General features: G+C 46.0%; 2 protein-coding genes across 2 annotated transcripts; one reads left to right on the top strand and one right to left on the bottom strand.

Moving 5' to 3' along the window:
• Positions 1–16,568: 16,568 nt before the first annotated feature.
• On the bottom strand, positions 16,569–20,558 carry LOC146041541 (uncharacterized). Its single transcript, XM_083161499.1, has 3 exons — positions 20,136–20,558; positions 19,459–19,736; positions 16,569–16,593 (listed from the first exon to the last, which is right to left on the bottom strand). The coding sequence occupies exons 1-3, from the start codon at positions 20,556–20,558 to the stop codon at positions 16,569–16,571; spliced, it is 726 nt and encodes a 241-aa protein (XP_083017625.1).
• Positions 20,559–61,119: 40,561 nt separating this feature from the next.
• Positions 61,120–188,619, top strand: CACNG6 (calcium voltage-gated channel auxiliary subunit gamma 6). The gene is made up of 4 exons (XM_083162588.1): positions 61,120–62,010; positions 173,050–173,124; positions 180,726–180,863; positions 183,706–188,619. Exons 1-4 carry the CDS (start codon positions 61,692–61,694, stop codon positions 183,930–183,932), a joined length of 759 nt encoding a protein of 252 aa, XP_083018714.1. The 5' UTR covers positions 61,120–61,691; the 3' UTR covers positions 183,933–188,619.
• Positions 188,620–277,500: the final 88,881 nt, after the last annotated feature.

The following is a 277,500-nucleotide window of genomic DNA, read 5'->3' as shown; positions in this document are numbered from 1 at the left end:
TTACTGACACATTGTGTGTAACTATAATAGCCTACTTTGTATTGCACTGGCTTAAACGTACCATCGGCAATCTTTATGCCATAACACTTTAATAACTTATCTAAACTTATCTAACTTAACACTACAAATAAAGAGACAGACACAAGTGCTGGCGTTTCAAATAATGAATGTCATATTTATTAATTGACAACTATATATATTAATCTATAGAAGAGGGTGGCGGCCCTAAAGAACGGTCATAGAGAAAAGAGGGGTAAGATGACATCACACCATTCACACATCATTGGTGTTCAACTCTCCCACGCTACCCACTCGGGCAAGTGGTGCATCCCACCCCTGTCCAAGGGGCATGGGCTACAAGCGTATCATTGACGGGAGAGCGCACCCCACTATCCTCATAACACTTCATTTGAACAAGGACCGTTCTTTACCGCCGCCAAGAAAGGATAGAAAAATAGGGAGGGAGGGTGGGGAAAATCGGACCAGATCACCTGACTCTCTGGCTATTCCTACACAGGAAACTCCTCCCTACTCCCTAATTGGCTATAGCTGCAGCATCATAGCCTAAACACAAACCACAACCAAAGTGCAGGCATCTCAGACTCCTTCGGTAGTTTATGTTACCTCCAGCTTATTCAGCCATCGGTTTTCTTAAACGTACCATCGGCAATCTTTATGCCATAACACTTTAATAACTTATCTAAACTTATCTAACTTAACACTACAAATAAAGAGACAGACACAAGTGCTGGCGTTTCAAATAATGAATGTCAAATTTATTAATTGACAACTATATATATTAATCTATAGAAGAGGGTGGCGGCCCTAAAGAACGGTCATAGAGAAAAGAGGGGTAAGATGACATCACACCATTCACACATCATTGGTGTTCAACTCTCCCACGCTACCCACTCGGGCAAGTGGTGCATCCCACCCCTGTCCAAGGGGCATGGGCTACAAGCGTATCATTGACGGGAGAGCGCACCCCACTATCCTCATAACACTTCATTTGAACAAGGACCGTTCTTTACCGCCACAAGCCAAGCCTTAGGCTGCAGCACCGCCACCCTAAACGCTCAGCACTTACTAAACAACAACACATCAACTAAAACCTCTAAACAAATCGTCCAGGAATATGGCCATTCCCTCAGGACTCAGATGGACACCGTCCGGCCTATACAGGGAACCCCGCTTATAGGTGATGGAGTCATGCCTGATGACCCCTCCCCTATTCGCCAACAGGTATCGCTGCACCGCAGCATTGACCTTCCTCCGTGCGCTATCCAAGCGGGGCCCTGACCTAGCATTCCTCCAGACTCGCCTAGGAATCATTGAGGACCAAATCAGTTGGCAGCAAGGGAGCGCCTGAGCCACAATATGCAGGTCTCTGATGATAATCGACCGCAGTTCTAAGGCGGTGCATTGGCCTAGATCGTTTCCGCCCAGGTGCAAGATTAGCACCTCAGGGACTCCAAAGTCCCGCACCGACCTTAGCAACAGACCCTGTAGCGCTCCCCAGCGCATGCCTCGCACACCCAACCATCGCACTTTCTGAGCTTTCACTCGCATACTGTCATTCAAACTGCCACATGCCATCGATGCCCAATGGACAAAAGAGTGTCCCATCACCCACACCGTCTTGGAGTCCCTGCGACCTGAAAGATGTAAACAGGTTAGGACACATGCCATCAAAATCACACCTCACTTGACAGACCAACCACACTGGAGAAGGCAAAGAAAAAGTAAACCGTAACCGACCAGACCTTGAGGCACACTGCACAGAAAACCCCCGGAGTAAACTAACCAGGACGCCATGTCAGATTGGAATTAAGCCGAATTGTGCCCCCGGGGGAAAGTGGACCACCTCAAGACTCCCGCTAAAGTGAGACGAGTACTTATGCGTCCAGTCGATTACGGTCTTGCAGATGGAGAGACAGACCAGGCCGAATGTATCTGCGGAACGCTGCCGAGCGCCATCGACCCAGAGACTGTATCTCTGCGTCGGATTGACCCCCAGCAGCAGCAGATGTGGCCGCCCCGATCCGAAAGGAGTGTGTCCCAAACTCCCGCGGATCCAGGCCAAGAGATCCCAGGGCACGTCGCAAAACATGGCAGAACTGGTATTTTGTCAATGAAGAGCCGTCTGCATGCATTAACCATGCCCCGGGGCGGTCAGGACGCAGCAGGGCGTAGGCGCTTGCCATCGCCACTGGGCAAATCCCTTCCACCGGGCACGGTTGCAATGACAGCCATTGGCCTCTCCCAGTCTGATCCGTCTTGGAACGTCTTACCCGGCACCAAACCAAATCGCCCTGTATCAATACATCCTCTAACAACAGAGGAGAAGGTCGATGCCTCGATGGGGCTACCAGCTCGCCGATCCTGAAAGCTCCATGGAATGCCATGGCATATGCCAAGCGAAACAGTCGGACCTCATATTCAGAGTGACATACATCCCAAACTGCCCCCAATAAGGGAGGCAGCAGGGACACGTCAATGGGCCTTCTGCTATCTGGAGCCACAGGGGAAGCGCGCCGCCAGCCCCTCAGGGCCCGAGACACAAGAAAAGACCGACCGGGGTCCGATCTCCCATACAGCGATGAGAAGAACGACACGCCGGCCAACAGCCGTCTCACGGCTGACACAGTCCGCCCTCCGGAGTACAAACTCCACACAAACGCCAGCATGGCGTCGCCAGGGGCCTTACCTTGTTGTGATGCGGACATTCTGAATTGTTCCCATTCCAGCCAGCCAGCTTGGTAACAACGCAGCGTCCTGGGAGCAATAGCCCGCATGGCTAGTTCCTCCATGCCGGCCTGATGACCTGCCAAACATAAGGAGGACACGGCTCACCACCCAAATCCGCTCCCGGAGCTAGGGACCGGAACCTAGCCCAGTCATGCCTGGACAGGGCGTCGGCCACCGAGTTGTCCACCCCGGGAACGTGCCTGGCCACAAAATGCAGGTTAAGCCGCAGACAAACCAATACAAGGCGAGAGAGCAAGCGCACAACAGGCAGCGAAGAAGAGCTCTGCCCGTTGATGGCCGGCATCACGTAGGCGGTCGCCCCACAGTTCCAAGGCCACCACAATAGGGAACAGCTCCAGCAGAAGCATGTTCCTGGTGAGCCCTTCCAGCGCCCATTCCTCCGGCCAGGTCTCAGCGCACCAAGAGCCGTGCAGGAAGGCTCCAAAGCCGATTCCCCCGGCCGTGGGCTAGGCTACAGCAACACACCGTTGAAGTCGCGGAGGAAAACCTCCCAAACTCTAAGATCCCGTTTGAGTTCCGCATTCAGGCGGACGAAGAATTGGGGCCTATTTGGACCCGCCATGGCCAGTTCCAGTTTTCGACAGAAAACCCTCCCCATGGGGATAACCCGGCAGGAGAAGTGAAACAGGCCCAGCAGGGACTGTAGCTGGCGTACCCGGAGTTTGCCGGAGGCCAGGGACTGGGAGATCGCCCCTTGCAGCCGTGCAAGCTTATCAAGGGGCAACCTGCAGCACCCGGCCCGCGTGTCAATCTCGATGCCCAAGAATGAAAGGCACTCAGTCGGCCCCTCAGTCTTGTCCGCCGCGACTGGGACTCCGAAATGTAAGAACAGCTGCTGCATTGCGTTCAGGAGAGCCCCGCAACGCGGGGAATCAGCCGGGCCTACGCACAGGAAGTCGTCCAGATAATGGGCGACCCCCGGCTCGCCCGTATACTCCGTGACGCACCAATGCAGGAAGCTGCTAAAACACTCGAAATAGGCGCAGGACACGGAGCAGCCCATAGGCAAGCAACGGTCTACATAATAACCTGAAGGCAGCCTAAACCCCATGAACCTAAAGGAGTCCGGGTGCAGGGGCAGCAGTCGGAATGCCGACTCGATGTCAACCTTGCCTAGCAGGGCCCGCCCCCCGAAGCCGCGCACAATAGCCAAAGCCTCCTCAAAGGACTGGTACCGTACGTGACACAACTCCATAGGAATTGCATCATTCACGGACAATCCAGGTGGGTGGGACAGATGCTGTATCAGCCGAAACTTGCCTGTCTCTTTCTTGGGGACCACTCCAATAGGTGACAGCACCAAGCCCTGAACCGGAGGTTCAGGAAATGGCCCCACCATCCTGCCCAAGTTTACCTCCTTCTCGACCTTCTCCAGGACGACTTGAGGCATGTCGATTGCTGACTTCAGGTTTCTCGGAGACCCGGACGCCACCTCCCCTTGAATGGGGAGGAGGAATCCTTGCGAGAAACCCGCGGCCAGAAACCGCGCTTCCTCCCGGAGGGGGTAACGCCCCAGCCAACTGGCTAGGCGGTCGCCCCTCACTGGAGACGGGGCCTTACTGAGGAGGAGCAGGGGCTGGGTTGGCCCCGGCATTTTGCCTGGGCGCCCCCCCAGCCTGCTTGCCACGCGTGCACTCCTTAACCGGGTGTCCTCCCCAGCACTTTGAGCATTGGTGACGAAACTTACAGCGGGAACCCGCTGCGCATCCTGCCCCGTTGTAAGCAAAACATCTGCCCGCTGACTGCCCCCCTCCAGAGCCCCCACGAAAGGACGAGGGGGTCCTGCGCGGGGCTGACGCAGGTGTAGGGGCCGCCGGAGCCGGGGCGGCGGAGGTCGAAACCGACGGTTTCTTACCCATCCACACCTCGACATCCTTAGCGCCAAGGGCCATGATCTCACAACCCGACTGCTTCCGTCGGAATTGCTCGTCATAAGCCCGCCAGACGTTCTCGCCGTCGTCCATATACATGGCGTGCATCATATGGATGTATCTAATAACATTCATATGCTCCTGGGGTCTGGTCTCCAAGTAGCATGCAGCAAACATGAACAGCCCCATTTGCCATCTCTGATACGTGCAGTAGGCTGCCTCGCCAATCCCCCCTTTACGCTTCGCCTCGCGATAGTCCTTCTCATCTTGCGCAGTCATGGTAAAGAAGCTGACGTATCTGCCCTCCCTTATCCTATCCCTCACGCTGCGCCTGAGGCCTCTTAGTACTGCCGTATTCTCGCAGTGGACCACCTGCCCCCTAGGAAACAACGGGGAGCCCGAGTCGCCACTGGAGGACTGTGAGCGCCTCCGGTGTCTCCTAGAGCGTCTGCGCCTGTGCCTGGATCTGCGTCCCCCCTCCTCGCCGGAGGTCACCGACTCTGACCCCGAGGAGGAGGATGTACGGGAATACCTGCGCCTGCGCTTCTTGCGTGCTCTGGCTGACCCACTGGCTGTAGCCGCACCTGCTGTTCCGGAAGGACCAGCCACCTCTGACGGCCCGGCAATGGCCCCTTCTGCCTGGTGCTGCGACGGTGTCGGCACGACTGCGTCCCTTGGCGGTGTGGAAGCCATCCTCGTGAAAGGCGTGCCCAGAGCTGCCAGCACGTGCGCCGCAGGGTCCCGGTTAGAAAGAACAGAAGGGAGGACAGCAGTAGATTGATTCCCAGACCCAGACTGTACAGGTTGCTGACCCGCCCGCGGCGTCAGCATAGCTACCAGCTGCCTCACCACCGCCATATCCACCTCTGTGGAGGGTGCTTGCGCAACTCCAGGGGACACTGTCTCTGCAGCCGTGGCTGAAATAGCCTGCGCTGCCTGTGAGAGCCTGACGCGCTGGGATAGCAAGCGCGCCCTAGAGAGCCACCCGCTCCTTGCCCTCCTTAAGGGAGTCATGGGGGACCCCGTGGAGGGGTGGCCCTGCGTGGGCAAAGTAGGCTGGGCTGGCTGAGCAGAAGAATCCCTGGGCTGTGTCCCAGAACCCGCAGCTCGCGTCCGGCGGCCATCTTGGACAGGCGCGGATGCACCTGTGCCTGCTGCTGCGGGACCCTGGGACCGCGTGCGCCTGCCCCGCTGCCTACCTCCGCCGGGGGTGCCTCTGCTACCCCGGGCGGGAGCGCTACTCGCTCTGTTAGCTTGCGGCCTGGCGCCGCGCGCCACCGCGTCATCAGCCGATGACGCGGACCTCGCGCCCCGCCGCAGTGTACCCGCTCTCGCCGCCGCTCTGCCTCCCCGCCCGGCCTGCGTGACGCTGGCCGTTGGGGGATCAGAGGGGGAGCCGGGCTGTGCAAAACGGGAGGGTGGATGTTTCTCCGCGGGCGCGGCATGGCTAGGCCGGGCAGCAGCAGCGCTACACTATCTGGCCCAAATCCCCCAAGGAGCAGCCGGAATGAAAGAGAAAGAGAGATAGGTGCAAAAAGGAAATGAGAGAGAAGTATGTTTGACAGCAGGGGAATAAGTAGCGATGAAAGAGGAATAAGTACAGGAGAGAGTCTGAAACCAACCTGCTCCTTGGAAAATCGGACCAGAGTGCAGATCACCTGACTCTCTGGCTATTCCTACACAGGAAACTCCTCCCTACTCCCTAATTGGCTATAGCTGCAGCATCATAGCCTAAACACAAACCACAACCAAAGTGCAGGCATCTCAGACTCCTTCGGTAGTTTATGTTACCTCCAGCTTATTCAGCCATCGGTTTTCTTACTGACACATTGTGTGTGTAACTATAGTACCCTACCCTGTAGAGCACCGGCTTACTGACACATTGTGTGTGTCTATAGCAGTTCACCCTGTATAGCACTGGCTTACTGACGCATTGTGTGTAACTATAGTAGCCTACCCTGTATAGCACTGGCTTACTGACACATTGTGTGTAACTATAGTAGCCTACCCTGTAATAGCACTGGCTTACTGACGCATTACATGTATCTATAGCAGCCTACCCTGTATAGCACGTCTTACTGACATATTGTGTATAGCTATAGCAGCCTACCCTGTATAGCACTGACTTACTGACATATTGTGTGTAAGTTTAGCAGCTCACCCTGTAATAGCACTGGCTTACTGACACATTGTGTGTAACTATAGTAGCCTACTCTATAGTATGAAAGTAATATAAAGGTGTTCAAATCGCGCTTAGAATGCATCTTGGTGGATGAAGACACAGGGATGGTGTCCCCACACCATATAAACACATGAAAGAAAAAGATCATATGCAAGACCATATGAAATCGTGTCTCGTTCATCAGCGCTATCAATAGATAATACATCCCTATGAAGGTATAAGGGTATTAGTCTCCTCTTCTCCGCCTCTAACTGGTTTATACAGTAGAGATGACCGCAGTATTGAAAGGGATTCTTGTTATATATGGATACCCATCACCGAAGATGCCTGCCTGAGTGGGGAGAAAATACCATACATCCCTATATTATTAATTTATTTATTAGCAGTTTCTTATATAGCGCACACAGATTCCACTGCACTTTACAGAGAATATTTGAACATTCACATCAGTCCCTGCCCCAGTGGAGCGTACAATCCATATTCCCTACCACATGTGGATTGGGCGTCTCCTCTTCTCCGTTTGTATGAAATAAAGTGTGGCCAAAATCGATAATCATCTGACTATACCACTCTCCAGTGGTGTGTACATAAGGAGAGAAATAAGTGTGCCACGTGTGCTGTTCATCAAGGCTTGTCAGTCTTTTTGTATGCTGTACACTGTATTGTCAGGACATAATTACCCATTTCCTTGTCTGCACCAAATAAGCGCTGGACTTGAAGTGTTCGGAAGAAGCCTGCTGTGTCTGTAAGGAGGATATTTATCAAAGATTGGAGAGAGCTAAGGTACCAACCAATCAGCTCTTAGCTGACATTTTTGAAACACAGGCCGTAACATGGCAGTTAGAAGCGGGTTGGCTGTTTTTATCTCTTTCCAACCTTTTTCACTTGGATAACTTGTTATAATTTATTATCCACGTGGCATACAATTGGTAATGGTAAAGTATGGCGAGGGAGGCACCATACGAGGGTACTTGGTACACTAATTGAGGGTCTATGTCGACTGTTGTTGACCTAGGCACTAAAAATCTTAAAAAGTCATGTCGACCTTTTGCTTGTCTCAAACTTTAGTCCATGTCAACCATAGTGCATGTAGACCTTTTTACTGTCGACCAATAGTGGTTGACCTAATGACCGTTGACCTAGTTATCGTCGACCTACTAATACACTTTTTGACAGACAGCAATGCTAATATTGCATTGTGTGTATTATTTTAGCACAAACTTGTTAGGAAGATGCAAAATATCAGTCACTGTGAACGAGGGGCCTCACTGCAGCGCTTAGTGAAGTGGCCATTTTGTTTCCTGAAACATTTTGAATGTGCCGCAACCTACTGTATGAACTCCCCAGGCATTTGTAACATTACTGAAATTACAGGATTTTAATGGCTGTTTTAAATACTGCAAGGACCAAAGCAAGGAACCCTCTGAGATGTGTGTAAACAGGAGATTGATGGGGTCTCCTCCTAGACCAAGGGGTCTCCTCCTAGACCAAAGAACCCTCTGAGATGTCCTGTATGTAGACACAATAATGATGAGATAATGGCTGCCTCTCCTCATAGACCAAGGAACCCATCTGAGTTGTGTGTAGACAGGAGAATGATGGGGTAATGGCTATGTCTCCTCATAGATCAAGAAACCCTTTGAGATGTCTGTAGATAGGAGAAAGGAACCAAGGAACCCTCAGAGATGTATGTATATAAAAGAATCATGGGTAATGGCTATGTCTCCTCATAGACCAAGGAACCCTCTGATATGTGTGTAGACAGGAGAATGATGGGTAATGGCTAGGTCCTTCTCATAGACCAAGGAGCCCTCTGAGATGTGTGCAGACAGAATTATCGGGTAATGGCTAGGTCTTCTCATAGACCAAGGAACCCTCTGAGATGTGTGTAGACATATTTAAAAAAGCATTCACCCAGCATGGAGACGCTCCAAATGAGGAAATAACCACAGAGATACAGTATTATTCACCACTCATTTTATTACCCAAATTGTTGTTGGAAATAACACATGATGGGGGTATAAGATGGGAATTCTGTTGAAGATGGGATGTTGCACATAACAACCAATCAGATTCTATCTAGTATCTCCTAGACAATACTAAATAAATAATTTGTCTATTATCTAGACTACTCATTTATTTAGTATCGTATAGGAGATAATAGATACAGTCTGATTGGTTGTTATGTGCAATATTCTATATTTAACAGTAGTTGAAATGTAGTGGGACACCTCTACATTGGGAGTGCATGCCACTCCGTGATGGTGACAGGGGTGAATACCACTCCTTGGATGGTGTAGGGGGTGCATGCCACTCCAGTGACCGGGAAGCTTGCCACTCCGTAAATGGTGACGGGGGCGCATGCCACTACGTGGATGGCGGCGGGGGTGCATACCACTCCGTGAATGGTGACAGGGGCGTATACCACTCTGTGGGTGGTGACGGGGGGCCACTCCATAGATGTTTCCTGGGTCTCTTGCCGCTCCGTGTAGGTTTCCTGGGACTCTTGCCACACCATGGATGCTTCCTGGGACTCTTGCCACACCGTGGATGCTTCCTGGGGCTCTTGCCACTCCGTGGATGCTTCCTGAGACTCTTGCCACTCCGTGGATGTTTCCGGGATCTCTGAATACCAGTCCATTGAGAATGGGTTCTCATGCCACTCCGTGGATTGGAACGGGGGCTCTTGCCTCTCCATGTATGGTGATGGGGGCGTATACCATTCCGTTGATCGTGACAGTGGCTCTTGCCACACCGTGGATATTGACGGGGGCGAATTCCTCAATGGTGAGGAAGCCTGTCTCTCCCTTGGTGCCGGTGGGGCCTGTCTCTCCCTTGGTGCCGGTGGGGCCTGTCTCTCCCTTGGTGCCGATGGGGCCTGTCTCTCCCTTGGTGCCGGTGGGGCCTGTCTCTCCCTTGGTGCCGGTGGGGCCTGTCTCTCCCTCGGTGCCGGTGGGGCCTGTCTCTCGCGGGGAGGTGGTGGGGCCTTTCTCTCACAGGGAGGCGGTGGGGCCTTTCTCTCGCGGGGAGGCGGTGGTGCCTTTCTCTCGCGGGGAGGGGGTGGTGCCTTTTTCTCGCGGGGAGGTGGTGGGGCCTGTCTTACCCGCGGTGCCGGGGGCATCTGCCTCTCCCGGGGTTCTTGTTTGGCTTGGCTCTCTGATGGCAATTGGGCCATTTCCCCTCTTGTAGCAAGTTTGACTCACTGCGTCACCTTAATTAAAGATAAAATAGAAATATTAAATAACAAATAAGCTATACATAAATATCCCTTCTAGTCATAATGGACGGAAACACAACGAACAGAGGAAAAATCGGTACTTATGTAGTAACTGGGCTGCCGATTTTGAAATCGGGTCCATCGCATCGCATCGCACCCGACCAAATCGCATGCGATGCGATGCGATGCGATGCGATGCGATGGACCCGATTTTTCCATAGGATTCAATGTTAAAATGGACTGAGTCCATTTCAACATGGAATTCAATGGGAAAAGGGGTCCTTTTCATACCCCTACTATCCAAGTGGGCATGGAGTTGGATATAAACCTGTGGCGAGCGTAGCGAGCCACCGAGCCCGAAGCGTGGCGAGCGAAGCGAGCCCCGCGAGGGGACGGTATTCTGTGTCCCCTCGCGGGGCTCGCTACGCTCGCCACGCTTCGGGCTCGGTGGCTCGCTACGCTCGCCACAGGTTTATATCCAACTCCATGCCCACTTGGATAGTAGGGGTATGAAAAGGACCCCTTTTTCCCATTGAATTCCATGTTAAAATGGACTCAGTCCATTTTAACATTGAATCCTATGGAAAAATCGGGTCATCGCATCGCATCGCATCGTATCGCATCGTATGCGATGCAATGCGATATCGCATCGCATCGCATCTGATTGTATGCCTTAACTTAAGGCATACAATCAAAAAATCGGCAGCCCAGATACTACATAAGTACCGAAAAATCATTTGATGCGGGTGCTTACGCGTGAATGTGTAAGCGTACGCGTTACAGCATAGTGTGGGTATTTGTGTGGCGGGGTGGGCGTGCCTTTTGCGGGATGGAGTCTACCTGCTTGATAGGCAGCGGAAATAGGCAGCCAAGCAAGCCCTTTATGCTACTATACGCGACCTCTCTGGGCGCCATGAAAAGCAAAAAGTGAATATGGTCCCCGATCTCCTGTCACAATTCATTTTATATTCATACGATTATAATCCGGAATCACAATGCTCCGCTAGTAGGATCAGTATAAATATGTGTTACACAACTGACCACAGATATGCAGGTATCAGCGAATACAATACCATAATGGAGTAATGGGGGAAATAAAGGGCTTTATTATTTAAAGCTCATTTATCAGCAACCTCATTTGCAGTGAAATGTGGGCATAATATTGGTGCCCATTGTCACATGCAAATTGTGATTATTTAACCACCAACAAAAAGAAAGGGTTTAAACCAAAATAAAAAAAGTGTTTGTGTGTGTGTGTGTGTGTGGGGGGGGGGGACACGAACCCACTGGAATCGAATAACCATTTTAGCTCATATTGAACGCCAAAAATTTTGGGGGTCATTGGGAACCGGCAGTGATATAAATAATAAATAACCCCTCAGGTTTGGGCAAAGACCCCCTGAAACTCCCACTAAATTGGGACATAACCGCCTTCTATGCTATGACACGCCCACTTTCAGGTGAGCCTCGCCCCTTAAGAAATCCATGAAGAACCCCAATTGCTCAAACAAAAAAGTATGAATAGAAATAAGAGCGCACTTACCTTGCCACTATAGAACGGGACGCAGCGCAGGGCTGCTCCCGTTTATCTCCTCCTTCCTCCTCTCTCTCCTCTCTCTCCTTGCTCCTCTCCAAACACAATATATGAACTAAAAATGCTGAATAATCAGACACGTTCAAAAGCTCTGACTGCACAAGTCGGGACCAGGCAACAGAATGACTCCTAGTGTTCCGTCCTGGCTCACCAGGCATTGTGACATCATAGAATCACTGTTATGTCATCACAGGGCCATTGTGATGTCATCACACAGGTATTAGCAGCAGCCATACAGGCAAATATATGTATACAAATAAAGTGGTGCCCATACACTAGTAAGAGTTATCTTCAGATCTGGCTGGTTGGAACAAAAACATGGTTATGGATGAGTGACAGTTTGTCTGTTTTCCAACATTTCCAAGCAAATGGTCAACTGTCATTTGCTCTCATCCATAACCATTTTTTTGTTTCAAGCAGCCAGATCTGAAGACAAATCTGCGTGTGTATGGCCACATTTAGACTATGTGTATGTATAAGCAAGGGCAGAATAGCATATCTCCTACCTGCCTCAATTTACAACCCTGAAAGGGGCAAATATATTACCAATGTGGGAGGCGCTTTGCAGATTGGGGCAGGGTTTTTTATACCAATATAACATGTCTTAATGCTGTCAAGTGTATCAGGCCTTGCCAAGTACCATAGTAAAGTTTGGGTAGGGGTCTGTCAGTGCTGCTTCAGCCTCTGTGGGGGTCTGTTCGGGCACCGCTACTGGTCATGTGCGACCCTGATAAAGCCATTAAAGTGAAATGCGCATTGGCGGAACACCTGTGTTGGTATGGTAACAGTGATAGGTTACTGTGTGTGGCCTAGACAGAAGTGCTCAATAGTGGAGTTACCTGTAAGCCATAGGATAGATAGCTGCGGAAGGCTGATTGGATATACTGAATCACCTCTATGCAATATTGTTAGCAAACGAGATATTGATAAAGATATTGCTTCACCTGGTGGGTGAACGATCTAGGTCTTAATCACTGAATGATACCATTAACGATTTGTAAGCGGAATGTTAGGAGTGAATCACTGCTCTCTGACCGTCAGTGTAACATCTACCTACCCTGTATATCACTGGCTTACTGACACATTGTGTAACTATACACGCCTACCCTGTACAGTATATAACGTTTTACTGACAAATTGTGTGTAACTATAGGGGAAAAGGTCATCTGTCAGACCAGACTTACGTCGACAGTCATTAGGTCGACCCCGGAAGGTCGACTGTCCCCAAGGTCGACAGGGTTAAAGGTCGACATGGCTCAAGGTCGACATGACTTAAGGTCGACATGGGCCAAGGTCGACATGGTTTTAGGTCGACAGTCATTAGGTCGACATGAGTTTTTCACTGTTTTTTGAGCTGACATGTGCCGACAGGCGTTATTTCATGCCCTACCATCCACTAGGGCGTGGTGCGAGAATAAAATAGTGTGCACGAACAGAGCCAGATTAAGGTCTAAATGGGCCTGGAGCTGAAAATGATCAAGGGCCTATTATGCGCAATAATAGGGGTTGTGGCCAGCTCCTAATAAAGTGGGTGGCATGACCAGTGTTCTGGATGGGTGGTCTGCTCATGGGTGTGTCTCTATTTGTGTAAATACTTTCAACTAATTATATATGCCTGGAAAAGGCAGGGGGCTGGCATAAGAAAAATGCAGGGAGCTATACTGTATTGGCGGGTGCACTCCAAAGGTGCATCCGCAGGATGCCGATGTCCTAAGATACTTACGGGGTGAGGCAGCACTCCAGTCATAAAAAAAATACTAAAAGCCGAAACTTGGTAGACAACATTTCAGCACCTTTTATGTGGTCACCTAAATTTACCACACCATATACCCCTTATACAAATCATGGAACACAATAGTAACCCCCTTATACTGTACTTGCTTCTTACACATTATGCCACATTGAATGAGACAAAATTCACACCGATTGAGCAAAAATTCACACTATGGCACACAGATTGAGTCAAAATTCACGTTATGCCACACAGATTAAGGCAAAATTCACATTTTGCCACATGGATTGAGCCAAAATACACACTATACCAGACATGTCCAAACAGTGGCCCTCCAGCTGTTGTGAAACTACACGTCCCAGCATGCCTTGACATAGTTTTAGCATTCCCTAATAGCAAAACTGTGGCAATGCATGATGGGACTTGTAGTTTCACAACAGCTGGAGGGCCATAGTTTGGACTAGAGATGTGCGGGCTCGGATTCCTCAGATCCGAGCCAGCACGGACGTCATCAATCTGGGCCCGGATACGAGCAGCGCTCGGCGCTTCCCGCCTTACTAGAATCTGGGCGCACGGGCAAAACGTCATCGCCCGGCGTCGGATTCTCGCAAGATCACGGAACCCTTAAATTCCGCAACCTTGCGCAGCCATCTTCACTCCAATCTCGGAGAAGGGTAGGGAAGGGTGTGCTGCTGCTGTGTGTGGTCTCTGCTGGGGCCCGTGCTGCTGTGTACTGTGTCTCTGCTCAGTGATCAAGACATCACCATTGCAAGGATGACCGGTGCTGTGTTCTGTCTCTCCTTTGTGCTGGGGCCTGCCTCTGCTGAGTCTGCTCCTGTATAGTCAGTCACAGTGTGATAGTCCACTGGTGCTGCTAGTGCCACTGCCTGCCCTGCACTGCCTAGTGTCTGCTGCAGTCTGCTCTCTGCTGTTGCCACTGGCTAGTGCCTACCAGTACCTATTGCAGAATATAATTCCAGTGTGTTGTTGCCCCTGGCTATCAGTACCTATCACAGTATATAATTCCAGTTTGCTGTTGCCACTGGCAGTGGCTACCAGTATTTTATTTATTGCAGTATATAATTCTAGTCTGCTGTTGCCACTGGCTACCAGTATTTATCGCAGTATATAATTCCATTCTGCTGTTGCCGCTGGCTACCAGTATTATTTATCACAGTATATAAAAATCCAGTCTGCTGTTTCCACTGGCTACCAGTATTTATCGCAGTATATAATTCCAGTCTGCTGTTGCCGCTGGCTACCAGTATTATTTATCACAGTATATAAAAATCCAGTCTGCTGTTTCCACTGGCTACCAGTATTTATCGCAGTATATAATTCCAGTCTGTTGCCACTGGCTACCAGTATTTATTGCAGTATATAATTCCAATCTGCTGTTTCCACTGGCTACCAGTACTATCAGTCCAGGGGTGCCCACATGTGTGCTGTATCATCCAGGGGTGCCCACATGTGTGCTGTATTTGTCCAGGGGTGCCCCCATGTGTCCTGTATCAGTCCTGGGGTGCCCGCATGTGTGCCGTATAATTCCAGGGGTGCCCCATGTGTCCCATATCAGACCAGGGGAGCTGCCCTTTTTTTTAATGAAAATAAAATTAAGTTTTTTTTTTTTTTTTACTGCAAGGGCTGTTAAATGCGCTGTAGTCCAGGGGTGAGCCAAGAGTGCTGTATAATTCATGGGGTGTTGCTAAGTAAGGTGTGCTGCTCTTTTTTATAATTAAAAGAATACACATTTTTATTTTTAATGCAGGAATTTGTCTGCTGTATAATTCCATGCCTGCCGCCATGTGTGCCGTAACAGTCCAGGGGTGCCACCATCTGTGCCGTATAATTCCATGTGTGCTGTATCAGGTCAGGGGTGCCACCATCTGTGCCGTATAATTCCTGGGGTAAGCCAAGTCTGCCGTATAATTCATGGGGTGCTGCCAAGTGTGCTGTATTAGTCCAGGGGTGATGCTAAGCATGCCATATCAGTCCAGGGGTGATGCTAGGTGTGCCGTATCAGACTAGGGGCGATGCTAAGTGTGCCATATCAGTCCAGGGGTGATGCTAAATGTGCCATATCAGTCCAGGGGTGATGCTACCTGTGCCATATCAGTCCAGGGGTAATTCTAGGTGTGCAGTATCAGCCTAGAGGGGATGCTAAGTGTGCCATATCAGTCTAGTGTTTGTGCCGCACACTTGTGTGGCTTATCATAGTTATCCAGCTACCTCGGTGCAACCTTTTGCCCTAAAAACAATATTGTAAGGTGTGAGCTGTTCAGAATAGACTGTAAATGAGTGGAAATGAATGTTATTGAGGTTAATATAGCGTAGGAGCAAAAAAAAAAAAAAAAATTCTGCGATTTTAGCAGTTTTTATGCTTTTGTAACAAAAAAATCAGAACCCAAAACCCAAGAAATCCAAACACAAAACACTTAGGAGGTGTTTTGGCAAAACCCATTAGAACCCAAAACCTCAAGGTAATCAGAACCCAAAACCCAAAACCCGAAAAGTGGCCGGTGCACATCTCTAGTTTGGACATGCCTGCACTATACCAAACAGATTGAGCAATAATGCACAATAATGCACAACACCATAATGCCCATTACATGTTAAGCCACACACCATAATCTCCATTATGTATTATGCCAAACACCATAATACCTATTAAAATTTATGCTACATAAGTGTTGCTTACCTACATGTTCATTGCCAGTGGTTCCATGCTCATTGCCAGGGGTTCCATGCTCATTGCCATGTGGGATGTCATGCTCATTGCCAAGGGGGAATACATGCTGCGGTAACTGGGGGACAGCTGCCGCCGGGCAGAAGTGACAGCCATTGACAGCCGGGCAGAGAGCAGGCGGCTGTCCGGCTGTATTCAGAGCACTGCATGTCTCGGCTATTTGAAATAATACCCCTTTCACACCAGAAAATGCAGGGAGTTACCAGGGAATATGGTCCCAGGATCATGCAGGTACATTCCCGGACTGGCCCCTTTTTCACCAGCCTAGTCCCTGCATTTTCTGGTGTGAGGGGGAGAAAAAAACACCCCCACCCCCCTTTAAACAACCAGCTATATCTTCAGAACCAACTGACCCATTTACATGTAGACTTCGAATGAGTTTGTTCCCGTGAAACTGGGCCGTTTGGTTCCAGAGAAATCTGTTCTCAAACAACATGAACAGCCATGAAATTGCATTTCAGCAATTGTTCTGTACAGCAGATCTAGTGGTGAACAGCTAACATAAGTCATAATGCCAAAATCCAAAGAGTGTAACATTTACTTAGAGAATGTGAATTTCCTGCCTGTCCCTTTGGGTCTGGCATTCTTGACCTTTTAACTGTGGCTTCAAATAAAATGCAGTTAATGTACGGTTACACTACTGAGTTAGACAAGATGGTAACATTTGATAAAAAAATTTAGGTACTTGTGTATTTTGGCGGCACCCATCGCATTGCATACCATAAGGCATGCGATGGTATGCGATGCGACACGATATCGCGCGATATTGTACAATGCCATACAATTTTAAAATTGTATGACATTGTATATGGCATACAATGCCATACAATGCGATGTGATGCGATTAAACATTGTATAAGCACCCTAATGGGTGCTTACAATGTTAAATGCACCCCCACGCCACCCCCCCCCCCACTATAATCGTGAACCCGAAGCGTGGCGAGCGCAAAACCGAGAAAGTCGGCTCCTGATTGGCCAGAAATCATTCTGAATACAGACGCCGACGAAGTAACATCTCAGCGCATCTAGAGCAGAGATGTTACTTCGTCGGCGTCTCTAGTTAGAATGATTTCTGGCCAATCAGGAGCCGACTTTCTCGGCTCCTGATTGGACGAGAAATCATTCTGTGCAGAGACGGCGAAGAGGAAACATCTCAGCGCCGGGCAAAGTCCTTCAAGCCGGGTACCAGTCTGGAGCAGCGCTGTCACCGGAGGTCGCCGCCGGGGAGCAGGTGAGTAGGATTTGCCTCCTTAGGTACCCCTGGGGACTACCACGGATCCCGGACCCCGGATTCTTCACGCCAGGAGCCCCGGAACCCCAGGACCAGCCCCGGAACCAGGACCAAGGCCCCGGAACCGGACTCTTCTGCCCTGGAGCCCCGGAGGACGGACCCAGGATCCAGGGACCGACCTACGGGCTCAAGGTAGGTAAGTATCAGTGTGTGTGTGTGTTTTGTGTGTATTAAAGTTTTATTTTACAGGGTGTCAGTGTGATTTTGTGCACTATTTTTTTCACTGCAGAACTACAAGTGCCAGCGGGCCCTTTAATGCCCCGCATGCTGGGACTTGTGGTTCCCTAAGTCCCAGCATGCGGGGTAGGCTTGCTGGGACTCATAGTTCGCCAGTGTAAAACAATAGTTTTCATTCTTTTTTTACACAAGTCATCAGCCCGATGCCCACCGGCCAGGGGCATCGGGGACAGCCCCGGACTATCAGCATGGGCTGGTAAGTCCTGGAGGGGGGGACCCCTTCATTGGGGGGGTCCCCACTTCCCCAGGACCCCTGCCCATGCTGACCAGCCAGGGGGTTAATGCTTTGGCCGCGGGAGCTTATATAATGAGTTTCCCCCGGCTGTGGCATTACCCTGCTGGCTGGTTGTGTCCGGTGCTGGTTCTTAAAATACGGGGGACCCCTAGTCATTTTGTCCCCCGTATTTTGGGAACCAGCGCCGGACCTTGAGCCTGGTGCTGGTTTTATAAAATCCAGGGAACCCCAACTTGATTGTTCCTTTGATTTTATGATACCAGCACCGGCTTTTTGCGTCCGGGGCTGGTTATGCTTAGGGGGAGGTGCGAAAATGCGCACATTTTCAGGACTAAAAATCGACCGAAATCGCGGCAAATCGCATTTTTTGCCGCTAATTCGCATCTCATTACATATGCGATTTAGCGTAAAAAAATGCGATTTTTAAAGGTGCGATTTCTGGCGAGTTTGGAACTCATCCAAAAATCGCAGCCTATTACATTTCGCCCGTGAAATGCATCAATGCATGCAAAGTTGTCAAGTGACGAGTACTTGAATTATTTCAATGGTGTTGGGGCTGTGGAGTGGCAGAATGACATGATTGCTTAAAAATGTACGTTTTTGTCATTGTAAATATATTGTTTTTTGTTGTGTACAGTTACAAATCAATATTTTGCCAATAAAATTTGTATACTCACAGTGCCGCACAAGTTGTCCTCCATGTCTTCTTGCAGCAAGGAGGAGGAGGTGGAGGCGATAGCCTGGTCTTGGGCCAGATTACTGACCGAATCACGGCAAGTGAGTGGTAGTACTCAGGTGCCAGGCATTCCTGGAGGGCACAATGCCACGACACCTGGAGTGCAGACTGTACCCAGTACTGGTGTTTATGTACTAGCAAGTAGTGGCTCCACCACACCTATTTCTATGCCAATTTCTCCTGGTACTTTTGTACAGTCTCCAGGAGCAATACATGAAGGTAAATATTGAAACAACATACATGTACCCCATATGTATATCTGTGCCCTATAGTCACCCTGCATGGTAAATGATATTTTCACACGGACACCAACTAGATTACAGAATTTTAAATTTTTATATAAATTATTAATTTATAAACTTATAACAAATATAACATAAATAACAAGGAAATAAATAATAAAGAAATACTTAAACATAAAAATATTTAAACTATATTATTAAAACAATTATGCAATGAAATCAACTATATAACATTTTTACATTTGGTGGTAAACTTGTCCCACCCCATAATCCCCTGTATCCATCACCGGTTGTGAGGGAGATGGACTTTCCAATAAACACTGGAAGGGGCCACCAGGTGGACCTGGTGGGAGTGTATTAGCTGACGTTGCCGGTTGGTGCTGCCTTTGCCCGGTTGGTGGCTGGAAATGCTGGTACTACTGATATTGCCCCGGGTGAAATACCGGTTGTTGGGGTATAGGGGCAGGGCTGATGGGTTGAAATTCAACCCTAGGCAGAGGGGTGTCATCGGTGAGTCGTGTGTGCCGGGACAGAGTCCCCACACGGGCCCGGTACAGCGTTTCATAGAATATCCGCTCTACCTCAACCCTTGTAGCCGGGTCTAACTTTCGCAAATTGTCAGCTAATACACTCCCCACACGGTCCGCATCATCTTCCTCCATGGTCATCAATCTGTTAGCAGACTCCAGGATCTTGGTGGTTGCCACGTCCGCAGCATCTGGAGTCTGCCACGGCCTTTTGCGCCCTCTTCTTGATGGTGCTTCTGGTTGAGGTTGAGCGCTGGGGGTGGCGGTTGGTGTGGGGGTGGAGCAGAGGGCCGGTGAAGGCAGCTGTGATGCAACCTCCAGCGATGCAGAAGATTCCTCCTCGGCAAATAGCGATGGCTGTAACAAAACAAGATGTAACAATGATGTATCACTATCGATTTTTAAGACTTCCATATATTTTTATATCTACGCAGAAGAACGCAGCCCACACACCACCATGTTGCTGCCATGGATGAAAGTGAGCTAGTTGAAGAGGCGTTAGGACTGGCATCTCTGGAAACTAATTATTTAGATACCAGAAATACCAAATACTAATTTAAATACCAGAAATGCATCTATGCGTGCCAAATTAACCAGGGATGAATACATGCAGTATTTTATTGGTGTTGGCGCTGTGGATTGGCAGAATGATATTATTTCGTTAATTTTACATGTTCACAATTTTTATACTGTACTTGTTGTTATATTTATCTGGTTTAAAAAAAAAAATATTTAAAATAAAATCCGTCTACTTACTGTGCCGCAAATGGTGTCATCAGAAACCTCTTGGTTGCACGAGGAGGTGGAGGGGGCAGGCTGGTCCCTTGCAGTATTGCTGACCGATTCCCTGGGCAGCTCCTGGTCCACCGTGAAGGCCAGCAGGTCGTAGTACCACAGCCTGGGCACATAGACTTGGTCTGCCCCTGCCCCAGACCGCTTTGAGGACTCAACCTTATTCAGTTCTTTTTTAAAGACGGTCCTCATATTGGCAATCCGAGTCCGGACCCACTCTACATTTGCTGTGGGGTAGTATGTCTGGCTCACCCTCACCAGCTCCTCCAGAGCAGATAGCCTCTTCTGCCGATTGGAATGGTCTCTGGATTTTGTGTTCCAGAGACAATTTTGATCCCTGTAGGCCTCAATGAAGTCCTTCATGAACTCAACATTTTTCTCTGCCATGGTGGAATTTCTGTTCCAAAAAATACAATAAAAAGGCATATTATTTTCTTGATACACAAAGCACAGCATAAACCATTTAATGTACAGGTGTTCAGTCTGTGGGCCACTAGATATACTGTAACTATAGTACAGGAGTTGAAACTCTGTGGGACATTTACACTGTCACTACAAGCCCCAGCATACCCATGGGCCACAGATTAAAGTCCCTGTCATAGAAAACTCCACATTTTGTTTTAATACTCACCGAAATAAATGTCGATATACAGTATGGAAAATTCGCAGCGCAGCTCCGATCACTCGAACAGCAACGACAGAATATTCTTTCGTGCTGAACGTGGCTTGAAACCCAGTGATTGGATGAGCGCAGGAATCTCCGCCCCACTCACGTGCTTGGCGTCACACAGACACGGGACATCGAGGAGCCATGTCGGAGGGTCTGGCGCCACCGCATATGGTGGAGACGAGTACAGCACCTTTGTTTCCCAATTCAGCACCGATAATGACAACAGATAAAGAAATCGCTGAGAGACAGGACAACAAGGAGAAAAAAGTGACGCGCGCCTCCGCCATGTCATCTGCAGAGGTGGAACTGATGGTAAAAATGCTGGATAGAAGGGACTACGATTGTTCGCGAAAAACATACCCCAAGACGAATTATAGAAAAGATATTAGGTACTCTTTACCTAGAAGGGCGCCAGCGATTGAAATCGCGGGCGTCGGGGGTAAAAATCGCGGTCATCGCGGTCATCGCGGGTAAATCGGGATGCCCGCGATGCCCGCGATGACCGCGATTTTTCCATAGGGAACAATGTTAAAAAGGCTGATTGACCGCGATTTTACTGTTAAATGCCTCAATGGACCCGATTTGGCCATAGGAATCAATGTTAAATGGGCCACAGAGCCCAAATAGGCACAATTAACCCTTAAATGTCCCCCCCAATTTTTAACGCCACCCCACGATCCACGCCAACCCGAAGCGTGGCGAGCGCAGCGAGCCCGCGAGGGGCGGCGGTACGCGTCCTCCGACCTTTTCATGCCCTACTATCCACTAGGGCGTGGAGTGAGAATAGAATAGTGTGGCGAGCGCAGCGAGCCACCGAGCCCGAAGCGTGGCGAGCGCAGCGAGCCCCGCGAGGGGACGCGGATACCTTCACAGGTAGACGCGTCCCCTCGCGGGCTTCACAGGTGTCGGCGTCGCCACGGACACCTGTGAAGCCCGCGAGGGGACGCGTATAACTGTGAAGGTATCCGCGTCCCCTCGCGGGGCTCGCTGCGCTCGCCACGCTTCGGGCTCGGTGGCTCGCTACGCTCACCACACTATTATATTCTCACTCCACGCCCTAGTGGATAGTAGGGCATGAAAAGGTCGGAGGACGCGTACCGCCGCCCCTCGCGGGCTCGCTGCGCTAGCCACGCTTCGGGTTGGCGTGGATCGTGGGGTGGCGTTAAAAATTTGGGGGGACATTTAAGGGTTAATGGGCTCTGTGGCCCATTTAACATTGATTTCTATGGCCAAATCGGGTCCATTGAGCCATTTAACAGTAAAATCGGGTCCATCGCGCCTTTTAACATTGATTCCTATGGTAAATCGGGAGCATCGCGTCGCGGGCATCGCGGGTACATTTATGGCCGGCCGCGACGCGACCGACACGATTTCCATGTTTAACATGGGTTTCAATGGGAAATCGCGGGCATCGCGTCGGTCGCGTCGCGGCCAGACATAAATGTACCCGCGATGACCGCGACGGGCGCCCTACTAAGTAAAGAGTACCAGATATTATTATGCAGCGTGTATGCAAGGAGATAAAGGAGAAGTTTGGGAAAAGAAGGTCCAAATACCAGCTACAGAAACGGTGGTCGGACCTGAAGCACAAGGAGCAGGCCAAGCTAAAGAAAATTCGTGGAATTATTAAAAGAAGTGAGTACAATGCCCTAGGTGGCTTTATTAATATACTGTCTTGATCCATTACATTTTGTGTGTTTTGCTGACATGTTGCTTGTTTTTACTCAGAGGAAATCCAATCCAGGAGAAGACATGAGGAAGGCAGAGACAGGGCCTCCAACCTGAAAATAAAGAAGGAGAGTACAACAGGTAAGGTTTTGTACCAGCACACCACCACAACAACACATGTTTTATACACAAAACAAGGGGTAGTAATACGTCACTTTACCTTGTCACTGTAGATGATATCCAGGCTGCGCAGCCGATGGAAGGGACCACAGAGGGCCACCAAGTGATTGCGATCACCAGCAGTGTAGATGGTGAGTGTATACTGCAAATCATCTTTATGGGATAGTGACGTATCATTTGTGGAAAGGTAAACATTTCTTTATCTGTACTTATTATAGATATCATCGAGATTTCAGATGTCAGTGCAGAGGGGGAGAAGAACACACCATCACCTGACACGTCCAGCGACGAAAGCACAATGCAAGAAAACATGACACAAGTCCATAAATGTCTACAAGAACTAAGCAGAAAAGTCCATACCGTAGCCCAAAAAATTTCAAAAATCCAAAAAGGCGTAGCAGTAGTACACTCTTTATACGAAAAAATTTATAACGGTTTGCATTATAAAGTCAAAAAATAGTTTGTGTACTTTATTTAACATTTTTTCTCCTTCTTGGTTATTTGGAGGCCAGCAGCATGCACCTTAAAATGGTGTATGTCGTGGAAAGCAGTCTCACGCCAGCAATGCATCCCATGTGAGCAGGCCGGGATGCTCCCATGTGATGCGTTGCTGCCGTGGGACCGCTTTCCACTACATACACCACCATGTTCCAATGTGTTTGATGTTTTTTGGGTGGGTGGGCGTTCCTGCTACACCTTCACGTGGCACCTATGTCATGGCAAGAAGTCTCACAGCAGCAATGCATCCCATGTGAGCAGGCCGGGATGTTCCCATGTGATGCGTTGCTGCCGTGGGACCGCTTTCCACTACATACACCACCATGTTCCAATGTGTTTGATGTTTTTTGGGTGGGTGGGCGTTCCTGCTACACCTTCACGTGGCACCTATGTCATGGCAAGAAGTCTCACAGCAGCAATGCATCCCATGTGAGCAGGCCGGGATGTTCCCATGTGATGCGTTGCTGCCGTGGGACCGCTTTCCACTACATACACCACCATGTTCCAATGTGTTTGATGTTTTTTGGTTGGGTGGGCGTTCCTGCTACACCTTCACGTGGCACCTATGTCATGGCAAGCAGTCTCACGGCAGCAATGCATCCCATGTGAGCAGGCCGGGATGTTCCCATGTGATGCGTTGCTGCCGTGGGACCGCTTTCCACTACATACACCACCATGTTCCAATGTGTTAGATGTTTTTTGGGTGGGTGGGCGTTCCTGCTACACCTTCACGTGGCACTTATGTCATGGCAAGCACCTGTATGTGACACTCTGTTCAGGTCCGACCACCGTTTTACCTCAAATAAACAAAGTGTTCACAGTATTTTTTGTCAGTATTTCTTAATAAATGTTAAGTGTTTATGCAGAACAATGAACATCACATATCTATCTATCTATCTATCTATCTATCTATCTATCTATCTATCTATCTTCTATAACTATATCTGTCAGGAATGCACACACAACGATTATTTATTTCAAAAGGAATGCACACACAACGAATATTCTTTAACAGCATGGCGCGGAAAGTACGGGGGAGAAGACTTCCTGTTGTTTACATGCTGCGCTGATGGAGGGATGACGCAGCTAGTCAACACTGTTAGCAGGAACGCATTTAGAACAAGTAGATGCTGTAAGATTTTCAAGAAGAACGTTTAATGATGAACATATAACTTGGATGACATGCTGCACTCTGCTTGCTGCATCACCAGCTACTGCATAACAACCAGGAAGAGAAAACAGGAAGTACCTGAAAAACTTTATCAACAACTATCAGACATACACTGACAATATCTATCTATAAGCACAGTTGAGAACAGTGGTTGCTATAATAAACATACAGAAGTCTAACACCCCCACTCAACTACTGCTTCTCAAACAAGTCCCATTCTAGATCTGATATCCTCAAACTTTGGCCTTGGTACTGGCTTTGTCATAATATCAGCTAACATATTGTCAGTCTCACAATATTCAAGAAGAATTACATTTTGCTCCACAAGATCACGTAGATAATGATGCTTCACATCAATATGTTTGGTTCTAGCATTTATCTTTTCACTGTTTGCAAGTTTTATACATCCCTGATTGTCCTCAAACAATATCGTTGGTTTTGCTACTGACTCTCCAAAATCCTGTAGTAACTGACGTAACCAAACAACTTCTTGACTGGCATAAGCTGCTGAGATGTATTCCGCTTCTGTTGATGATAAGGCAACTGACATTTGCTTTTTGCTGGACCATGATATTAGGCTGTCTCCAACCTTGAACAAGTAGCCACTTGTTGACTTACGATCCTTGTAATCACCTGCCCAATCTGAATCCACATATCCTGTCAATTCAAGATTTCCTTTTTCTGACAATGTCAGGTTCAAGTCCTGTGTGTGTTTAAGGTACTGCATGACTCTCTTGATTGCATTCCAATCTCTTTGACGAGGTTTACTCACACGCCTACAAAGATGAGACATGGCAACTGAAATATCTGGCCTTGTAGTGGTTGCCACATATATAAGTGCCCCCACTGCTTGTCTGTATTGTTCATTATTGGGCAAGAGATCATCTTCTCCTTCCAATTTGAGATAAGCTGCGTCCATTGGCGTAGTCACACCTTTAGCCTCTGACATTTTAAACTGATTGAGAATTTTAGTAATTTTAGCAGATTGATTGAGCAGAAAACTTCCATCTTCTTTCCGCTGTATCTGGATTCCTAGATAGTATGTCACCTCTCCCAGATCTTTAGTTTCAAAGTGTGAATTCAGAACTTCACTTAACTTTTTGATTTCTTCATTTTCTTCATGGGCAATAATCAAATCATCCACATACAAGAGTAGATACATCCACTTCCCATCTTCAAACTTGGAGTATAGGCATGAGTCTGCCTTACTTCTTGTGAACATTTCGTTTAGTAAAACTTCATTTATTTTACTATTCCATGCTCTTGCTGATTGTTTGAGACCATAGAGAGATTTTTGTAATTTGCAGACAAGATGCTCTTTGCCCTCTACTATATAACCTTCAGGCTGAGCCATGTACAATTCTTCTTCAATATCACCATTGAGAAAAGCAGTTTTAATGTCAAAATGCCTTACTTCCATATTTCTTAAAGCAGCTATGGCCATCAAGGTTCTGAAAGTACTCTGTTTCGCAACTGGTGCAAAAGTTGCATCATAATCTTCACCATATTTTTGAGTATAGCCCTTTGCTACTAATCTTGCTTTAAATCTGTGGACTTTACCTTCAGAGTCATATTTGGTTTTAAAAACCCATTTACATCCAACTGCATGTTTTCCTACAGGTAACTCTGTAAGTTCCCATGTCTGGAGCTGTTTAAGAGATTCCATTTCTTCATCAGCTGCTTTAATCCATTTTTCCTTTTTATTAGTGGCCAGTTTTTGCATGTATTTCCAGGATTCTGGTTCAGGTTCTGGTGCTGTTCGTGCAAGATAAGATAGTCGCTTTGGTGGAATATTCTTATTACACCTTGTAGAACTCCTGACTGGAGGTAGAGGTAATCTTTCTTTTTCAGCAGTAACAGGATCACTTATAGCAACTTCAATATCGTTTTCTTCTACTGATGGTGGTTGTTCTTCAAGCTGCACTGCCTGTGTCATTTCTTCAAATGTAAGATACACTGAGTTTTCATCAATTATAACGCTTCTACTTATTGTCACCTTGTTGGTTTCTTTATGTAGAATTCTGTATCCCTTTTGAGACTCACTGTAACCTACGAGCACTCCTTCCTCTGCTCGAGCATCCCATTTTGAGCGCTTTTCCTTTGGAACATGTACAAATGCTTTACTTCCAAATATTTTAATATGATGCAGGTCAGGCTTCTTTCCATTCCATAGTTCATATGGAGTCTTTTCAGTTGTTTTACCTAATAAACGATTTTGGAGATAACAGGCTGTCATGATTGCTTCTCCCCAGTAAGTTGCTGGCAAATCTGCATCAAAGAGCATGCTCCGCCCACTTTCACATAGTGTCCGATTCATTCTTTCAGCGACACCATTTTGCTCTGGATTATATGGTACCGTAGTCTGGAATGTAACTCCATGTCTTTTCAGAATGGTTTGTGTTTTGCCACTCTTGTATTCTGTGCCATTATCTGCACGCATTATTTTTGGAAATCTTCCGAACTTGTTGTTTACTTGGGCAAGATATTCTTCAAGTTTTTCTGAGACTTCATCCTTACTTTGCAGCAGGTAAAGAGTTGTGAATTTGGAGTAATCATCAATGAATGTAAGAAAATATCTTTTCTGTCCTGGGGTCATATTTTTCATTGGTCCACATACATCTGTGTGAATTATATCCAGACAATTCTCAGCTCTACTATTACTTGCTTTTGGAAAAGGTTTTCTTGTCATTTTCCCTTTTAGGCAGCTGGTACACTTCATCATTTGTGTGCAAGGATCAATTTTGATACCATTTGCATGCTGTTCTTGGGCTAGTTTTCTTATTGCTTCTGGATTTCTGTGCCCTAGACGACGGTGCCATACATGGATGCAGTTAATATGCTCCTGCTTAGCGGTATTAACAACTTCTCTGCACTTTAACTGATATAGCTCATCTTTGATAGTTCCTTCTGCAAGAATGTGGCTTCCATTTGTAATAATACACTTGTCACCTTTAAATGTCACAATATGTCCTTGCTTGGCGAGCTTTTTCACTGATAGCAGGTTAGTGTCAAGATTGGGCACATACAGTACATTCTTCATAAATATTTTTCTGGTAAATGTTGGAGAGACTGGACAGTAAAGATAACCTTCCCCTATCCCTCCTGAAACCATGTAATGTCCATTAGCTGTAGCTATTCTTTCTGAATTACTTTGGTCCAACTGAGTGAAGAAATTTTTATCATTAGTCATATGACTTGTAGCTCCTGAGTCAATGCACCACGCATTTATCACTGAGGTACCGCTGTTACTATGAAAGGCAAATTCAGCATTAGAAGTGTTTCCTGGCTCCTTTATAGCAATGTTTGCTTTTTGCTTAGCATCTTGTTTCTTTAACTGATCCATTCTGGCTTTCCAAACTCTGCAGTCGGCCTTTATGTGACCAGGTCTCTTACATACAAAACATTCACGTGTTTCATGTCTCTGAGTGGATTTCTTAAAACAGTTCTGCACCTTTAATGCCGATTCTGCTAAGGATCCTTCATCCTTATTTGTGCTCTCAGTCTTGCGCTTATATTCATCCACAAGTTTGCCTTTCACATACTCTAATGTAAGTTCATCATCTGGTCTGGCATCTAGCGCAGTTACAAGTGTCTCATAACTATCTGGGAGACCACTGAGTAGCAGGGCTGCTATATGAAAGTCTTTTATTTCTTCTCCTATGCAACGCAGACGCTCTACCATCTCTAGAGTACATCTTATATAATCCTGCATGTCCTGGCCTTTAAGCAGTTTAGTCTGATACAGCTTTCTGATTAAATATAGCTTATTGCTTAAATTTGCTCTCTCATGTACTTTCTGCAGCACATCCCACATATCTTTTGCACTGTCACAGTTACATATATGCACGATCTGATCATCATCTATACTGAGAGAGATTGTACTCTGGGCTTTCTGATCTTTCTCAGTCCATTCCTCTGTGACAGGGTGAGGTTTAGGTTCTTGTATGCATTTCCACGTACCTTCTCTTATAAGCAGCATCTTTACTTTGAATTTCCATGTCTGGTAGTTCTGGTTAGTCAGATTCATCACTGTGAATTTGGCTGAGGCACTGTTAATGGCAGCCATGTCTCTTCTGGGTTCTGCCTTTCTGTTTGAGTGCTTTTGACTCTTGTTACTTCTCTTTCTGCAGTCCTGGGCCCATAACCTGTTAGCAGGAACGCATTTAGAACAAGTAGATGCTGTAAGATTTTCAAGAAGAACGTTTAATGATGAACATATAACTTGGATGACATGCTGCACTCTGCTTGCTGCATCACCAGCTACTGCATAACAACCAGGAAGAGAAAACAGGAAGTACCTGAAAAACTTTATCAACAACTATCAGACATACACTGACAATATCTATCTATAAGCACAGTTGAGAACAGTGGTTGCTATAATAAACATACAGAAGTCTAACAAACACCCACATGGGCGTGCTGCTTTTGGGAGGAATGATCGCAGGAACGGGCTGCATATCGATCGAACGTGCGTACACATGTCACTTTTCTTTCGATATGGAGCCGTCCTGTCGGAAGAATATTAAGCAGCAAAGAACCTGCGACCGACCGACCGTGGACGGCCAAGAGCGTTTTTGGCCGTTTATCGATCGCAACGAAGTGATCGGGACTGCGTACACATATATACAATCGAACGGCCGTTCGTCCGCAGAACGGAAGAACGGCCCGACGATTGTACATATGTGTACCCAGCTTAAGATTTTTGCTTCCTTAAAATGCTCTTCACATGTGTATGGGATATTTTACCAATATTATTTGGGTTACAACATATACGAAAAAAATGTATAATTAATTTGTTTCATTGCATAGTACTGTACATTATATATATTTTCAATACATTATTGCCACCGACTATGAAGACATATTGGGTGACATTCTATGGGATGAGATAAATCCGCATGTTTTCATATCGCACCACTTCGCACTTTTGAAAATCGCAAGATTGGCCCGTTTTTCGCATATTTAATGAGATGCGAAAAACGGGCCAAATAGTGCGAATAGGTGCGAGGTGGTGCAATGTCTTTAGTCCTGAAAATGTGCGATTTTCATGTCTGAAAATCGCACGTTTGCAGGAAATCGCAAATTAAAAAAAAAAAAACCAGCGCGGGCTCCCCCGCCAGAGCATAACCAGCCCCGGGCTCATTGAGCCAGTGCTGGTGACATAAAATCAGGGTCCCCGACAAATAGGGGTCCCCTTGATTTAATGAAACCAGCACCAGGCTCAAGGTCCGGCGCTGGTTCCCGAAATACGGGGGACAAAATGACTAGGGGTCCCCCCCTCCAGGATTTACCAGCCCATGCTGAAAGTCCGGGGCTGTCCCCGATGCCCCTGGGCGGTGGGCATCGGGCTGATGGAAAGTGTAAAAAATAGAAGAAAAACTATTGTTTTCTACTGTAGAACTATGAGTCCCAGCAAGCCTACCCCGCATGCTGGGACTTGGAGAACCACAAGTCCCAGCATGCGGGGCATTAAAGGGCCCGCTGGCACTTGTAGTTCTACAGTTTAAAAAATACTGTAGTTAAATAAAACACACTGACACCCTGAAAAATAAAAGTTTAATACACACAAAGGAGCCGAGAAAGTCGGCTCCTGATTGGCCGCTAGGCGGCCAATAGAATCATTCGGAGGAAAGGCGCGGAAGATGAACATCTCTGCGCCTCTCCAGTCCGTGAGCGGGTACCAGCCGGGAGCAGCGCGTCTGCTGGAGAGGATGGCGAGGTCGTCGCCGGGGACCAGGTGAGTAGGATTTCCTTCCTTAGGTACCCCTTTTGGACTACTTCGGATCCTGGACCCCGTAGACATCAGCCCTGGAGCCCAGGACCCCGGACCAGCCCCGGAACCAGGACCAAGGCCCCGGAACCGGACTCTTCTGTCCAGGAGCCCCGGACCCCGGACCCAGGATCCAGGGACCAACCTACGGGCTCAAGGTAGGTAAGTATCAGTGTGTGTGTTATGTGTGTATTAAACTTTTATTTTTCAGGGTGTCAGTGTGTTTTATTTAACTATTTTTTGTACTGTAGAACTGCAAGTGCCAGCGGGCCCTTTAATGCCCCGCATGCTGGGACTTGTGGTTCTCCAAGTCCCAGCATGCGGGGTAGGCTTGCTGGGACTCATAGTTCTACAGTAGAAAACAATAGTTTTTCTTCTATTTTTTACACTTTCCATCAGCCCGATGCCCACCGCCCAGGGGCATCGGGGACAGCCCCGGACTTTCAGTATGGGCTGGTAAGTCCTGGAGGGGGGGACCCCTTCATTGGGGGGGTCCCCACTTCCCCAGGACCCCTGCCCATGCTGACCAGCCACGGGGATAATGCTTTGGCCGCGGGACCTTATATAATAAGTGTCCCCCGGCTGTGGCATTACCCTGCTGGCTGGTTGGGTCTGGTGCTGGTTCTTAAAATACGGGGGACCCCTAGTCATTTTGTCCCCCGTATTTCAGGAACCAGCGCCGGTCCTTGAGCCTGGTGCTGGTTTCATTAAATCAAGGGGACCCCTATTTGTCGGGGACCCTGATTTTATGTCACCAGCACCGGCTCAATGAGCCCGGGGCTGGTTATGCTCTGGCGGGGGACCCCGCGCTGGTTTTTATTTTATTTTAACTGTTTAAACTTTTTTTTACACCAGAACCCTGCACAGATCATTGCGATCTGTGCAGGGTTCTGGCTAATTCGCCCATCAGAACCAGGTCTGATTTTTGGGCGAATTATAGACACACTTTATACAAATCGCATACTATTAAATATGCGATTTGTATACTTTTTCATGTGAAAACATCTGGATGCGATGTGCTGCGAAAAGCAGCCATCGCATTTTCAGTGTGTCCAACTTGTTGGCCAAAATCGCACTTTTTTCACATTTTCGCAGCTCATTAAATATGCGAAAATGGAAAAAAATGTGATTTCGGACGTTTTTGCGAAAAAACTCGCAAAAGTCTGATTATCTCAATCCATAGAATGTCACCCTTCATTTGTATTGGATTATGTAATTTATTTGATCAATCAGTTTAATTGAAAATGATTTATTATTATTATTATTATTATTCCACCACCAACGTAAGCGTAGCCTAAAGATGCCTATACACGGTGCAATGAACTCAGTGCTTTAAAGGTGTCCATACACGGTGCTATATACTCCATGCATTTAGTACTAGATTGCATACCATCTAGTACAAAAAGCATACAATGTGTTACAGCGGTATCCGGACTGATCATAGATTTATAGTCATATGGTCGACCACTAATGGTCGACAGTCAAAAGGTCGACAGGGTCAAAAGATCAACAGTCAAAAGGTCAACAGGGTTTAACCCCTTCAATGGCAATGCTGAGAATTTTCCAGGCTGTGCCTCAGTGCCCACTCTGGCAAGCCCGGAAAATTCTCGGGATTGCCACTGTTTAGAGCCGGGCAGCACTGCTGAGTTCTATCACTAAACTCAGGCAGCTTCGGCGCTGCCCGGCTCCTTGGCCTCCTCCTCCCTCCTCCTCCCCCCTCCCCTCCGGGTTTTCTATTGAAGTCCCCAGCACCGGCTTATGACAAGCCGGCAGCCGGGGACAGGGTGCCGGGGCGCAGGTCCGGGCAGCGGCTGATTGACAGTTCAGCGGCGCTGCCCGGACCCAGGGAGGCAGTGGTGTTTTTTTTTTAAGGGAGCGCTCCCCATGAAAAAAACTCACTCAGTGGGGAGCGCTCCCCAAAAAAAACCCCACCACTGAAGGGGTTAAAGGTCGACAGACAATAGGTCGACATGGTCTAAAGGTTAACAATTAAAAGGTCGACAGGGTTTAAAGGTCGACGTGAAATATGTCGACATTGTCAACAGGTCGACATGAAAAAGGTCAACATGAATTTTTTTACAAAATTTTCATACATCATGTTCCGACAGACGGTATTTCATGCCCTACCATCCACTAGTGCGTGGAGGGCGAATAAAATAGTGTGGCGAGCGCATCGAGCCATGCGAGGGGACACGGTACACCTATGTTGACATAGACACCCTAAAAACATAAAAAAATCATGTTGACGTTTTTCCATGTCGACCTTTCGGATGTCGACCTTTTGACCATATCAACCTTTTTGGCATCTACCTTTTAACCATGTCGACATTGTACATGTCAACCCTTTGATCCTGTCGACCTTTGGACCCTATAAACCTTTTCATTGTCAATCTTTAGATGCTGTCCACCTTGTGACTAGGTCTACAATCATATGGTCGACCACTAATGGTCACCCATATGATTGTAGACCTAGACTCTGTAGATCTGTGTGACCCTATCTTCCTTCTAGCACCAGATGCATCTCATTGACCCCAGACATATAGTTATATGCCAGACCTTATTTTTTTATATATTTTTTATTTTTATTCTTATTTCTATTTTTATTATTTTTTTATTTTTATTTTTATTTTTATTTATTTTTGTATTTATTTTTATTTATATTTATATTTATGTTTATTTGTATAGTTACATTTATTTTTATTTTTTATTTTTCATCTTTATTATTATTTTTATTATTATTATTATTATTTATATTTATAATTTTATTTTATTTATTTGTTTATTTATTGATTATTTATTATTATTATTATTATTATTATTATTATTTTTATTATTATTATTATTATTATTATTATTTATTTATTTCCTGATGTATGTATATATACGCTTTTTGAATTGACACTATGTATAGATATATACAGTATAGCTCTTTATACACTGTGATTCTGACGAACATCATGTGATCCCAATGAATACCATGACAACCGATCCAAGCTGTCTTTTTACCTGTTTATATGCAATATATTTGAATCATCTACATATGTGTTTAATTAAAAATACACTGCCCTCGTGTTTATATATAAATACACACTTTTGGCTTTTTCTTATGACCCCGTTCTTAATAATTTGCACGCTGATTCTATTCATTAATTCCAGTGTCCCTCATCTCCTATGTTGATTATGGATACCCGCTCGGACCTACAAACAGAGCAAGATTAAACATGTTTTGAAACTTGACCAATCCCTGTGTAACACTAATACGAGGCTTGACACGCGGTCACGTGTGTGAAGCCTCACACTGACGGAGCCTGAAACGAGGCTTGTATCGCACGCGGGACCCCGACACTTCCGGGTCCCGGCAACACGCTGCTTATTGTCACGTGACCGGACAGCTAAGACTAGTGATTGGACTGGCTGCCGATCACCATGACAATCACTCACAATATTATGTAAAAACCGGTATCTCTCAAACTGATTGGCTGACTATCGTCTCTATACATTCCTCCTGTCATTACAATTATTACCTGAAAATATGCTTTACAACACTCGTTTTTGAAATCCCTGTTCTATACTAATAACTTAGTGTATATTATTATTGTTTTGCCTTCTGTTGATACGAATTTTTATACATATTATGTTGTTTGTAAATCACACCACCACAGGTGTTATGATTCATTCATTTGCCCATGCGTATAAAAACCCCATGGCTAACAGTATACACTCCACCTTTGAAAAAGCTGCACCTCTCAAGCAGCGAAACGCGTTAGGAGTTACTCTGGACCGGATCAACTGTATTCATTGAATATCTTTTGCCCACCCAGACCATCTGGATTACCCTTGTGTTATCACCCACGCTCTCTCAGCTTGCCACCATCATTGGTCATTATCCCAGCTGGACATCTTGGTTACAGCGAGTGCAGGAATTGAGGTTGGCCACTTACATCATTCGCCTTCCAAGTCTACCAACCTTGAGGAAACCTGCCTGTCATCAACCGCTAAATTGGGACCTCCAGCGAAGTGGGAAATACCTGGCTATTTACCATCCTAGCCCCCGCTAACATCGGGTCATTGCCCATTGTGGCCCCACCACCGCAATCAATTGAGGACACCCTCTTAATCGTATCTGGGATTAGACCATCTGAGACATCGTGTGGTAACTATTAGCCCAGTGGGCCTCTTGATTATCTGCACCGTTATACCTCCTTATTCAACGGAACTGGTCATACTATTCAATCCATCAATTCAGCCTCCGGTCCAGTTATAACAAATTCATTTGTTTTTATTCACCTGATCCCCAATTAATTTTATTGTTTCATTTTATTATTTACTTTTCATACTGTGCAATTGTACTTATTAATTTTAATTGTTATTAAACGTTTATACCTTTTCATCAAACCAGCGCCACTTCTTTTTCCTTTTTTGCTAGACTCTGTAGATGTTTTATACCATCACGTTACAGCACTGTGCTTTTTGTGCTTGATGCGATGCAATCTAGTACTAAAAGCATGGGCAGCGCATACTTAATATGCTGTGCGATGGGATGTGCACGGCAACGCGTCACACCGAGTATGGGCACCTTAATGTGGAATATCTCCTGGGCAGCACACCAGGGCAGGCAGCAGTCTGTAGCTGAAGTACAGGCAGGGAAAGAACATGCAAGAAAAATATTTATAGGCAGCAAAGAAGGAGAAGGCTGCTATTGCTGTGACAGTCACACGCTTTATTCTAACAAAGCTGCTTCAGCCCAAATGGCAGAATGGAGCAAGACTCGCAGAGTGTTCAGTTCATCACACCACAGTTATTGCTGTTTATTACTTATTTACAGATTCTTATGCAGTGCAGCATATTTTATATTGTTTTTATTACACTACATCTAAAAGCCTGATTCAGCCGTACACGCTGCTTCAATTCCCTGCGCAGATTCTCGATAATCGGGATCTGCGCATGTGCAAAGCGGTTATTAGATCTACAATGTCTAGGGCTACAGTCAAAAGGTCGACCACTATTGGTCAACAGCCAAAAGGACTACAGGGTCAAAAGGTTGACATGGAAAATGTTGACCTGAGTTTTCATGTTTTTTTGGTGTCTATGTCGACATATGCCTGTATGGGTACCGTCTAAGAGCACCGCGTCTCCTCGCATGGTTCAGGCGCGATGCCTCGCTGTGCTCAGCACAGTATTATATTCTCTCGCCGCTCCGTAGTGGATAGTAGGGAATGGAATACCGTCTGTCGACACATGTCGACATCATAGGGCTTCCAGTACAAATTATTCAACTCAGTATCCCCAGTTTATATGTATTCGGTCAATGGGTAGACCACTATTGGTCGACAGGCAAAATGTCGACATGTGGAATAGGTTGACCTGCACTAGCTCGACAATAACAACATGCCGTCACAAGCAAAAGGTCGACATGACTTTTTTATGAGTTTTTTTTTTTTATTAACCGACATGTTGTTTCTTCACAATCCCAGTGGGCATAGAGGGAGAATATATTGGTGAGTCGGACGCAGGGAGCATGCTAATTCAGCGTTACACTAATTGGGGATTCATGTCAACCAATGTCAACCAATGTAGACATAAAAAAAGTGAAAAACTCATGTCAACCTTTCCCATGTCACCTTTTGTCCATGTTGACCTTGTGTGTGCCAAACTTTTCCATATGTTGACCCAGTGACTGTCGACCATTAACTGTCAACCTAATGACTGTCACCCTAGACATTGTCTCCGAGCTATACCACACCCACATTCTGCCCTTATGTATTCTACTCTGAGACTGGAAAATGAAGAGCTCACAGTCACTGAAGGCAAAACCAATCACAAGAAGTTCTTTAAATACATAAATAGCAAGAGGATAATAAAAGAGAATATAGGCCCCTTCACCAAGGTTAACGGAAATAGCTTTACTGAGGATAAGGACAAAGCAGAACTGTTAAATACATTTTTCTCATCTGTCTTTACTAAGGAGGAGCAGACAGTGGAACCCACAGCCACAGGCGCCGCACATCGGTCAAGCTCACTAGATTTTAATATTGAATTCACTACACAAGAGATCAAAAAAAGGATGTGCAAAAATCAAAACAAACAAATCACAAGGTCTGGATATGATTCATCCTTGGGTTCTAATGGAATTGAGGGATAAAATAGCAAACCCTAAGTATTAAATTTTCATTAAATCATTTTCATCTGGTATTTGCCAAAGGACTGGAAAATAGCAGAACTAGTACCAATATTCAAAATAGGAAAAAGGGGTGACCCAGCAAATGTTAGACAAATGTTAGCTTAACATCAATAGTGGAGAAATTATTTGAGGGAATTTTAAGGGATGGTATCCAAAAACATTTAGAGATGCATATCATAATCAGTAATAACCAACATAGGTTTGTATAAAATGTTTGTGCCAAACAAACCTAAGCTTTTACAAGGAAGTCAGCCTAGATAATGGGAATTATACTGTACACGTAGTCTTCCTGGATTTTGCTAAGGCTTTTGATACTGTGGGCCTTATTCTAGTTCACTCATCCTTCTTAGATGGACAAAACCACGTGCACTGCAGGGGGGCAGATGTAAAATGTGCAGAGAGAATTCGATTTGGGTGAGTTATTTTGTTTCTGTGCAGGGTAAATACTGGCTGCTTTATTTTTACACTGCAATATAGATCTCACTTTGAAGTAAAACCCCACCCAAATCTAATTCTCTCTGCACAAGTAACATCTGCCCCACCTACAGTGCACATGGTTTTGTCCATCTAAGAAGGATTTTGTCAGAAAGAGTGAACTAAAATAAGGCCCTGTGCCACATATGTTCATCATTAAAATGGAGGAATTGGGACTAGGGGTAAAAATCTGTAAATGGTTAAGAAACTGGCTACAAGATAGAAAACAGAGATTCGTTATAAATGGTGGAGTTTCAGGTTGGATACCAGTACTAAGTGGAGTACCACAGGGTTCAGTGCTAGGGCCTCTTTTATTTAAAATATTCATTAACGATAAAGAGGTGGGATTACTCAAAACTGTGCAGGGTGATTAGAACAGACAAGGATGTCTTCACAATTCACAGCGATCTAAATACTAGATGAGTGGGCGAAAAATTGGAAAATGAGGTTCAATGTTGATAAATGCAAGGATATGCATCTTGGGAGACATAACCAGTGTGCTAGTGTGAGGGGACAGGCGGCGGGGGGCTGTGCTGGGGAGGGGACGGAGGAGGCTTACCTCCGTCTCCCTCCGGCTGGCTCCCCGTTGCGGCGTCGGCGGCGAGATTGCGGCCTGGAGGAACTTGAGTCCGGGAGGATTCAGGTTCCTCCAATCAACCGCCGGTATTTCGAATGGCGCGCCTCGCGCGAGCCAATAAGCGCTCGCGGCGAGGCGGCCAATCAGCGCGGGACGCGGCGAGCCCGGATTGGTCCGCCGCGTCCCGCGCTGATTGGCCGCCTCGCTGATTAGACGCGGGGGAGCGGCGGAGCGGAGTTCGTCGGCGGAGAGGGAGCGAGGAAGAGCTCCTGAAGGCAGAAGGGAGAAGCAGCGGCAGAGACGGCGGCAGAGACGGCGGCAGATCCAGGAGCAGCCAGCACCACAGCAGAGGCTACCGAAGAGCCCGAAGAACAGAAGCTGAGGACCGGAGAGTGCTGCAGCAGTGGGGAGACAAAAGAGCTAACGAAGTCCCCTGCTGCAGCCTCTCCCACCGGATCGGGTAAGTGGCCCTGGCCGGCCACCACCAGCACATAGCCACCCTAGACCACCACTGTCAGGCCTCCAGCCTGTGCCCTAACCCCAGGCCTCCGGCCTGTGCCTCAGTGTCAGGCCTCCAGCCTGTGCTCTAATCCCAGGCCTCCGGCCTGTGCCTCAGTGTCAGGCCTCCAGCCTGTGCCCTAATCCCAGGCCTCCGGCCTGTGCCTCAGTGTCAGGCCTCCGGCCTGTGCCTCATCATCAGGCCTCCAGCCTGTGCCCTAACCCCAGGCCTCCTGCCTGTACGTAATCACCAGGCCTCTGGCCTGTGCTCATCCCCAGGCCTACTGCCTGTGTGTCATAGGTCTGCGGCATCCATCTTAGGCCTGTCGGCCATTTTGTATATTAGTTAACTATAGGAAGGGAAGGGTGATCCAGCCCTCCCACACCACAGGTCTTGAGCTGGGATAGACGGCTGTCTACCCAGGTATCGGTGCCTGTCCTAGGGGTGTACTGCAGTAAGCCGGGAGCACTTTATATCACAGAGGTTAGTACCTTTCACACACACCTGTTATAGTATGATCTGATCACGTGATTGTTTGATTGTCCTTATGTCTGCCTTGACTGTTAGTTAGAGGATATTGCTTGTTGTTTGCTAGTGTAAGTTCAGCCTAGTTACTCGTGTTATGTTAGGGACAGGTTAGTCCTAGTTAGATTAGTGAAGGGTTGTAGAGAGGCTGTTTTCGTTCTTGTTCCCCAGGTGCTGGGATCCTCAAGCAAGGTGACAAGGAATTACGTAGGTGAGTTTCATCCGTGTGTGTGTTTGTCCCTGAGCGCCGGTCTGTGGCTCTCCCGTGAGAGAGTCACATCTACCACCTACGTGCGAGAGTGCGAATAGGTGAAGTTAGGGTGGCTGAGGCCTTTGGCCGATGATGACCTTCGCCTAACCGGCGAAGCTCGCAGCCACCCGTGGGTGTCCATAAGTGACCCCGTCTTACCATACAGCCCGGCTGTGGTTACAAGTATCCTTTTCCCCTCTAGTGATATTCCGGTCCTCGTTGGATACCTGGGGCGGACCCTTCGCGGAGCCTTTGAGGGTTGAGGAGCTCACCTAACCGTAAGTGAATTACTACCAATTCACATTTGGCGTAGTCGGCAGGATGTCGGAGACAGAGAAAACTTCTCCGAAAGGGGACCGAAAGTTTAATTTCGGCTCCGCCCTGTCCAGGGTGCCCCGGTACGATGGGCAGAATATGTCGCTGGGAGATTGGAAGAAAAGACTGGAAGGGATCATCCAGATGTACCGGGTGCCGGAAGAGTTCCAGCATCAACTTGCGGTTAATGCTTTAGATGGAGAGGCCTGGCGGTCCGTCATCCTTGTCGCCGAGGATGACCGGGATACCTTGGACGACGTGTTCGGGATACTCGACGGAATCTATGGCAATACTTCCTCCGCGGGAAACCTGCGACAGCGATTGTTTACGCGCGTGCAGAGGGAGGACGAATCTATCCCGCAGTTTGCCAATGCCCTACAAAAAAATGCTGGGAGAGATTTGTCGCCGTGACCCGGAATGTTTGGGCAAGTTGGCCAACCCCAGCATCGTATTACGGGATCAATTCGCACTGGGATTACGGAGTGTCCCCCTGCGGCAGATTTTGTTGGACAAAATTTCCGACAACAAAATGCTTACGTTCCACCAAACCCAAGTGGAGGCCATCGCCCGAGACCGGGATGCTAACTTCGGCCCCTATGCTATGGCCCCACAGTGTCTGACGCCCGTATCGGCCCCAGTCGTTCGGGAGGAACCCCACCCCCTTGAATCATGTATCAAGGATTTGAAGGAGGCCTTTTCAAAAGTCACGCTAGAAATGAGAGAAGAGATCTCCCAGTTGCGGGAAGAAGTCCATCGACAGAGGGGCTATGGGAATGTAGAAGACCGTGCTCCCCGGCGAGTGCAAGGGGGATCACGAGGGGGCAACAACAGTGGGGCCCGACCTAGAGAGAACAGAGGCCCCCGATGTTACAGCTGTGGCCGCTTCGGACACTTCGCTCGGGAGTGCGGGGCAGACCGGGGCCCTCCTTTAAACTAGAGTCCCTCGCGGTCACGGGACCACCCGCGGGGGAGATGGGCGGAGAGGCAGCTATAGTGGATTCAGCTGACCTAGTGGGAGAGTGTCCTGTTGTTGTGGGATGTTTTGCGGACAAGGAACAGAAATGCCTGTTGGACACCGGCTCTCAGGTGACCACCATGTCGGAGGACTGTTTCCTGGAACATTATTCCCACCTGAAGGAGGCAGTGTTTGAAAGCTGGGTTACCCTTACGGCTGCTAACAACCTTCCTATCCCAGTCGTGGGGGTGGTCTGGATGGAGATAGAGATTTGTGGCCAGAAGGTGGGGAAGAAGGGGATCATGGTAGTTAAAGGTAAGGGGCTCAGCCATGGGCCGGTGATCGTCGGTATGAATGTATTGAAGGATCTTGATCGGATTTTATTCCAGGAGAGTGGCCCCCAATACTGGAAGAAGCTGGGTGTCCAGCGCCCGGTGCAACAGGCCTTTCAACAAGTGGGACAAATTTGCGAAACCGGAAGGTCGGAAGAGTCTATGGGAATTATCAAAACTAGTCATAGACAACAGATAGAGCTGCCTCCCCGTCAAGAGATCGTTCTTCCCCTCGAGGTAAGGACCCACCGGCGGTTGGATGGGTTTGAAGTGATGGTGGAACCCAACGGATATTTGGGAATTGACTCCGGCCTCATCCTGGCTTGAACCCTGGCAGTGGTAAGGGACGGCAAAGTATTGGTTCGGCTGTGCAACCTTCTGGATGAGCCCAGGAAAATTCCAGCCGGCGCCACCATAGCTACTGTGACTACTGTCCCCAGGGATAATATATGTGGGGGGCGGCCAATTTTGCTACGACCAGAGGAAAAAGAGGCATGGTCGATGGCGGTGAGTTTGGGAGAGGAGGAGTGCCCCAGTGCAGATTGGAATGGTCGGGTAATTCGGGAACAGATGGATGTTTCCCTAGATGAGTGTGATGCTGCGACAGTACAGAGGCTGGAGGATATGCTGTGGGAGAGGCGGAAGGTTTTTTCCCGGCATGAGGAGGATTTTGGGTATACTGAGGACTTGCAGCATGAGATCCGCACTGGAGATAGTCTTCCCGTTCGAGAGAGGTACCGGCCAATTCCTCCCAAACTTTACCAAGAGGTGAAAACAATGTTGCGGCAGATGCTGGAGAACAAGGTGATCCGTGAGAGTAAAAGTCCGTGGGCCGCCCCCATTGTTCTTGTGCGGAAGAAAGATGGTTCCATCCGATTCTGTGTGGATTACCGTCGGTTGAATAGCTGCACCGTCCGAGATGCGTACCCGTTGCCACGAATCGAGGAATCCCTAGCTGCCCTCGGGGACGCTCGGTATTTTTCCACACTAGATCTGGCCAGTGGGTACTGGCAAGTCGCCGTAGCTACGCAGGACCAAGAAAAGACTGCCTTTACGACACCGATGGGGTTGTTCGAATTTCTGCGTATGCCTTTTGGACTCACCAATGCGCCGGCGACATTCCAACGAATGATGGAGAGGTGTTTGGGGGACTTGAACTTTGAAGCGCTGTTGATTTACCTGGATGACATCATTGTCTTTGCTTCTACTCTGGATGAACACCTGGTGAGGCTGGACTTGGTGCTGCAGCGCCTGGAGAAGTACGGACTTAAGCTAAAGCCCCGCAAGTGCCATCTCCTTAAAGCCAGTCTCGAGTACCTGGGTCATGTGGTGTCCAGGGATGGAGTGTGCCCCACCCCGAGTAAGATTTCGGCTGTACAAGACTGGAAAACTCCGACCACCATAACAGAGTTGCGAGCCTTCTTAGGATTGGTTGGCTACTACCGTCGGTTCATCAAGGACTTTGCCAAGGTGGCCGAGCCCCTGCAGGCCCTGCTGCGAGGTGTCGCCACTACCAACAAGAAACAGGCCGTGGCCTGGGGGGCTCCCCAGGAGGTGGCGTTTGCTCACCTCAAGCGAATGCTCACGGAGGCGCCGGTACTGGGCTATGCCAACTTTGAAAAGCCTTTCATTCTTTATACGGACGGCAGCCTGCAGGGACTGGGGGCTGTACTATCCCAGGAACAGGACGGCCAGGAGCGAGTGATTGCCTATGGCAGTAGGAGTTTGCGAGAGACCGAGAGGAACCCGGACAACTACAGTGCCTTCAAGCTAGAGCTACTAGCAGTAGTCTGGGCCGTGACTGAGAAATTTGCAGAGTATCTTGCGGCAGCTCACGTGGAGATCTTCACCGACCACAATCCCCTGGCCTATTTGGACACTGCCAAGCTTGGAGCGTTGGAACAACGGTGGGTAGCGCGACTGGCGAAATACAGCCACAAGATCCGCTACCGGCCAGGAAAAAGTAACGGGAATGCTGATGCTTTATCTCGGTTTCCTCAACAGATACCCCTGGTCCCGGGGGACGAGGAACATGAAGCAGTAGAGATTCCCGACTTAACCAGGATCACCTCCTCTGGGGTACAGACGCAACCCCAGGTAGAGGTGGAGACACGTTTGTACCGAAACACAGAGCGGGATTGGGCCTCGTTACAACAGAATGATCCCGGGCTACATGCCATTCGCCAATGGAAGATCAGAGGACACTGGCCCAATCGCGAGGAGCGGAATCGACTGACCCCCTACTGCCAGAAACTCCTTCGGAGCTGGGATCGTCTAAAGATCTGCGCTGGTACGTTACGCCGCCAGGTGTACTTGGAACAAGAATTTCGCATGGTGGACCAGGTTGTAGTGCCCGAAGCATTGATACTGACCTTGGTGGTTGAGGCTCATGAGAATGGAGCCCACCTGGGGGCAGCAAAAACTTACCAGTGGGTACAACGCCTGTTCTTTGCCCCCCAGTTGCTGGCGATTGTAGAAAGAGTGTGTCGGGAGTGTCGACAGTGCGGGGTAGTGAAGCCCTCGATGCAACATCCTCCTATACAGACCATCAAGACCAGTCGCACCTTGGAACTGCTGATGATTGACTACGTCCTCATTGGAGAATCTGTCAGTGGTCATCAATATGCCCTAGTCATGACGGATCACTTTACAAAGTTCACTGTGGTGGTGCCGACCCGGGATCAGACAGCGGAGTCCGCGACCAAAGCTATTGTGGAGCATTTCATTCGGCAATATGGGTGTCCTGAACGGATCCATTCAGATCAGGGTGCCTGTTTTCAAGGGAAACTCATGGAACAGCTTTGCTTGCTATATGGAGTGCAGAAGTCCCGCACCACGCCGTATCATCCCCAGGGCAATGGCGCTTGCGAACGGTTCAACCGGACGTTGCTTCAGATGTTGCGAACCTTAGAAGCAACCAAGAGACGACGATGGCCCGAACATGTGCAAGAATTAGTGTGGATTTATAACAACAGGGTACACAGCACCACGGGATTCTCGCCATTTTTCTTGATGTTTGGGCGCCCCGGACGAGATGCCCAGGAATTACATCTGTCCGAATCGGGAGCAGGGAGGAACGCCTTGCCTGGGGATTGGATCACTGAACATCAACAGAGGTTGAAAGAGGCACACGACATGGCCCTTATTCTAATCGGCTCGGTACGGCCCGCGTGCGGCCGTACCGCCGATGTTTTCTCTCTGCACATGCGCAGAGGTCACTCTGCGCATGTGCAGGGGAATTCTCCGTGTTAAAAATTTAGACGCCGCAAAGGGGGCGTATAGGGGCGTGAGGGGCTTCATCCCCTCATTTCCCTATGTGTACGCCCCGCGTTTCATGGGCGTTCCCATGCAAACGCGGGGCGTACGCATGGTAATGAGGGCATGACGCCACTCATGGGGGCGGAAAGCTGACGTCGCCGGATGTCAGCTTTCAGCCCCCATACAAGCTACCACACGGACGATTGTCCGTGTGGTCTCAGCTTGCGGGAGCTGCCGCGGCGTGCGGTCCTGCCTTCGATGGTCGTCGACCATCGAATGCAGGGGGCAGCTCCCAGCATGGTGGAGGCGTACGCCTCCACCATTTTCGTGCGGTTCGCCAGCCGTCCGTGTACGGACGGCCGTGGCGAACCGTATGGTGGGCGGGGATTCGTCTGGTGCGGTCGGAGCCGCATATGCGGCTCGACCGCACCAACCAGAATAAGGGCCTCAGCGAGGAGAAGGATAGCGGATCATGCTCACCCCCCTGTTAGTGGTCGAGGGGCGGGGCCCCTGCAGGTGGGTCAACGAGTACTTGTCCGCATGGTCCGTCCGGGGAACAAGCTGTCAGAAAGCTGGGAGGTGGTGCCATATGTGGTCCGGAGACGGTTGTCTGAGCAAGGTCCGGTTTATGAGGTAGAAAGTACGGATGGGACAGGTCGGCTGAGGATCCTCAATCGAGACAAGCTGCGTCCTTGCCCGTTTCCAGAAGACATCGAGGAGGAAGGACCTCCGGACACGCGGCCTTTGCCACCACCAGTGCCCGGGGAAGATGATCTAAGCGAAGATGGGTGGGTGCCCATTGAACTGCCTAGAGACAGCGTGGCCCCTGATGATGGAACTCCTGGTCCTGGGATTGTTCCCCCAATGAGACGTTCACAGAGGACCAACCGTGGTGTTCCCGGTCCGCAATATGCTGACCCCAACTTTGTATGGTCCAGTCCTGTATTTGTCGGGACGACAAAGGAAAAAAGGGGGGGAAATGTGAGGGGACAGGCGGCGGGGGGCTGTGCTGGGGAGGGGACGGAGGAGGCTTACCTCCGTCTCCCTCCGGCTGGCTCCCCGTTGCGGCGTCGGCGGCGAGATTGCGGCCTGGAGGAACTTGAGTCCGGGAGGATTCAGGTTCCTCCAATCAACCGCCGGTATTTCGAATGGCGCGCCTCGCGCGAGCCAATAAGCGCTCGCGGCGAGGCGGCCAATCAGCGCGGGACGCGGCGGACCAATCCGGGCTCGCCGCGTCATAGCTCCGCCTCCTCCCAGCGTCTTATATTAGACGCGGGGGAGCGGCGGAGCGGAGTTCGTCGGCGGAGAGGGAGCGAGGAAGAGCTCCTGAAGGCAGAAGGGAGAAGCAGCGGCAGAGACGGCGGCAGAGACGGCGGCAGATCCAGGAGCAGCCAGCACCGCAGCAATGGCTACCGAAGAGCCCGAAGAACAGAAGCTGAGGACCGGAGAGTGCTGCAGCAGTGGGGAGACAAAAGAGCTAACGAAGTCCCCTGCTGCAGCCTCTCCCACCGGATCGGGTAAGTGGCCCTGGCCGGCCACCACCAGCACATAGCCACCCTAGACCACCACTGTCAGGCCTCCAGCCTGTGCCCTAACCCCAGGCCTCCGGCCTGTGCCTCAGTGTCAGGCCTCCAGCCTGTGCCCTAATCCCAGGCCTCCGGCCTGTGCCTCAGTGTCAGGCCTCCAGCCTGTGCCCTAATCCCAGGCCTCCGGCCTGTGCCTCAGTGTCAGGCCTCCGGCCTGTGCCTCATCATCAGGCCTCCAGCCTGTGCCCTAACCCCAGGCCTCCTGCCTGTACGTAATCACCAGGCCTCTGGCCTGTGCTCATCCCCAGGCCTACTGCCTGTGTGTCATAGGTCTGTGGCATCCATCTTAGGCCTGTCGGCCATTTTGTATATTAGTTAACTATAGGAAGGGAAGGGTGATCCAGCCCTCCCACACCACAGGTCTTGAGCTGGGATAGACGGCTGTCTACCCAGGTATCGGTGCCTGTCCTAGGGGTGTACTGCAGTAAGCCGGGAGCACTTTATATCACAGAGGTTAGTACCTTTCACACACACCTGTTATAGTATGATCTGATCACGTGATTGTTTGATTGTCCTTATGTCTGCCTTGACTGTTAGTTAGAGGATATTGCTTGTTGTTTGCTAGTGTAAGTTCAGCCTAGTTACTCGTGTTATGTTAGGGACAGGTTAGTCCTAGTTAGATTAGTGAAGGGTTGTAGAGAGGCTGTTTTCGTTCTTGTTCCCCAGGTGCTGGGATCCTCAAGCAAGGTGACAAGGAATTACGTAGGTGAGTTTCATCCGTGTGTGTGTTTGTCCCTGAGCGCCGGTCTGTGGCTCTCCCGTGAGAGAGTCACATCTACCACCTACGTGCGAGAGTGCGAATAGGTGAAGTTAGGGTGGCTGAGGCCTTTGGCCGATGATGACCTTCGCCTAACCGGCGAAGCTCGCAGCCACCCGTGGGTGTCCATAAGTGACCCCGTCTTACCATACAGCCCGGCTGTGGTTACAAGTATCCTTTTCCCCTCTAGTGATATTCCGGTCCTCGTTGGATACCTGGGGCGGACCCTTCGCGGAGCCTTTGAGGGTTGAGGAGCTCACCTAACCGTAAGTGAATTACTACCAATTCACACTAGTTATAATCTAAGTGGGGCAGTATTGGGTTAATCAGAATTGCAAAAGGATCTAGGAGTCAAAATTGACAACAAACTGGGGTGTAGTGCTCAGTGTCATGTACTGTAGCAGAAAATAAGGCCAACTGGATACTAACCTGTATAAAAAGGGACATGGAGACTAGGGACACAAATGTAATTATGCCACTTTACAAGGCATTGGTTAGACCACATCTAGAATTTGGACTGCAATTTTGAGGTCCTGGGTTAAAAAATAACATTATAGAACTGGAAAAAGTCCAGAGAAGAGCAATCAAGCTAATAAAGGAATTTAAACTATGAAGAAAGATTGGACAAATTGGGATTGTTTACATTGGAAAAGAGACGGTTAATGGGAGTCAGGATGGTCTCCTGAGGGATCTACTCCCAGACCTGGACTGAAGCAACTCCTGGACAGTCTGTGGTGCAACGTGGCGTTGGTGGATGGAGCGAGACATGATGTCCCTGATGTGCTCAATTGGATTCAGGTCTGGAGAACGGGCGGTCCAGTCCATAGCATCAATGTCTTCGTCTTGCAGGAACTGTTGACACACTCCAGCCACATGAGGACAGCACCAGCATATGGTCTCACAAGTGGTCTGAGGATCTCATCTCGATACCTAATGGCAATCAGGCTACCTCTGGCGAGCACATGGAAGGCTGTGCAGCCTCCCAAAGAAATGCCACCCCACACCATTACTGACACACTGCCAAACCGGTCATGCTGGAAGATGTTGCAGGCAGCAGAACGTTCTCCTTTGCATCTCTGGGCTCTCTCACATCTGTCACATGTGCTCAGTGTGAACCAGCTTTCATCTGTGAAGAGCACAGGGTGCCAGTGGCGAATTTGCCGATCTTGGTGTTCTCTGGCAAATGCCAAACGGCCTGCCCGGTGTTGGGCTGTAAGCACAACCCCCCCACCTGTGGGCGTCGGGCCCTCATACCACCCTCATGGAGTCTATTTCTGACCATTTGCAGAGACACATGCACATTTGTGGCCTGCTGGATGTCATTTTGCAGGGCTCTGGCAGTGCTCCTTCTGTTCCTCTTTGCATAAAGGTGGAAGTAGCTATCCTGCACTGGGTTGTTGTCCTTCTACAGCCTCCTCCACATCTCCTGATGTACTGGCCTGTCTCCTGATTGCGCCTCCATGCTCTGGACACTACGCTGACAGACACAGCAAACCTTCTTGCCACAGCTCGCATTTATGATCAAAAGTGACCAAAACATCAGCCAGAAAGCATAGGAGCTGAGCAGTGGTCTGTGGTCACCACCTGCAGAACAACTCCTTTATTGGGGGTGTCTTGCTAATTGTCTATAATTTCCACCTGTTGTCTATTCCATTTGCACAACAGCATGTGAAATTGATTGTCAATCAGTGTTGCTCCCTAAGTGGACAGTTGGATTTCACAGAAGTGTGATTGACTTGGAGTTACATTGTGTTTTTTAAGTGTTCCCTTTATTTTTTTGATCAGTTTATATAGAGATATAACAAATAGAAATACCCTCTAAGCAAAGGTTGAACTTGATGGACGTACATCTTTGTTCAGCCTAAACTACTATGTAACTATACAACACTTTTGTTGGTAAGCTGCTCAATCAGAGGTGTGTCACGACATAATAATAATAATCAGATAATACAGAGATCTTGGTTGTATATATCTGCAGATATAGGGCTAAGCAGATATATGCAACCAAGATCTCTGTATTATCTGATTATTATGTCATTATTTTTCACTCAGTGTGCAATTGGGATACAATATGTTTTTTCCTAGCCAGAATTACCCCTCCCTTTTGGCACCTGAGTGACACACCTCTGATTGAGCAGCTTACCAACAAAAGTGTTGTGCAGTTGAGAGAGGCATAGATGGGTCAACATTAGGAGGGATTGCTGACTCCTGAGTGCCATTGGAGAAGCCAGGGGTATCTCCAGGTAAGCTGGCTCTCAGATGTTATACGCCATTATTATGTGGCCTTACACTGGGCTATTAAGCCCAGACATATATGTTACTGCTAATGGGATGGGTTTGGGAGTGTGGTGCCCCCTGTGTTGGTATGGCTGGTCTGCTCCAGGTTAGCACACCCTAACACTTTATTAACCCTTATTTTTTCATAGCACTTATTAACCCCTACTAATTTTCATTTGTGTGCTGCCCTGGAGTACTTAGCCTGTGTCGGCATGTTGGGGGCCCACACCCCAGACCCATACCCAGTATTAGGGACCCCCAGTGACAGAAATGCCTTGACGTACCGCCTGGGGGCTTAGCCCTATATCTGCAGATATATGCATCCAAACTCTCTGTATTATCTGATTATTATGTCGTTATTTTTCACTCAGTGTACAATTGGGATATGTAACTATGTAAGTTATAGAGGTGTTTATTCCTAACGGCAATCGTCTTAGCTACAGAGTTGATTATTACTAAACATCAGTCTCAGTTAAAGAGGTTTGGCAGTCTCACTAACAAAAGTGTTTTGGTGCAAATATTTTGGGACCTCACAATTAATCCCCTTAATACAGAGTTCCACTTATCCAGGTCCAATTTATCTGGGTCTGACCGTCTTAACATAATGTACAAAAATTTTGAGTTAAATAATCTTTTCACCAGTAGTCTATCCTCCAGTGCCCCGTACTATAGGGTTGGGCAACATTAGGACCCCGGGCCAGATGCGGCCTGCGAACCGATCCAGACTGGTCCACTGCCTTCCATCTGTGCACAATGACAAGCGGCCTGACTGGCTGATCTGCTTGTCATTGCGCAACAGCAGTCCTAAACTGCCGCTGAGGAGAGCTTGGTCTCCTCACGGGGGCAGTTAGGATTTCCTTTGTGATGTCAGATGCTTGACGGCATGGGGGAGGAGCCGCAGAATCCTCAGAATCGGATGAAAACTGTTCAAATTGCACGAGTGGATGGGGAACTTGTAAAGAGACCCCTTCCCACAGCATAACAGGGTTTTGTGTCAAACTGTGTGGCATAATATGACTTTTGGCTAAATCTGTGTGGCATAATATGTAAGAGGCAAGTATAAGGGGTCTACCATTCTATTTCATTATGTGTATAACACAAGGACACTTTCTGAATTCTTTATTAGCAAGGTCTATGACACTTGCTAAGTTTCTATATTGTATATTATTATGGTATATTATTTAAACCAAGGCCAACACTATTATTCCATTTAAGTTCATTGGCGTTGCAGAATTCCTTGAGGCAGAGGTCAACAATTAGAACCCATTAAAGATGCCCCAAAAGAAATGTGATATAAATGGTTCCCCTGCACACAAATGCACCCCCTGTGCGGTACTACTGGGGGCAGAGTTTGATGACATCTACATCATGCCCCGCTCCCAGAAGTGCTGCTGACCTTCTCCTCTCTGGGGTTCTCCTGGAGAGGAGACTCTACAAGTAGGCAAATATGCTGTAGCATCAATGTGTTCTCACCCACTTTCCATGCAGGTACGATCTACTGTATTGAAGGAACAGTTTATCCTCTTTCGGTAGTCCAGGATGTCTCTAATGAAAGAACTAGTCTTTCTGACATTATGAAAGTATAGACAACTGTATGTAACTGCAGTCTGATAGCAACTAAGTGCAATAACTCAGTAATGCCTACTAATAATAACTACATAAATGTAGACTCCTATGTGGTCTTTGTTATAGCAACCTCTCTCAAATAAACTTATTCCACTTTTAACTGTGTCCGGACCACATAAGTGAGTTGGGTTAAAGGAATTTCCACGGAAGAAATGGAATAAATATTTAAACATTGTGTAATGAAGGGAAAAACCTTACATTAAGGTCCTACCTTTAGTCCTAATAAAATAATATTTTAACTATTTAAAGAACATTAAGGAATAAGTAGTCATTGACAATCTGGAAATAAAATATTTTTAGCTAAACTTACTTAAATGTATGTTCTGCAAAAGGTGGAATGTTTACATTGTGTAACTCAGTGGTTCCCAAACTTTTTTGAATCACGCCACCCTAGAGCATCAAAATATTTTCAAGGCACCCCTAGGCCAAATGCTTCTTATCAAGAATCTGGTGAGGGGCAGGATTTGCTTTGGTTTATCCACATATATTATGATTGGCAGCCACAAGCACTGGTTTTGCCTGGTACATTGACCATAAATAATATGAATTGATCTTGGTCCACCAGCCCATGGCATCACTGTAAGTGTCCTGAGGCACCCCAGGGTGCCTAGGCACACAGTTTGGGAACCACTGGTGTAACTAATACCCCTTTTACACCAAAACAATAATCCAGGTTATTGCCGAATCAACCTGGGTCAGGGCTTAGTGTAAATGAGAAAAATAACTTGGATCCTCCTGTTATCAGTAATCCAACGAGGGAAATGATCTGGATTGAACACGGGTGAGACCTGTGTTCAGGAGTAGTGTAATGTCACTTTTACACCAGCAAGCACGGGTCGCACCTGGTATTTTTGATTCAGCTCCAAGCCGGGTGTGATCTGGCTTGGGACCCCTTTAGACCGGCTTCTAAATCGTAGGCGGGCCTGAGCCAGTGCATCTCCTATTTCCGGCTTTTCCATTGTAGTGAACAGGACCCGCGTCGCATCGATCCAATTGAGACTTTTTAACTCAACTGCAGACCATGGATTTTGCGCGCTCCTGTGCAAAAACCCGGGTCTGCAAGGGCTGGTGTAAAAGGGGTATAAATGGGTAACCCAGGTCATCCAACCCGGGATCCATTTGCATAAATGGGGAACCCATACCTACCCGACCACAGTGCCCCGTGGTCACTATGGAGTTTAGGAGAGACGATATGCAGGCTCCGTTGTTGTCTGCTGTACTATGCCGGGGAGGAGGTGAATGGATGCCTGTGTACAACATCGATTCACCTCACGGACGGAGGCTGACAGGGCCAAACACAGGATTTTCAGAAGGGGTTTCCAGAGAGGCGGAGCAAAGCACGGAGATGGACACTTAGATGACCCAGTATATGCCGGGTCAGTTAAAGTATTGGGCTTAGCAATGTACCAGCGGTAGGGGTGGGGGAAGCTTTGATGTCCCGCGGGTGGTAGGGGGTATAATATCAACCGCTCAGCATTTTGGGGCTGGATCAGTAATTTCCACTAATTACCCCTTTACTGCAAAGATGGTGGGAGATGGGGTGGGAGAAGGGGGCATTGGGCTGAATGAAGGGGCCCTGATACATAAATTCCAGGGTAGTAGAGGATGTGTAATATGCAGAGGAGGGGTGTATAGTGGACTGGGCTTATTATTCATAATTTTCTGGTGGGAGGACAGCTTGCTTGACTGCAGATATCTCCAGTTCCTGGAAATAGTTTTCTTAGATTTTAATGGCATTAAAAACTAGAGAATCCCACCTACCAAATGGTATTGGGGACTAGGGGATCAGAGTTCAGGAGGCAGAGCAATCTGCCAATGCATATATATAACTACATACCAGGTGTGTGGAGCTGGAGCAGTAACCAGCTGCTGGAAGGCTGATATCTCTGGTTCTGGGAACAGTAGAGACAAGCTACTAGTGTCCATCAAAGGGGGGGGGGGGGGGGGGAGTCCCAGCTTTTGGAATATTTGGAACTTTAAGTCAGACAGTACCTGAAATATCTGACTAGGAAGAGCAATTAACAGGCTTGGATGGGGACCACTGCTCAGGACCCTGTACCAGAAGCAGCAGCAAGTGTTTGGACATCTGAACTAATCATATAATGATAGTATCACATAAAGGTGAGCAGCATGAGAACACATTCTCACTCACAGACACACCACACAACTTTGTCTAGGCAGTGCATATTTTTATTTTATTAGATCTGTATTTGCTGGGCTTTGTTGTACTTTTAACTTTAGATACAGGAAGGAAAGATCCAGTAAATGAGCCTTGGAGCTGCTGGGCTCTGTCTGTCTGTGTGTTACACTTCCCACTTGCTTTACTTCCTGGTGAACTAAATGAACTAATCTTTGCCAGAGCAGTGATCTGAACGATTTAGTTCACTTTGAAGATTAGTTCATTTTGAACTAATCATTCACGAACTACCCATCACTACTTGGCGGTGATTGACGGGAGCCGGGCGTGAGGTAGGAGACGCTAGCAGAGTGTCCTCCCCATCGCCTGAGGCCCCGGAGCGGCACAGCAATCGGATGGACGGTACAGTAGGGCTGCCCTCACCCGGAGCAGAAAGTCGTGACTGGTCAGAGCCGGCAACGGATGCAGACAGCCAGGTAGCCGCACCCAGATTGGCCAACCTGTACCCCAGTGTATCCCCTTCCAGTCCGCTGGTCCCACTGGCACCTCCTTCCCCCAGGCAACCTCTGACCAATACCATTGACCACTTTGCAAGTACTGCCCCTATATCCTCCATGTTGGCAGGCCTCCCATTCTAGGGAAAAACCACGAAGGCTGAGCACATCTAACTTCACAATAGCCCTAAGGAGTGGGTTTGGGTGCATACACCCCGTTTTAGAGGTTTTATTTATAATAGCCTATCATCATTAAATTAATTTTGTAATAGATCAACCACTTCAATTCCTTTTTCTACAAGCAGCGCTATCTCCACGTGACTGTGTGAGTGCGCACTAGTAGGTGCGTGCTCCTTCTGTGAGGCACCAGCAGCATTGCAGGTATAGCATCCAGCTTCCTGGCTGTGAGTGCTCACTCGCTTGGCTTTGATGGCTGCATTTATTCCGGTGATGAGCATCATGCTGTGTAATCTGTAATGGGCCTTACGGTTTGTTATATAGTAGGTAATGGGCATCATGTGTGGCCTTATGTGTAATTGGCATTACGGCATGTGGCTTTATGTGTAATGGGTATTACGAAGTTCACTAAAATGTGCAATGGGCATTACAGTGTGTGGTATAATGTGTAATACCACACCCTCTTTTGTGATGCAAGGCCTCCTTTCCATTAGGCTATGACCCATTTTCACCACGCAAGCCCCACCTACTACATATCATTGGGGAGGAGGGGCGAAACATGCCCTTGCTCCGGGCACCGTGGCACCTAGCTACACCACTGCACAAATGGTCAGTAAATATTTACAGCGTAATGAAAGTTCAAAGCAGGTTTTCTGCCTTTTTTTGTGCTAAAGTCACATGACTTCCCTTAAAACGCCTGGGCACACCTACATTTTCTCTGACACTCCCAGAAAACGGGAAGTCGCCACCCAAAAACGCCGGCTTCCTGTCAATCAGAAAAAGGGAACAAGCAGCGCTGGGTTTCTCTGAGAGTGATATAGTATACACAATGGTACTATATAAAAAACATTTAATGATAATAAAATATAAACACTGACATACATACGTATGAGCAACAAGTAAACACTGTTAAGATATATTCCTTCCTGTCAATCAACTTGCTTACAGCCAGCAATTAAAATATTTGCTGGATTCATCACAAAACGTCCTTGTGCATACGCGCTACGATCCGTATGCATGCGCAGTGGATTGATAATCTCCAGGCCTGAAAATTCCCAGCAGTGTGGTCAGGTCTGAATAACCCCCAAAGACTAGGAAACTCTGCCTTAATTGAAGATGGGATGTTGCCCATAGCAACCAATTAGATTATATCTATTATAAAATTCCCCACCTTCTGTTAATCGCCGCTTAGAGTGCTTATTGTGGATATGCTGTGTCCCTCACATGGCCAGATCCACCCGGCTTGCATGAGATCTTGCTATTAACCGCGACAGCCAGGGACAGATGCTGTGTATTGGACACTCCTCCGGCAGCCGTCAAAATTGATAGCTGCAGGTGTCTGCACAGTCAGCACTAGTGACTGTTCATACATTACCCTGCATATTGGCATGCTATTTTCATACCCTCCAACATCTGAAGGGCAGAAATCGGTACACATTTAGAAAGGGGTGTGGCCACATGTAAATGGGGGCGTGGTCATGGGTAAATGGGGGCGTGGTCATGCCTCCTTTCAAAATGTGTACTGGGCTTTTTTTTTTTTATTAGGGGATACTCTTAACTTTAGGAGCACTTTAAGTGCGGTTGGGGCAAATTCCTTTAATGTGACGTGCTGCAGCTCAGTCTTTTGACATGTGATGGCTGCTGGCATATTAAATAATGAGTTTATTTTCAATGTTCTGCCTACAATAACTTATGAATAATCTTTTTTTTTTTTACATTTTAGATGTAAAAAAAAAAATATTCATAATATTGTAGGCAGAAGATTGAAAATAAATGCATTATTTAATATGTCAGCAGCCATCACATGTCATAAGACTGAGCTGCAGCACGTCACAAGAATGAGAAGAGATTTATTTAAAAAAAAGTTTAACCTATGTGCTCCAGCCTCTGGTCGCCGCTGGCTGCACCTGATGACCCGGGTCCCGCGGCCACTGTATTCCACGCTGTGTGCAGTCAGTAACAGTAAGAGATAGCTGAAGCAGCTGCCAGCTATCTCTTCACGCCCGGAGTCCTGTGTCCTGTCCCCTGTGTGCGACGCGTCATGATGTTATGACGCGCCGCGGCCACACGCTGGTCCGGGAGTCCTCAGCCTAAAGCAGCTATCTCTGCTGCACTTCACGCGCCCGGAGCCCTGTGTCCCCTGTAAACGTCATGACATCATGACTCGCCGCACATGCTGGTCCGGGAGTCGGGACCCGCAATGCACCCTTGGGAACGGCCGGGTGCTTGGCAAGCCTAGGTGAGTCTGGTGCTTGGCGCACCACTGACAGCCTGGGGGAGTCGGCTAAGGGCACAAAAAACGGTACATTCGGTACAGGTTTTATTTGCCGGTACAGACCGTTAAAAAACGGTACTGTACCAGCAAATCCGGTACAGTTGGAGGGTATGTATCTTGTAGATGGGCAGTGCAATAATGACAGGATCTCATAGCTTCATAAGATGGAGCTGCTGTCAGCCAGCCTGAGGAATCGCCTGATCTCCTGAGCTGGCACAGGCTGGCGGACAGGGATGCGCAAGCAAGTCCCCATCAGCGCGGTGTGGGGAGCAGTTTACTTTTTTTACCCGATTGGGAGGTGCGGGCAGCTACAGGGAAGATGGGGAAGCAGTGGAGATCTGGCAGAGGACGGCTGCGGGCTCTGTCAGAATGGGGTGTGCAAGCATCTCATGCGTGAGCACCCCTTCTGGCAGCTGGTGGTGGCTGGCAAATGGCGATAGAATTGCCGAGAGCAGCTCCAATGTGATCTGCTCCATCTGTACACGTGGAGAAACGGCATCAGTGCAGATAACGGCACTTCTCCCCCATATGGAGCCTTCATATATCTACCCCAATGTCCTATTAAATCTTGATTGTATTGTAAACTATTGTCAATCTCTGTATACTGTGTGCCTGCCATCCAAAACACTCGGCAATCCAGTTTCAAATGGAGTCTGACCTATATAGAATTCAAAACATGCAAGATCTGATGCAAGGAACATGGCAGTTTTCCTCGTTTTGAAATCTGTAATGAGGTGCTTGGATTCCCTCAGAAAGTGGAAGTTCAGGTGAGATTAGTTTCTAGGAAACCAGGCCTGCACATCCCTAGTTGCTATTGGCAACATATCCACTTTTACAACCCCACACATTTGTAAATAATTAGCCTCTAGTACAGTGGTGTCAGACTCATGGCCCTCCAGCTGTTGTGGAACTACAAGTCCCAGCATGCCCTGCCACAGTTTTAACAATCCATTATATAAAATGTGTGGCAGGGCATGCTGGCATATGTAGGGCCATAACAGCTGGAGGGTCATGAGTTTACACCACTGCTCTAGTATGACCTGTATGTAGATTACACACAGGATTTTTAGGGAGACCATACTTTGAGTGACGTGTGCTCAGTGTAAGCTGGGAAGTAAAGCATCTCCTGTCATACTTCAATATACTCCTGAGTTTTGACTTTACAAATGATTAGAATAATACACAAAATATATTTATAATTTATAATATTATGTTTGTATTATTCTATATAATACAATCACCTTCATATTATTCTAATCATTTTTATAGTTACAGTTGTAATATTCAAATCATTTTTATGTGTATAAAACTGACTGTGAGTCTCATCAGTGCCTCCCTAGACACTGACCTCAGATTGACTTAGTGTTCCAAATCCCTAGGCTTTTGTTAAGATTTGGAATATTTATGTATGTCCCATAATATAACATCCAGACCTGTGACATTTGTTGTAATCTCCAGTGGCGTAACTATAGCACCCCAGCCCCCGCCACCGCGGAGGGGCGCTGTGCATATGGGGGCGCTGGGAGCTGCGGTGCTATAGTTACACCTCCCCCCAATCCCCTGCAGGCTTACCTATTTCGCTGGTCCCGGCGGCTCCGTTCTTCTGCTGAGGACCACCAAAAAATGGCCGCCCCCATATAGCACACAGTTCTCTGAAACTGTCTGCTGTATGGGGGCGGCCATTTTGTGGTGGTCCTCAGCAGAAGAACGGAGCCGCCGGGACCAGCGCAAAAGGTAAGGCTGCGGGGGGTTTAAATGGGCGGCGGGCCCCCCCCCCCTAACGGCGGGGGGGCGCCCAAAACGTAGCTACGCCGCTGGTAATCACGGCATACTTGGCACATCCAAGTGGCAAGTCATCATGGTCTCCACTCCACAGTATAGTACCCAGGGCCAGCCGAGAGGTATGACGGGCCCCGGTAAAATTTTGGGGTGTGGCCACCTAACGCGATTAGGCCCCCCCCCCCCAAAAAAAAACACTGTTTAGGGGGGTGAAAAAAAGTCTAAAGTTAAGGGGGGATTGTTGGTATTCCCCCCCCCCCGCTCAACAGAAGGCTTAGCATGAGCTCTCACGCTGTTAGTGAGTCGTTCATGCTGAGTCTGCTGCCAGCACAGCACATGCTGTAGGTGTGTGCTGCTGCTGCCCGGGAGAGGGGGAAGGGGGGGGGTCAGACCAGGGCCCCCATCGGGCCCCTCCAGCAAGCCAGGGCCCGGGTAATTAGTTCCTGCCCCCCTCTCTGCGGCCCTGGTAGTACCCTCCCGTGAATAACGACTCCCCACCACAGAGGGCTGGCTCATGATAGCAGAATTAGCAGCAAATCAAATGGTTAATCCCTGGTTTCATAATACTTCACTAAAGATCTGGGAGACTTCTCGCCTCCACTTGGAGGGAAATAACTTCCACAAGCTCAGAAATTTGCATTCCAAATAAATAAGCAAATATGAATTAAGACACATGGAGACAGATGCGTATGTTTTTTGGATAGATCTGGCGTGGCTTCACACTGCACATAGGGCCTCAATCAGACCAATCAGCAATTATCAATAGACGGTGCATGTGTATGGCACATGTGCAAGGCTGTCCTGTAATTAAATCCTGGTACTTTTTTTGGCGCTGGCCTATCTCAAGATGATTGACAGAAAGCCGGCATTTGAGGGTGGTAACCAGAAGTTTTCTGGAAAAATCATTCGATGGTGAATGGCTTGTGAATGAAATTGCAGGATAGTCACAGGCCTGCGTTATTTTTGCGAGCCGTGCTAAGAAATAGGAAGTTGATGTCACTTCCTGTTCCTTTGATTGCATATTGTATAAATAGCTATTTGACTTTCATCTCTACACACCTTGATAAATGTCAGGAAATGCGGCACTTTCACATGCGTCTTACCCTCACGTTAATCAGTACTCTGCTGTAGGTCCGTTGTTGGCATCGCTGGTGGTGCTGCAGGCGGGCATGATGTTCCAGTGGTACCTCGTCACTGTGGTCCATCGTGCGGTCCGGCATCCAATGCCGGAGTGTGGCTGCATGGGCACCATCATGACACCTGTGGTCAGCAGACCGATGCACTCCAATCCCCAAAGCCCAACACGTGTCATGTGAATCAGGAACATTGTGACCTGTGTGAAACATGCTGTCCAATCCCGGGCCATTCTGCTGTCACATGACAGCTCACCAATCAGCTGCCACTCAGGGGGAGAAAAGGAGTGAGTTTAGAACAGCTCAGGGCCTTGAACAATTGTTTTCCTCCTGAGAGAGATCCCAGAGGCTGATTTCTAGGCTCCAGGTTACCTGACTCCAGCATTGCCTTATCCTGTTGCGGCTTATTCCTGATTCATCTTTCACCGGCCTGATACTCTGCTGATACCACCACCAGCTTCCTGAGTTATCATCTGCTTCCAGTCTACAGCATAGCATACCTTGAACCATCAGTTCCCAGACCGACCCCTGAACCATCGATTCCCAGAACCACCCCTGAAACATTGGTTCCCAGACCGAATGCTGAGTCATCGGTTCCCAGACCAATACCTGTACCATTACCTGCACCATCATTTCTCAGACATCACCAGAATCGTCGGTCTCTGACTGAAGCCATAGACTATCGATTATTTGTACAAATATCGATGCCTACCATTACCAGATCCACAGAGCAATCCCAGGTTCAGCTGGGTACAGACTGACTGTGACAGAGGGCCACAACCTGCCCATTGGTTGCAGTGAAACCCGTATACCATTGCGGGGTTCCCTTGAGAAGACCACCGGTGGGTTTAGACTCTGCTTCTCTGTACAGAGCCTCTGCCAACACTCTCTCTTAGCTGTGTACTCAGTGTTCTAGTATCCTAGTACATGCACCATCGCAACATCAAACCTCCCAGTTTCAAGTTACCAGTATCCTCTGCTGGCCCACTGCTGCCACAGCCGGCAACACCAAATTCCCGAGTCCTGACAGTAAAGATCTAAGTGATCGTAATGCATTGGTTTGACAGAGAGGAGCTATTATTCCTTACACTTGGACCCTACAGGATCTGGCTGCCTATTTGGGGAATCATGGAAAATGAGAATATCCAGAGCTCATTTCCACATGTCACTATTCCATGCCCCAAGTCTCTCTCCTGTGTTGCAATATTCTCACGGCTACCTATGTACATTTACAGCTTATGTTTTTTATCCTATATTTGTAAGTTTGGCATTTATCTGAAGACATTATCTGAGTAGTGATTTAAAGATACCTTTATGAGAATATACCAACAGAATTCATTGTGAGTTGTGGTATGCACAATCTTCAAGGTTGACCACTAAAGAAACCTTTACATGCATCATTCCAGCTATCATTCGGTGAGTTGGGGTATGATCCCATTGGCATAAACATACCTTTACAGGCATTTATTACCTCTCACGGATGCGAGGATAGTATGCCACCGTTGACTTATTTATTAATTTATTTACAAAAAAGGGTGAAGGGATTTCATTGGCTTACAGACATAATTTTTAAAGATTTGTGAACTGCTGCATGTTCTTGACATACTACACCATTCTGTTTTTCGTGATATCATCCCTATGAGGTGTTTGGTGTAAAGTACGGACAATAGAAGCCACATCGGGGGACAATTCAACACTTTCCGCTAAGATAAGGGGAGTTAAATGTACTGCTCCTTAATGTATGTTGTTTATTCCCATGAGTGGCGCTTTTATTTGTCCATCTACCTTTCCCATTCCATGGGCTAAGCAATTCCCAAGCTTGCATGGGGCGGGATTTCACTATGGTGGGGCGGTGTAAACCTGATCACTAGGCTCAAAAAAGTTAGCAGCCATGTGATCAAGTGTGAATTAGGCCATTGGTCTGAGTCAAGCGCAGTCCACTAAAGGTGATTCATTTTCACCATTTGCAGCTAAAGGGGCATTACTGGGTGACAATAGGTTGTACTGTATGTACAGTATGACCATCTATGACGTATCCCTTGCACCAATGACGGGCTGATATAAGTGCACAATTATAATGACGTACAGGACAGGTTCAGGAGGTGTTGTAAATCATACCTGCCGACTTTTAAAACTCCTCTCCGGGAGAAGCCCGGAGAGGAGTGAATGGGGGGCAGGACGAGAAAAAGTTTTTGGGGCGGGATGAGACGGACGTCATCTAGCTCCGCCCCCACAAAAAGCAGCCACATTCTTTCGCGGGTCTGTGGGTGGGGGAGGAGCTAAAATGATGCAAAATGATGCGATTCGCGTCATTTTAGCCCCGCCCCCTCCTGCAGACCCGCGAAAATCTTCATTTTATACCACAGGAAAGGGGGGGAGCAGGGGCTTGGGTCAGAATGCGGGAGACTTACCCACCTTCCCGGGGGGGGCGGGAGGGGGACCCATTTTGCGGGACCCTCCTGGTCATTCCAGGAGGGTAGGCAAGTATGTTGTAAATGCATCCAGCTCTACAAAGGGCGCACTGAAGATGTCCAAGCATTCAATAAGTAAACACTGGTATAATGTCTCCTTTTGGATTCTAGGCAGAATATTAAACTAAAAAAAAACTGTGTATGCGCCCCCATGGATGACATCTGTCGCAGTAAAAATGAATTGTGTATTCGAACATGCAAAGCGTATTCAAAAAATATATATTTTGATTATTAATGTGGTTACAGAATCACATAGCAATATACAGTACTTTGCATCACTGAAGAATGAGAGAGAGAGAGAGAGAGAGGGAGAGAGGGGGGGAGAGAGAGGGAGAGAGAGAGAGCACTAGAGCTAGCTATAGATAAATCTACTGGATTGAAAATGTACCCAATTATTCTGGTTTGCATTTCTGTATAACTAGACTGGGATGAGCTGTAGGCGGTTTCTGCTTCTGACAGTGCTCGAGTGAGCTGCCTGGCTAGTTTGTCAGTGCACATACGCTTCCAACTACACAGACACAGCGAAAGCTATTTCTCTCTACCGCACACACAGGTTTTCCCTGCAGAAATCAGCACGGGGAAAAAAATAATAAAGCATTCTGCATGTCCTTCCTTGTAATCAATAAATAATTAGCCAAAAGACGTCTAGGATGCAATCAGCCAAGATGTTTACTTGTATTTATTTCTAGCAGCGCGTTTTAGAATTATGCAGAATTCGTTGTTTAGTATTTATAGTGTTGGGGGTTTATTTACTAAGATGCGAGTTCTATTGAAGATGAGCTGTTGCTACGGGCAACTATCAGATTCCATCTATTACCTTCTAGAAGGTGCTAAATAAATAAGTCGATTTTCATTGGTTGCTATGGGCAACAGCCTTAGGGTTTAGTCTGTGTGATAAACTGCACCAAATCAGGCCTTACTGAGCCCTAAAGAAGGGACAGAATAACCGTCAGACTGCAAGTGGCTCCATGAATCCTACTCTGCAAAAGGAACCTGATATCATAATAAGCTCTAGCACAAACAACAACATGCAGCACAGATGTGGATGATACAGCAAAAGCTACGACGGTTGCACATATTATCTAGGGCTGAACTGCGATAAGTTAACTTCATTTTGTTGTAGCCTCATTCTGATGTCCATCGCCTTTGCATGAGGCAAGTGCCTTTAAGGGAAACTTAAAATAACAGCTCTGCCTGGGAGATCTGATGAATGTAACAGGTGCAGAGATTATTTCCAGGCCATGTGTGTGCTTCTATGTGTAACAGCAAGAGGGGGAGAGCGAAAGCAGAAAGGGGGAGAGCACATTGATGTCCCTGCTGCGTCTCTGAAGCCTGTGTAACTTACAGCAGATTGCCTTTCAGCAACCTTAATAATAACAGAAAAGAGAGAACGAAGATCGGAGAAGGAAAGAAGAGGGTGGAAACCGCACTGGTTATTTAAATCAATTCTCTCGGTGGAAGGAAGACAGAAGCCCAGCTTTACAAATGATGTGGCCTAATTTTTTCATGCAAGAGGAGGAGCAGCGCTTCTCCGGACGAGGTAGAGGACAGCGTGGAAAGGGCTTGACTGATGCACAAGAGGGCAAGATCAAACTGGCCTTTTTCGTGGCCCTTATAGGGGTTACCCTTTCTGTGCTGGCAGTTGGGACAGAGTTTTGGGTGGAGGTGAATACGTACAAGCAGAACCACAGTATGACCTGTGAGGCTGCCCATTTTGGGTTATGGAAGTTCTGCTACAAGAAACTGTGGGTCGGAGATGTGGATGAATACAGAGCAACCTGTGGCCCCGCGGAACTCCCTGGAGGTATAGTGATGCCATAATGCATTGTACTTGTAATGTTTTCCTAGAAGACAACACATAACTTGCTTCAGGGCATAGCAAAGTTCAGAGCTACAGTAAGTGCAACCGACACACCAAGAGATATAGGTCTGAGCAGGCTAATGATCCACAGACAGCTTCAGGGGCTTTCAGATGTGAGACGATGGTCTCTACAAGGAGACAAAGGAAAATGCTGTTTGTTTGTTTATTTTATTTGTTCTGGTTTTTTTGTTTGCCAAATTGGCATTTTTGGTTAATGTCTGCATTAGCCATCTGCTGTCATCATTATCATTATCATTATTATCTAACAGCGATGGCTAATGTCCAACATACCTGTGGCTGTTATGTGGATGTTAGCCATGTTCTGATCAGGGTGGTTCCAGATTCTATTGTTAGGAGTCGGACTGGAGATAAGGATCTGGCAGTTTAATAGAGGAATTCAAAAATGTATTGCTCCGTTGGAAATAACACAAATATATTTGGAACAATCAACTTATGAAATAAAATGTATCAGTGTGAGAAAATGTTGTCTATTTCCAAAATCGTAATTGAAGTATTTTGGCATCTGTATCTAAGTATAGTTCCGCTGAATAAACTCAATGTGTGTGTGTGTGTGTATGTGTATATATATATATATATATATATATATATATATATATATACAGCATCTATATACAATATATATATACAGTATATATATATATATATATTTTTAACCTGCCGCTCGCTAATGCCTATATTGGTCAGACTTCTTATTACCGTACGCCGAATGTTGACATCGCTTTGCTTGCAGATTTGCATTCCATAACCTCGTGAAATATGCCCGCTATATGTATTAAGTTTATACCACTGTAAATGTTTAACTTGGGAGTGTTTATTTTTGTAGTACTCAGACCACTTCATATAGTTGATCAGAGAAATTGGGAATATAATTACATTATTATTTTTCTTATTATTATGATTATTATTACAGTATGTCTTTAAATAAATCAGGTGATATTTTAAAGACAGAGCAAAACTCAACCTACAAAAATGTCTAGTTTTAAAACCGCAGCCTAAACATTTCACCTTAACACTTGCTAAGACCAAATATTTTCTTTTTCGTATGCATCAGCCTAACACGTTTCCCCAATAACATTTGCTAGTCAAGATGTTCTAATGCCACATAATCTGTGCATGATCTTGGCAAATGTACTTGGAAATGTTTTTTATTTTTTATTTCATGTTACATATGCAGCTGGTTTTATGTTACCAAACATAAATGCTTAGGCATGCAAATAATTGTACCAGGTTTTCCAGTTGTAGACCTCACCGAAATGCTTAATACTTGTAACAGACATTGATATATTTGTGATCGTTAAAAAGAGTTCTGAAATCTCAGAGTCAGTGGGTGAGATTTAATAGGATAATGGTGCCCATAACCGGTCCGTTTAACGGATCCGTTCGGCACTTAATTAGCACGCATCACATCGGATCGCATCCCTAGTGCATGCCTTGTGCATGCACTGTGATCCAATGCGATGTGTACCTGGTACAAAAAGTATGTGCAGCACATACTTTTTGTACCATACTATGTGATGCGCGGGAGCGCGCATCGCATAGTACTAAACGGAGCCGGCGAAAACGGACCGTGTATGGGCTGCATAAGAGATTCAGAAAGAGAGAGATTTGGTGAGAAATCTCCAGTGTTTTTAAAGCGGCAATCATTTACACTTGCAAACCCAGTTTTTATTTTGCTGTGTAAATGATTGCCGCTTTAAATAAACTGGAGATTTCTTACCAAATCTTTCACTTTCTGAATCTCTCATCCTATTAAATTTCACCCACAATGTCTTAACTTTTAATCGTACAACAGAAAATAATCCAGCCGAAATGAGAGCAGTATGTGAAATTCTTAAAGAATTGATGTGTCTTTATTGACTTGGGGATGTGGTTTTTGGAAAGCATATGTGGCCAGTGTACTAAACAAACTTCTATCTCCCATGGTCATGATAGATTCTGGTGATAATTACCAAGGGCCTGGTGGCTCAGGGCACAATACATGGCCCATTACCCTTTGACCAATTCTTTCATTCATTGGTTACAATTGAGTTCCCCATGGTTCTCTACCTAGGGTTCTTGTACTGCCAGGGGTATGTGAGATGGTCACGGGTACATGAATCATTTTCTGTAAGGACATGCAGGTGATAATCAGACACTTAGGGAACGCAGTGTTATATAAGGTTATCCAGTAATATGAAAAAAGCTGATACCTATATACTTATAAATGAAAGAATATGTGGACTATAATTTTATTATCAATTTTAATGTTTTTCTCCCATAAATTGCTATACTGTATGTGAGAATTATATATGACCAATTTATTTTATTCTTATTTCAACTGTTTTTTGTTACTTGTTTATAGCACTTTTGCTTTTTGCGTTGTGCTAACATTATATGATTATCTAGTGTGAATTATATTTATTACAAATGTTGGTAGTACATATAATACAAATGGGATGCTGGGGGAGGGAATCCGGTAAAAATATTCGGAATGACTGCTGTAGAGCAGAGAACTTGGTGGCACATTAGCATTGTGGGGTTCCGGGACTTTGCGTTCAGAGCAGGATAAGACTCTGATCCCAATGAGCCAGTAGAACAGACAAATAGTGACCGGCTTCTCAGAATTCAGTCAGCTGTCAGATTTGGTTATTTGATCACAATGATCAGGGACCTAAGACCAGACCTCTCACATTTGCCCATATCTGACTGTAGATATGATTCTGGTTGAGAGTAAGGGCTCCAATCTCCAAAGGATCAGGAGTGTTGACCATATATAAAGTTTAACATGGTTGGACAAATACCATTACTCTTACAATATATGCTAAAATTAGTTAAGTTGGGAAATCGTTACATTTGTATTATTGGTGAAAATGTACTATGGAAAGGCGAGATGCACAAAAGTTTTTTTTTTTAAAGTGTCCACACCTATTTTTACAGGTTTGGCTATGTTACGCATATGCACCAAGCCCAGAATACGATGGTTTCTGTGGTTTGTATGGGGTGGTCAACACCATGTTCAGAGTTGCAGGATGCATCACAAGCAGAATGCGATTTATTATACATGATAACCTTTATAATGAGATCGTTAGTGAGTGTCCTCGCTGTCTTCGCTTTCAGGCAGGGACTTTAATCGTACATACGCCGATAACGCAAATGGCTTTACCTATCTTAAACCTTAAGTTACTAAAGTACCTGTGAGATTTATAGTAACTTCCACATTCTGCTTGTGTTCAATTTACATTTATTTCACTGATTTCTTCCTGTTTCTGAACTAGATATAAGAATTAATGATGGCCCATAAAAAGTAACTAAACGGCATACTCCTGAGTAAGCCCACTACAAAGCAATGTGTATATACTGTAATAATACATACATGCAATGCAATAGACAAACGTCCATTTTTTCCTGTTTCTAATAATAATGTTGTGATGTGACATATCCAGCAACCGTTGGTCCAGTTGAAGCCTTTACCTATTGTACTTGATCATTCACTGTAACAGTTATAATACCAAGACTCACTGCATGTAAAGCCAACCATGCAAACCATGCAAACAACGAGCCCCATACCCCAAGTACAAGCGCTGGGAGCCGCTGGTGATTGACAGCTCAGTGGGCTCCCATTTGTGGCAGTGTGTAGAACATGCAGCCCGATACATCTGTAGATACACCTGCAGATCGATTAATATATGCAGATATATTTACTATTGTCAATGGTGTAACAATAGCGCCGCAGACCCGTGGTGGCAGGAAGTGCTAGCGCCGCGGGTCTGCGGGGGCTATTGTTAAGCTGGCGCCTGTCGGGACCTGCCTTATCCCATTGACTTGTCTGTGGCTGGGACTTGGGACCCACAGATCTACTAGTCTACGTCCCGGCGCTCCTCCTGGCTCCTTATGAAAAATGTCCCTCACAAAATGGCCACCCCCTTACAGCAGACAGATTTTGAGGATGCTAGATGAGGTGGCGGTGGCCACTTTGATAACTATATTATATAAACCAACATATCTTGAACACTTTATGTATGTATGATTTAGATTTTCATATCTATTATTAGTTTGTGTGGAACAAAATGATCATTTACATTGGTTCAATAATCCAGCCATTACTGTAGTGATAACAAACAAATAAAAGATATTATATAGAAATATTATATATGAGAAGCATGAACTCTAATGGGGATATTTATTAAAGCTCAGATGGAGTTAAAGTTGTGAGAGATAAATTACTAGCCAATAATCTTCTTCCTTACATTTTACAGGCTGTGTAAAATGTAATCCGCTCTTGTCATTCAAAAATGACAAGAGCGGATTGTTTGGTACTTTATCTCACAAATGTATCTCTCTCTTAAAGTGGCCATACACATGCAGATTTATCTTCAGATCTGGCTAGTTGGAACAAAAAACATGTTTTTGTTCCAACCAGCCAGATCTGAAGATAACTCTTACTAGTGTATGGGCACCTTTAGTTTGAAATACCCCCTAAAACCAGCTAATAATTCTAATCGTTATATAATATCTACATACCCTCCAACATGACCCATTCCATTAGGTACAAAATGCTCTGTTCCTGAACTTCCTTGCCAGTGGCAGTTGCAGAGGTGAGGCTGCAGCACAGCGCAACATTCAAAAAGGGGAGCCACACCTACTGCCACCCCAAACATCACTGTCCTGGACTCACTGACAGTTGATGTGACCCCCCTCTTTGAATTTTGGACTGTGCTGGATTCCAACCTCTGTAACTGCCACTGGCAGGGAAGTTCAGGAACAGAGCATTTTGTACCTACTGGAATGGGTCATGTTGTAGGTTATGTATCTATAGTAAACCTCATATTTACAGTGTAATAAAACACATTATTCACACACACATCAGTATTTGTGGGTTTTCAGTTACTCTGCATATGCTCTGTAAAAAAGCAGCCATGCTACTGTACATTTCAGTCAGGGGCGTAACAAGCACCTTCCGGGCCCCATAGCAAAATCCTGAAAGGGCCCCCCAATTGTCACTACAATGCCCCTCGGGTGGCATGAAGAGAGAAGGAATTAAGAGTCAAAGAGGGTGTCAAGGAGAGAGAGAGAGTTTAGAATGTAGATGGATGAGAAGCGCAGGGGAGAGCAGAGGAGAGGAAGAAAGAGAAGAGAGAGAGAGGTTAGATGGAGAGGGAGTGAGAGGTGGGGGTAGAGAGTGCAGCAGAGAGATAAAGAAAGGTTAGATAGAGCAGAATGGTGGGGCAGAGAGAGGGGGGGTGAGAGAGAGAGGGGGGAGAGAGAGAGAGGGGGGATGGAGAGAGAAAGAGGAGGGGATGGAGAGAGAGGGGGGATGGAGAGAGAGGGGGGAGGGAGAGAGAGAGAGGAGGGAGGGAGAGAGAGAGGGGGGAGGGAGAGAGAGAGGGGGGAGGGAGGGAGGGAGGGAGAGGAGGAGGGAGGGAGGGAGGAGATTTGAGAGAGGTTAGATGGAGAGTCTATCCTAATCTCATCCTCCCCCTCCCCTACAACGTCCATATCAGTACATGCTGTGTTGTGTAAACATAAGTGCTGCAGTTTACCTCCAGTATTGAGGGAAGGCCAAGGTCTCCTTATCGGCGCCGGGTCTTTCACGCATCGGCGCCGGGTCTCAGCTGCTGCAGAGCTGTGCTCTTTTCTGTAGTTGGCTCCCTCCCATGCAACTGTGGTGCACAGCACGATTCACGCCGGGGCTGGTCATTAGGTAGTGACGTCGAGCCCCGGCCTGCACCACCAGAAAGGTCAGGGGGCTGGATCACCACTTCTCCGTCCCCGCACTGCACGCTGCTCACAGGGAATGGGAAGGGTGTAAGGGACAGCGCTGCTGAGCCTGACACTGCCCGTGTGGCATTACTCTAATAGAATAAAAGGGTGCAGGGGGTGCCTGCAGAGCCATCGGGCCCCATAGCAATTGCACCCCCTGCACCCTCCATAGTTCCGCCACTGATTTCAGTCTTTATCATCATGCATTGCTTCACAACTCCAGATGGTACAGTAGGTTCTGCTAAAGTGAATGGGATTCTGACTATGGGGGGGGAGTATTCAGAGCTAATTGCTGTTGTGCGAATTCCCTGTTGTGCGATTATCAAATGACTGCGCATACTTACGGATCGTAGCACTCATGCACAAGGGCAAACAGCAATAAATCAGCAATTGCTTTTTCATGATCCCCTCGCAACTTCTTAAAAACATATCCAAAATAGGACCTTATAATAAGACACTGCTCAATCTCTAATCTATGCACTCATTATATCCCGCTAGGGTGGCCAATCTCGGGATCGCCGGGATCCTAGGATTTAGCTCCAAAATTGCCAGGATTTCAATCCTGAGATTTTGGGATTAGACTGTGCATGCGCAGTCTAATGCCGGGTAGCATCTGAGCATCTGCTCAGACGCTGCCCCGCTTCTCCCGTCCCCGGCAGTGTGGCTCTGTGCCGGGTTATGTGTTCAGAGGTCACGCTGCGCAGGCCGCACAGCTGCACCGCTCGCCCCCCAGCCACACTGTCTGGCTGCACCGCTTGTCCGACTCCCAGCCGTACTGGCCACCGAGCTCCCGGCCATGCCACACTTCCCGGCTCCCGACAACACCGCACTGCCCACCCGGCTCCCGGCCGCAGCCACCCATGTAAGTAAATATATGGGGCGGCCAGGTCATATTTTTTATTTTTAAAGCCAATCACAATAATCCCGCATTTTTCAATCCCGGGATTCTATTACTGGTGCCTGTCCTCGTGTTTACCTCCTATGTTCCTATAGATTATAACCTTGCAGTAGGGCCCTCCTACCTCCAAGTCTGTCTGTTGTTACCCATTTTGTTATCACTGTCTAAAGTTTTAAAGCGCAAGGAAATCTGCTGCGCTATGAAAGAAACTGTAAATAAATAAACTTGACTGACAGTAAGTTTGAGTTTGAGGGTTCGTAACCAGCTTTTTTGGGGGAGAGTCAGGAATAATGCAGGCGTGCCCAGGTGTTTTCAGGGAGGGTGTGAGACGTCAGCTCCGGCCTCCATCAGCCTGTTTCTATCGCACAGTTGTGGTAGGGTCAGAGTTACGCACACTTGCACAGACCGTGAAATCATTCTATGATGAGTTTGTTCCGTATGGATTTGCAGCTGGCCGGCGATCGGCGATATGTTTTCTAGGCAGTTGCAGACTTGCTCAGGGCAGGTTTTCACTGTGTGTGAGCAGCAAATATCTGATCGCAGGGATCTGCAAATTTGCACAGCAGTGATCAGTTCTGAACCAGGCCCTATGTAACTTGAACAGAGATAGTTGTTTGAATATCGAACTCTTATTATTGTTAAACTTTATACTACACAGGATGTTGATATGACTTATTCTAGCTTACAGATTGTTTATTATTTGCTGCTACCTACGGTATATACAGTATTCTCTTTGTACCCATTCTTGCCTGTGATATGTATTTGTTGGAATAGCTGAACTCCGTCATTGCATAGCGGTGCAGAATTAATGTTCGCCTGAAAAACAAATAATAATAATAATGTAAAAAAAAAAAAAACCACATTCATTTTCATATTTATACTTGTGTGTTTTCTGCAAGACAAAAATTAAGGAGACAAGGGAGAGGAAGAAGGGGGAGATTTATCAAATCTTTAAGGAAAATAAAATGGAGAACGATAAAGCATCAGCTATTCAGCATCTAACTGCCATGTTACAGGTTGTGTTTATGAATGGCAGTTAGGAGCTGGTTCGTTTGTACTTTATCTCCCTCCAATTTATAACTTTTTTTCAAAAAATAAGTTCCTAATCAGGAGAACAACAGTAGAATCTTCCAGTCTTCTCCAAACCATGCTTTGAAAAGTATAATCTAAAAAGAAGTTTATAAAATGTCTTATTCGGCCAAAACCTTGTCGAGACTTTCAATATATATATATATATATATATATATATATATATATATATATATATATATAGTTGATCAAGATGTGCAGCACTCCAGTCAAAATCATTCGAAAATCAGCTTTATTTAGAAACAACAACGTTTCAATATCAGGTCGATATTTTCATCAGGTTAAAATACATCGTAAACCAAACACTTTAAATAGACAGTGAAATCAATGTCGAACCAAACGTGCCCAACGGCAACGTCAGCGTCTGTCTCCGACACACCCCCACTGACATAGTACGCATTACATCACCAATAACCATGGAAACAACAATAACAAGACAAAAGAGCCGTACGGAATGAAACATATTCCCGATCAGCCACAGGATAGAAAACATAAAAGCATAAAAGAACCGTGTAAGAAACAAATATATATATATATGGCAATTGGCAAGGGTGCCTGTGGTTAGCAACATACACCAATTAACAACAGTCGACATAATGTCGATATAAATCTAATTACATAAAATAGAAAAATACATATATACAAAATCAAGATAAAGCGCATAGGCAGTGATACAAAGCACCAGGGGAAACATGGGAGGGATTAATGGAGCAATAAGGATTGGAATATAAACCAATATAGCAGCATGTCATAAAGTACCATATAGCGGGTCAACCACCATACAAAGAAAATAGATTTAAATTAAATCAGCAGTAAGGAAATGCCGGATTGCTCGTTGAGCCCATTCGGAGTGAGGGTCCCCAAACGTGCAATCCAGCGTGCCTCACACTGAAGTAGCATTAATTTTCTATTGCCACCTCTAACAGGCACAGGAATGTGATCTATCATGCGGTATCTAATGGTGGTCACACCATGTCTTGCCATCACGAAGTGCCGCGCAACCGGCTGATCACTCAAACCGGCTGCTAAGGCACCCTTGATGGCCGATCTATGGGCCGCCATCCTGTCTTTAAAAGGTCTTTCAGTCTTACCAATGTAAGACAGCCCACACGGGCAGATAATCTGGTAGACAGTATAACAGGAATTACATGAAAGAGTGTGTCTAATAGATAGACTCTTCCCTGTGCGTGGGTGGTTAAAAGAGGCCCCTGGTAACATGAACTTACAGGATGTGCAAGTACACCTCACGCAACCCAATTTTCTTCCCACCGGCTGATTGGTGAGGGGTGCAGCGTTGGATTTTACTAAGAAATTACCCAATTTTCTAGATCGTTTGAAACTAGGCAACAGTCTGGTGTTGCCAAGTCCCAGGTCCACATCAGATTGAATGATGGGCCAATGATTACGGGCAATTTTCACAATCTCAGGGCTAAGCTGGGTATATGTGGTGACCCAAGGTAACACTTCAGATTTTAATTCAGAAGAATTATTGGAGGATAACAAACTGGTACGGTCTAAGCCGATAACTTTGGCTTTAATGGTCAACAATTCAGATAATGGATATCCACGATCAATGAACCGTTCGATCATGAGGTCCATTTGATGGTTAACCATCAGCGGATCAGAAACAATCCGTTTGATGCGTAAAAGTTGGGAGTATGGCAAACTTCTTACCATCGCTCTGGGGTGGCAGCTAGAAAACTCTAATAGTTTCTTTCTTATAGAGGTCAGTGTGGATATTGCCATCCTTCAGAGTAATACTTACATCCAAGAAACTGATGCAAGACTGGCTAAAGACAAAAGTAAACTTAATGGGATCCAAACCAGCATTGTGCTGGGTCAAAAAATTACAGAAAATGTCAGGCGGCCCCTTCCAGAATACCAGCAAATCGTCTATATAGCGATTATAATAGACGATGTTGCTGGCAATGGCGGGGTTATCAAAGAATACAGTTTGCTCATATTCAAACATGAAAATGTTGGCGTACGAGGGAGCGACCGCCGCCCCCATCGCAACACCAATCTTTTGTAAAAAGAATTTATTGTTATACAAGAAATTTTTTTTTTCTAAAACCAGTTGCATCAGTTCTAAGATGAGGGAGATGTCAGGACCCTTATAGAGTCTATTGTTGGTAAGGAAATGTCTAAGCGCCGCCAACCCCAGTGCATGGGGAATGGAGGTGTACAGCGCAGAAACATCGATGGCGAACATCGTGACCTCACCATCGATATGTCCCAGTTCAATGAGTTTTTTCAGAAGTGTATTGGTATCCAACAGATACCCCGCCATTGCCAGCAACATCGTCTATTATAATCGCTATATAGACGATTTGCTGGTATTCTGGAAGGGGCCGTCTGACATTTTCTGTAATTTTTTGACCCAGCACAATGCTGGTTTGGATCCCATTAAGTTTACTTTTGTCTTTAGCCAGTCTTGCATCAGTTTCTTGGATGTAAGTATTACTCTGAAGGATGGCAATATCCACACTGACCTCTATAAGAAAGAAACTGACCGCAACAATTTATTAGAGTTTTCTAGCTGCCACCCCAGAGCGATGGTAAGAAGTTTGCCATACTCCCAACTTTTACGCATCAAACGGATTGTTTCTGATCCGCTGATGGTTAACCATCAAATGGACCTCATGATCGAATGGTTCATTGATCGTGGATATCCATTATCTGAATTGTTGACCATTAAAGCCAAAGTTATCGGCTTAGACCGTACCAGTTTGTTATCCTCCAATAATTCTTCTGAATTAAAATCTGAAGTGTTACCTTGGGTCACCACATATACCCAGTTTAGCCCTGAGATTGTGAAAATTGCCCGTAATCATTGGCCCATCATTCAATCTGATGTGGACCTGGGACTTGGCAACACCAGACTGTTGCCTAGTTTCAAACGATCTAGAAAAACGATCTAGAAAATTGGGTAATTTCTTAGTAAAATCCAACGCTGCACCCCTCACCAATCAGCCGGTGGGAAGAAAATTGGGTTTAGTGAGGTGTACTTGCACATCCTGTAAGTTCATGTTACCAGGGGCCTCTTTTAACCACCCACGCACAGGGAAGAGTCTATCTATTAGACACACTCTTTCATGTAATTCCTGTTATACTGTCTACCAGATTATCTGCCCGTGTGGGCTGTCTTACATTGGTAAGACTGAAAGACCTTTTAAAGACAGGATGGCGGCCCATAGATCGGCCATCAAGGGTGCCTTAGCAGCCGGTTTGAGAGATCAGCCGGTTGCGCGGCACTTCGTGATGGCAAGACATGGTGTGACCACCATTAGATACCGCATGATAGATCACATTCCTGTGCCTGTTAGAGGTGGCAATAGAAAATTAATGCTACTTCAGTGTGAGGCACGCTGGATTGCACGTTTGGGGACCCTCACTCCGAATGGGCTCAACGAGCAATCCGGCATTTCCTCACTGCTGATTTAATTTAAATCTATTTTCTTTGTATGGTGGTTGACCCGCTATATGGTACTTTATGACATGCTGCTATATTGGTTTATATTCCAATCCTTATTGCTCCATTAATCCCTCCCATGTTTCCCCTGGTGCTTTGTATCACTGCCTATGCTGTTTATCTTGATTTTGTATATATGTATTTTTCTATTTTATGTAATTAGATTTATATCGACATTATGTCGACTGTTGTCAATTGGTGTATGTTGCTAACCACAGGCACCCTTGCCAATTGCCATATATATATATATATTTGTTTCTTACACGGTTCTTTTATGCTTTTATGTTTTCTATCCTGTGGCTGATCGGGAATATGTTTCATTCCGTACGGCTCTTTTGTCTTGTTATTGTTGTTCCATGGTTATTGGTGATGTAATGCGTACTATGTCAGTGGGGGTGTGTCGGAGACAGACGCTGACGTTGCCTTTGGGCACGTTTGGCGCGAGTTTCCGGCACACACCTCCAGCTGACATTGATTTCACTGTCTATTTAAAGTGTTTGGTTTACGATGTATTTTAACCTGATGAAAATATCGACCTGATATTGAAACGTTGTTGTTTCTAAATAAAGCTGATTTTCGAATGATTTTGACTTATATATATATATATATATATATATATATATATATGAATGGAGGGGATGCAGTTAAGATCCCGGCGGTCGGGATCCCGGCGTTCAGAATCCCGACGCCGGAATCCCGACCGCCGAAATGCCGACACTTTCTCCCTCCTGCGGTGTCCACGACACCCCTGGAGGGAGAATAAAATAGCGTGCCGAGCGTAGCGAGGCACCGGGCCCGCTGCGTGGCGAGCGCAGCGAGCCCGCAAGGGGGGGCGATCCACGTCCCCCCCTTGTCGGCATTTCGGCTGTCGGGATTCCGGCGTCGGGATTCTGAACGCCGGGATCCCGACCGCCGGGATTCAATACTGAATCCAAATGGAGATGATCATGTCGCCTATTCACAGGAATTTATTGGAGAGGAATTCTGGGGGATATTTGAAATGTTCCGTCTTCGCTGTATACATTTTCCATGATCTAGGGACTTTATATAAATAGTACTTTTTTTATTGTATATAGTGACAGCAGAATGTTTCTGTTATACAGTATGTGAAACAGATAAATCATAAGGAGCCCACATACTAAAGATGCTAAAATGTATACATTTATGATACATGATTAATTTGTCACCTTTGTTTCAGTCCATTAATAAGTTATAGTGCCGCATTTTGTACTTGTTGTAACCATACTGAACCATTATGGGGGAGCATGGATGGTGACAGCAATGAGGTCATAAGTTAGATTCCCACCATGGTCCTAACTGTGCGGAGTTTGTATATTCTCCCCGTGCTTGCGTGGGTTTCCTCCGGGTACTCCAGTTTCCTCCCACAATCCAAAAACATACTGATAGGTTAATTGGCTCCCAACATAAATTAGCACTAGAATGAATGTGTGCGTGTACATGTGGTAGGGAAAATAGATTGTAAGCTCCACTGGGGCAGGGACTGATGTGAATGTTCAAATATTCTCTATAAAGCGCTGCAGAATATGTGTGCGCTATATAAATAACTGTTTATAATAATTATTTATTTTTATATTTCCCTGTAATGATATAGGTCACAGCTGCAAATATTTTACCCCAGATTATGGGCCAGATGCACTAAGCTTCAAAAGTGATAAAAGGAAGAGTGATAAGCAGCCAGCCAATCAGCTCCTACCTGCCATAGCTTAGTGCATCTGGCCCTATTAGTAGGGAGATGTTTTAAGCTTTGGAGAGAGATGAAGTTGAGAAGTTGCCCAAGCAACCAATCAGCTTTTAGCATTTATCACAGTGTATGATTGGTTGCATTGGGAAGTTTCTCTACTTGATCTCCAAAGCTTGATTCATCTTCCCTATGCAGAGTAGGCATGTCCATATCATGGAAAGGGTGTATCCATTTAGTGGCGTAGCTAGAAATTTTTATCCCCCTGCCAAAAAAAATCTCCCCCCCCCCAAGAAGGGGCGAGGCGATGGACTACGGGCGCCGCCGGCTGAGCTGGACCCACTCATTACATATGCACACAGCGGGGACCTGCTCATTTAATATGCACTGCACTGGGTCCCCGCTCATTAGATATGTACAGGGTAGGACCAGCTCACTGGCGCCTCTCCCCCAAGCCGCAGCAGGGTCTGCCACATATGTAGCTACACCACTGTGTCCATTAAACCAGCCCTCGGGGTGGAGACTATTCGCAATGGTTGGAAGGTACAGTATGCACAATTGAGATTTCTTTACACACACATGGCATAGCTTCATAGCAAACAGTCACAGTAAATCTTTGGGTAAAGATTTGTAATCAATTATTCATCTGTTTCTAAGCCCTGTGAAGTAGAATAATTCCATTCCTCAAGGCTAATGATGTCATTACTGTATGACTGCATTACTGGCTCTAACTGTGAGTAGTTGGTATATTATCCCCATGCTTGGGTACTTCAGCTTCCTCATACAATCCAAAGATATAATTGTAAAGTAGGTAAATTAGCTCCTGATAAAAATAATAATAACTCTAGCGTGAATGAGTGTACATATGGTAGGGAATATTATCTGTAAATATGTGAGCGCTATATAAATAGCTGGTATTAAATAATAAATAAGGGTATTTGACCCCAAATACCCCAGATACATGGAACTGTTTGTAAAGATAGATAGATAGCCGCGGTGGCTCCTAAATCTGCGGAGGAGTCGGCTGCCGCGATGCGGGCCCCCCTTCCACTGCCGCTGCTGCACTTCTGGTCCACGCCGCTGCAGCTCCCGACCACTGGTCTTGGTCCCCGCCACATGGCGGGGGAATTCGAAGTAGCATGTTCAGCACTGCAGAAGCATATTCGGGGTCCTGAGTCCGGCACATGCGCAGTATTGTCCTCTCTCTTTTTTTAAGTGACAATCATTTAAACTGCAAAATCAACCTGGGAAATGGGAAAACTCTCCCAAAATCTTTCACTTTCTGCTTCAAACACCCTATTACATTTGGCCCAATATGTCAAATATATAGATCAGTCATACCTCCTAACAATCTAATGTGCAGACTACAACACAACCCAGCCGCAAGTGTAACTGAAAAGGGGAGCGGGCTTGGGTGGGGTGTGGTATAAATCACCGACAGTCAGGATTCCGACAGTCATTACTCAGACGTCGGAATCCCGACTGCACAGCGGGGGGAGCGCAATGAAGCCCCTTGCGGGCTCCCTGCACTGCGCTCGCCACCTACTTTATTCTCCCTCTATGGGGGTCGTGGACCCCCGCGAGGGAGCAATTGGGATTCTGACGTCGGAGTAATGACAGTTGGAATCCCGACTGTCGGGGAGCCGTCCAGCACCCCTTGGGTGAAGGGGATTGGCTTTGGGCAAATGTCCACAATTGCAATTTTTACACTATGGGAGCATAGCCAGCACTTTATAAGCTGCTGGCCATGCCCCCTATTCCTCTGTCTCCGTGAATAGATACAGTGCACATGTGACGGTCAGGGGTGATTCACAACTGCCCTTCCCCCCCACTACTAGGGCACTGCCTGCCACAGGTGGGATATGTGGGATATTCACAAAAAAGCTTGACTGTCTTACGACAATCAGGAAAAATTCCATCCAGCCAATACAGTGGGAGGACCGTGTGAGCAGAAGCCCTGTTTCCAGTGACATTCCATCTCCTGGCGGACACCGCATCCTGTATCACCCTGGTGGCTATTATCCAATATAGCCCACCAGGGCACAATATCAGTAGAAAAGCGGAAGCCTACGGTGTATTTCTTCCTCCACACGACCCACAATATATCGTGACAAATGGTGAGGATTAACATCGTCTGTTACAAAAGTGGATTTCCCTGGATCTAAAGGTCACCCCCAAAACCGATAAAGTGCACTTACCTGTGACTCACCTACCCAATATCCCCTTGATCCCCTGGGCCAATTTCCATTCCGTGCATCATCCTGTGGCGTGATTTTAATGTAAGCCTTTTTATTGTGTACCTATTGTGCATCCATTGTGTATTGTTTTTGTATTTATTATTTATTGCAGTAAAATATTCCAATAAATTTTTCAATCAACTGGTTTAAATTTATTAAGCGCTGCTCACATGCCCTGTGCGTGATTGCTTGCTTGTTTTTTGTTCCAGGTGGGGATTGACTCCCCCCCCCCCCCCCCCCCCCCCCCCCCCATTTTGAGCAGCTGCTTTATCAAGAAATACAGCTACTGCCATAGCGCCTGGGGCCTTATTTTGGTTCATTCTTTCTGACAAAATCCTTCTTAGATGGACAAAACCATGTGCACTGCAGGGAGGGGCAGATGTAACATGTGCAGAGAGAATTAGATTTGGGTGAGTAATTTTGTTTCTGTGCAGGGAAAATACTGACTGCTTTATTTTTACACTGCAATATAGATCTCACTTTGAAGTAAAACCCCACCCAAATCTAATTCTCTCTGCACAAGTAACACCTGCCCCACCTGCAGTGCACATGGTTTTGCCCATCTAAGAAGGATTTTGTCAGAAAGAATGAACCAAAATAAGGCCCCTGGTTCCTTTTCCCTGTGAAAAGTTTTCCTCTGCAAATGGAGGGAACGGTGCAGTTCTTTTGGTTACTATTTCTACTGTGATTGCTTGGGAAAAAATAAAAATCTTTTTTAGCTGTAAGGTCATTTAAATTGTCAATTTAATGAAAACAAAAATACAAACATTAAAAATCAGAAAGACTGTCTCCACAGATGCCCACCTGACTTGTCTGTCAGTACAGTGGGTGCGTCCTTCTGTCACAAGCTTCGGAAAATTTCAGCTTTTTCTAATACATTGTGTTCTAGCAGAAAAACTGAGCAGTGACATCATTTATGGGTCTGTTGGGAACACGCTGAGACATGAAAGGCTTCTGTATTTCTATGCTTGTAGAGACGTTAGGGATGCTTTATTTCTGTATACTTACCATTTTTTCCCTTTTTAATTACAGACTTGTAAATTATGCAGGTTCTGTGGCTAATGAGAACAAGGTTAAATGCTGTCTATTTTCAAACAATACATAGTTTACTAAATCTTAGTAATTAAAAGTGTGCAGACCACCAGTAGGGAAATGTATGTATCATTTTTTGATGGTTACTGCCACACGCCACCAGTATTTTCACCCCCAAACAGGGCCGGCGCTACCCACTCAGCAGCTCCTGCAAAGCAGGGAGGCGCCATGCTGAAAAGGCGCTGTCTCCCTTCCTGCTCTGCTAAAGCTGCCTCAGCCCTCACTGTCACTGCCTCCTGCACGCCGCTCGCAGCGCCTGACTGACATTGGGCGGCAGTATGGAGAGGCTGAGCACCGCGCACACACTGTCCTCCTCCTGCGACCTGCCACCTCTTCCTCACGGACACTTGCGCTGAGGCATGTAGCGCTGCCTGTGAATGCCTGGATGACATGTCATGTCCAGATCTGCCCCCTACCCATTGCTCGATGCACCTGTCAGCTGTCAATCAAATGACGAACAGGCAGCAGCGCCGCCTCCCCTTCCTTCCCTCTTCTCAGTGTGCTGTGCAATTGCCACTGCCAGTCCTCAATTCTCCGCCCCCTCTATCTCCTCCCCTCTTCTTCCATCTCCTCCTTCTCTCTCCTCCTTTCCCCTTCAGTCACGAGAGGGATGTAATGTGCTGCACATACTTTTTGTACTGCTTTCGGAACGCATCGCACACACATTGCATGCATGCCGTGCGATGCGATGCGATCTAGCCCATAACGTATGCGATTCTTGCAGAGTGTATGGGCACCTTTAGTGCCTGCAACATTTTGCGGACACAGCACTGAGATGGTGTATGCATACATGTACATGCACCCGAGATCCTCCATAGGATCACATGTTGCATATACTCTCACAATCGGGATGTAGCTTGTTGCAATGGCAATATGAAAGGGCGCAAAATGTATGGTTTGCAGGAGGGCACCGGACACCCTAGCACCGGCCCTGCCCCCAAACTTCAGGATTTACTAAAGGGGAGTAGAAGGATACAAAAATGGTCAAAACCATGTGCACTGCAGGGGGGGGGGGGGGCAGATATAATGTGCAGATAGAATTAGATTTGGGTGGGGTTTTTCTTCAAATTGAGATCTATTTGCAGTGCACATGGTTTTGTCCATCGGAGAAGGAATTTGCCAATAAGAGTGAACTAGAATAAGGCCCGTAGTAACATAGTAATCAAAGTTGATAAAAGACGTTAGTCCATCGAGCTCAACCTAATGTAACTACTGACTTGAGTAAGTCATATCTATAGGATTCCCTTAGTGAACAAAAATGTATCCAGTTTTGATTTCAATTCAATAACAGTAGTTGCTGCAATCACCCCCACCGGCAATGAGTTCCAGAATTTTACTGCTCTAATGGTGAAGAATCCTCTTCTTAATTCAGTACGGAATTTGTTTTCCTTGAGCCTCAGTACATGCCCGCATGTCCTAAGTATAGGGCTGTTAGTGAACAAATCATGTCCCAATTCCATATGATTCCCAATCCTTGAACATACTAATCATATCACCTCTCAACCTCCATTTGTCCAGTGAAAACATATTCAGCCTGGTTAACCTATCTTTGTATTCCAGTGATTCAAGACCTTTTACTAGCTTAGTCCCCCTTCTCTGTACCTGTTCCAATTCATTTATGTCCTTTTTAAGGTGTGGTGCCCAGAACTGAACACAGTATTCCAAGGGTGGTCTGACCAATGCCTTGTAAAGAGGCACTATCACATTGGCATCCCTTGAATCCATTCCCCTTTTAATGCATGACAGTGTCCTGTTTCCTTTTGCTGTTGCACTTGAGCAGTATATTACCTAATTTATCATCTATGATGATCCCTAAGTCCTTCTCCACTCCAGAATTCCCTATATTAACTCCATTTAGCCTGTAAGTAGCTTGTTAATGTTTGTTTCCATAATTAATTACTTTACATTTCTCAACATTAATCTGCAATTTCCACCTTTCTGCCCACCTTTCCAGTTTCGTTAAGTCACTTTTTTAATTAAGTCACATTTTAGAGTATCCACATCCTCTCCTGAGTTCATTTCCGTACACAATTTTGTGTCGTCCACAAATATTGCAATCTTACTCATTATGTCACTACCTATATCATTAATGAATAGATTAAACAAGGTGGGTCCCAATATTCAACCTTGTGGGACTCCACTTTGGACCTTACCCCAGCTGGAATGTATGCTATTCACCACCACTCTCTGTCCCCAATTGTGCAACCAGTTTTTAACCCAATTACAAATCTTTTCTCCTATCCCTAAGTTACCTAGTATTATTAATAACCTTTTGTGAGGCACCTCTTTAGCTAAGACTATAGAAAATACAGTTGTTTAGTTAATTCAACACACTAAGTGGCTGATGTACTAAGACTTGAAGAGAAATAATTTGGGGAGAGAAAGTACTAGCCAGTCAGCTCCTAAATGGCATGTTTACCAATGGGCATAATTCAGACCTGATTGCACAGGCAGGAATGTGCAGTGGCCAGCGTTCAGTTAAGTCAACGCCCTGCTATAGTGAAATCGCACCTTGCAAATGAATGTGATCGGGTAAATTTATTTAAACTTCTACAAATAAAATGAGGTGTTGTTGCCCATAGCAACCAATGAGATTCTGTCTATCATTGCATCCTAGAAAATGATAAACAGAATCTGATTGGTTACTATTGACAACATCACCTCTTTTAAGTTTTAGAAGCTTTAGTTAATGTTCCACTACAGTATGTTTCTATGTTACAGCCTGTACTTGAAAAGGGTTGGGATCATTTGGTCTACAGCATGATGGTCGACAGTCATTAGGTCGACACCATTAGGTCAACATGGGAAAAGGTCGACATGGGTCTAGGTCACCATGGGAAAATGTCAACATGGTTCAGCATGATGGTCGACAGTCATAAGTTCGACACCATTGGGTCAACATGGGGAAAGGTCAACATGGGTCTAGGTTGACATGGGAAAAGGTCGACATGGTCCTAGGTCTGAAAGGTCATTAGTTCAAGAAGTCATTAGTTCGACAGTGTCTAGGTCGACAGTCAAAATTCGACATGGGGTTTTTCACAGTTTTTTTAATCCGAATGTCAACACAGTCGACATGGACACAGTTTAAAGTGCACCGCATCCCCTCCTATCGCTCAATGCGCTCGCAATGCTTCGGGCACGGTGCCTCGTTACGCTCGGCACACTATTTTATTCTCCCACCAGACCCTAGTGGATGGTAGGTCATGAAAGACCACCTGTCGGCACATGTCGGCTCAAAGAACAGTGAAAAACCCTATGTCCACCTTTTGACTGTCAACCTAGACACGGTCAAACTAATAACCTGTCAAACTAATGACCTTTCGAATTAGAACCATGTCGACCTAGACCCATGTCGACCTTTTCACATGTTGACCTAATGGTGTCGACCTAAAGACTGTCGACCATCATGCTGTAGACCAAATGACCGCATCCCCTTGAAAAAAGGTAGTTTGGAGCTGATTGATTGGTGCTGTATATTTTTTCAAGTTTTACTGTAGTTAATTTTTGGGAAAAACATGGGCTAGTGTACAATGGCCAGGTGACCTCATCAGGTGGGTCACTAACATTCCAAATGTTCAAGTACAGAGCACAGACCCACCAGGCCAGCACAACCCAACCACCCCAAGGCAATACAAGTGTGAGGAGTTTAAGTTAAAAAGTAATAAGGTGTTGTATTAATAAGAAATAGCAGCTTCAGTATGTGCCTTCCCTGGAGTACTCACTTGCCAGATGGTCACTGTCTAATTACAATACATGCATGTACTTGTCATTCACAGTAGGCAACGTTAGATAGAATTAGTATATAATGCAGATTTTTCTTGATTTAGAGGTGACAATAGCTTCAGATTTCCAATGAAAAGGCAAATAAATATAGTTCAGACCTTAGCAGCACAATTGTCTTCAGCACTTAGTAAAACCAATATTTCAAACCTTAGTGTACTTTTATTCAGCTCTTATATCTCTCTCTCAAAATGGCTTTCTCTTTCTTTGCATAGTAAAAGACTCAGGGGTAGATGTTTGACGGAGTGGAGCAGCTGTTAAATTTTACTTCATAGTTGAAACTTCTCCGCTGGCACCATTCTCCACTATTCACTGCTTCATACTGTACATCTGCCGGTCAGTCCTTCAGTTCAATAATAACTTAATAACTCAGTCGGCATTTATCATTGTGTGTGTGTGTGTGTATCTGGGTGTGTGTGTATGTACAGATGGTGCGCCTCTCAGCCAGCGCCGGGACTTGCCAGAATGCACCCGCTGGCAATCGCCGGCGGAGAGGCGCTCCATCTGACTGTGACGCTTGAGCATCCCACACGCACACGCGTCCCAGCTTTTGTGCGGCAGGGGACACGAACCCTGTACATCTCTGCTTCAGGGAGACAGGCAGAGTTGGGGGGGGGGTGCAGGGAGGCGGTGGGGACCAGCAGACAGCAACGGGGAGGCAGGGACGGATAGAGAGCTCCATTGGAAGGGGACGCAAGAGCGTCTCGTGCGCGCGTGTCCCCTTCTGGCAGGGGCTGGCAGTTGCTGATCCGACCACCAGACCCCTGCTTAATGAGCCCAGCTCCATTTGTATACACAGTATGAAGGGCAATCACCAGTCTTGATTGCTTTATTGGCCACATACTGCACCAGTCAAAAAACAGTGCATAGCCTAATTCACACCATAACAAATATCAGTCACATCATCAGATTAAAAATGTATACTGTATAAAGAGATGTAAAAACTAAAATAGTCAATAATTGAAAGGTACAGTTAAACCCAGTACATATTAAAGAATTCCAAGTAAGAGAACCCTCTCATTGTATCATGTAAGTGGTAAAGTCAGTTTTACCTTTGCTGACAGAGCTATCATGATGGATTCTTTCAAATCAAAACAATCTAATAATCTATAGATTGTAAGTTTGCGAGCAGGGCCCTTACTACCTCTATTTCGGTTTGTTACTACTGATTGTTGTACAGGTTGAGCATCCTGTATCCGTGCATCCATTATCCGAATTATTCCAAAAACCGTGGTTTTTGGAATCTTTCGATTTTTTTTTTTTTACCCCCCCTAACCCTCTTTTCGTACTTACCAAGTCCCCGGGCATCCACAGCAGGCCTCCAGCATCTTCTCCAGGGTCTCCAGCGGTCTCAGAAGTGCCTTGCGCTAGTGTTCGCGCGCGCCGTTGATGTCACCGGTGCGCACGCACACCTGCTCAATGCATTCCTGGGACCGCTGGAGACCCAGAGAAGATGCTGGAGGCCCGGGGACTGCGTGGACGCCGAGGGACCACCGGACACCATCAGGGGACAGGTAAGTATGCCTTAAAAAAATTATTCCAAAAACCGAAAAATTCCCCTATCCGGAATGCTCGTGGTCCCGAGCATTTCGGATAAGGGATACTCAACCTGTATCACTGTTTGTTTCCAAGTGTAGAGCGCAATGGAATATGCTGCGCTATATAAGAAACTGTAAATAAATAAATAAATGCATGTTCAGGATTTTCCTGTTAGCTGCCCCTCATTTTTTTAAACCCATCCTGTAACATGGCAGTTAGGAGCTGATTGTTTATCACTCTCCGTTTTATCACTTTTTGAAGCTTGATACATCTGGCCCTCATAAGCAACACTGATAGGGTTAGGTTTAAATTGATATTTATGAAGTATTTTCTTTTTCTAGAAATATATGGTAGGTAAACATACTTCAGAAAATATTTTTGCTGTTAAATGTTAATGTTGTTATGGTTATTTAACAACTTATAATTTGTGGATGACATCCAATTAATTCAATTGGCAGATTTTCATATAGGCAATTTAAAGTAATGGGTTTATAAAACTGAATGTTCATGCAGTCAACATAAGTCAATTATCAGCCGCTATTGACAATATTTTAGTCACACAGGGGTAGATTTATTAACTGGCGATCAGGGGAATATGCTCTATCCCCGCACGTTAGAGTAGAGTTTGTGCTCCCCTGCTTCGGCAGGCAAGATGTTCATACAGTAAATGGAAAAAACTAAAATCGGGCACAAAATACAATATAATATAACACAATGGTATTCAAAATTATAAACCAATTACATTAATTGCATTAACCAGATGAATGATTACATGGACAATTGGCTGCTCCCAATTGCAGTCTGGAATATTGCTAGGTTGACCTAAATTGAAACAAAGAGATAGCTACAGTATGTGTGTATAATGCACATATATGTGAGAGAGCGCCACACTGGATACAACAAAATTATAAGATTATATCGCACATGTTTGAACTATATATTAATTTTATTTTTATTGTTATTGATTAATTAATCATTTATAGTTGTGTAATTTAATGTTATACTAATTATAAAGGAATAAAATCTTTTAATTTTGTTGTATCCAGTTGTGTGGCGCTCTCTCAGAAGAGGTATATATGTGCATTTATACACACATAGCTATCTCTTTGTTTCTATTTAAGATGTGCATACATCTTGTCGAGATTGAGGTCTTTCTCAGATGTACTTGTGATGACGCAAATATGGATCCCAGTTTGACTTTTCGATGCATCATTCACATGCACATTTGACACATACGCCGGGCTTCCTATAGTAGGGATAGGAAGAACACCTGTTTGCAGGTCCAGCAGCTTGAGGGCCCTGCTCGGACCTGAATTTCGGTTTTCTTTAAAATCGATTAAAAAACAGGTAAAATCATGTAACTTTTTGCAATTTTATAATCTAAATTTTGAACTGTGTGAAGATTTGAACCAGTACTCAGTTCAGATCTGCTCCTCAGAGATCCAGGGCCTTATTCTGGTTGGTGCGGCCGGGCCGTACGCGTACGTCCCGGGATTTTTTATGATCTGCGCATGCGTACATTCGCTAATGCGCAGGCGCGAACACTCCACAACGCTTACAGACGGGTCTCTACGTGCGAAAAAACCTATACGCGAGTGTACGGGCATTGGGGGCGGCATAGGGGCGTGATGAGGGGAGCGGCCGAAATAATGAGGGAAAATGGGCGTAAATATGGGCGTACACGGGGGTGTGCACAAAAAATGAGCGGTGCTACTACCGCACGATCGACTAAAGCACCGTTCATTTCGGACACAAAACAGGCGGCCGCCAACCGCCAGCTCAGACCACCCCTACAGATACCGCATGCCTGCGTGCGCCTGGGTTTGCTAATTTACGCTGATTACTACTCAAACACATACACCTGAATGTAATAAGCAATGCTGCAGTCTATTAAGTCCAAACCATGATTTCACTACCTGCAAGCCACACACACAGCACGCAAACACATTGGAAGCTTATCTTTCTATACTTCTCTACATTTAAAGGTTTGTTTAATTTAAGGTAAGAATCTTTTTAAGACCTGCTTATATATGCTAAGGTAGGTATTTGCTAAACAGTTATACACATTCACTACGTGCTTTCATAGACTTTACACAGTAGCACACTCAATCTACACAAGTCCGCATGTGTCAACGTGTTCACTCTAATACAAACATAGGTTTTGTATTTATGATACAATAACATAAACCACATCTAACACCTACAAAGGATGTTTCAGCAATGTTTGAAGCCCATGCCCACTATTTTGCACACAATCTTTGTATAGTACCCAAAATACAGAACTGTACCACTATCTGATCTGCTATGAATTGGATTTGACTACACTCTGGATGTAAGATGCCACCAATCACATTATTGCACTCACATCTCTCTAACAAAGGATTCCTACATCTGCTTATGACACTGTAAAATCATATATATTTGAAAACTTATACATGTTTGTTCACAAGCAATTTTCTCATGTTTGGCCGATTCACACATCTTTTTTTAGGGAGGACACATATGCATTCCTACACAAATGTACCTTTTGACCCTTGTTTGTCTGCCTCACCCACTCCATGAGGAAAGCATTGTTCTGGACCTGCTTTTACCTACTACTGTAGGAGCTACCTCACCTGCACACAAACTGCTTTCTCACCTATTAAGTTGCTCTGCACATGTGCTGACACAAACTAATTAGCAGGGAAAAGTTGGATAGGAACATGGGAATGGCCATGGAGAGGGTTACACATGGGAAACTTCGACCACACTTCAACAAATGTTCAAAAATACCCTGGTCAGTAAGTACACATAAATCTAGTATTTGTTTCACACAAGAAATTACACATACAACAGTTTTGTTTTAATTGGTAAAATAAATTTATTTGCTGTTCAGCATCACAGCTTAGTAGACACTTTCATGTCATAAATCAAATAAACAAATAAAATAGACACAAAAATAAAAAAACAGCCAGAACAAGAGGTTGCATATCTCCAAACATGTGTTACCCTGCAAATGCAATGGTGAAAGAAATGGGGACACCAGAATACGTACTGCAACAACCAGGGTGAATACTAAGCAAGATACACACCACCAAAAATTTATCCTGCATTTGTAGAGGTCAAAATAAGAACTTTAATGCCCATGGCACGAAAATGGATCGATGGCCAACTCAGGAAGTGGATGTCCAGTGCAATTTAAACATTTGGGGTCCAACCACAGAGGAAGTGAACCAGGTCTCATTATTTGGGCCCTTTTTTCCCCCTTTTAGATGGGGCCTTGGGGACAGGGGCCTTTGGGTCAGATGGCTTGCGGCGTCTTCCTCTAGTGGACACAGTAGGGTCAGCAGAGGTGGAAGGTTGGGGAGCAGCTTGGGGTGGGCCAGCAGATGGGGGATTGTCCCTTAGGGACCTGGCGGTGGACAGCAGCTCCGCAAGAATGTCATTCTGGCGGCTGAGGTGTTGGCCAATGCTTTGCATGCCAGCCGCCAGAGTGTCATTCATGCGGTTGAAGGCCTCACACTGCTGCCTGTTTGTGGCCTTCCAATCCTCCAAAAATTCCCCAATCTGCTGCTGACGGAGCGCAGCATCCACCCCTTGCTGCTCGATCCTCTCCAGCATCACCATCATGCTCTCATCCCATGTCTCCTGTGGCTGGGGCTGGGGGTGTCTTCTTGGTGGAGGCTGGACCACTTGCTCCACCTGTGGCTCTGCAGAGGAAGATGCTGCCGGTACATCCTGGGTTTCTGCTTCTGCTAGGATAATAATTAAAAACAATGTCACCATCACATACGCACTAAAAAATATCTTTCAAAATACAATGCATTACTGTGACTTACCATCAAAAGCAGCATCAAAGACCTCCGCCGGGAGCTCACTGTCCATATTGGAGATCCCCCTGACCTCGGCCACATCAATGACGTCCAAGGCGTCTTGCTCCAGGGGGGTATACTCCAAAGTATCGGGCATAGGATGAGATCTAGTACAAAAAGTATGTGCTGCACATACTTTTTGTACTCATCGCTAAACCGATATGCTATGAAATGCGATATTGTATACAATATTGTATACAATAATTGTAATGTGTATGGGCACCTTTACAACAACTCTTTCCAAAACACACTTTCTCTTGTCCCATCACATACTTCACATACTTCACATGAGCAGAACTGTGCCCATAACCTCACATCACACCAATGGTGCATGTTTCATATATCAATGTGGGTTATTAGACATGGTTGTGTTCACATGTGACATTGAAGTGTAGCACTATCTACAAACACACCTTTCTATTATTCTCAAAACATACATGTAACATATGTACACATATATGACATTATCAGGGGGACAAACACACTTGCCTTTTCTTCACCGATAGCCAATCTCTGACCACTGGTGACACCTGGTTCACTTCCTCTGTTATCTTGTCCCAAAGGTTTCTCCTTGCACTGGCACCCGGCTTCCTGATTGGCAATTCTATCCATTCACGTGCTCTGGGCACTAAAATTCTTAATTCTGCCTCTACAAATGCAGGGTTTCTCTTTTTGGTGGTGGTATCCTGCTCAGTCCTCACCCTAGATGTTGCAGCTCGTTTTCTGGTGGCCCCAGTTCTCTCACCATGCACCTGCTGGGTCACACCTGTTTGGAGAGATGCAACCTCTTGTTCTGGCTGGTTGCTTGGCCCTTGTGGAGCTGGTGGAGGTTGAACAGGGCCTGTTAGTGAGGGGCACGCTTGGTCTTGCAGGCTACTTCTCTCTTGAGCCCTCCTTCTCCGCTCCTGTTCCCTCTTCTGTAAAGCTTCAAGCAGGGATTCTGCTTGTGCTCTCTGTAGAGCGTCCTCAGCTGCGGAATCGTCTGAGTTAGACATGTTTGCAGCAATTCTGGCCTGCATCTGACTGAATATTTATATGTTAATCTCCCGCCATGAACAAGGGGGCGTATATTTTTCCCCGCAATGTACTTGCTAATTTACGCCGATATTTCCCGCCGATAATTGCCGCTTAAATTACGCAGGTCTCCACGCACCTGATCAATCACCTGTATATGCACATACACAGGTTGTGGAGCATTGTGTGCTACATCGTGAAATGTGTGCACCTGTCATTCCAATGATGAGTGTTGTCAGCTGGTATCTGTTGGAGTTCGTGTATGCTTTGTGAGTCACATTTCAAAACATCACGTTATAATGCTTTCCTTACATATGTAATGAGTCTGAAATTGTCATACACCAACATGTTGCATTGTGCCCCTTTTAGCAGCGTATTTATTAGTAGACGCTTGCGTGTATTCTTTTACGCACACTGTATATACAGTTCCATTCTATACATTGAATGCATGCTGTTGGTTATGGTGTGTGTATATCGGAACGGTCCGCGTAAGTTTCTATTCGCATCCAGTTTGTTCATGTAAGAAGGATTAATAAAGTCAATACTAAACAAACAATTTTTTACACCAATCAGCAAGCACCAAAAGTGATATATGTACCTGCAATTAATAACTGCGCCATTGCCACTATGACTTCAACCAGGGCTAGGGCGTTTTCTATCCCAGGAGCTATTGGCCTTGGTTGAGGTCATGGACCGGCGCCTGGGGCCCAGAGGCCCTTATGTGTCCAATATTGACAAGCGGCGGGCATATAATGCTGCCCGCCGGCTAATCTTCGCCCGGACCGGCGTCGACAGAAACCTGGGCCAACTTGAGCGGCGCTGGTCTGACCTGCGCCGGCGGCAGCCAGTGTTGCTATCCTCACTTCGCCGCCATATTGCCCGATGTAAGTTTTTATTTACTAGTATGACTGCGTTTTTTTGCAATGTTTTCTGTACTTTTTATAAATATGTTCCTGAGTATGGGGGTGTATATGGGGTGTATATGGGTGTATATGGGGTGTATAGGGGGTGTATATGGGTGTATATGGGTGTATATGGGGTGTATAGGGGGTGTATATGGGGTGTATAGGGGGTGTATATGGGGTGTATATGGGTGTATATGGGGTGTATAGGGGGTGTATATGGGTGTATAGGGGGTGTATAGGGGGTGTATATGGGTGTATAGGGGGTGTATAGGGGGGGGTTTAAGTAGTTGCTCAGTTTTTGGGTGTAGCATATCAATTAGTTTGCATGATAAATGTCTGAAATATAACAGCAATGATAATTTGGAAGGTTATGAGCATGACTAATGTGAATTTTTCTTTCCCCCTTTTTTATGAAACCCAATCTTCGATTTCTATGCCATCAACATGAACATTTCAGCACGGGCAAGAGCCCGCATAGAAGCCCGGGAGCAGGCAGCCCGGGACCAGGCAGCCCAGGAGCAGCCGGAAGAGGAGGAGGAAGAGGAGGAGGAAGAGGAGGAGGAAGACGAGGAGACAATGGGTCAAGCTGGGACCCACCAAATTTCCCCATCCCCTTCCCCCACCCCCTCCCCCACCCACACCCCTACCCCCACCCCCACCCCCTCCCCCACCCCCTCCCCAACCCCCACCCCCTCCCCAACCCCCACCCACACCCCTACCCCCACCCCCTCCCCAACCCCCACCCCCTCCCCAACCTGTGTTTACCTACACATTTCTACACATAAACAATCACAACAACCACATATGTGTATCCAACATCAACATTAGTTGCAACATATCACTGCAGGGCGACCATGAGGTGTGGCCTGTCCTTCTCCAGGAACAAGGGTCCCCTTGGTGGTTTTTTGGAGTGTGGCCATGCCTCACCCCTTGAATAATTGACATAACAGTACATCCAATGAGATATCCGACATTAGTGGTGTTGTAGTTATGTGGCTCCAGGTGTTGGGTAACTCCACTTCCCAGCATGATGTGCAACATAAATTTATAGATTGTTTTGTTAATAGTGTGTGAGGCCATGCAGATGCATGCTTTACAAACATAGCTTTAGGCCTATAATTTGTACAGCAATGTCCTAAATTTCAAATAGTAAGGAGTGCTTAAGCCGCAACAATGTCATAACCCTTAAATAGCACAGCCTAATTGTGAGGTTAGAGGAGAGTCCCCCAAAAACAAACTACCAATTGGGATACAGCATACATTCATCCAAGAAGGAGTAATTTAATTAATGTTATTTACTATGTACAGTATGTGTGTGTTAACATATTATTTTTTAGTACTGTGTTTACAGCAGACCCATCTTCAATGTAGTTTAAAAATGTATGTGGCCTTCACACATAACTCACAACTTTTTATTATGTACAAATACAACAAACATTTGTGTATGTTATATATTAATTTTTTTTTTTTATCCCTTCACTACAGACACTGAACAGCACCAGGAGGAGGTGGCAGCAATAATGCGGGAGATATTCCTGACCCTCCTGTATTTGAGCATCCTTTTTTCCCAACTGGAGGCCCGCATTTAATTTATTTTTATCCCCCCCCCCTTATTATGTTTGTTAAAAATAAATGTTTATATTCTGTTATAAATTGCCTGTGTTTTTAATAATAAATATGTTAGAGGGCTTGTAAGGGTAGGTACATACAGATGTGTAATGTAAGTTATATTTGTAATTTGAGGTGAGGGGTAATGATTGATGTGTGAATGTGTGTGTTTTTGAGTAAAATAACACATAGTGAAAATGCATGAATGTTTAATGTTGTTCGATTAAAACATCACACATAACATCAGGGTAGGTATACATGTTACACATTTTGGACAAACTAATTATAGGCATAATTTAGTACATATACAGAAACACCAACATAACTTGATTTAAAAGTAACAGCAATATGGGGACACATAGATAGTGATTAAAATGCCACATTAGAACATAACAAATATACATGTAATGAGGGTTAAAATGTTGTTTTATTAGGGTCTTTATTAAGGTAGACAATTGAGTTAATAGAAAACAATAATTGAATAACAAATAGAATAATTAATTAATTGTCAGAATTGTAGTTGAAAGGCAAGATTTGCAGGTCCATATATGTGAAGGGTATGCCAGCGTACATGGACGTACGCTCACTCTCACGAGCGGTGACATAAGCTGAGTTTTCCATTGAAAACAATAGCGACCCGTCCGTGCAAGCTGGCGTACGCTCAGATTTCCGCAAGAAGTCGGCGGGAAGACGGACGAGAGACGTCCGTAAACGGTGGCGTACGCTCAGTTGTACGCCAGTTGTCGGAGTGTAAGGGCTGGCCCGTCCGTGTACGTTGGCGTACGCTCAATTGTACGCCACTCCCCTTTGTCGTTGTTTCTGGCCGTACGTATGCGGCTGACTTGTGGGTGGACTTAATCCCAACGGCCGCGTACGGAGAGCGTACGTTGTTTTGGAACGTACGCACGTTTGGCCGCTACGATCAGAATAACCTCCCCAGTCTTTTGGTTTGTATCCAAAAAATCTGTGAGGATTTGGATTTTTGGAGAACCGAACCACACATCTCTAGAAGTGGAGCGCTCTGCTGCACAGTCTCCAACAAAATGGCTCCAGTATGGACATTTAATTTCCTAACTAAGATGGCCGCTGATAATGTATCTGCACACACAAGGTGCCATCTTGCCACACTGTAAGTATGACATGTGTACACTAGGGAAGGACTTTTTGAGGTCTTTGCACAAAGTTGTAGAAGCAGTACCGGCAGAGGATGCATAAAGATGCTGCAGCATATGACTCAGTCAGGTCCTATATGTTTTATAAACAGGGATATACTATATCTAAACCACTTAAAAGTTCTGATACACTTTAGCGATATCATAATATGGTAATGTGCCAATCACCATTATAATGTAGAATTAATTAAAAAAAAAAGCACGGAATTTTCACCATAAATGATCTAAGTGCTCATCGCTTGATCCGGTTGCTGATAATGTGGGAGGATGAATAACACAGGGTTCCCCTTAATAGAACCAGCACCAGTCTATGTGGGGCCCAGCTGGCAACAATATAACAAGGAGTCTCGCAGTGTGGATTTCCTGCCCGTAATACAGCAGAAAACCAGCATGTTCAACGCAAAGCTAAATACTCTCGGGTAATTGGTCCCAATGGAGTTAGCATTGTCAATGTGTTTTTTAAACTTCCCTATGGATTAAAACCTGAAAGAAAAATTCTCCGTGGCATTGGGTGAATAACAAATTGAGCAATGAAGGACAAGCGAGTCTTTATTTTTTGCAGTATTTTTTTATGTGGTCCCAGTATGCCAAGACATACTGGTAATTACTGTATAAATAAAAAAATATATAGTTCTGACTCTTTCTCTAAAGTATGAATATGAAATAATGGGCACAGGTGAGATTTTAATTTAGGTCCTATCATACTTTAATCTAGAATCCTACCTCTACATTAGGGTTGGGGAACCTCTAGCTGTTGTTGAACTACAGATCCCAGCATGCCTTGCAACAGATTTAGCATGGGCAAATAGCAAAACTGTAGCAGTGTATGCTGGGATGTGTAGTTCAATAACAGCTGGAGGGCCAAAGGTTCACATTCCTGCTCAGAGGTCCGCAGATTCTGTAGTGCTGATACTGTAGCAGTCGTAATTCTGGAGCCTTTGCTGGTCCTGGCAAAACCTAGGAGACAGCTTGTGTCATGCATAAAGTAAAAAGAAAAGATACACTATTTAGTCTGACAAGTGATGGTATTATCTAACAGACACATGAGTCATAAGGAAAAGTGATGGCAGCAAAAATGAATAAAGGATTATTAAGCTGTTCATTGAGTTTATATGTCCTATGGCATCTATTTCACAATATGCCGCAAGAGCAAAGATCTTGTATGGTGGCTTATCACAGCGATAGATACCATTACATACCTCCCAACTATCCCGTCTTTCGCGGGACCATCCTATTTTTTGAGGGGAAGGTCCTGCATATCACCCGGCACTGTCCCGCAGCTGGAGGGGGGAGGAGTTGGGAATCCCTACCCACTTAAACTCTGCAAGTGGATGGATAAGGAGGGGATGTTCAGAGGTTGTGCGTGCGGCTGACCGGTTCCGGGAGTTTGGCCTTCTTGTCTTATACGGCCTACACACATGCCGATACTAAGTCATTTGCTTAGTTTGGCAAAGTCACTTAGAAAATGCCCCTACATTGGTGTGTGTGTACGGGCTATAGCAACATATTAGTTACTTCATGGGTCTGAGAGAAGGGAGCTGCTCCCAGAGAGTGCATTGGTTGCAGTTCCAGGTTCTGCAAAGAGACAGGAGCTGGGTTCTGCACTAAATGTTACAGACAGCACCTGGCTCCTATCATTGAGGGAGAGTCGGCACTTCGGTGTTACCATTCCTCCAAACTTTTGAAACATGCAAAGCGGGACCCTGGTGCGTGCTGCAGACATGCGCACAAAATAAAAGAGAACGTCCAAGCGGCTAGGGGACGTGACCTATGCTCACGATGCTCCCGCAAGGCCACACTCCTGTTTTCCCAGCTGTGAGGACATGGTCAGTGGCTCTGTGAGCTGCTGGCCATACCCCCAGCCCCTCCGGGAATCGATGCTGTGTGCATGCGAGGGGATGTAGGGCTACGTTTCTGTGTTCATGTTAACTGTGTTGACATTTGGGACAAAAAAATGTGAAAAACCCCATGTCGGCCTTTTGACTGTCAACCTTCCCCATGTCAACCTAATGCTTGTGTCAACCTAATGACCCTGTCGACCTAACCCATGTCGACCTTCAGTCATGTGAACCTTCCTGCATGTCGATCTTCAGTCATGTCCACATTCATGCATGTCGACCTAGTGGTGTCGACCAAATCCTTGTAGACCTAGTTGCTGTCTATCCAATGATCCCATTCTGAAGAGCAAAGGGAGAAAGGCAGAAGTGGTTTCAAATGACGTAACATGTAAAACGTTACTAGTGCTTTCTCCATTCTCCAGATCAACAACCTCCTCATATAACAAGTAGGAATCTTACAGAGGGAAGCAGGAGCTATATTCACTCTGCTGAGTCTATTCATACAGCAGAACTCCTATCTCTCAGATAAGGCTGCACATGCATACCTCCCAACAGTCCCGATTTTATCGGGCCAGTCCCGATTGTCAGGGCCTGTCCCGCTGTCCCACCCGCGGGTGGCAGTGTCCCGCGGCGTGGGGGGGGGCTGTTGGGAGTCCCCCCTGTCAGCTGCTAAGCAGCGGGGAATAAACGCTGTGCGCATGCGCACAGCGTCTATTCCCGCAGCCAGGGGGCTGGGGGCATGGCTAGAGGCTCACAGAGCCTCTGGGTCATGCCCCCATAGCGGCAAAATGGGGGCGTGGCCTCGCGGCAGCGGCGTCCCGACTGCTGAACATCCAAAGTTGGGAGGTTTGCACATGTGAACTCCTTGTAGTATAAAAAGCCTGTGTTCATTTCAGCAGGATCATAGTAATATTAAAATATTTGTAATAAATAGGGAACACTATATATAACTGCTCTGCATAAACTAATACTTCTTGTCTAAGTTGTAGACACAGGGATGTCTTTTTTCTTTTAGGAGGTCAAATCAAAATTGTTTAAATACAGTATATACTCGAGTATAAGTCGACCCGAATATAAGCCGAGGCACCTAATTTTACATTAAAAAACTGGGAAAACTTATTGACTCAAGCAGAACCCTCACTTGAGTATAAGCCGAGGGGGACTTTTTCAGCATAAAAAATGTTCTGAAAAAGTAGGCTTATACTCGAGTATATATGGTAAGAGTCAGATCAAGGCTTGTGGGGGCCCATGGGCAACTAAGTTGTGGGGGCCCCACCAAAATAATTGACAGCAACACCAACACTCCCACATCCTCCATACCCCTTACTGGCAGCATCACAGCATAGTACATAATGGCCATGATGCTGCCAGCAGTGACACGCGCACTTGCCACAGACACATCCCTACCTGGCAGGATCGCAGTATATTACGTCATGTTCATTATGCTGTCAGGAAGCAGTTCCCGACAGTAGACAAGATGCAATACATTGTAACGCTGACATGAACTGTCCAAGGGAAATGTTTTGGGTAGTATATGCCAATTACAGGACTCAATATGCCCTGTCAGGGCTGAAACTAGGATTCCCGGTGCCTGGGTCAAGGCAGTCATTTGGCAGTCACCTGGCCTTGTTCATCCTTAGCTCAGCTGCTTCTAAATCTAAAGGTGCCTATACACGCTAGAAGATTCCCATGCGTTTTGAACTAGATCGCATCTCATGCGTTTTGCGTGTGATGCGATGCAATGCGATCGGGACCTAGTTCAAAAAGCACAGGCTGCACAGACTTTATTTGCTGTGTGATGGGTGCCCGTGGAAGCGCGCATTGCATCGCACAGCACCCTTGCACCGCGTATGGGCACCTTTAGTGTTAAAAACTAAAGTTTGTAGTAGAAGTGGCATTGTTCAGGGTTGTACTGGACAGTAGGAGCCCTTAGATACTGTTCACAAACCACTCCTGCATTGCAGACTGCATACGCATCTTTGCAAATTTCCAAAAGCAATTCAGTTGCACACATGTTGGGACCGAATGAATTAGAATAACCCCCATTGTATATAGTTTGACACATGAGTGAACAATAACTACGAGGAGAAACCATGAAAACATGTTTTGACTGATATGGTGCTTCCTTAGGAAACTACGCTTGGCTGGTATGAGCAGGAGAACTTTGGTGAACTTCTATTCATGTGTGATCGAGAGTGTCCTTACTTATGGCATTGTGGCATGGTTTGGCCCATGTTCAGCAGCTGACCGTAAGTCCCTTCAGAGGGTTGTGTCAACTGCAGGTAGGGCAATTGGAGTTGTCCTACCGAGTTTACAGGACATTTTTAAGAAGCGGCTTCTCTCTAAGACTAACAGTATTTTGCGGGATCCCACTCACCCGAATAGTGATTGCTTCTCCCTACTTCCTTCGAATAGACGTTACCGTTCGGTTTTATGTAAAATCAAACGCTATAGGGAGAGCTTTTTTCCAGTGGCAGTTTGTACTTTAAATATTTTAAATGCACAGTATTAATCATGAGCAATGTATGAATTTTTTGCAGTCATGTGTTACCTTTTTTTTATGTCTCTGCTAATGTATCTGTATTGTTCACAAATTATTTTCCTTTAATGTTCATTGTATGTGGGCATTTTATGATAATAAAGATTCTATTCTATACACACATTCACAAACACCAAACACAGAGGCAATCACAAGGTAGCAGGCTAGCTTTCAAAGCATTTGCTTCGAGTGGACTTACTAGACCTATATATATGAGTCTTGTCCACTTCAAACATTGGTCCTCATTCAGATCCCATTAATGCTGCTGTCCATGTGAGGCCTTAGTGTTTGGGGGCATTAACTGACACATAAAACTTTAATTATACATTTAACATACACTTTTTTGTGTACACAATCTATGTATTAATAGTGTAAGTCCAATTTATATGAGTGTCTTATTTCTGATGCCATTGCCTGAGCACATTAACGCGCTTGGTTTGTAGATGTGCAGAATTATATTGGCATTGTAATCAGTTGCTTCGGGGGATTTGGGGCATACTTGCCTACTTTTGAAAACTAGTTTCAGGGAGATAATAGTTGGTAGTAGAATTTTGCAAAGCGACCTATTGAGGGGGCTTGTCATGCTCGACCCAAAGGTTCCATATATAGAGATTGTGAATGAGGCACCTAGAAGCATGGGTGTGTACAGCTATATCTGAGGGGAATCTTTTTAAAAAGCAGTTAGTAAGAGCTACTATGTGAAAGAAATTTAGAGATAAATTACTGCGCTTGGGTGCAGGCTCAAAAACTGTCCGGTGAGTGTATCACCTAATACACTGAGGATATACAAATGCAGAAAGAATACCGACAGTATTTTTCAAGCGCTCCCTGTGTTTCTATGTCTCAATTCCACTTTGTCCTAGATGTCTCTGACGTATTGTTCACATAACATGGAAAGGAGAAAGAAACCACATATAGTGTGATATCTTCAAATGCAGTTTCTACCACACAAGAAAGGTATATGGTGAAAACCGTACCCCGTGCTGTGGTCCACTAATTCAATAGTGGACTATTCACACTTTAGGTCTGAGGGAGTACTGTGACTCCGATGGATACTTCAATCGTCTCCAAGTCGTTCCATATAGAAGAACCAGAGAGATATATTTCCAAAATGGTGAAATACGTTTTTAATGAATTAAAAAACAATACAATTTGAGAAAATGGGTGTAAACAATGGACTCTCACCGGATGGAATGGTCCACTATAAATAGCAGACATACAGCGCATAAGTTGGTGAAAACACAGGCGTCCCTGGATGCTTCCTGTATAACTCCCAGTCCTGGTGCGTAGTCCAATGTCCACAGGTCCCCTCTGCCAACGCGTTTCAGACTTGTGTCCTTTATCAAGGAATCAAATGGGAAATGGTGCTGATGATTCAATGTAAATGTATCTGTCTCACATTCCTCTTTTCCCCAAAAATGTAACCGTGTAATGTGGGCTAGGTGAAATGAGGGAGATTGCTAGACTAATGAGGGAGAGAGGGAGATTGCTGCTATTCATAGTTGCCTACCCTCCTGCAGAATGCAGGAGGGTAGGCAACTATGATTTGGGGGTTATTTGGCAAAACATCTGCCAGCCAATCACAATGTCTTACCATTGAGCTCTAGGAAAATGTGATCTTTGGTCAACTCTACCTGTACACCTGCCAAGTGATCTGGGTCATGTGACCTGCCCGGTGGTCTGGAAACTGTCACAGTTATGTGCAGCCACCCACTAAGCAGTGATTCTACGGGATGAACATGGGTAAAATATAATCAGCAAACCTTTGCTCGATTGAAACCAGGCACATCAGCTAGTTATATATAGATACTGTTTATATGTTCCCCCCAAAGAAATGGTAAATTACATAACTGCCCAACCGAAAAGGAAGTGAAAAAATGTCTGTTTATTTTATAATACTTGCTTGCATAAATGTTTAATTTGCTATCCCTAAATTGAAATTGAAATATAAATTCATACCTAATTTAGGAGCTGTATAATCTAGAAGCAAATTGGTTTACATTTGACCTTCATGGCTGAAATATTTATTGCTTAACTAATTGCTTCAAAAGAAGTCAACAAAAGGGGTGAGAAACAGATAGGCAAAGAAAGAGACAGAGACAGAGAGAGAGAGAGAGAAACAGAGACAGAGAGAGAGATAGGCAAAGAGTGTGTCTGAGAGCGAGCGAGAGAGAGAGAGAGAGAGAGAGAGAGAGAGAGAGAGATAGGCAAAGAGAGAGAGAGAGAGACAGGGAGAGAGAAAGAGAGAGATTTAAATGGCCATGCTCTTTTTTCCCAAGGGCTCAAATCAGATTACCAAGTTTGCAGCACAGAATTATTTTTTCACTGGTTCCTGGAAGCTTAAACCAACTTGCAAAGGAAACCAAATTCTAAAGATGATGTCATTTGGTAAGGTGCTATAAAGGGCTCACTGATGTTCCCATGGTAACAATGATTCTCAAATTAACTCAAGAAATATTAGATAATCAATGTAAGGCATACAAAGTGCTATACTTTTTAAACATTGTAATCCCTACTGTTCTGCAATGCTCAATGTGGTATTGAGATGCAGATCTTTTAATAAATAATGATCATGGCATGATTTAAGCAAAATATGTCTACAGAAGGAAGCATACCTATTTAATTGCATGGTAAAATAATAATTATAAAATAAGATTACTGTAAAACTGCTTCGCTAGTGATAAATACATGATTTATAGGTAGAAGATATTTTAATAAATCTATACCATACCTGCACTTTAATAGCCTGATCTGGATTTCCCTATTTTAGTTTCCATGGTAACTAAATACACATACAGTCCAACATGTTAATCTTTGCAGTACCTTCACATTTTATAGTTGCCATGGAGACACAAATAAAAACAGTCAGACACCATTCAGCCCAGCACCATATATGGTCACCCTATTTATCCAGAGGAACCAGTACACAAACTGTTCTCTCTGCAGGGCAAACAAATGTTAAGTTACACAGTTCACACCTGGCACTTTAACTGAGGATTTATCACAAACATCACAAAACAGAAGTGATTGTTTAATATCCTTAATGGATTTTGATGGATGGATAGTGCGACGTGAATCTACCATTATGTTCCCAATGTTTAATACAAGCTGAACATTTGTGTGTGATATAAAACCGCACTGGTTCCCAACCTTTTGTTGTTGTGACAAATGATGCAAAACAGGCTCAGTTCATCTTTTCTGTGGAGTATAATAAGAAATAAAAACCAAATAATAATGAAATATTTGTATATTTAAAAATCACGCTGAATTAGAGCCAATTTGTTTATATGTAATGGGGATATTTAGGCCCTTATTCTGGTTGACTCGCACGGCCGCCTGCCTCCCAAACCCCAACAGGCATGCAAATGGCTCATTTGCATAATTCTTCGACGCTCGCAGACCTGAGACACCTACAGTATATGTTGTCCCTATGACTCATACCCATTATACCATATAGTTAAGATATAATAATATAACTAGTCGAGTCTCCCTTATCCGTGTATTCTAAAAAACTAAATATTTTGAAAAGCGTGGTTTTTCAGAATATTTTTTTTTCTTTCATCCGCCCCCCCCCCCCCCCGTCCCTTCTTTTCATACTTACCTCGTCCCCCGATGTCCATGGCAGCCTTCGGGATCCTCTTCAATGGCAACTCTGGTCCCAGGGGTGCCTTGCATGAGTGCACGGGCACGCTGGTGATGTCACCGGCACTTCAGAGTACTTGCAAAATGCACCCCTTGGACAGGAGATGCTGCTGAAGAGGATCCTGAAGGCTGGCTTGGACACCGGGGGACACTGTGGACGTCAGGAGACCATTGGGGCACCACCAGGGGACCAGGTATGTATGAAAAAAATATATTCCAAAATCCGCAAAAATCTCTTGGGCCTGAGCATTTCAGATAAGGGATACTCAACCTGTAACAATAATAAGTTGTAATGCCGCATTTGAGAGTGGGCAATAAACATTGTAATGAGAGACTTGAGGAGTAAAGCTGTGTACAAACGGAACAATATGATCGCTGGCAATATATTGCTCAGCAATCATATTGCTCAGTGTCCCGGTGTCCCATTTTCATCAGCGAACAGAGATGGTCAGTGATGTAAATGACATACTACCGGGATAAGAGGCAGGGGAAGCATGCTCCTCCGACCAGCGACCGCTAGGGGGCTGAAAACAGGAGCGCGCACCCGCTAATTTATCGCCGGTGCACACTTCAATCGCTGCCAATGTGGTAGCTCAGCGACCATATAGCCAGCGATTTTTGCCCGTGTGATCACCTTAAGAGGTGACAATGACACTATGCAGTATAAGGACAGAGTTTTATATATGGGATGCTGATTGTCTTACATTTGTAATGATCCAGAAAAATGCCATTATAAGTACAGTATGTGCTCTATGAATGTTCCCTTGGTCTCTATATAGTTAGTAAAGCACCAAAAGAACACAGAGAGGAGATTAGAGACTATCTGCAAGCTTAATTTACTGATAATTCATCTTAAAACACCACTGGAAGTTCTACGCTGCTGTGATCACGAAGATTTATGAGCCCAATTATTACAAGGCAGGAAGTGCTCTACGTAGCCTACATGGCGATAAAGGCGCAGTCACTTTTACAAATGTTCTTGCCCTGTCTAATAGTCCTATTGTTTTCCCACATAAGCTTCAATAAACTTTTATGGTTTTAACAATTAAGGCACAAATTCATAATCCTTACACCTAACTCAGCAAGTTGTCCAATCATTGATGTTTATTTTCATCTATTGTTTACACAGTGGGAGAAGTCGTTGTATACTGGGTTTCTGCAGAGAGTTTATATTCTGGATTTTTATTTCCTCTGCTTGATAACTCGCAATCTGCAATGCCTATTTATTTATTTATTTATCCGTAGCTTTTTCTATAGCAGGTACAGTATTATGCAGTTGATTTAACTATAATACTAAGTAAATACAAATATGCCCCGTATAAACAGTTCAGTTTGGTCTATTTTTCTATTTGATTTTGCTTATATACAGTTACTTATACCACAAAAACAATTATATGTCCTCATGTTTTTATTGAACACACCATGTAAATATTCACAGTGCAGGGTGGACAAAGTATGTGAACCCTTGGATTTAATAACTGGTCGACCCTCCTTTGGCAGCAGTAACCCCAACTAAGCATTTCCCATGATTGCATATCAGACCTGCACAATGGTCAGGAGGAGTTTTGGACCATTCCTCTTTCCAAAACTGTTTCAGTTCAGCAATATTCTTGGGATGTCTGGTGTGAATCGCTCTCTTGAGGTCATGCCACAGCATCTCAATCAGGTTGAGGTCAGGACTCTACAAAAAATGCAATAATTAACCTAAGTTAATTGTAAGAGCGCCTTTATATGAGTAATTTCCTAATGAGCAGCTGCTTCCGGGGGTGGTCAGTTCCCCAATAATAAACAAACAGGAAAAAAACAGAAATGGAGAAGCGCTTAAAACACAATCACGAGTGTATGCATCACTTAAAAAGATAACAATTTAATAACATATTAAAAATGTTGGAGTGATAAAGAGTAACCAATGGGGGGTTGATATAACCTGCATCGAATTGAAGTTTGCGTCCAAATACAGAGTGAGTCCGTTAGATGATATTCCTGAATGTCCTAGAGGTCTCCTGGTTCCAAACCCTTTGGCAGAATATGTTTTTAGCCAGCCCGAGGGACCTTTGTAATGGAAGTCCGATAGGTCAGGTTGTTCTAAACAGTACAGTAACTCTGATGACTGATTGAAGGACAAGATCCAGAGTAAGCAGGTGGTCAAACTCCTCTCCAATTGGTAATGGATATTTTTCTCCAATATCAGGTTCAGACAACACCAACGCGTTTCGCTGTGTTTACTCACAGCTTTATCATGGTGTAATGGATAGTAGGAAGATCCGCTTTTTATACCTGACTTCCTCGTTATTAGATGTTTTTAAAAATCCCCAATTATCAGGCCACAGTTTGGCAGTTTCCACCTCTGACTTGACATGTGATTTCCAGATCATATCCTGTGCCACAAAGTTGATCTCTTTGGCAGCTCAGGACTCTGACTGGGCCACTCCAGAAGGCGTATGTTCTTCTGTTGAAGCCATTCTGTTGTTGATCTACTTCTATGCTTTGGGTCGTTGTCTTGTTGCATCAACCATCTTTTATTGAGCTTCAATTGGTGGACAGACGGCCTAAAGTTCTCCTGCAAAATGTGTTGATAAACTTGGGAATTCATTTTTCCATCAATGATAGTAATCTGTCCAGGCCCTGAGGCAGCACAGCAGCCCCAAACCATGATGCCCCCTCCACCATACTTCACAGTTGGGATGAGGTTTTGATGTTGGTGTGCTGTGCATTTATTTCTCAACACATAGTGTTATGTGTTCCTCCCAAACCACTCAACTTTGGTTTTATCTGTCTACAAAATATTTTGCCAGTAGTGCTGTGGAACATCCAGGTGCTCCTTTGCAAACTTAAAACGTGCAGAAATGTTTTTTTTTTTATGTGGACAGCAGTGGCATCCTCTATGGTGTCCTCCCATAAAATCCTTTCTTGTTTAGTGTTCTACGTATTTTAGATTCATCAACAGAGACTTTAGCATGTGCCCGGAGATTTCTGTCCTTAGCTGACACAATAGGATTCTTCTTCACCTCATTGAGGATTCTGCGCTGGGCTCTTGCAGTGATCTTTACAGGATGGACACTGCTAGGGAGAGTAGCAACAGTGCTGAACTTTCTCCATTTATAGATAAGTGAGCTTCTGATGTGTTTCCCATGTCAGACGCCTTTGCTACGACACGGCGAAATGCATCAGTGAGCTCACTGCCCTCATCAATAAGATTGGACTCATCTGAATCAGCCTCAGATGATATCCAATTCCAAGTGCCCATCTTCTTTGGAACTGACTACTCCGCCACCCTTCTTTGCCACAGCTGTTCATTTCTGCTCCTCCATGGTGGACAACAACTCTGCTACTATCTGTCCAGGTACCAATTACTAGGAGGCATATGCAAAAGCTAAACTAATTCTATGGTGGACGGGAATTAACCATTCCAATACATTACCGGATGTCAGCTGCCCGCCCACTTCCCCCGAGCGTGCACACATATGTAAGGTTGCTCAGAGCAACCTTACAGATGCTTGCACCTTCCACATCTTTCGATGGTCAGCGACCATTGAAAGATACTGTATGGGAGTTTCCCCCTGGCCTGCGAATGGATGTTACTGTGTAACATCCATTCGCATTCCCAGCATGCGAATTGTGCTTGCAAATGGTTGGCGCCAGTCAACCGTTCGCAAGGCGGGGTTTGGTGAACTCGCAACCAGAATAAACCCCATAAAGTATCCAAACTCTCCTCCCAATGACACACTGGCAGAAAGAGAAGCGTAAGCCCTACAGTAATAGCCAGACAGACACGGCTACTGTTCTTTCCTACAAAGAAAGCCAACATCCAAAACGGAGCTTGTGACGGGTTCAGGTAGAAATAGTCGACATACTGTAGGTGGGCAGTGACTGAATGTCGACACATGCAAAATGTTGACATGAACATGGTCGACACACTAAAATGTGGACACAAGGGCCCTTATTCAGATCTGATCGCAGTACAAATTTGTTCTCAAAACGGGCAAAACCAAATGCATTGCAGGTGGGGCAGATGCAACATGTATAGAGCGAGTTAGATTTGTGTGAGTTATTTTGTTTCTGTGCAGGGTAAATACTGGCTGCATTATTTTTACACAGCAATTTAGATCTCGTTTCAACACACCCCACCCAAATTTAACTCTCTCTGCACATGTTACATCTGCCCCACCGGCAGTGCACATGGTTTTGCCCATTTTGAATACAAATGTGTACTGCGATCAGATCTGAATAAGGGCCAAGGTTTTAATTTATTGTGTTTATGTCAACATATGTTGACATGGAGGCCGTATAAGTGTGCCGCGTCCCCTCACCCCTGTTAGGGGCATAGTGCATCGCTCCACTTGTCACCCTATTATATTCCCTCTCCATGTCCACTGGGATAATAAAATATGAACGAGTCGGTTAAAAAAATCACTTAAAACTTGTGTCAACCTTTTCATGTGTTGACCATGTCCATGTTCACCTTTTACATATGTCGAACCTTCTGTTCATGTCGACCTAGAGTATGTCGACGATTTTTAAACATTCACCTACTCACTGTTGACCTAGTGATTGTTGACCTACTGTAGGCCAGGGGATCTCAACTCGTTTCTCAGGACCCCACACAGTTCACATTTTCCAGGTTGTCTGGCAGGTGCACAGGTGCATTCATTATTCATTGACACATTTTAAAAGATCCACAGGTGGAGCTAATTATTTCACTTGCATTCTGCAAGGAGACCTGTAAAACATGCACTGTGTGTGGTCCCGCATTTCTGCACATGTGCAGATGCAGGGTGCGTACGGCCACGGCGAACAGCATGTGGGGGGGACATGGGGTGGCGGCAGGTAGTCGTGCCCATGGGAAAACCCAGCATTTCATGGGCGTTCCCATACAAACATTCCCATGGAAATCACCCCGTGACGTGGGTGCCGGGGGCGGGCAGTTGACATCACTGGATGTCAGCTGCCTACCCACTTCCTCTTGAGTGTGCAAGCAAATCTAAGTGACCTGAGAGTCACATTAGATATGTGTGTATTCACCACATCATTCGTTGGTTGGTAACCATCGAACGTTGTAGGTGTTACCACATAGCCTGCGAATGAATGTTTATGTTAAAAATCCATTGGTAGCCCATGCGAATGAACACAGCATGCAAGGTGGTGGGCGGACCGGTATTCGGCAGGCGGCGCCTGGGGGACTTCAACCAGAAAAACCTCCTATACATAGATTCTATATGCATGCCGGGCTATGTGTGTCTTCAGTACTGCAGTGCAATGTGTCAGGCCCTTGTGTATACCACACTTTCCTGCATGATACCCCGGGCCCTGCCTCCAAATCCGCCCACTTCTTCATTATGTCACATTATCAATGGCTATACCACACACAGCCTGGCAGCCATGGATGCTGATGATTATCATGTTATTTTGTACCTCACACAGCCATACATGGTAATCATCATCATCATCATCATCACTGGCTATCAGGCTGTGTACCGTACCAGCAGGATATATCATCAATTTCTGGGGGTACAGTGTGTATTACAATGATATGATTTCCTTCCTTTCAAATCAAGGGGTAACATCAGCGTGTATAAATATATTTTGGGGTAAAAGGTAAAAAAGTTCCCTGACCCCTGCCTTAAACTATGTAATAAAGTTCTAATAGAACACAATCTTAACCAGAACTTCTTTCTGCTCTAACTTTAAGTTACAGGGACACCAAATAAGGCACCTTGGGGGGGTTAAGTGCATATGCTGCACTTACCGCTATTTAACTGGGGAGGTTAATGTTTTTTTAACGCCTGGTGCTCAACTTCTGACATTTTAAAGACTGTGTGAGAAAAATAACAGAAGCTGGTTGCTACAATTTGGGCAGATTCTCCACTTTACCTCTCTTCAAGATTTTTATATATGTATAAAGCATTTGTGTTTATGTGCACAAAAAAGTTTTTTAACACTTTGGGTCTGTGAGCTTTGTCCCTTCTGGCTCACTAGAGTTCTCATAGAAGTTAAGAATGTAGCAGAATTTGTTATAGCGATTATGGCCACTTAACTGTGGGACCAAGGCCATCTTAACACATGGGATTGATGGGCTCTTGCCCAAGGGCCCCATAATCTTAGGTGCCCAAAGCCCAAGCCTTCCACCTCGGGCCATCAATACCTCACCCATCTGCAGCACTGTCCACCGGTGCTCGCCCTGCACTACAATGGGCGGATTGGGACTACCCTATAGTTCCACACACTAGTGATTGGCCGCCAGGCACAGACCACTCGCCTGCTTGCTGAAGCTAACTGCAGCTGCAGTGCAGCTGGCGGCTATAGAGAGAGTGAGGGTGGGTGGTGCAAGGGTGGGCGACTTGTAAGAGCTGCGGGTATCGTTACCTGGGCCGTGTGCTGCAATGGCCCACCTGAGCCACAGTGCACTGTGCTACAGAAAATAATTCTCCCATACTTACCCCTGGGCCCATCTCTATATCATTATATATATATATATATATATATATATATATATATATATATATATATATATATATATATATATATATATATATATATATATATATATATATATACTAGGCAGGTGTCCTACTGCTGGAAGAACTATATCTCCGCATTCTCGGTTCCCCATTGACTTTTGTCCTCCGTCCAGGAAGTGTACAAATGTGCCCGTGAGAGTATCCATCCAATCAGAGGCTACTCCCCAATACAGTTACCCCATATACACGGTGCTACCACCACATTACATATATATTTACTATTCCACTGCCCTACAGTGAGTATAACACTTGGTTCAGTGGCGAAACTTGTAGGTTGTGGGCCCAGGTGCAATAATATAATTTAGGTACCCTTCCTCTACCCTAACCCAAGTTTAGAATATGCAGCACAGCAGTGATTGACAGAGAGAGGCAAAGTGTAACAGGAAGAGGCAGGGGGAGGCAGAGTGTAACAGGAAGAGGCAGGGGGAGGCAGAGTGAAACAGGAAGAGGCAGCATGTAACAGGAAGAGGCAGGCAGAGGTAGAGTGTAACAGGAAGAGGCAGGCAGAGGTAGAGTGTAACAGGAAGAGGCAGGCAGAGGTAGAGTGTGACAGAAAAAAAACAGGAACAGGAAGATGGTGACAGGGGCATCAGTGGGTCCCTTAGTCCTCAGGAGACCCAATGCACTGCACCTGCTACACCAATGGTAGTTCTGCCTCTGACCTAGTTTACCATGACACCCAGAAAACTGTACAAATGCTCCTGGCTGCGGGTGGACAATCCAGATAACCAGTACCTATTTTTTACTACAGTAGTTCCTGTTTCTATTTGACCAATATACATTTTCTGGTTGTCAGCTCCCATTTTGCCTATCCTCCATTTGTACACGGCTGCCACATAAATGTAAACTGTAGCACTTAGTGAGTGGGGTGCACTAAACACAAAAGCTGCAAAATGTAACATTTATGGAAGTTTGTCAATGTACCCCATATGCACCAAGCACCGGAATGAGATAGATTCAGGGGCTTGGATATGGTGGGCAATGGCATCTTTAGGTGGCATTGTCCTATAGAAGCTAATGGGCTTCTAATGCACCTCCCCTTTGCGAGGGACCCAATTAGATGCCTCCCAGCAGCCCCCATGGTCCATGGGTCATTAGAAACATGTGTAGATAGGATTCTTGGTAATAAATCTGAAAATCCTATCATCGGAAAGGACGGCTCTTACTGTGATATTCTTCATGAATACCGTGGTGAGTGGCGGGATGCATCTCATGCAAAATGCGATGATTGATACATCCCGTCCAGTATCAGTCAATGCTCTTAATCAATGTGCTACTTCTTTGCAAACAAAATAACATTTGTGAGAAACATAGATACAGTATCACCCGGCATTACATAGAGGAGAATGACCTGATAATTAAAATGAAGAGTGTATTACAATATAAATTATTAAAGGAAGATGCTGTGGCCAGAGACACACCTTGAAAAAGCTGCTATAAGCAGCGAAACGCGTCGGTTGGAGGCATATTGCCATTACTTTTAATACCTGCTGCCATTCCAGACATCATTTGGGTCACCAATAAGCGCTCTACATTACAAAAACGGGACATAACAGCCCCTTCGGCAATTTTCCAGCTCCACCTAGGCACGGCATCAATTTCTAGAGGAATGCCACCTCTTTAAAGACCGGCCACAGTAAGTGGATACCCACGTCGCTTCAGATATTCCAATAGGACGGGAGGCATGCCACCCCCACCACCTAACTGGAGGAAGCATAACATCGTACCCATACCAAAGCTTTTGGGCCCATAAAGCAGGACTGAGCATTTCTCTCTAATTAAGGTGACGTTACCCACTATATTTTTCTGGAAGCAGCAATTTTTTATTTCATATACAGCATACATAATTATTTTATTATTGAGTATTTTATCTAATATGTTGATGTATTAATAAATGTACACCCTTTTCATTTAATACTTCCTTCCTGTCATCAATACAGCGCAACCTACAGTTTGTTTTCTTTGTTCCTATATATGGGCTGACACTACCTTTTTTGGTTGCCGCTAGGCAGGACAGCACCTACAGGCATCCCATCAGGAGCATTTGCACCTGATCCCCCCTTTTCTATCTACTGTGGCCAGAGACAGCCCAATCCAGAGGCAGAACTCTGGGAGGCAATGAAGTCATCTGCCACCGGGCTCCTGCTCCCAAGGGGGCACCTCTCCTCCCCCTGGAAGTTTAAATCAGTTATTTAAAAGCCAAAGATATTGCTTCTGTGCAGTGGCGTAAGTTTGCTCCAGTTGCCCGGAGGCAAGATATATATTGTGCCCCCCCCCCCCCCCAACCTAAAATATGTCTGTTCTGAAATATACAGTAAATGTGTTCAATATATATCTATATCGCTCTCTATATATGTCTGTATCTATGTATAAAGAGAGAGAGAGCAGTGGCGTAGCTTGGTTTGGGGCGCCCCCCGCCGTTAATGGGGGGCGCCCCCCCCCGCCAGCCTCCCCACCCCGGCCGCCGGTGCCCCCCTCCCCATCGCCGCAGGCTTACCTGTCTGCGCGTTCCGGCTCCCCTCCTGGTTTCAATTAATAATTCTATGCAGACGGACCACGATAAAATGGCCGCCCCCATACCGCAGACAGTTTCAGAGAACTGTCTGCTTTATGGGGCGGCCATTTTATCTTGGTCCGTCTCCATAGAATTGGTAGAAGCCAGGAGGGGAGCCTGGGACGCGCAGACAGGTAAGCCTGCGGGGTATGGGGGGCGGGGCATTACTATAGCACCGCAGCCCCCCGGCGCCCCCACATGCACAGCGCCCCCCCGCGACCGCGGGGACTGCGGTGCTATAGTTACGCCACTGAGAGTGAGAGAGATAGATAGAAAGAGAGAGAGCACATATATATATTTCTAAGAACTCAGCCACAGAATTGATATAGTTGGATTTTACTTAACTGATTTAAACTTGCAGGGGAGGAGAGGTGCCCCCATGGGAGCAGGAGCCCAGCGGCAGATGACTCCATTGCCTCCCAGAGTTCTGCCTCTGCTTCTGTGGCTGAGTTCTGAAATATATATGTGTATATATATATGTGTTATCTATCTATCTATCTATCTAAACAGAAATATATATTTTATATAAGGTTATATAGGGTTGTATGTGTGTGTGTGTGTGTGGGGGGGGGGGGGGCACCAATATATATCTTGCCTCCGGGCAACTGGAACGAACTTACGCCACTGGCCCAATCCTAAATTTTATGGTAAGTATATATAGATTTTGATGTACCATGGTCGAATAAACTACATTATGTAGGACAAAAGCGATTAAACACAAACAACAAATAGATCTACAGGATATTATTGATATCAGGACTTTGTAGGTCCACCCCATGCAGTGATTACTGCAGACACCCTTCTTGGCAAACTGACCACAAGTTCCTGGACAGCAGCAGGCGGTATGTTTTGCCATTCCGCCTAAGTACAGTAACCAACTGTGACACTGAAGTCAGCCTAGAAAGCACCCATCATTCCAATTCATGCCAGGGGTTCTCAGTAGGTTTAAGATCTGGACTCTGAGCTTGCCGATTCCACCAGGGTTATAATATAGCGTTACCCTGAAAACATGGCAGGTGGCTTTGTCGTCCTGATAAAACCCATTCCTACTTTCTATAGAACTGCCACAATATAGGGAGCACAGAGTTATTAGACTTTATTACAACTAGTGGACCTGTGCCAGACCATCTATCACCTAGACATTCAACACCCTCATTAATAACCTGTACCCTCATTTTTAGATACATACCTCTCCATGCACCCGATAACATGGATCCCTATCCCTACTTCCATATACATACCTCATCTTGCACCTTCTCTTAAATGTACACCTCAGTCTTTGTAACCCAACCTTCTACTATATTCACTCCTCTGTGTGCATCCTATTAGATGCACCTGTGTACGCACATTGGATATTGCCTGAATTGTCGCCGCACTGAGGGGCAGTTTTATTAAGCTTGGTGAAGTGATAAAGTGTCTGGTTTTTATCACCGGCCAATCTCAGCTCTTAACTGTGTAGTTACAGGCTTGGTTTGAAAAATGACAGGTAGGAGCTGATTGGCCGGTGATAAAAACCAGACTCTTTATCAATTCACCAAGCTTAATAAATCTGCCCTTCAGTCAGAAACTGAGATCACTAGTACAGCTTGCTGCAGCCATGCTGACTGCTGAGAGTAGTCTCTGAGTAATGGCTGCGTAGGGCTTTCTCCTCTGGTTAACACCCTACACAGCTGCATAGTTAGAGATCCCGTGGGATGGCCCTGGTTGCCACTATTACACTAATAAGTTCTTGCCATGTTCTTATTTCCTTTTTTCTGATCTAGAAAAGATCATTGTGAAGTGTGGCGATGAGCCGTTGGAATACCATACTACACAGTACTGTATGTTAGAATAGAACAGAGCATTGCACCGAGGAGATGGTTGACAGCTTACCCTTTAACTGCTGGAACCTGAGCATACTTTGTAGTTTTAGTAAAGTATACATACTGTAATGCTACAAATCACAGCTTAATAACTGCTAGTACAGTATGTTCTGCATGCCAAATATTCATTTGTAGGTGCCACTGATGGCAATACTGCTCCGTTTTCAAGATATATTTTTTCCACTGGGATTAATTGCTGTCAGGAGCTGTAGCTAATGGAACATTTCTGGTATGACCTCATCCAATAACAATTACTGGTTGTTAGTGCGGTAGTGTCAAAGTAGTGGTTTAGCTTCACCAGCTATGGATTGTGTTCTAGAGGAAATAGGAAAAATATAATACTTCTCATTGGGGCCAGATGTACTAAGCTTGAAACGTGAGAAAATGGAGAGTGATAACGCACCAATCAACTTCTACCTATCATTTTTCAAATACAGCCTATGACATGACAGTTAGGGGCTGATTGGATGGTTGTTTATCACTCTCCATCTTATCACTTTAGAAGGCTTAGTACATCTCCCCCTTGCTCTCTTTTAACCACCATAGTTCCATTATATATATATATATATATATATATATATATATATATATATATATATATAGGAGACTTGCGGTGAGGCACTCGTGGCAATTATAATCCAGAACAAAGCTAGCCAACAGGAGATAGCAGCAACGTTTCAATTTATTTCTTCAAATTTTCATCAGGTTTGAAGAAATAAATTGAAACGTTGCTGCTATCTCCTGTTGGCTAGCTTTGTTCTGGATTATAATTGCCACGAGTGCCTCACCGCAAGTCTCCTACTAATCCTTTGTGTAGGCACCGGCGCCGCTGTTTTTGCTGTTACAAGGAGTGCCAAACCCCTGTCCTCTATATATATATATATATATATAGACGCAGTCAGGTAGCGGCACTCAGGAGACTGTAACAGCATAGATAAATGATGTACTGGACTCAGCAGAGTTCAAGTCAAGTCAGACTTGAACTCTGCTGAGTCCAGTACATCATTTATCTATGCTGTTACAGTCTCCTGAGTGCCGCTACCTGACTGCGTCTATGTTTCCCATTCATTTGGGATAAGTGAGCACCGTGAGCAGCCGCCTGTTTCTCCTTGCTAGTGCCGGACCGTTTGTGATATATATATATATATATATATATATATATATATATATCTCGAGTGTGTCAGCCCGGCACTCCGATAAAGATGGTGCAGCTGCTGTGGGTGCCTTCTGGATGGGGAAATGCAGGTCTCGGCTGGTGAACAATCAGCGGCACTCCAACGGGCTTGTGTACCTGTTTGTACACCTTGAAAACGGGGAGTGTTAACCCCGAAACGTCGGTCACCATTGTGCAATAAATTTTGCTATCACAAGCCCGTTGGAGTGCCGCTGATTGTTCACCAGCCGAGACATATATATATATATATATATATATATATATATATACTGTATATATATATATATATATATATATATCTATGTGATGTAGTTTTATACTTGATACAATATACTGTATATTGTACAGTATTACCGTAGAGAAGGAAAATAAAAACAAGAATTTAAATATTTAAATTGCCTTCGCTTACCTTCTAAACTGGCAGAACTTCCAATCTTAGGTATGGGATCATGTCTGATACTGACAACTGACCTCACATTAACCTATGGGCTGGGGAGGCTAAACAGGGTTTGAGGAAAGTTATAAAATCTGGACCAGTCTATAGCCAAACATATAGATACAGAATACCTCTATTTTCTGTTACACACTTTAAAATGAACTAACAATCTTTCCATTTCTAATACCTTGCCAAAACATATCTTGTTTTTGGACTGCTGCTTCATCATTTAGTGGGGGGTGACATCAGAGACCTAAAACACAATTAGAAAATAAGACAGATGAGATGGTGGCTATTTCATTGGAAATATGACAATAGAACCAGGTGACAGCAGATTGATGGATTTCTGGTAAATGTTACCTTAGCATATTCATGGTCTTTGTATTTCTGCTTTGGACGTTTTACTGACTGGAAGGAATTCAAAAATGTTGACTACAAATTGTGAAGTTAAAGCACATTCAGAACCCTGTACATGACAATGGCTGCTTACAGTATATCTGCTTCACCAAACGACAAGGATAAGGTGAAGACCAGGCGGAGTTCAGTTGCTTTGAGGGCAAGAGAAAAATTTTTTTGACACAGGAATACCTTTGGTGGCACATCACATGGTGCATTCTTGTGAAGGGATGTGGCTAAAATCCTGGCTGTCGGGATGCCGGTTGTCAGAATACTGAAATGGATTGAGCTACCATCCCTAGAATCCCGGAAGCTATAGGGTTAGGGCATGGGGTGCAAAGGTTAGGGATAGGCACTAATAAAGAGGGTTATGGCTAGGCTAGAGTGTGTGGGGGGGAAGCAGCAAGGCAAGTCTAGGGGGGGCACAGAGAAGGTAAATATACTTACCATACCGCTGTCGGATTCCCTCCATCGGTAATCTGACTGCCACTATCCCGTCCAACCGTCACCATGTATTCCCTAGTGATTGTCACAATGTTTTTTTTTTTAAATGCAATACTTTTTATTAAAAGTTTTCAAGTTGTAATACAACACAAACAACGTAACAATAAGAAAAGAAAAGAAAACCAGAAAAGAAAAAAGAGAAAATTATACTGTACATACTGAAAAGTATGGCATCAAAACATAAACATTGAGTGTTTTTTTTTTTCCTTTTTTTGTCTTGTGCTTGGTGGCGGCTATCATAAATATATAGTATCCATGATTTAATATTGGAGCATATAAGTAACTAGACCTGTTATTATGTTGCACATTGGTACATAAACAGTAATTTTATCGTACATGTGTAAATGGATGAGAGGTACAGGTGGCGGTGGCCATCCGTGAGCTATAAGGTCAGAGTGAGGCAATAAGACAGTTACAATTTAGGGAGAGCATAGGGGGATTCCAGCCATTTGGACCAAACTGCATAGAACTTCCTGGTTTCTGACTTCCTGGACAGACACGTACATTTTTCATGTGAGATCGTGTCGTTAACTAGTGATACCCAGGAGCTTGTAGTCGGGAAATTTCTAGCTAGCCAAGTCCTTACTATACATACTTTAGCGAGGGTACAGAGATTAATCACATACCGTCTACTCGGTGCATTCATAGGGGGGTATTCAGAGATGTCCGATAAGTGTATAAAATGCGATGTGTTTTATTTTTCGGGTAAATCGCGATGCGAATTGATTTCACTTATGAAAAGTTTTCGTGTATTCAGACTTGAAAAGTGAAAAGCTTTTCACCCGTGAAATTTGACCAACAAGGTGAAAAGAGGTGAAGGTGAAAAGAGGCATTTCTGCCCTACGCAGTCTATATAAGTTTTCGCTCCTCGTGATTAGACGTCATTTTCCGAAGAGGGAGCAGTACTTCGTGCACGGACTGCGGACTGCAATCCTTTCGATAGATATCAGCAGACTGCACGATGCTGTAAACTCCCTGAAGTCTCAAACAGGAGTGTCTAAACAAGGGAAGAACTGCATTCTGGGTTTAAAAATGGATCACATGTCAGAACAGAGCATCATGGGAGAAAAATAATATTACTTTAAAATTAAATATATATTCAGTAACATACATTCTGGTAAAAATAATGGGAAAAATTAAACAAATACATTTAAAGGAACCAACGAATATAACAAATATGAACAAATAAAGAGGAGAATGCTAATGCAACATGGTAACGCGGCAGAAAAAAAGCGCAAACAGAATCCCGTAAATACACCGAAAAAAGTGTGAAAACAAGTTTGTTTAAAAAGTGTGAATAAGAGAAAACATTCGAAAGTGAAAAGGACATTGATATTACGAAAAAGTGAAATGTGAAAAAATGTGAAAAAAAAAAGTTTTCACATAAATAAGGTCGAAAGAAACGAAACTTTCACAAACATCGCAAACAACGACTTTGTGAAAAAATCAAAGTTTGAATACCCGATGAGAGTTCGCATTCGAAAAAATAAGAAAAAGTGAACAGATTACGCTTAAAACTACCTAACGCAAAAGTCTGAATACCCCCCATAACCTCCTCATCTAGGGCAGCTAGGAGACAAACCATGGATGACAGATCATCCCTTAGGATACCAGTATTAGTTATAATATCCATAACCTCTGTCCAAAAAGCCCTTATATGGGGCACGACCATATCAGATGCCAGAAGGGACCCTTATGGGCTCCACATTTAGAGCATTGTGGGGTAGTAATGCTTCCCATGCGAAACAAACTATCAGGCATATAATATATTCTGTGGAGTATAAAAAATTGGATTTGCTGAAATCAAACAGTCAGGGTACTAATGCAGGGACTGAATAGGGCTAATTCCCAAGTGTCGTCTGTGATGGATCCTAGATCAGACTCCCACTTAGCCTTAAGTAGGGGTAGGTTACTAGAGTGCACTGAAAGCTGAATACTAGAGTATAGGCTAGATACCAAGTGATTACACAGAGTTCCCAACACAAGGGCCTTAACTGGAGAATCTGTGACTACTGGGGGAGCATCCTAAAACTGCGTGCTAAGGGCATGCCTCAACAGGAGAAACCTGTAGGTGGATTTCATTGGTAGGTTGGACAATTCAGGGAGTCAAAGAGGGTTATGTAGGGGTGTCATTGGATCCTATCCCTGGCCATTCATCATGGTGTGAACCAACTTCCAAATTAATATGGTCTGCCTAATTAAAGGGATAGTAGAGGGGTTACTGCTGCCAGTCAGTAGAAGCTGCAGGGGAGAGAGCCCTGGGAAAGACTGTGACAACATTTGGGAATGTAAGGTGGAGGGGTCAGGTTCATTAAACCAGGAGCATACAAATAGAAACATAGAAACATAGAATTTGACGGCAGATAAGAACCACTTGGCCCATCTAGTCTGCCCCTTTTTTTGAACATGTTACCTCAAACCATATTTGATCCTTATTTTTTTGTAAGGATATCAATATGCCTATCCCAAGCATGTTTAAATTGTACTACTGTATTTGCGTCTACCACCTCTGATGGTAGGCTATTCCACTTATCTACTACTCTTTCTGTAAAAAAATTCATCCTCACATTTCCCCTGAATCTTCCTCCCTCTAGTTTCAGTGCATGTCCTCGTGTTCTGTTGCTCCTCTTCCTGTGAAGAATGTCTCCCACCTGTACCTTGTTAAAGCCCTTGATATATTTGAAAGTTTCTATCATGTCCCCCCTTTCCCTTCTCTGCTCTAAAGTATACATATTAAGATCTTTTAGTCTTTCCTGGTACGTTTTGTGATGTAGGCCATGCACCATTTTAGTTGCTCTTCTTTGTACAGTCTCTAATGTATTTATATCCTTCTGGATATATGGCCTCCAGAACTGAACACAATACTCTAGGTGAGGTCGTACCAATGACCTATACAGTGGCATTATTACTTCTTTCTTTCTACTGCTGATACCTCTCCCTATGCAACCAAGCATCTGACTTGCCTTCTTCATTGCTTTGTTACATTGCCTACCTGCTTTTAAGTCCCCTGAAATAGTGACACCTAGATCCCTCTCTTCCTCAGTAGTTTCCATTATAGTGCCATTTATACTATATTGAGTCTTTGGATTTCTGAGACCCAAGTGCATGATTTTGCATTTTTTGGCATTAAACTGTAGTTGCCATTCTCTTGACCATTTCTCTAATCTGCCTAGATCCTCAATCATTTGTTTTACCCCTCCTGGTGTGTCTACCCTGTTGCATACCTTTGTGTCATCTGCAAAAAGGCACATTTTACCCTCAATTCCATTTGCAATATCACCAATAAAGATATTAAAAAGCACCGGTCCAAGTACAGATCCCTGGGGTACTCCACTTGTAACCTTTCCCTCCTTTGACTGTACTCCGTTTACTACAACTCTCTGTTTTCTGTCCTGCAACCACGCTCTTATCCATTCAACTATCTTAGAATCCAATCCCAAGCTTTCAAGTTTATTTAACAGTCTGCGATGTGGGACAGTGTCAAAAGCTTTACTAAAGTCTAGATAAGCTACATCTACAGCCCCACCTTGATCTATTACTTTAGTCACCCACCAAATGTAAGCTGGACGGCATAATAAAAAGTCCTAAATGTGGGAAGACCAAGTCTGCCTCATTCTTTTGTTCATGTGAGGATAGCTAGTTTTAGGCGGGCTCATTTATGGGCCCAGACCAGGGAAGAGACAAGACCGTTAATCACCTGAAAAATCTTCTGGGGAATATACACTGGAGATTGTTGCAAGACATAAAGCAATTTGGGCTGAAAGACCATTTTGATCAAGTTCACTCTACCAGTTAAGGTCAGGGGTAGCTTGCTCCAGACCCCCACCCTAGTACGTAGATAGGCAATCAATGGGTCTACATTTAATGGTGCAAACTGTCGGTAGTCATTTGTAATGATTATGCCCAAGTACTTAAAATAATCTGACCATTGTAGGGAAAGCAAAATTTCTGGGTTGGTCGGGGAATTCCCAGAGAGTGGCATAATACAGGATTTATCCCAGTTAATTAGTAGGCCAGAATATTTACCATAGTCAGTGATAGTATCAAGCACCAAGGGCATAGAGTGAACATAGCCATGTATAAATAGCAAGACGTCATCCGCGTATAGGGCAATTCTGTCTTACCTAGTACTTACACTTAAGGCCCCCATACACTACACGATTTGGGCCCGATTTCACCCGATTCTGGAGGATCGGGCTGAGAAATCGGGTGAAATTGCCCAAATCGTGTAGGGTATGACATCCAATCTGATCCGATGCGCGGTCCCGTGCGCATCGGATCAGATCTGGATGTCGGACGGTCTGCACATAAGATAAATCTTATGTGCAGCCGGCATTGAGCTGATCTGTGGGCGTGGGGACCGGAGAGCAGGGTCCGGTCCATGTGTGATGAGAGAGGGTAGTCACCTAGCGGCAGGAGAGGTGGCGGGGAGCGGCGTCCGGTCCAGCTGCAGGAGGGGTAGTGAGCTAGTGTGTGGACTGGAGACTAGGTAGCGGTAGCTGCAGGCGGGGAGCACGGAGCGCACGGCGCATAATAACAGAGTCCGGGTAGTGGCGAGCGGGAGAATAGGAAACATCCTATTCAAAAGACTGGGCGGACGCTGATTGGCCGAGAGCTCAGCCAATCAGCGTCCGCCCTGCCCACCCTGCCCGCCCAGTCTTTTGAATAGGATGTTTCCTATTCTCCCGCTCGCCGCTACCCGGACTCTGTTATTATGCGCCGTGCGCTCCGTGCTCCCCGCCTGCAGCTGCCGCTACCTAGTCTGAGCTGGACGTGTTCCCCTCCTGCAGCTGGACTGGACCCCGCTCCCCGCCACCTCTCCTGCCGCTAGGTGACTACCCTCTCTCATCACACATGGACCGGACCCTGCTCTCCGGTCTCTGGTACCCGCTCCCCCAGACAGACCCTGACGCCCCCCCGCCTGCAAGCTCCCCCAGACCCTGCTCTCCCACAGCTCCACCGGATTTACATGTGATAAATCGCTCCGATTTATCACATGTAAAAATGGCACATCAAGTGCCAAATCATATCAGGAGCTGCCGGGGGAGCTCAGGGGAAGTCGGGGCCGACATTAGGCCGACTTGTCCTTAGGACAAGTCGGCGTAGTGTATGGGGGCCTTTAGACCTCGAATGACAGGAGAAGTCCTAAGCAGACATGCAAGAGGCTCGATAGCAATTGCAAATAGAGTAAGGGAAAGGGGGCAACCTTGCCTGGTTCCCCGATATAGAGGGAAAGAGGAATAGACAAATCCATTTACAGAGATCCTCGCCACCAGGCCAGAGTAAAGCAGTTTAACATATTTAATAAAAATAGGGCCTATTCCCATGCGATGCATCACCTCCCAGAGAAGCTCCCACTCCACCGCATCAAATGCCTTTGCAGCATCCAAGGACACTATGACCGAGGAGTGGGAGTCGTCACGAGGCACCTGCAAATGAGTAAATAGCCTATGCAGATTAATGGAAGTAGATTTGCAAGGCATGAACCCAGTTTGATCTGGGTGAACGATTTGGGTGATAACTTGATTGAGCCTGATGGCAAGGATCTTGGCAAGGACCTTAATGTCTGTGGATAATAACGATATTGGGTGATACAACTCCGGTAGTGTGGGGTCCTTCCCTGGTTTGGGAATAAGAACAATCAATGCCTCCGACATAGAAGTTGGGGGTGTAGTTGGGGGTGTACTTTAGTCTAATAGTTGTTAAAAGAGGGCTAGTAGGATGGGGCAAAGAAGTCTAATTTTTTTTTGTATAGCTCCAAAGGAATGCGGTCACATCCGGGAGCCTTCCTAGAGGGAAAAGATTTAATGGCAGTCGTTATTTCTTCTAAGGTCAGAGGTGAGTCTAAAAATTTTGAGGCATCTACAGATATTGAGGGGAGAGGGATTTTGTGAATATAGGACTGGAGTTCCTTCGTACTACAAGTCAGCTTAGATTCATATAGATGACTATAGAAGACATAAATGCATCCGCTATATCTGGGGTACGTGTGGCCCTAGTTCTGTCCAGGTGTTGCAGTTCAACCACCATGTTATTGATGCGGTCCCCCCTAGCTAAGTGAGCCATAAAACTTCCCGGTCTGTCCCCAGTAGCGTAAGCAGAGTGTGAGGCATATAAAAGTTTATATTTTGCCTTATCTGTCAAATAGGTTGTCCAATCATTTTGCGATTTGATCTTGGAAGTGTCTAGATGGTTAGATACATAATTAAGTTCAGCTAATATGCAGGTATGTTCCAAATCCTCCTCCTGTATCTTGTAAGAGAATTTCAAGCTGGAAAACGCTGTATGAGGGTACTGTAGAAGAGACTCCAGAAGCATTCATTTAAAAAAACTCAGTCCAGGCAGCCTCCAATTTCAGACCTGATCCCATACGATCAAGCCATAAAGGATTCATTTTCCACAGGTGCTGACCCCTCTGACAGTCATAGTCAATGCTCAACGCCACTGGGGAGTGGTCTGAGATACCTCTACTTTCGTATCTAACATGACGTAGGCGGGGCAGTAGGTCTCTTGTGAGAAGGGCCAAGTCGATCCTCGAAAACAAATAATGAGAGTGGGAGAAACAGGTATTTATCCCTCCAGGCATCGACTAGGCCCATCTCAGCGAGCAGCTGCGCAAAGGTAACAGTACGCGCTTGTGGGAGAGGGTGAACGACCGAGGTCCTGTCTAAGTGTGGATTAAGAACGTTGTTGAAATCCCCTAGGCATATGGTGGAGGTGCCAGGATGAGAGGCCATAAAACTCACCAGCTGTTTAAGCACCTCATAGGGTGCTTAAGTAGGGTGGAGGAATATAGAGTGCAGCCAGTATAATTGAGTTTACATTGTACACAGATATATCTACCCCTCGGGTCCATCCGTACTAACTCTAGTGATAACAGCACAGTTTATGTATCAAAATAGAGGCCAGGTCCAGCCCAGTGCTCTGCTCCACCAGGGTAACACGCTGTACCAAACTCTCCCCATGGTGCATCGGAGGGTGCACCTCACTTTCACCCAACTGCAGGTACGTGCACTGGCTTCCGGGAGGGAGGCCAGCAGGATGGATTGAAGGATTTACTGGAGGAGCTCAGCACTTTCAGTGCTACTCCAACGCCGCCGTAGCCACGCCCCATCACAATGGTTTTTGCCTGGGCATCTAGTCCACCATCAGGAGCCCTAGACTGGTCTATGGAAACAAACACGTGTTTTACACAAATCTTATTATAATCTGCACAAATGGACCTAGGTCTAGTTGCAGAATAAGGGGTTGGATTATGTGTGTAGGAAAATTTGTTATCTGTCATTTATTTCTAATCTCCATATTTTTCCTGAAATAAATAAATGTATTTATTTCAATATGAATCCCTTCTTTCGCTACCCCAGATAGTCACTAATGACTGCGCTGACCAGTCACCTTATTCCTCGCCTCTCTGCAGTAGATGGCATGTGATACCTCTATTAGCACACTATAAGATGACACTTTATCTGAACGTAAGAGATATATTCATACATGTGAAAGTGATTAACGGGTGATCTCTACTGACAGTTCTACTGTTCTAAATTGGGATGTCATGACGATCACTCTCAAAATGGGAGACTCTGTGCTACAAACTCTGGCAGCAAAATAAGTTATATGGTATTGTATTGGGTAAAGGGAATAACAGCATACATTGCAGGGCACTTTATACATTGAACCAAACAAATACGTTGAATTATGAGGTGTGCTTTCAGAACAATATGGCAGCGTATTTAATTAATTCATTAATTAATTGCATCTAATAGTTAATTCCAAGGTCGGGTTAGACAACTTAATTTATGTTCTTCCACAATATACTGATGAATTGTTTGGATTTTTGCTCTTACATTATTTAGGTTATTAAATAAATATATGTTTTGGCTTCTGTTTTGTAGAAGCAAATTTTACCTATGTACAACCTGATGAAAATCTCCATTGCCTAAATGTTTTATCTGTTGTGGTAACTGGTGAGGTAGCCTTGTAGCCTGGTTCTCAACTCCTTCATCACTGTGTTTATTCTTTATGATGACCTCAAAACAGCAATTTATGACGTACATAGCCGTGTTACATACTAATAGAGACCTACAGTACTTCCCTAGTCACTGTCCACTATCTGGCATCAGCCTGCAGCGACCTCTTATTACTCAGACTGCTCCTAGCCCTTCCAGATTGACAGGCCAACCACGTTGTTGCCCTTAAAAGAAAGGCCTTGACGGGTGTTCTGATTTGGTCAATCATGCTGCCAAACTGCAGGGAGAGGCTCAACAACCATCAGGGAAACACACATTTTGTGCCTTAAATGCATTGTTTGGCTTACTAGCTCACCCATAGGCATGCGCACAGGGGATGCCTGGTGTGCCCAGCCACACCCTAATGTCTGGCACCCCCACTAAAGCACCGCACAATAAACTCCTAGGTCTTTCCCCAAGTAGTGATTCCCCACTTCTGGGTTACTGGCCACCAACAGTTAGGACTGCATTACGTGCCTGCCGCTGTCAGCCTCCAGCCCGCACGCCTGCCCAGGTTAAGATCACAGCGGCCAGGTTCTGCAGCTCTAATGTTCTGCCCCTGTTGATACTGGCTCCACCTTCACGCTGATGTCACACCACATGCACGGCCTGCTGCACTCCCGCATTCTCTTCTCATTGACCTTAAAACTCTGTCTGCACTCTGCAGCAATTGTTTTTTTTTTACTGACTGCACTGAGCAGTGCCTGCTGCATGTAGGCTGTTAGAGGAGAGAGGGCCAGCCCAAGCGGAATATAATATTTCTTATGTAATTTTGATATAAGTAATACTTTTTTCAATACATTTCAATATATGGTTTAATTTGGGTTAATCTGTGCTTGGTTAACCACTTAAGTGGTATGCACCCTGAAACCAGAAACAAGGGAGAGGTATCAGCAGTAGAAAGAAAGAAGTAATAATGCCACTGTATAGGTCATTGGTACGACCTCACCTAGAGTATTGTGTTCAGTTCTGGAGGCCATATCTCCAGAAGGATATAAATACATTAGAGACTGTACAAAGAAGAGCAACTAAAATGGTGCATGGCCTACATCACAAAACGTACCAGGAAAGACTAAATGATCTTAATATGTATACTTTAGAGCAGAGAAGGGAAAGGGGGGACATGATAGAAACTTTCAAATATATCAAGGGCTTTAACAAGGTACAGGTGGGAGACATTCTTCACAGGAAGAGGTAGAAACTAGAGGGAGGAAGATTCAGGGGAAATGTTAGGAAGAATTTTTTCACAGAATTTTTTCACAGAAAGGGTAGTAGATAAGTGGAATAGCCTCCCAACAGAGGTGGTAGACGCAAATACAGTAGTACAATTTAAACATGCTTGGGATAAGCATATTGATATCCTTACAAAAAAATAAGGATCAAATATGGTTTGAGGTAACATGTTTAAAAAAAGGGGCAGACTAGATGGGCCAAGTGGTTCTTATCTGCCGTCAAATTCTATGTTTCTATGTTTCTATGCACAGAACTCTTCCAGGCTGAGCAGCATAGCTGGCTCCGGCCAGCCCAGAAGATTTCTGGGCTACACCACTTTCCGATCCCATAAGGACCACCAGCTCTAGTCGCGGCGCCTGGGAATCAGGATAATGTGCGTCATTGAATAGTTTGCCTTAATGCCCAGTATGCTGTAATAGACACGCCCAGTATGCGGTGATAGACACCGGCAGTTATAGACATGCTGCTCCTTTGGTGTACCAACTAATAAAATGGGTTGTGCACACCTTTGAGCTTACCACTCCCGGTTCCTTCATTTGCAATACTGTTTGTTAAATTGTGTACATATATATCGCTTTCATGTCATTTGGTTTCAGGGTGAAATACTGCCTGTGCCTCTGCATCTTGTTTTGTTCTATGACTGGACATCGCACAGTGCTGGATATTTAATAGTGTACAATAAACATTCAAGAGTCAATTGCTGACCCACAATTGAGGACAAAGGACGCAGGGAGAGAGATGCTAGCGGATGATTGTTCTGAATTGTTTACTACACAAATGTACAGCAGTGGTTCAAATGCTGTTATTTAATATATATATATATCTGTGTGTTATGCTGAGCCTGAAGACGGGTCAATAAAGTCCCGAAAGCTTGCCAAGAGACCCCTGTGGTCGGCATCATTTATTTCCTGAGACAAGGACCGGTGTGTGCAGTCCCCTTCGCAATATATATATATATATATATATATATATATATATATATATATATACTTGTCGACGGTCCGGCACTCCTGCAATATCTGCAGCTGCTTCCGTGCCCTCCTTTAGTAAGTGGATACAGTCTAGTTGCGATAAAGCGGCACTGGAAGTCTTGTGAAATCTTTTTTAATGCTGGTTCAAAACATACACAATGTCCGACGTTTCGGGGATCAACAGTCCCCTTTTTCAAGGTGTGTGAGCAAACTATAACTAACGTGTCTTACCTTATATCCCTGCTGGCGCGTTCCCAGGTGCCATTAGCAAGCGTCCTTAGATACCAGTACCCGCGATTATGGAGACGCCGCAAGCTTTAAGAGGTAACAGCGTCATGTTGCTATGACTACCACAGCGTCACCGGCCACAGTTTAGCCGGAAGTATGTATGACAACTTCCGCCCTCCTCCTCCTGCACGCCAGCCCTCAGGGGGGGCGGTGATGGTCACCTGGGAACGCTCCAGCAGGGATATAAGGTAAGACACGTTAGTTATAGTTTGCTCACACACCTTGAAAAAGGGGACTGTTGATCCCCGAAACGTCGGACATTGTGTATGTTTTGAACCAGCATTAAAAAAGATTTCACAAGACTTCCAGTGCCACTTTATCGCAACTAGACTATATATATATATATATATATATATATATATATATATATATGTGAACAGCGGACTGGCACTTGGTACAACGGAGGTTAACTCAGGTGTATAATATATTATAGATAATACAGCTTATATAATGTTGTTAATTTTTGTTATATAGAATTTAAAGTTAGGAATAATGGCTTAAAGACTCACCAAATAATCTCACTATTAACAAGATATTTATTTTCTATGTCTAACATCAGTAATATACAGTAGTTCAGAAAACTGTAGATCAACAAATTAGCCAAAGGACTCCAAATCATGACCCTATCAATCTGATCGTTTTATTGAATCAAAAATAGAATTTTCCTTCAGAACAAGCGTCATCGGATAAAATAACAGGAAATACATTTTGCTTTTCACTTGTCTACTTTTTCTAAAGCACCACACGCACTTCCTTAATATTCTGGTTGCCATGACAACTTGAGCTAATTCCGCTGCACCCGGACTAAATTCAAGGTGGTGTCAGCAAAGCACATATATGTTGCATGCACAATATAAATAAATAAATACATATATTATGCATAAATAGGCAAATTTTTATGAGGATTATGTTGGTTTCTATGTAGCCTAAATTGCTTAATAAATTCTCTCTTTCTGTTTTTTATTCAGTGGGAAAGAATAACAGATGCATGGAACAAATATCAACCAGATGCTGCATAACAATAATACAAAATATAATCTTATGCTATTTCCATATAAATTAACATACAAATAGTGAATTTGATTTAACATCACAGTACACTAGGACTTAAATGACATTTATTGAGTCAAAAATGGAAGAATATGGAGATGAAAAATGGAAAATATTTAGGACTAAAGATGTATTCCAGTTTGTCTATAAAGATACAAAGATCTGGATATTATCAAAAATATTGCTATATACTGTAGGGCGGTATTTAATCCCGGCCGTTATTTCCGACAATGGAAATAGCAAAATGCGCCTATTTGATGCTGCCGTTTCTGACAGCATTGAAGGCAGATTTCAACACTACAGAACAGACTTTAAACCAAGTTGGATTTGTTTTGTCGAATGCGGCTGTTTTTTGGCAATCCGTGGCTGTTTTGGAATTGCAACTGTCGAGTTCCTGTCGAGCGGAAAGAAAATGGAACCGACAGTTGGAATACCAAATTGAATACCCTCCCATAGTGTCACTATCCTTCTGCCAACATGTATATAGTCCCACTACTTATCAACTTGTCCCTCAATTACATGTTTTTAGACGTTTGTCTGGAGATTTGCCTCTAACCACTAAGTACTGTACAGTAGGTTCCTCTGACCCTGAATGGGGAGTATTTGGACTTATGCCACATAGGGCGTTATTCAATTCCGGAGGTTTTTTTCCAACAGGGGAAATAGCGGCATCCGTCTATTCTAAGCTGCATTGAAGGCAGATTTCGATAAAGCAGAACCAACTTTAAAACAAGTCGGATCTGTTTTGTTGAAAACGGCAGGGGATTGTCAATATCACAGCTGTTTTTCGACAATTGGTGGCCGTTGAATTCCGACTGTTGAATTTCTGTAAAGCAGAATGAAAATGGTCTGGGATTCTGACTGTCGGCACGTTACGACAGTCGGAATCCCAGATTTAGTGTTTAAGTCTCAGTAGATGCAAAAATAATTATTGCTGGCTGTTTCTTCGTCTGCTCGTAAGAGTATCTTTGGAGCTCTGTAATATAATTTTTTTCTATTTAATATGGATTGGCTGGAGGCATCATATTAGAAGGAAGCTTGAACCAACATTTGTTGTTTGCTATGTGGGAAAGTTTCATTGCTATCGTACCTCATTCTACTAGGACATCCAACCACCAGGGTTTTCATACTCCTTTATACTATGAACATGCATGTAGTAGCAAGACCCGCCCATTTCTCTTTAGATATTTGTAATTCATTTTTCCATATATGTTATGTTTTATATGATATATTTTGTACTCATCCCAGTAACACATTGATATGGTTTATTGTACCCTATTTTTTTTCTATTGTTACTTACTGCTTTTTAACGGATGTAACTTCTGTACTTCATTTTAGCATCAATAAAGCAAATAGGTTTTATTTTTAATTAGTATGTTAAAGGAGAAGCAGAGCTAGTAAAGAAATGGGGGATATAATTAGTACAGGGGGTCGTTTTCCCTTGCTATTCGATATTAAGATTTGAGTGCTATTCAATCTTTGCTATCTCTGTACTTTTTACATACAAGTCATACAATCTACATTCTATTTGCACTATATAGTCATTGCAGCCCTGTCTATCTGGGTTTCGATTTGTGCTGTCATGGGAGCGCGCATCGGGATCGCAAGGTAAAAAACCTGTGCGATTTGCATACGATCAGCATGCGATCCCGATGCGATTTTGACTATGTAGTCAAAATTTCATGTCAAATCTCACCGTGTGTACAATTACAAGATTTCCAATTGGACTGGTATGAACTTAAAGCCCACGAACATGTTTGCAGTAGAATTATCAATTGAAGGAAATTTTGATTTGTGAACTGGTATTTGATGTTCCATTTTCCATTCTCAATTCATATTACAAGAGTGCAGATAACACTCCCTTTTGTATGTGTCACTCGGTGGCGTAACAATAAACTCAATGTTAATTGCAGTTAACTTAGGGGCAGATGTACTAAGTCTTCGAGAGACATAAAGTGTAGAGAGATAAACTACTAACCAATCATCTCCTAACTGCCATGTTACAGGGTGTGTATGAAAAATTACAGGAGTTGATTTTTTTGGCAGTTTATCTCTCTCCATTTCTCCACTTTCGAATCACTCTACAAGGCTTAGTAAATGACCCCATACAGTGGTTAACAACCATTGGTCGAGAAGAGTGCTCCATTCACTTCAATGTGTTGGACTTGCATTGTATACAAAGAATGGCCATGCCCCCACCCCTTCTCTGAAATGAATATGATTGGAGAAGGGATAAAGTGGAAGGTGATAACGCACCAGACGATCAGCCCTAAAGGGGCTTTCAGACACGTAGCGATTTGCTGAGCGTTCTGAGCGATGCTAGAATAAACTAGGGCAGGGTATAAAATCAACAACCAATGTAGAGAAAGGAGTCACTCTTGAAGCAATGGGGTGTGGGCCCCATTAAATATTATGGCTATGTCCCTGTCAGGGAATAAATTTAATTGTTCCTGGATCTAGGAGGGATCATTTTTAGGTACTTGTGAGTTATCTGGGCGTCCGATTTTGGTACTAGATCGCATACGATATCGCATGCGATATCGCATGCGATTTACGATTTGCATGCGATTTAGCATGCGATTTGCATAAGATTTGCTATTAATTTCATTACCCCACTATCCCCAAAGTGTGTCTATCAACGTGAACCCGAAGCGTGGCGAGCGCAGCGAGCCCGCGAGGGGCGGCGGTACGCGTCCTCCGACCTTTTCATGCCCTACTATCCACTAGGGCGTGGAGTGAGAATAGAATAGTGTGGCGAGCGCAGCGAGCCACCGAGCCCGAAGCGTGGCGAGCGCAGCGAGCCCCGCGAGGGGACGCGGACACCTTCACAGATATCCGCGTGCCCTTGCGGGCTTCACAGGTGTCCGCGTCCCCTCGCGGGGCTCGCTGCGCTCGCCACGCTTCGGGCTCGGTGGCTCGCTGCGCTCGCCACACTATTCTATTCTCACTCCACGCCCTAGTGGATAGTAGGGCATGAAAAGGTCGGAGGACGCGTACCGCCGCCCCTCGCGGGCTCGCTGCGCTCGCCACGCTTCGGGTTCACGTTGATAGACACACTTTGGGGATAGTGGGGTAATGAAATGAATAGCAAATCTTATGCAAATCGCATGCTAAATCGCATGCAAATCGTAAATCGCATGCGATATCGCATGCGATATCGTATGCGATATCGAATGCAAATCGCATGCAAATCGTAAGTACCCAAATCGGACGCCCAGATAACTCACAAGTACCCATTTTTATATTTGATTCACAAAATCAATATTGTGGCAAACAGAATTGTCACTGTATCAGATAAGCAGTTTTATCATTATAGGTTTCATACTCAATTGTATTTGATTTTAGCTTGTTGCTATCATTTCTTTTGCATCCTAGACAATATCTGACTTGTTGCTATTGGCAACACCACCAGGGCAGTGCTGCCAGAGCACAGAATCCTCTGGGTCAGAATTGTCTGTCATCATGTTTTCTATTTCCCAGGGTGCCCGGTTGCAAGGTTACGGGGGGTGCGGACGCCACCCGTAGATTACCGCTGACCATCGCAGGGGGTGGTGTGCGGCAATCAGTGGGCTACAGGGGTGGGGGGTGCGGGAGCCTTCCACCATTTGCCACTAATGGTTAAAGTTCCAGCTGATAGCACTAGGGGGGGGTGCGGCAATAGACGTGGATGGCACTGAACGGCTCCATTGGGGTGGGGGTGTCACTGTCAAGCTCCAGTGGGGGTGGGGGGCCACGGCTCACCTGCTCCCTGCCGCTGGGACAAATAATGCCTTCTTCCTACTCCTCAGGTGGGACCATCTGCACAATTTGTTTCTGTATAATTTTACTGTTGAGGGTTAAGAAAAACAAGAATAGCTCCATGGTTCTGATGTTTGACATGGTTCATCATGTATATGTACTCTGGAAGAAATGATTTATGTCCCCAATACAGATGTGTTGACTAGCCCAGGGATTCCCAATCTTTTTCTAATCACGGCACCCTAGAGTATCAGAATTTTTCCAAGGCACCCCTAGGCCCCAAAATATATATATCAAATTAAGTAGATTGTGTTTATATGTGCTTCTTAGGTTCAGTTATGTAGTAAAGGGCAGGATTTGGTTCTGATTGTACACATTTTATGATTAGCAGCCACCAGCACTGGTTTTGTCCGGAAATAATTGATCATAAATAATTTGAATTGGTCCTGGACGACCAACCCGAGGCACCCCTGCAAGTGTCCCGAGGCACCCCAGGTAGCCTAGGTGCACAGTTTGGGAACCACTGGACTAGCCTATTAAACAATGTTACAATGTGTCACATGACATTAGGCTATTAAAGGATGTAATCATGTGGCACTAGCCTATTAAACAATTTTAAAAAATTAGGTCACATGGCACTAGCCTGTTAAACAGTGTACAAACTGATTGTGTGGCACGTGCCTATTAAACAATATAAAAACAGATCTTGTGACACTAGCCTGTTAAACAATGTAACAACAGATCACGTGGCACTAGCCTATTAAACAGTGTACAAACGCATCACGTGGCAGTAACCTATATAGCAATGAAAAATGTGTCACGTGGCAGTAACCTATTAAACAATATAAAATGTATAACTTTGCACTAGTCCATATAACAGTGTAAAAACGCATCACGTGGCACTATCCTATTAAATAAACCTAACATTTGGAATTCTGCTTTGAATGTTAATCTGTCAGGTATCTATATTCCCAATGATTGCTCTTTGAGATGTTTGCAACCTTGTAGTAATTTGTTTTTTCAATAACATTTTAAAGGATTATGCTACTGACAATGTTATCTTAACCTTTTGTGACATCTGAGTGTCCATTAAACTGGGTGTTAATTCTCTGGTATGAAATCCCATGCCTGGACAGAAGGTTAGACTGTAGAGGTATTCTGCAACAATGTTGACCACTTTAAGATACAACATTTTGAACAAGCTGAATCAATGTATGTGTAAATACTATCAGTAGTCAAGGAGTGGAAATGGCACAGAGCATTAAGGCCATGGCTAAGAGCTTACCAAACTCAGAGTGCACTGCTTGATGGTAGCACCCAGTGACAGACACTCACCTGGCTACACAACAACAGTGATCCCCTGCGTGTGTGCTAATAAGCCAAACAAATAGGGCAGAGTTTGCTTAAGAGAAATGACTGAAGCACAGAGTGGACGTTTAGTGAACTGCACTTTTTTTGAGCAATTACTTTATATAGGATTTCAAAGCAGATATACGGTGGGATGCACCATCATACTTCCAAGAAATGCAGTTTTCTGAGGATTAGCCATAAAGAACCCATAGAAGCTGTGCCGGCAAATATCAGCAGAATCATGATGTGACATCTAGAAAAATTTGGCAACATTTAGCGCCTTTAATATTGTCATATGGATATACTGTATTTCCCAGTTTTTCTCTCTCTGAGATTATTATGTAAGCTTACACACTCCCTTGCATGCGTCCTCGCTGACCATCAAATTATTTTTTTCCCCAGTTTGCAGATAAAAGTCAGTCTAAACTGTTGTTTATTTTGAATGAAAGTGGCCGAATTCGGGGGGCGGGTGCTCCTGTAATCCATGAAAGGTCAAAAGTTGACAATGGTCAACACATAAATGTCGACTTATGTTTTTGAGGTTCTTCACATTTTTTAACAGCCCGTGGAAGTACACATATGTACTGATGGTGTTACGATAACATGGAATATACAAGATGTGGCCTAAAAAACAAAACAAAAAAAATCTTGTGTGGACTATTTTTTTTATCGCCCATTGTTGACCTTTTGAATATGTCGATCTTTCCTCTGTCTCCATTTGTACCTGTCCACCTAATGCATGTAGACCATGTTGTTGACTGTCTTCTTCTACAGATATAGATCTATTGTACCACACCTGAATCAGCCCCACATTGAGGCATTTAGTGCAGTTTATTTGCTCCACATTTGTTGTTGCATACAATGAGGTTTCCAATTACTGTCATTTTACTGTTATTAGGGATGGCTATCGACCATCGATGATTCAAAAGCATCGATGGTTCATGGCCGATGTCGAAATCATCGATGGTTCATGGCCGATGTCGAGTACTTTTTCCATCGATGGGGGAGAACCAGATGGTTTCCCTCCATCGATGGAATAGCAAAACAATGTTTTTTTTTTTCAAAGTGCCGGAACACAGAGCAGCCCCGCCCCGTGTTTTAATTGGCCCACAGACCAATCAATCAAACACAATGGATGACCATCGATATGTAAAAATACCGATGGTCATCCATTACATAGTTAAGCACTATCGATGGGTAGTTGCAGAATTGCCATCGATGGCAACCATCGATGGCAATGATGGCCATCCCTAACTGTTATAGCGGGTATACACAGTGAGATATGCACAAAATTGAATGGGCATCGAATAGTTTTTTACATTCCATGCAGATTCAATCCCAATGCGCGCTCCCGTGTAGTGTAAATCAAATAGAAAACTAGTCTTGTCAGGCAACACTATATAGTACAGATCTGTACTATATGGTCAATTCGAATGCATTTTGTGAACCATTCGATTTGATCCCAATTTGATCCAATCAAATCGGGATCGAATCGCAAGCAACATCGCACCGCGTGTACCCCTTATTAGATACAAACTCGGCATATTGTATTAGTATTTCCCCTTTAAACTAGTCAAAACGATTAAAAATGTTATGAGCAGTTAAGGGAATACAAACACTAGTAATCATTACACTTTTTAAAACACTAACAATATAATATTTTAGGACAAATACATTTTTTGGGTATTTCATCAGGCATTACGTACAGAAATAGATGGATCTGTTGATGCAGAAGTTTATAATTTACAGTGCATGGCCTCTTTCCCTCTGTATTTATCAAATAATAATGAAGGAAAATTGACAGTGAAACAGTTAATTCTTAGACGTCCCCTTGCCAAACAGTATTGAAGTTGGGCAGCTGGGAGGCCGTGGTCTTGTGCACAGATAGAATTCTTGTAATGGTTGTGACTATCTGTTAATCCAGTTTGGCAAAAGGATGCGCATTCAGTGTGGCCGGACAATACAGGCGTGTTTCAAGTCAACCACAGTGCATTATTGTGGGATCTATGATGACATGCGGCTCTCTACCCAAAGTGAAAGGTCTGAACTGAAATGTGTGAAAGATACAAGATTTGTGAGCGGCAACCAAATATTATTGTGCAAGACCCATTGATGGACCCTAATGTACAGATAGAGCAGCGTACAGATCGAATCACCAAACGCCAGCCGCTGCCATCCGCCAGAAGGAGGCATGTGTGCACAAGATGCCCTCTGCTGCTCGCTGCAGCTCCCCCGATGCCCCCAGCAGCTGCCCCCAGCTCTCCCCTAACCCTGCCCATCTCCCTGAAGCGGAGACGAGCAGGGAAAGTTCTCATAGAAACATAGAAACATAGAATTTGATGGCAGATAAGAACCACTTGGCCCATCTACTCTGTCCCTTTTTTTGAACATGTTACCGCAAACCAAATTTGATCCTTACTTCTTTGTAAGGATATCAATATGCCTATCCCAAGCATGTTTAAATTGTACTACTGTATTTGCGTCTACCACCTCTGATGGGAGGCTATTCCACTTATCTACTACTCTTTCTGTGAAGTAATTATTCCTCACATTTCCCCTGAATCTTCCTCCCTCTAGTTTCAGTGCATGTCCTCGTGTTCTGCTGCTCCTCTTCCTGTGAAGAATGTCTCCCACCTGTACCTTGTTAAAACCCTTGATATATTTGAAAGTTTCTATCATGTCCCCCCCTTTCCCTTCTCTGCTCTAAAGTGCACATATTAAGATCTTTTAGTCTTTCCTGGTACGTTTTGTGATGTAGGCCATGCACCATTTTAGTTGCTCTTCTTTGTACAGTCTCTAATGTATTTATATCCTTCTGGAGATATGGCCTCCAGAACTGAACACAATACTCTAGATGAGGTCGTACCAATGACCTATACAGTGGCATTATTACTTCTTTCTTTCTACTGCTGATACCTCTCCCTATGCAACCAAGCATCTGACTTGCCTTCTTCATTGCTTTGTTACATTGCCTACCTGCTTTTAAGTCCCCTGAAATAGTGACACCTAGATCTCTCTGTTCCTCAGTAGTTTCCATTATAGTGCCATTTATACTATATTTAGTCTTTGGATTTCTGAGACCCAAGTGCATGATTTTGCATTTTTTGGCATTAAACTGTAGTTGCCATTCTCTTGACCATTTCTCTAATCTACCTAGATCATCAATAATTTGTTATACCCCGCCACCGTGTTGATGTGGACGCGCATGCGTGTGAGATGCTTGTGCGACCCCGTCAGATGGCTGTTCCCAGCACTGGCTGTTGCTCCATATGTACGGTATATACATTAAAGACACTGTTCAAATTTTGGAGCTGCTGACATATGATGCTAGTAAGTGGCAGCTCTTACCTCTGTGGAGGAGGGGGGGCTGACGTTGGCCACAATGCCGCCTTTCCCTCTCTGCTGCTGCCACTGCTTGTCCCCACTGTTGGTGCCAATGCTGGTCCTGGCCCCCAGGCAGTTGGGGGACCGGTGCATGCGCAGTAGCTTTTTTGGTAATGCACTGTAATGTGCTGGCCCCCATACTCTATGCACTGCTTTGGCAGCAGTCCATAAAGTATATTCACGGTCCAGCACATGCCCATTGAGGTATCCAGGAGGGAGGGAACACCTCCCAATGAGACTGCCTTGGGTGAATGACAGGTCTGATTTCCAATAGGAAGTCACTGCCAGTCACAGTGAAGCCAGTGCAGTCTCACAGACTGCATCTGGCCTCACACAGTGGTGGATTTTACATGGGTAAATTCCGCCAATGATGGCAGTGCACCATAGGGAATTACATGCATGTTAAAAGGCTCACAGTTCAGGTAGATACATTATTCTAAACTCTTTGACAAGTGCAATCTATGTGACACAATGGGCAAAAGCTCCTTGCCTGAAACTTGAAATTATTATTGGTTATGCATCAAAATTTCTTTAATTTATACATTATTTAGATTTTCTTATAGAGAGCAAGCAGTATCCAATTAATTGTGGTAAATGATGACAATAGACAGATTTACTGAGAGCTATACCCCCTTAAACCTGTATGGCATTTTGGGATTAACTCAGTTAGTAGTATGTTCATAATTTAGTGTGCTTCTTTGTGGGACATATGGTAGCCCCTAAATCAGTAAGTTGGTGAGGTGATTATGTACTGCTGCCTGTAGGGCAGAGATGTGCTGCTGCCAGTGAGGCTGCCATGTGCTTCTGTCAGGGAGACAGGGTTGTGATGCTGTCAGCAAGCCAGGGATATACTGCTGCCATTGAGGCTATGATGTGGTGCTCTTAATGAGGCCATGATGTGCTGCTGTCAATGAGGCAATTATGTGCTGCTGTCTGTAGGGCAGAGATGTGCTGCTGTCAGTGAGGCTGTGATTTGCTGTTGTCAGTGAGGCAGGTATGTGCTGCTGACAGTGAGGCAGAGATGTGCTGCTGACAGTGAGGCAGAGATGTGCTGCTTTCGGTAATACGGGATGTGCTGCTGTCTGTGAGGCAGTGATTTAAGTATGCTGTCAGTGATGCCAGGGATATGCTGCCGTCAGGGGGGGGGGGGGGGGGGGGGGCAGGTATATGCTGCTTTCTGTAAATGTTGATCACAGATGGTCGTGTGGATGTAGGAAATGATGTACAGTAATGTTATCTAATATGTCCAATCACATTACTGAATTTTCCGTCATTATACCATGCACATTTATAAAATATTAGAATGATTTTTCACAAACATCTAATACAGGCATGTCCAAACTATGGCCCTCCAGCTGTTGTGAGACTACAAGTCCTATCATGCCTTGCCACAGTTTTACTATTAGGGAATGCTAAAACCATGGCAAGGCATGCTGGGATGTGTAGTTTCACAACAGCTTAAGGGCCACAGTTTGGACATGCCTAAACTAATGTGACCTTTTCCTGTCCTGTTTGTCAATGAAGCAATCGGGATTCACACTGCCCCTTCTGCTTATCACTCCCGAGGCAAGTCAGGTTCGCATGCGATACATCGCTTGTGACCCTTTTGCATTCAATTTATCGCATGCGAGTCCGCTCCCTGCCGCCGGGAGTGGGTTCAACCTGGAGATCATACCTGCAGCATGTACGATCTCAGGGTCCGATCCGATGCACACAGGACCTTGCATTGGATTGGATCAGATGTCACACACATGCTATTTTGGACGATTTCACCCGATTTCGCGGCCCGTTACGTTGTGTGAGATCGGACCCAAATCTCAGTAGTGTATGGGGGCCAAATGAGAGGAGATGGGCACAGGGTCATAGTGATCCATTTACTTAAATAAAAACAACCCACCATAATTTGAACTATCTTCAAAAGATTGTAAGCTTGCGAGCAAGGCCTTCTCACAATACCTCTTTGTCTGTCTCTTATTACCCATTCTTGTTTTATGACTGTTTGTTCCATATGGTAAATCACAATGGAATATGCTGTGCTTAATGCTACCAGTGACGTCGAGAGGAGCGCACCAGGTCAGATGGAGGGGCCCGGGTTCCACGCCCCCTTCCACCGATGCAGACACCTTGCAGTGGGAGTAGAGAGCACAGGCTGCGGCAGCAGCACAGCCTCTCTCCTCAGCTTAGCACATGCTGCTCAGTGCCACGTGCTGAGCAAGGGAGAGAGGCAGCTGCAGTAACAGCCTGTCCGGCACACAGCCTACACCCCCTGCAAATGTATTTACATATTTTACAGGGGCGTGTCAGCGCCACCTCCCATTGACCATGCCACCTCTTGTTGGAGTTGAACCAGACAATCATACCAGGAGGTCCAGACAGCCACACCAGTAAAAATTCTCATTCTGAAGTCTCAATATAGAGGATCCCTGGCTCAATCAATCAGCAACGAGGACACAGCTGGATATAAAAACTGAACATTCCATATTGAGCCCAGATTATTGCGGCAGTTACGATAACGGCAATCACGATGCTGGACATCCAAATACTGGTGCCAGCATCCTGACCAGATGACAGAACAGCGGCGACAGAATCCCAACATCAGTGGAAATGCCAACGCCTTAATCCCAACGGCTGGTACCGCGATCGTAAGTATGCCAGTGTGTCACAATGTTAGGCCAGGGGGCTTAGGTAGGTGGCATTGTTGGGGGGTTTAGGGTTAAGGAGGAAAGTTAGGGTTAGGCTCCAGTAGGGTAGAGTTAGGGTTAGGCACTAAGGGGGAGGTTTACGGTTAGGGAATGTGTGTGTGTGGTTGGGGGGATTAGGATTAGGCAGCAGCTAGGGAGGGCTAGGGTTAGGGTGTAGGGAGAGAGGGTAAGTATACTCACTTCTCTGTCCAGACTCTTCTCACCACCGGCCCATCCGCCAGTCACGCGTACTGAATCCATCTGTCTTACTCTCTATAGAAATGTCTAATCTTCAGAAGATTATAAAAAAGTGTAAGAGGACAGAAGCCACTCCATAGGACGAAGGAAAGTCCAGTGTTGGTACCACTGCTGCTTTATGTGGAAGAGAGAAAAGGGCCGAGTACCAGAAAGCTGAATAATTCTATTACCTGTGTGATACCCTGGTATTCAGGCATGCATGCCTGTGCTTTTTGTCCAGCACCTCTTCCTAAAGTCCTCACTCAGCCTGTGCTTCCAAAACTTTATGGAATCTGGGGAAGAATGTTTAATCTTCAGGAAGAGCCTAGAGGAAAACTATTCAACTGTGAACTGAATGGACAGCCAGCTAGAAGTAAGTAAAGAGTATATTACTAGCAGTGCATTATCCACATATCCGCTTGTTGTATATTCTGTAAGCATGAAACGTGCCTAATAATAATAATATTAATAATAATATAATAATGAAAAGCATTATCACTGGGTATTAGAACAGGGAGAACATGCAATCACTGCAATGTGTTACATATATAATAGTATAATGTAAAAAAAAGAAGAACATTTACATTTTTTTTCTAATGCAAGTTAAACAGAAAGTGTATTTTTAGTTGTTTTAACAACTGAATTCTCGTATTATCCCTTTATGTAAAGTATATGCGGTTATATTATATACAGGCCAAATACATTTCAATTACTAAATACAATGGGAAATAAACCAGTTTCTATTTGTGGTAAGCACACAACATTGCTATTGGTCATTGGATCTATTGGGTAGACTGGGAATTTACCATATCTTGCTTGAAAGAAAACAGTATGTGTTAGTTAAGAAAAAGATATGTTTTATGCTAAATTTAATGTTGAATTGCAACATCTCAAGCCAGACTGTTGCGGTGCACAAACACCTTTACCTGAGATTTAACTAATTTTATCTGATTGCCAACATCATCAACAGGTACCTCTGATGCTCTTATATAATGTGGCTGAAGTATGGATAAATTAACACATTAATTCATTAAATGGTCGTGAAATGTAAATTATTTTCTAAAAGCTGTTCATTATGTAGGAGGGCTGATGTTTATTGTCTGTGCTGGCACGTTTCTGCACATGTGCAGACACAGGGTGCGTGCATGCACCCTACACGCCAAGGAGGGGGGCGGAGAAGGGCGGGGGGTGCCAGGCAGCCCCATTAGCATATGGGAGCACTCAGCGTTCCATGGGCGTTCCCATGAGAACGCCTGGACTTGCAAGGCTGTGAAATTCGCAGCCTTGCGAGTCGATTAGAATAAGGCCCTTTATCTTGAACAAACCATTTTGGAGTGCAAGTACATGTATAATTTTCTGTGCAGCGTAAATAATGGCTGCTTTTGAATGAAGCCAACAAATGATACTTTCTTTTCTTTTTTCTTTACTTTGCAATTTAGATTTTAGTTTGGACACACCCGTCCGAATCTAAATATTTCTGCACATTTCACCTACACCTACAGTGCAACATGGCATTTTCCAGGTGCACAGTTACTAGTTTTGATTGCTTTTCTTCCAGATCAGAATCAGGCATTATGTTCCATAGTTTGTAGCCTGTTTGCAAATATGTGAGCTGTAATGACTGATAAATCTGTCTGTGGGACATTGCTGTTTGCAGGCTATTTATTTTTGTAGACTACTTTTTGAATCAGAAAACTCACCGCCCATCTTAAATACGTTACCCATTGTTTGCTTCTCTGCAGGTGGAGACTCATGAATGGCTACATGTGAGCAGCTGTCAGATATATGCCACAACATTTTCAGCAGTGATCAGTTGCTCAGCAATGAGCGCTCCAAGAAACTGCAATACCATCTGGGAGCCCCTGTGATTGGTAATTTCCGTAAACATTTCTATTTCCTGAATGTGCGTGATGGGAAATATGCAGAAGACAACAAAGTCGTGGCCATTGCCAGAGTTGAAGCTGCCCGGACTTAACATCTCACAATCTCTAAGAGCCACCTGTTGTATGACACTGGCAGGCAGAGCGATGTGCCAGGACAGTGCTTTCACTGTTCAGGACAGTGGATATAATGAAAGTGAAGTGCAGGAATGTATCAGCAAAATCGAGTTATGTATTGTGCTGAACAAAGATTTCCTGCACTGTCTGCTCCTGAGGGGAATCAGTACTTGGGCAAGTTATAAAAGGTACTGAGGGCTCAAGCCCCAAGGTTTAACAACATCATGATGCCAACCGCAAGCACTCCCCCAAGGACATTGGCAATATGACACACATTCGAAGCAAAACGCTCAACAACCTACAACATTGTTAAACCTCAGCAGTTGGCCAGTCAGAGCACATGCTACGCTGAGAACACTTGGTTCTGGGCCACAAACTCTCACGAGAACACAGACCTGGTTCTCCCAACATCTCCAAAGGTCACTGGACTACTTGGCCACCACAGCAGTCTTCTCTCAGGTAATGGAAGAAAAGCAATCACACCACCAGTCATGCCAGACTATGGACCTGTGAGAACAAAGACTCACACATCTAGCCACCTCTGGGGACATTATCTGCACCACCAAAAATCTCTTTGCATTGAGGAGTGTGAACACTCACACCAATGAATATTCCTTGGCTACGAGCTTCACTATCTCATGAGAACATGGACCCAGATGTCCAGATGGCCAGTGGCAGCCACTGTGGTTACACATCAGGGTGTATATAGACATACTGTATATAGCAGAAGTACTAACTCCAAGTAAAACATTTCCCCCATTGGTAAGATTCTGAACCCTTCAAATGGAGGGTTTAGATCAGCATTACCTGCACCCAGTGGGAACTTACTCACATCACACCCATAGGCTTTTTGGATCGGGTAAGGAAGTAGTTAACAGTAGTGTTGGACATCACCTTCTCAGGACACTTGCCACTGTTCACTACACCCTTGACTGTACCATAATCTGTGTAGTATTGCATTGTACCCTTGTACAGTATATTGGATAATACAATGGTACCAAAAAAATCATTTTATACCCATTTTAACGCCGTCTCCCAGCAGAGGACAGCAGAACTTGTGTTATATACTTTTGTTTTTGTCTATTAAACATATTTGTGTGAACTTTATCATTGTGCTATATCCATCTCCCATACAACCATCAATATATAATCACAGTAGGACTTGCTAGAACCTATCGTTAATAGTACAATAAAACAATTTTATTTCATCCTAACATAGGTCATTGCTTAAATTTAATCTTAAAGTACTACAAGTTTATTGTTGGAGGTGCTTTTCAGATCTAGGGTGACATTTAATAGGATGCGATTTATTTTTAGTAAGCTTCTGAAATCGCACCATATCACATTTTTTTCAAATCGCTAATCTTTTGAAGAAATAGACCATTTAATGGGATGTGAATTGAGGCATGAAAAATGCGATGTGATGCGATATTTTAGTCATAAAAATGTGCAAATTTTAGTCATGAAAATGTGCGAATGACTGCAAATGTGCGATTTGTGTAAAAAAAAAAAAAAAACGGCGTAGAATCCACCTTCTTGAGCATAACCAGCCCCGGGCTCAAAGAACCAGCCCCAGGCTCAAAGAACTAGTCCTGCTTTTAGAAATTCAAGGGACAAAAACACATAGCGGATCCTCAGGAATTCTAAAACCAGCACCAGGCTCAAGGGCTGGTCCTGGTTTACAAAATACTTAAATGATAGAAAGGGTGAATCAATTAAGTTAAAATTTATTTTTAATTAAACATAATAAACAATATTCACCTATGAATTTTACAATTAAAAGTAGCAGCAGAGGTTTCCAGATCCTGTAAATGAATGGGAATGACCCAAAGTATATAACCTGCACTGTCCACAATGGCAGCAGTCCCGAAGCTGTCAGAGGGAGTGGCTGTTGGATGGCTGCAGCCCACCTACAACCTCTCAGCAGATTGTATCCGATAGTCCAAGGTGAATTGAACCAAAGACATCCAGTTTTTAAGGGGGGACCATGTGGTCAGAAGAATCGGCAGGTGGGTCCAGTAATGGTGGTCAAGGATCAAAAAGGAAACACCGACGCATTTCACTGGACTAAACGCCAGCTTTATTAAGGTATGTAAGATACCTTGATAAAGCTGGCATTTAGTCCAGTGAAATTAAGCTTTTTTTCCAGTCTCCTCCTCCCTTGTGGCACCACCTCTGCCTTCCCGATGGTCCCATCCTCCTCATCCATGGCGCTGCTGGATTGACTCTGTGACAGAGAAGACCCAGAACGAGGAGCACCACTGTGACAACAGGCCACTTGGAAAGCTCCAAAATCAAATGATATCTTGCCCCTCCGACATAAAAACATTCCCTTGCATCGGACCCCAAATGAGAATGGGTGTGGAAATGTATTTATTTGGCATTACAATAGCATCCACCTGCTGTTCTCCTAACTAGAAAGACATTTCTCCTTTAAACCAAATAATAAATAAATAAGAATGAGCAGGTAAGGGAATACAAACACTTGTAATCAGTACATTTTAAAAATACTAACATTATTATATTTATATGGCGCATACATTTTTTTTTTTGGACTTCATCGGGCATTACGTACAGAAACAGATGTTGATCAGAAGTTTACAATTTACCATACATGGTCTCTTTCCCTCTGTATTTATAATAAAGGAAAATTGACAGTGAAACAGTTAATCCCTTGCCACAAAGTCATGAAGTTGGGCAGCTGGGAGGCCGTGGTCCTGCACACAGACTGAATTCTTGTAATGGTTGGGGCTATGTGTTAATCCAGTTTGGCAAAAGGATGCGCATTCAGTGTGGCCGGACAATACAGGCGTCTTTCAGCCACAGTGCATTATTGTGGTATCCATGATGATACTCCACTCTTTATTACCGTTTCCAAAAACCGGATTTTTGGAAACAGTAAAATCACTCTGCACCTTTCAGACCGCACAGAATACCGATTTAAAACGGTTAAAAAATCGGCAAAATACCGTTTTTTTAGTGCGGTCTGAAAGGGGCATTAGTGACTTACAGTACATGAATGCCTGAATGCTGAAGGTTTATACCAGGGGTCAGGGAACTTTTTTACCTTTTATCCCAAAATATATTTAGATACGCCAATGCTACCCTCTTGATTTGAAAGCAAGGAAATCATATCATTTTAATACACACTGTACACCCAGACATTTATGATATATCCTGCTAGTACGGTACACTGTCACAGCCTGGCAGCCATTGATGATGATGATGATGATGATGATGATTACCATGTACTGTATGACTGTGTGTGGTACAAAATTTGTACCACACACACACACACACACACACACACACACACAGAGCCATACATGGTAATCATCATCATCAATGGCTGCCAGGCTGTGTGTGGTGTAGCCATTGATAATGTGACGTCCAAGCAACTATTAGTGTTTCAAGATGATACACTGTAGTGACAGTGACCAGAGATGGGTGTACCATTCTTGCAGCATGAGTGATTAGCGGCAGACTGCACACGCATGTGGATTGTAACACGCATGCTTGAGGCATCCTATGATCAGATCCTGCTTATTTTTTTATGTTTATTAGTGGTAATAAGCCATTTCCTGGGAAAGTCAGGCAAAAAGCAGGCGTGCCCAGGCATTTGAAGGGAAGGCGTGTGACATCCGCTCTGGACCCAATACAACTGCTTCCATCGTAGTCGCTGTGTAAGTCCAGGTCTACACACAGTGGGAAAATTATTCGATGGTGGACGGCCTGCGAATGGATTTGCAGCTGATCTCCGATCCAGCTACTTTCTGCATGCAGTGCTAAGCAATTCGTAGGCATGCACGGGGCAGGATATCAGCCTGCTACATCACACCTCAGTGATCAGGTCTGAATAACCCCCATAGTTCAGTCACCCAATATGCACAGGTATAGAAGAGTGCATGTCGTAATAATAAGGTTACCAACTATTTTACAATGTAAAGGAGGACACAAATAAATTGAAGAAAAAAAATATTGTTATTAAAAGAAACAAGGCGCAAACCTATACAGACTAGCAGGGTGGGCAGTGGTGGAACTAGCGACTTGTAGGCCTAGATGCAAGCATATGGCTTGGGCCCCCAGCAACCCATACCTCCCAACTTGTAATCCACGGCAGGAGGGATATCAACGTGCGCCGCAGGCGCGCTCCCCAAATTTGTGGGTGTGGCCTGGTAGCAAGGGGGTGTGGCCTACAAACCCAGTCAGTGAAAAAATAAAAGTCAACCCCATTTTGTACATCCACATTTAAATCATGTTTACAGACATCAGCAATAACATATCTTAACCACCACCCCCCCATGTTCCCTATTCTCTGCTACCCCCATCTCCAATATATTCACTGTGCCCTGAGCTGCCTCTTACCTTACCCAGATAGGGCCTGCGCTGGATGTGCTGCGCAGCTCGCTGGAGTCTGGACTCAGAGCCGCAGGGTGCTGCTGCGGGCGGTGGGTGTGCGCATCGTCGCTCCCACGTGACTGTAATATTATGGCCACGTACAGTGCACCTGCACACGTGCACACGTGCAGAAGCTGCTGTTTGAGCCTGAGAAAGGAGCAGCACTGCTCTGATCGCGGAAGCCACTGGTGCCACAGCAATGTTATTAAGGGCAATAAAAGAGGACATAAAGGAGGACACTTTCCGAGGAAGGACAGAACGTACAAAAGGACTATCCTCCCCAAAAGAGGACGGTCGGTCACCTTAGTAATAAGAACTAGTTGTAAAAATGATGATATTCTCTCTCACTACACCTAGCTAATACTAAAGCACAGACACAGACACATACAGACATACTGTACTCATCCTTCAGTTGCTGTGACCACAGAAACATTGGACTGAACCACCAGTGTGCTTTGCCAAATACTGTATGCAGGAACACAATCAGTCATCGCTTGGTTTGTTCAGCATTACAATGACAGGTCTCAGCAGCATTCCCCACTGCCTCTGTGTCTATGTCACTCAGAGACAAGAGCCAATTAAAGGGGACAGTGGTGTTACCTATGGAGACACGTTTCATGTTACTTTGACAGTAAGGATCTTATTCTGGTCCATTCACAGGCCCGCGTGCATTCGCACAGGGCCAATATTCTGCGCATGCGCTTGGTGCGACCAAACTGGTCGCTGGGTGCACGCACCTATGCTTGCAAAAGGATGTCGGTGACCATCAAAATATGTGGGAGGGTCCCAGCGGCATGCGAATGGATGTTTATGTAAAACAACCATTCGCAGCCACAGTGGCGTAACTATGAATTGGGCGCCCCCTCCCCCGCCGTTAATGGGGGGCGCCCCCCGCCGCACACCCCGCCCGCAGCCTTACCTGTCTTGCTGGTCCCGTCCCAGCTCCCTTGCTGGCTTCATTCTTCTGCTAGTGAGACGGACCAACACAAAATGTCCGCCCCCATACAGCAGACAGTTTCAGAGAACTGTCTACTATATGGGGCGGACATTTTATTGTGGTCCGTCTCACTAGCAGAAGAATGAAGCCAGCAAGGGAGCCGGGACGGGACCAGTGAAGTCAGGTAAGGCTGCGGGCGGCGGGTTGGCGGGCGGCAGATGGGCGGACGGGAGGGGGCTAACTATAGCACCACAGACCCCCGGCGCCCACACATGCACAGCGCCCCCCCCCCCCCCCGCGGCCGTGGGGGCTGCGGTGCTATAGTTACGCCTCTGCGCAGCCAGTGCGTACAGTACATGCGCACCTTGTGAATGGTGGGCAACTCGCAGACCATGTTCCAAAAGCTGCAAAAATGGGACAAGGCCTTGTGGAAGAATCGCAAGCAAAGACCACACCTCCTAGCCACTAGGCCATGCCCAAAATTTTGGCCACCCACCAGTGGTGCGCGCAGAGGATGTGGTCATTTGGTCTACAGCATGATGGTCGACAGTCGTTAGGTCAACACCATTAGGTCGACATAATAAAAGGTCGACATGGGGTTTTTCACTGTTTTTTTAGCCAACATGTGCCAACAGGCGGTATTTCATGCCCTACCATCCACTAGGGCGTTTTGGGAGAATAAAATAGTGTGCCGAGCGCCGCGAGCATAGTGAGCGATGCAAGGGGATGCAGTGCACTTTAAACCTTGTCCATGTCGCCTGTGTCAACATTTTGGGTAAAAAAAAACAGTGAAAAAACCCATGTCGACCTTTTCACTGTCAACCTAGACAATGTCAAACTAATGACCTGTCGAACTAATGACCTGTCGAACTAATGACCTTTCGACCTAGAATCATGTCGACCTTTCCCCATGTCGACCTTTTCCCATGTTAACCTAATGGTGTCAACCTAATGACTGTCGACCATGATGCTGTAGACCAAATGATCCCAACCCATTGGGAGGTATGGGTTTGACCAATAACAACATTGTTTACCACAGTTTTATAATATGATTTAGACACACAATCAAGGTACTTATACAATACATACTGTATACTTTCAGTTACATTTTTATGTTTGCTTTGTGTACCTTCCTACTGTCCCAGTTTTCACAGGACAGTCCCATTGTTTTGAGACAGTCCTGCTGTATCACCCATGGACAACAATGTCCCGCGATGGGGGAAGGTTGACAGATAGGTGACAGATAGGAGTCCTACTGTCCTTTGCTGCTCTGCTGAGGGGCTGCGGGCATGTCAGCAGTTCATAGAGCACTTGGCATGCACCCAGGGCCACAGTGCTTTGTAAGAGGCAACTAACTAAAAAAAGGTTTTGAGACATTTGATGATGACAGCCGGTCTAACATGATGCAGGGTCCAGATAAAGCAGCAGATGCCTCAGTTCAATGAGAGTTCTTCTAAGATGTGCGTCTCTTATAGTAATGAGTCTGACTGTTATTTTGGTGCCTGAAAGCACAGCTGTAGTAGTAAATTCTGTATCCTCGTGTTTCGCGATCTTTATATAACATTACACATAATAAAAATTTCAGTCACTACTGTGATAGGTCAACTATTGATAACTCAAAATGGTGGCATTTATTCAGGTGTCACTAGTTTTAGTTGAGGTGTGGAGTAGTTTCATGACAGTAATCAGTGGATAGAATTGCTAGACTACGGTGCTGGGATAATGTTTTCTATCCTGACTAGGACATTATTTGTGTGGAGAATACTGTACTGGTAAGTAAATGTTCTCCTGACAAAATGGGCGATAGTGTTTGTGTGATACAGCATTTAGGGCAGGATGTATTAATATACATAACCGCCCTTTGCCACGCACCGCTGTGATGCCAGTGCATACTGCGTATGTACTAACATGTGGCTGGCATTGCAGTGCGGTGACGGAGGCCCCCCCTGATACCTGTAATGTGGTGTGTGGGGGGTCTCCGTCACCTCCCAGCCGCCTACTGCTCCCCTGCAGGCCGGACAGGTCAGCGTGGCTGTACTCGACGCCTCCTCCCCCTGCAGCCGGAAGGACGTCCTGCTGCCTTTCTAGGGGGAGGAGTGGTTTACCTTCCCGGGTCCAGGAGGACCTGCAAGAAGGTAAGCTGGAGGGAGGGGGAGAGTGGGGACGGTGAGGCGGCGGGGTTGCGGTGAAAAGAAGCCCATAGGCATCTATAGGGTATCACCTCCCAAAGGTGGCGATTCTCTACTATGCGGTATCGGTGCGGCTGGGTTTTAATACATGGGAAAATGTGGTAAAATGGGGGGTTTACCGCATTTTCAGCTTAATACATCTCGCCCTTATACTGTAAACTCCAATGAGACCCAGAATGAACGAACGCACTGCTGTATAATAATGCAATATAGATAAAAAATATATCATATTATTAGTAGTAAAGAAAAAAGAGCTGTTATGTAAATAAATATCTTACTCATACTTGCCTACTTGCGGGAGAAAATGCTCTGTTCCTGGACTTCCCTGGTAATGTAGGATTGCCAGCACCTGTGGGGAGCTAGGTAAAGGTGTTTCACCACAGGTGATGGCAATCATACATTACCCGGGAAGTCCAGGAGCAGATAATTTTCTCCCTCATGGAGAGGGTCAGGTAGGCAAGTATGATCTTACTATGTGACATATAAGTAATGAAAATAAAAGGGTCAGATTCTTAATTCAGATAAACTATATATATATATATATATATATATATATATATATATATATATATATATAAATAATTGGCAGCTCCTCTTATATAATACTCAACTTATGCCATGTTATTGCAGAGGTCAAAATCTGCGTGACTGACTTGTTAAAGCTGTTATTACTGTTACTATCTCTAACGTCATTGGTAGCCAACTCCAGTTCTCGAGAGCTACCAACAGTTCACGTTTTCTAGATCACCTAGCTGCTGCACAGGTGCACTCATTACTGACTGACACATTATAAATGATCCACAGGTGGAGCTAATTACTTCACTTATGAATCTGTGAGGAGACCTGGAAAACATTAACTGTTGGTAGCTCTCGAGGACTGGAGTTGGCTACCCCTGCCATTGGGTACTACAACGACAGGCAACGTCTTGGCTCGCAAGAATTTGGGTTGCTTAAAAATTAAGTTGTGTTACTTGTCAATTCCTGCTTCCAAGGAGTTCTTTCCCTCATCCTCTTGCAGGAAAGAGTATTAAAATCCACCACCAATTAACTTGTAACTCTACACATGTAGTACCAGATTCTTTGCCCTTGTGGGATAAATCGTACATCGATAAAACCGATGTAAGGACCGCATGGGCTCACCGGTCGGCGATCAGAGCTGTGTTACAACAGGGCAATAGTGACCAACCAGTCGCTCAGCACTTTGTTCAATTGGAGCATTCACTTAGTTCACTACGCTACAGAAGGATTGACCTTATCCCCCCATCATTAAGGGGAGGTAATAGATCACAAAAGTTATTAAGATGTGAAGCTCAATGGATTTTCCGTTTGGGCATGATGTGTCCCCCCCCCCCCCCCCCCCCCCCCCGAGGGTTGAGCGAGAGCGTTTCTTATACTTGTTTTGCTCGGTAGTATAATATCTTACTGACATTGTACAGATGTAGCCCTTATCATCATTGCTCGGCGCCCGCCAGAGCCTCCCCTCTGGGACTACACTGAACTGGGACGTGTGTGCATCTCACGTGCACATGCGTCCCAATCCTTCGGCGCCAGGGCAGCAGCATCCTGCCCGTCTCCACTTCAGGGAGATGGGCAGGGTTGGGGGGGTCAGGGCGGCGACGGGGTCCGGTGGCGGGGACCCTAAGAGGGAGCTCCGTTGACATGGGGCATGCAAGCGTCTCATGCGCGCGCCCCCTGGAGGGAGCTGGCGGCTGGTGGGGGCTGGTGATAGTTTCACGGTGGCAGCATGTTATAAAGGTACATTGTTTGTAATGTTGCATTATAATTGAGTTAAATATAACTGAAATGTTGTATTATGCTACCTGCTTGGTCGTCTCATTTATTTGGCGTGCCGCACCGCTGCTGTCTTATATATACAGTATATATATTGTGACAGTCAGCATTCCCCACATGTAATGTGGAGGATCCAGACCAGGTTTTGGGAGCAGTAGCATAATCCCAGGTGTAATCAGCAGTACCTGGGATTTCCTGATATAAGGGTTTCCAGGGCAGAGTCAGTCACCTTGCTCTTGGTGGTGGAATAGCTGTCCATGTGATAGGCTGGGGGGTGGGTTATCGTAGGTACAATTGGAGCCTTTCAAGAGTCTGTTATGCTGAGATTGCCTGTATCCTGTAATTCCGACTGCATATGGATTTAACCTGCTATGCTGTGACCCGCTGATCAAAAAGCGACAAAGTCTTCATCTGAGTCCCCATGTTTGTGATCCTTGTCACTACACACACACACACACACACAGATGGAGCCAGGTTTATTCATCCGGCCTGCGTGCTGGAGCTTTGGGATGCCTGTGCGTGTGAGATGGATTTTCAGCTAATCAGCGATCTATACTACAACTCTTCCCTGGTACAGCCTCTTATCTAACACTTATAACTGCGTATACTGTAGTGGTGATTAATATACAGAGTTCTACCCTAATGGGTTAATGGTGCTATCAATGGAGGATGAAGAAGGAAGAGAGTGGGAGAACAGTATAGTAAAACAGGAGGGGGTTGGGGGAACGGGGGGGGGGGGTGTTGGGGTTTAGGCAAGGAGCGGCATCCCACTGCCTTGCCTCTTACCCTGTCCTTGTTGAAACGATGTGTGGTGCCAGGAGACCATTTCATCTCCAGCGGGTCTGTGACTGTGCAGCACTTCTCAGTTATTACAACCATCAGCCACAACACCCATACATCCCCACCTGTGTAGATAAGCCACAGGGGGAGTTTACGGTAAAAAGGGGTCTGTTGACACCCTCATTCCCCCCAAGGGCTCTCCACACAGTTATTGTTTGGGCATACCCATTCATCATTGCTTATTATACTCAATTGTTATCACTCTTTTATACAAATAAAACACTTTGTTTTACTATACTGTTCTCCCACACTCTTCCTTACTCATCCTCCATTGATAGCACCATTAAGCCATTAGGTGAGTGCTTGACACCAACTCTGTATATTAACTCTATCTTGAGTCCTGACCGCTCAGTCAAGCTGCTCCCAGCTATAGGTGATTTGAGCGCTGTAACCACCACCATCCATCCATCCATATGCCTTGTGGTGGTGATTAGCTAGATTTCCTATTAATTAATGGGTCTTTAGAACTATTGCGCCTGAAGGGAAAGTCCTGAAAAGTCCCAGCTGAAGGTTGACAGGCCTTGGGTAGACAATGACAAAAGGTCCACTTGCCTAAGGTACACAGGGTCAAAAGGTCCACAAAAGCATTTGGTCGACATTGGAAAGGTCGACATTCAAAAGACACACATGGTGCTTTTTTTTTTTGAGCCGACATTTGCCGACAGGCAGTCTATAATGCCTTGCCATCCAATAGGGTGTGGAGGGAGAACATAATACTGTGCCGTGTGTAGCATAGCAAGCGGTGCACCAATAAGGTGTCCATGTCGTCTATGTCGTCATTCAGGACAAAAAAAAATGAAAAACCCATGTTGACCTTTTTACTATCGACCAAATGCTTGTGTCGACCTTTTGACCCTAAAGCCTGTTGACCTTCAGCGGTCAACCCAATGTATGTCAACCTTAATTTGGTCGTCATATTGACTCCAACACAGCAAATAGGATGCACTTATTTACAGTTCATCTTTATATCTGATCTCACTTATTTAACCTTTAACTTCGACTTTTCTTTAATAATAGTTCTCAGCTATGGAATATTTTTTTTGCTGTTTGTGAAAATAAGAGGCAGTGAAAGACATGAATATCACTAGTGAGAGTAAAAGTCTATATTGTATTTTCATGCTTTGTTCAGTTAAAGGACATTGCTGTGCAGCGCTGTGTGCTGAGCGGGCCAGCATCGCTCATATCGCTCAGCACAGTCATCCTGTGTGTAGGCCCCATTACTGTTATTGAAGGCCAGATGTATCAAGCTTCGCATAGTGATAAAGTGGAAAGTGATAAACAACCAGCCAATTAGCTCTTACCTGTTATTTTTCAAACCCAGTCTGTAACGGGTGTGGCATAGGATTCCGACAGTCGGGATCCCGACAGTCAGTAGCCTGACGTCGGGATCCCGACTGGCTGGACTCAGGCAGCATGGTGAGCTCAACAACAACCCTTGCGGGCTCGCTGTGCTCGCCACACTGCGGGCACGGTGGCTTGCTACGCTTGCCACTTATTCTATTCTCCATCTATGGAGGTCGTGGAACCCCACGAGGAAGAATAGCCGGTTGCCGTCGGGAATCCGTCTGTTGGTGATTTAACAGTCAGGATCCCGACGTTGGGTAAATGACTGTTGGGATCCCGACTGTCGGGACCCCGTCAGGCACCCCCTGTAACATGCCAGGTTGGAGCTGATTGGCTGGCTGTTAGAATGGGAGTGCCATATTTGTGTTTCTGTATATAAAGGAGAAAAGAGAAGGGCCAAATGGGAACAAAACTAGGCATGCCAAAATAGAAGTTAAATATTAATGAAAAACATTTGGGAGTATTTGCCAACAGCTAGAAATGTAGCTGCCTTTTGCTTATTCCTGGGATCTGAGTTCCAAGAATTGTTCCTGGCTTAGGTTTAATAGTATGACTGTGAATGTGCAGACTGGTGTAGCTACTGCTCCTCATTGTAATGTGATATACAGAGGCACCTCGCCCATCCTCTGTGGAGTCTCAGCTTTTCTGCTTATACATATTCCTCTGTCTAATGCTGTTCACACTTCATGCCTGGCTCATCTCTCATCTGTCACCTCTTTCTACAGAAGTGCTAATACCAGCGGTACTAGGGGTAGATGTATCAAACCCTTGGGGGTGAGATGTATCAAAGCTTGTAATGTGAAAAAGTGGAGAGAGAGATAAAGTACAGTACTAACCTGTCACCTCCTTTCTTTTGGCTAGGATTTTGTCAGTCCCGGGCCCCCCAATTTCTGACGGCAGCCCTGGCTGCCACAGTTGCCATTATTGGACCATTATACTATTTTTCTTTTTTATGCTAATGTTAGTACTCATTCATCTAATACGGGGGTTTGTGCATGTGCAAATCTGTGCCGCCCACTGATTTTTTACCACCATAGCTGTCATCATTAATACTGGCATTTGTATGAGTCCCATGCAATATGCATGAGATTAAACATATGTTTTCCATTTCCCATAAACACAACTCAGAATTGTTTGAGCTTTCATACATAGTCACAACACTGCCACATGTTCCAGGTGGTTCCGTGCGATTGTTTTCACCCCAAAATGCCCTACAGTATTTCACGAAAAAGATCCAACCAGTCTGATTTACCCTTCATGCAAAATAAGATTTTTGGTTGGGGGGGGTGCACTGGACTTATCCACCACACCACCTACGTACCTGATCAACGAGATAACGAACGTCTGTCTAATTGTCACGATCCAGTCATGTGATGGATCGAATAAATCATGTCTCCTATTATGTGTGAGATCAATGTATCTCTTGTATTCTGTTTGTGAAATCATGTCTCCTGTTATTATTATGCATGCTATCAATGTATTTCTTATGAGTGTGAACTGTTGGTAACCCAAAGGGAGGATGCTGTGACATTGGTTCTAGATTCCCTCAGAGTAACCATCTGTAGAGTTCTCTGAAGTTAAGGTTTGAAGACCTTCATAAATCAGATTTGGGGTTAAATCAACATGGTCCAGAAGAGAGGTCGGAGATGTTCTCTCTCCTCCAGTACAGATCTCTTATCAGTCTTAGGGCCTGTCTGTTACATCCCACTGGGTAAAGAATGTGTACAAATCACTTAAAAGCTGCAGACTAATCCTTCATGTAAGAGGATCAATTATTTAGGGACATTCATTAGTGTCCAGCAGGGAAATGGTCAAAATCCCAAAGGTTGGAGGGATTAGGGAATCTGCAGGTATAATTGCACATGTCTCCCTATATCCTGTTTATTTCTTAGGGGAACAGCAAGCTGGCTGGAAGAAACTTGATGTTTCATGTGAAATCCCCTCACTACATAATCAGTACTTGTGTTTAAGATACAGTTCTGTCATTTTTCAACCCCTTTTATTTTGTTAGAGTTGTATTTCTTCTGTGTGTACTTTTACAATCTTTGTAATCATCTTTGTAACCACCTTTATTACTAAGCTCTGATGTATTTCTTGGAATAAATAATTCATAATTCCAGTTCTGAATTTTGTGTTCTTAGGACTTAAGCCGAGAGGGCGGTTTACGCTACAACCTTTTTATATATTGTATTGTGTGGTCAGGTGCGAGCAAGGTGTACCTTGCGCAATTTGGAAGCACTAAATCAGGCTTTGCTGGTGGCAGCATACCTCATATAGGGGACCCATGTGTCTAAAGTGAACCCCAGTCATGGCCAGAGCTGCTCAGTTTGGCGTATCTGGAGGAGCGACCGGTGGGTCCGTGACACTAATCATACATATAACACGCACATTTATGTAAAGAAAAAGCATAGAGGACACTATAGGGCAAATTGTGCGATATGTCACATTGAGATCAACTTATTTATTCCATGCACAAGGGCACAAGGGTTTGCAAGGTCTTGAAAAATGACTACATTTTGGCAACCATGCTTGATCCTAGGTTTCATGTCCTATGTCATATATTTCTATCCAAATGACTCTGATCTTATAAGATGCAAAGAGATCCTTGTGAGCAAGTTGTCAGATCAAGTCACAGTTGGAACGTCATCTGCTTCAGCTTCTCCTGCTACTCTACTGCTGCCAGGAAAAAAACTTCTTGCTCTTTGCTGTTACACAGATGATGAGGCAACACAATGTCAGAGGTTTTCATGACATCTGGTTAGACTTAAAAGAAATTCCTCAGTTTGATAGTCACGCCTCAATCTCATCTCAATGTACTGTAATACAGTTTCTATATGCTGCAGTAGTTCTTTAATGCTAATACACAAATCAGCATCTCAGCCAGTACCTATAAATACTGGGATGTAGTAAAGGACACTTAGAGCCCCTTGCACAAATTAGTTACGGGACACTTAAGCTGCCTTCCACCTAGTTACTGGTAGCTTGTGCCTCACATGCCACAGCTGGTGTCTGAGCTTGGTCATACCTCCCAACATTATTAGTCTAGAAATCAGGATGCTCATATGGCTTAGCTGCACGTGCGCACGAAAAAGGGGGCATGGTCTATGTCATAGGGGGCATGGCCAGCCCTGCATAAGCTGCTGGCCATGCCTCCAGCCCATATGAATAGATATGCAGATAATGCAATCTGCAAGCATATCCATGGCAATCAGTTAATATGCAGAGAAATATTGATTAGGAGAATTGTGATCATTTTCTGAGCAGGATAATTGATTATTTGCTGCACAGGAGAACGACAATCAATTGTTGTACAGGTGAATGGCGATCATTTGCTGTGCAGAAGAATAGTGATTATTCGCTGTCCAGGAGAATTGTAGACTTCATTTCTTGATTCTGATAAGCGAAAGTCCCCTTGCATAGTATCCTTGGCACCCACACAGGCGGGGGTTGGAGGTGGACAGGGGTGAGCCCAGGCAAGTGCTCGGCATCCCCATGCAAACGCGGGCGGGTACCTACCTTCTGGGGCGGTTGGCTGATGTCAGATGTTTGTCCAGTTCCAGGAGCAGGATGCCGCAAGTCTATGTCAGCAGAGATTTGGGAGCACTGTAGAAATCATTCAAATGATCCGACCAGCGGCTTCCTCTGCCTCTCCTCCGGCAGTGTGTCATTTACATCAGTGACCATCTCTGGTCGCTGATGAAAACGGGACACTGAGCAATATGATTGCTGAGCAATATGTGTACACACCATATGAATGAGATGAACATGTTTACCGGAGTGAAGGGAAAGGATGTAATTTTGTAAATTAAAATTAAAAAAATAACAATAATAAGAACACATGACCTTATTCTGGTACACATGCAACGCTGCGAATTTTGCAGCGTTGTGTGTGGATTAACCCCTTCAGTGGTACTCCGGGCTAGGCTTCAGTGCCCAGACTGGCAAACTCTCTGCTTGCTAACGTCACGCCACACACAGCCGGGTTGCTGGGGGCAGGGCCGGCATCGGCTGATGTAGTGCTCAGCGGCACTGCCCTGCTCTAGGAGACAGAGTGTTTTTTTTTTTTTTAAAGTAGTACTAAAAAAACCTCGCCCAGTGGGGAGTGCTCCCTAAAAAAAAAATACCACTGAAGGGGGTAAATGTTCGCACAACTGCCCTTCCCCTACCTCGCTCAGCGAGTGCCCCGCATGGCTGCAAATGGATGTTTTGCATTCGAAGCCTTGACCCACCCTCGGCAGCCATGTCACTGCCTAATTTCCATGGGAATGCCCAGAGTTTTCAGTGAAACACCCATGAAATGCTGGGTCCCATGGGCAAAGCCCTTCACCACCGCCCCATGCGCCCCTCTCGCACCCAGAGTATGCACATGCACAGAAATGCGCATACAGGAAACATTACTCCCCCATGTGGATGCGCGGGGAGCGTAGAAACCAGAATAACCTCCACAGTTTCTGTGCTGTGTACAGAACATGTGTATGTATAGTGGCTACCAAATGAGAAGCATCAGAAAGTGCTGTGATTGTGCTTCCTGCCACAATAAACTTGCTTGCTCTTCCTTTTTCTCCTATTCTGATGAATGCTTTTCTACTTGGGCTTCCGTCTGCAGCAGTGCGCTATTATCTCTAGCACTGCTTGCAGGTGAAGCATTACGCAGGACGCCCACACAGGCACAGGATTGGGTTTGCAGAATGTATGTGCAAGCAAGCAGCAGTTATATTGTAAGCCCTCCATATCTGAAGACAGCAATGTGCCTGATTTCCATTCACTCTCAGCCCGGAATGTCAGAGCGTTGCTTACATACTGTAGCCTTTTGCTTTTAACATAAGTGAGACTGAATAATTGTTTAAGCAGTCGTCTTTGTGAGAATGCACTGTGATGTGACAGTGTACAGTACTTACATATAATTATTTTATTCATCAGAGCAACATTGTACAGAATCAAACGACATCATTCATCAAAGGACAAAGGGCAGGATGCTCCAAACAGAAATGCGGTAAAACCCTGTTATTGGGGTTTTTACCACATTTCCATATGCTCTAATGCCCCTCTGCCTGGTCAGCACTGCATCACAGGTCCCTCCCAGCATGCCCTGTGGCCAGGCTGTTGGTCTTCGCATTGACAGAGGGACTCCCAGGTCTTAGACACAGAAGTCCATCGCTGGAGCTGCATCACAAAGGGCAAGAACTGTCCCTTGCGTTAATAATCGCATATGTTAGTGCCGGCGGAGAGGGGGGGCAGATGTTAGAACATCCCGCCCAAAATATGCAAGAATTGGCGCAAAAGCCTACTCTAACTATTGGCTAATGCAAGTAGTTATACAACATTAGCATCATAAATGGAGTAATGTTATATAGATGGCAAAAAAGTATGTAAAATAATCACCAAAAGCGTGAAAACAAACAGGAAATTCATCAGGGGCTGGCTGGCAACTTTTAGCCTGGGGCAAGTCCAGAGCACTAGTCCATAAGTAACAGCGCATCACCGATTCCTGGAGATCCAGCCCCCGCCCCCGAAAAAAATTAAATATTGGGCGGAGAATAATTCAGTAAGAGGGAGTAGCCACGATTGCTACCCACATTCAGATGAATTTGGGGTGGGGGAGGGGGGGGGGGGTTGGGGGCCTGAAGGCTGGGAAAACCCCCTGCTCCCCCTTTATAATAACAGCAGGACACCACAGGCTGCTCCTCCTGTATAATCATAACAGGGCACCACACACAGCTTCCCCTGTATGATGATAATAATAATAAGACACTATAGGCTGCTCCCCTTGTGTAATAATATCAGGACACCACAGCAGAGGCGTAGGGAGGGCGGAGCCAGTGGAGCATACGCTCCAGGCGCCGAAGGGGGCGCAGGGCGCCGCCCCCCCCTCCGCAAATGAGCCAGGAGTCCGGCACTCGCTTAGTTTAACTTTAAGGCTCTCAGCCCAGCCGCTGAATGATGGACGCCACCGCTAGCCATCCACCCGCACCCACCCGGGAGAAGCTCCATGTGGTCACTGCTGCTGCTGAGCTCCTGCATTGTCACATGCGTGCAGGAGCTTAGCAGCAGCGACCACGCAGACGGCATCCAACCAAGGAGGACTACATTTATCACCATGTGTATCTGTCCCACCAACTGTTTCTTGATGGGATCTTTAGATTCTAGTAGCTGGAAGCAAAAAGAGAAAGAATGTGCCGGCTAGCGGTGCGCAAGCAGATACAGCTCTCTCCTACTTTGTTATTTTTCATACTAGGATGTATTTCCGATTGTGTGTTTCTGACGTTATCCCACAGCCCTTGTAAGGGTAGTGGATAGCATCAGGTATGAGTACCGGCATCAAACCCTCCCCCTGTCGTGCCCAGCCATTGAGCTTAATTACGAAGCACTTAAGGAGGACGGGCGGCCGTCCATTATTACTCTGCCAGGAGAAGCCAGCATCAGTGCCTGTCAGTTAGCCAGTGTATGATCTGAAAGCACTGCGGGTAGTCATATACCACAGCTGCCTGAAGATCCTGGCATAGACAATATTGCTACCAAGCATTGCACTATATTTAGACATAGACTGGCATTATACCGCTGCTGCAATACAAGCACCAACGGTGAGCGACGGCTGAGCCGGATTATTGCAGGCTAAGGCCAATTTCCACGTGCGGGCCCGCAGAGGATTAACGCCAGCCACGCTAAGACGGTACATAGTACTGACCCCCACATATATCCCGGTAATATCTCTGGGTAACGGGAACTAGTCAGTTATGTGGCAATACCGTCTGCAGTGGGCATTTTTCACTATCAAAGAGTTTGTTGACATATTAAAACAATGTGCCCGATAACGTACTAAACACACTGACCAATTCAGACTATCTAAGTGTTTATGAGAGAGCGATCTGCCTGCCACCTTCATTTTAATTATTTGTAATTTCCTACTATCATTGTTGTTTGTCTCCTCTATTTTTTAATACATTTCGCAGTATTTTATAATTGTCTATTAAAGGTTACATTTTATAACTACTAGGTGCACCCATACTATAGGACATTCTTTCTCTTTTTGCTTCCTGATATCTCCCATTGTCCTGGGGTAGCACACCTCCGCTCAAAGAATTATTATAAATAAACATTTTTTGTACTTGGGGGTCCTAATAATATTTGGTCTTGTGTGACTGACACCCTCCTTCTATGATTCTAGTAGCTGTCCTAAAGTTGGGTACACACTAAACGATGTGTGTACGTAGCGACAATGGGCCAGATGCACTAAGCTTCAAAAGTGATAACATGGAGAGTGATAAACAGCCAGCCAATCAGCTCCTACCTGCCATGTTACAGACTGTGTTTGAAAAATGTCAGGCAAGAGCTGATTGGTTGGTTGTTTATCACTCTCCATTTTATCACTTTTGAAGCTTAGTGCATCTGGCCCATTGTCGCTACGTACACACATCGTTTAGTGTGTACCCAACTTTAGGACAGCTACTAGAATCTAAAGATCCCATCAAGAAACTACAGTGGGGGGACAGATACACATTGTGATAAATGTTATACAACATTTTTCTATAGATGCTATGAAAGCACTAACTGGGAAGGAATAAAGATGTGATACATGTATTTCTGACATAAAACAGAAGCTGATCTTATGATTTACTGAGGGTAGAGAAAGATCTAACATTGTTTTTTCGTACGTGCATTTCAGTAGAATATTTACTGGTCTGTCAGGAGTGTTTCTTTCCTCATAGTACATTTGGGCCCTTATTCTGGTTCAGTTGCAAAAGCAATTTCCTTCTCAAATGGACAAAACCATGTGCACTGCAGGTGGGGCAGATTTAACATGTGCAGAGATTTAGATTTGGGTGAGTTATTTTGTTGTTTCTGTGCAGGGAAAATACTGTCTGCTTTATTTTTACACTGCAATATATATATATATATATATATATATATATATATATATATATATATATATATATATCTCACTTTGATGTAAAACCCCACCTAAATCTAATTCTCTCAGCATAAGTTACATCTGCCCCCTGCAATGCACATGGTTTGCATACCCTCCAACATGACCCATTCCATTAGGTACGAAATGCTCAGTTCCTGGACTTCCCTGCTAGTGCCAGTTACAGAGGTTGGACTCTAGCACAGTCCAAAATTCAAACATGGGGGCCACAACAACTGTCAGTGAGTCAAGGACAGTGATGTTTGGGGTGGCAGTAGGTGTGGCTCCCCTTTTTGATATTGGACTGTGCTGGAGGCTCACATCTGCAACTGCCACAGGCAGGGGCGTAGCTAAGGGTTCATGGGCCCTGGTGCGAAAGGTCAGCTTGGGGCCCCCCTACATACAACAAAATTAAAATCTTGGTCTGTTTATATTTTAATACATCAAGTATATTATGTTAATAATAGAACTAACATTTAAACATAGGATAGTAGTTTATTTAAATAAAATATTAAAAGAACAAAGATGATAAAACTGGAGAGGCCCAGGTTAGCAGTTTCCTGGCTTTCAATCTTTTCAAAATGCAATCCTAGTGGGGAAGGACAGTCTGCAGTGACATCGCAGCACTGCATGCAATGATAGTGGCAACAAGCAATTACTCCCATTAGAATGTCCAGTGCATGCATTGTTACCACTAACTAGTCTCTTCCAAGTTCCATGTGAGATCCCCATAACACTGTCTGTAACTAATGTGTTATCCTTCACAAAGGTGCAGGCAAGATAAAATGATAGTTTAAGGTGAAGCCTCCAACATTTATATGTATGCAATTGCCCACTCACTCTGTGTTCTGCTCACTGCTCCCCTCTCACTGTGTCCAGACTCCCGCCAGCCGCCGCAGGTGCTCCACAGTCCTTCTGCTCCACGGCGCTTTGTATACTCTGCAGAGTATGGGCCCGCGGAGGAGTGTGGGAGGTCCTCCTAATCCATGGCGCCTCAGCAGACCATACGCCAACAGAGGAGTACAGGAGGGTACGTGCCAGAGCCGCGTGATGTCAGCGCGACGCACGCTGGCCGGGCCCGCAAAGCACCACTGGGAACGGGTGCTACTGTTCACTACCCTCATCCAGGACGGCCGGACAGTGGCGGGGGCTGGGCCCCCCTGGCTCAGGGGCCCGGTCGCAGGTGCGACTGCTGCGACCCCTGTAGCTACGCCACTGGCCACAGGCAAGGTAGTCCAGAAACAGAGCATTTTGTACCTAATGGAATGGGCCATGTTGGAGGGTATGGGTATGGTTTTGTCCATTTGAGAAGGAATTTGCCTTTGCGAGTGAACCAGAATAAGGTCCTTGGTTATTATCACCGACCAATCAGCTCCTACCTGTCATTTTTCAAACCAAGCCTGTAACTTCACATCCCTTCTGTGGCTGACTTCCCTTTCTAGCAGGACCTTAGATGTCACTCTCTTTATTCTAAACATAATTTTTGCAAGTGTCACACACCCATGACCTGTTCCACTAGAAGCAGATACCTCACTGATAGAGCTATTGCTCCTGCATAGGAGGCTGTAAGTTCCAGCTATATGACACTACACAGCTCTGCTTAGTAATGGTTTTGGACTAACAATTATACATACTGTAGTCAGAATCTGTTACTGTGCAGCAAAGTGTCCGCCTCCAATGAGACAGGTCACATGTTCCAATCTTGTTTGGTTCTAATGTTTTTGTTTAAAATAAATGTGAATGTGAAATTTAACAAGATTTATTGAGCTCATTTCTGAATTGTTCTTTTATATACTTACATATCAATATATAAGGTGGTGTGTGGTGGTGGTGGGGGGCACCGATATTTATCATGCCTCAGGCTCCACACAACTGGGACAAGCTTACACCACTGTGCACATGGGCAGCATGACCGGCGAGTTCCTGAGCGCCCATAAACGTGTGTTTAGCTGCAATACAAGGGGAGCTACATGTGTATTAGCCTAGGGCACCTGTACCCTGAAGAGATTTATCAAACCATCTAGATGGCATTGTAGCTATCATTTTATAGAGGGTACTAGAACATAATCAGGGCAGCCGAGGGCTTGCTGAGGGGGGGGGGGGGGAGGAGGCAATAACACCCCCCCTCGACTTTAAAGTGTTTTTCACCCCCCTCTAAACATTTTTTTTGGGGGGGGGGTGGTCTAATTGCAGGAGGTGGCCACGCCTCCTACAATTAGGCCATGCCCCCAAAAAATTCCCGGGCCCGGCATACATCTCGGCTGCCCTGAATCGATTGCTTAATCAGGTTTTTAAACATGTTTAATAATCTGGTATTATCTGCAGATCTTTTTTATATGTGTGGGCATTCCCAATTCGTCTTCTTCATCTATTTACATTATGAACAGCAATCGATTGGGCAATTTTCAGATATGAAGATGCAATCTTTAGATGGAAAAATCTGCCGATCACTGAAATAAATCTGTAATGTGTGTGTGCAAAGTCAGATAGATTGCAAAATCCATTTATCTGGCCAAAAAATCCCTGGATCTGGAAATCCATAAATTGTGATTGCTGATGTATGGGGCCCATTAGATTTACTTATTTGCGCTGCAGCTGCACAACAACTCTATGCATCCTTACAGCTTTATTTTTTTTGCAGTAGGCTAGTACTGTACTACTACTACTTACTTGTATCAGCAGGTTGTATATTTCTAGTGATTTATTGTATTCTTTCATTATTTACAATATTACATTTTTAATTAAAAAAACAATTGTATTCTTGAATTAATGTTTGCATTAATGATGACCTGTTGCAAAGGAAATATAATTTGTGTTGCACTTGATTCCTAGATTACTAAACACATAGGGAGAAATTTACTGAGAATGGGATGTCGCCATGGATAATCAATCAGATACCATCTGTTATCTTCTAGAAGGTGCCAATTAAATAGGATGTAGATTTTGATTGGTTGAACATAGCAACATCCCTTGTTAAATAGAATGCCCATATTAGTACATTCCCCCCATAGTGATTGGTAGACAAAGTATTCAATGGAATGACAGAGAAATGATCTTCAGCAAAATCCATTACAGTATCATTAAACTGCAAAGCTATAACTAAATCATTGACTAAAATTAGACTAAAATGTTAGTCAAGATCAACACAAAGAGGAGTATTCAACACCCCTGTCGGCGAGCTATGACGGCTAGAAGTGCCCATAGCTCACCATTACGTATTCAACGCCCTCCCTTTCACTCGCCGTTTCCACCTCGCTCATTCCCTTTGGTGAGGTGGAAACGGTGATTGTGGCCATTAACACGTCAGGGCTCACCACAAAATGCAGCGGACTCGCAGCATTTGCGTCAAACCTCTGCGTTTAATGGGACCCTCGCTGTCCTCTCACAGTAAGGATTTCTCCCTTACATTAAATACGTAGGGGTTTGATGGTGAGGATGGCTTGTTTTCAGCCAGGAAAAGCCATTCTCATCGTACAAACCCCCTCATCGTCCTGCATTGAATACCGCCCTAAATCTGGACAAAAACGGCTGCTATTTCTGACATGGGAAATAGAAGCTACCGCCTATTCAATGCTGCCTTTTCCCACAGCATTGAAGGCAGATCCAACTTTATAACTAGTTAGATCTGTTTTGTCAGAAACGGCCATGGATTATCGAATTCACTACCGTTTTTCCACATTCTGCTGCCGTTTTCTCCGACAAGTACGCTTTTCGACACTCGACAGGTGGAACATTGACTTCTGACTGTCGAATATCTGTCGAGCGGAGTGAAAACAGCCCAGGATATTTTGATTGGGAAGTTTGACAGCCGGAATCCCGTATTAAATACCCTCTTAAAACTTAGTTGAAAATCCTTGGTAAAATGAACACTGCACTCTGCACGGTGACATTACTAAAGAAGTCATGTTCATATTCTGTCCATCATTTCTCTATTGCATCTTAGGAAATGATAGACATCATCTGATTGGCTGCTCTGGGCAATATTACCTCTTTTCATTTTAGAACCTTTAGTATCACCCTGTCTCACATTCAAATATCTCTCAATATTTTTCTAATAACTCTCAAATCTCAGTAGCTCCCAATAGATCCCTGTATCTATCAACAGCTTTCAGTATATTTCAAAACTTTTCAGTATTCAGTAAGGCTTAATAATGCCCATGTATTGCCTTCCAGTCTCTACAGACCTGCAGCATCTCACCCTGTTCTCGAATTCTCTCAATTTGTTTCTCAATTTTAACTGCTCATGTGCTTAATATTCTGTTGCTGGCTTGTCTCTTTTGGAACATGTTGTAGCTCCACCTAGTGGCAGCCTCCTAAAATACAACCTCCTTTGGCTCCTATGGGGCCAGGTGCATTACACAGACACATGACCACACTGCAGAAAAGCGGCTGTATGTGGTTTAGCCCATTGGAAGTAATTTCTTGCACTTTTTTTTTCTGAAGGTTTTTATGGTCTCAGGCCACAGTGTGTAGGATGACTGAAAGTTCAGTTTATGATTATTTGGGCTCTACTTGCTAGTCTGAATGCTACAAGCAGGAGGAGGAGTTTGCAGGTGCACACTAAATATAAATGCTAGACCTTTTGATATCTTTGCGATATTGCATTGGAGGTTATAGTCTGAATGCTATACATGTGTTTTTTTAGAACTTGCTAATTACTTCAGATATTTCAAGAAATACTTTTCCAGCATTGTCACACTAATACAGCTCCAGTTACAGAACTTGTGGGTGGTGAGCCCAGGTGCAAAAATATAATTTGAGCCCCAAACCTTTACCCCAACCCCAGTTCACAATATATCAGTGGGTGACAGGGAGGAGCAGAGAGGCAAATGGGGGGCAAAGTGTGACAGGGAAAAACAGTGGGTGACAGGAAGAGGATGACAGGGACAGCAGTGGGCAGTCCTCAGGGCCCCGGTGCAGTAGCGCACGCAGGGGGGGTTTTTGAGTACCCAGAAACCCCCCTAGGAGTCTAAGGGCCCTAGGCTAAAAGCTGAGGGTCCCCTCTTTCCATGGGTACAAGAATTTTAAAAATCGGCCCTTGGGAACCGGAGATATCTGACTTCAAAGCAGTGGTCCCCATCCAAGCCTGTTAATTGCTCTTCCCAGTCAGATATTTCAGGTTCTGTCTGATTAAGAGCTTTTCTGAGGGTATATTCCAAAAGCTGGGATTCTCCCCCTTTGCTGAACACTAGTAGCTTGTCTCTACTGTTCCCAAAACCAGAGATATCAGCCTTCCAGCAGCTGGTTACTGCTCCAGCTCCACAAAGCTGGTATGTAGTTTTATATACTCGTTGGCAGATTGCTCTGCCTACTGAACTCTGATCCCCTAGTAGTCACCAATATCATTTGGTAGGTGGGATTCTCTAGTTTTTAATTTCTGGGAACTGGAGATATCTGCAGTCAAGCAAGCTGTCCTCCCACCAGAAAATTATGAATAATAAGCCCACTCCACTATACACCCCTCCTCTACATATTAAACATCCTCTACCACCCTGGAAGTTATGTATCAGGGCCCCTTCATTCAGCCCAATGCCCCCTTCTCCCACCCCATCTCCCACCATCTGTGCTGTTAAAGGTGTAATTAGTGGAAATTACTGATCCAGGCCCTACATGCTGAGCGGTTGATATAATACCCCCTACCACCTGGGGGACATCAAAGCTTCCCCCACCCCTAACGCTGGAGGATCGGTAGGTGCCCCAATACATTGCTATGCCCAGGGGTCTACACTGCTGTTGACGCCCCTGTATGTATATATATGTATGTATATATATATATATATATATATATATATGTGTGTGTGTGTGTGTGTGTGTGTGTGTATATATATATATATATATATATATATATATTATATTATTATTTATATACATTTGGTCTATCTATAATACTTTAACTGACCCGTCTTATACTGGGTCACCTAAGTGTCCATCTCCGTGCTTTGCTCCGCCCCTCTGGAAACCCCCTTCTGAAAATCCTGCGTTTGCCACTGCGGTGCACTGCACCTGCTGCTCCAATGGTAGTTCCACCTCTGGATCTGACCAAGAAGTGGGCCCGCCCTGCCAAGGCCCCTTTCAGCATTTGAATCCATAAAAACATCCTTTATTATAGATCTGGACCATCCTGATGCCTGCCTTTTTTACATGAACATGTTGATGGTTCTTTTAAAGAAAACCATTATGTCCCGTTCACACAAATATAATCCAGGATCTCTCTGGATAGAAACATCAAGCTAAAGAACTATCTTCTGTAAAGGAACCCTCACATTTGTGTTCCTGAGACTCTTTATTGAGAATTGTTGACAGACAGTTATGCCAGTATATATGAGATGAGCATAATTATTGACTTTCTATCTCGAGTGGTGTAGCTTATATTAGTAAAGATGTCAAAAGTTCTGTCTCTGCTTGTGAGATACATATCAGATATAAGGTCCCTAGGCCTGAAGGCATCTACTAAACCTTGGACCATAATACTATTTGAGTAATAACAGATCATTCCAGCAAAATGACTCATTTGTAACCTCTTGGTAGAGGATTTCAGTTGTTTGAGATCTATTGAATGATCGGTTGTACATTTTCTTCTGTTTATTATCTGCAGACCAGTAGACACACTTCATGTTTTCTAGGTGGCCTGGGGATCTTACCGTGACAGTTGTGCTCTGCAAGGTGCTCTGGGACATTGGGACTGTTAGGGATCTTGATCTTGACGCACAGCATTAAACAATAACCAGAGCTATATTTGAGATGGGGTGGAGGGTGTGTGATGTCATCTCCATGCTGGATAGGCCTGTTTTCATCGCAGCCACCGAGTACGTCTCTGGCTACTTCTAGATGCGGTGACTGGTGCCCAGTGGAAAAAAATCATTCAATGGTCAGCCACTAAGGAAGGATTTTGGTCATATTCGCTCGGTTGTGAAGTCCATTCGCACAGTGCATATATTCATTCACAAGGCCGGATTTCACTATAGTGGGGTGGAGTGGAGTGGGGTGGAGTCTACCAGATCGCTGGCTGCTGTACATTCTCTGCCATGCGATCCGGTCCGAATTACCCCCATTGCCATAAATAGTGCGGCATACAATCCTTATGATTTATGTTTGTAGTACCGAGTGACGTACCTCTCTTTGGGCCTTATTTTGGTTCATTCTTTCTGACAAAATCCTTCTTAGATGGGCAAAACCATGTGCACTGCAGGGGGGCAGATGTAACATGTGCAGAGAGAATTAGATTTGGGTGAGTAATTTTGTTTCTGTGCAGGGAAAATACTAGCTGCTTTATTTTTACACTGCAATATAGATCTCACTTTGAAGTAAAACCCCACCCAAATTTAATTTTCTCTGCACATGTTACATCTGCCCCACCTGCAGTGCACATGGTTTTGCCCATCTAAGAAGGATTTTGTCAGAAAGAATGAACCAAAATAAGGCCCTTTCAGACCAGACAGGTTTAAAATGTGCTCTGCCCAATCACTAATAGTAGAGATAAAGGGATTTGTTAAGTTAAAATTGATATGACAAAGAATGCCCCTGGTGAAAACGACGGTAACTATTATATAAAGGAGTTAGCAGCAACAGTCACAGTATCAGGACTAAACCTTCTAAAAGGACCACAAATCCGTTTCCTTCCAAATTCCTTCTCCTCTTCTATCCTGATGAAAGAAGACACATCTGTCAGAGTTACTCAAGTCGCCATTTCATCACAGCAAACATAAAAAGAGGCCAATTTATAAATACAAAAAAGTAAAACAAAAATCCCTACTTATGTTCCTCAACATTAAACGACAAGAACGTGAATAGTTATCGATGAGACTGCTGGAATAGGAGGTACTGTATACACTGTAACACGGGGATGGGGAACCTTCGGCCCTCCAGCTGTTGTTGAACTACACATCCCAGCATGCCCTGCAACAGTTTTAGCATGGCCAAATAGCAAAACTGTAGCAGGGCATGCTGGGATGTGTAGTTCAACAACAGCTGGAGGGCCGAAGGTTCCCCATCCCTGCTGTAACATATAATATTATCTAGTATATGTACTGTATTTATTCTTACAGTAGAACAAGTAGAGAGTTCTAGATGAATTCAACATTTTATTTATTTTCAATTTACTACTGGTGTACAAGTAATAGATTTATCCTTTATAAAAGTACATACTGTATACTGAGGCCAAACGCAGATGATTTTTGGGATTAAAAACAGACTGCACATACAACAGCAATGGCAGACTGTGATGCTCTCCACATACTTGCACACCTTCATTAAGTACTCTGTATCGCTGTCTGTAAAATGGGTGTTTCTCGATGGAATCCCACGGGAGTGTCATTCCATAGTTGTGTAGTGTAGTAGTGCATACTTGCCTACCTGACCATCTCCATGAGGGAGAAAATGCTCTGTTCCTGGGCTTCCCTGGTAATGTATGATTGCCATCACCTATGGGGAGCTAGGTAATTGATAAGAAAGGCATTACACCACAGGTGATGGCAATCATACATTACCAGGGAAGTCCAGGAACAGAGCATTTTCTCCCTCATGGAGAGGGTCAGGTAAGCAAGTATGTAGTAGTGTATTCAAATTCTGTACTTGTTTGAGGTGTGAAGGCCGAAATGGGACACATCTCTGACTTCTCTTTTGCGCCCATTACAGAGTGTTGTACACTGTAAATATCAATATTAGTGATTACTGCTATAGCAGCAGCCCAAAAAAAAAGTGGGCTTTCCCACTGTAGTTGGGGCTATGCTCCTATTATAGGGAAAATATGTTTGTTTCCTGCGCACCAAGTATATACCTATGTTTTAGATCGCGCTGCTAAACTACAGGGCTGTTCGCCTTGTGCAAGTTAGAATGTCTTTGGGGGTGGTATTTAGGGCTCGAGGTCTTGTGAGTGAGGTAGATGGGTGTATTGATGTTGTTAGCCTTTTTACTAGATGTAACTGAGCACTTCATAATGTTTGCAACAGTGTTAGTATAGGTACAGTGCTTGCGTAATGTTGCAGTTAGGGAGTTGTTTCAAAAACATGTGTATCAAAGTCACTTTGGACAATGGGCCTGATTCTATCACTCTCCCGGGCGTTCACATAGGGGAAGCGATGTTTGGCGCCTGAGCATGCACAGATGCCGGTTGCGATTGCCTTAGTTTTGCGTGTACGCTCCAAATCATTCGATGGTCAGGGACTACCGAATGATTTTGTCCCTGCACCCAAGGCTGCGAATGGTGTTTATGCAAAACACCCATTCACAGCTGCATGGAAAACACGGCGAGCAAGGGGAGGGCAGGCATCTGGATGAGCGGCGGGCGGCATTAAAATCACATGCAGCGCTGTGAAATTCGCAGAGCTGCATGTGAACCAGAATCAGGCCTGATATCTAATTGAAGTCAGAGAATATAAAATATTTAAATGATGCCTGGATGACAGCTACTGTATAGTATGAAAATAGATTTATTTATTCTTAGAACATATGATGAACAACAATAATTGCAGGTTTGATTGAATCAATTTGAGCATATATGTTAAATAATTGTGAAAAATGATTGGATAAAAAATAGTTAAGCGTAAAGAATTATACAATTAAAATATAAAATATATAATAGCAAACAAAATCGCACTTCAGTAATTAAAGCAAGGTAATTAAGAAGATTGCGGCTGATAATGGGTGTGGCTTATTGTCTGTATGACACTTTTCTGACTAAGCTTCTCAGTCTAGTCTTTGACCCGAATGTCGACACTGTCGACACGGACACCGTTGGAAGTGAACCGCAGCCGCTCGCTATGCTTCGGGCACGGTCTTTGTGATGTCGCTGGGTTGATGTTTAAGGGAGATTGCGGCATCCCGCAGATCTGCATTAAATGTGAATCACTTGGTACCATTTTCTGTAGGGCAGTGTTAATGAGTTACCTTGGTCAGGACTGCAGGGAAGGGGATTGAGGTGCATGCCGGCATTTGTCTGTGCTGCTCAGCCGCTCAGTACATGGTACAGCAACTTGGGTCCAGCCACTAGTACACTACAGATGGGATGCAGTTAAAATCCCGACGGTCAAAATCCCGACAGGGTCAAAATCCAGAATGGGTCATAATACCGACAAGGACAAAATCCAGACAAGGTCAAAATCCTGACATTTAAAATCCCGACAAGGACAAAATCCTGACATTTAAAATCCCGACAAGGTCAAAATACCGACATATAGAATGTACAGGTGAAACAGTCAACATGACTTTGTGTTGACAGGTCGCGAGGTTGACATGGGTTTTTTCACTGTTTTTTGACTCGACGTGCTGACAGGCGGTATTTCATGCCCTACCATCCACTAGGGGGTGGTAGGAGAATAAAATAGTGCCCAAAGCATCGCGAGCGGCTGCGGTTCACTTCCAACTGTGTCCATGTCGACATTTGGGTAAAAAACTGTGAAAAAACCCATGTCGACCTCGCGACCTGTCGACGGAAAGTAATGTTGACTGTTTCACCTGTACATTCTATATGTCAGTATTTTGAACATGTCGGGATTTTGTCCATGTCGGGATTTTAAATGTCAGGATTTTGTCCTTGTCGGGATTTTGCCCTTGTCGGGATTTTGCCCTTGTCGGTATTATGACCCATTCGGGATTTTGTCCCTGTCGGGATTTTGACCATCGGGATTTCATACCAAATCCCTACAGATGGCTGCTTGCAGTTTGGGTGTCACGAGCACGCGGCCACAGCTGGACCACTGATCGACTTTTGCTCCTCCACCTTCAGTCTCCGCAGAATTCACCATCCACGTCCTCAGCCCGTTCTGTCCCTTCACCTCAGGTGCCTGGGCACCCATCTTCTTCTGTGGTGCCTCCTTGTCTGTCTGGTTGCCTATCGGGTCACGTGACCTTGCTATGATCCCTTCGTTTATCTTAGCAGAGTTGGTAATTACGACCATTGTGTGAATTGGTACTGCTTGGTACTGCATGGGTATGGTTATGGGTATGGGTGATTAAGTCTGTGTGTGTTCCAATGCTTTTCCCTTACACGGCCTTTCTTCTGGGAGAAATTGAGTTTTTATGCAATAATTTTTCACAATTATTTTACATTGTCATATGTGCCCAAATTGATTCAATCAAATCCTGCAATTATTATTGTTCACCATATGTTCTAGGAATAAATAAATCTATTTTCATGGTATAGCTGTCAACTAGGCACGATTTATATATTTTATAATCCATTGTCCAGAGTGTCTTTGATACATATGTTTTAGAAACTCCCTACGTGTATCTTTTAATTGCAACATTACACAAGTATTGTACCCATGCTGACACTGTTGCAAACATTATAAAGTGCTACAGAATTATAGACAGATTCCGTTCCATCTAGTAAAAAAAGCTAACAACATAAATACACAAGACCTTGAACGCTGAATACCACCCCCAAAAACATTCTATGCTCTTATTAGCATACGGCTGCAAATATAGCTGCCCACAGACGTCAACATTTGTAACCAGTTCACATTCAACACATTCAATTAGCCTGGTGGTTTACTTTGCTACTAATTGCCATCAAAAATCCGCTGGACGGAGGTGAAAATTATGCAATGAAATGGCCTTTTTTCCCCATGCCAATAATAAGGACTTGCGTGAAATGAGAGGGTTTCTTTTCCAAATCAGATTTTGTGGTTCTTTACACATATTTTACCAAGCTGTGAGGTTCAGTTTTGGAAGGTCAAATTCCATCTGATATTCTAAACATTGTCATAGTGTTCACATCTAGTCCCTTGCTGGTGCTTAGAGTAGAAGTCTTGTTTTTAGATCAGGGAGCTAGTGACTGTCACTATAGTCTGTTCTCTCCTTCCCTACTCTAGGTTAGATACCAGCTAATCAATCTGGCTATTACTGATGTGTTTTTTTTTTTTTACTTTTAAGTGCTGTCCACTTATATAATGCTCTACTTATTACATTACTATTGTCTCTTTTTATACTGTTAGTCCTTTTCTTTACCTTCGTTATTATTATCCATTTTAATCTATTCCTCTTGTAATCCTAAAGGGGTTTACACACATTGCGAATTGCATACAATTTTGACTATATAGTGGAAATTGTCTAGCTAGTTAACCAAAATTGCACCATGTTTCCCCTGCAGCCGACAGTGATGCACAGCCAGCCCCGTGGGGTCACTATCGGCCAGCAAAATAGACAGTGCTGGCAAGTCTATTTTGACTATGTCATCTGTAATGTATTTGGCCATAGACCAAATTGGACATTGTCAAAATCAAAAGTGCATGTAGCCAAAATCCGTTCCATGTGCTATTGTATAGTCAAAATCGCACCGTGTGTACACCCTCTGTAGTGCGCTACTCTGTAGCTTCGAACATTTTTAGTCTCTTTCCTAAAATGCATCTCTGAGCTCCCCATCCTATCCTGTCTAACTACCTCCAATAAGTGGTGTTCTTTACTCCTCCCTGGACCCTCTATAACATTAGCAGATCCAACGGTGGTTTGTTTGTAATAGAGGTTTGTCCACATGCAAAGTAAATTAAACCAGAAATTTGGTTTATTAAACAATAGAAATAGGAAGCAGGGTGACACAGGGATAACAGTAATGTAGCAGGTTCAGGTTGTAGAGATATCCAGTTTCAGCCAGGAGAAGTTATGGGTATAGTGGGAATTGTAGTGCATGCACTCTGTATATGGAGATTATAGTGGTGGCAGCTAGATGTGTATGGTATGTATACTGCAGTGGTGGTGGGACAATGTAATTTGGGGGCTGAAGGAAGCATCAATTACATGTCTTCTCTGCCATTATCTACAGTAAGTCTGTTTAGGATAGTTTCTCCCTTTTTTTTGTTTCATCCATTACTGCCCTTTCATTGGTTTCTCTATTTTATCTTTGTGTCTACATATCATGGTTCTTTCTCACCTCTCCTTCTATCTTTCCTGTTCCACAGTATACTGTATCTTTCGGCATTGCTCTGCTATTTCCAATGCTTCCTCCTTGTAATCGCCCTCAGAGCCTCAGTTATTCCAGTGTGTTGATAATCCATGTTCTCAATACTGGCTTAGCACAAAACAAATGCCCCCCTCCACTGCTTATAAATTGGCCCCTCCACTGCTTGTACAATGGCCCCTCCACTGCTTGTAGAATAGCCACCTCCACTGCTTGTAGAATGGCCCCCTCCAGTGCTTGTAGAATGGCCCCCTCCACTGCTTGTAGAATGCCCCCGTCCACTGTTTGTAGAATGCCCCGTCCACTGCTTGTAGAATACCCCCCTCCACTGCTTGTAGAATGGCCCTTCCACTGCTTGTACAATGGCCCCCTCCACTGCTTGTAGAATGGCCCCCTCCACTGCTTGTAGAATGCCCCCGTCCACTGTTTGTAGAATGCCCCGTCCACTGCTTGTAGAATGCCCCGTCCACTGCTTGTAGAATGCCCCCCTCCACTGCTTGTAGAATGCCCCCCTCCACTTCTTGTAGAATGCCCCCCTCCACTGATTGTAGAATGGCCCCTCCGCTGCTTGTAGAATAGCCACCTCCACTGCATGTAGAATGTCCCCCTCCACTGCTTGTAGAATGGCCCCCTCCACTGCTTGTAGAATGGCCCTTCCACTGCTTGTACAATGGCCCCTCCAATGCTTGTAGAATGGCCCCCTCCACTGCTTGTAGAATGGCCCTTCCACTGCTTGTACAATGGCCCCTCCACTGCTTGTAGAATGGCCCCCTCCACTGCTTGTAGAATGGCCCCTCCACTGCTTGTACAATGGCCCCTCCAATGCTTGTAGAATGGCCCCCTCCACTGCTTGTAGAATGGCCCCTCCACTGCTTGTACAATGGCCCCTCCAATGCTTGTAGAATGGCCCCCTCCACTGCTTGTAAGAATGGCCCTTCCACTGCTTGTAGAATGGCCCCCTCCACTGCTTGTAGAAAACACATGCATTCAGGTGTGTTTTCCCACAAACAGATTTTCTTCTTCAGGTTTTGAATCTATTCCCCTTTTTATTAACCTACAGTATAGCACAGGTTCTCGAAGTCGGTCCTCAGGACCCCACACAGTGCATGTTTTGCAGGTATCCTTACAGAATCAATTCAATTAATTAGCTCCACCTGTGGATCTTCTAAAATGTGTCAGTGACTAATGAGTGCACCTGTCGGGTTAAACACACAATAAAGTCTCAGACGCTGGAATGGGCAGTGCTCCAGATATTTAATATGTACGTCAGCAGCCTCTGGATAGGGGGTGATCCAACCTGCGAAAAGCAAAATAAAATGTAAAACAATCCAGATAATAATAATAATACATAAAACAGGTATTTAAAGAATAATAATATTTAATAAACACAGAAAAAAACCTCACCTCACCTGTCGGTTTACCTGGAAAATGTGAACTGTCTGGGGTCCCGAGGATCGAGTTTGAGAAACACTGACCTAAAATATGATAAAAACCCTTATTGCAAATGTATATCCTGATCAAATATATAGTATAGCATTGAATGTCTGTTTTTTACTTCATGCATTGAAATAAGTTATCTGAGTCTATGGGGTATATTTACTAATGTGCAGTTTTTAAGAAGCGGAGATGTTGCACATATCAACCAATCAGATTCTACTTAACATCTACAGTATCTAGCTGTTTCTACAAGATAATACCTCAAATATGTTTGGTCTAAAAAAAAAAAAAAAAACACCACTAGTCTTGTCATCCTTCAGAGCCAATCAGAAGCCTGTTTTGAAAGCTGGAATTTCCGCCAGTTTAATGATGTTGCCTGAAGTTTCCCAGGAGCACTGTCAGCAATGTGCAGCCCAGTGTACCTGTATAGGAGGTGACGGACTTCAAGCAGACATCTAACAATGGAATTGTATAAGATAAATGTTACTACTGTCCTATGCTGTGAATGCGACATATTCTGTATGTGCTCTGTTTCTGTGTCTCCAATGTTTAATTGTATTTATGATACAAATATTGTGATGCAGAGTATGTATGCTCCGATATTAGTAGCATTCCTGACGCTGTGGGTTATATGAAGCTGTGAGCAGATTAATCCACAGACACTTAATTATTCCTAACCTGTATACAGCGATTACTTACACCCGTCACTTAGTTCTGCATATTTTCTCTTGTAGATTCCAATTGTTCATATTTCAAGTTCTTCACTACTGGTGAAAATGCATACATATTCCAGCGCGTCACTCACAAGGGTAAGTCCCATGTTGCATCTACAATCATTTGTTATAAGAATTGTTCTAAAATAGTACTTACTCCTATAGATCTTCTTATGCAAACAGAATACAAAAATGAGGTGAATATATATAAATATACCAGGGTCGCCAGAAATACCAACATTTGTGCACAAGGACGTGATCGCGCTAGCTACACCCCCAAAACATGACATACCATATTGTAACGGTACAGAGAATTCAGTTGCACCTCTACCACAGCCGTGCATAGTAATTTCAACAGAAAGCAGGTCCCAGCGGCTTCCTTTTCTGGCACGGAGTATGTGATTATGAGAAAAATTCATAGTTTCCTCCAGCACACTGAATAATATCAGTAACCAAAGAGATCTTGGTTACATATATTTGTGCAAATGTATGAATATGCCTCCAAGCCATCTGAGTATTGGGGGTCCCTATTGCAATATCTCGGTTCGAGGTGCGGCACCCCAAAAAAAATTAGCACAAGCCAGAAAGCCCAGAGCAGCACACCAGTGGAAAAAACGAAAATAGTAATAAATGTTAGTGTTAAGAGGCCAGAGCTATGTACAGAAAGTGATACAGAAGTGATGAATGTAATTCAATATTAATAGTGAAATTAACTGTAAAATATTAATAGTGAAAAGATTAGTGTTAAATAGAATGTCCCATCTCAGAGCCATCCAGCCAAACCAATCCAGGGGCTCTGCTCACAACACCCATGTTACCACCATTCTGGGTCTATGATTAACTAGGAAAGAGCCACATGATAATGCCTCCTTACGGCACTTGTGATGTCATTCCACCTTCTCCACTGGAGTGAAGAAGAGAGAAGAAGAAACTGCTGGAGGGACAGAGAAATATGTGGACAATTTGTGCAGGGGGTAACACTGTTTTGCACATTATGTGTATAAGCAAAACTACTGTGGGCATTATGTGTAAGCAACCCTGCTGTGTGGAATACAAGTATGAGTACTACTATGTAGTGTAACTTGAATAACGGGTACTACTGTGTGTCATAACGTGAATAAGGAGCACTACTGTGTGGTGTAATAGGAATCAGGGTCACTATATGCAGTGTAAATATGAATATGATTGTGCTACCGTGTGGCATATTTTGAATTGAGGGTATTATTGTGTGACCACTGTCTCTTTTATAAATTATGGGGAGTAGGTTACAAATTATGTAGCTTGCAGGGGGTGTCGAAAACCCTGGCACTGGCTCCACCTGATGGGGAGGGAGGGGGGGGGGGGGCAGTATACATTCACGTACTTGTGATACTCTTACTGCCAACATGTGGCAACCATGCACATGGCCTTTATACAAAAGAAAATACAAAATGAGATGTAATGCGCTGCTGGATATAGTATTTCTCCGAATAATCAACTAGAGCAAAATGAATGAGGACACACTGTTTAACAAGATATAAATTTATATAAAACATAGGATTGAAAATAAGCACATAATTTAAATACACATAATAAACAATTCAAAAAAAGGTGTGTTCACAAAAATCATTAAAGAATTAATGAATGACAAGTCTCAATTGGATCTCCGATTTTGAAGTGACCAATACTGTTAGTATAGATACAAGTAAGATCTTTAATGAGAACCTACAGGCTGTCAGCAGATGGTTAATAGTTTTCCATAGAGTGAGGGGTTAGTAAGTCAGGTATAGATGTTAAAGCCAGTCCTTAGCATGTGAGCAGAACACGCACATGTTATAATGAAGTGGAAGCAGGCTCAAGTAAGTAACAGGCAGTGTTGTATTGCAAAATCTCACCCTCAATTTTCACACATCCCAAGGACAACTTAGGTGGCCAAATGATTGAAATATTCGCTCACCCTTGCAACAGCAGTATGTCCGGGCTGTTTAGGATGGTCCTATGGAGAGCCTGTAGTTTTTTTCAGTGGCCAGAGTGGTTGCACGCCAAACGAGTCCACGTGCAGTAGGAGACGGAGTGACCGCCCAGACCACAGCGGGGCAAAGATCGAAGTCGGCGGCAGATAAAGTCCACGTACAGCAGGAGATAGAGTAACCGCCCGGACCACAGCGGGACAAAGATCGAGGTCAGCAGCAAACAGCTGATTGACCAGCAGCGTAGAGAGATGGCTGCGCATCAGCTGCGGTTCTGACTCTTAGGGGTTTATTCTAGTTCATTCTTTCTGACAAAATCCTTCTTAGATGGACAAAACCATGTGCACTGCAGGGGAGCAGATGTAACATGTGCAGATAGAATTAGATTTGGGTGAGTTATTTTGTTTCTGTGCAGGGAAAATACTGACTGCTTTATTTTACACTGCAATATAGATCTCACTTTGAAGAAAAACCCCACCCAAATCTAATTCTCTCTGCACAAGTTACATCTGCCCCACCCGCAGTGCACATGGTTTTGTCCATCTAATGCCCCTTTCAGACCGCACTTTTAAAACGGTAAATTGCCGTTTTTTTACCGTTTTAAAACGGTAATGTGTGCGGTCTGAAAGGTCCAGTCCCACTTAACCGGTTAGAAAATGCCGTTTTTTCTAACCGGTTAAAATGCAGGGTCCTACCCGTTTCTGAACCGGTATTTTAGCGCAAAAATCGGCTCAGAAACGGTATTTAGGACCCAGCCAATGAGCTGGGTCCTAAATTCAGCACAGTGAATACTTAATGAGCGCTCATTAAGTATTCACAGCACTGGAGCCCCCCCAGCGCGTGTCGACACCCCCGCGCGCGTGTCGACGCCCCCCCGCGCGTGTCGACGCCCCCCCGCGTGTCGACCCCCCCCCCGCGCGTGTCGGCGCCCCCCCCCCTGTCGACTTACCCCGTGCCGGTATCTCCGTTGTGGTTCCCGGCACTGCAGCTCAGTATGCTCGGAAAGCACTTATGAAAAAAGTGTCTTTCAGAAAATGGCTGCCCCCCATACGGAAGACAGTTTTTTTAAACAGGGTTTCCTATGGGGCAGCCATTATCTGGAAGACACTTTTTTCATAAGTGCTTTCCGAGCATACTGAGCTGCAGTCCACAACGGAGGTACCGGCACGGGGTAAGTCGACACAGGGGGGGGGGCGCCGACACGCGGGGTGGGGTGGGGGGGGCGCCGACACGCGCGGGGGGCGTCGACACGCGCGGGGGGCGTCGACATGCGCGGGGGGGCGTCGACATGCTCTCTGTCGACACGCGAGCGGGGGGGGGGAGCTGCACGGAGGGGAGGGCTGAAGGCTGCACTGGCTTTGACCCTGTATTTGGAAAGTTTCCAAAAACGGGTCTGCCAGTGTCAAAAAATCGGCACTTAAACGGTAATATACCGTTTAAGTGCTGCGGTGTGAAAGGGGTTTTATCTGGCAGACCCGTTTTTGGAAACGTTTCCAAATACAGGGTCAAAGCCAGTTATGCGGTCTGAAAGCAGCATAAGAAGGATTTTGTCAGAAAGAATGAACTAGAATAACCCCCTTAGTCACAGCAAGACGGAGTGCCGGTGTACAGATATCCCACACTGTGACTCCCTCCTGAGATGCAGCCACTGCCTTTGTGACCTGTAGCAGTAGCACCCCAGCAGCAGCAGCCTTATACATAATACTTCTCGACAACCACCTTTGAGAAGAAACATCTGCATGGGGCTGGCTTATCCATTTTTTGTAGGTCAAAACTCCCTAGAGAATCCAGCTTAGGGCTGGATTTATTAATATTGCGTGGAGACTCCACTACAGGTTTCTCTGTTCTACTACCACCATATCTCATTGGCAGTGTCGGCAGCATCAATTATGGGGAGACTCTACACCAGTATGGCCAAACAGGTCCTCGATATCCACCAACAGTTCATGTTTTCAACACCACCTGTGGATCTGTAGACCGTGTCATTTAGGAATGATTGCAACATGTGTTAAAATGTAACAGTTGGTAATGGCTTACACTAGATGGTTTCTATTAATGGTGGTCGACCATAACAAAGCTTCGATTCGCTATACCATAACCATTTTCCAGACCACATACCTTGTGCACAGGTGTAAGCCATTACCAACTGTTACAATTTCACAAATGTATATGGTATAGGGGATTGAAGCTTTGTTATGGTCAACCACTATCTAGTTAGTCAAAACTATCTAGTTAGATGCCTAAAGATAATTGACTGTGTCTAGATCGACAGCAACGGAAGTTAGACACCAACAGGAGCATGGTCTGCAGTCACATGGTCAACATGATTTTCTCACGTTTTTTGGTGCCAAAAAAATCGTCGACCACACCCCAATTGCTCTAACGCTGGTGTCTAAATTCCGTTACTGTCGATCTAGACACAGTCGACTTTTTTTGGTATCTAACTAGATGGGTTTGACTTAGTGTGGTCAACCATATCATGGTCAATATAGACATCATATATTCCTTTACCGGATACCTGGAAAATGTGTACTGTTGGTAGATCTTGAAGACCGGTTTGGCTACAATATTTTTGCCCCACATTTTGGCTTTGCCAGCTTAGTGCTAATTAAACTTGGGGTTGGGAAAACTTGCTTTTTCAAAAAAATTATTGTATACATTTTTCAACATGTGCAGTGGCGGGCTGGGCCGGGGGGGCATGGTGCCATGTGCCCCCCCGGGCCGCTTCATCAATTGGTACTGAGGGCTGCCTGGTGGTCTGGTCCACTATTGCTACAGCCTCTGGTAAACAGCACCGTCCGTGGCTCTAAGAACATGGCCGCCGGCCTCCTGCACTGAGGACATATCACAGGCAGTGCAGGAGGCCACTAGAGGGCGGTCTGTGGGCAGGACGAGAGGCCAGAGCACCAGGAAGCAGCGCATCACACGGAACCCTGCCTCTGGCGGCCGGCCTATGCGTCCACTGCACCATCCCCCTGCTAGTGCTGCAGGTTTGAAACAGAGCCTCGGTATCCACCCGTCGGAGTGGTGGAGAGCCCATCCTCAGGTAATAGCATCTGCACAGGGGGAGAACAGGACTGAGGAGAAGCCTGTGATGTCCTGACTCCTCACCTGTTATTGTGCAGGGGGAGTAGCCTGCAGTGTCTTGTTATTATGAAGAGGGAGTAGCCTGCGGTGTCCACTTATAATGTAGGGGGAGCAGCCTGTGGTATTTATTAACAGTTACTATGCAGGGGGATTAGCCAGTGGTGTCCTCCTGTTATTATGCAGGGGGAGCAGCCTGTGGTGTTCTATTATTTTTTATGCAGGGGGAGCAGCCTTTGGTGTCCTATTCTTTTTATGCAGGGGAGCAGCCTGTGGTATCCTGGTTTATTATTATAGTAGAGGAGCAGTCTGTGGGGTCCTGCTGTTGTTGTTATTATTATTATACAGGGCCAGTACTCTGGTCTTGCCCCCCAGGCTAACATTTGCCAGCCAGCCCCTGAACATGTGCCTGGCCAGATAGCTGCCAAATGGACATCTAGTATTCAAGAACATGATTCGCCTTTGAAACAAAAGTGATTCCAGAGAGATCTTATTGAATTGTATTGGGAAGTGAGAGCACTGTGTCGGAATACATGGCTAGAGATAAGTGTAGAAAATAGAAATGATCAGAGTCCAAGGGTTTGCTTGTAAAAGAGCAATTATTCTAGTTAGTTAAGCCCTTGGTTATGCAAGAGTTTAGAGTTATATAATCTTTACCAGGAATACATCCAATGAAATTTAGATGTTATAAAATAAATTAGAAGTTTTTGGGTTCATGAGTCTGCTGAAACTAATCTAAGAACTTCTGCTCCAATCCTGGTATTCAATAATTGGGTACTTGTGTAGTTTCATGCTTTGTTCCCATATTAAGGTGTGAATATATTGCAGAAAGTAGAATCACTAGTGCCTCATGGAAATGATGCCATACAGTATATATTTTTGTAGGTTTTTCTTTGAGCGCTTCTCTAATTATAGATGTACAGCCAGCTATATGGTTCTAGTAAGAATACGGGGTACTTGTGTAGTTTCACGGCGCCAGCACGTGCTACTTCCGGGTATACGCTCGCCACGAAATATGTCCAAAAAAGTAACTTAACTCCATGCCAACATGGATAGTTCATACCTCCACTATCCATGTTGGTATGGAGTTGATTTTAAATAGCGTGGCGAGCGTAGCGAGCCACCGAGCCCGCAGCGTGGGCGAGCGAAGCGAGCCCCGCAAAGGGAATCAGAGGTGGGCGCCGTGAAACTACACAAGTACCAATAATTGTTTTTCATGGTCAGTCCCAAATAACATCATCATAACTCTTCAACTAGAGGTTTTCCTCTCTTTATATAATTCATATTAGATGGTCAAGTGTTCAGTAATTGCTTTACTGCATTTCACATGTAGAAGCATCATTCAACTCTACTCCACTGATTTCAGTCAGTGGACATTACACTTTTTATATATTTGTAAATCATATTTCTCACCAACTTGCGCTGAAGAGACAACATGCAGTGGAAATTCTATTCTAAGCATTGGCTGTGAAGTGGGAGAAGGTAATGTGCGGCCAGTAACATTAGCAATTTTACCTTGCACCCTGCAGATTAGTGCAGGAAAACTACTGTAGCAATATTAGTGTGAGAGGCGTAACTCTTGGAGGCAATGGAGTCATCTGCCGCCATGCTCCTGCTTCCAAGGGGTGTCTCATCTCCCCTGCGAGTTTGAATCAGTTCATTGAAAGCCATCAATATTGCTTCTGTGGCTGACTCCCCCTCCTAGCAGGACCATAGACATCAGATTCTCTTTATTCTAAACAAGGCATGTCCAAATTATGGCCAGCTGTGAAACTACAAGTCCCATCATGCCTTGCTATTAGGGAATACTAAAAATATGGCAAGTCATGCTGGGATGTGTAGTTTCACAATAGCTGGAGGGCCTCAGTTTGGACATGCCTGTTCTAAACATAATTTGCAAGTGTCACACCCTTGATTATAACCCATGACCTTTTCTACTAGAAGCACTGATGGAGCTATTTTCTCCTGCATTGGAAGCATGCATATTTTATATATATATATATATATATATATATATATATATATATATATATATATATATATATATATATATATAGTGCGGCAGCACATGAGAGTAATGTGGAGGATCTAGACCAGGTTTTGGAGCAGTAGCAGAAGCCAGGTGTGTAATCAGCAACACCTGTGATTTCCTGACATAAGTGTTTCCCCGGCAAAGTGCAAATACTCTTGATGGGGGATTAGCTGCCCAAGTGATAGGCATACTCTGATGGAGAAGGATCTCGTTTGTTTATGGCTTAATGTCTTGAAAAAGGTCTGAGATTCAGACCGGAACTTTGACCAACGTCTATTGCCATTATGCTTTAATAAATACGTAAGCTTTTTTACTCTGCAAAATGGTGAGTGCCCTCCTGCTATCCATATCTGTGGTACTTTGGTTGCCTTGGAGTTGAGCACAAGTTATGTTTCAGGGTTGTTAGATGTGAACTCTTATATTTGCCCCCAGATAGAGTACTCTGGCAATGCAGACTCTGACAACATGGATCAATGTGTTAATTGTTATTTGAGAGAATCATACATTGTTTTTGAATAGTACACATTTATATCCATCCCGGAGGCCTTTCTTGTACGCAATCTTAGTAGATGATGTAAAAATGTATTCATATATTTTGTAGTGTGATGTTAATTTATATTTCCCTTCCACAGATCTAAATATTACTGCAGCTGTTCTATCTCTGCTGAGCATCACTCTAATGGTAATGGGATCAATCTGTATTACTATGGTTCTGAGCAAAGGTGTAGAGTTCCTCTTGAAGCCTGCATCATTCTTTTTTATTCTCTCTGGTAAGGAATTGATATAGTATTCATTTATATGCATTCTACTTAAGGCAGTTGTTAATAATAGGATGCTTGAATACTACAGTATGTCTTGTGTCTCTGTTCAACAAAAACTAATACCCCTTTCACACCAGAAGCAAATTACCGGGTTAAAGCCTTTCAACCTGGGAATTTGCTAAAAAAAACCTGGGTTTTTCATTGGTGTGAAAGGGTCAACACAGGTCTAAAATGTCGGCTCACGGACCCTGTTCAAGATCAGGGTTGGAGTGCCGGGATTTAAGACCTGGGATTTACGGGTGATAGGAATTGGGGTCAGGTCGGTATGAAATGGGTTTGATACTACCCCTATAGATGACAACGGCCCTTATTCTGATCTGATATGAGTACAAATTTGTTCTCAAAATGGGCAAAACCATGTTGCTCTGCAGGTGGGGCAGATGTAACATGTGCAAAGGGAGTTAAATTTGGGTGAGGTGTGTTGAATCTAAATTGTAGTGTAAAAATAATGCAGCCAGTATTTACCCTGCACAGAAGCAAAATAACTCACACAAATCTAACTCTCTCACTCTCTATAAATGTTACATCAGTACTTGTTTCCTAGCACGGCCACACCGATTTGCATTGGGGTGATCGTGTCGGAAAAATCGCGTCGGTCGTATCGCATGCGACCAAATCGCATGCGACCAAATCGCATGCGAAGCGACCGACGCGACCGACCCAATTTTTACATTGAATCAAATTTGAATAGGGTCCCTGGGACCCTATTTTACATTGGATTCAATGTAAAGTTTTCCCCAGACCCCCAATTTAACCCCCTGAACGCCACCCCACGTTTGACGCCAACCCAAAGCATGGCGAGCGCAGCGAGGCCACGAGGGGCGGCGTTGCGCGTCCTCCGACCTTTTCATACCCCTACTATCCACGTCGGCGTGGAGTTGAGAATATAAAGTGTGGCGAGCGCAGCGAGCCACCGAGCCCGAAGCATGGCGAGCGCACGCGTATAACTTCACAGGTATACGCGTGAAGTTATACTCGCGGGTATACGCGTGAAGTATACTCGCGGGTATACGCGTGAAGTTATACTCGCGGGGCGCGCTGCGCTCGCCACGCTTCGGGCTCGGTGGCTCGCTGCGCTCGCCACTTTTTATATTCTCAACTCCACGCCGACGTGGATAGTAGGGGTATGAAAAGGTCGGAGGACTCGCACCGACGCCTCTCGCGGGCTCGCTGCGCTCGCCACGCTTCGGGTTGGCGTCAATCATGGGGTGACACTCACAATGGGGTTGTGTTACTTTTACACCATGACGGGGCCATATACAATGTGAAATGGGTCATATTGGCCCATTTCACATTGTTTCCTATGTGAGATGGACTTAATCAAGTCCATCTCATCTTGTGCCATTATAATGGCACAAGACTGACGCGATGCTCCCGATTTCAATGTTAAAAATATTTTAACATTGAAGCCTATGGCAAAATCGCGGGCATCGCGTCGGTCGCGTCGGGGGCCATGTTAATGCACGCGACCGACGCGATGCCCGCAATTTTGCCTTTGCCGGCAAAATGGACCTGATTTCAAAGGAAATCGGGTCCATCGCGGGCATCGTGTACCTTAACTTAAAGGTACACGATGCCCGCGATTGTGGCCGTGCTAGGAAATAAGTACCGTTACATCTGCCCCATCTGCAGTGCACATGGATTTGCCCATTTTAAGAACAAATTTGTACTGCGATCAGATCTGAATAAGGACCAATGTCAATGCATTTATTTAAAATACATATAGCTAATAAAATAATTAAAAATGGTTATAACACACTCATGGAGCAGTACTATGTGCTCCCAATAAGAACAAGTACATGCCATTAAATAAAATGTAATTTTTCTACTCCAGTATGAAATGAGCCCATTGCTTATCGGCAGTGGTGCCAAGAGGGGGGGTACTAATTACCCAGCCCCAGGTCTGAAGTAGAGGCACAGTGGGTCCCCCATTACCTGGCAGCAACAGATGCTTTTCAACCCAAAACGTGCTGATGTGTACTGGGATGCAGTGTGGCCCGGAAAGGTGCCTAAAATACTATGGGGCCCGATTTAGACCCTGTTCGCATAGATCCAAATTCGGCACCGTCCCCGATGGCGGTGTCCTGCGCAATTTAAAATTCGCTGGGACACTCTCTGTCTGATTGACAGGTAGGTGGTGGGCACCCACAAAAATTCATGGGTGCGACCCATAAAATGTAGGCGTGGCCCTGTGTGGTTGGGGCGTGTGGCTAAAGTCACATGATGTCAGTGCCTTCAAACCGGCCATCAGCGTTCATCTAAAAAGTCAGTCCTGACTTACTTTTTAGAGGGAACAGAGGAAAAAGCATTCAATGGTGAGTAACCATCGAATGATTTTTTTTTCTGCGCGGACGAGGGGATCCGCACAGCGTGGGGTTTATACACAGCCCAGCAAGTACTTCTGGCTTGGGCCCTGTGTTGTTCTGTATTTTATTCTAAGGGTGCATGGCCACACCTTATTAATAAGGCCACACCCCCTAAAAGTACCTTGGCCTTGTCAGGTTCTCTACTGGCCTGTTTATTGGTAACTAATCTTAGGTGTCACTGAGGCTGGTGACACTCTGGTGTGCACCTCATATCGGAGGCGTGTGCGGCTGAAAAGGGGGCATGACTAAAGATCAAGGGGGCGTGTCCTAGACAGGAATCCTGATTATGTCACTACGGGGGCAGGCCAGTATTACCAATAACCCTAGCCCCCAGGATTTAGTGCCGCCACTGAGGGATATCTCAATTCAGAGTGTCTAGATATGTGAAATGTGAACAAAATTAACATTTGTCTTATTCTACTCAGGTATTTTTGTCCTGATCACCATGATGATTTTCCGTCAGGCTGTCAGCTGGCTTATGGCAAGCAATCAGAACGTACAGCTAGAATACGAATACTCATGGTCAGTAGCATGTGCGGTATCAGCGGGGGCCATCTTGATATTTGGAGGAATATGTTGTTTGTTCCTGGTGTTTCCGACTTTGCCCAAAAAACCTTGGGAATACTGCATGAAGAAAGGAAGCAGTTCATAAGAAAATAAATGGAGATCGTTACTGCCTAATTACCTAGCATGTGAGCTAGAGAACGATGAACCGTGGCCCAGCAGTAAAGTCCTTTGCAAAATGAGGACAGTTGTTTGTTTACGTCATTGTCATTTTATGCACCTGATCCAGATTAACAGTCGGTATTCAGACTGAAGGAGTTGCGCCAATCGCAAAGGAAAAGGCTTCAACGGAAGGACAAGCTATTTGTATCCTCTTTCGGACTGGATGTTTCATTTTCCCCTTTGTAAATAAGCTTTATAGCATCCAGAACTAAATGTATTTTATTTTGGGTAGGGGGAGGGTTATTGTATAGAAACAATATTATTATTATTTTTGGTGTTTTATTATATTGTGTTATTAAAGGTTATTTTTATTCTGGTGAGTGTTTGCATTGACCTATAGTAATATGTCATTCATATCACAATTAATATGTATATCCATTTTGGAAAAATGACCAAGGATGCTGCTTGCAATATATGTCATAAGCCGATGGGCTTTACAAATACTTGTTTTGTACATCCAGGTCTCAATGGCTTATACACTTTCCATGATATCAACATAAAAGAATTCTAAACTTGGCTGTCACCTTTACTCCTCCTGTGTTGTTTGTGCTTTTATATGTAATCAGTGCTAATTCGCCCTTTGCTTGGTTTTGCCAGATTTGTCTTACCCTAAGCACAGTTTAAAGCTGAATTATCACCTTTTAAAAGCTGGTAGCACAGAGGCTCCTCCCTCAGTCAAAGACCTTGGGTTTCCTATGTGCAGACATTTTTCCTGAGGCTCTGCTCTTTCTATATTACAAACAAATCATTTAAATGGCAGCATAAAGGGAGTGTGAGTTTAAGGACCGATCACCCAGTCTCTTGATTATACCTTGTGATTGATCCTACAGGGTACCTCACACTACTTTCAGCCGGTGCTATATGAGCCCTCAGAAAATGGCTCACTTGAAGCTCTGACTGGGCAGCCCCTTCTCCACTGCCTTTAACTAGGTGCAGCATTAGGGCTGTCAGAATCCTTATCTCTAGAAGAAGGGCTTCTTGGTCCATGTGTGCAATGCTTACAGCAGCTGTCAGTGTACAAGCCCATGGCGGGTGACTTTCACCGCTGTAGCTCAAAATAACTTATTACCAATACATACCTCCCAACCTTGTGCCTGAAGTGGGACACAGGCGCGCGCCTGAAATTAGGGGATGTGGCTAGTTGAAAAGGGTGTGTGGCCTATACTCGCGTCTCCCCTGCTAGGCCACGCCCCTGTTTTGACGCTGTTGGGGGCATGGCCTAGAGGCTCTGTGAATAGATGCTCTGCAGGGGAATTCCCAACAGCCCGGGAATACCGGGACGATCCCACAGGAATCGTGACTGTTGGGAGGTATGTCAATATTAATTTATCTCTCTTAAGGGGCCAGATGTAAGAAGCTTTAAAAAAGTGATAAAGTGAAGCGTGTTAACCAATCATCACCTACATATCATTTTTTGGTACTTGTTTAGTTTCACGGTGGCCGATATATCGGATGTGATATCGGACGATATATCGTGCGATCTGATGCAAATTTTTACCTGTTCATAACCCCACAATCCACTACGCATGGAGCTTATATTATATAGTGAGGCGAGCGCAGCTAGCCACCGAGCCCGAATCGTGGCGAGCGGACGCGGATTACTGCACTTGCCACACTATATAAAATAAACTCCATGCGTAGTGGATAGTGGGGTTATAAACAGGTAAAAAATCTCATCGGATCGGCCGATATATCGGCCTATATCGCATCTGATATATCGGCCGCCGTGAAACTAAACAAGTACCCATTTTTCAAACCCAGTCTATAACATGGTAATTAGGAGCTGATTGGCTGGCTGTTTATCGCTTGATACATCTGGCCCAAGGTGCTTACACATTAGACGACATTTGTAACGACGTGGGCGATAACAACGAGTTCTGAATGATAGACGTTTACATTGTCCAGTGCTTCGACTGATCTTTTGAACATTCAGGAAGATATGTATGTATTGTTAACTACAGCATACTACTAGAAGTCAGTGGCGTAGCTTGGTTTGGGGCGCCCCCCCCGCCCTCCCCGCTGGCCTCCCCACCCCGGCCGCCGGTGACCCCCCCCATCGCCGCAGGCTTACCTGTCTGCGCATCCCTCTCCCCTCCTGGCTTCAATTAATAATTCTATGCAGACGGACCACGACAAAATGGCCGCCCCCATACCGCAGACAGTTTCAGAGAACTGTCTGCTTTATGGGGCAGCCATTTTATCGTGGTCCGTCTCCATAGAGTGGATTGAAGCCGGGACGCGCAGACAGGTAAGCCTGCGGGGGATGGGGGGCGGGGGCATTACTATAGCACCGCAGCCCCCCTGCGCACCCACATGCACAGAGCCTCCCTGCGACCGCGGGGGCTGCGGTGCTATAGTTACGCCACTGCTAGAAGTGACCACTGACAATCAGTGGTGGAACTTGTGAGTGGTGAGCCCAGGTGCAACATATCATTTTGGGCCCCCTCCTTTACCTCAAGAAGTGATTGCTGGTCTGGGCGGTAGTGAGCCCCTTAGTCCTCATACAATGCACCTGCTTCTCCAATGGCAGTTCTGCCTCTGCTGAAAATATCTTTTGCAAAAAACACATTGCATCATTTACAGCAGGGATGTGGAGGTTTCGGCCCTCCAGCTGTTGTTGAACTACACATCCCATCATGCCCTGCAACAGTTTTAGCATGGCTAAGTAGCAAAACTGTAACAGGGCATTCTGGGATGTGTAGTTCAACAAAAGCTGAAGGGCCGAAGGTTCCCCATGCCTGGTTTACACAGTTGTCTTGTGAGTACACATGTTAAGTTGTTTCATTAATGACTGTGAAATGAGCTCAGTTCACCTGAACACTTTTCTCTTTGAATGTTACATGTATTAAACATCAGAGTGAAGAACTTGCTGTTCTGTAGTGATTAGAGGTAATGATGCCCTGACAAGAGGCCCTGAACTGCTTTACTGGCATTAGAACTGCACGCTGAGCACTACGAAAGTGGGGGTCCAACATTTTGCAGCATTACAGTACATGCACCATGCTATAATAGACAGCATAGTCTTCAGCAGGATCCACCGTTGTCCTCTCGCCGGGTGGTTTCCTACAAGGTATAAAGCTGCTACAAGTTTGTGTTTTGAGCATTTTCCATAAAATTGTATATTTTCTGTATAAATTAAAACCACTGTAAAAAATAAATAAAGTGGGAGACTGACTCCCAATAAGAAATGATTTGCATGAAGTGTTTTGTGCTATATATATATATATATATATATATATATATATATATATATATATATATATATATATATATACAAAAAAGGGAACAGAGTGCGCTTAGAGGTGAAGGTACACAACTTTTTTCCTCAGTTATAAAATTTATTCAATAAAAGCCTACAATTCGGCTCATATAAAATACACAATACATATTGTCATTTTAACCATTGACACAATGTACAATTTTCCAATACACCAGCAGGCCCAACGCGTTTCGTCAACTACTTGACTTCATCACGGGCATTCGATGACTTGGTTGACACAGACACAGTTGCACTGTAAATAGTAAAAATACGTCAAGGAAAATATGTATCGCATTTCCAAAAATGACAAAAAATAAGAAAAGGATGGGGAGGACAATGGAGAGAGACATAATCCAATAATGATTTAAAAACCATCGAGATAAAAAATAAGCAAGCAAATATGAATATTCTTAATTAAGATCCTTACTATAATATAGCGAATTACCAGCATAACATTGTTAGAAAAAAAAAACAATATTAGAAGAAACAATGTCTTAAATCCGTCATTATTTTAGAAAAAACAACAAAGTTCCTAGACGAGTTTTATCAAAACCTGATACATTGCAATCTTCAATTGTGAAAGTGTTTTTTATATAACATACTCTAACAACAATTAATGATATACATATACCAACCAAAAAGGAAAGTAAAAAGAAAAACAAAAGGGTACCTTTATGCAGTATCTCAAAATGAATGGGTACAGAAAAAGTTTTTTTTTTTTTTTTTGCAGGAAAATATCTGAATGGAAAAAATTCACAATGCCCGGGGGTTAGAATTTTATTCCCCTTTTAATATATTGCACCGTCACCAACACCAAATACAAGTGGGCTACTGAAAAATGGTACAGTGGTGCGGACAGTTAGGTACTTTCCTTTTTATGTATATATATATATATATATATATATATATATATATATATATATATATGCAGATAGATAGTTGTGGGATTTATTGCATATAATTGCTCATTTTCGCTGGCAAATATTTGAATACAAAATGTATTTAGTGAATATTCCATCGGTTGTTATACATCTGCTTAACCTTTTTAAAAGGTATGATAAACCTCCCTCTAAAACGGCAGGGAGCCATCCAGAACTCCAGGGGCAGACTGTGCACATGTTTAAGGTTCAACCACTTAAGCGGGGTCCAACTGTATCATTACTAATTACTTTAACATTAACATTTAACTTTAGTCTTTCCCATACAATGCTTTTCAGTATAGTCTCATGTATGGCTTACTTTAAAAGTAAATAGTGTACAGACTATACGATATTGTTAACTATATGTCGGGGCAAGGGCTGCCGACAGGGGGGTGCCAGGGGTACAGCTGCCCACAGTGGCATGGCACCACCACCGCCCCCCCCCCCCCCCCGGGCGCCACCGCACAGTATCCCCCATCCGGCGGCCAGGCACGCACAATACACAGTGCAGCCTGCAGAGCGCAGAGTCTAGGATACAGAGGGGCTCGGCGGGAGCCCCAAGTCCCGAAGGGAGAAGATGTTGCGCCGCCGCCACTGCTAGTAGGTTATACTAATGGAAGGGGCGGGGTGCCGGAGTGCGAGTGCCCCCACGGTACTAGTGGCGGCCCTGGTCTGAGCTCCCAGGCAAACAATATAGTGCATACACACGGAACAATATCCTTAATGATATTGTTCAGTGATGCAACCCGATCCCCCAGTGACACCACCCTGTCCCGCACTGAACACTCTAGTCAACATTTGACTGCATAATCTGATGACGGGGGACATAGGCCCTTACTATGTTCCCTTTGTACGGAACGTTCGTTCGCACCAGGACCGTTTGGTGTATGCGAATGCACAGCTGCATTTCTTCGCATGTGTATACACCAGGTGCATGAGGCCACGGCGAACAGGCTGTTTGCCGGGTGCACGCACCCAAGACTGTGGGCGGATAGTCGCGCCCATGGGAACGCACAGCATTTCATGGTCACTTCCATGAAAATGCTGGGCGTTCCCATGGAAATCGTCCGGTGACATGAGCACCGGGGGCGGGCAGCTGGCGTCACCGGATGTCAGCTGCTTGCCCACTTCCTGCTGAATTTCCACACACATCTAAGGCTACCTCAGAGTAACCTAAGATGTGCGTGGGCCTTCCGCATCATTCCATGGTCGGCGACCATGGAATGATGTGGGTGTTCCCCCACAGCCTGCAAATGGATGGACATATAGCCATTTTCTGGCTGTATAGAACAATGGTGGGGCTTGGGGGATGGGGAGGCGAGGCAAAATTCTGGGGTGGGGCACTTGGAAATGAATGAATAAAACCATGAAGGCCCTTTAAGCAATGCTAAGCCCAGGTCAGTTGTACCCCACTCCCCAATCACCTTCTTGGCACCCTTGGCTATATCAATTTGGGGTATGGATCCCCTTGGGATGCTGCTGTGGCTGAGTGCCATAGGGTGGCACACTGTATAATATTTACAATATTTAGCATTTTTTAACACTATACATATTTTACTAATATTACACTTTCTAGCATTTTCTCATCTGCGTATCACCTTTTAACTGGATCCGGATCTGCTACTAGCGCTAGGGCTGTTGAGCCTGACTAGATGTTGGACCTGAAAGGGTCAAGCACGTCGCCCAGCACCGGCTCTCCTGTCGCCCCGTATGTCCGGGGCTTAAATTTATAAATAAAAACACTATATTACAATAATCTTAGCATTTATTTAAAGTGCATATTTTACAAACCTGCTTATTCGGAACTCCTAGTATGATCAATTTAGATGTAAGGGAAATGTAATCTTTATAATCCCTGAACATTAAATACCCTTTTAATGGTGCAGACTTCACCATAATAGAACTGCTTATGCTGCAGTAATACTAGTCGCAGCTATCCTGCGGGGTCCACACCTCACGCTGCTCAGGATGGACCCTGCAGAGAAAACAAATAGGGAATGAATGCTGCCATAGGCAGTCTCAGCACTGGAAACATGAAAAAATAAATAAAAAACAAAGAAATAAAATTTTCCCCATACAAGTGATTTGGGATTTAGATGCAGACTGACTACGGGGAGGGAATCATGTTAGAGACTGTAAGCTCTGTGCTGGCTACAGTTATAGCTATTCTGGTAACAGCTCAGCTCTGGTTACATCGAGTAGGATGGTAAACACGGCTCGTTTCCCTTAGTGAAGGCCTCGCCATGTGTGGCTCTTGTCAGTGCTTGTTTAAAATGCCAATTTTACTGTGTCAGGTGCCCGCTCGTAGACTCGGCTGCATGCAGGAGACATATTTAAGATGCAAATATCTCGTGACATATGATTAGTCAGTCACTTCAAAAGTTTATGATTCGAGCATTCAGCAACCAAATATAGACCTTGTATGGCTCATAGATCTGGATCTTAATTGCTACATAAAAAAGGACTATCTAGATTACTGGGGGGGGGGGGGGGGGTTATGAGAGAAAAAGTGGAGCAGTTGTCTATATCAACTAATCAGGGGCAAAGGACCAGATTCTCTAAGCTTCAAAAGTGATAAAATAGAGAGTTATAAACAGCCAGCCAATCAGCTCCTGCCTGATATTTTTCAAACACAGCCTGTGACATGGCAGGTAGGAGCTGATTGGCTGGCTGTTTATCACTCTCCATTTTATCACTTTTGAAGCTTAGAGAATCTGGCCCAAAGTGTCTAAACACTGCTGCTCTGCTAAGAAGAGCAGCGTGTGGCAGGGAAGACGCCCTACTACCCCACCACCACATCTGCGGACACTGCCAGACGTGGGTGGGACTGTCCAAAAAACAAGGGATGGTCCTGGCAAAAATTGTGACAGTTGGGAGGTAAGCACTGCACCCAGTGGCGTCAAGAGGGGAGAGGAAGCAGGTACTTTTTACCCAGGCCAGGGTCTGCTGGAGGGGCCTGTGTCCAGCTCCCCCATTGCAGTGTGGAGAGAGATGACAGGCTGCCGCCGCAGCGCAGTCTCTCTCCCCAGCTCAGCACATGCTGCTGTGTGCCTTTCCTCGCTCCTCCTCTCATTTATGGATATGCAGGAGTAATAACACTCAGGGTTTTAATGGCATCTAAAGCATTGTAACCGCGATGCCAGCATTATTGCATCAGTAGAACTTTGTGTACATAAACTGATAGTCAGCAAACCTCAAGACTTTTTAAAGCAGCCGTCATTAACATGGTAAAATCTGACTTTGCATTGTAAAAGATTGCCACTTTAAAAAACTGTCAGACTCGCAGGCGAACAGTTAAGGTGCATACACACTGAGCCTTTTTGCCCAGCGTGTATGCAGAGTGATGATAGGGAAAAATCAATGGGTTGAAAATCTCTCAGTGCATACACACTAAGCTATTTTCACCTGTCTAGCAGGACGCTATGGAAAGCTGTTTACCCTGTCACTCATTTGCTGATTATACCAGCAAATAAGCAGCGGTGGCCAGCGATGATGAGGGAGCGTGCATAAGCACTTAACGATCATCACACTGGGCCATGGTGGGAATTGAACCCATGACCTCAGTGATGTGAGGCAGTAATGCTAACCATTACACCGTCTGTACTGTCCCACATGTATTCCCTCTCAATTGCATACATATACTTCTGATATTAGGTAGAAAATACCAGTAGAAAATGGTGAGTGCAGATAAAAAAAATTATAGATAGGTCACAAAAATGTAACAAAATAAAAGTAATTAGAACAATAGCAAACTCAATATTAACACATGAGGACAATACTAGAACTTCGAGTGACCTGAAAATGATAGATCATTCTGTGTCTGATCTTGTTCTACATCAATAAAAACTATTACACATGTCCTAATAGCAGCCTGAAGAAGAACAGACAAAGGTAAATTGTAAATACCAACATTATTGCCTCTTATACGACAGATAGATAGATAGATAGATAGATAGATAGATAGATAGATAGATATAGATATACAGTTGTGCTCATAAGTTTACATACCTCAGAGAATATAAATGACGACTCACAAACTTTTCTTTCACTCATGGTTAGTGGTTGGGTGAAGCCATTTATTGTCAAATAACTGTGTTTCCTCTTTTTAAATCATAATGACAACAGAAACTACCCATTTTTGTTGGTCTACCTGACTACTGTGATTTGGTTTCCACAGAATCCCTCATTTTCCACTTCTTAAATTAGAGTTTGAACACCGCTGATTGGCATTCTCAATTGCTTGGATATCTTTTTATCTCCCTTTCCTGTTTTATAAAGTCCAATTACCTTTTCCCGCAGATCCTTTGACAATTCTTTTGCTTTCCCCATGACTCAGAATCCAGACACATCAGTGCAGCACTGGATGAAAGATGCAAGGGTCTTTCAGGAGACCAGAAACTCGCTGACCTTTTATACACACACACACACACACACACACACACACACACACACACACACACACACAAACACTGATTACAAGTAAACAGATCACAGGTGAGGATGGTTACCTTTAGAAGCCATTCAAACCCGTTTGTGTCAACTTGTGTGCATGTTATCAGGCCAAAATCTCCAGGGTATGTGTACTTTTGATCAGGTTCATTTGGATGCATCAGAAATGATGGGACCTCAACAATAAAATGTAAAAAGCGGTTTATATACAGCATTATTTTATAGTTGTATTTTTTATAATGCAACAATAAATCAACACATCCGAGGCCTTTGAAGTTCTCAAGTGTTCATTGTAGACTAAACTCTATACATGGGATTTTATGCTTTTTTTTTATGGAAATATCATAAATCAAAATACTAAAATGATTACCCTTGTGCCAGAAATATGTGTAAAATGTTATTATAAATATTGTAAATATGTGTCAAACTGTATCTTCTGTTGGAAATGATTGATGATTATTTGAATGATTTAAAACCAATTTATTTCGAATGATTCTTACAAGCAGAGCAATTTAGGAGCACTGCATACATGATACCAGGCATTGTCACCTGGTTATGTAACTTATGTGACGCATGTATTTGTCATAATATACAATATTAAATTATTTCAAATTTAAAAAAAAGTATTTAGCTGCATGTCTGTGTTACCCTTGTGTACTTGTGCTCATATCGCTTGTCATAAGCTCTCCCCGTGCTGTCTATCAACAGAGTCCTTGCCCTGCAAGTTGCATCTACTGACTTCTAACGGCTAAAAATACTTCTGAAAGAATACAAACACCATCTGCTTATAAAAAGCATGGAGGAAGCATTTTCATGCTAACTGGAACCTCTTCTGACTTCTCGAGCTAAGAGTCAACGTAATTTGAGATGTAACATTGGGAGTAGGTGAGGGGATCAGGATTGGTTTCTGAAAACTTGAGCCAGTGGACCTAGGAACACTTACGGGAGCTGAGCAGGATGCTGCTTTGGGCACAGAGTTTGTTAGCAGAAAGGGTGTTGCTAGGCAACCGTGCTTATATTTTACAGACTGAATCGCAGGAAAGGTGTATTAACTTCTTATATGTGGTGCTATATGATGTACAGTAGTATTACCGGCTGGAAATATATTAGTTGTTTCTTAGAGTAAATAAAACATTTTAAATAATAAAAAAAAGTTAATTATGTTTTATTCTGTACAATGTCAAATTGTGGTATTATAGGGCTGATTCTTATCGACTTGGCCCCCAACCATTGAACGATTTACCCTTCCTTCGCAAATAAAAGTCAGTAGAGATTGGCTTTTATTTGCGGCCCCCGGGACGAAGACAGGGCGGGTAGTTGATGTCACATGACACACTTCGTTCAGCCCTATATCCTGTATCCGTATTCTGCTGTAGGTCTATGTTTGTACACTCATCTCACCAGTTACACCTGTTTTCAATCCTGCAGCATCTTCACACCTTTTTGGAGAGAGGTGTGGCAAATTCTTATACTCTAGGGTGCCGTGATTCAAAAAAGATTGGGAACCCCTGGTCTAAAGAGTTAAGAAGTGGAGATGTACAGTAGCATTTATCAAGTACAGTACATCATACAGATGTATAAGATGTAAAATAAGATGCTGATTGGTTGCTATGGGCAACTGTTCCGCCTACACACTTATTCACTCTTTAGAAACCTTTATATATTTCTGTAAAGGGCAATATATAACATTGAAATCTCACTTCTCTATGGCACTCCTCAACATGCGGCCCTTCAGGTCATACTAGTTTACTCTCTCAGATGTTGTGGGAGGCTCGCAATTTTTCGGATAATCCCCAGCACACCTGGAATTGTGGCAGCTCTCCCACATACTACTCACTTCCTAGTGGAACAGACAGTCGGGGGAAATTATTAGCGGGAATGTTGCATTTTAGCTCCGCCTATTCCATATGGAACTTCAAATCTCTGTATTTTTGGTACTTGTGTATAATCACGGCGCCCATACCTGCGGATCGCATGCCATATCGTATACCAAATTGTATGCAAATCGTATGCGATTTGCATACGATTTGCAAACGATTCGATCTGCGGTGCGATTTAGCATACCACCACTGTCCATGTCAGCCCGAAGCGTGGCGAGTGCAGCGAGGCCCGCGAGAGGACGCGGTATGCGTCCTCCCGACCTGTTCATACCCCCACTATCCGCGTGGAGTTGATTCTATAAAGTGTGGTGAGCACAGCAAGCCACCAAGCCCGAAACGTGGCATGGGCAGCGAGCCCCGCGAGGGGACGCATAAAACGAGGCCAAGCGTGGCAAGCACAGAGGATTACTTGACGTGTATTCCGCATCCTCTCGCGGAGCTCACTGCACTCGCAAAGCTTTGGGCTCATTGTACGCATCCCCTCGTGGGGCTCACTGCGCTCACCAAGCTTCGCAACCAATTTTTTTGGGGATGATCTAAGGCGCTGTGATTCAAAAAAGTTTGGAAACCACTGCATTATGACATCATGTGGGCTCCTGATAGTGGCTCTTCACTAAGTTGGGAAATCCTGCCCCTTCAGCCAATGCATTTCATTTAATTTGACAGAGACTTCATCAGGAGTGGATCAATGACAGAATTTGCAAACACAACTTTTGAAATTCGAGAAAACAGGTACGTCTTTAAGTTCTTCAAGATGAAACGGTATAATAGTGCCGAAAGGTTAAAAAGAAGGGGGAAAAAATGCAGGTTAGAACAAGAAATCACGCCACTTAGGTTGAAGTTAACAGTACTGAATGGTGTATATTTATAGACCACAATAACTAATGATATCCGAGGAGATGAAGGGATCTCCTTGGTTGTAGCCGGCAGGGTTCAATGCTCCCTCAGGTTCCAATATGGTTGCAGGCAACTGTGGCTCTTTTGGTTTTCTTATGAATGGGAGACAGTCTGTGACAGTCTTATAAACACAGGCTCTCAATAGCGAAGCTCAACAGACAGCAGAAAGTGGAATTACCTACGTCTTGCAGTGTCCTTTATCAGCCAAGGACATGCTTCACAAAACCACTAATAGTGTGTAGCTATATAGACTAGAGATGTGCAGGCTCGGATTTCCGAGATCCGAGCTCCCACAAGCGTCATCAATCCGAGCCCGGATCCGAGCACCCGCCTGACTCGGATCCGGGCACGTGGGCAAAACGTCATCGCCCGGCGCCAGATTTCGCGAGGCTTTAAATAGCGGCTCCTGTGTCCGCCATCTTCACTCCAGTCTAGGAGCGGGTTGGGAGAGGGTGTGTTGGTGCTGCTGCTGGGGCTTGAACTGAAGTTGTCGCTGGGGCTGTCTGCTGGGGCCTGTCTTCCTCAGTGCTGCTGTGTACTCTGTCCTCCTCTCTGCTTAGGGTGGGATCACCCTAGCAAGGAGGACAGTCAGTTGTGTAACACTAAAATGAGTGATAACTGATTCTGCTGTGTGTGTAACTGTGTACTTGTAGTACTACTGTCTCCTCTGTGCTGGGGCCTACCTCTGGTGCTGTGCTGTACATAATAATATTATATTATATATATAGTTCACTGGTGCTGCTAGTGCCTGCACTGAATAGAGGCTGCCAGTACCTACTCAGTCCACTGGTGCCACTGCCAGTGCTACTGCCTACCTAGTAGTACCTAGGCTATTATATTTATTTAATTAATAAATAATACCTGTCCTGCAGTGCTGTAATAAATTCAGGCTGCTGGTGCCCTGCCAACCAGTACCTACTGCAATATAATTATTATAATGGGCGGGATGTTGTAACATCCGCAGCCCTCTAACGCCCCCCCTCCCCCTTCGCCGGCGACCGCATTTTAATAACGGCATATGTTCTAACATATGCGGTTATTGACGCAAGGGACAGCTCTTGCGATAAGAGCTGTCCCTTGCGATGCAGTGCCGGCACTGGACTTCCGGGTCTGTGACCCGGGAGTCCATCTGCGCATGCGCAGAGTGACGCGCCGGCCGTAGAGCATGCTGGGAGAGATCCGTGATGGATTTCTCAAACAGCGCTGCGGTAAGAAGCCAGTAGGCTTCTGCAGGGAATCGACAGCTTTTGCTGGCGATTCCCTCCACACCGCTGCCACTGTGGAGGGGCCAGAGAGCATACAAAAATGCGGTAAAAACCCAGATAACGGGGTTTTTACCGCATTTCTGTTTTAGAGAATCTCCCCGCTTATCATTGTGCTGGTGCCTAGTATTGCCGTATCTACCTTTCTGGTGCCTAGTACTGCCGTATCTACCGTCTGGTGCCCACTGCCTAGTACTGCCGTATCTACCTGTCTGGTGCCTAGTACTGCCGTCTCTACCTGTCTTGTGCCTAGTACTGCCATCACTACCTGTCTGTTGCCTAGTACTGCCGTATCTACCGTCTGGTGCCCACTGCCTAGTACTGCCGTATCTACCTTTCTGGTGCCTAGTACTGCCGTATCTACCTGTCTGGTGCCTAGTACTGCCGCATCTACCTGTCTGGTGCCTAGTACTTCCGTATCTACCTGTCTGGTGCCTAGTACTGCCGTATCTACCGCCTGGTGCCTAGTACTGCCGTATCTACCTGTCTGGTGCCTAGTACTGCCGTCTCTACCTGTCTTGTGCCTAGTACTGCCATCACTACCTGTCTGTTGTCTAGTACTGCCGTATCTACTTGTCTGGTGCCCACTGCCTAGTATTGCCGTATCTACCTGTCTGGTGCCTAGTACTGCCGTATCTACCTGTCTGGTGCCTAGTACTGCCGTATCTCATTCTCTATATATACTACCTGTCTGCTGGTGCCTAGAACTAGCCCTGGATTTACTATGTGTAATTCACACAGGAAAATCACTTGGCTGGGTCCACACTGGACAACAACATATTACACACATGCAATAAACCGTACATTACCGCGACAGACACCTATCAGTCTCAGGGGTATATGCCCTGATTGGGCGCAATACTTATAAACACGAGGGACTATTTCCAGTCCTGCAGGGTACTGTATTGGGAAAACGCTGTTAATTCAGGTAAGAGAGTGTCTGTGTCTCTGGGCTATATTTAGGAATTTTGGGGTGTCTACCCCCTCAAGATCCAGGTGGGGGTGCCCAGAGGGTGGATCATGACACCATGTGTGCTGTGTCAGTCCAGGGGTGCCACCATCTGTGCCGTATAATTCCTGGGGTAAGCCAAGTCTGCCGTATAATTCATGGGGTGCTGCCAAGTGTGCTGTATTAGTCCAGGGGTGATGCTAAGTGTGCCGTATCAGTCTAGGGGTGAGCCAAGTCTGCCAAATAATTCCTGGGGTGAGCCAAGCGGCCAGCGTACCCGCCCAGCCGGGGGGCCGCCTCCAGATGATGTCAGCATTTCCACGTTACCACACATAATTAAGAAAAAAACAAAAACACCTATAACCAAAAAAACCCACCATTTAACATACAGTATATACATAGCGAAGGAATATTAACGTACAAGAGACATTTAAGAGTTACAATATTCAATGCATAAGCAATATGACCTATAACAATTGTAACAACTATTGCTAACTGACCCATAGACTAATATAACAGTTTTCTTAATGCAACAGAATGTTTAACCCTATACTTTCATTCAAACCTTTAGGGGTGACTGTATCCAGTCATAAATTATGTCATATATGTGTTATATTTGTGTTTTTAGATGTGTATAAGTGTTTACAAAGTAAAACTGTGCATATACATGCTTGCTACCCGATATTGAAGGTTAGCTAAAAGAACAAGACTTAGGTGATTCCAATTTCAATCAATACCAGCCGATTGAGAGGGGGATATAAGACACACTAGGATCCAGGATAACCACACCTCCTGACGAAGTCCCACACGTGACGAAAAGAGGCGTGGCTACCTTCACGGCACCGTGCATAGACCTGAATAGGTCTCTCCTGGTCCGAGCAAAGAGGCACTGACGGTGCGGAACTGAGTCCCGGCTTCCGCCGATTCCTGGTGGCCTCTGAAGGATCTTACTTGTTGGGCAATCTTTTATGATTACTGACTTGGTTGCGCCATTCTCTCTCTTTCTGACATATAATTCATGGGGTTCTGCCAAGTGTGCTGTATTAGTCCAGGGGTGATGCTAATTGTGCTGTATAAGTCCAGGGGTGCTGCCAAGTGTGTTGTATTAGTCCAGGGGTGATGTTAAGTGTGCCATATCAGTCCAGGGGTGCTATTACATGTGCCGTATCAGTCCAGTGTTTGTGCCACCCACTTGTGTCGCTTATCATAGTCATCCAGCTACCTTGGTGCAACCTTTTGGCCTAAAAACAAAATGAATGTTATTGAGGTTAATAATAGCGCAGGATCAAAAAAAAAAACAAGTTCTGAGATTTTAGCAGTTTTTATGCTTTTTTTTTTTAAAAAATCAGAACCCAAAATGTCTAAGGGGTGTTTTGGCTAAACCCATTAGAACCCAAAACATAAAGGTAATCAAAACCCAAAACACAAAAAGTGTCCGGTGCACATCCCTAATATAGACCCACCATGGCTCTAACTGTGCGGAGTTTGTATATTCTCCCCATACTTACGTGGATTTACTCTGGTTTCTCTGATAATAAATATATATATATATATCCTGGTACAGGTTGGCACTCACTTGAACACTGTGTACATGCCTGGGGTGACATCCAAATGGTCCCTCGACGGAGCCATGCAATACATCCACAAAATAAAGATAGCACTCACCAGGGCTTTTCAGCTTGAATAATACTCTGCTGTATTTATTACATCAGCAGGATACACAAGGGTACATACATGTCAGGTCGACATTTCGGCCACAGAACGTGGCCTTACTCATGACCACATCAAAGACAGACCAACAGATCCCTACCAATAGGGCCTCCCCTTATACCCAAAGCCAGTGACACCCACCAAAAGAAATGACAAATCAGCTTAAACCTGCTACAGGCACACACCTTGTAGCAGATAGGTAATCAGTGAATCTAGTGGGGCAAATCGCTATACTTACATAACGTTGTGCTCTGACTGGGGCGGCAATACCACCATGTTATCCGGCATGCGGTGCACTCACACCGGAAACGCATCTCAGTGCGCCTCAATAGCCGGAAGCGCATCACACAGCGCTTCAATACGGCCGCAGCGTCATGCGTTCCACCCGTCTGACGGCTGGAACGCACGGTCATCTTTAAACACCATTCACTGTAAACCCGGAAGCGCTTCATAGCGCATTCTCCTACCTGTGCCAGTGGTCTGTGCGCTCCACCTCTCCCTCCTCTTGGAACGCACAGCCATAGTACAGGCTAATATTGTGGCAAATACATGTATATATAGCGGGGGTCACTAATTTGGAATAGTGGGAGAACCTATTTGATATTAAAAAAACATATAACATGAGACATCACAAATTACACAAATAACATATATACACTGATCATATGGTGCATAAGCCACGGCCAGTAGCAGTGGCAGCGGCACATACACCAAACCAGGACTCACATGTACCCATAGAGGGCAAACACATATTGACAATCAGGGCCTCCGGTATAGCCAATAAACTATCCATATCACTTAACCCAAATGCACAAAAAAAATATGCAAATGGTGCCGTTACTCTTCATGGTAAATTATAGAAAAATATTTAAATGGTTGTGTTGATTAAGCCCTTTCGGGGCTACAGATTCAAGATTGTGAATCCAGCGAGATTCTTTCTTCAGAAGTTGCAGATCATGGTTACCCCCTCTTCTCAGTGGAGGCACCCAATCTATGATCATGTACTTTAGCATCGTCACCTGGTGGCCGTTAGCCACAAAATGTGCCGCCACTGGCTTGTCAGTGGATCCTCTCTCATAGGCAAGGCGTAGATCGGAGCGATGCTGAGTCATTCGCTCACGAAAAGACCTCTTCGTCTTCCCCACATATATTAAACTGCAGGGACATTGCAGGATGTATACAACGAAGTCCAACTGACAATGCAGCTTATATTGTATCTGTATCCTCCTTCCTGTCTGTGGATGTGGAAAAGAACTCCCCACCATCATTGCCCTGCACGTAGTGCAGCCGAGGCACTTGTAGCACCCATTTTTTCGGGCAAGCCACTCGCTCTTACTATGCTCCTTGGCGTCATCAGAATTGGCATTTCTACGATATAAAAGGTCCTTAAGGTTGGAACCCCTCCTGATACCAAGTAGTGGTGGACCTTTCTTGGCCCTGGTAAGATCAGGTTCTGTTTTCAGAATGTCCCATCTCCTTTTAATCGACCTTTGTACAGTGCGTAATTTTGTGTCGCACTTGACACTGACGAGCATCCTCTCTGAGTTAGCTTCCTTCTTCTTCTCGGCTTCACCATGGAATAAAGCTTGTGCCCTGGTGAGGCATTTGGCAATACAGCGTTCATCGTAACCTCTCTCACGGAACCTCGATATAACATCCTCAATCTGAGTTATCGCCAGATCATCCTCAGAGTTATTTCTTAGAACCCGCATAAACTGCGACACCGGCAGGCTGTTTTTAAGAGCCTCAGGGTGATGGCTTGTAGCTGACAGCAAAGTGTTTCTGTCCGTTGGTTTACGATAGAGCGTGTGTGCCAACCTGTTGTCCTTCTTGAAAATCATCACATCAAGAAAGTTCATTTCCTGGAAATCGATGGATGCCGTGAACCTCACAGGCGATTCCAGATGATTCAGGGACTCAACCATGGACATAAATGACTCCTCACTGTTCTGCCAGACAATAAAAACATCATCTATGAATCTTCGATAATATCGAATACTGTATCCATACACTGGTAAAATATGGCACTGCTCGTAGCTGTCCATGTATATATTGGCGTAGCCAGGTGCTAAATTCGAGCCCATGGCCGTGCCTGAGCGTTGGAAGAAGAACTCTTTGTCATATAGAAAGTGGTTACGTTCTAATACAATCCTCAACAGAGATAACACAAATTCAATGGGAGGCCCTGAATAGGGTCCTTTACAAAGACATTTTTTAACAGCCTCTACACCGCCATCATGGGGGATGACGGTGTAGAGAGAGCTAACATCCATAGTGACCAGGAAACATATATCTGGAATTTCACCCAGGCTTTTTAGGCCCTCCAAGAAGTGACCAGTATCACGCAAGTAGCTTTCAGTCCTGCATACACAGTCTTGCAGGTAAAAATCGACCAGCTGTGCCAATGGCTGAAGAACCGACCCTCGGGCCGAGATGATCGGCCTACCGGGTGGCTCCACTAGACTCTTATGGACCTTGGACAGTGTGTAAAGGATCGGACAGACGGGGTGCTCAACAGTCAGAAAACCAGCCAACACCCCGTCTATCCTACCCGCTGCCAAGGCCATTGAAATCAAAACATCCACCTCCTTTTTAACACCCATCATTGGGTTATAGGGCATCCTCTCATAGGTGGTGGTGTCAGTAAGCTGTCTCCTAATTTCAAAATCGTACTTGGTCACGTCCTGAAGGACCACCGCCCCTCCTTTATCCACTTTTCTCACAACAATTGTGTAGTCAGATCTCAAAGACTTTAAAGCAGATCTTTCGTCCCTAGTCAGGTTGTCAAACGGTGCCATGCCAGAACAATCTAAGGAAACCTCTTCATCAACAAGTCTGAGGAAGGTTTTGATACTTGCATTATTCGAGACAGGATCAAAGGTGCTCGGGGTCTTGAACTGCCTTTGTCCTGCCTCTATTGATAAACTACCTTTTTTAGAAAAATACTCATTTAGTCTGAGCTTTCTGCTTTCGACAGTCCAATTGAACTTGTCAAACCTACAAGAGGGCACAAAGCTCAGACCTCTGGAAAGCAAAGATGACTCAGCAGGGGTTAATTGATGACTGGACAAGTAAAAAATTAACTCTTGTTCCCCCCTCTCCGGCCTCTTTGGGTGGCCTTTTTTGTTGCCCCTCCTCGGGTGCGGCCTGTTTTGTCTGGGTCTAACTTTTGGGCTCTTGTTTCTACCCCTAAAAAAGCCCCAGATGGTGGTCTAGAGCCTGCTGCTTCAGAGTCTGAAGCTGAGTTTGAGGTGGTAGTGTCAAAATTAAACTCGCGCTGCGGCCTCCTCTGCCGGAATCTCACGGGGCCCCCTTTCCTCTGGTTGCCGTCACCGGACAACCACTTGTAAACAGTATGGTTTTTATAGTCCTGTTCAACTATGTCAAGCTTTTTCCTTTTGAATAAAATCAATTCGGCTTGGTATTTCTCCACCTGAGTTCCCAGTTTAGTCAACCAGGGCTCAGTTTTATCCGCAACAAGTATTGGTGTACAATCCACATCAAAAACCTTTATCTCCTCTCTAATCTTAGTTAATTCAGCACCCACCTCTTCAACAACGAGCAAAAGCAAATCAAGCGAGCATTTATTAAGGATGCTACACCATTTACTACAAAAGGTCGGATTCCTCCTACCAATTGTAGGAATATTAGCAATCCTAAATCCCCTTGGGATACGCTTAGACCGAAAATACTCGGACAGGAATTGTCCATGTAGGACAAGCTCAGTTTCTTTTCGCCTGAGTCTATGCAGTTTATTGTATAATTCGCTTGGAGTTTGCTGAGGTAGGGCGCTGAATTCTAACTGGTCAAAAATAATTCTATCAGCTTCATCATGTCTCAGGGATAGCTGCACATTCTCAGCATCACTGAGCAATGTGTCACTGAGGAATCCCTGACCGACCGACATGGCACAATCAAACAACACTGAACAAAACACAAGCACAACCCTATAATCCAATGATGGGTGTTAAAAAGGAGGTGGATGTTTTGATTTCAATGGCCTTGGCAGCGGGTTGGATAGACGGGGTGTTGGCTGGTTTTCTGACCGCTGAGCACCCCGTCTGTCCGATCCTTTACACACTGCCCAAGGTCCATAAGAGTGTATCGACGATATACCCTGTTTCCCTGATAATAAGACCTACCCCAATAATAAGCCCTACCCTTATTTCTGGACAACGGTCCAAAATAAGCCCTACCCAGAAAATAAGCCCTAGCTTAATCCCCATTTTGCCCAGTCCCTGTGCTTAACTCCCAGCTCCGTTTACCCCCCCCCCCCACCCACCCACCCGCATGAAATGGATGCTGCTGCTACGGTAGCAGCCCTGGTACCGCTGAAGCCTCTGCTGGCATCAGCGGTCCCAGGGATGCATTGTGCATGTGACGTCACTGCGCACCTCATGGACTGAGTGGCGTCTGTTCACAGACAGGAGCGGAGTGACAGAGCGGCGGTGGAGGAAAGGCTGAGTGGCTGAAAAATGCAGAAGGAAAGGAAAGCGGCAGTTGTGCTTAAAGTATAAGGTGATTGAGGGGGATGATGTAGCTAAAAGAAGGACTGAGGAGCTAAAATAAGCCCTACCCCAAAAATAAGCCCTTTGGTGTTTTTGGACTGAAAAAAAATAATAAGACAGTGTCTTATTATCGGGGAAACACGGTAGACACACCTCCGACCTAAGTGTAAGGTTGTCATCGTAAAATAATTTACATTCCGTCTGATACATGAAGGCATTGGCGTAAGCCGGCGCTACTGCAGAACCCATTGCACACCCCGACAACTGGAGCAAAAATTTGCCGTTATACAGAAAATAATTTTTGGTCGAAACTAAACGGAGTAACAGCAGAAAAAGTTCAATGGGTGGACCCACATACACCGGATTGTTAGAAATTAATGCGCGAACCGCCTCTATACCTGCATCATGTGGGATGCAGGTATAGAGGCTCGTCACATCAGCCGTACAAAGATGGGTAACACAAGACAAGTCCCTCTGTGTCTCCAGATCCCTGAGAGACACTAAGAGGGCGGAGGTATCCTTTAAGTAAGATGGTAATACTTGTATGCAGGGGTTCAGGATGTCCAAGTACACAGAGATAGGCTGGTAGAGTGACCCCCGGGCAGAGATAATCGGCCTACCCGGGGGATCTACCAACCCCTTGTGTATCTTGGGCACCGTATAAAACAGTGGTACCACAGGGAAATCAACAGACAAAGCTTTCCTCAATTCTGCAGAGATAGCGCCATCAATAACAGCAGTTTCTAGAATATTATCTAGTTCTAACTTGTACCCCTTAGTTGGATCAGTGGGGAAGGGTTGGTATACAGATAAGTCACTTAATTGTCTAAGACATTCCCGTTGGTAATCCCCCAAGTCCTGCACCACCACAGCCCCGCCTTTGTCGGCCCCCGTAGCCTTCATGTATCAGACGGAATGTAAATTATTTTACGATGACAACCTTACACTTAGGTCGAAGGTGTGTCTATATCGTCGATACATCGACGACCTGCTTATTTTATGGTCTGATACGAGGGAGGCACTGCAGAACCTATTAGATACACATAATACTACTAACAATGCTGTCAAATTCACTTACAGTATAGATGTGGGAAATGTGCAGTTTCTGGATGTAGACATTTCTTTGCATGAAGGTAAAATCAACACTGCATTATTTGTTAAAAGTACAGATCGCAATACTATATTGCGGAATGATAGCTTTCACCCCCTTGCTTTACGAAAAGGTCTGCCCTATTCTCAATTACTGAGGGCCAGAAGGATAACCTCGGATCCTACTAAATCTGAGACATCCTTAAATAATATTGTACAAAAATTTACACAAAGAGGTTAAAAAAAACAGACCTCCTTAAATCTAAACAACGTGCCCTGGCCCTTCCTAGAGATCATTTACTAGAGTATAGGAAAAAAACAAATGATCCCCCCACTTTGTCCAAAATCCCATGGGTACACAGATACTCTACAATAAATGACAATGTCACCAAAAAGGTTAAACAATGGTGGCCCATGGTTTCAACAGATAAGGACCTTCCCTTGTTGAAAAACACACGTATCTTACCCAGTCTGACTAAAAATAGGAATATTAAGGATACAATTGTAAAATTGGACATAACGGGTTGGGACAAAAAACAACCAGCACAGCATTTCCTCTCACATCGGTTGGGATGCTACCGCTGTCTAGGCTGCACCACCTGCCGCAGTCTGGCACCATGTGATAAATTTAGACATCCACATACGGGTAAATATTTTACCATAAATTATGCTCTCACATGTAAATCAACGTATGTTATTTATCTTTTGACATGCCCGTGTGGCTTGTCCTATGTTGGGAAAACCCAGAGGCAATTCAGAGAGCGAATGGCCCAATATAGGACAGCCATACACCAGGCATTACAAAAGGGTTCGAGTGATCAACCTTTTGCCAGACATTGTGCAGTTAATAATCATAGTGTGGCCAGCATCAGATCAATATTAATTGACCATGTCCCTTTAACAGCAAGAGGGGGTAAACGCAGTGGCAAACGCAGGATTTTCAGAAGGGGGTTTCCAGAGGGGCGGAGCAAAGCAGGGAGATGAACACTTAGGTGACCCCCAGTATATGCCGGCTCAGTTAAAGTATTATAGATAGACCAAATGTATATAAATAATAATAATAATAATAATAATAATATATATATATATATATATATATACACACACACACACACACACACACACATATATATATATATATATATATATATATATATATATATATTCAAAAACAAGAAGAGGTGCGCCTCATAGTGTAAAACCGTATTTATTTTAAAACACAGACAAGTGCAGGTACACAGATCAATAAAGACTCGTACCAGGCGGATAACCGCTGTGGGCTGGTTACCACAAGGTTTGACATAAAACTCCCAGGCAATAACTCCTACCACCTTCCAAGGCGCCGCTGGATCTCGAACAGACTGCCGGCTAGCCACCAAGACAAGCAGCGTATCAGCGTGTAGGCGAATGTGGATGGAGCAGGAGAAGCCGGGTGCAAGGAAAGCTGTCGTCACTAGCCCTGCCCTAATGCATTTCGTATCCAAACTTCATCAGAGGGCAGCTGATATATATATATATATATATACATATATATTTACAAACAGGGGCGTCAACAGCAGTGTAGACCCCTGGGCATAGCAATGTATTGGGGCACCTACCGATCCTCCAGCGGTAGGGGTGGGGGAAGCTTTGATGTCCCCCAGGTGGTAGGGGGTATTATATCAACCGCTCAGCATGTAGGGCCTGGATCAGTAATTTCCACTAATTACACCTTTACTGCACAGATGGTGGGAGATTGGGTGGGAGAAGGGGGCATTGGGCTGAATGAAGGGGCCCTGATACATAACTTCCAGGGTGGTAGAGGATGTTTAATATGCAGAGGAGGGGTGTATAGTGGAGTGGGCTTATTATTCATAATTTTCTGGTGGGAGGACAGATTGCTTGACTGCAGATATCTCCAGTTTCCAGGAATCCCACCTACTAAATGATATTGGTGACTAGGGGATCAGAGTTCAGTAGGCAGAGCAATCTGCCAACGAGTATATAAAACTACATACCAGGTGTGTGGAGCTGGAGCAGTAACCAGCTGCTGGAAGGCTGATATCTCTGTTTTTGGGAACAGTAGAGACAAGCTACTAGTGTCCATCAAAGGGGGAGAATCCCAGCTTTTGGAATATACCCTCAGAAAAACTCTTAATCAGACAGAACCTGAAATATCTGACTGGGAAGAGCAATTAACAGGCTTGGATGGGGACCACTGATTTGAAGTCAGATATCTCCGGTTCCCAACGGCCGATTTTTAAAATTCTTGTACCCATGGAAAGAGAGGACCCTCAGCTTTCAGCCTAGGGCCCTTAGACTCCTGGTGGGAAGGGTTTTTGGGTACTCAGAAACAGGGGCGGATTGGGGACCAAAAGTGGCCCTGGAAAATTTCTGGAAGTGGCCTCATGTGGGCTGCACCAAATCAAAATGGGTGTGGTATATTGTACTGACAGTCGGGATCCCGACAGTCATTAGCCCGACGTCGGGACCCCGACATGCCGGACTCAGACAGCATGGTGAGCGCAACAAAGCCCATTGCGGGCTCGCTGTGCTCGCCACGGAGGAGAGGCAGCACAGCGGGTCCTACGTTTTGTAAGTCACATACTATATATTTCACATATGTTTGTACCATTATTGTTGTGTTGGTCCTGACGACAGGAGTAATCCTGAAATGGCGTTGACCATTTTAGCACATTAAAAGATCACCCTTTTGTATGAGACCTGGAGTGATGCCCATCTGTTCCTGTATATATATATATATATAAAAACAAAGAATATATATATATATATATATATATATATAAAAAACAAAGAAGCTAGCACATCCAGTCCAATGAAGGAAAAAAACGTTTTTATATCAGGCAAAAAAGTAAGATTTGGACACACCATGGAAGGTAGTATTCAATGACAAAATTACAGTCCATGTAAAAGGTTACCACAATCCAGTAGCACAAACATGGTGGTCCACTGTCAAGCCACTGATGCCCGACGGCCATTTCGGTGTAGTCACCGTCGTCAGGAGCATATATATCTATCAGCGGCACTTAGGTTAAAACAAACTCAATACAACAGCCGGTAGTAAGCCTAGGCTTACTACCGGCTGTTGTATTGAGTTTGTTTTAACCTGAGTGCTGCTGAGTACCGCTGCTGTATGGGGATGTGTAGTCTCACAAGGAAGGGACGTGGCCACACAATAGTACACTCATTTCAAATTACGCCACACAGTACACATCTTATTCCCATTATATAGCACCAGTGACATAACTAGACATTTTGGTGCCCTGTGCCAGAAAGTGAATTTGTGACTGCCCCACTACCACAGCAAGAACTGGAAGAATGCACGCCGTAGGCGTGCAGCAAAAAATAAGGGTTGTGGCTTCATGGGGAAGGAGCATGGCAACATAATAGTTCCATGCCCATTACACATTAAGGCACACGCGGTAATGCCACACAGTACTGCCTATTTCACATTATGCCACACATCGTGATGCGCTTACACATTATGCCAGTAGTAGCTCTGCTTATATATAATGCCCCCACCAGTTGCCGGCAGTAGTAGTACTGCTTTTAACTAATGTCCACACCCAGAGGCGTAACTCTGGGAGGCAATGGAGTCATCTGCCGCCGGGCTCCTGCTCCCAAGGGGGCACCTCTCCTTCCCTGCAAGTTTTAATCAGTTAATTGAAAGCTGTCATTATCACTTCTGTGGCTGACTCCCCCTCCTAGCAGGACCATAGACGTCACACTTTCTTTATTTTAAACATAATATACATAACATACATACATATTTATATAAGGTGGGGTGTCTATGTGGAGGGGGGGGCACCACTCTTTATCTTGCCTCCGGGCAAGTGGAACAAACTTATGCTACTGTCCACACCAATTGCCAACAGTAGTAGTGATGCGTAATGCCCACACCAGATGTAGACAGTAGAAGCGCTTCTTATAACTAATGCCCACACCAGCTGACGACAGTAGTAGTGCTGCCTATTTGTAACGCCCACACCAGCTGCCGACTGTAGTATCGCTGCCTATATGTAACGCCCACACCAGCTGACGACAGTAGTAGTGCTGCCTATATGTAACGCCCACACCAGCTGCCAACTGTAGTGTCGCTGCCTATATGTAACGCCCAAACCAGCTGCCGACAGTAGTATCGCTGCCTATATGTAACACCGACACCAGCTGCCAACAGTATCGCTGCCTATATGTAATGCCCACATCAGCTGACGACAGTAGCCCTGCCTATATGTAACGCCCACACCAGCTGCCGACAGTAGTATCGCTGCCTACATGTAACACCCACACCAGCTGCCGACAGTAGTATCGCTGCCTATATGTAACGCCCACAACAGCTACCGACAGTAGTAGCGCTGCCTATCTATATGTAACGCCCACAACAGCTGCCGACAGAGTATCGCTGCCTATACGTAATGCCCACACCAGCTGCCGACAGTAGCGCTGCCTATACGTAACGCCCACACCAGCTGCCGACAGTAGAATCGCTGCCTATTTGTAACGCCTACACCAGTTGCCGACAGTAGTAGCACTGCCTATATGTGATGCCCACACCAGCTGCTGACAGTAGTATCGGTGCCTATATGTAATGCCCAAACCAGCTGAAGACAGTAGTAGTGCTGCCTGTATGTAACGCCCACACCAGCTTCCGACAGTAGTATCGCTGCCTATACGTAATGCCCACACCAGCTGCCGACAGTAGTATCGCTGCCTATATGTAACGCCCACACCAGCTGCCGACAGTAGTATTGCTGCCTATATGTAATGCCCACACCAGCTGACGACAGTAGCACCGCCTACATGTAACGCCCACACCAGCTGCAGACAGTAGTATCGCTGTCTATATGTAACGCCCACACCAGCTGCCGACAGTAGTATTGCTGCCAATATGTAACGCCCACAACAGCTGCCGACAGTAGTAGCGCTGTCTATATGTAACGCCCACACCAGCTGCTGACAGTAGTATTGCTGCCTATATGTAACGCCCACACCAGCTGCCGACAGTAGTAGTGCTGCCTATATGTAACGCCCACACCAGCTGCCGACAGTAATATTGCTGCCAATATCTAACGCCCACAACAGCTGCCGACAGTAGTAGCGCTGCCTATATGTAATGCCCACACCAGCTACCGACAGTAGTAGCATTGCCTATATGTAACGCCCACACCAGCTGCCGAAAGTAGTAGCGCTGCCTATATGTAACGCCCACACCAGTTGCCGACAGTAGTATTGCTGCCTATATGTAACGCCCACACCAGTTGCCGACAGTAGTATTGCTGCCTATACGTAATGCCCTCACCAGCTGCCGACAGTAGTATCGCAGCCTATATGTAACGCCCACACCAGCTGCTGACAGTAGTAGTGCTGCCTATATGTAACGCCCACACCAGCTGCCGACAGTAGTATTGCTGCCAATATCTAACGCCCACAACAATTGCCGACAGTAGTAGCGCTGCCTATATGTAACGCCCACACCAGCTACCGACAGTATTAGCATTGCCTATATGTAACGCCCACACCAGTTGCCGACAGTAGTATTGCTGCCTATACGTAATGCACACACCAGCTGCCGACAGTAGTATCGCAGCCTATATGTAATGCCCACACCAGCTGCCGACAGTAGTATTGCTGCCTATACGTAATGCCCACACCAGCTGCCGACAGTAATATCGCTGCCTATATGTAACGGCCACACCAGCTGCCAACAGTAGTATCGATGCCTATATGTAACGCCTACACCAGCTGCCGACAGTAGCACCGCCTATATGTAACGCCCACACCAATTGCCGACAGTAATGGATGCTCGCATGTCCATTGCCGGGAATGGGGTGGGCAAGCATCGCAGACGCACACATGTCAATCCCCAGCGCACTGCGGTCATTGGCATGCCAGGGACAGGTACAATGCAAATGGCTCCATCTGGACATAATTTGCTGGTATTACCCGCTCTCACATACTTTTTTTTACCTTAAAAACTGTCATCCTCTCCTTCATCAGCACTGCTGTGCTCTCGTGTAGCTCCGCCCCTCCCTGTGTGGCTCCGCCCATCCGTTTCGTGTAGCTCCTCCCCCTGTTCAGTGTCTGCAGTGCTGACACTGATGTAGCTAAAGGGTTGGGACATGGAAGCTCAGCTGTGAACTTGAAGCAGGTAGGAGCTAAGATTCGGCTGACGCTGCTGCCTGTAGTGTGAACCACTGAGTCTGAGAGCAGCAGCAGGAAGGGGGGCGGATCTGCTCCTCCGATCCTGACTGCACTGGACTCCTTTGATGTTGTGCCGCCCCGATCCTCATGCGGCACCCCCGCTGTCTTCCCAGCCGCAGCTCCACCACCTGAGCTGCAGCTGGTGTTCGGCTGGCATCCTCTGGCTGTCTGTAATGAGGGAAGCAGCCATGTGCGCAATGCTAGAGCCGGGAGCTGCTTCCGGGAACGGCCACTGCTACCCACAACTCCGCAGTGGCCGGCCCCTTCATTGTTTATTTAGTGTGACCTGCAGCTTCCGGCCTCAGGGTCAGTCGGCCTCCCGGGAAACTTCCCGGTGACATCAATGGCCAATCCGCCCCTGCTCAGAAACCCCCCCTGTGTGCGCTACTGCATAGTTACTCACAAAGAGTCAGTAAGCCAGTGCCATACAGATAGGCTGCCATAGATACACACGATGTGTCAGTAAGCCAGTTCTATACAGGGTACGCTGCTATAGATACACATTATGTGTCAGTAAGACGTGCTATACAGGGTAGGCTGCTATAGAAACATGTAATGTGTCAGCAAGTCAGTGCTATACAGGGTAGTAGTGTTCCCGCTAGGCTTATTTCACGGGGCACTGCGCCCTGCCCCTTTTATAGCTGCCGATTTCCGCCCTGCCTGTTTCTGCCCGCCCTGCAGGGTTAATAGCCGCTGCCGCGCTAGAAGTCTCCTCCCGCTGACAGTGTAAGCTGCTAGCGCAGCAGCGTGTGGACACTCCCCCCTCAGCCCTGACATTCCGCAGCAGCAGGGGGACAGTGAGCACCAGGAGATCACGGGGCAGAGGCTGCTCTGTGCGTGACAGTGCGTTCCCTTGAAGGCACCGGCCCAGAAGCCTGCTGGTGGTGACACCTGCTGGCTGGAGTCAGTGCTTGGCCCCCGGGGCCGGTGATGGACAGCTGGGCACCCTGGGATATGCAGCCCTCCCGTTCCCCCACCGCCGCGCACTTGCGCCCGAGTGCAGCGTGTAGGGGGGTCCCGGCTCATCTGCCCCCTCTCCGCAGGCCACACGGACTCCTCAGCGCTGCCTCTGGGGGACTTTATGGGGGATATAACCCGCTCCGGAGAGTTACCCCTGCCAGAGGGCTGGGAGCAGGCCAGGGACATGGATGGCAAAGTTGATTATATTGATCACAGATAAGTGTCAAAGGTCTGTTTCATATGTGCAAGTTTATTTACATGTGCAATGCTAATAACCACCATTGTTGGCCATATAATATTGTCCAGTATACATAGGGAAGTTGCAGGAACCCAACTTTAACGTTTCATTTCCGGACGCATTTGTAAGCCCCAGGACAGACGGGGTAAAACCAACCTGCCCCGACAGCCTGTGACTGACGGGGCCAGGAGAGCAGTGGATTGGAGGGCGAGAGGGAGGAAGAGGCGGCGTTTGAAAAAGGAAGGGGACTCACCAGCTAGGGAGCGTGGAGCGAGGCAGCGTGAAGCGAGGAGCGTGGAGAGAGAGCAGCGTAGAGAGACCGGCAGCAGCGTGTGACCCCCGGCGCATAACGGAGCGCCCGCCGCAGAGAAGGGAGAAGCCGGACGGAAGAGCGGGTGACGTCAGCGGTGACCCCCGCCGACCTCCAGCAGCGAAGGGAGAGGAACCGCTAGCCGCCCATCACCCGCCGGGGAAGCCGCAGCAAAGGAGCGGGTGACGTCAGGGTGACCCCCGCCGACCCTGGGACGCAGGGAAAGGAAGGGAGCGCCGCAGGCAGCCAGGCTCATCCAGCGCTGCGAGAGCGGCAACCCCCGCTGACCTTCCCCATCCACCAGCCACGCAGAAAGCGCGGCAAGAGCCGTGACCCCGCTGACCTCCCCCAGCCATCAGCAGCACAGACCACGCGGCAAGAGCCGGTCCTCTGCCCACTACACCGGATCCAGCGTGGCCAAGCTGACACCCAGAGCACAGGAGAAGTGAGAGGGGCTCTGCAGGTTGCCGCACTCATCTGTCCAAGTCCACGAGGCCATTGAGGGAGACGGCCTCCATCTTGAAGTTCCAGGAGGAAGAAAGACTGGCCGCCATCTTGCCGTCTAAACGTGAGTGTTGCCTTTGAGGCCCCTTTTAGGGATCCGACACTACACCTGCCATATTCCCAACAGAGCCCTACCCAACCCAGAGACAGCCCCTGCATCCTTGGAGCTGGGCATCCCCCTGTTAGTGGCCTGCCCGCAACTTCCAGGCCATCAGTCTTTCTTTCCCTGGGCCGACCTACCGAGTGAGGAAACTCGTTCACTATAAGGGCCGAGAAGGCCTCCTCACTGCTGTTAAGACTGCATACGGGCCAGTAAATACCCAAGACATTAGGCAGACCCTACCCCTGTCCCACGACTGGATATGTGCACCACCATGGGCCCCAGCCAAATCCTTGTGCACAGGTCGGGCCATTAGGGCCTGCGAGTTAGGACATTGTAGAATTGTTGCGAAGGGTTGTCAGGTGTAAGTTAGGAGGTTACCGGTAACTTTAGCTTAGTTTGGGATACGTCACTAGCACAGAGAAAGGTGTCGTAAAACATTTCCTTTTGTTTGAATGTATATTGCACTGTGAAACATTTCCTTTTGCTTGAATGTTTATTGCACTGTGAAATATTTCCTGTTACTTGAATGTTTATTGCACTGTGAAACCATTTCCTTCACCTGAATGTTTATTGCACCGTAAAGCATTTCCTTCTTACCTAAAAATAAAAGGTAAATCGAATCTGATAGTGGAGTGTTCTGTGCCCCATTCCTGCATCCTGAGAAGACTCCTGACTGAGATCCGGATATTGGGGAAGATCGGCCCCCGCCGCACCCATAAGGTAACTCCTCCTTCTGGGTGTCTACAGTTTCCTGGCGTCACGAACAGGATTCAGTCGACGCGGAGTATAATCTGATCCCAGGATGGACGCACCACAGGCCGAAGGTGGGCAGGCACCCATTGTGCCCCCCAACGCCGAACAACAGGTGGCCGCCCCGGTGGTAATACCTGTACCCGCAACGGCATCTCCCGCTCCCATTACACTACCCTACTACTTCGGGGCCCCATGGATGTTGACATACAGTGGGGACCCCAACAAGGGGGCCACATTCACGGCCTTCAAGAACCAGATGAAATCCATGGCCCAGCTCTACACACCGAGAGAAGAGCAGAGGGTACAGATCCTCATCGGCCAACTCACGGGATCGGCCCTCAGCGAGGTAGAATCATGGGAGGACGACCAAAAGAAGGACACCGACCAGATCTTGGAACGGCTAGCCACGATCTTCGAGACCGCTACCCTCCCGGAGTTGAAGATGCAACTCTACGGCCGAAAGCAACAACCGGGCGAAACCCTCCGGGACTTCGCCCTAAGTCTACAAAAGACCCTGAAACTCATCCAAGCGGCCGACAAGGATGAAGTCCGTAACAGCGACGAGGCGCTCACCCTCCAGTTCGTGGAGGGAGCATCGAACCCTAACGTCAAAACCCAGCTGCGAATCCTCAAGATGCAGATGCCAGGGAAGCCCTTCGCTGATTTTAAGAACGCCGCCATCCGGACCATCGGGAACCACGCCGACCCCGAGGTAGAATATCCAGAAATGGTGGGGGCTCGAGGGCCCGTGGCCACGAGCTCTGAACAAGTGGGCCGACTGAAAGACCGGACCGCCCAGAGTGACAAACCACCAGTGGGGAATCAAGACCAATCCCTCCAGCGCCAGGTGGAAGACCTGGTCCTCGGGATGGCTGCAATGCAGCGAGACATGCGCCAGCTGACACGGCAAACCGCGCCTACAAGCGGGGGAACCAGATGGAAAACGGAAAGACAGCAGTCGGGCCGGAATCGATGGGACCCCCCCCGAGAATATGGAAGACGGGCTTCCGACCAAATCGACCATCAGGGCCGACCCATCTGCCGACGCTGTCGGGAAGCCGGACACCTCGAGAGAAACTGTCCCTCGTCCGACCATTTAAACTCCAATGCCCCGAGGGGGAGGGCCGAACCTCGGGGGGAGTCGCTGGAATAGACCCAGACCCAGACAAATGGTGGCCCCAGTACATCGGAAGGTGTCCCACCCTGCCAATAACCATCAACGGAGTGGAGGCCGTAGCGATGGTAGACACCGGATCGCAGATCACCACAATCCAACTGCCGACCCTCCAACGCCATTGGGGAAGTCACCAGCTGTTGTCCCCGCCGCCCACATGGCTCCACCTAATCGCCAGTAATGGCCTGGAAATCGCCTGCGAAGGATACTGGGAAGCCGACATACAAATCGGGAATACGTTGCTGCCCAAACAAGGGTGCCTGGTGACCACCACAGATGAAACGAAGGTAGCGCCCATAATCCTAGGGATGAACGTCTTGCAACGCTGCCCCAACGAGCTCGTAGCTGCGTTGAAGCACCGCCTCCCTGCAGCGGAACCGCCCAGTCAACGCGCCTTACAGAAGACCATCAAAATCCTCCAGGGACATCAGAAATTCGTAAAGAGCACAGGGGAGATAGGAAAGATTCGCCTGACCGACGGTAGGCCCGTCAAGCTGAAACCCAACACGGAGACGATACTCTGGGGTAAAGCCCGCTGCAGCCCAAGTGGCGACACGTACGAAGCACTGGTTGAGGCTTACCCCGTGACCGCACAACAAGAGGTGGTAGTGGCCAGTGCCTTAGTGACAGTCGACCACGGGCGGGTCCCAGTGCGCGTTCTAAACCCCCACAATCGTACAGTCAAATTGTACCGCCACCAACCACTGGCCATGCTGAGCTGGACGACGTTTCAGGACGTGATCCATCCCGAACAGGCCCAGCAACAAAGCGCGTCGGCCACACAGGAAATGGAGCCCGCCCTAGCTGACACCTGGTGGAAGGAGATCCACATCGGGGATAAGGATACCTCGGCAGAACAGAAGGACGGGGCACTACAGGTGGTAACCGCCAATGCGGCGGCTTTCAGCAAAAACCCGACTGAGCTGGGACTGGTAGAAGACATCCGGCATGGGATCCCCACTGGTACGGCGCGCCCAGTAAGGGAGAGGCATCGACCTGTGGCCCCGGCACTGCACCAGCCTGTCCGACGAATGTTAGAAGAAATGAGGGAGAGTGGGGTGATAAGAGAGAGCCACAGCCCGTGGGCAGCACCAATGGTCCTGGTCCGGAAGAAAGACGGCCAACTACGGTTCTGTGTGGACTACAGGAAACTGAACAGCCTGACGCACCGAGACGCATATCCCTTGCCCAGGATCGAGGAGTCCCTGACAGCCCTCCGGACGGCCAGGTACTTCTCGACCCTGGACCTGACTAGTGGTTACTGGCAAGTCCAGGTGGAGGAGGGCGATAAAGAGAAGACAGCCTTTACAACTCCGATGGGGTTGTTCGAATTCAATCGCATGCCATTCGGGCTGTGCAATGCCCCAGCGACATTCCAGAGGGTGATGGAGCACTGCCTGGGGCACCGCAATTTTGACATCGTGCTCCTATACCTTGACGATGTCATTATATTCTCTGAAACCTACGAGGACCACCTGGACCACCTGCACGAAGTATTCCAACGGCTCATACAGTTCGGGCTAAAGTTGAAGCCCAGTAAATGCCACCTCCTCAAACCCGAGGTGCAGTACCTGGGGCATGTCGTGAATGCCCAAGGGGTCTCTCCGGATCCTGAGAAAGTCAGCGCCGTGAAGGATTGGCCTGTCCCGAGAACGGTGAAAGACGTCCGTCGGTTCCTAGGCTTTGTGGGATACTACCGGAGATTCGTCCGGGATTTCGCTAAAGTCGTGGCACCCCTGACCGAATTGATGAGGGGAATCCCCAAGGACGGCTACAACAAGAAGATTCCGGTGGTATGGACAGAGAGTCGACAAGAGGCGTTCGATCAGCTAAAAAAAGTACTGACCGAGGCTCCCCTGCTGGCATACCCCGACTACAGCGTTCCCTTCCGCCTGTACACCGACGCTAGTAAAAAAGGTCTCGGGGCAGTGTTGGCACAAGTCCAGGATGGGACGGAACGGACCATTGCCTACGCCAGTCGTAGTCTAAGGAAGACTGAACGGAACGATGCCAACTACAGTTCCTTCAAGCTGGAGTTCCTGGCGCTGGTGTGGGCGGTAACAGAGAAGTTCAGGGATTACTTGGCCGCCACCCCATTTGTAGCAGTCACTGATTGCAACCCACTGGCCCACCAAGCGACTGCCCGGCTGGGGGCCCTGGAACAGCGTTGGGCCTCCCGGTTGGCCAACTATCAGTACAGCATCGAATATAGGAGTGGGCGCAGCAACGCCAACGCCGACGCGCTCTCCCGCCTACCCAGCCCCGAAGAGGGAGAGGACGAAACTGACGCCTGGGAACAGGAGGAGTTGCCCCAGTTCAGTGGGCGGCACCAAAGCCCGAAACCACCCTGTACAAGTGCAGCGATCACTAGTACCGCAGGGGGAGCAGCGGAGGAGAACTGGGCCCAGCGGCAGCAAAGATGCCCGCACATCCAACAAGTCAGGAGCTATCTGGAGTCCTGGCGTTCCCCGTCACGCGAAGAACGAGATCGGGCCCCCGTCGAAGTACGCCAGCTGTGGCGACAGAGAGAACGACTGGAAGTACGGCAAGGGGTGCTCTACAGAAGGTACGTGGACCCGAAAACCCACGTGGTCAGCAAACAACTAATCGTCCCCGGGGATGCGGTAGAGGAGGTACTGCGGGCCTATCACAATCGCTCCGGACACTTTGGGTGCCAGAAGATGGAGTCGAACCTGCGAACCCGGGTGTACTGGCCCAATATGCGGGCCGATGTAGAGGACTGGTGCAAGACTTGCCCGAACTGCGCAGTGCGACGACCAGCAACATCAGCGGAGAAAGCCCCCCTCCATCCAATCGTGTCCACATATCCACTAGAGTTGGTCGCCCTGGACCATGTGAAGCTCGAACCAAGCCGCACCGGGTACCAGTACGCCCTGGTCATCGTGGACCATTATACTAAGTTTGCCGTGGCCTTACCTGTCCGAGACCTAACAGCCAAGACAACCGCCGAAGTCTTCTGGAGGGCGTTCGTCCGGCCCTACGGCTTCCCACGCCAACTATTGTCCGACCAAGGGCCGACGTTTGAATCGCAACTTTTTGCTGAACTGTGTGAACTCTATGGCTGTCGGAAACTCCACACCACTCCCTATCACCCTCAAGGAAACGGGGTGTGTGAACGAATGAATCGAACACTCATCAACATGCTACGGGCCCTACCCCAGGAGCAACGACGTGACTGGCCCGCGCTGCTGGCAGAACTGGTTTTCATCTACAATAACACTTGCCACGCCTCGACAGGGTATACCCCGTACTACCTGCTGTTCGGGAGAGCAGGGAGACTCCCAGCCGATCTGCAGCTACAACTCCCCGGGGCGGAGCCCCAATGCCAGACCCCCTGGGTTCAAGAGCACCAAGTTCGCCTCAGAGAAGCCCAATCCGTCGTGAATCAACGAATGGAGGAAGTACGAGAGCAACAGAAGCGAAACTATGATATAAATGCCCAGGCCGACCCACTGTCGGTGGGTAGCCTGGTGTTCAAAAAGAATAACAGGCCACAGAGCAAATTGGACTCCAAGTGGGAACCCTACCCATACGTGGTTACCAAAGAGCCAGAGTCAACCCTCCCGGTGTACCAGATCCGGCAACAAGATGGAGACCGCCTACAGTGGATCCATCGAAATCAGCTCAAACCGTACATCGGCCGAGTCACGGGACCAGAAGCTACCGGCGAAGAGGAACCGCCCGGGGAAGTGGCAACCACGGGTCCGTTGCCTATGGCTGATATCCTGCGGAACCCACTGGACCTTCTGTTATATACAGGCTGGCCAGCCATGCCCTTGGTGCCGACCAACCCCTTGGCCGAATTGAACATTCCAGCCATGGACCGTCCTGCAAGCCCAGAGCCCGTTCCAGAAGTTGAGCCCAGGCGGCCTGTCAGAAGCACCAGGGGCGTCTTGCCAGCCCGATATCGAGAATAAGCTCTAACTGTAGTAACCTCATGTCATTCTGATGTTGTTGTATATATGTGTATGTTTAAATTGTTGTTTTATGATGACGCTACTGTAACCGTCGGGAAGTTACCCTTCTTACTGAAAGTATGTGGACTATGAAAGAAACTTTATTTATTCAGGACTTTTGAACGGTTTGAACTTGTGTCTCCGATAGTGTGGCGTGAGGACACGACCACAAAAAAGTAGGGGCGGATGTAAGCCCCAGGACAGACGGGGTAAAACCAACCTGCCCCGACAGCCTGTGACTGACGGGGCCAGGAGAGCAGTGGATTGGAGGGCGAGAGGGAGGAAGAGGCGGCGTTTGAAAAAGGAAGGGGACTCACCAGCTAGGGAGCGTGGAGCGAGGCAGCGTGAAGCGAGGAGCGTGGAGAGAGAGCAGCGTAGAGAGACCGGCAGCAGCGTGTGACCCCCGGCGCATAACGGAGCGCCCGCCGCAGAGAAGGGAGAAGCCGGACGGAAGAGCGGGTGACGTCAGCGGTGACCCCCACCGACCTCCAGCAGCGAAGGGAGAGGAACCGCTAGCCGCCCATCACCCGCCGGGGAAGCCGCAGCAAAGGAGCGGGTAACGTCAGGGTGACCCCCGCCGACCCTGGGACGCAGGGAAAGGAAGGGAGCGCCGCAGGCAGCCAGGCTCATCCAGCGCTGCGAGAGCGGCAACCCCCGCTGACCTTCCCCATCCACCAGCCACGCAGAAAGCGCGGCAAGAGCCGTGACCCCGCTGACCTCCCCCAGCCATCAGCAGCACAGACCACGCGGCAAGAGCCGGTCCTCTGCCCACTACACCGGATCCAGCGTGGCCAAGCTGACACCCAGAGCACAGGAGAAGTGAGAGGGGCTCTGCAGGTTGCCGCACTCATCTGTCCAAGTCCACGAGGCCATTGAGGGAGACGGCCTCCATCTTGAAGTTCCAGGAGGAAGAAAGACTGGCCGCCATCTTGCCGTCTAAACGTGAGTGTTGCCTTTGAGGCCCCTTTTAGGGATCCGACACTACACCTGCCATATTCCCAACAGAGCCCTACCCAACCCAGAGACAGCCCCTGCATCCTTGGAGCTGGGCATCCCCCTGTTAGTGGCCTGCCCGCAACTTCCAGGCCATCAGTCTTTCTTTCCCTGGGCCGACCTACCGAGTGAGGAAACTCGTTCACTATAAGGGCCGAGAAGGCCTCCTCACTGCTGTTAAGACTGCATACGGGCCAGTAAATACCCAAGACATTAGGCAGACCCTACCCCTGTCCCACGACTGGATATGTGCACCACCATGGGCCCCAGCCAAATCCTTGTGCACAGGTCGGGCCATTAGGGCCTGCGAGTTAGGACATTGTAGAATTGTTGCGAAGGGTTGTCAGGTGTAAGTTAGGAGGTTACCGGTAACTTTAGCTTAGTTTGGGATACGTCACTAGCACAGAGAAAGGTGTCGTAAAACATTTCCTTTTGTTTGAATGTATATTGCACTGTGAAACATTTCCTTTTGCTTGAATGTTTATTGCACTGTGAAATATTTCCTGTTACTTGAATGTTTATTGCACTGTGAAACCATTTCCTTCACCTGAATGTTTATTGCACCGTAAAGCATTTCCTTCTTACCTAAAAATAAAAGGTAAATCGAATCTGATAGTGGAGTGTTCTGTGCCCCATTCCTGCATCCTGAGAAGACTCCTGACTGAGATCCGGATATTGGGGAAGATCGGCCCCCGCCGCACCCATAAGGTAACTCCTCCTTCTGGGTGTCTACACATTGTTTGCATTATATTGATCCTCTCACATTTTCGGTAATCACAGTATGCATATTGCCAATCAAAACATTGTCCATAATAAATACAGGATGTGGCCAGGGGGTCTCAGGTGGTCAGAAGTAATGTACTCAAAGCCCAGCAGTATTCATACATTTATCAGGTTTACATGGCTAAACTCAAGGAATTTGTGCTTGAAATAGGCAATACTTAATGGGTGCCAACAACACTATTGCCCATTCTCCATCACTGACATTATGATGTCAAAGTATGACCGATGTCACAGACCCATACTATTCATTCACAGTGCGAGTGCAGTACACATGCAAATTGATGGTGTGACGCTCAGGTGTCACAAGATGGTTATATAGCATAAATGTGCCGATGGTGTGATGCTCCGATGTCACAAGATGGGTTATATAGCATAAATGTGCCGATGGTGTGATGCTCCGATGTCACAAGATGGTTATATAGCATAAATGTGCCGATGGTGTGACGCTCAGGTGTCACAAGATGGATTATATACAGTAGCATAAATGTGCTGTTGGTGTGATGCTCAGGTGTCACAAGATGGTTATATAGCATAAATGTGCCGATGGTGTGATACTCCGGTGTCACAAGATGGTTATATAGCATAAATGTGCCGATGGTGTGACGCTCCGATGTCACAAGATGGTTATATAGCATAAATGTGCCGATGGTGTGACACTCAGGTGTCACAAGATGGTTATATAGCATAAATGTGGCGATGGTGTGATGCTCCGATGTCTCAAGACGGTTATATAGCATAAATGTGCCGATGGTGTGACGCTCCGGTGTCACAAGATGGGTTATATAGCATAAATGTGCCGATGGTGTGACGCTCCGGTGTCACAAGATGGGTTATATAGCATAAATGTGCTGATGGTGTGACGCTCCGGTGTCACAAGATGGGTTATATAGCATAAATGTGCCGATGGTGTGACGCTCCGGTGTCACAAGATGGGTTATATAGCATAAATGTGCCGATGGTGTGACACTCAGGTGTCACAAGATGGTTATATAGCATAAATGTGCTGATGGTGTGACGCTCAGGTGTCACAGGATGGATTATATAGCATAAATGTGCTGATGGTGTGACGCTCAGGTGTCTCAAAATGGTTATATAGCATAAATGTGCTGGTGGTGTGACGCTCAGGTGTCACAGGATGGATTATATAGCATAAATGTGCCGATGGTGTGACGCTCTGGTGTCACAGGATGGGTTATATAGCATAAATGTGCTGATGGTGTGTGACGCTCAGGTGTCACAAGATGGAATATATAGCATAAATGTGCTGATGGTGTGACGCTCCGGTGTCACAAGATGGTTATATAGCATAAAGGTGCTGATGGTGTGACGCTCAGGTGTCACAAGATGGATTATATAGCATAAATGTGCTGATGGTGTGACACTCAGGTGTCACAAGATGGTTATATAGCATAAATGTGGCGATGGTGTGATGCTCCGATATCTCAAGACGGTTATATAGCATAAATGTGCCGATGGTGTGACGCTCGGGTGTCACAAGGTGGATTACTGTATATACTGTAGCAATAACGTGCTGATGGTTTGAAGTTCAGGTGTTACCATTTTGACCTTTTAAATTAAAATATGCAATCGCGAATGAAAAATGTTCCCTCGCGATTGAAAAATGTGCCCTCGCGATTGAAAAATGTGCCCTTCCCGTGATCAGCACCCTGCCCTTAAAAATTTCTAGAGTGAACACTAATAAAGGCTACTATAGTTGGAAGCGGTACATCTGTCAGAACAGATTTAGGTCTACAGTCACTAGGTCGACCCCGGAAGGTCGACTGTCCCCAAGGTCGACAGGGTTAAAGGTCGACATGGCTCAAGGTCAACATGGCTTAAGGTCGACATGGGCCAAGGTCGACATGGTTTTAGGTCGACAGTCATTAGGTCGACATGAGTTTTTCACTGTTTTTTTACCCAAATGTCGACACAGTTGGAGTCGTACCGCAGCCCCTCGCATCGCTTGCTTCGCTTGCGATGCTTCGGGCACGGTGCCTCGCTGCTCTCGGCACACTATTTTATTCTCCCACCACGCCCTAGTGGATGGTAGGGCATGAAATAACGCCTGTCGGCACATGTCGGCTCAAAAAACAGTGAAAAACTCATGTCGACCTAATGACTGTCGACCTAAAACCATGTCGACCTTGGCCCATGTCGACCTTAAGTCATGTCGACCTTGAGCCATGTCGACCTTTAACCCTGTCGACCTTGGGGACAGTCGACCTTCCGGGGTCGACCTAATGACTGTCGACAGTGGCGGAACTCTCGGAGGCAATGGAGTCATCTGCCGCCGGGCGCCAGGCTTAAAGGGGGCACTGACTCCATTGCCTCCGATGTTCCGCTCATTAGTGCCGCTGCCTATGCCTATGTGCGGGCAGTGCGGGCGCTGTGTGTGCCCCTCCCCGGTACCCTTGTGACTGTGAAGAGGTGCGGGCGGCCCCCCTCCCCGTAGCCTTGTGCGGTGCGGTGCGCGCAGTGTTGTGGGCGGGCAGCCCACCCTCCCCTGTTCCCGTGTGTGCAGAGGTGTGGGCGGCCCCCTCCCCCATAGGTTTGTGCGGCGTGTGGTGCCGCGGTCGGGCGGTAGGACATGTATGGAGCACTGCTTGGAAGGGAGGTATAGCTGAGTGTCCGTGTATCTCTGGCAGGGGGCGGGCCGGGAGAGAGACGCTGGAAGCCGATTGGATAATCAGTACAGCAACGTGTCCCTGTCATGGCAGCCTACTGCTCATCTTTTCCTAGTTAGGAATAACCATGATTATTCTGCATCCTCTATTTGGCGTTTCACTTCACAAACAAGGTATAATCAGAGGTGCAAGCTATGTTTGCTTCCAGTATATGTTCTCTGTTATGGTGCACTTTTTATGTATCCAACAACTTAGCACGATCTAGTTTAGATAGATGTGTTGCTTATCAGATGTAATCATGGTGGTTATTGCATTACATGATATGCATTAAAAGTGAGCACAGGAGCATGTAGAGGGGCATACATTGCAGTTCACGCATGTAGAGGGGCATGCATTGCAGTTCACACAGGCTGGGCTAATCTACTGATGTCTATAAACCTGTCACTGACCAGGGTTTAACTATTTTACTTGGGGGGGGGGGGGCACCAACTTTTGTCTTGCCTCCGGGCTGCATGGCCAAACTTACGCCACTGACTGTCGACCTAAGTCTGGTCTGACAGATGACCGTTTCCCCTATAGTTACACACAATTTGTCAGTAAAACGTTATATACTGTACAGGGTAGGCGTGTATAGTTACACAATGTGTCAGTAAGCCAGTGATATACAGGGTAGGTAGATGTTACACTGACGGTCAGAGAGCAGTGATTCATTCCTAACATTCCGCTTATAAATCGTTAATGGTATCATTCAGTGTTTAAGACCTAGATCGTTCGCCCACCAGGTGAAGCGATATCTTTATCAATATCTCGTTTGCTAACAATATTGCATAGAGGTGATTCAGTATATCCAATCAGCCTTCCGCAGCTATCTATCCTATGGCTTACAGGTAACTCCACTATTGAGCCCTTCTGTCTAGGCCACACACAGTAACCTATCACTGTTACCATAACAACACAGGTGTTCCGCCAATGCGCATTTCACTTTAATGGCTTTATCAGGGTCGCACATGACCAGTAGCGGTGCCTGAACAGACCCCCACAGAGGCTGAAGCAGCACTGACAGACCCCTACCCAAACTTTAGTATGGTACTTGGCAAGGCCTGATACACTTGACAGCATTAAGACATGTTATATTGGTATAAAAAACCCTGCCCCAATCTGCAAAGCGCCTCCCACTTTGGTAATATATTTGCCCCTTTCAGGGTTGTAAATTGAGGCAGGTAGGAGATATGCTATTCTGCCCTTGCTTATACATACACATAGTCTAAATGTGGCCATACACACGCAGATTTATCTTCAGATCTGGCTGCTTGAAACAAAAAAATGGTTATGGATGAGAGCAAATGACAGTTGACCATTTGCTTGGAAATGTTGGAAAACAGACAAACTGTCACTCATCCATAACCATGTTTTTGTTCCAACCAGCCAGATCTGAAGATAAATCTTACTAGTGTATGGGCACCACTTTATTTGTATACATATATTTGCCTGTATGGCTGCTGCTAATACCTGTGTGATGACATCACAATGGCCCTGTGATGACATAACATTGATTCTATGATGTCACAATGCCTGGTGAGCCAGGACGGAACACTAGGAGTCATTCTGATGCCTGGTCCCGACTTGTGCAGTCAGAGCTTTTGAACGTGTCTGATTATTCAGCATTTTCAGTTCATATATTGTGTTTGGAGAGGAGCAAGGAGAGAGAGGAGAGAGAGAGGAGGAAGGAGGAGATAAACGGGAGCAGCCCTGCGCTGTGTCCCGTTCTATAGTGGCAAGGTAAGTGCGCTCTTATTTCTATTCATACTTTTTTGTTTGAGCAATTGGGGTTCTTCATGGATTTCTTAAGGGGCGAGGCTCACCTGAAAGTGGGCGTGTCATAGCATAGAAGGCGGTTATGTCCCAATTTAGTGGGTGTTTCAGGGGGTCTTTGCCCAAACCTGAGGGGTTATTTATTATTTATATCACTGTCGGTTCCCAATGACCCCAAACATTTTTGGCGTTCAATATGAGCTAAAATGGTTATTCGATTCCAGTGGGATCGTGTCCCCCCCCCCACACACACACACACACACAAACACACACACACACACACACACAAACACTTTATTATTTTGGTTTAAACCCTTTCTTTTTGTTGGTGGTTAAATAATCACAATTTGCATGTTACAATGGGCACCGATATTATGCCCACATTTCACTGCAAATGAGGTTGCTGATAAATGGGCTTTAAATAATAAAGCCCTTTATTTCCCCCATTACTCCTTTATGGTATTGTATTCGCTGATACCTGCATATCTGTGGTCAGTTGTGTAACACATATTTATACTGATCCTAATAGCGGAGCATTGTGATTCCGGATTATAATCGTATGAATATAAAATGAATTGTGACAGGAGATCGGGGACCATATTCACTTTTTGCTTTTCATGGCGCCCAGAGAGGTCGCGTATAGTAGCGTAAAGGGCTTGCTTGGCTGCCTATTTCCGCTGCCTATCAAGCAGGTAAACTCCATCCCGCCAAAGGCACGTCCACCCCACCACACAAATACCCGCACTATGCTGCAAGGTGTACGCTTACACATTCACGCGTAAGCACCCGCATCAAATGATTTTTCCTCTGTTCGTTGTGTTTCCGTCCATTATGACTAGAAGGGATATTTATGTATAGCTTATTTGTTATTTAATATTTCTATTTTATCTTTAATTAAGGTGACGCAGTGAGTCAAACTTGCTACAAGAGGGGAAATGGCCCAATTGCCATCAGAGAGCCAAGCCAAACAAGAACCCCGGGAGAGGCAGATGCCCCCGGCACCGCGGGTAAGACAGGCCCCACCTCCTCCCCGCGAGAAAAAGGCCCCACCGCCTCCCCGCGAGAGAAAGGCACCACCGCCTCCTCGCGAGAGAAAGGCCCCACCGCCTCCCTGCGAGAGAAAGGCCCCACCGCATCCCCGCGAGAGACAGGCCCCACCGGCACCGAGGGAGAGACAGGCGCCACCGGCACGGAGGGAGAGACAGGCCCCACCAGCACCAAGGGAGAGACAGGCCCCATCGGCACCAAGGGAGAGACAGGCCCCACCGGCACCAAGGGAGAGACAGGCTTCCTCACCATTGAGGAATTCGCCCCCGTCAATATCCACGGTGTGGCAAGAGCCTCCGTCACAATCAACGGAATGGTATACGCCCCCATCACCATTTATGGAGAGGCAAGAGCCCCCGTTCCAATCCACGGAGTGGCATGAGAACCCATTCTCAATGGACTGGTATTCAGAGATCCCGGAAACATCCACGGAGTGGCAAGAGTCTCAGGAAGCATCCACGGAGTGGCAAGAGTCCCAGGAAGCATCCATGGTGTGGCAAGAGTCCCAGGAAACCTACACGGAGCGGCAAGAGACCCAGGAAACATCTATGGAGTGGCCCCCCGTCACCACCCACAGAGTGGTATACGCCCCCGTCACCATTCACGGAGTGGTATGCACCCCCGCCGCCATCCATGGAGTGGCATGTGCCCCCGTCACCATTTACGGAGTGGCAAGCGTCCCTGTCACTGGAGTGGCATGCACCCCCTACACCATCCAAGGAGTGGTATGCACCCCTGTCACCATCACGGAGTGGCATGCACTCCCAATGTAGAGGCGTCCCACTACATTTCAACTACTGTTAAATATGGAATATTGCACATAACAACCAATCAGACTGTATCTATTATCTCCTATACGATACTAAATAAATGAGTAGTCTAGATAATAGACAAATTATTTATTTAGTATTGTCTAGGAGATAATAGATAGAATCTGATTGGTTGTTATGGGCAACATCCCATCTTCAACAGAATTCCCATCTTATACCCCATCATGTGTTATTTCCAAAAACAATTTGGGTAATAAAATGAGTGGTGAATAATACTGTATCTCTGTGGTTATTTCCTCATTTGGAGCGTCTCCATGCTGGGTGAATGCTTTTTTAAATATGTCTACACACATCTCAGAGGGTTCCTTGGTCTATGAGAAGACCTAGCCATTACCCAATAATTCAGTCTAAACACATCTCAGAGGGCTCCTTGGTCTATGAGGAGACATAGCCATTACCCATGATTCTTCTATCTACATACATCTCTGAGGGTTCTTTGGTTCCTTTCTCCTATCTACAGACATCTCAAAGGGTTTCTTGATCTATGAGGAGACATAGCCATTACCCCATCATTCTCTTGTCTACATACAGGACATCTCAGAGGGTTCCTTGGTCTAGGAGGAGACCCCTTGGTCTAGGAGGAGACCCCATCAATCTCCTGTTTACACACATCTCAGAGGGTTCCTTGCTTTGGTCCTTGCAGTATTTAAAACAGCCATTAAAATCCTGTAATTTCAGTAATGTTACATATGCCTGGGGAGTTCATACAGTAGGTTGCGGCACATTCAAAATGTTTCAGGAAACAAAATGGCCACTTCACTAAGCGCTGCAGTGAGGCCCCTCGTTCACAGTGACATATTTTGCATCTTTCTAGCAAGTTTGTGCTAAAATAATACACACAATGCAATATTAGGGTACGCTGCTATAGCTATACACAATATGTTAGTAAGACGTGCTATACAGGGTAGGCTGCTGTAGATACATGTAATGCGTCAGTAAGCCAGTGCTATTCAGAGTAGGCTACTATAGTTATACACAATGTGTCAGTAAGCCAGTGCTATACAGGGTAGGCTACTATAGTTACACACAATGCGTCAGTAAGCCAGTGCTATACAGGGTGAACTGCTATAGACACACACAATGTGTCAGTAAGCCAGTGCTCTACAGGGTAGGGTACTATAGTTACACACACAATGTGTCAGTAAGCCAGTGCTATACAAAGTAGGCTATTATAGTTACACACAATGTGTCAGTAAGCCAGTGCTATACAGGGTAGGCTACTATAGTTACACACAATGCGTCAGTAAGCCAGTGCTATACTGGGTGAACTGCTATAGATACATACAATGTGTCAGTAAGCCAGTGCTATACAGGGTAGGGTACTATAGTTACACACACAATGTGTCGGTAAGCCAGTGCTATACAGAGTAGGTTAATATAGCTTCACACAATGCTTCTGTAAGCTAGTGTTATACAGGTTAGTCGTCTATATATATTTTTTGGGGCCTAGGTCAGGCATTCCCAACCACGGCCCTCAAGGCACGCCAACAGTGCAGGTTTTAGTGATATCCAGGCTTCTGTACAGATGGTTTACTCAGAATCCCTCAGATACTAATTAAGTCACCTGTGCTCAAGTCTGGATATCTACAAAACCTGCACTGTTGGTGTGCCTTGAGGACCGTGGTTGGCAATGCCTGCTCTAGGGTGCCGTGATTAAAAAAGATTGGGAACCCCTGGAGTAGGCTGATATAGTTACACACAATGCTTCAGTAAGCTAGTGCTATACAGAGTAGGATACTATAGTTACACATAATGCGTCAGTAAGCCAGTGCTATACAGGGTGAGCTGCTATAGATACACACTGTGTCAGTAAGCCAGGGCTATACAGGGTGAGCTGCTATAGATACACACACTGTGTCAGTAAGCCAGGGCTATACAGGGTGAGCTGCTATAGATACACACACTGGGTGGGATGTACTAAAGGGAAAATGCGGTAAAACCCCCGTTTTACCGCATTTTCCTATGTACCATTACCCGGCCGCATGGATTTCGCTGGGCAGGGTAGCTACAAATAGAAGCCTATGGGCTTCTTTTTGCCACCCGCCGCAACCCCATCACCTCACCGACCCCCCCTTTCCCCCTCCCTTGGGCCTACCCTTCTTGCAGGTCCTCCTGGACCCCGGAAGGTAAGCCCTTCCTCCCCCTATCAACGCAGCCGGACGTCCTTCCGGCTGCAGGGGGGAGGAGGAGGCGTCGGGGACAGCCTGCTTAGCTGTCCCCAGCGTGTAGGCATCAGGAGGCGGCAGTCAGGGTCTCCGTCACTGCATCGCGATGCCAGCCGCATATGTTAGTACATATGCGCTGGCATCACGGCGGACAGCGGCGAAGGGCGGCGATGTATATTAATACATCCCGCCCACTGTGTCAGTAAGCCAGTTGCTATAGAGGGTGAGCTTCTATAGTTACACACAATGCGTCAGTAAGCCAATGCTATACAGGGTAGGCTACTATAATTAAATGCAATGTGTCAGTAAGTCAGTGCTATTACAGGGTGAGCTGCTAAATTTACATTAAATGTGTCAGTAAACCAGTGCTATACAGAGTAGGCTACTATAGTTACACACAATGCATCAGCAAGCCAGTGCTATACAGGGTGAACTGCCATAGCAGTGGCAAACGCAGGATTTTCAGAAGGGGGTTTCCAGAGGGGCGGAGCAAAGCACAGAGATGGACACTTAGGTGACCCAGTATATGCCGGGTCAGTTAAAGTATTATAGATAGACCAAATGTATATAAATAATAATAATTATATATATATATATATATATATATACACACACACACAAACACACACACACACACACACACACACATATATATATATATATATATATATATATATATATATATATATATATATACATATAGAGAACATGGAAAGACCGCACTCTTACAGCGGGGTGCCCAGCAAAGGTACATGCAATAGCATTCCCCTAATAATAATCCAAAGAAATCCACACACAGCGGTGTTGATGCGGAGCACTCTCCGTAATCACAAATCAGCCTTTGTGATAAAAGAAAATAAGTTTTAAATCCAACTGGGTCAACACAGTGTAGGGAAATCAGAAGTATATAAGCCCCGACGTTTCGGTCCCAACATGGACCTTTATCAAGGAGCCTACAATATACAAACGATATATAAGATACAAACATTGGTTGCATATCATGCTGAAAAAAAAGACATGCAGTAATGTGTGAAACAAAAAGATAGTTATGTTTTTCAGATAGGTGTCACATAGTCAGCGGCGCAGGAACAGCCTGGATACAGACAGGGTCAGCCAGCTGATCTGACTGCCCTCCGGTCCGGCTATTTATACCATCTAATAGGGGGTGTGAGCTGTGCAGCGCCACAGACACGAGTCTGTGTAGCGCTATGGTACTTCCGGTAAAACCGGAAGTGCGTCGGCCGGAAGCGGCCGCTGGAACGCAGCTCTGGAGCGCACCGCTTCCGGGTTTAGCCGGAGCTAAGCGCAATACGGGCTTAATTAAGGTTTAAAGCACGGAATATCACTAATGCCAAAGAGTTATTCTGTATTGTCTAGTGTATCAAGGTATATCAAGTATTACAGAGCCGTGCATGCGTTTAAGTAAACGTGGTATAAAGCCGGATCGTATTAACTGCAAAAACCAGGATAGAGGGGTTAAGTGGGGAAGGTGCAATTAGTGTAATTGCTTAAGTGGATGGATTCAGAGCCTGGAGGGGTGACTCTGCACTGTCCGGGAGTGAGGTGTACTGAAATGACAGTGGACTCTAAAGTTGGTAGATGTCCACTGTTAAGTGTAAGATCACGAGTGAAGATCGTGTCTGAGGGGGAGAAACCCCTTAATGATGTTTAGGGAGTGTTATAACCTGACATACGGTACTTATCCATATGGGGTATTTTATAGGGACCAAAAGGAAGGTTGAGGTGGTGTGTGGGTCGGGGTGATGATGGGGTGATGTGGGGGTGGGGGGGTTTGGGTTGGGTTTTTTTTGGGGGGGTGGTGTGACCTGGAAAGACCAGATATGGCCAGTGGGGGTAGTGTTTGCACAGCTCCTTGTAGTTTAAATGCAGACACGTACAGACGTGTCCTTGTGCATGCAAGGGCAGACATAGTTAAAGACGAAAGGAGCAATCTCTTGAGAGAAATAGTAATGGAATATATGCATAAGAAAGTACATATATGAAAAATAATAAACATCAGTGGAACGTACAGGGAAATGTACACATGCAAAAGGACCAAACATATCAACAGCACCATCAGTTGCTCAGCTCGAGCCGTGTCACAACAGTCTCATAGAGTTTATCTCAAGAAAATAGACAGGGGATTATTTTCATTGAGTCCTTTGGGGGCAAGAGTGTCCAATCTGTAGATCCACCGGCACTCCAGTTTCCTCAGGGATAAACCACGGTCACCTCCTCGCGGGGGTGGGGGTACCCAGTCAATGATGCGACAGCGTAAGCTAGAGTTTTGATGTCCTGCAGCTAGGAAGTGGCGAGGTACGGGGAGTTCAGATTTTTTGGTCTCAAGGGCAGCTCTGATCGAGTTGCGGTGATTCGCCATCCTCTCTCGAAACTTTCTTGTCGTCATACCAACATAGGTGAGGCCACATGGGGCAGTGGAGGAGGTAGACAACGTGGTCCATTTGGCAATGTAGACGGTACCTGATCTTTATGGGTCTGCCTGTGTGGGGATGTGGAAAGGTAGGGCCGGGGGTAAGACTGTTGCAGGTGGTGCAGCCGGCACATCTGAAGCAGCCAGGTCGTTTCGAATGGAGCCAGGTGATATTTGTGTCTGCCTGTGGACTTGTGGTGGGTCGCATAAGGAGTTCCTTCAAATTGGGTCCTTTTTTGTATGCTACCATAGGTGGACCATAGTTCTGCATCTTGAGAGTCTGGTCAGATGCCAAGATTGGCCAGTGTTTCCTCAAGCTTGTTTGGACCTTGGATGATGTGTGGTCATATTTGTTAACGAAGACCATTCGCTCAGGTTTCAGAGTCTGTGTGTCCGTTCGGGGGGTGTCCATCTTATTTCTCGCCTTGGCTAGGCATCGCTTGAGAGTGGTTTCGGAGTATCCCCGCTGTTTAAACCGGTCTGTCATCTCTACCAGTTGTATTTCCATATTTGCATTGTTTGTATTGTTGCGCATGTACTGGGAGATTGGAAGGTCTTCTTTCAGAGTCGGCGGGTGCTGGCTGGTTGTGAGGAGGAGGGTGTTTCTGTCCGTGGACTTACGGTAGAGGCTGGTTTGTAGTCTTCCCTCAGAGATTTGGACCTTGATGTCGAGAAAGCTTATTGAGTCTCCATCGATGAGATGTGTGAATTTGATGGGATGGTCCTTGGCATTCAATTGGTTGACCATGCTGGTAAATTTGTCTGGCGAGCCTGCCCATATAAGAAAGACATCATCGATGTACCTCCTGTAGAATTTGATCTTCTCCTGATAGGGGGGTAATATGTTCTTGTGCTCGTAGTCAAGCATGTATGTACACACATACGAGGGTGCCAGGTTAGACCCCATCGCGGTCCCAGATACCTGGATGTAGTACTTCCTCTGGTACATGAAGTGGTTGTGGTAGAGTATGGTTTCGGCCAGTTCAACCAAGAAGTCAGTTGATGGTGTTAATGTTGGGCGTTCATCCAATCTGGACCTTAGTGCCCGGAGGCCATCCGTATGGGGTATCACGGTGTATAAGGAGTTCACGTCCATTGTAGCCAGGAATACACGTTGCGAGGAGATGTCGACAGTTTTCAGTTGGTCAATGAAATCAGAGGTATCTCTGATATAAGTGTCACTGGAAGTGACAAGTGGCTGGAGGTGGTTGTCAACGAAGATAGCCAACGGCTGCAGTAGAGACCCTTGGGCCGAGATGATGGGCCTGCCAGGAGGGTGAGAGTGCGACTTGTGGACCTTTGGCAAGGTATATATAATCGGACACACTGGGTATTCTACCGTCAGGTAATCAAATGTGTCTTTTGTGATACAGTTGGTTGTCAGCCCTTTTTGTAGAATTTTATCGATGACTCGTTTAAATTCAGGTATGGGGTTGTGTTGTACAGGTTTGTAGGTCCTCTAACTGTCGGACCACTTCAGAGTGGTAATCAGACCAGTTTTGGACTACCACACCTCCCCCTTTGTCCGCTGGTCTTATCACTAGGTTTGGGTTCCCATTCAATTCCTTGAGTGCCTCTCGTTCTGTCTTAGTGAGGTTGTCGTATGTGGGTTTAGAGGGTGCCTGTTGTGCATCCCTTTCAATCAGTCTAGTGAAGGTCTTGATACTGGGGTTAGTCGACAGGGGATCGAATACCGAGGGTTTGTGGAACTTTGGTCTGGGGACTTCAGATTTACTGTCAGCGAATTGTTCTTGCAGTCGCAATTTACGCCCAAATTTGTAGATGTCTACAGTCGTGTCAAATCCGTCATGGGGGTGGATGGGTACAAACGAGAGTCCTTTGGAAAGGAGGGAAGTCATGGCTGGTGTTAGTTCAAGGTCAGAGAGATTAAATACTAGCTCTGCACCTGTTTGCGTATTCTTTTGCCGGAGACGACTGCAGCGGGGGTGTGGGCGCCGCCCCTTCCTCTGGGGGGTTTGCCCGGTTTGATAGAGCTGCTGGGGCCTGCGTCTAAAAAATCAGACTGGGGTTCTGATTGTTCGTTTTCGGACCCTGAGGTGGAGGATCCAGTGTTGAACTGGTAGGGATTTCTTTGGCGTCTCTGGCGGAAAGGGCGTTGTGGGCGGGCGGACCCTGAGTCCCCTGCCAGCCACCTGTATACGGTATGGTTTCGGTAGTCTGATGTGACTACCGCAAGTTTGTTGCGTTTGAAGGAGATAAGGTCCTGTTTGTGAGTTTCAATTTGGGTTTTAATCTTATCAATTAGGTTACTGCTTTTGTCGGTTTTTATGGTAGCCAGATGGGCGTTACTAAATTCATCTATGTCTTGTTTCACTTTTTTTAGTTCAGCTCCTACCTCCTCGACCACAAGCAACATTAGGTCAAAGGAGCATTTATTCAGAACCCCACACCAGCGACTGCAGAATGTGGGGTTCCGTCTCCCAATGGTTGGGACGTTGGAGATCCTAAAGCCCCTTGGAATGAATTTTTTGCGGTAGTATTCGGATAGAAAGTGTCTGCGTTTTTTGATTTTTAGGAGCCTTTGGTAAAGGTCAGTGGGTGACTCGGTGGGTAGTGAGTCGAAGTCAGAGAGGTCAAATAGGACTTTGTCGGCATCGTCGTCGGTGAGGGAGACTATGCCATGTTCGGCTTGTGAGAAACAGAAAGATAAATAGCCGGACCGGAGGGCAGTCAGATCAGCTGGCTGACCCTGTCTGTATCCAGGCTGTTCCTGCGCCGCTGACTATGTGACACCTATCTGAAAAACGTAACTATCTTTTTGTTTCACACATTACTGCATGTCTTTTTTTTCAGCATGATATGCAACCAATGTTTGTATCTTATATATCGTTTGTATATTGTAGGCTCCTTGATAAAGGTCCATGTTGGGACCGAAACGTCGGGGCTTATATATTTCTGATTTCCCTACACTGTGTTGACCCAGTTGGATTAAAAACTTATTTTCTTTTATCACAAGGCTGATTTGTGATTACGGAGAGTGCTCCGCATCAACACCGCTGTGTGTGGATTTCTTTGGATTATATATACATATATATACATACAGGGGCATCAACAGCAGTGTAGACCCCTGGGCATAGCAATGTATTGAGGCACCTACCGATCCTCCAGCGGTAGGGGTGGGGGAAGCTTTGATGTCCCCCAGGTGGTAGGAAGTATTATATCAACCGCTCAGCATGTAGGGCCTGGATCAGTAATTTCCACTAATTACACCTTTACTGCACAGATGGTGGGAGATTGGGTGGGAGAAGGGGGCATTGGGCTGAATGAAGGGGCCCTGATACCTAACTTCCAGGGTGGTAGAGGATGTTTAATATGCAGAGGAGGGGTATATAGTGGAGTGGGCTTATTATTCATAATTTTCTGGTGGGAGGACAGCTTGCTTGACTGCAGATATCTCCTGTTTCCAGGAATTAAAAACTAGAGAATCCCACCTACCAAATGATATTGGTGACTAGGGCAGTGGTTCCCAAACTGTGCGCCTAGGCTCCCTGGGGTGCCTCAGGACACTTGCAGGGGTGCCTCAGGTTGGTGATCCAAGACCAAGTCACATTATTTATGGTCAATTATTTATGAACAAAACCAGTTCTGGTGACTACCAATCATAAAATGTGTGTACAAACAGAACCCTTTACCATATAACTGAACCTAAGGATCACATATAAACACAATTCATTTAAAATTCATTTAATTTTATTTTATTTTTCTACTTTTTTTTGGCCTAGGGGCTCCGTGAAACAAAGCTCTTGTATTTAAGGGTGCCGTGATTCAAAAAAGATTGGGAACCCCTGGACTAGGGGATCAGAGTTCAGTAGGCAGAGCAATCTGCCAACGAGTATATAAAACTACATACCAGGTGTGTGGAGCTGGAGCAGTAACCAGCTGCTGGAAGGCTGATATCACTGGTTTTGGGAACAGTAGAGACAAGCTACTAGTGTCCATCAAAGGGGGAGAACCCCAGCTTTTGGAATATACCCTCAGAAAAACTCTTAATCAGACAGAACCTGAAATATCTGACTGGGAAGAGCAATTAACAGGCTTGGATGGGGACCACTGCTTTGAAGTCAGATATCTCCGGTTCCCAAGGGCCGATTTTTAAAATTCTTGAACCCATGGAAAGAGGGGACCCTCAGCTTTCAGTATAAGGTCCTTAGACTCCTGGAGGGAGGGGTTTCTGGGTACTCAGAAACCCCCCCTGCGTGCGCTACTGCATAGTTACTCACAAAGAGTCAGTAAGCCAGTGCCATACAGATAGGCTGCCATAGATACACACGATGTGTCAGTAAGCCAGTTCTATACAGGGTACGCTGCTATAGATACACATTATGTGTCAGTAAGACGTGCTATACAGGGTAGGCTGCTATAGAAACATGTAATGTGTCAGCAAGTCAGTGCTATACAGGGTAGTAGTGTTCCCGCTAGGATTATTTCACGGGGCACTGCGCCCTGCCCCTTTTATAGCTGCCGATTTCCGCCCTGCCTGTTTCTGCCCGCCCTGCAGGGTTAATAGCCGCTGCCGCGCTAGAAGTCTCCTCCCACTGACAGTGTAAGCTGCTAGCGCGGCAGCGTGTGGACACTCCCCCCTCAGCCTTGACATTCCGCAGCAGCGGGGGGACAGTGAGCACCAGGAGATCACAGGGCAGAGGCTGCTCTGTGCGTGACAGTGCGTCCCCTTGAAGGCACCGGCCCAGAAGCCTGCTGGTGGTGACACCTGCTGGCTGGAGTCAGTGCTTGGCCCCCGGGGCCGGTGATGGACAGCTGGGCACCCTGGGATATGCAGCCCTCTCGCTCCCCCGCCGCCGCGCACTTGTTGATGCGCCCGAGTGCAGCGTGTAGGGGGGTCCCGGCTCATCTGCCCACTCTCCGCAGGCCACACGGACTCCTCAGCGCTGCCTCTGGGGGACTTTATGGGGGATATAACCCGCTCCGGAGAGTTACCCCTGCCAGAGGGCTGGGAGCAGGCCAGGGACATGGATGGCAAAGTTGATTATATTGATCACAGATAAGTGTCAAAGGTCTGTTTCATATGTGCAAGTTTATTTACATGTGCAATACTAATAACCACCATTGTTGGCCATATAATATTGTCCAGTATACATAGGGAAGTTGCAGGAACCCAACTTTAACGTTTCATTTCCGGACGCATTGTTTGCATTATATTGATCCACTCACATTTTCTGTAATCACAGTATGCATATTGCCAATCAAAACATTGTCCATAATAAATACAGGATGTGGCCAGGGGGTCTCAGGTGGTCAGAAGTAATGTACTCAAAGCCCAGCAGTATTCATAAATTTATCAGGTTTACATGGCTAAACTCAAGGAATTTGTGCTTGAAATAGGCAATACTTAATGGGTGCCAACAACACTATTGCCCATTCTCCATCACTGACATTATGATGTCAAAGTATGACCGATGTCACAGACCCATACTATTCATTCGCAGTACGAGTGCAGTGCACATGCAAATTGATGGTGTGACACTCAGGTGTCACAAGATGGTTATATAGCATAAATGTGCCGATGGTGTGATGCTCAGGTGACACAAGATGGATTATATACAGTAGCATAAATGTGCTGATGGTGTGACGCTCAGGTGTCACAGGATGGGTTATATAGCATAAATGTGCTGATGGTGTGACACTCAGGTGTCACAGGATGGGTTATATAGCATAAATGTGCTGTTGGTGTGACACTCAGGTGTCACAGGATGGGTTATATAGCATCAATGTGCCGATGGTGTGACACTCAGGTGTCACAGGATGGGTTATATAGCATAAATGTGCTGATGGTGTGACACTCAGATGTCACAGGATGGGTTATATAGCATAAATGTGCTGATGGTGTGACGCTCCGGTGTCACAAGATGGGTTATATAGCATAAATGTGCCGATGGTGTGACACTCAGGTGTCACAAGATGGTTATATAGCATAAATGTGCCGATGGTGTGACGCTCCGATGTCACAAGACGGTTATATAGCATACTGTAAATGTGCCGATGGTGTGACGCTCGGGTGTCACAAGGTGGATTATATACTGTAGCAATAACGTGCTGATGGTTTGAAGATCAGGTGTCACCATTTTGACCTTTTAAATTAAAATATGCCCTCGCGAATGAAAAATGTGCCCTCGCGATTGAAAAATGTGCCCTTCCCGTGATCAGCACCCTGCCCTAAAAAATTTCTAGAGGTAACACGAGGTAGGCTACTATAGTTGGAAGCGGTACATCTGTCAGAACAGATTTAGGTCTACAGTCATTAGGTCGACCCCGGAATGTCGACTGTCCCCAAGGTCCACAGGGTTAAAGGTCGACATGGCTCAAGGTCGACATGACTTAAGGTCGACATGGGCCAAGGTTGACATAGTTTTAGGTCGACAGTCATTAGGTCAACATGAGTTTTTCACTGTTTTTTTACCCGAATGTCGACACAGTTGGAGTCGAACCGCAGCCCCTTGCATCGCTCGCTTCGCTCGCGATGCTTCGGGCATGGTGCCTCGCTGCGCTCGGCACACTATTTTATTCTCCCACCACGCCCTAGTGGATGGTAGGGCATAAAATAACGCCTGTCGGCACATGTCGGCTCAAAAAACAGTGAAAAATTCATGTCGACCTAATGACTGTCGACCTAAAACCATGTCGACCTTGGCCCATGTCGACCTTAAGTCATGTCGACCTTGAGCCATGTCGACCTTTAACCCTGTCGACCTTGGGGACAGTCGGCATTCCGGGGTCCACCTAATGACTGTCGACCTAAGTCTGGTCTGACACATGACCGTTTCCCCTATAGTTACACACAATTTGTCAGTAAAACGTTATATACTGTACAGGGTAGGCGTGTATAGTTACACAATGTGTCAGTAAGCCAGTGATATACAGGGTAGGTAGATGTTACACTGACGGTCAGAGAGCAGTGATTCATTCCTAACATTCCGTTTATAAATCGTTAATGGTATCATTCAGTGTTTAAGACCTAGATCGTTCGCCCACCAGGTGAAGCGATATCTTTATCAATATCTCGTTTGCTAACAATATTGCATAGAGGTGATTCAGTATATCCAATCAGCCTTCCGCAGCTATCTATCCTATGGCTTACAGGTAACTCCACTATTGAGCCCTTCTGTCTAGGCCACACACAGTAACCTATCACTGTTACCATAACAACACAGGTGTTCCGCCAATGCGCATTTCACTTTAATGGCTTTATCAGGGTCGCACATGACCAGTAGCAGGTGCCCGAACAGACCCCCACAGAGGCTGAAGCAGCACTGACAGACCCCTACCCAAACTTTAGTATGGTACTTGGCAAGGCCTGATACACTTGACAGCATTAAGACATGTTATATTGGTATAAAAAACCCTGCCCCAATCTGCAAAGCGCCTCCCACTTTGGTAATATATTTGCCCCTTTCAGGGTTGTAAATTGAGGCAGGTAGGAGATATGCTATTCTGCCCTTGCTTATACATACACATAGTCTAAATGTGGCCATACACATGCAGATTTATCTTCAGATCTGGCTGCTTGAAACAAAAAAATGGTTATGGATGAGAGCAAATGACAGTTGACCATTTGCTTGGAAATGTTGGAAAACAGACAAACTGTCACTCATCCATAACCATGTTTTTGTTCCAACCAGCCAGATCTGAAGATAACTCTTATTAGTGTATGGGCACCACTTTATTTGTATACATATATTTGCCTGTATGGCTGCTGCTAATACCTGTGTGATGACATCACAATAGCCTTGTGATGACATATCAGTGATTCTATGATGTCACAATGCCTGGTGAGCCAGGACGGAACACTAGGAGTCATTCTGTTGCCTGGTCCTGACTTGTGCAGTCAGAGCTTTTGAACGTGTCTGATTATTCAGCATTTTCAGTTCATATTTTGTGTTTGGAGAGGAGCAAGGAGAGAGAGGAGAGAGAGGAGGAAGGAGGAGATAAACGGGAGCAGCCCTGCGCTGCGTCCCGTTCTATAGTGGCAAGGTAAGTGCGCTCTTATTTCTATTCATACTTTTTTGTTTGAGCAATTGGGGTTCTTCATGGATTTCTTAAGGGGCGAGGCTCACCTAAAAGTGGGCGTGTCATAGCATAGAAGGCGGTTATGTCCCAATTTAGTGGGTGTTTCAGGGGGTCTTTGCCCAAACCTGAGGGGTTATTTATTATTTATATCATTGCCAGTTCCCAATGACCCCCAACATTTTTGGCGTTCAATATGCGCTAAAATGGTTATTCGATTCCAGTGGGTTCGTGTCCCCCACACACACACAAACACTTTTTTATTTTGGTTTAAACCCTTTTTTTTTTGTTGGTGGTTAAATAATCACAATTTGCATGTGACAATGGGCACCGATATTATGCCCACATTTCACTGCAAATGAGGTTGCTGATAAATGGACTTTAAATAATAAAGCCCTTTATTTCCCCCATTACTCCATTATGGTATTGTATTCGCTGATACCTGCATATCTGTGGTCAGCTGTGTAACACATATTTATACTGATCCTACTAGCGGAGCATTGTGATTCCGGATTATAATCGTATGAATATAAAATGAATTGTGACAGGAGATCGGGGACCATATTCACTTTTTGCTTTTCATGGCGCCCAGGGAGGTCGCGTATAGTAGCGTAAAGGGCTTGCTTGGCTGCCTATTTCCGCTGCCTATCAAGCAGGTAGACTCCATCCCGCCAAAGGCACGTCCACCCCGCCACACAAATACCCGCACTATGCTGCAACGCGTACGCTTACACATTCACGCGTAAGCACCCGCATCAAATGATTTTTCCTCTGTTCGTTGTGTTTCCGTCCATTATGACTAGAAGGGATATTTATGTATAGCTTATTTGTTATTTAATATTTCTATTTTATCTTTAATTAAGGTGACGCAGTGAGTCAAACTTGCTACAAGAGGGGAAATGGCCCAATTGGCATCAGAGAGCCAAGCCAAACAAGAACCCCGGGAGAGGCAGATGCCCCCGGCACCGCGGGTAAGACAGGCCCCACCACCTCCCCGCGAGAAAAAGGCACCACCGCCTCCCCGCGAGAGAAAGGCACCACCGCCTCCCCGCGAGAGAAAGGCACCACCGCCTCCCCGCGAGAGAAAGGCCCCACCGCCTCCCCGCGAGAGACATTCCCCACCGGCACCGAGGGAGAGACAGGCCCCACCGGCACCGAGGGAGAGACAGGCCCCACTGGCACCGAGGGAGAGACAGGCCCCACCGGCACCGAGGGAGAGACAGGCCCCATCGGCACCAAGGGAGAGACAGGCCCCACCGGCACCAAGGGAGAGACAGGCCCCACCGGCACCAAGGGAGAGACAGGCTTCCTCACCATTGAGAAATTCGCCCCCGTCAATATCCACGGTGTGGCAAGAGCCACCGTCACGATCAACGGAATGGTATATGCCCCCATCACCATTTATGGAGAGGCAAGAGCCCCCGTTCCAATCCACGGAGTGGCATGAGAACCCATTCTCAATGGACTGGTATTCAGAGATCCCGGAAACATCCACGGAGTGGCAAGAGTCTCAGGAAGCATCCACGGAGTGGCAAGAGTCCCAGGAAGCATCCACGGTGTGGCAAGAGTCCCAGGAAGAATCCATGGTGTGGCAAGAGTCCCAGGAAACCTACACGGAGCGGCAAGAGACCCAGGAAACATCTATGGAGTGGCCCCCCGTCACCACCCACAGAGTGGTATACACCCCCGTCACCATTCACGGAGTGGTATGCACCCCTGCCGCCATCCACGGAGTGGCATGCGCCCCCGTCACCATTTACGGAGTGGCAAGCGTCCCTGTCACTGGAGTGGCATGCACCCCCTACACCATCCAAGGAGTGGTATGCACCCCTGTCACCATCACGGAGTGGCATGCACTCCCAATGTAAAGGCTTCCCACTACATTTCAACTACTGTTAAATATGGAATATTGCACATAACAACCAATCAGACTGTATCTATTATCTCCTATACGATACTAAATAAATGAGTAGTCTAGATAATAGACAAATTATTTATTTAGTATTGTCTAGGAGATACTAGATAGAATCTGATTGGTTGTTATGGGCAACATCCCATCTTCAACAGAATTCCCATCTTATACCCCCATCATGTGTTATTTCCAACAACAATTTGGGTAATAAAATGAGTGGTGAATAATACTGTATCTCTGTGGTTATTTCCTCATTTGGAGCGTCTCCATGCTGGGTGAATGCTTTTTTAAATATGTCTACACACATCTCAGAGGGTTCCTTGGTCTATGAGTAGACCTAGCCATTACCCGATAATTCTGTCTGCACACATCTCAGAGGGCTCCTTGGTCTATGAGAAGGACCTAGCCATTACCCATCATTCTCCTGTCTACACACATCTCAGAGGGTTCCTTGGTCTATGAGGAGACGTAGCCATTACCCATGATTCTTCTATCTACATACATCTCTGAGGGTTCCTTGGTTCCTTTCTCCTATCTACAGACATCTCAAAGGGTTTCTTGATCTATGAGGAGACATAGCCATTACCCCATCATTCTCCTGTCTACACACAACTCAGATGGGTTCCTTGGTCTATGAGGAGAGGCAGCCATTACCTCATCATTATTGTGTCTACATACAGGACATCTCAGAGGGTTCCTTGGTCTAGGAGGAGACCCCTTGGTCTAGGAGGAGACCCCATCAATCTCCTGTTTACACACATCTCAGAGGGTTCCTTGCTTTGGTCCTTGCAGTATTTAAAACAGCCATTAAAATCCTGTAATTTCAGTAATGTTACAAATGCCTGGGGAGTTCATACAGTAGGTTGCGGCACATTCAAAATGTTTCAGGAAACAAAATGGCCACTTCACTAAGCGCTGCAGTGAGGCCCCTCGTTCACAGTGACTGATATTTTGCATCTTCCTAACAAGTTTGTGCTAAAATAATACACACAATGCAATATTAGCATTGCTGTCTGTCAAAAAGTGTATTAGTAGGTCGACGATAACTAGGTCAACGGTCATTAGGTCAACCACTATTGGTCGACAGTAAAAAGGTCTACATGCACTATGGTTGACATGGACTAAAGTTTGAGACAAGCAAAAGGTCAACATGACTTTTTAAGATTTTTAGTGCCTAGGTCAACAACCGTCGACATAGGCCCTCAATTAGTGTACCAAGTACCCTCGTATGGTGCCTCCCTCGCCATACTTTACCATTACCAATTGTAGGCCACGTGGATAATAAATTATAACAAGTTATCCAAGTGAAAAAGGTTGGAAAGAGATAAAAACAGCCAACCCGCTTCTAACTGCCATGTTACGGCCTGTGTTTCAAAAATGTCAGCTAAGAGCTGATTGGTTGGTACCTTAGCTCTCTCCAATCTTTGATAAATATCCTCCTTACAGACACAGCAGGCTTCTTCCAAACACTTCAAGTCCAGCGCTTATTTGGTTCAGACAAGGAAATGGGTAATTATGTCCTGACAATACAGTGTACAGCATACAAAAAGACTGACAAGCCTTGATGAACAGCACACGTGGCACACTTATCTCTCTCCTTATGTACACACCACTGGAGAGTGGTATAGTCAGATGATTATCGATTTTGGCCACACTTTATTTCATACAAACGGAGAAGAGGAGACGCCCAATCGACATGTGGTAGGGAATATGGATTGTACGCTCCACTGGGGCAGGGACTGATGTGAATGTTCAAATATTCTCTGTAAAGTGCAGTGGAATCTGTGTGCGCTATATAAGAAACTGCTAATAAATTAATTAATAATATAGGGATGTATGGTATTTTCTCCACACTCAGGCAGGCATCTTCGGTGATGGGTATCCATATATAACAAGAATCCCTTTCAATACTGCGGTCATCTCTACTGTATAAACCAGTTTGAGGCGGAGAAGAGGAGACTAATATACCTTCATAGGGATGTATTATCTATTGATAGCGCTGATGAATGAGACACGATTTCATATGGCCTTGCATATGATCTTTTTCTTTCATGTGTTTATATGGTGTGGGGACACCATCCCTGTGTCTTCATCCACCAAGATGCATTCTAAGCGCGATTTGAACACCTTTATATTACTTTCATACTATAGAGTAGGCTACTATAGTTACACACAATGTGTCAGTAAGCCAGTGCTATTACAGGGTGAGCTGCGAAACTTACACACAATATTTTAGTAAGTCAGTGCTATACAGGGTAGGCTGCTATAGCTATACACAATATGTCAGTAAGACGTGCTATACAGGGTAGGCTGCTATAGATACATGTAATGCGTCAGTAAGCCAGTGCTATTACAGGGTAGGCTACTATAGTTATACACAATGTGTCAGTAAGCCAGTGCTATACAGGGTAGGCTACTATAGTTACACACAATGCGTCAGTAAGCCAGTGCTATACAGGTTGAACTGCTATAGACACACATAATGTGTCAGTAAGCAAGTGCTCTACAGAGTAGGGTACTATACTTACACACACAATGTGTCAGTAAGCCAGTGCTATAGAAAGTAGGCTATTAAATTTACACACAATGTGTCAGTAAGCCAGTGCTATACAGGGTAGGCTACTATAGTTACACACAATGCGTCAGTAAGCCAGTGCTATACAGGGTGACTGCTATAGATACATACAATGTGTCAGTAAGCCAGTGCTATACAGGGTAGGGTACTATAGTTACACACACAATGTGTCGGTAAGCCAGTGCTATACAGAGTAGGTTAATATAGCTACACACAATGCTTTTGTAAGCTAGTGTTATACAGGTTGGTCGTCTATATATATTTTTGGGGGCCTAGGGCAGGCATTCCCAACCACGGCCCTCAAGGCACGCCAACAGTGCAGGTTTTAGTGATATCCAGGCTTCAGTACAGATGGTTTACTCAGAATCACTCAGATACTAATTAAGTCACCTGTGCTCAAGTCTGGATATCTACAAAACCTGCACTTTTGGTGTGCCTTGAGGACCGTGGTTGGCAATGCCTGCTCTAGGGTGCCGTGATTAAAAAAGATTGGGAACCCCTGGAGTAGGCTGATATAGTTACACACAATGCTTCAGTAAGCTAGTGCTATACAGAGTAGGATACTATAGTTACACATAATGCGTCAGTAAGCCAGTGCTATACAGGGTGAGCTGCTATAGATACACCCTGTGTCAGTAAGCCAGGGCTATACAGGGTGAGCTGCTATAGATACACACACTGTGTCAGTAAGCCAGGGCTATACAGGGTGAGCTGCTATAGATACACACTGGGTGGGATGTACTAAAGGGAAAATGCGGTAAAACCCCCGTTTTACCGCATTTTCCTATGTACCATTACCCGGCCGCATGGATTTCGCTGGGCAGGGTAGCTACATATAGAAGCCTATGGGCTTCTTTTCGCCACCCGCCGCATATATATATATGCCTTGATAAAAAAAGCCACACGGCTTTGAAACGTTGGCAAACAAGTTGCTGGTTTTCCGTGTGTAAATTATTGTCTGAGTGCCGCCGCCTCCATCAACCTGTACATGCAAGGACCGGGACTCCGCTCCTTTCTGGAAGGCACCAGCGTTCTTCCTTTTCTTACCCTTCAAGCCTGTCGGAGTGCCTCCTCAGGGACTTCTATATATATACATATATATATATATATATACATACAGGGGCGTCAACAGCAGTGTAGACCCCTGGGCATAGCAATGTATTGGGGCACCTACCGATCCTCCAGCGGTAGGGGTTGGGGAAGCTTTGATGTCCCGTGGGTGGTAGGGGGTATTATATCAACCGCTCAGCATGTAGGGCCTGGATCAGTAATTTCCACTAATTACACCTTTACTGCACAGATGGTGGGAGATTGGGTGGGAGAAGGGGGCATTGGGCTGAATGAAGGGGCCCTGATACATAACTTCCAGGGTGGTAGAGGATGTTTAATATGCAGAGGAGGGGTGTATAGTGGAGTGGGCTTATTATTCATAATTTTCTGGTGGGAGGACAGGTTGCTTGACTGCAGATATCTCCAGTTTCCAGGAATTAAAAACTAGAGAATCCCACCTACCAAATGAAATTGGTGACTAGGGGTTCAGAGTTCAGTAGGCAGAGCAATCTGCCAACGAGTATATAAAACTACATACCAGGTGTGTGGAGCTGGAGCAGTAACCAGCTGCTGGAAGGCTGATATCACTGGTTTTGGGAACAGTAGAGACAAGCTACTAGTGTCCATCAAAGGGGGGAGAATCCCAGCTTTTGGAATATACCCTCAGAAAAACTGTTAATCAGACAGAACCTGAAATATCTGACTGGGAAGAGCAATTAACAGGCTTGGATGGGGACCACTGCTTTGAAGTCAGATATCTCCGGTTCCCAAGGGCCGATTTTTAAAATTCTTGAACCCATGGAAAGAGGGGACCCTCAGCTTTCAGTCTAGGGCCCTTAGACTCCTGGGGGGAGGGGTTTCTGGGTATTCAGAAACCCCCCCTGCGTGCGCTACTGCATAGTTACTCACAAAGAGTCAGTAAGCCAGTGCCATACAGATAGGCTGCCATAGATACACACGATGTGTCAGTAAGCCAGTTCTATACAGGGTACGCTGCTATAGATACACACTATGTGTCAGTAAGACGTGCTATACAGGGTAGGCTGCTATAGATACATGTAATGTGTCAGCAAGTCAGTGCTATACAGGGTAGTAGTGTTCCCGCTAGGCTTATTTCACGGGGCACTGCGCCCTGCCCCTTTTATAGCTGCCGATTTCCACCCTGCCTGTTTCTGCCCACCCTGCATAGTTAATAGCCGCTGCCGCGCTAGAAGTCTCCTCCCGCTGACAGTGTAAGCTGCTAGCGCGGCAGCGTGTGGACACTCCCCCCTCAGCCCTGACATTCCGCAGCAGCGGAAGGACAGTGAGCACCAGGAGATCACGGGACAGAGGATGCTCTGTGCGTGACAGTGCGTCCCCTTGAAGGCACCGGCCCAGAAGCCTGCTGGTGGTGACACCTGCTGGCTGGAGTCAGTGATTGGCCCCCGGGGCCGGTGATGGACAGCTGGGCACCCTGGGATATGCAGCCCTCCCGCTCCCCCGCCGCCGCGCACTTGTTGATGCGCCCGAGTGCAGCGTGTAGGGGGGTCCCGGCTCATCTGCCCACTCTCCGCAGGCCACACGGACTCCTCAGCGCTGCCTATGGGGGACTTTATGGGGGATATAACCCGCTCCGGAGAGTTACCCCTGCCAGAGGGCTGGGAGCAGGTCAGCGACATGGATGGCAAAGTTGATTATATTGATCACAGATAAGTGTCAAAGGTCTGTTTCATATGTGCAAGTTTATTTACATGTGCAATGCTAATAACCACCATTGTTGGCCATATAATATTGTCCAGTATACATAGGGAAGTTGCAGGAACCCAACTTTAACGTTTCATTTCCGGACGCATTGTTTGCATTATATTGATCCTCTCACATTTTCTGTAATCACAGTATGCATATTGCCAATCAAAATATTGTCCATAATAAATACAGGATGTGGCCAGGGGGTCTCAGGTGGTCAGAAGTAATGTACTCAAAGCCCAGCAGTATTCATACATTTATCAGGTTTACATGGCTAAACTCAAGGAATTTGTGCTTGAACGAGGCAAAACTTAATGGGTGCCAACAACACTATTGCCCATTCTCCATCACTGACATTCGCAGTACGAGTGCAGTGCACATGCAAATTGATGGTGTGACGCTCAGGTGTCACAAGATGGTTATATAGTATAAATGTGCTGAAGGTGTGATGCTCAGGTGTCACAAGATGGGTTATATAGCATAAATGTGCCGATGGTGTGACGCTCCGGTGTCACAAGATGGTTATATAGCATAAATGTGCCGATGGTGTGACACTCAGGTGTCACAAGATGGTTATATAGCATAAATGTGGCGATGGTGTGATGCTCCGATGTCACAAGACGGTTATATAGCATAAATGTGCCGATGGTGTGACGCTCGGGTGTCACAAGACGGTTATATAGCATAAATGTGCCGATGGTGTGACACTCAGGTGTCACAAGATGGTTATATAGCATAAATGTGGCGATGGTGTGATGCTCCGATGTCACAAGACGGTTATATAGCATAAATGTGCCGATGGTGTGACGCTCGGGTGTCACAAGACGGTTATATAGCATAAATGTGCCGATGGTGTGACACTCAGGTGTCACAAGATGGTTATATAGCATAAATGTGGCGATGGTGTGATGCTCCGATGTCACAAGACGGTTATATAGCATAAATGTGCCGCTCGGGTGTCACAAGGTGGATTATATACTGTAGCAATAACGTGCTGATGGTTTGAAGTTCAGGTGTCACCAATTTGAACTTTTAAATTAAAATATGCCCTCGCGAATGAAAAATGTGCCCTCGCGATTGAAAAATGTGCCCTTCCCGTGATCAGCACCCTGCCCTAAAAAATTTCTAGAGTGAACACTAATAAAGGCTACTATAGTTGGAAGCGGTACATCTGTCAGAACAGATTTAGGTCTACAGTCACTAGGTCGACCCCGGAAGGTCGACTGTCCCCAAGGTCGACAGGGTTAAAGGTCGACATGGCTCAAGGTCGACATGACTTAAGGTCGACATGGGCCAAGGTCGACATGGTTTTAGGTCGACAGTCATTAGGTCGACATGAGTTTTTCACTGTTTTTTTACCCAAATGTCGACACAGTTGGAGTCGTACCGCAGCCCCTCGCATCGCTTGCTTCGCTTGCGATGCTTCGGGCACGGTGCCTCGCTGCTCTCGGCACACTATTTTATTCTCCCACCACGCCCTAGTGGATGGTAGGGCATGAAATAACGCCTGTCGGCACATGTCGGCTCAAAAAACAGTGAAAAACTCATGTCGACCTAATGACTGTCGACCTAAAACCATGACGACATTGGCCCATGTCGACCTTAAGTCATGTCGACCTTGAGCCATGTCGACCTTTAACCCTGTTGACCTTGGGGACAGTCGACCTTCCGGTGTCGACCTAATGACTGTCGACAGTGGCGGAACTCCCGGAGGCAATGGAGTCATCTGCCGCCGGGCGCCAGGCTTAAAGGGGGCACTGACTCCATTGCCTCCGATGTTCCGCTCATTAGTGCCGCTGCCTATGCCTATGTGCGGGCAGTGCGGGCGCTGTGTGTGCCCCTCCCCGGTACCCTTGTGACTGTGAAGAGGTGCGGGCGGCCCCCCTCCCCGTAGCCTTGTGCGGTGCACGCAGTGTTGTGGGCGGGCAGCCCACCCTCCCCTGTTCCCGTGTGTGCAGAGGTGTGGGCGGCCCCCTCCCCCATAGGTTTGTGCGGCGTGTGGTGCCGCGGTCAGGCTGTAGGACATGTATGGAGCACTGCTTGGAAGGGAGGTATAGCTGAGTGTCCGTGTATCTCTGGCAGGGGGCGGGCCGGGAGAGAGACGCTGGAAGCCGATTGGATAATCAGTACAGCAACGTGTCCCTGTCATGGCAGCCTACTGCTCATCTTTTCCTAGTTAGGAATAACCAGCGCTATTTTTCTGGCGGAACGCTCCGGAACGCCGTTCCTAAAGTTCTGTTAAAAAATTACCTCACCAGGAACGGCGTTCCGGAAGTTCTAATCAGTGCAGCACAACCTTCTCTCTCTGCCTCCGCGGCGGCCGGGTGAATGGACTTCCGGCGACCAGCCCCTTGGCCTCCGACTCCATGGATGCACACATGACGTCAGTGTGCAGTGTGCATCCATGGTGACTCCCGCCTGCGGCGCATCCATGGTGACTCCCGCCGCACAACTGAGACACGCTATCCCACCCGCCTGTCGGCCTGACATGGGACGCACACTCTCCCGCCTGTCTGACTGACCTGGGATGCACACTGTTCTGCCTGCCTGCCTGACCAAGGAAGCGCACTCTCCCTCCTGCCTGACCTGGGATGCGCACTCTTCCTCCGCCTGCCTCAGCCTAGGGTACATCTTTCACTGGATTCTGATCCCTGCAATTGTCTGGTACAGTAGAGAAAGTTAAACCATTATAATTCAATTTTATCTCACTGCTGTCTGTTGCTGTCTGAAATATTTGAGTGTGTCATATGTATAATGGGCATCATGGTGTGTGGGCCTTATGTATAATGGGCATCATGGTGTGTGGGCCTTATGTATAATGGGCATCATGTTGTGTGGCATATGTATAATGGGCATCATGGTGTGTGGCATATGTATAATGGGCATCACGGTGTGTGGCATATGTATAATGGGCATCACGGTGTGTGGCATATGTATAATGGGCATCACGGAGTGGGGCATATGTATAATGGGCATCTCTGTGTGGGGCATATGTATAATGGGCATCACGGAGTGGGACATATGTATAATGGGCATCTCTGTGTGTGGAATATGTATAATGGGCATCACGGAGTGGGGCATATGTATAATGGGCATCACGGAGTGGGGCATATGTATAATGGACATCACGGAGTGGGGCATATGTATAATGGGCATCTCTGTGTGGGGCATATGTATAATGGGCATCACGGAGTGGGGCATATGTATAATGGGCATCTCTGAGTGTGGAATATGTATAATGGGCATCACGGTGTATGGCATATGTATAATGGGCATCACGGAGTGGGGCATATGTATAATGGGCATCTCTGAGTGTGGAATATGTATAATGGGCATCACGGTGTATGGCATATGTATAATGGGCATCACGGAGTGTGGTATATGTATAATGGGCATCTCTGTGTGTGGAATATGTATAATGGGCATCTCTGTGTGTGGCATATGTATAATGGGCATCACAGAGTGGGGCATATGTATAATGGGCATCACAGAGTGGGGCATATGTATAATGGGCATCACAGAGTGGGGCATATGTATAATGGGCATCACGGAGTGGGGCATATGTATAATGGGCATCACGGAGTGGGGCATATGTATAATGGGCATGACGGAGTGGGGCATATGTATAATGGGCATCACGGAGTGGGGCATATGTATAATGGGCATCACGGAGTGGGGCATATGTATAATGGGCATCACGGAGTGGGGCATATGTATAATGGGCATCACGGAGTGGGGCATATGTATAATGGGCATCACGGAGTGGGGCATATGTATAATGGGCATCACGGAGTGGGGCATATGTATAATGGGCATCACGGAGTGGGGCAGATGTATAATGGGCATCACGGAGTGGGGCAGATGTATAATGGCCATCACGGTGTGGGGCAGATGTATAATGGCCATCACGGTGTGGGGCAGATGTATAATGGCCATCACGGTGTGGGGCAGATGTATAATGGCCATCACGGTGTGGGGCAGATGTATAATGGCCATCACGGTGTGTGGCAGATGTATAATGGGCATCTCGGTGTGTGGCAGATGTATAATGGGCATCTCGGTGTGGGCCAGATGTATAATGGGCATCTCGGTGTGGGCCAGATGTATAATGGGCATCTCGGTGTGGGCCAGATGTATAATGGGCATCTGTGTGTGGCATATGTATAATGTCCATCACGGTGTGTGGCATATGTATAATGGGAATCTCTGTGTGTGGCATATGCATAATAAGCGTGACGGAGTGAGGAATTATGTTTTTCTTTTTTATGTAATGCCCTGCCCCTTTTGTAGCTCCTCCCATATCACCGCCCACTTTCTGCCCCCGCCCACAGTTCCTGAACCTATTTTCCTACAAAAATAGCACTGGGAATAATAATTATTCTGCATCCTCTATTTGGCGTTTCACTTCACAAACAAGGTATAATCAGAGGTGCAAGCTATGTTTGCTTCCAGTATATGTTCTCTGTTATGGTGCACTTTTTATGTATCCAACAACTTAGCACGATCTAGTTTAGATAGATGTGTTGCTTATCAGATGTAATCATGGTGGATATTGCATTACATGATATTCATTAAAAGTGAGCACAGGAGCATGTAGAGGGGCATACATTGCAGTTCACGCATGTAGAGGGGCATGCATTGCAGTTCACACAGGCTGGGCTAATCTACTGATGTCTATAAACCTGTCACTGACCAGGGTTTAACTATTTTACTTGGGGGGGGGGGGGGGGGGGGGCACCAACTTTTGTCTTGCCTCCGGGCTGCATGGCCAAACTTACGCCACTGACTGTCGACCTAAGTCTGGTCTGACAGATGACCGTTTCCCCTATAGTTACACACAATTTGTCAGTAAAACGTTATATACTGTACAGGGTAGGCGTGTATAGTTACACAATGTGTCAGTAAGCCAGTGATATACAGGGTAGGTAGATGTTACACTGACGGTCAGAGAGCAGTGATTCACTCCTAACATTCCGCTTATAAATCGTTAATGGTATCATTCAGTGTTTAAGACCTAGATCGTTTGCCCACCAGGTGAAGCGATATCTTTATCAATATCTCGTTTGCTAACAATATTGCATAGAGGTGATTCAGTATATCCAATCAGCCTTCCGCAGCTATCTATCCTATGGCTTACAGGTAACTCCACTATTGAGCCCTTCTGTCTAGGCCACACACAGTAACCTATCACTGTTACCATAACAACACAGGTGTTAAGCCAATGCGCATTTCACTTTAATGGCTTTATCAGGGTCGCACATGACCAGTAGCGGTGCCCGAACAGACCCCCACAGAGGCTGAAGCAGCACTGACAGACCCCTACCCAAACTTTACTATGGTACTTGGCAAGGCCTGATACACTTGACAGCATTAAGACATGTTATATTGGTATAAAAAACCCTGCCCCAATCTGCAAAGCGCCTCCCACTTTGGTAATATATTTGCCCCTTTCAGGGTTGTAAATTGAGGCAGGTAGGAGATATGCTATTCTGCCCTTGCTTATACATACACATAGTCTAAATGTGGCCATACACACGCAGATTTATCTTCAGATCTGGCTGCTTGAAACAAAAAAATGGTTATGGATGAGAGCAAATGACAGTTGACCATTTGCTTGGAAATGTTGGAAAACAGACAAACTGTCACTCATCCATAACCATGTTTTTGTTCCAACCAGCCAGATCTGAAGATAACTCTTACTAGTGTATGGGCACCACTTTATTTGTATACATATATTTGCCTGTATGGCTGCTGCTAATACCTGTGTGATGACATCACAATGGCCCTGTGATGACATAACATTGATTCTATGATGTCACAATGCCTGGTGAGCCAGGACGGAACACTAGGAGTCATTCTGTTGCCTGGTCCCGACTTGTGCAGTCAGAGCTTTTGAACGTGTCTGATTATTCAGCATTTTCAGTTCATATATTGTGTTTGGAGAGGAGCAAGGAGAGAGAGGAGAGAGAGGAGGAAGGAGGAGATAAACGGGAGCAGCCCTGCGCTGTGTCCCGTTCTATAGTGGCAAGGTAAGTTCGCTCTTATTTCTATTCATAATTTTTTGTTTGAGCAATTGGGGTTCTTCATGGATTTCTTAAGGGGCGAGGCTCACCTGAAAGTGGGCGTGTCATAGCATAGAAGGCGGTTATGTCCCAATTTAGTGGGTGTTTCAGGGGGTCTTTGCCCAAACCTGAGGGGTTATTTATTATTTATATCACTGTCGGTTCCCAATGACCCCCAACATATTTGGCGTTCAATATGAGCTAAAATGGTTATTCGATTCCAGTGGGTTCGTGTCCCCCCCCCCCCCCCCACACACACACACACAAACACACACACACACACACACAAACACTTTATTATTTTGGTTTAAACCCTTTCTTTTTGTTGGTGGTTAAATAATCACAATTTGCATGTTACAATGGGCACCGATATTATGCCCACATTTCACTGCAAATGAGGTTGCTGATAAATGGGCTTTAAATAATAAAGCCCTTTATTTCCCCCATTACTCCTTTATGGTATTGTATTGGCTGATACCTGCATATCTGTGGTCAGTTGTGTAACACATATTTATACTGATCCTACTAGCGGAGCATTGTGATTCCGGATTATAATCGTATGAATATAAAATGAATTGTGACAGGAGATCGGGGACCATATTCACTATTTGCTTTTCATGGCGCCCAGAGAGGTCGCGTATAGTAGCGTAAAGGGCTTGCTTGGCTGCCTATTTCCGCTGCCTATCAAGCAGGTAAACTCCATCCCGCCAAAGGCACGTCCACCCCACCACACAAATACCCGCACTATGCTGCAACGCGTACGCTTACACATTCACGCGTAAGCACCCGCATCAAATGATTTTTCCTCTGTTCGTTGTGTTTCCGTCCATTATGACTAGAAGGGATATTTATGTATAGCTTATTTGTTATTTAATATTTCTATTTTATCTTTAATTAAGGTGACGCAGTGAGTCAAACTTGCTACAAGAGGGGAAATGGCCCAATTGCCATCAGAGAGCCAAGCCAAACAAGAACCCCGGGAGAGGCAGATGCCCCCGGCACCGCGGGTAAGACAGGCCCCACCACCTCCCCGCGAGAAAAAGGCCCCACCGCCTCCCCGCGAGAGAAAGGCACCACCGCCTCCTCGCGAGAGAAAGGCCCCACCGCCTCCCTGCGAGAGAAAGGCCCCACCGCATCCCCGCGAGAGACAGGCCCCACCGGCACCGAGGGAGAGACAGGCGCCACCGGCACGGAGGGAGAGACAGGCCCCACCAGCACCAAGGGAGAGACAGGCCCCATCGGCACCAAGGGAGAGACAGGCCCCACCGGCACCAAGGGAGAGACAGGCTTCCTCACCATTGAGAAATTCGCCCCCGTCAATATCCACGGTGTGGCAAGAGCCACCGTCACGATCAACGGAATGGTATACGCCCCCATCACCATTTATGGAGAGGCAAGAGCCCCCGTTCCAATCCACGGAGTGGCATGAGAACCCATTCTCAATGGACTGGTATTCAGAGATCCCGGAACCATCCACGGAGTGGCAAGAGTCTCAGGAAGCATCCACGGAGTGGCAAGAGTCCCAGGAAGCATCCACGGTGTGGCAAGAGTCCCAGGAAGCATCCATGGTGTGGCAAGAGTCCCAGGAAACCTACACGGAGCGGCAAGAGACCCAGGAAACATCTATGGAGTGGCCCCCCGTCACCACCCACAGAGTGGTATACGCCCCCGTCACCATTCACGGAGTGGTATGCACCCCCGCCGCCATCCATGGAGTGGCATGTGCCCCCGTCACCATTTACGGAGTGGCAAGCGTCCCTGTCACTGGAGTGGCATGCACCCCCTATACCATCCAAGGAGTGGTATGCACCCCTGTCACCATCACGGAGTGGCATGCACTCCCAATGTAGAGGCGTCCCACTACATTTCAACTACTGTTAAATATGGAATATTGCACATAACAACCAATCAGACTGTATCTATTATCTCCTATACGATACTAAATAAATGAGTAGTCTAGATAATAGACAAATTATTTATTTAGTATTGTCTAGGAGATACTAGATAGAATCTGATTGGTTGTTATGGGCAACATCCCATCTTCAACAGAATTCCCATCTTATACCCCATCATGTGTTATTTCCAACAACAATTTGGGTAATAAAATGAGTGGTGAATAATACTGTATCTCTGTGGTTATTTCCTCATTTGGAGCGTCTCCATGCTGGGTGAATGCTTTTTTAAATATGTCTACACACATCTCAGAGGGTTCCTTGGTCTATGAGAAGACCTAGCCATTACCCAATAATTCAGTCTGCACACATCTCAGAGGGCTCCTTGGTCTATGAGGAGACATAGCCATTACCCATGATTCTTCTATCTACATACATCTCTGAGGGTTATTTGGTTCCTTTCTCCTATCTACAGACATCTCAAAGGGTTTCTTGATCTATGAGGAGACATAGCCATTACCCCATCATTCTCTTGTCTACATACAGGACATCTCAGAGGGTTCCTTGGTCTAGGAGGAGACCCCTTGGTCTAGGAGGAGACCCCATCAATCTCCTGTTTACACACATCTCAGAGGGTTCCTTGCTTTGGTCCTTGCAGTATTTAAAACAGCCATTAAAATCCTGTAATTTCAGTAATGTTACAAATGCCTGGGGAGTTCATACAGTAGGTTGTGGCACATTCAAAATGTTTCAGGAAACAAAATGGCCACTTCACTAAGCGCTGCAGTGAGGCCCCTCGTTCACAGTGACATATTTTGCATCTTTCTAGCAAGTTTGTGCTAAAATAATACACACAATGCAATATTAGGGTACGCTGCTATAGCTATACACAATATGTCAGTAAGACGTGCTATACAGGGTAGGCTGCTATAGATACATGTAATGCGTCAGTAAGCCAGTGCTATTCAGAGTAGGCTACTATAGTTATACACAATGTGTCAGTAAGCCAGTGCTATACAGGGTAGGCTACTATAGTTACACACAATGTGTCAGTAAGCCAGTGCAATACAGGGTGAACTGCTATAGACACACACAATGTGTCAGTAAGCCAGTGCTCTACAGGGTAGGGTACTATAGTTACACACACAATGTGTCAGTAAGCCAGTGCTATACAAAGTAGGCTATTATAGTTACACACAATGTGTCAGTAAGCCAGTGCTATACAGGGTAGGCTACTATAGTTACACACAATGCGTCAGTAAGCCAGTGCTGTACAGGGTGAACTGCTATAGATACATACAATGTGTCAGTAAGCCAGTGCTATACAGGGTAGGGTACTATAGTTACACACACAATGTGTCGGTAAGCCAGTGCTATACAGAGTAGGTTAATATAGCTTCACACAATGCTTCTGTAAGCTAGTGTTATACAGGTTGGTCGTCTATATATATTTTTGGGGGCCTAGGGCAGGCATTCCCAACCACGGTCCTCAAGGCACGCCAACAGTGCAGGTTTTAGTGATATCCAGGCTTCTGTACAGATGGTTTACTCAGAATCCCTCAGATACTAATTAAGTCACCTGTGCTCAAGTCTGGATATCTACAAAACCTGCACTGTTGGTGTGCCTTGAGGACCGTGGTTGGCAATGCCTGCTCTAGGGTGCCGTGATTAAAAAAGATTGGGAACCCCTGGAGTAGGCTGATATAGTTACACACAATGCTTCAGTAAGCTAGTGCTATACAAAGTAGGATACTATAGTTACACATAATGCGTCAGTAAGCAAGGGCTATACAGGGTGAGCTGCTATAGATACACACACTGTGTCAGTAAGCCAGGGCTATACAGGGTGAGCTGCTATAGATACACACACTGGGCGGGATGTACTAAAGGGAAAATGCGGTAAAACCCCTGTTTTACCGCATTTTCCTATGTACCATTACCCGGCCGCATGGATTTCGCTGGGCAGGGTAGCTACATATAGAAGCCTATGGGCTTCTTTTTGCCACCCGCCGCAACCCCATCACCTCACCGACCCCCCCTTTCCCCCTCCCTTGGGCCTACCCTTCTTGCAGGTCCTCCTGGACCCCGGAAGGTAAGCCCTTCCTCCCCCTATCAACGCAGCCGGACGTCCTTCCGGCTGCAGGGGGGAGGAGGAGGCGTCGGGGACAGCCTGCTTAGCTGTCCCCAGCGTGTAGGCATCAGGAGGCGGCAGTCAGGGTCTCCGTCACTGCATCGCGATGCCAGCCGCATATGTTAGTACATATGCGCTGGCATCACGGCGGACAGCGGCGAAGGGCGGCGATGTATATTAATACATCCCGCCCACTGTGTCAGTAAGCCAGTTGCTATAGAGGGTGAGCTTCTATAGTTACACACAATGCGTCAGTAAGCCAATGCTATACAGGGTAGGCTACTATAATTAAATGCAATGTGTCAGTAAGTCAGTGCTATTACAGGGTGAGCTGCTAAATTTACATTAAATGTGTCAGTAAACCAGTGCTATACAGAGTAGGCTACTATAGTTACACACAATGCGTCAGCAAGCCAGTGCTATACAGAGTGAACTGCCATAGCAGTGGCAAACGCAGGATTTTCAGAAGGGGGTTTCCAGAGGGGCGGAGCAAAGCACAGAGATGGACACTTAGGTGACCCAGTAAATGCTGGGTCAGTTAAAGTATTATAGATAGACCAAATGTATATAAATAATAATAATTATATATATATATATATATATATACACACACACACACACACACACAAACACACACACACACATATATATATATATATATATATATATATATATACATATAGAGAACATGGAAAGACCGCACTCTCACAGCGGGGTGCCCAGCAAAGGTACATGCAATAGCATGCCCCTAATAATAATCCAAAGAAATCCACACACAGCGGTGTTGATGCGGAGCACTCTCCGTAATCACAAATCAGCCTTTGTGATAAAAGAAAATAAGTTTTAAATCCAACTGTGTCAACACAGTGTAGGGAAATCAGAAGTATATAAGCCCCGACGTTTCGGTCCCAACATGGACCTTTATCAAGGAGCCTACAATATACAAACGATATATAAGATACAAACATTGGTTGCATATCATGCTGAAAAAAAAGACATGCAGTAATGTGTGAAACAAAAAGATAGTTATGTTTTTCAGATAGGTGTCACATAGTCAGCGGCGCAGGAACAGCCTGGATACAGACAGGGTCAGCCAGCTGATCTGACTGCCCTCCGGTCCGGCTATGTATACCATCTAATAGGGGGTGTGAGCTATGCAGCGCCACAGACACGAGTCTGTGTAGCGCTATGGTACTTCCGGTAAAACCGGAAGTGCGTCGGCCGGAAGCGGCCGCTGGAACGCAGCTCTGGAGCGCACCGCTTCCGGGTTTAGCCGGAGCTAAGCGCAATACGGGCTTAATTAAGGTTTAAAGCACGGAATATCACTAATGCCAAAGAGTTATTCTGTATTGTCTAGTGTATCAAGGTATATCAAGTATTACAGAGCCGTGCATGCGTTTAAGTAAACGTGGTATAAAGCCGGATCGTATTAACTGCAAAAACCAGGATAGAGGGGTTAAGTGGGGAAGGTGCAATTAGTGTAATTGCTTAAGTGGATGGATTCAGAGCCTGGAGGGGTGACTCTGCACTGTCCGGGAGTGAGGTGTACTGAAATGACAGTGGACTCTAAAGTTGGTAGATGTCCACTGTTAAGTGTAAGATCACGAGTGAAGATCGTGTCTGAGGGGGAGAAACCCCTTAATGATGTTTAGGGAGTGTTATTGTCACGGCCGGCCGCAGCGGCACACGGCGGGTTCGATACTCATCCCTCTGTGTCCGCCGCCGCCTGTCCGTTCTGGGCCTCCGGAGCGGGTCTCTTGCTGGTTCCAGGTCTGTTGGGAAGTGTGGCTTACAGGGGCGGTTTCCTGTGAGTGCTAGGGGAGTTCAGACTGGGGCAGCACCGGGAGGCCGGCGCCGCCATCTTGGATGTGGGCGAAATGCAGATTGGACGCCAGGTTAAAGGTTTCCTCCTTCTCTGCCCTAATTAACCAATGACAGCCGCCCACTATGTATTTAGGGGATCTGTCTTGGTGAACTGGTGTCAGTGCAAAGGTTTCCTAGCCTTGTGCAGTTGGAGACTCCTGGCTTACTCCTGTCTTCTGCAGCCTACTCTTCAGTCCTCCCTGTTTACTGACTCCAGGGTCCCTGACCTCTCGCTGCCTTCCAGGGCATCACCTGTGGATCTCGTGGAGATTACCCGTGGGGCTCTTGCCTACTGTGGACCCTGCCGGCTTCTGTTGCACCGTCTTCCGGGATTTACAGCTCCTTAAAGTCATCCAGTCACAGTCCTCTCCATAAACTCCGGCTCCATCGTTCATTTCTTCCAGTGTGTTACTCTTCCTCAGTATTACCGGCTCTTTCGTGAGTGATACAAGAATTATTGTATTTATTATTATTCTCCAAAGACTTTGCTCAGAGACAGTATTGGGACTTTTTCTTATTTGCCTTATGTCAAGCCATTATTGAATAAGAAGATTTGATTTCCTTTATGAACCCGTCTATAATAAAACCAGCTCGCTTTAACCCTAACTCGTCTGGTCCTAAAGTAATTCCTGTGCACCACACGATCCAAACTAGTCCTCCATCTGTGACAGTTTGCACTGACCCAATGGAATCGAGTGGTGGCCAGGGGTTACCAGCAGACCTTCTTCAAAGGATCGTAGGACGTCTGGAACAATTAGAGTCTTCTCAACGGCAGGTGACTCAATTCCTGCAGACCCTTACACCCCCCCAGCCGGCAGCACCTGTCTCTCCAGCTGCATCCACAGCAGCCGCTCCTGCCTCTTCCGTGGCTGTGCCTCCGCCTGTGAGCATGTCAAGTCATCTTCATCTGCCCACACCTAATAAGTTCGATGGGTCACCAAAGGCCTGCAGAGGATTCCTTAACCAGTGCGACGTCCACTTTACCCTCCAGTCCTCCAGCTTCCCCACACCCAAATCACAAGTCGCCTACATTGTTTCCCTTCTGACCGGACCAGCCCTAGATTGGGTGTCCCCTTTATGGGAGAGATCCGACCCATTGTTATCCGACTACTCAGGATTCATCTCCACATTTCGCCGAATCTTTGATGAGCCTGGGAGAGTATCGTCAGCAGCATCCGAAATCCTGAGGGTGCGCCAGGGTAACCGTCCCGTAAGTCAGTATGTAATACAATTTCAGACTCTGGCCTCTGAGCTAAGCTGGAATGAAGAGGCGCTCCTATCAGCCTTCTGGAACGGCCTGTCTGGTCGACTGAAGGACGAGCTCACTACCCGTGATACTCCCACCACCTTGGATGAGCTGATATCCCTCTGCAATAAGGTAGATCTACGGCTCCAAGAACGGCAGATGGAGAGAAGTCGATCAGATCGCCTCAGATTTCGTCCCTCCTCCAGTACACCGGCACCAAAACCAACCTTGTCTCCTGGTCTTCCGCCAGAGGAGCCCATGCAAGTAAACCGGTTCCGACTATCTCCTGAAGAGAGAGCTCGCCGAAGAAAGGAGAACCTGTGTCTGTATTGTGGGTCTCCGGCTCACTTAATCTCTTCCTGCCCTCGGCGGCCGGGAAACGATCTGTCCTAATCGGCAAAGGAGAGGCCAGGTTGGGAGTATTAAGTACCTCTCCTACTACATCAGAGTCCATAATCCTCGTCCAGCTCACACTTCCTGAAGGCACGGTCCCTGTAAAGGCACTACTTGACTCTGGGGCTGCGGGCAACTTCCTTTCGGCCAAATTTATTGCTCAGTATTCTCTTCCAGTTTTCCCCTTGGAACAACCATTATTCTTAACAGCAGTTGACGGCAGCCGGATTCCCCAGGGACAGATTACCCACCAAACGGGTCCGCTATCCCTTCAAATAGGACTTCTTCATAAAGAGACTACAGAATTTCTCGTTATTCCAAAATCTTCCCATGTCCTTGTATTAGGAATGCCATGGCTAATCAAGCATAATCCACGTATCCACTGGGGTACCATGGAGATCGAGTGCTGGGGTACCAATTGTTTTGCCTCCTGCCTTCCTCAAGTTTTGCCACTCCACCAGACCCGGTCAGATGACCCCATCGCTTCGTTGCCTCCACAGTATTCGTCTTTCAGAGATGTCTTTAGTAAGGGAGGCGCGGACGCTCTCCCCCCTCATCGCAGTTGGGACTGCCCCATCGAGCTAATTCCCGGGAAAACTCCTCCCAGGGGCCGTACCTACCCCTTATCCATTCCAGAGACTGAAGCGATGTCTACATATATCCGAGGCTTCATTCGTCCTTCCACCTCTCCTGCCGGTGCAGGGTTCTTTTTTGTAAAAAAAAAAGATGGCTCGTTACGGCCCTGCATCGACTACCGTGGGTTGAATGACATCACGATTAAAAATCGCTACCCCCTTCCTCTTATCACCGAGCTGTTCGACAAAGTCAAGGGGTTAGTAGTCTTCACCAAACTGGACCTACGCGGGGCCTACAACCTCATCCGGATCCGTTCGGGGGATGAATGGAAGACAGCCTTCAATACCCGTGACGGGCATTATGAATACCTGGTGATGCCCTTCGGGTTATGCAATGCGCCCGCTGTCTTCCAACAGTTTGTCAATGACATATTCCGGGACATGCTGTATCATTCACTTGTAGTCTACCTCGACGACATCCTCATTTTTTCTTCTGATCTTTCTTCTCACCAACAGACGGTCAAGGAAGTCCTCTCTCGACTTCGAAAAAATCATCTTTTTTGCAAGCTTGAAAAATGTGTTTTCGAGGTGTCTACAATCCCTTTTTTAGGCCATATTCTTTCTAGCACAGGCATCGAGATGGATCCCATCAAAGTCAAAGCCGTCCAAGACTGGACCATGCCAACCACCCTGAAGGGAATTCAACGATTTTTAGGCTTCTCCAATTATTATCGTCGCTTCATTCGGGACTTCTCCTCCATTGCCGCTCCTCTCACAGCTCTCACTCGGAAAGGTGCAGATCCCGCTCACTGGCCTCCAGCCGCAGTTCAGTCTTTTCAACTTCTAAAGCATGCATTCACCACCGCACCCATTCTTCTTCAACCAGATACCACCAAGCCTTTTTTTTTAGAAGTCGATGCTTCCGCTGATGGAGTTGGAGCTATTCTTTCCCAGAGAGGGGAGAGTCAGGAACTTTCTCCATGTGCATACTTCTCTAAAAAATTCCTTCCCGCAGAAAGAAACTACCCAATTGGAGAGCAAGAACTTTTAGCTATTAAACTGGCCTTTGAGGAATGGCGGTATCTCCTTGAGGGGGCACAGCATCGAGTCACAGTATATTCTGATCATAAAAATCTCTCTTTTTTACGTAATGTACAGTGTCTTACCTCCCGACAGGCTCGCTGGTCCATGTTTTTTGAGCGCTTCAATTTTCAAATCATTTATCGCCCCGGTGCTCAAAACCAGAAGGCAGATGCGCTGTCCCGATCATTCGATTCCTCTACAGCAGATTCCCCTCGGTGTCAGGCAATACTAAACCCAACCGTCTTCGCCCAAACCAATGTCACCCCCATACCACCTCCGGGAAAGACTTTCGTTCCTGCAGAATTGCGAGAGAAGATCCTGACATGGGCTCACTCTATATGCCTCCGAGGTCATCCAGGTACTCAAAAGACACTTTCTTTTCTTCAGCGATCCTACTGGTGGCCATCCATGCGAGTAGACGTCTGCAATTACATCTCTTCTTGTCCTCAGTGTGCACAGCATAAAACATCCAGAACAGCTCCAACAGGTCCTCTGCGCCCACTACCCATTCCGAGACGTCCTTGGACACATCTGTCCATGGATTTCATTTCAGAGCTGCCACCTTCCAAGGGACATACAGTGATATGGGTGGTGGTCGATCGCTTTTCGAAAATGGCCCACTTCATTCCTCTAAAGTCACTTCCATCGGCCCCAGTATTGGCCCAACTTTTTATTCTTCACATCTTCAAGTTACATGGTCTTCCTACAGAGATAGTATCAGACCGAGGAGTGCAATTCATCGCCAAATTCTGGAGGTCCTTGTGTTCTTCCCTACAAATCAAATTAAAGTTTTCTTCTGCCTACCACCCACAAACCAATGGACAGACTGAACGAGTCAATCAAGACTTGGAGGCCTTCCTCCGCTTGTACATCTCTTCTGCACAAGATGATTGGGTAGACCTGCTCCCATGGGCAGAATTTGCTCACAATGACTCTTACCATTCCTCTACTGGAATCACCCCCTTCTTTACTGTCTTTGGTCAACATCCTCGTGCTCCAGAGTTCGCAAGTCTCCCTGCAGTAGAAGTTCCAGCTGCAGACTCCTTCCTACATCAGTCTTCAAAGATCTGGTCTGGCGTTCATCAGTCCCTTCGAAAGGCCTCTATCCGCTATAAAAAGTTTGCTGATAAGGGAAGGAAAGCAGCTCCTCGCTTAAAGGTCGGAGATCTAGTCTGGTTGTCCTCCCGTAACCTCCGGCTTCGATTACCTTCCATGAAACTGGCCCCGCGCTTCATTGGTCCCTTCCCGATTATCCGAGTCATCAATCCTGTAGCATATAAACTGAAATTACCATCTTCTATGAAGATCTCCAACTCTTTTCATGTTTCTCTTTTAAAGCCTCTACGACTGAATCCCTACCATCCTAAACCACCCAAGACACCCCCAGCCTCTACTGAGAAAGATGCGGAGTTTGAGGTAAAAAAGGTTCTGGACTGTCACAGTCATCGAGGTCGTTTACAGTATCTAGTGGAATGGTCCGGATATGGTCCAGAGGAGAATTCCTGGGTTGACTCCATCGATCTACATGCTCCAAGCCTGGTCAGACAGTTCCTCCAGAAGAATCCTCTCAAGACTCGAAGGTACCTTGCTGGCACCCAAAAAGGGGGGGTACTGTCACGGCCGGCCGCAGCGGCACACGGCGGGTTCGATACTCATCCCTCCGTGTCCGCCGCCGCCTGTCCGTTCTGGGCCTCCGGAGCGGGTCTCTTGCTGGTTCCAGGTCTGTTGGGAAGTGTGGCTTACAGGGGCGGTTTCCTGTGAGTGCTAGGGGAGTTCAGACTGGGGCAGCACCGGGAGGCCGGCGCCGCCATCTTGGATGTGGGCGAAATGCAGATTGGACGCCAGGTTAAAGGTTTCCTCCTTCTCTGCCCTAATTAACCAATGACAGCCGCCCACTATGTATTTAGGGGATCTGTCTTGGTGAACTGGTGTCAGTGCAAAGGTTTCCTAGCCTTGTGCAGTTGGAGACTCCTGGCTTACTCCTGTCTTCTGCAGCCTACTCTTCAGTCCTCCCTGTTTACTGACTCCAGGGTCCCTGACCTCTCGCTGCCTTCCAGGGCATCACCTGTGGATCTCGTGGAGATTACCCGTGGGGCTCTTGCCTACTGTGGACCCTGCCGGCTTCTGTTGCACCGTCTTCCGGGATTTACAGCTCCTTAAAGTCATCCAGTCACAGTCCTCTCCATAAACTCCGGCTCCATCGTTCATTTCTTCCAGTGTGTTACTCTTCCTCAGTATTACCGGCTCTTTCGTGAGTGATACAAGAATTATTGTATTTATTATTATTCTCCAAAGACTTTGCTCAGAGACAGTATTGGGACTTTTTCTTATTTGCCTTATGTCAAGCCATTATTGAATAAGAAGATTTGATTTCCTTTATGAACCCGTCTATAATAAAACCAGCTCGCTTTAACCCTAACTCGTCTGGTCCTAAAGTAATTCCTGTGCACCACACGATCCAAACTAGTCCTCCATCTGTGACAGTTATAACCTGACATACGGTACTTATCCATATGGGGTATTTTATAGGGACCAAAAGGAAGGTTGAGGTGGTGTGTGGGTCGGGGTGATGATGGGGTGATGGTGGGGGTGGGGGGGTGGGGGGGTTTGGGTTGGTTTTTTTTTTGGGGGGTGGTGTGACCTGGAAAGACCAGATATGGCCAGTGGGGGTAGTGTTTGCACAGCTCCTTGTAGTTTAAATGCAGACACGTACAGATGTGTCCTTGTGCATGCAAGGGCAGACATAGTTAAAGACGAAAGGAGCAATCTCTTGAGAGAAATAGTAATGGAATATATGCATAAGAAAGTACATATATGAAAAATAATAAACATCAGTGGAACGGACAGGGAAATGTACACATGCAAAAGGACCAAACATATCAACAGCACCATCAGTTGCTCAGCTCGAGCCGTGTCACAACAGTGAAGTCTCATAGAGTTTATCTCAAGAAAATAGACAGGGGGTTATTTTCATTGAGTCCTTTGGGGGCAAGAGTGTCCAATCTGTAGATCCACCGGCACTCCAGTTTCCTCAGGGATAAACCACGGTCACCTCCTCGCGGGGGTGGGGGTACCCAGTCAATGATGCGACAGCGTAAGCTAGAGTTTTGATGTCCTGCAGCTAGGAAGTGGTGAGGTACGGGGAGTTCAGCTTTTTTGGTCTCAAGGGCAGCTCTGATCGAGTTGCGGTGATTCGCCATCCTCTCTCGAAACTTTCTTGTCGTCATACCAACATAGGTGAGGCCACAGGGGCAGTGGAGGAGGTAGACAACGTGGTCCATTTGGCAATGTAGACGGTACCTGATCTTTATGGGTCTGCCTGTGTGGGGATGTGGAAAGGTAGGGCCGGGGGTAAGACTGTTGCAGGTGGTGCAGCCGGCACATCTGAAGCAGCCAGGTCGTTTCGAATGGAGCCAGGTGATATTTGTGTCTGCCTGTGGACTTGTGGTGGGTCGCATAAGGAGTTCCTTCAAATTGGGTCCTTTTTTGTATGCTACCATAGGTGGACCATAGTTCTGCATCTTGAGAGTCTGGTCGGATGCCAAGATTGGCCAGTGTTTCCTCAAGCTTGTTTGGACCTTGAATGATGTGTGGTCATATTTGTTAACGAAGACCATTCGCTCAGGTTTCAGAGTCTGTGTGTCCGTTCGGGGGGTGTCCATCTTATTTCTCGCCTTGGCTAGGCATCGCTTGAGAGTGGTTTCGGAGTATCCCCGCTGTTTAAACCGGTCTGTCATCTCTACCAGTTGTATTTCCATATTTGCATTGTTTGTATTGTTGCGCATGTACTGGGAGATTGGAAGGTGTTCTTTCAGAGTCGGCGGGTGCTGGCTGGTTGTGAGGAGGAGGGTGTTTCTGTCCGTGGACTTACGGTAGAGGCTGGTTTGTAGTCTTCCCTCAGAGATTTGGACCTTGATTTCGAGAAAGCTTATTGAGTCTCCATCGATGAGATGTGTGAATTTGATGGGATGGTCCTTGGCATTCAATTGGTTGACCATGCTGGTAAATTTGTCTGGCGAGCCTGCCCGTATAAGAAAGACATCATCAATGTACCTCCTGTAGAATTTGATCTTCTCCTGATAGAGGGGTAATATGTACTTGTGCTCGTAGTCAAGCATGTATGTACACACATACGAGGGTGCCAGGTTAGACCCCATCGCGGTCCCAGATACCTGGATGTAGTACTTCCTCTGGTACATGAAGTGGTTGTGGTAGAGTATGGTTTCGGCCAGTTCAACCAAGAAGTCAGTTGATGGTGTTAATGTTGGGCGTTCATCCAATCTGGACCTTAGTGCCCGGAGGCCATCCGTATGGGGTATCACGGTGTATAAGGAGTTCACGTCCATTCTAGCCAGGAATACACGTTGCGAGGAGATGTCGACAGTTTTCAGTTGGTCAATGAAATCAGAGGTATCTCTGATATAAGGGTCACTGGAAGTGACAAGTGGCTGGAGGTGGTTGTCAACGAAGATAGCCAACGGCTGCAGTAGAGACCCTTGGGCCGAGATGATGGGCCTGCCAGGAGGGTGAGAGTGCGACTTGTGGACCTTTGGCAAGGTATATATAATCGGACACACTGGGTATTCTACCGTCAGGTAATCAAATGTGTCTTTTGTGATACAGTTGGTTGTCAGCCCTTTTTGTAGAATTTTATCGATGACTCGTTTAAATTCAGGTATGGGGTTGTGTTGTACAGGTTTGTAGGTCCTCTAACTGTCGGACCACTTCAGAGTGGTAATCAGACCAGTTTTGGACTACCACACCTCCCCCTTTGTCCGCTGGTCTTATCACTAGGTTTGGGTTCCCTTTCAATTCCTTGAGTGCCTCTCGTTCTGTCTTAGTGAGGTTGTCGTATGTGGGTTTAGAGGGTGCCTGTTGTGCATCCCTTTCAATCAGTCTAGTGAAGGTCTTGATACTGGGGTTAGTCGACAGGGGATCGAATACCGAGGGTTTGTGGAACTTTGGTCTGGGGACTTCAGATTTACTGTCAGCGAATTGTTCTTGCAGTCGCAATTTACGCCCAAATTTGTAGATGTCTACAGTCGTGTCAAATCCATCATGGGGGTGGATGGGTACAAACGAGAGTCCTTTGGAAAGGAGGGAAGTCATGGCTGGTGTTAGTTCAAGGTCAGAGAGATTAAATACTAGCTCTGCACCTGTTTGCGTATTCTTTTGCCAGAGACGACCGCAGCGGGGGTGTGGGCGCCGCCCCTTCCTCTGGGGGGTTTGCCCGGTTTGATAGAGCTGCTGGGGCCTGCGTCTAAAAAATCAGACTGGGGTTCTGATTGTTCGTTTTCGGACCCTGAGGTGGAGGATCCAGTGTTGAACTGGTAGGGATTTCTTTGGCGTCTCTGGCGGAAAGGGCGTTGTGGGCGAGCGGACCCTGAGTCCCCTGCCAGCCACCTGTATACGGTATGGTTTCGGTAGTCTGATGTGACTACCGCAAGTTTGTTGCGTTTGAAGGAGATAAGGTCCAGTTTGTAAGTTTCAATTTGGGTTTTAATCTTATCAATTAGGTTACTGCTTTTGTCGGTTTTTATGGTAGCCAGATGGGCGTTACTAAATTCATCTATGTCTTGTTTCACTTTTTTTAGTTCAGCTCCTACCTCCTCGACCACAAGCAACATTAGGTCAAAGGAGCATTTATTCAGAACCCCACACCAGCGACTGCAGAATGTGGGGTTCCGTCTCCCAATGGTTGGGACGTTGGAGATCCTAAAGCCCCTTAGAATTAATTTTTTGCGGTAGTATTCGGATAGAAAGTGTCTGCGTTTTTTGATTTTTAGGAGCCTTTGGTAAAGGTCAGTGGGTGACTCGGTGGGTAGTGAGTCGAAGTCAGAGAGGTCAAATAGGACTTTGTCGGCATCGTCGTCGGTGAGGGAGACTATGCCATGTTCGGCTTGTGAGAAACAAAAAGATAAATAGCCGGACCGGAGGGCAGTCAGATCAGCTGGCTGACCCTGTCTGTATCCAGGCTGTTCCTGCGCCGCTGACTATGTGACACCTATCTGAAAAACGTAACTATCTTTTTGTTTCACACATTACTGCATGTCTTTTTTTTCAGCATGATATGCAACCAATGTTTGTATCTTATATATCGTTTGTATATTGTAGGCTCCTTGATAAAGGTCCATGTTGGGACCGAAACGTCGGGGCTTATATATTTCTGATTTCCCTACACTGTGTTGACCCAGTTGGATTAAAAACTTATTTTCTTTTATCACAAGGCTGATTTGTGATTACGGAGAGTGCTCCGCATCAACACCGCTGTGTGTGGATTTCTTTGGATTATATATACATATATATACATACAGGGGCATCAACAGCAGTGTAGACCCCTGGGCATAGCAATGTATTGAGGCACCTACCGATCCTCCAGCGGTAGGGGTGGGGGAAGCTTTGATGTCCCCCAGGTGGTAGGGGGTATTATATCAACCGCTCAGCATGTAGGGCCTGGATCAGTAATTTCCACTAATTACACCTTTACTGCACAGATGGTGGGAGATTGGGTGGGAGAAGGGGGCATTGGGCTGAATGAAGGGGCCCTATTACCTAACTTCCAGGGTGGTAGAGGATGTTTAATATGCAGAGGAGGGGTATATAGTGGAGTGGGCTTATTATTCATAATTTTCTGGTGGGAGGACAGCTTGCTTGACTGCAGATATCTCCTGTTTCCAGGAATTAAAAACTAGAGAATCCCACCTACCAAATGATATTGGTGACTAGGGCAGTGGTTCCCAAACTGTGCGCCTAGGCTCCCTGGGGTGCCTCAGGACACTTGCAGGGGTGCCTCAGGTTGGTGATCCAAGACCAAGTCACATTATTTATGGTCAATTATTTATGAACAAAACCAGTTCTGGTGACTACCAATCATAAAATGTGTGTACAAACAGAACCCTTTACCATATAACTGAACCTAAGGATCACATATAAACACAATTCATTTAAAATTCATTTAATTTTATTTTATTTTTCTACTTTTTTTTGGCCTAGGGGCTCCGTGAAACAAAGCTCTTGTATTTAAGGGTGCCGTGATTCAAAAAAGATTGGGAACCCCTGGACTAGGGGATCAGAGTTCAGTAGGCAGAGCAATCTGCCAACGAGTATATAAAACTACATACCAGGTGTGTGGAGCTGGAGCAGTAACCAGCTGCTGGAAGGCTGATATCTCTGGTTTTGGGAACAGTAGAGACAAGCTACTAGTGTCCATCAAAGGGGGAGAACCCCAGCTTTTGGAATATACCCTCAGAAAAACTCTTAATCAGACAGAACCTGAAATATCTGACTGGGAAGAGCAATTAACAGGCTTGGATGGGGACCACTGCTTTGAAGTCAGATATCTCCGGTTCCCAAGGGCCGATTTTTAAAATTCTTGAACCCATGGAAAGAGGGGACCCTCAGCTTTCAGTCTAGGGTCCTTAGACTCCTGGGGGGAGGGGTTTCTGGGTACTCAGAAACCCCCCCTGCGTGCGCTACTGCATAGTTACTCACAAAGAGTCAGTAAGCCAGTGCCATACAGATAGGCTGCCATAGATACACACGATGTGTCAGTAAGCCAGTTCTATACAGGGTACGCTGCTATAGATACACATTATGTGTCAGTAAGACGTGCTATACAGGGTAGGCTGCTATAGAAACATGTAATGTGTCAGCAAGTCAGTGCTATACAGGGTAGTAGTGTTCCCACTAGGATTATTTCATGGGGCACTGCGCCCTGCCCCTTTTATAGCTGCCGATTTCCGCCCTGCCTGTTTCTGCCCGCCCTGCAGGGTTAATAGCCGCTGCCGCACTAGAAGTCTCCTCCCGCTGACAGTGTAAGCTGCTAGCGCGGCAGCGTGTGGACACTCCCCCCTCAGCCTTGACATTCCGCAGCAGCGGGGGGACAGTGAGTACCAGGAGATCACAGGGCAGAGGCTGCTCTGTGCGTGACAGTGCGTCCCCTTGAAGGCACCGGCCCAGAAGCCTGCTGGTGGTGACACCTGCTGGCTGGAGTCAGTGCTTGGCCCCCGGGGCCGGTGATGGACAGCTGGGCACCCTGGGATATGCAGCCCTCTCGCTCCCCCGCCGCCGCGCACTTGTTGATGCGCCCGAGTGCAGCGTGTAGGGGGGTCCCGGCTCATCTGCCCACTCTCCACAGGCCACACGGACTCCTCAGCGCTGCCTCTGGGGGACTTTATGGGGGATATAACCCGCTCCGGAGAGTTACCCCTGCCAGAGGGCTGGGAGCAGGCCAGGGACATGGATGGCACAGTTGATTATATTGATCACAGATAAGTGTCAAAGGTCTGTTTCATATGTGCAAGTTTATTTACATGTGCAATGCTAATAACCACCATTGTTGGCCATATAATATTGTCCAGTATACATAGGGAAGTTGCAGGAACCCAACTTTAACGTTTCATTTCCGGACGCATTGTTTGCATTATATTGATCCACTCACATTTTCTGTAATCACAGTATGCATATTGCCAATCAAAATATTGTCCATAATAAATACAGGATGTGGCCAGGGGGTCTCAAGTGGTCAGAAGTAATGTACTCAAAGCCCAGCAGTATTCATACATTTATCAGGTTTACATGGCTAAACTCAAGGAATTTGTGCTTGAAATAGGCAATACTTAATGGGTGCCAACAACACTATTGCCCATTCTCCATCACTGACATTATGATGTCAAAGTATGACCGATGTCACAGACCCATACTATTCATTCGCAGTACGAGTGCAGTGCACATGCAAATTGATGGTGTGACACTCAGGTGTCACAAGATGGTTATATAGCATAAATGTGCCGATGGTGTGATGCTCAGGTGTCACAAGATGGATTATATACAGTAGCATAAATGTGCTGATGGTGTGACGCTCAGGTGTCACAGGATGGGTTATATAGCATAAATGTGCTGATGGTGTGACACTCAGGTGTCACAGGATGGGTTATATAGCATAAATGTGCTGTTGGTGTGACACTCAGGTGTCACAGGATGGGTTATATAGCATCAATGTGCCGATGGTGTGACACTCAGGTGTCACAGGATGGGTTATATAGCATAAATGTGCTGATGGTGTGACACTCAGGTGTCACAGGATGGGTTATATAGCATAAATGTGCTGATGGTGTGACGCTCCGGTGTCACAAGATGGGTTATATAGCATAAATGTGCCGATGGTGTGACACTCAGGTGTCACAAGATGGTTATATAGCATAAATGTGCCGATGGTGTGACGCTCCGATGTCACAAGACGGTTATATAGCATACAGTAGGAGCAAGTTTCATCTTTGCTCCTTTGGCCATGGCTAGCCATTGCTATTCTATTGTTCTCAGCTGCAATATGTATTGTATTGCAGCTGAGAACAATAGAATAGCCATGGCTAGCCATGGACAAAGGAGCAAAGATGAAACTTGCTCCTACTGTAAATGTGCCGATGGTGTGACGCTCGGGTGTCACAAGGTGGATTATATACTGTAGCAATAACGTGCTGATGGTTTGAAGATCAGGTGTCACCATTTTGACCTTTTAAATTAAAATATGCCCTCGCGAATGAAAAATGTGCCCTCGCGATTGAAAAATGTGCCCTTCCCGTGATCAGCACCCTGCCCTAAAAAATTTCTAGAGGTAACACGAGGTAGGCTACTATAGTTGGAAGCGGTACATCTGTCAGAACCGATTTAGGTCTACAGTCATTAGGTCGACCCCGGAAGGTCGACTGTCCCCAAGGTCCACAGGGTTAAAGGTCGACATGGCTCAAGGTCGACATGACTTAAGGTCGACATGGGCCAAGGTTGACATAGTTTTAGGTCGACAGTCATTAGGTCAACATGAGTTTTTCACTGTTTTTTTACCCGAATGTCGACACAGTTGGAGTCGAACCGCAGCCCCTCGCAACGCTCGCTTCGCTCGCGATGCTTCGGGCACGGTGCCTCGCTGCGCTCGGCACACTATTTTATTCTCCCACCACGCCCTAGTGGATGGTAGGGCATAAAATAACGCCTGTCGGCACATGTCGGCTCAAAAAACAGTGAAAAAGTCATGTCGACCTAATGACTGTCGACCTAAAACCATGTCGACCTTGGCCCATGTCGACCTTAAGTCATGTCGACCTTGAGCCATGTCGACCTTTAACCCTGTCGACCTTGGGGACAGTCGACATTCCGGGGTCCACCTAATGACTGTCGACCTAAGTCTGGTCTGACACATGACCGTTTCCCCTATAGTTACACACAATTTGTCAGTAAAACGTTATATACTGTACAGGGTAGGCGTGTATAGTTACACAATGTGTCAGTAAGCCAGTGATATACAGGGTAGGTAGATGTTACACTGACGGTCAGAGAGCAGTGATTCATTCCTAACATTCCGTTTATAAATCGTTAATGGTATCATTCAGTGTTTAAGACCTAGATCGTTCGCCCACCAGGTGAAGCGATATCTTTATCAATATCTCGTTTGCTAACAATATTGCATAGAGGTGATTCAGTATATCCAATCAGCCTTCCGCAGCTATCTATCCTATGGCTTACAGGTAACTCCACTATTGAGCTCTTCTGTCTAGGCCACACACAGTAACCTATCACTGTTACCATAACAACACAGGTGTTCCGCCAATGCGCATTTCACTTTAATGGCTTTATCAGGGTCGCACATGACCAGTAGCAGGTGCCCGAACAGACCCCCACAGAGGCTGAAGCAGCACTGACAGACCCCTACCCAAACTTTAGTATGGTACTTGGCAAGGCCTGACACACTTGACAGCATTAAGACATGTTATATTGGTATAAAAAACCCTGCCCCAATCTGCAAAGCGCCTCCCACTTTGGTAATATATTTGCCCCTTTCAGGGTTGTAAATTGAGGCAGGTAGGAGATATGCTATTCTGCCCTTGCTTATACATACACATAGTCTAAATGTGGCCATACACATGCAGATTTATCTTCAGATCTGGCTGCTTGAAACAAAAAAATGGTTATGGATGAGAGCAAATGACAGTTGACCATTTGCTTGGAAATGTTGGAAAACAGACAAACTGTCACTCATCCATAACCATGTTTTTGTTCCAACCAGCCAGATCTGAAGATAACTCTTATTAGTGTATGGGCACCACTTTATTTGTATACATATATTTGCCTGTATGGCTGCTGCTAATACCTGTGTGATGACATCACAATAGCCTTGTGATGACATATCAGTGATTCTATGATGTCACAATGCCTGGTGAGCCAGGACGGAACACTAGGAGTCATTCTGTTGCCTGGTCCTGACTTGTGCAGTCAGAGCTTTTGAACGTGTCTGATTATTCAGCATTTTCAGTTCATATTTTGTGTTTGGAGAGGAGCAAGGAGAGAGAGGAGAGAGAGGAGGAAGGAGGAGATAAACGGGAGCAGCCCTGCGCTGCGTCCCGTTCTATAGTGGCAAGGTAAGTGTGCTCTTATTTCTATTCATACTTTTTTGTTTGAGCAATTGGGGTTCTTCATGGATTTCTTAAGGGGCGAGGCTCACCTGAAAGTGGGCGTGTCATAGCATAGAAGGCGGTTATGTCCCAATTTAGTGGGTGTTTCAGGGGGTCTTTGCCCAAACCTGAGGGGTTATTTATTATTTATATCATTGCCGGTTCCCAATGACCCCCAACATTTTTGGCGTTCAATATGAGCTAAAATGGTTATTCGATTCCAGTGGGTTCGTGTCCCCCCCCCCCCACACACACACAAACACACACACAAACACTTTTTTATTTTGGTTTAAACCCTTTTTTTTTGTTGGTGGTTAAATAATCACAATTTGCATGTGACTCTGGGCGCTGAAATTATGCCCACATTTCACTACAAATGAGGTTGCTGATAAATGGGCTTTAAATAATAAAGCCCTTTATTTCCCCCATTACTCCATTATGGTATTGCATTCGCTGATACCTGCATATCTGTGGTCAGTTGTGTAACACATATTTATACTGATCCTACTAGCGGAGCATTGTGATTCCGGATTATAATCGTATGAATATAAAATGAATTGTGACAGGAGATCGGGGACCATATTCACTTTTTGCTTTTCATGGCGCCCAGGGAGGTCGCGTATAGTAGCGTAAAGGGCTTGCTTGGCTGCCTATTTCCGCTGCCTATCAAGCAGGTAAACTCCATCCCGCCAAAGGCACGTCCACCCCGCCACACAAATACCCGCACTATGCTGCAACGCGTACGCTTACACATTCATGCGTAAGCACCCGCATCAAATGATTTTTCCTCTGTTCGTTGTGTTTCCGTCCATTATGACTAGAAGGGATATTTATGTATAGCTTATTTGTTATTTAATATTTCTATTTTATCTTTAATTAAGGTGACGCAGTGAGTCAAACTTGCTACAAGAGGGGAAATGGCCCAATTGGCATCAGAGAGCCAAGCCAAACAAGAACCCCGGGAGAAGCAGATGCCCCCGGCACCGCGGGTAAGACAGGCCCCACCACCTCCCTGCGAGAAAAAGGCACCACCGCCTCCCCGCGAGAGAAAGGCACCACCGCCTCCCCGCGAAAGAAAGGCACCACCGCCTCCCTGCGAGAGAAAGGCCCCACCGCCTCCCCGCGAGAGACAGGCCCCACCGGCACCGAGGGAGAGACAGGCCCCACCGGCACCGAGGGAGAGACAGGCCCCACCGGCACCGAGGGAGAGACAGGCCCCACCGGCACCGAGGGAGAGACAGGCCCCATCGGCACCAAGGGAGAGACAGGCCCCACCGGCACCAAGGGAGAGACAGGCCCCACCGGCACCAAGGGAGAGACAGGCTTCCTCACCATTGAGAAATTCGCCCCCGTCAATATCCACGGTGTGGCAAGAGCCACCGTCACGATTAACGGAATGGTATACGCCCCCATCACCATTTATGGAGAGGCAAGAGCCCCCGTTCCAATCCACGGAGTGGCATGAGAACCCATTCTCAATGGACTGGTATTCAGAGATCCCGGAAACATCCACGGAGTGGCAAGAGTCTCAGGAAGCATCCACGGAGTGGCAAGAGTCCCAGGAAGCATCCACGGTGTGGCAAGAGTCCCAGGAAGAATCCATGGTGTGGCAAGAGTCCCAGGAAACCTACACGGAGCGGCAAGAGACCCAGGAAACATCTATGGAGTGGCCCCCCGTCACCACCCACAGAGTGGTATACGCCCCCGTCACCATTCACGGAGTGGTATGCACCCCCGCCGCCATCCACGGAGTGGCATGCGCCCCCGTCACCATTTACGGAGTGGCAAGCGTCCCTGTCACTGGAGTGGCATGCACCCCCTACACCATCCAAGGAGTGGTATGCACCCCTGTCACCATCACGGAGTGGCATGCACTCCCAATGTAGAGGCTTCCCACTACATTTCAACTTCTGTTAAATATGGAATATTGCACATAACAACCAATCAGACTGTATCTATTATCTTCTATACGATACTAAATAAATGAGTAGTCTAGATAATAGACAAATTATTTATTTAGTCTTGTCTAGGAGATACTAGATAGAATCTGATTGGTTGTTATGGGCAACATCCCATCTTCAACAGAATTCCCATCTTATACCCCCATCATGTGTTATTTCCAACAACAATTTGGGTAATAAAATGAGTGGTGAATAATACTGTATCTCTGTGGTTATTTCCTCATTTGGAGCGTCTCCATGCTGGGTGAATGCTTTTTTAAATATGTCTAGACACATCTCAGAGGGTTCCTTGGTCTATGAGTAGACCTAGCCATTACCCGATAATTCTGTCTGCACACATCTCAGAGGGCTCCTTGGTCTATGAGAAGGACCTAGCCATTACCTATAATTCTCCTGTCTACACACATCTCAGAGGGTTCCTTGGTCTATGAGGAGACATAGCCATTACCCATGATTCTTCTATCTACATACATCTCTGAGGGTTCCTTGGTTCCTTTCTCCTATCTACAGACATCTCAAAGGGTTTCTTGATCTATGAGGAGACATAGCCATTACCCCATCATTCTCCTGTCTACACACAACTCAGATGGGTTCCTTGGTCTATGAGGAGAGGCAGCCATTACCTCATCATTATTGTGTCTACATACAGGACATCTCAGAGGGTTCCTTGGTCTAGGAGGAGACCCCTTGGTCTAGCAGGAGACCCCATCAATCTCCTGTTTACACACATCTCAGAGGGTTCCTTGCTTTGGTCCTTGCAGTATTTAAAACAGCCATTAAAATCCTGCAATTTCAGTAATGTTACAAATGCCTGGGGAGTTCATACAGTAGGTTGCGGCACATTCAAAATGTTTCAGGAAACAAAATGGCCACTTCACTAAGCGCTGCAGTGAGGCCCCTCGTTCACAGTGACTGATATTTTGCATCTTCCTAACAAGTTTGTGCTAAAATAATACACACAATGCAATATTAGCATTGCTGTCTGTCAAAAAGTGTATTAGTAGGTCGACGATAACTAGGTCAACGGTCATTAGGTCAACCACTATTGGTCGACAGTAAAAAGGTCTACATGCACTATGGTTGACATGGACTAAAGTTTGAGACAAGCAAAAGGTCAACATGACTTTTTAAGATTTTTAGTGCCTAGGTCAACAACCGTCGACATAGGCCCTCAATTAGTGTACCAAGTACCCTCGTATGGTGCCTCCCTCGCCATACTTTACCATTACCAATTGTAGGCCACGTGGATAATAAATTATAACAAGTTATCCAAGTGAAAAAGGTTGGAAAGAGATAAAAACAGCCAACCCGCTTCTAACTGCCATGTTACGGCCTGTGTTTCAAAAATGTCAGCTAAGAGCTGATTGGTTGGTACCTTAGCTCTCTCCAATCTTTGATAAATATCCTCCTTACAGACACAGCAGGCTTCTTCCGAACACTTCAAGTCCAGCGCTTATTTGGTGCAGACAAGGAAATGGGTAATTATGTCCTGACAATACAGTGTACAGCATACAAAAAGACTGACAAGCCTTGATGAACAGCACACGTGGCACACTTATCTCTCTCCTTATGTACACACCACTGGAGAGTGGTATAGTCAGATGATTATCGATTTTGGCCACACTTTATTTCATACAAAAGGAGAAGAGGAGACGCCCAATCCACATGTGGTATGGAATATGGATTGTACGCTCCACTGGGGCAGGGACTGATG

The sequence above is a fragment of the Crinia signifera genome, chromosome 19, assembly GCF_055691185.1.
Source record: "Crinia signifera chromosome 19, ASM5569118v1, whole genome shotgun sequence".
NCBI lineage: Eukaryota > Metazoa > Chordata > Amphibia > Anura > Myobatrachidae > Crinia > Crinia signifera.
The sequence above is the reverse complement of the archived record's forward strand: the minus strand, read 5'-3'. Positions and strand labels throughout refer to the sequence as shown.

Coding starts and splice junctions, on each gene's coding strand:
- LOC146041541 (XM_083161499.1), bottom strand. CDS start 20,558: ATGGCAGAGAAAAATGTTGAGTTCATGAAGGACTTCATTGAGGCCTAC. Junction 19,737..20,135: donor ATGACACCATTTGCGGCACA/GTAAGTAGACGG, acceptor GTTTTGTTACAG/CCATCGCTATTTGCCGAGGA. Junction 16,594..19,458: donor TTAGCTGACAATTTGCGAAA/GTTAGACCCGGC, acceptor GTTCACCACTAG/ATCTGCTGTACAGAACAATT.
- CACNG6 (XM_083162588.1), top strand. CDS start 61,692: ATGATGTGGCCTAATTTTTTCATGCAAGAGGAGGAGCAGCGCTTCTCC. Junction 62,011..173,049: donor CCCCGCGGAACTCCCTGGAG/GTATAGTGATGC, acceptor TTTCTCTTGTAG/ATTCCAATTGTTCATATTTC. Junction 173,125..180,725: donor CCAGCGCGTCACTCACAAGG/GTAAGTCCCATG, acceptor TCCCTTCCACAG/ATCTAAATATTACTGCAGCT.